Genomic DNA, 261,582 nt, shown 5'->3' on the forward strand with positions numbered 1-261,582 from the left:
ATTTATTCAAAGAAATTACTTCAATTAATGCATAGGAATGTGATGACTTTGTAATGGGGGTGCCTTTTATTCTTTGTAATCAATATGGCTCTGGCTCTGGAGCAACTATTAGAGGGCTAGAAAATGAATAGTACTCTACTCAATCTCTAATTTGCAGGAAAGCCAAAACAATGTGTGTTTCTGATCCCCTTGAAATAAAGAGAAAATAAAAGTAAAAGATGCTTCCGTAAAAGATGCTAAGTAAGGGGCCTCCCCGGTAACACAGGCAGTTGAGCACAGTGCTGTGAAGCTGTCTGCAGCCTCTGCAGTGCTGGTTCTATCCCCACCAGCCGCGGAGCAACTCACATGGCTCAGCAGACCTCTCCTGTCTCGCCCGCTGCTCCCCTCAGCAGTGTATTTCATCAGTCTGCCTGTTCTGTTCCCCGCTCTCTCTCTGGTGAGTCCTCTCACCCTCCCACGCATCTGGCCTGTACTCTGGCTCTTGTATAAATAAATCTTTTTTTAAAAAAAAAGATGCTAATTAAGGTTTAAAACTACTTATCAGGAGGAAATGTACCAGTGTCAGTCTATTGATATTTGTGAAGTTGAGTAGTTTTATTAATAGGCAGGGTTGTTTAATGACAGGGTGATATTTTCATGTAATCCTTTTATGGCCTCAATTTTAGAATGTCTTAATTCTAGTAAAAACCTGCTCATCAAATACTGATTCCAACGAGCACTTCCTCTCTGGCATAGCCTCCAAAACTAAACCTTCAGAATGAGCAATATGAGGATCAGTGAGCGGTATTTGTCCCAAATTAAATGTAGGCTTTCTAGTTTTCTTCAAAGCACATACAGCTTAAAAAAAAAAAATGAAACTATTAGCAGTTCTTTCACACTTAAAGGCTCAGTGGATAGTCACAAGCCTGTTGTGGTGCCAGAAATAAGACAGGTTTGTAATACGTTTTTAAGTTCATGCCTACTTTCAGGTTTAAATAAGGAGAGAAATGGTTTCATTCAAAGGGAAGAAAGATTTGCGGTTTGAGCTAAATGGGAGAAAAAAAGCCATTTTCATAAATACATGTGGAGATTGATTTGCCAGCAGTCACTGAGGAGTGTCATGCTCAGCACAGGCTGCCTCTTTAACAGCCATGCTGGTTTGGCACAAGCAGTGAATACAAAGAGAAAATTGCTGAACGTGGAGAATTTGGAAAAATGGCATTAAATGTAAATACATTAACTTAACATCTTAGAATTTTCTTGAAAACCTTGCCAAAACAATTTTCTTGAAAACCTTACCCCTCTGCTGAAAGAAGGGTAAGAAAGCCAATAGCTCTAGTTAGCACTGGCTAAATGGACCAGAGGAGAGATTGTCTCCAAAAAAAACAGGTTTATTATGGTCACTCCTGGAAGGAGCCCAGGCAGGTATCACCAGAAGACCCTGAAAAGCTAGGAGAAAATTGGGAACCCCTTTGGGCTTTAGACTTGGAGCACCTCACTTTTCAGGTAAGGCAAGGAGGATATCTCCCATATTACCCCTGTGCCAGGCTTCTTCCTCCTCTGTAAAAAAACTTAAACTGTCAGAGAAGCTGCAACAAACAAAGGCATTGGATTCTAGATTTACTAACTCCCAACTCGACCAATTTTGCCTTTGGCAAAGTCTGAAAACATTTTTGGTTGTCACAATTGAGGGATATTGTTGGCATTTAGTGGATCGAGGCCATAGATGCTGCTAAACATCCTCCTAGGCACAAAAGAGTCCCCACCACAAAGAAGGATCCAGCCCCAAATGGCAGCAGTGCCAACAGGGAAAAGCTCTGCCTAGTGGTAGACCAGTTGGATTGTGGAGCCTCAGCTTTACCACAGATACAGTATGGAGTTTAGTGGCTTTAAGATATAACTTCTTTAGAAAGTGTGTGTTAGTGGAGAAGGTTGAGTCTTTGTAGGCCAAAGTAAAATAATATATCTTTAGGATTTTTACTGCAAGCAACTTCTGAAATGTACAAATTCTATTCACTTTCATTTTTTTTAATTTCACACTACAAAAGCCAAGATCTAGAGCAAACCTGATCACAAATTTGTGACATAAAAAATGTTCACTATTTTAAGTTTTTACTACTGTATGTAAGTTAACTGTGCTAAAATGACAGAATGAGGGAGAACCTTAGGTATCAATCCCCTCATTTTATAAGGCAAAGGCAGCAATGCCCAGTGGCAGAGCTGGGGTATTTAAAAAAAAAAAAGTTCTCCTAATTCTTTTTTTTTTTTTAACCCAGTAAACCTTTTTTTAAAAATATTTTATATAATTCTTAACATCATTTTTCATTTTTGCACAATGTATGCATTTTCATTTTGGTTATATTCCCCATACAACGGCACCCCCTCCTTATTTTGACCCTAGTCCTTCCTCTCCCCGTCCTTACCCCCCCAGATAGTATGTCTCTGGTTTATAGTTGCTTGTTGATTTTGATTTTTACTTTGTATTAATTAGTCTTTTTCCTGGTCCCTTATTTAGGTTTTCTAAATTCCTGCTATGAGTGAGACCATCCGGTATTTTTCTTTTTCTTTCTGGCTTATTTCGCTGAGCATGATCCCTTCTAGCTCTATGCATGTTGCTGCAAACTGCATGTGTCTATCTTTTTTGATTGCTGAGTAATATTCCATGGTGTATATGTACCACATCTTCTTGATCCAGTCATCTATTTTTGGACATTTGGGTTGTTTCCATAGCTTAGCTATTGTAAATAGTGCTGCTATAAACATTGGGATGCAGGTGCCCTTTGGAATGAACGTTCCTAGGAGTGGAATTGCTGGATCATATGGAAGCTCTATCTGTAGTAAGTCAAGAAATCTCCATAGTGGTTGGACCAGTTTGCACTCCACCAGCAAGGCAGGAAAGTTCAAAAGGTCTCCTAATTCTAGTTCTATTTCCTAATTCCAGGTTCTTGGCTCCATGGAAAAGAGAAGGTGGTTCTTTATTACTAACTACACTGGATACAGGAGTCATTATAACACAGTGTTCAAAAAGATGAACACTAGCTTTGATCTGGGAGATTGAACTCGAAAAGTCATTTATTTCATTCTAACACCTTGACAAGGTACTAATCTGCAGGGGCCATGGTGTTTAGACTGGACAGTGGAAATTCAGGCAAAGCAGGATAAGAAAAAAAGGCCAGGGAATTAAGTGGCCCGTGAGGTTGCCTAATAGTTCAAAAGCAGGGACCCTCAGTCAACAAGTTAGGAGAGCTGAGGTTTGAGGACTGTTAAAGAGCGAAGACCCACTGAACTACAAATGACGATTCCCATGCCCACAGGAATTCCATATGATTTTGAACAGTCATTTGTGAGAGGGAAACGATCTGGCTGTTTATTTTTTGAGCCACCTACAGGGTGACATTGATGTGTATGGCAAAGAAAAGACAAGTGCCACCCCCTTATCTCCCTGCCTGGCCAACATTCTCTCTGTCCTGAGGTTTCCCATCCCTCTGACCCCTCCCTTGCCTTGCTACACCCTCAGCAGCAGTGGCAGGTCTCAACCCGGCCCCACCCAGTAGGTGACCTCAGCCTCCACAGGAGCCCTGTGGCTGGTGCTGCCACCCTTCCACTTGGTGATTTTTAAGGTTTCAACAAAAACAGGCATTTGGAAAGTTTTATTAATGCAACATCCAAAGACAATAGAAAGAGGAATGAAAGCCAGATCCTCCCAGGCTGGATGTGGAGAGAAGCAGAACCAAAACCTAACTGAGACCGTCACCTTGAGGGAGGTACATGCTGAACACATGAAAACAGCAGGATTTCCTGGCAGGGTTGTTAGTGACCTAAAACCCTATTGGAACCCGAATTCTATGAACATTTTGCTTCATCTCGACTTGGGTCACAAACCAGTTTGGATGCCCTAATACGGACGGAAATTGGGACAAGTCCAAGAATGACTTTATCCACAGAGAAACATGCTAAACCCAGAATGCGAGCAAGATCCCAGAGGGATCTAAACAAAGAGATGCCAGATGCAAAATGTTCTATCTACTCACAGAAGAATCTTCTAGTTGATATTTTGTTGGCTACATTATCTGTCCAAAAACAGGCTACTGCATTATCTTCAGTAAATGTAAGCTCTTCCTTTAAATCCTAAATCATGTTTGCTCTCAAATCACAGAATTTATAATTCTCCCCTCAAGAGTTTTTCATGGGAATATTATTGTGACTTTGATCAGGGTTTTCACATTGCCTCAAAATCCCTGAAAGGGAAGTCTGTCCGGGCTAAGCAGAACAAGACTTTTTTTCTTATCCACCAATGGGGGCTCTGTCCCCCACTCATGTTGATCTATACCCTTCCTGACTCAAGTGGGCAGCGCTGGAGGGTCCTCAGACAGAGGCAGCTCTAATATATTCACTGCTCAGAAAATGGGAGCTCAGGACCACTTACCGGGTGGTGGTCCAGAATCCAGATGGTTTCTTCATGCAAGGAAGATTTTTGCAATGGAGCCTAAAAAACTGCTTCTACACTACAAATAAATGTCCACCCTCAGAAGGCAACATATACCTTTTAGTGACTGTATTTGTATTCCTGGATTTCTGGTGTCGTGTGAAAACAAACCATAAAACAAAATAAAAAATTTAAAACAGACAAGACATTGCAAAGACCAATTATGTAAAGCAGGTATTTATAAAAACAGTCATATGCTGTCTGCCCCAGCACTTAGGGGCTAGAAAGTCCAGTGTTCAAGTATAACCTACCTTAAACAAATGCAAACTAACTACAGAGTAGGTAAATGGTCATTCATATTACAAAGTGGTTTTTAAAGTATTTCTGTACATACCATCCTCACTTGGCATTTACAACATAACTCATTTACAAATGTTTAATTGACCGACAACTTCAGGGAATAGGGACTAGGGTAAAACAAGGGAAGGTGAGGAGGTCAGGGGGAGGAAGAAAGTAACAGCCCCATCTGCTAAGGGTCTTTCTGGGGGTACAGTTTTTCCAAATGACAGATGCAAGGTGATGCTGAAGGAAGCAGTAGGGTGACAAAAATCACAGTGAATTTTTTTTTCAAACAAGAGAGCTTATTTTTTTTTTTTCAGTTTTGTAAAATTTTACTTTCACAATAATATATACCCTTGGAACAGGAAGGTCCTGTTAAAGAGTCATACATTGCTTAATAAGGTAAATTTCTAGGTTGATTTTATGAAACTTTCAGACATTAAGTGTCAAAGTTTATTTGTTATCAGAATTTGCATGCATGGTTATAATCAAAATGGGAAAATAAACCAAGGAACTAGATTCTTAACATTTCCCTAAACATAATTATATTGCAGTTTCTAGTTAAATATTTACTCCTATATTATATTCCTTTGACCTCTAATTTTCCATTTTATACTCTTACATTTACTTCTGAATATAGATCTAAAATATCCTTGTATTAGCTCCTCAGTCTTAATACCACAGTCACTGTTTTACCTTGCCTATATTTTCTATCATTTATACTAAGATATATACTTACTAAGCCAGTTATATCTGAGGAATTTTGCGAATGAGAAAACATTAACAGAATTAAGAACAGCTATCAGAGTCATTATTTCACTGATCCTCATTCAATTTCAGGAAAATGGCTTCTTGTGAGCAGCAATGCTGTCTGATAAATTCTTTCCATGTCTAAAGAGAAACTTAAATAAATGAAATTATGAGAAGCCTACGACAGTTTTCTGGATGTTGTGTGTTTTTCACAGTTAAACACTGGTAATACTTGATAAGCAAGAGTAAATTAATAGCCTAACAGCTTAAAATGTATACTTCAGTAAGATGTAGTATATGAACAATTAGGTAAGCCTGTGGAGAAGCTGACGAAGATACATAAATTGGGAGATATAAGTGTCCACTAAATTTTCTATATATTTTTTTACAGACTATTTATTAAAGTTGCTTAATGCACAACTTCTCGATTGTCATTTTGGGAGTCCTTTATTATAATGACTGTTCTTTTGTCTGATGACAAACAGCAGTCACATTGTGATTATTCTGGACCTCCATATTGGTTAAATTCAATTGCTTCCTGAGACACAAGTTTCCTTCTGTATTTCTAAGGGGATGTTTTTATTATTTAAAGTAGGTTAATTTCGTAACCTGCTCCCCCAAGATGGATTTTGTAAAGTTGTGGTTAAAACTTCTCAGGCACAGAGACTAGCATGAGCACAATGAAATCTTGGGCACATATAATGGTATCAATGGATAAAACATAAGGATGTGTCACCTTGGATCCAAAATGTGGATATGTTCTATCCATATGTCACTGGACCCAGAGGATATGTGGATCTGGTACATCCCTGGATATACATATGACACTTGCACACAAGAGTTCAATGGTTATGATATATCCATGGATAGTCCTTGGACACAAGGAAGCATTTGGAGGTAGGCTGGAGTTATAAAAGCAATGTCTCTGATCTTTATTGCAAGAGAAAATGAGCCAATTGACTTATCTGCCTGGGTCAAAATTAAACCAAAAAAAAAAAAAACAAAAAACACCAGGAAACAACTTGGCCTAAACAAGCCAGCCCACTTGGCTTAAGGCGCTAGGGCAGAGAGAGCCGTGCCATTCACTAAAGGCTGGCATGGGGGCATCACAGAAAGAGACTCTGGGGCTTGGCCATCCACCTGGCCTCCAGTGGGAGTGGACAGGCAATGCAGGCAGCTGCAGAGAGCAGCATTTTGTAAATGGTGGTGCAACAGAAGCAGGTAACATGTATGTTGAAACAGGAGACTAAGCAAAAACTTCTATAGTGAGGTTCAACTGGCTAAATTTCCTCTGTTTTCTACTAAAAAAAAGGACAAGGGGAGGGAGAGAAGACGGAACAAGAGGAGGAGATGGGAATAGGGAGGAGAAGAGGGCTGAAAGAACTTCAGACGGTGCTTATTCCCAGGGATTTATATTGTGGCAACTCAGAGGAACCTGTGCGTGGAGATAGGAATAATAACTCTGCTCACTGTGAGGGACGGCAAGAGAGATTTGGGGAACAATTTGGGGTCCAAAGTTTTGGAGCTGTTTTCCTGCTTGGCCTCGGTGAGAATGCGCTTTGGGGTATTCACAGGAGGTCTTGGCTCCCTGGCTTTGAACTTGGCCTTATAGTTTTGTACTCCATGTTTCTGCAAAAGCTGTAAGGTGGTGAGAAAGTGAAGGTTCTTGGGGTCGGGAGTGCACATGGCGTTTTTCTCAGGCAGGAGGGGCCAGGGCAGGCAGCAGGGCTGAGGCTCAGCCAGCAGGGATGTCCGGGGCTCTGGGGGAGGGAAAGGCAGCGTTTTGTTGACCTTCAGGTGCCTGGCCAGTTCAAATGGTCTCTTTTCACCTTTCCCATCAACTGTTTTCACTCCAAAAGCACAGGTCATACACTCATCCTTTTCCACACTCAGCACCTTCTCTTCTGACTGTAAGAAAAAATTTGTACTCTTCTTACCTGGAACATCCATGCTGTCTGCAGGTGCAGTCTTCAAGGGAGGCAGAACTAAAAGAGTTTTGGAGGTCAAGGAGTCAGAGAGGGAGGCCCCTCTGTAGAGCCCTCTGCTGGGATTTCTGAGGTCCTTTCCTTTAACAGTCTCAGGGGCAACCCAGTCTTCCATGCACCAAATAAACTCCTTTATTTGCAGACTCTTTTTCTCTGCCTGACTGTAGGTGGAAAAGCAGATCTTTCTAATCTCCTTGGAAGCAGTGGTGGGGCCTGGGGGATGCCCCTGTGTCTGGGAGAGAGCACCCCTATCCTTCTCGAGGCCCCCTTGAACCAGAGCCCCAGACTCCAGCTTCCCTGGCGTTGGAGGCCTGGCCTCGGAGCTCCCTTGGGAGAGGCTGACACAGAGTAAGCAGTTGTCCATGCCTTCTCCCACCCTGGCCTTTTTAAGCTTCTTTCTGGGCCAGATGCAGGCGGTTGGAGAAGTCCTTCCCCAGCCTCGGACCTGCAAACACAGCAGCGGGTTATTCTTTGGCCCAGCTGCCCCAACTTTGGCCACAGTCCTGTATTGGTTGTCTTATTTGAATCAAAATTTTTCTTAAAATTAGCCCACCTTTTTAGAGAAACAAACAACTTTTCATACCTACTTTAAATGTTATTAAGCAACAGTGTTTGTAATCGTATCCTGCTAGTCATAGCACTTAATATTAAAACACTAAACAAGAGTTTCTGTACATTAACATAAATTCAGACCTACTGAAATTACAGTCACAACTGTTCATTTCCTGCCCCCTGCCAGGCTTCCCTGTACTATCCCCTGGGAAGCTTGTTTCAGAGAGACTGAGGGAGAGCAACCTCAGGCTCCCCTCTATCTCTGTCCACCCCCGAGTCCCCTGGCTGACCTTACCATGGAGGTAGCCATTACATAGAGTTGCCAGATAAGAACACAGGACCATGTGTGGGATCTACTTATAACAAACAAGCAAGGTGCTGTTTAGAAATTCACGTTGACTGGTGTCCTGTGTTTTCATTTGCTAACTCTGGCAACCTTACGTGTGAGAAAAGCAAAAATAGCTCCTATTCTTTTACTATATTCCAGGCACTGAACTGAGCAGCTACTGGTAATTTGTTCATTTAATTTTCACTGCAATGCCACAATTAGGTCTTCTGATACCGAGATTACAGAGGAAGAAACTGAGGCTCAGAGGTTATTTCAACCAGTGGCAAGTCTGGCACTTTAGAAGGGCTGTGCATTACCAAAGAGAGATCAAGGAGAGGAGGCTTCTCCAGGGCCTCATTACAGGGTGACTCTGGCATCTTCCACAAAAGCTTCCCTTTACCGGGCCTCCCAGGTGGCGCAGAGGTTGAGTGCTGGGCTGTGAAGCTGCCCGCAGCCTCTGCAGTGCCAGTTTGATCCCTGGTCGCTGGCGAGGGTCCCACATGGCTCACAGACCTCTCCTGCCGCGCCCGCTGCGCCCTTCAGCAGTGTGTTTCATTGATCTGCCTGTTCTGCTCCCCGCTCTGGCTCTGGTGAGTTCTCTCACCCTCCCACGCTTCTGACTGTACCCAGTGCGTATATAAATAAATAAATCTTTAAAAAAACAAAAACAAAAACAAAAAAAACTGCCCATTACCATCGTTCCATCCTCACCCAACCCTTCTTCACATGCCCAGCTCCTCAAATTCTCTGTTAAAAACTTGTATTAAAAGGAATCACTGGGCCTCACTGGTGGCGCAAGAGGTTAAGACACAACCTATGAAGCTATCTGCAGCCACTGCAGCTCGAGTTCTATGCCTGGCCAGCCAGGGAGCAACCCACATGGCGCAGCACACCTCTCCTGACTTGCTGCTGCTCCCCTCAGCATTGTATTTCAGTCAATTTGCCTGTTCTGCTCCCCACTCTGTCTCTGGTGAATCTTCTCACCCCCCACAACTCTGGCCTGTACCCCAGTTCTTGTATGCATAAATAAAATCTTTAAAAAAAAAAAATCACTGGGGCCTCCCGGGTGGCGCAAGGGGTTAAGCACAGCACTGTGAAGCTATCCGCAGCCTCTGCAGCAGACCTCTTCTGTCTTGCCCGCTGCTCCCCTCAGCAGTGTATTTCAGTCAGTCTGCCTGTTCTTTCCCCACTCTGTCTCTGGTGGATCCTCTCACCTCTCGCATGTCTGCCTGTACCCCAGTTCTTGTATGCATAAATAAGTAAATCTTTAAAAAAAAAAAAAAAAGAGGAATCACTTATAAACAAAACAAAACTGGTTAAGCGTGTGGCAACAAATTAGGCATTCTAAGTTCTCTCCACATTCCTATGGCCTGCAGTTATAGATGAAAAATGCGAAGCTAAGAAAAGGAAACCTCCCCAAGGCTAGCTGCCATTTAAATAGCAGAGCTGGCTTTGAATTCAGTTCTTTCTTATTCCAAAACCCCCATTCTTCCCAAAATTGTGCTAATGCTGCAGATATAATCCAAACAAAAATTGGTCTCCACAGTCTCAGTTCCTGGAAGTCCATTACATTTGAGGGCTGCACAGTTTCTCCCTGCATACCAAGTCAGCCAAAGGACACCTTTCCCAGCCTCCTCGTCTCACTGCTTCCATTCTGGGAAATGCCAGGGCCATATCTTACTGGACAGTGTGAACAATAAACAAGATCTTAGGAGGGGGCACGGAGGAGATCTTTTCCAATGAAAAGGAAATTATTTTCCAACAGTCCTTTGAAATATGTATTTCAGAGGAGTTACCTTGAGAAGTAAACTTTCAACTTAGAAATTGTTAAATAGAATCCTCTACAACTCCGACTTATTGGTGGGGGTGTGTGAATGGAAAGGCAGAGGTGCTAGAGGTGGTTGTGGGGCAGTACAGGACAGAGAACTAGAGGAGGGTTCCAAAGACAGGATTCCTTCCACTGTCAAGTGGACTTGGTTGAGTCACTCTGCCTAGAATAGGCCTCAGTTTCTAAATTTACCAAAGAAACTACTGGATCAGAATTATTGGATCAGATCTCAATATCAGCATGACTGATATCTGGGGTTTGTTATGGGCCATATCTTTGTATCTTCCCTCAGCCCCCACATTCCTAAGTTGAAAACTGCCTCCTACCCTCACCAATGTGATTGTATATGGGGGTGGAGCCTGTAGAGGTAATTAGGGTTCGATGAGGTCATGAAGATGGTGCCTTCAGGGTAGGTTCAGGGCCCTTATAAAAACAGGAGCAGCTAAGGGGGCCTCTCTCTCTGCTTGCAGCACCAAGGAAGGTTATATGAGAACATAAGCACGAAGAGAGTTCTCATCATGCCATCATGCGTGACCTCAAATTTCTGCCCTCGAGAACTGTGAGATAAATGTTTGTAGATTAAGCCCCCAGTTCTGTGGTATTGTTATATCCACCCAACCTAAGGCAGAGCTGGATCATTTCTCATGGTGAGGCTGTCCAATGCTTTGTGGGATGTGAAGCAGCACACCACCAGATTCCAGTAGTAATCTCCCCTCACTCTTGTGATCCTGTCAAGTGCCATTTGAGAATCACTGCAGAAGACCAAATTTCCTTATACATAGCTCTAAATTGAGGATTCTACTGTTGACTCTAAGAGTACTTTAAGGATAAAGTAGAACCACTAAGACAGAATCTCAGGTCTCTTGGGGAATTTCACACCACAGTTAAGAAACAAAGGTTCTCGATTAAAAGACTCAAGATTCAAGCCCTGCTTTGGCCACTGGCTAGTAATCTCTGGCATGTTATTTCACCTTTCTGGGTGCCTCAGTGTCCTTGTCCAAAAAGGGGGACTGCTCATAAACCTGGCCCATAGAACAACTGAGAGGTTGAGTGAACTGATGTCCATCCAAGAAGCATTCAGCACTATGCTTGCTACACTAAAGTGGACATAAACACTCAATAAAAGGTACTGCTTTTAATCATTAATATTTTCCCTCTGATTCAAGGTTTCTATATGTCATTGTTTACCCATTTTTTTCGGGAAATAGAAGCTGTTTTTGGAGGAGGGGGAAAGCTGACATGCAATAAGTCAAACTCAAGATGAGATACTCACTGCTTCTTCCCATCCAGTCCCGATAATAAACTCATTGGCTTTTTCATCTTGTTCCAGTGTAATGTCACTGATACTAAGAAGACAACAAACATGATTCTTTTCTTCTCTTTCATCTGAACAAGTATGGCTTACTTCAGTTTCTTCTGTGCTTTGAATTTCATTATTTTCACTATTTTCTGACTTAGTGTCATTTTCCTGATAGACATCCATTACTGTGATGGGTGCTTAAAGTTTTTAACATCTTCCTCCAGTAGTTTGAATAGTGGATTGATGTAATTATTAATATTGATTCTTTTTTAAAGAAAAGCAATTCAGTAATTCAGGTGAAATATCTTCCAATTACATTCAGGAATAGACTGAAAAGAAATACAAAATTATCTGTTACTAACAATTGACATTACAAAAGATTAGGCTAAATTAATTAAAGACAAATAGATTTAATTCAAGACCAAAGGTGGGAGTGAAGAGGACAGGAGGATGCTGGTACAGGCTCTCTCCCCTGTGATGGGGTGTGGAGGGGGGTATGGAATGTAGGTTGAAGTATCCCAACCCTCCACTCCACAAGCATCCAAATGACACTGCTAGTATCAGGAGAACTACTGTGAGTATGTGTGCCTTACACACTCAGCCTGCTTGCTCTCCTCTTCATCCTCTCAACAACTCTTGATATATACATGGGCATCCGAAGGCTGCTGAGGAAGCTGGTGAGGTAGGTGGTCTAGGTTAAGTCAATCAGTCATTCCCCTTCCCATGCTTCTATCCTTATATCCCCCAACACAAAGACTAGTTTACACGCACACACACAAATGAAAGTAACAAGTGTTGGCAAGGATATGGGGAAATTAGAACCCTCACATATGGTATAGTCATACTGGAAATCAGTTTAGTGATTCCCCAAAGAGCAGAACATACAATTATCATATAAGCCAGTAATTTCACTCCAAGAGAACTGAAAACAGGTGTTCAAACAAAAACGGGAACATGAATGTTAATAGTATTATTTGTAATAAATATTATTTGTAATAAATATTAAGTAGAAACAACTCAAATGTCAATCAATGGTTAAACATATATCCACACAGTGGAATATCATTTGGCCATAAAAAGCAATGACATGCTGATACATGCTTCAACATGGATAGACCTTAAAAACATGGCAAGTGAAAGAAGTTAAGCACAAAGAGTCACATAAAGTGTGGAATAGCCAGAAAAGGTAAATCCATTAAAGGCAACAAAATTAAGCTTGCTAACAGGTAGGAGAGGGAGGGGAACTTTGGAGAGAGGGGTTTCTCTTTGGTGTGATGAAAATATTCTAGGATTAGTAGCGATGTTTGCACAACACTGTAAACATACTAAAACCTATTTAGTGTAGTTTTTAAAATGGTAACTACCATGTCTATCTTTTTTTTTTAAAAAAAAAGATTTATTTATGCATACAAAAGCTGGGGTACAGGGGGTGAGATGATTCAGCAGAGACAGAGTGGGGAATAGAACAGGCAGACTGACTGAAATATACTGCTGAGGGGAGCAGCGGGTGAGACAGGAGAGGTTTGTTGCACCATGTGGGTAGATCCCTGGCTGGCTGGGGATCGAACTCGTGTTGAGAGGCTGCGGATAGCTTCACAGTGCTGTGTGTAACCCCTTGCACCACCAGGGAGGCCCCTAGGCCATGAGGATTTTAAGAGCACCTAAGTGATTCAAAAATCCAGCAAAGTTAGAAAACTAATTCTTTTAAAAATTTATCTCATATATTGGAGTCCACACTGGTTTCCCTGCCCTATTAACATCTCTCCCTCCCCAACCTAGTTTTGCCTGCCAAAGAAAGGCTCTGTGATGGGAAGCCTTCCCATCCATGGAAGGCCTTTGAGAGGTCTATGACACCTCAAGAAGGGCTTGCACCAGAGTTACATAGTACTTTTGTGACCACAAAAGGTGGAAGAATAATTGACCCAGAAATTGCTCAGGGCCTCAGCCTCCCAGCAGCCCTATCTCTAAGTTCCATGTCCTCCTCTCTCATTCAGGTTAACCATCTCCAGTTCCTTCAACAGCTTCTTACATGGCATGAGAATATGTGAAACCTGAGAGGAATACTATATCTCTCTCTCTCCATCTCTCTATCTAGAAAGAAGGGCAGAGGCAACCTTGCAACTTTGGGTGAGTCACTATTCTGGAGTCAGGAGAAGCTGGAGAAGTGACTCCAGTCACATTATATTACCAAGTGACTGAAGAAATGCAGATAACTGTAACGATTGAATAATAGAGTTCACTGTTCAGTAGTTCTTTCAGTTTACCAGGTATTGTGATAAGCACTTTACTTATTTGTTATAAATACATTGTATCAGTACTTATTTAATGGGAGATCATGACTCCTTATCTTGACTCCTATCTTGACAGCTGATGACAGAAAACTAAGAATCACCTCTGAGTCAGTGAACACAGTATTATTAGTCAAGTGATCCGTTTACTGCATAGCAGATCACCTCTAGAACACTGGTGTTTTTCAGGGTAGATCAAGATCCACTACTAAAATAAAATATTGGAGGTCATTTCCTAATTAGCAGAGAGGGCCTCCCCGGTGGCGCAGCGGTTGAGCGCTGGGTTGCGAGGCTGCCCGCGGCCTCTGCGGCGCCGGTTCGATCCCCGGCTGCTCCCTGGCCACTGGAGGAGGGTCCCACATGGCGTGCAGACCTCTCCTGCCGCCCGCTGCTCCCCTCAGCAGTGTACTTCGGTCCTTCTGCCTGCTCTGCTTCCCGCTCTGGCTCTAGTGAATTCTCTCGCCCTCCTGCGCTTCTGACTGTACCCAGTGCATGTATAAACAAGCAAACAAACAAATAAATAAATAAAAACATGCCTCTATTTAAAAAAAAAAAAAGAAAGAAAGAAACCTAATTAGCAGAGGAAAAAATCAGTTCATGGAAAACAAGTCTTTGGAGTATTCCTCCTCTGAACATGCCCTGCAAGTGTTATTGCCATTCTTATCTTCCAACTCATGTAACAGATGGCAAATACAAATGCACACGTAATCAAAGATTACTAAGGGATGGACATATTATCTTTTACAAATCATCTGCAATTTCACTTTCATGTTGGAATGCAGAAGTTAGCATTATGAGAAAATTGATGTTTTCTGATGGCAAAATTATGCATTCTTTATACTGAGAAAGAATAAGTGCAGGGCCTCCCAGTGGCACAGCGGTTGAGCACTGGGCTGTGAAGCTTCCCGCTGCCTCTGCAGCACCAGTTTGATCCCTGGCTGCTGGGAGAGGGTCCCAAATGGCGCGCGGACCTCTTCTGCCGCCCGCTGCTCCCCTCAGCAGTGTACTTCGGTCCTTCTGCCTGTTCTGCTCCCTGCTCTGGCTCTGGTGAATTCTCTCACCCTCCCGTGCTTCTAACTGTACCCAGTGCTTGTATAAATAAATAAATAAATAAATCTTAAAAAAAAAAAAAAGAATAAGTGCAATTACAATTGTTTAAATAAAGATCCTTAACGTTTTGTTTAAAAAAAAGGACTCTCTCCAGTCAAAAAATGGGCAGAAGAGCTAAAAAGAAACTTCTCGGAAGAGGAAATGCAAATGGCCAACAGGCATATGAAAAAATGTTCAACATCACTTGTCATCAGGGAAATGCAAATCAAAACTACCATGAGATACCATCTTACACCAGTGAGAATGGCACATATTAAAAAAACTAGCAACAACAAATGTTGGCGAGGGTGTGGAGAAAAAGGAACTCTTCTGCACTGTTGGTGGGAGTGCAAACTGGTCCAACCACTATGGAAAGCTGTGTGGAGATTTCTGGACCTACTAAACATAGAACTTCCATATGATCCAGCAATTCCACTCCTAGGTATTTACCCAAAAGACACAGAAACATCAATTCCAAAGAACACCTGCACCCCTATGTTTACAGCAGCACTGTTTACAATAGCTAAGCTTTGGAAACAACCCAAATGCCCAAAAATAGATGACTGGATCAAGAAGATGTGGTACATATATATACCATGGAATATTACTCAGCAATCAAAAAAGATAAACACATGCAATTTGCAGCAACATGGATGGTGCTGGAAGGGATCATGCTCAGCGAAATAAGCCAAAAAGAAAAAGAAAAATACCGGATGGTCTCACTCATAACAGGAATCTAGAAAACTTAAATAAGGGACCAGGAAAATGAATAACTATAAGAAAGTGAAAATCAAAATCAACAAAAAACTATGAACCAGAGACACTTTTAGGGGGGCAGGGGCGGGAGGGGAGGGATTGGGGTCAGAATGGGGGGGCTGCAATTGTATGGGGAATATAACAATAAAATTTATTATTTAAAAAAAAATAAAAAAAATAAAAAAAGGACTCTCCATTCTTGAAGTAAGATAGGAAACAAACACTGATGTCTTGATTTTGAAAAAATATTACAACTTGTTTACAGAATTGAAGTAAATCCATACATCATGCGATTCTATTTCTTGACTTCCACAGAGCTTTAAAAGCTAATCCCATTTGAGAATCATTGATACAGAGTGTACATTAAAGTCTATACTAATGTTTTCTGAGGAAATCACATCAAGAGAACACAAAGACCACAGTGAAAATGCTAGCATAAGGAACTGCATTTGCAGATGTAACTAGAAAATTGGATTTGGAGGACAAACCAGGGAGACACACAGACATAAGCCAGAAAGTATTAAACTCTATTACATAAGCACTGAAGTGACTAGAACTGAAATGTACATAGAGTCTTCATTGATGTACGAGTCCCCAAAATACATGTTTGGAGAAACAAGAGTAAACCCAAATTGGAAAAACTGAGGAACTTAAAATATCTAAAAATGAAATAAGATGAAAGACAGTCTAAAAAACACAACCTATAAAAATTCACTATGCTACAGGAGCCTCCCCAGTGGTGCAGTTGTTGAGTGCTGGGCTGCAAAGCTACTTGCAGCCTCTGCAGCACCGGTTCACCAGTTCCATCACCGGCCTCTGGTGAGGGTCCCACATGGCACGCAGACCTCTCCTGCTGCGCCCACTGCTCCCCTCACAATCTGCCTGTTCAGTTCCCCGCTCTGACTCTGGCGAATTCTCTCACCCTCCCATGCTTCTGATTGTACCCAGTGCTTGTATAAATAAATAAAATCTTTAAAAAAAAATTCACTATGAGTCAGAAAATATGTTCTTAAATAGCTTTTAAAGACAGAAATGGAAATGGAACGACAAACCAAATAATTGTAAAATACCTTATTTTATTTTACCAATTAAACATAAGTCATTATAATTTATTTCAAAATAATCCTGGAAGGGGAGGTGGGTGGTTGTGGTTTAGAAAAAGGAGAATGAGACCAAACAGCCGCAAGTTCTATTTTTGGGGGACATGGAGTCTAATTGTACTGTTCTCTGTAATGTAAGTGTGAACTTTTCTCTAATAAAAAAATGTTAAGCCAATTTGTAAACACAGTGGTTCAAGAGACAGAATGGAGGATAATGGTGGAGAGGTAAGAGGACAGTAAATTCTGATCACATGCAAACTGAAACAAAGAACAGAAAACATGTTTTGTGTGATTTTAAGTTGAAGCAAAGACCTGCTGAAAGAGAAGAGATATCAACAAAGGTATAAAAAATTAGGTAACCATCCATGAAGGTGATTTAGAGAAACTCTGTAAATAATTGCCCAGTTACTTTTATGTCAAATTACTCAAGGCCTTCTCAATGAATTTGCTGAACTGCAAAAGAAAGGGTCAGAAATGCAGGGGGTGGGGTAAATCAGACATTACCCTTTGGATCGCTGACATAGCAGTGATCATGCAGTCTGTTAATGAGCTGAAAAGAACCAATTATGAAATGCCTCTTTGTTACATATCTGGCCAATTCATTATAGCGTGAACACCCTAACCAATCTTGAATTTAGACCAGCAAGTGTCTTGCTCCTGAAATGAGTGAAGATCTATCAAGCTACCAGGCGTCAACAGCAGAAGCACACCAATGTACAAGGGAGTCCAGCAAAAGGACAAGTCTTTTGTTGCTACCTTCCTGAAAGTGCTGTGTAAAAGTTAAAATGGGATGGGAGGTGACTGAAACCAAGATCAGTGAACATAAGTGATACTTTCAAATAAGCAATGCTTTCCAAAGAAATGTGAAAAAAGCAGAGCACCTGATCAAGAACAGACATCTCCAAAAGCTAGTGGCCAAAGAGGAACTAAGAAAAGAGAAAACAAAAGAAGCAGGAAAGGACCCACAAGAGTACATCACAAAATAAAAAAAAAAATAAGGGCCTCTGTATTTCTTTAATCAAGAAGGTGATACTGTGGTTATTCTATCATTTTAATGAAAGTAAAGCTAGATCTATAAAAAGATTCCCATAAAACTCTGATTTTTGTTTGCTTGTTTCATTTTTCATTTATTTGTGTGCCTCAGAATCTGAAGTCCTTCTACTTCTCCTTCTTTTTTTCTTTTTTTAAAGATTTATTTATTTTTATACAAGAGTTGGGGTACAGGCCAAAGGTGTGGGAGAGTGAGAGGATTTACCAGAGACAGAGTGGGGAGCAGAACAGGCAGAAGGACCGAAATACACTGCTGAGGGGAGCAGCGGGCATGACAGGAGAGGTCTACCATGCCATGTGGGAATCTTCCTGGCCAGCTGGGAATCGAACCGGCGACACAAAGGCTGTGCACAGCTTCACAGCGCTGCGCTCAACCCACTGCGCCACCGGGGATGCTCTCCTTCTTTTCTTTTCGAAATTTTAAAAGGACCAGTTTATTAGGAAAAGGAGAAAGGGAAAAGAGAGAGACACCTGCATGGGTACAGGCAGTCAGGGAGGAGAGCGGCTGAGCTGGGGCTCTTAGATATGGCACTGAAAGCATGATCCATTAAAGAAAGAAATGATAAATTTGACTTCATCAGAATTAAGAACGTTTGCTTTGCCACTCTATCAGAGAATGAAAAGATAGAAGCTACAGAACATATTTGCAAATCACTTATTTGGCAAAGGACTTCTGTCTAGAATATATAAAGAAACTTTAAACCCAGAAGTAAAAAACAGCAACAAATAAAAAATTAGAAAATAAATTTTGCCAAATAAAAAAATGGACAAAACATTTGAACAGACACTTTGCCAGAGAGGATATAATAAGTAAGGCAAACAAGTACATGAAAACACTTAACATCATTAGCCATTAGGGAAATGTAAATTAAAATCACTTAGTTAGAATAGGTTTAAAAAAATTGACAATACCAGCAACCAGAGGGAAATTGACAATACTCAGCAACCAGAGGGAAATAATTCTTCATATCTATAGCAACATGGGTGAATATCAAAGACATAAAGCTGAATGAAAAAAAAAAGCCAATCTCAAAGAGTTATTCTGCATGCTCTATAATAGACAGGAGAGTATGTGATCCTCCAGATATTCTCAAAAAGATTAAACCAGACTGGTGGTAGAAAGATGCACATATGTTAAAATTCATAAAACTTTATGCCAACCAAAAGTCAATTTTGTTGAGTGTCAATATTTAAGAAAGAAATGAAAAATTATGAGAATACAACATACCTAAATATATTAAAGGTTACAAAACCTGTTTACTACATATGTATTACACTACAAATGCTGTTGATAGGAGAACAACAAAGTAGTAAACTTTAGAAAAGAGTTTTGGAATTAAGGATTATTATTTACATTAAAAAATAACTAGTGAAAGTGTTTTATAAACTATAAAACACATACAACTATAAGACGCTCCTCTTATTTAACTGTAATGTTAATCCACTGGCTCTGAGGCTTCAAATGGGAAGAGTACACTTTTATTAGTTGCAATCAACAGAATGTTCATTATTCTTTAATAAGGAAGGAAAATTATCAGAAGTTATTAGGTAGCCTACAGTATCTTCAGAGGAGAGGTGGGTCAGCTCTGAAGCTGTAAAGCCAGCTCTGAAGCTGTAAAGCCAGCTCTGAAGCTGTAAAGTTGGTATCAATACCCAATCACACTACTTAGTAGGAAATTATAATTGACCCCGCTTTCAGAAATATGACACCTGGGACTGCCTATCACCCCAGACCTAAAGCATCAAATGCCTTTGCCATTATCATGACAGCTCATTGGTGGAAGGTGGGTCATATGCCAGAGTTCTTGCAACAGAGTATCACAGGAAGGGGAGGGGGCTTCTGTTCTACCATAAAGAGGGAAATCAAAATGCAGTGCAGAGTACCTAGTGTAGAAAGTGCATTCAGAGAAGCCACCACAAATGACCGATTTCTACCACAGCATCTCAGGAATTTCTCAAGAAACTGAAGTGTAAAAAAGAGAAGACTCAGGAAGGGAAAGGCAACCAACATTAACCAAGTGCCTGAAAATCATTATCATTTCTCTAGATAGTGTGATTCAAAGTTACAAATTAGGAAAACAAGGTTTACAAAGGTCATCCCAGGAGACACAGCTAATTTCCAATTATTTATTGCTATATAACAAATCACCCCAAAATTAAGTGGCTAGATGTGGTAGACTGAATGATAGCCCTCCCAAGATATTCATGCCCTAATCCCTCCAACCTGTTAATATTACTTTATATGGCAAAAAAAAGAACTTCAAAGAGATAATTAAGGTGAGGATGTGGAGAAAAAGGAACCCTCTCACACTGCTGGTGGGAATTTGACTACTATGGAAAACCATGTGGAGGGTCCTCAAATTATTAAGAATGGATCTACCATATGACCCAGTAATTCCACTCCTAGGAATCTACCCAAAGGACACAAAAACATTAAGTTGAAAGGAAACCTACACTCCTACAGCACTATTCACAATAGCTAAAATGTGGAAACAACCAAAGTGCCCCAAAACAGATGCATAGATCAAGAAGACATGGAATATATACAAAATGGAATACTATTCAGCAATCAAAAAAGATAAGCTCATGCCATTTGCAGCAACATGAATGGAACTAGAAGAGTTTATGCTTAATAAAATAAGTCAGAAGGAAAAAGAAAAATATTGGATGGTTTCACTCATAAGAATAATATATGGAGGGTCTTCCCGGTGGCGCAGCGGGTTGAGCGCCGCGCTGTGAGGCTGTCTGCAGCCTCTGCAGCTGTGGGTTCGATTCCTGGCCAGCTAGGGAGAAACCCACATGTCAGGGAAGACCTCTCCTGCCTTGCCCGCTGCTCCCCTCAGCAGTGTCTTCCATCTGTCTGACTGTTCTGCTCCCCGCTCTGTCTCTGGTGAATTCTCTCACACTCCTGCACCTCTGACTGTAACCCAGTACTTGTATAAATAAAAATAAATCTTTGAAAAAAAAAAAAGAATAATATAAGGAAACCAAACAAAGTGTTGAAAAAAAGAAAAAACTTTTCCTGGGTGGTGCACCCTCTGTGCAATGACATGTATACCAGAGAGTGAAAAGGATATTTGAAACAGAGAGAAGGCAGTATAAGGCCACAGAGGCAGATACTGGAGTGTTGCAGTCAGGGAATATATGTATGTCACTCACTTGCCTTTGCCTGACTATATAGTCAGATGACAAATGGCTGGCCCTAAATTCTTCCACCTGGCTGACACATTCTAATTATTTAAGGGGGGAGTTGAATGGGCCAGGAAAGGCAAAAAGTCCAGAGTGTTTAAGTCAAGAACAGGCTGTATTCTCTCCAAACTCCTTACCATGTCCTTGGCTCTGCAACACACCCCCCACAGCTAAACCTCTCCTTCCTAGAGATTCAGGTTTAAAGGAATCTGAAATCTATGTCAGAATTTCAGACAGGGAAAGATGGGCTTCCGGCAGCTTCATTTGGAATTCTCAGTGGACGTTCCTGTGGGTCCTTATAAACGTGTGCTGAATGAAGAAATCAATGATTATAAACACTGTTGCCCATGATGGAAATTAAGTTTCTTATACGGAGATATGCTTCAAGCATATGAACTAAGTAGGTCTTGAAGATGTTTTAAGATGGACTGGCTGATCGCTGAGCGTTACTTTACCTCCCCATGTCAATTATCAGTGACTTATGCTTATTACGTGACCACTGAGCACAACCACTTTATAAAATGATTCCTAGAAGTGCCGTCTCTACATGCAGCCCTGTTCTTCACACCATTTCTACTCCAATCCCAGTCTCCAACTCTTGCGCTTTTTCCACTCACACTCATGCACTCACTAAATTCCTATTAGCAGTCTAACACTGAGAATACAATGATAAAGCAATGCCCATCTTCCCAGCTCTCACAGCTCTCACAGGACAGGACAAGTCATCAAAACACTCCCCACCTGAGTGCAAACTGGTGAAACCACTATGGAAAGCTGTGTGGAGATTCCTCAACCTACTAAAGATAGAGCTTCCATATGATCCAGCAATTCCACTCCTAGGTATGTACTCATAGGACACAGAAACATTAATTCGAAAGAGCACCTGCACCCCTATCTTTATAGCAGCACTATTTACAATAGCTAAACTTTGGAAACAACCCAAATGCCCAAAAATAGATGACTGGATCAAGAAGATGTGGTACATATACACAATGGAGTATTACTCAGCAATCGAAAAAGATAAACTTGTGCAATTTGCAGCAACATGGATGTAGCTGGAAGGGATCATGCTCAGCGAAATAAGCCAAAAAGAAAAAGAAAAATACCAGATGGTCTCACTCATAGCAGGAATCTGGAAAAACTAAATAAGGGACCAGGAAAAAGAATAACTATAAGAAAGAAAAAAATCAAAATCAACAAACAACTATAAACCAGAGACACACTATGGGGGGGGCAGGGAAAGGAGGGATTGGGATCAAAATAAGGGGGGTGCAATTGTATGGGGAATACAAAAATAAAAACAATTAAAAAAAAAGCACACCCCACCTAAAGTCCAGACACCTCACACCTGGCCCCTCCCCTTCCTACACTAGCCCCACCCTTTTTCTACAGGCCCCGCCCCCTCCCAGAAGCTCCTCCCCTTACCCATGATCCTTTCTTCCACACTTAGCTCCTCCCCTTCTTCCAACAGGTCCTTGGGGCCTACAGACAAGGTCTCTTCCTTCACTAACACTGTCTACACCAAGCCCCTCCCCTGCCGTTGCCTGGCTCCTCCCACCTCCCCACCCATTTCGCGCCTCTCCTCCCCTAGGCCGGTCCACCTCCAGGTGGCGCATAGGCCCACAATACCTGTCCCGTTTGCTTCCCCGCCTCAGGGCAGCTTCCTTTCAAAGTGGGCAGGTTCTCGCGCTCTGCCGCCCGTGGAATGGTCTGGGGTCTTGCCCCGGAGGCGGGGAGGCGGCCGCAGCCGCTCACACCCTCCTGTGGGGCCAGCGGGGCGAAAGACCCCGGAGTACCCAAGTCCCGCCGGCGGGAGAGGGACACTGTTGCTCTGGGTAACGGACAGACGCGCTGGGGGCGGAGCGGTGGGCGGGTCTGCGAGGAATCTCGGCGGAAGTGACGTCAGCAAGCCGCGCGTAACAAAGCTGAGCGCGGGAGGCGTCGCTCGCGGGCGGTCAGCGCTGGGCACGTGCTACGCGCTTTCTCCTGCGACGACGGCGCCGCTTCCTCCTGAGTGAGGCGTTCCCTATGGGCTGCGGCCGCCTGAGGCGCGTCGTGAGGTAAGGCCATTCTTGAGTGTTCGCCAGGGCGTAGATGAAGGGGAACCTGGAACTTGCTTTCTGTCGAGCCCCACACTCCGTACCCTGTTGCTGGTCGGACAGGCCTTGCGCCGTGGACAGTATCGCCGCTGGGCTGGATGGCTCCGTGGTGGGACACCCTCCCCGGGGTAGGTCGGCTAGCAGCCACTCCGGCCTCCATTCTCCAGAAACCGGGCAGCTCCACTTAACCCCAGGCACTGCCACTGTCGCCAAGTCACCCTCCCCGCAAAGACGGCTACCTAGTGTCCTGCAGGCCCCAAATTTATTGGGAGGATCTGCTGGGCTTTACATTTAGGCACCCGCTTATGTGACTGGGCAGAACGGGTTTGGATCCTTTGGCATTACCAGAGAGCACTCTGTGCGTGGCAGTGCAGCCCTGTCAGGTGGGCATTGGCATCTCGTACACAAATGAAGAAAAGTAGCCTCAAGTCCTCAAATCAACTGGAGAGCTAGCTCAACACCTGAGAGGCCACCCTTCCCTGCCTCCCCGCCCACCCCCCCCCCCCCCGGTGCTGGTACTTTGAGCATCTTGGAGGTGCAACCTTGGGTTTTAAATATATCTGCTGTGGAAAAACAACACTGTGAAAAAGGGCAATTAGAAAGAAATCTGTTTTACATCATTTTTTACACCACATGCAGAACACAGAAAGCCTATGGACAGTGATTTAGATGTGTACATTACATTATTTTAAGATGTTAGAACAAAGTACTTTGCCAGACTGACTTTTTTAAAAGATTTTTTTTTATTTATGCATACAAGAACTGGGGTGTGGGGGGAGGGGTGAGAGGACTCACCAGAGACAGAGTGGGGAACAGAACAGGCAGACTGACTGAAACACACTGCTGAGGGGAGCAGCAGGCAAGACAGGAGAGGTCTGCGGTGCCATGTAGGTAGCTCCCTGGCTGGGATGGAACTCATGCTTCAGTGGCTGCTAATAGCTTGATAGCTCTGAGACTTTAAACCCTGCACCAACAGGGAGGCCCCCAGATTGACTGCTTTTTTTTTTTTTTAAATAGTGTTGTTTTTCTTTTTTTTTTTTTTAAAGATTTGTTTATTTATTTACATAAGCACTGGGTACAGTCAGAAGTGCGGGAGGGTGAGAGAATTCACCAGAGCCAGAGTGGAGAGCAGAACAGGCAGACTGACGAAGTACACTGCTGAGGGGTGCAGCGGGCGGCAGGAGAGGTCTGCACGCCATGTGGGACCCTCACCCTGTGGCCGGGGAGCAGCCGGGGATTGAACCGGCACTGCAGAGGCTGCGGACAGCTTCGCAACCCAGTGCTCAACTGCTGCGCCACCGGGGAGGCCCAGATTGACTGCTTTTTAAGGCATCACTTCTTTACCTAAAATACACATACTTGGGTCCTATTCCTCAACCTGGAAGTAATGGTACGCCTACATGCTTCTGAAAAGTATTGTACAAAAATGCATACCTTATCCCATTATTTTGTTAAAACAAAATTTTAATCATAAATAGTAGCAAAGGTTATAACATCCAAAGTATCATAAAAGTTGGCACTTCAAAATATTACTTTTAAAAATATTAAATGACAACCACTATTCATTTAAAAAATCCATGAGTTAAAAAAAATTTTTTCAAATTCTTAATTGTATTTTTATTCTACTTGCTCCACAGAATCTTGTTCTAACATTTATGGTCAAAAACTACCTAGGAATCAATCTGCAACAAAAAATTTAATTCAAAATGAAATTTTAAAATTGTCATAAGACAATAAGGCTAAACAGTTCATTATTGCTATTCATTTGGCAGACATTAAGTATATATTCCATGTGGATAAATGGTAAACCAATGAATGTTACTGAGGTGTATCAGAATGAAATGCATGGGGCTATTCTGCTCCTCTCCCCAATTCATGTACACAGATATTGTATGTTGCTAGAATGAGACGGTCAACCCCAGTTGAATTCGTTTTCATAGATGTAAACTGAGATTCCTTATTCACATGAATATGCACATGACAGTGTATCTTGACATTTTGACTTGCTTTTTTAACAGAAATCACATAGTGATCACCAAAAAAAAAAAAAAAGTTTTAATTATCAGCTGATAGTATGATTAGGTCCTCCTTTAGTTCTTTTGAAAACAGAAAATTTGAAACATTTTGACCAGCAGGTCTATTACCCAGTCATTAAAAGTTGCTCTGTTTCTGGTAAGTATGTCATAAGTCTTGTCTAAAATTTACTAAATGACAGTTAAACTTGACTAAAAGCACAAAAGTATACATGGAAGTTGGAAGACCTGGTAATGATTTCTTTCCCACTAACCTTGCCTAATACTAGTTATAATGGGCCAGTTACTACTGAACAAGTTTGACCGACTTATGTTTATAAAAAGCCAATGTAGAAATTAAGTCGGTATCAGAAGCACTCAATAAGATCTTAGAGTTGGCAAAGGGATTTAAACAGAAAGATGGACACAGGAAGTATCTGAAAACTTCTGTTCAGTTTTGCACCAAATCTCTTAAAAATACTCTATTTAAAAGGAGAAAGACTGATGGGGAGATATGGTCAGTGGAAAAGCCATGTTTTGTTTTTATTTTTTTAAGATTTATTTTTATACAAGAGCTGGGGTACAGGCCAGAGGCGTGGGAGGGTGAGAGGATTCACCAGAGACAGAGACAGACGGACTGAAAAGGTAGGGGATTGCTGAGGGGAGCAGCGGGCGCGACAGAAGAGGTTTGCCATGCCATGTGGGTCTCTCCCTGGCTGGCCGGGGATCAAATCGGCACTGCAGAGGCTGCGGACAGCCCTGTACTCAACCCACTGCACTACCGGGGTAGCCCTGAAAACCCATGTTTTAGAGAAGGAGAAATCTTGGTATAAAATGAGGGTTCTTGCTGAGGAAGGCAGATGCATGATGAGGTCTGAAAAAATACAGTGATTGTTGAACAGTAATGAGGGTAGTTATAGTTAGCAGCTTTTAAAACTGAAGGTAGGTGGTACTGACATTTTAACCCAAGAACTGGAAATTCAGAAATTCTGATTTGTTGATAATGGATATAAAATATCAACCTCATTTTTGTACTAGCATGCCAATGCAGAGCCTTCTAGAGGTTATTAAAACTTATTGCTGTCAACCTCTTTAAACTACCTTGGGAAGGCAATTTTAAAGGATTTTTTAATACTTCTTGTTAACCTATTCCGTATATTTGAGTTTCAATGATTAAAAAGTATAACTCAAACTCTTTATTAAGCTGCTGTTAAGATCTAAACCAAAGGGAATGAGGTCAGAAATTAAATTCTGTTCATTTTGTCTGTTTGGAGGGTATTCAATGCCTGTTAGTTTTGGCAGCACTATAATAGAAAAAAGGGTGGAATTGGCACTATATTCCCAATAGCGAAGGAAGCAAGTTCCCATAATGTTCTCTTTGGTACAGAGTAAGAGTGTGTGTCCTGTTTGTGAAAGGGGGGGGGGAGAATGAAAAGCTGCCCGTTAACACTACAGTAGTCATTCATGTACTTTCACTCTAGAATGAACTTTTGCTTCTCACCTTTAGAACATAAGCCTTCTATTTCCCCTCTCAGATTCCTATTTGTTTTCAGTAGTAACATTTGTGAAGGAACTGATTAAGAGTAGGCCAGGAAATATGAAAAGCCTAACATGACTAACTCCCTCTGTGACAATCCCTAATCCATTCCAGAACCTTATACTGTAAAATAGTTGTAGTTATGTTATGCCCGACCTAGCTCAGGCTAATTTTGACTGTTACCAAGATCAAAGAAGGTACTATATAAAAATAGCTTCAAAACAAAAAGGTACATGTATGAAATTACTACCTATCCCTTTCTATTTCCAAAGAAGATATATATCTTGATTACTTTCTTGATAAGGGTGCAAAGATAAGCTCAGCAGTGATGTGACTATTGGTATAATCTTAGAATGGTTTTTATCTGCTAAGGAAAGATTTGTATGTTATATTCCTCCTACCTACTTCATCTCGGTTCTCTTATTGCCTTTTATACATTATTAGCTGATAGTTCCTGAAAACTTCCCTTTTCCTATACTAAGTAGGAAAATAAGAGTTTGCTCTTGCTCTGTGTGTAAGTATGTATTTTTATGTGCATCTATGACATACATATATACATACACAGATTGTTCACAGATTTTCTTAGAACCTTTCATTATTATGGCTTAAATTTCCTTTAAATAACTTTCCATAAGTGAAAATTAACATTTTCAGATACTAGCAGAGTCACTAAATGAAATACTAACAGTGAAAAAAAATAATGAAATTGAGTATTTTATTATTAAACTGTTTCTGATTTTCCTTCAAGGCTGTCACTTTACTGTATAAAAATAGCACCAGCAAATGCAGTATATTGCAAAATTATGATAGTATTTTTTATCTGATGCTGTAAGACAGTGGAGGAAAAAAACCCTTTTCTCCACTGTCATTTATTCCAATGAACAGATCATTAAGTATTTTGACCCAAATCCAGTAATGGATGTAAGCAAGTTACATTATTATATAAGGCTTAACATAAAAATGCTGTCTTGAAATTACATAAATTTTATAACTAGTTTCAACCAGGTATTTTCAAGAATTTTGAATATAACTGGAGCCTATTCTAAAAATAATGTGTTGTGAAAAAGATGCATATTGTGTTCATCTGTATTCATTAGAAAGTTATATTCTTCCAGTATCATTGTTGCAAGTAGTTTATTTTTCCAGTGGTATTACTAAAAGTTGCTATTTTAAATCATCTATCCACTAATTTAAGACAACTATGCTAGATTAAGTTGGTTTATACTAGTTTATTTAGGGGGTTCCATTTTCACTCCTCAATAGATCTTACGTATTTCTCATATGCTTCTTCACTCATTAGTTCATCTAGTTCTGAAGGGTTACTTAGTGTCATCTTGATCAGCCAACCTGCAACCAAAAAAAAAAGTATTTTATATTACAAATTACCTTTTAAGAGAGTAAAAGTGAAATTCATTCAAAATTTAAATTCTGAGCGCCTCAAAAATAATCTACTCTTCTTTACATAAGTCATTTATTATTTGTTCCAGGAGCTTTACATTTTAGCCTTTATAATTAAAGCAATATCCTTGCATATCACAATGGAAAAGAATTACAAACAGAATAGATTCTACCATAATGAATTAAGAAATTTAAAACTACAACCTAATCCTAATTTTGCCTTTTGTTAGCTGTGTGACCTAACAGATAAATCTTTTGGGGCCTCAATCCATATACAAAATGGGGGAACTGCTGTATCCCACCTTACTTATTATGAAGATGAAAATAACGAGAAAACTAAAAATTAATGTACACATTATTCTATAACCACCTACTTACTCCACACAGTTGCTTTATTTCTGAAAAGGTACTTTGCAGGCATTTACAAAATTTACAACCATGATACTAATAACCCTGTAAAACAGGCAGTGCACTTACTGACAGAGATCTTAAACATCACCTTACAATAAGAGGTGTTCCCTGTTTTCCTTTTAAAAAGCAGGACATCTCTGCTTAGTACCAAAAAGTACAAAATGAGGAAGTCACAATCTGCTAAAGCTTGCTTTAAACTAACCCAGATTAAATGCTAACTGTAGCCCCTTGAAAATTTTCTAGCAACAACTCACCATCTTCATAACATGATTTATTCACAAGTCCTGGATTTTCTGCAAGAGCTTCATTAATTTCAGTTACTTCTCCGGACAGAGGAGAATAGAGTTCACTAGCAGCTTTCACACTTTCCAAAGCACCAAACTCCTCTAAATTGAGAAAATTAACTATTAAACATCAACAGTTAATGACCTGAAAACAAGCAATATGGAGATGTGGTGACCTCTTAATACAATCAGAAAAAATTCCAAATATCTTTAAAGAAATCCATAGATTTTGTCATGCTAATATCATCTATGAAAAAAGGGTAATCCTCATATAAATTGGATCTGTGTGTTCTAGACAGAGTGAACAAGTGGTGATGTATGTGAAGAGCAGATGTGCTTAAGTTCAATAAGTCATGGTGAAGTTTTGGGTTGTCAGAAAAGTCATGACATGTGTTTACTATGTTTTTCAAGCAAAAACAAGTCATGATTTTTCCAACAAGCTAATACCTCATCAGATCAACTTTCAGCAGATACCAGTAACAAACTCTGAACAAAACAAAACTTGCTCTGTAGAGCCCCTGAAAGATGGCACCCAAATTAGGTGAGATAGTGGTTTACAGACTGTGTACCCTGACAACATGCTTCATCTAAAGAGTACTGAATAGGGCCTCCCCGGTGGCGCAGCGGTTGAGCGCTGGGTTGCGAAGCTGCCCGCAGCCTCTGGGGCGCCGGTTCAATCCCCGGCTGCTCCCCGACCACCGGAGGAGGGTCCCACATGGCGCGCAGACCTCTCCTGCCGCCCGCTGCTCCCCTCAGCAGTGTACTTCGGTCCTTCTGCCTGCTCTGCTCCCCGCTCTGGCTCTGGTGAATTCTCTCACCCTCCCGCCTTCTGACTGTACCCAGTGCATGTATAAACAAACAAACAAAACAAATAAATAAATAAAAACATGCCTCTATAAAAAATAAATAAATAAAGTAGAAAAACATAGTATTACTGCTTGACAGGTTGGAGGATAAAGCATGGGACTGGAATTTAGGGATGTAATACTAGAAAGGAGCCAGTGAAGAGAAAAGGTGGTAAGCAGAAACAGATCCCAGATTGACCTACATGAGTTGTAATCAGCAGAGAATCCTAAAGTGGCTGTTAAAAACATGTTCAAAGACAAAAAAAAAAAAAAAAAAAAATCAACGCGTGAACATACTTGCAAAGTAGAAAATAAAAAGACACTGTAGAACTGGAAAGTATAAGATGTTAAGAGCAGAGTTAAGAGCGGACTGGGTACAGCAGAAGAGAGGGTCAGTGTATATAAATAAAGATCTGAAATTAATGGATCTAAGACTGAAAAATTAGAGCCTTAGTGATCTGTGGGATACAATCAAGAGATCTGAACTGAATAATGAGAATACAACATACCAAAGTTTGTTGTGTATAGCTAAAATAGTCCTTAGAAGGAAATTAGTATCTTTAAATTGTATTTTAGAAGTGAACATCTTCAATGATCTGGGTTTTAAGGACACGAGGATATAAACTAAAGAAATAAATTTATGGACATTTGAAAGAAGGAAAGACAGTGGTGAGTTTTAAAGGATTTTTTGCCTGAGCAGGGGCACCAGTCTGCAGTGTGGGGCTGGCAAAATCTGAAAGAAAATTCCAGTCTTTACTAACAAAAGACCACTTTGGGACCACTATAGCTACTAGAAAGTGAGGTGGAGGGTATTAAAAAGGAGCACCCCAAATTCTGTGTATAACTCTGCCCAGGTCTCTCAGTTATCCCTAAACCATGCTTGCACAGGGCAAACTCTGGCTAAGGCTAAAAGGATTAAACTAACTGCCACCCACAGGAGAGAGAACATTTCACAGTATGACTAAATATGTCCATTAAAAAAATAAATACCCAAGTTTCCACCTTAAGAAGCTAGAAAAAGAAAAGCAAATTAAATCTAAGTAAGTTGAAGATAGAAAACAAAGATACAAGTAAAACTTATATGGAAATAGAGCCAGTCAACAGAATAAAAAATTGCTTCCTTCAAAAGATTAGTACATCTCAGAACTAGCAAGACTGCTCAAAAAAAGGAAACAAATTACCAGAAATGTGAAGGAATGAAAAAGGGATCCTCACTACAGATCCCACTGATACAAAATAATAAATGAAAAATGAGCATCTTTATGCCCAATTTGACTAAATGAAATGGAAAAATTCCTGAAAAAAAAAAAAAAAAAAAAAAAAAAAACCAACAAAACATAAGATAACAAAGAATCCCTAACCAATGAAAGAGAATCTAAACAAGAAATTTGGTAAAAGACTTAACTAGTGACTTTAGAAAACAAAGATGTAAATGGCAAAAACATAAAAAGAGCTGCTTAATATTTTATCACTAAGAAAATACAAAATTAAAATAGTAAAATTTGTAGCACCACAAACTTTATACTGTTGGTGAGAACATGAGGTAGGTCAACCACTGTGGCAAACTTTCTTAAAAAGCTAACCACCAAGGGCCTCCCAGGTGGTGTAAGGGGTTAAGACGCAATCTCTGAAGCTATCCACAGCCATGGCAGCATGAGTTCGATCCCCAGCCAGGGAGACACCCACATGGCACAGCAGACCTCTCCTGACTTGCCCACAGCTCCCCTCAGCAGTGTACTTTGGTCAGTCTGCCTGTTCTGTTCCCCACTCTGTCTCTGGCGAATCCTCTCACCCGCCCCCCACACCTCTGGCCTGTACCCTAGTTCTTGTATACATAAATAAATAAATCTTTAAAAAAAAAGAATTAAACAAGATTATTTTTTATTTTTGATTTATTTATTTAAAGATTTATTTATACAAGAACTGGGGTACAGGCCAGATGTGCAGGAGGGTGTCACCATAGACAGAGCAGGGAACAGAATGGGCAGACTGAATGAAATACACTGCTGAGGGGAGCAGCGGGTGAGACAGGAGAGGTCTGCTGCGCCATTTGGGCATCTCCGCAGCCGGAGAACCGGCACTGCAGAAGCTGCGGACAGCTTCCCTACACTCAAATGCATGCGCCACCAGGGAGGCCCTAAACAAGATTAAAATAAAAAAGTAAACACCAACACCACAAACAAGAAATCCCACTCCTGCATGTACTTACCCAAGAAAAATGAACACATAGTCTCACAAAACAATGTATCCAAAAAATGTTATAGTAGCTTTAAGATTCATAATAGCCCAAAAGTAAAAACAATGCAAAAATCCATCAACAGGTGAAAGGGTATAATAATGGGACATTATTTAGCAATAAAAGAACAAACTACTGACCACTCAACAGTATAAATGAATCTCAAAACCATGATATTGGATAGAAGCTAGACACATTATTATATGTATTATATGAGTCCATTTACAGGAAATGAAAGAATGAACAAAATTTATGGTGATAGGTATCAGAGAAGGATTTTGACTAGCAAAGTTTACATAGTGTATTTACATTTGTCAAATCTCACTGAAATATACACTTAAATCCATAAATTTCACTGTATGTAAATTTCACATCAATTAAAACTTTAGCAAAATGTTTAAAGAGGGCATTCACTAGGAATGTCACCCAACACATATTAATAGAATTTCTTTCAGTATCAAAAGTAGGTTCAATCTGTTCACTTGTAAAGAGATGTCAAGAAATTTGAAATAGTCTCCTGTAGCAGAGTGAGAACACGAGGAAAGAAACCAACACCTATGCTCTATAGAAAGAAGAAAAATAGAGATTATTGATGATAAGGGTCTTTTTACAACCCCAGGAAAGGTATCTAGAAAGGTCTTTAAAAAAGCGGGCTAAGGGCCTCCCCTGGTGGCGCAGCAGTTGAGCGCTGGGTTGCGAGGCTGCCCGCAGCCTCCGCAGCGCCAGTTCAACCCCCGGCCACTGGCGAGGGTCCCACAAAAAAAAAATAAATAAATAAAAAAGCAGGCTATGACCTCTATTATACGATCAGGATATTGAAAGTCAGGAAGCAGAGAAAGTTCAAGTAGATAAATGTTGGTGTGGGGGATACTATCAAATGATATTTGATACTATCAAAGATATTTAAAAAACAGAAACTGAAATTGTGTAGCACTGTTTCATATATGTCAAGGAACTCATGCATATAACATACCTGGCACTACTGGCTAACTTTCATCAAGCACTAAATTTTTGCTCGACACTATGTTAATTTCATTTAATCTTCACAAGAACTTTGAGAGAGGTATCATAATTATCCTAACTTATTGATGAGTATAGGAAAAAGCTGGTTATTCTCCTCTCATCAATCCTTGCAGCTATGAGTGGCAATAAACCTAGACCTGGCTAACAAGTTATCAGACAAAGAAGAGAGCCTGCCTCAACAAAACTGTCCAGGCCAAAGGAATAAGGAATACTGAATCCATGTGCAGTTGTCTGGAAAATGTAATGAGGATGACAATTCACCAAATAAGCTCTATACATTGGTTATCTGTCACCACTTTCAAAAATACAGTTAATGTGAATGAGAACTAGCCACTGATGGTCAGTTATAAAGCTAGCTCCCAAAGAGAGAGCACACCTGTCTACTTTTGGATACTGTCACTTGAGAATGTGATGCTTGAAGATTTTGCTGCCATTTTGTGAACTCTGACATGAGGCAGAAAAAGTACCTAAAGAGGATGCCATGGTTGACCTTCACTGAGCCAGTCCTGGTAGGTCATGATCATGTCATGAGTCTTCTTTACCAACCCTCATATAATAGAGGTCATAGCCCTCTTTTTGAAGATCTTCATAAAAGCCTTTTCTGGGGTTGTAAAAAGATCCTGTTGTCATCAATAATCTTTATTTTTTCTATACATCACAGCATCCACCTATCTTCAGACTGTGTGAGACATGATAAACCCCTACTTAATCTACTTTTATTTCAACTTTCTGTTACATGAGTAAAAAGCATTCTCTCTCTGTAAATAAGTCATTATTCAAGGTACAGTGCAGATAAAGAAAAATCACGGCATAAATCATGACATACCAAGATGGGAAGAACACTCACCTTGTTTGTTCAATTTTGTCCCAACTTCAGGCAGACTACAGTAAACAACATCTCCCAAAGCTTCCTAAAGAAACAAACACAAAAAAACTCTAAAAGATCAAACCTCCTAGAAACAGGATCAAGCCAAACACTGAATCCCCTAAATTCAAACACTAAATGTTTTACACTTGAGAAGCCATGTTCTTGGGTTTTTCTTATAATATTTTAAAAAATGCAAAACTGTTCTTCATGCAGGAGCCAAAAACAGGCCACCCACTGAATTTAGCCCATGGGCAGTAGTGAGCCCTATCATGAATCATATGCCCTCCAAAGCCCCACAATATTACTAGCTTCACTAAGAACATACACACCTTTGCTTTCCCACCTGTTCAGTTTTATGTAAGCCATTTCTCCCCTACTGCATTTGCTGAAATCCCACCCACTGATTGTAAATTATAGTCCTCATGCCTGGTGCTCCTTCAAGACCTTGACTGCAATAAGAAGTGATCTCTACCATGTGAGTGAGTCACAACTCCTTGCACCACTCAGCTCATCCATCCCTCAAGTAACACTTTGTTTCTCACACTTTGGACAATATTTCACAAAGCATCCTCTACTGGGCCTCTGTTGAAGCACAAATATGCCAATGAAGATAAACTGTCAGTGATTCTCAATATCTGGGCTTCCAAGCACCCTCCTATCCCTCCTGCCCTACTTCACACACGGATCCAGTTCAAAATCACTGACCCATGCTGTTCTTTGGCTTCTCACATCTCAATATAGGATCAATAGGAATAGGAGAATAGAGAAAGAGAAAAGCTAAATAAAGGTTTTCCTCTGTGTAGCAACCTAGGGTCTCTCACTGGTAGTATGTGTGACACTGCACCCACAAAACACTTCACGCTATGCCATTTCCTTGCTCGTTCTTCCCTAATTGATCCCAGTCTGAAAAGACACATCTTTCTTAAGATGTGTTTACTGCTTTTGATTTTACGTGTTAACCTTTCGGTATTTGTTAAAACACTACACACTGCCCTAATTTTTTTTTTTAAATTCACCTATGACTGATATTTTTAAAAGGACCTCAAAGGCCTGAAATACCAAGAGGAAGAATAAACAATTTCTAAGAGGTAGAGACAATCCAATTTTGGTGAAAGACAAATATTTCAAGGCAATCCAATACCTGTGCAAAATTGCTGATTCCCACTGTTCCAATACCATTTTCTGTTGTTATCCATTCATGTTTGTCTGTGAATTTACGCACTAAAATAGAAGAGCAGTATTTCAGAAAAGCAGTGGTGTCACTTGTTTAACAGCACCTTTCAATCAACACTATCCAAGCAAAAGACTTTCCCAGTATTTGTGTTTGACTTATTGACATTGCCTTTCAATACTATGCGATCCAGTAGAGAACAGGTCGTGTCAAAGACAACATGACTTCTCAATAGTGGTATCATTTAGGCTTGATGTGAACACCTTGGGAGATACGATTATCTGATCTTATTTAGTCTGAGCCACAAAAAAATATTTTGGCCCACATTTCATATGTACATTTCTGTTTCTCAGAAAGATAGATGGAGCAATAAAGTTCTGGGAGGCAGCATAAAGACTGATTATAAATGATTTAACTAAAAAAAAAAAAAAAATGCCTCCTTAGGTAGAATTGACCTAGGAAGGCTTCAATGAAACTTGGAATGAAATTGACCTGGAAAATTACAACTAATTTCCCAAAATTCCACTTTACTGGACTTAAAGCCTGCCATTGAAGAAAATGTCTCTCATCATGCAAGGAGAAAACAGATGAGAACTCTAGTCTCCTTAGAAGTTGGCCATTTACTGATGGAAAGTCAAGCTCTGCGCACTCATTGGACAGTGGAGACTGAGGCTTTATGAGCTGTTTTTCATCAGAGGCATTGTTCAAACTATTCAAGATTCCTGGAAAAAGAATGACCAAAGTTGAAGAGCTGTTTTAAAAAAAAAGTATTTAGGATTTAATGTTAAATGTACTTGCTTTGAAGACTAAGTTTTTGTTTTTTTTTTAATCTGTGCCATCTCCTTAACTATATATCATATTCTTAAGTATTTTACCAAAAATGACACATCGGAAGTTAAGGAAAATGGCTCATTAATTCACATGCTGCTTTAGAGTAAGCCTTGCTGGTTCACTCATACCCAAAAGATAGCTGTACTTTAAACAGCTTACATTGATTAGATTATATCACTCTAATACACAGAATACAAGGAGTGTAATTTATTACATTTTTCTCCCCTAGTCTTTAAGGACCTTTCTTGATTTCATACTCTGCAGAAGTTGCAAAATCTGTCATAAAGGAACTTGCTTTGCTTCATTCCATTTCAATAAAGCAAGCCTCAGTGAACCTGACCTTTCTACAGGAAAAGTTAAGGTTTATATACTGTCCTGCCTTGAGGTATTCATGCCTCAGCTTAGAAGGTCTATCCTGCAGGAAGCCTTGCAATGCAAAGCCTCAGGCCTAGCTTCCTCAGGCTGTGCAGCTGCTCCCACAGCACTATGCCTCCACCCTGACTCAACACTCAAGGCACTTAACACATTACAGATATAGTCCGTTATATACACATGTGTACTGTTAAATATAAAGCAAGCGGCAGCAGGGTTCACTATCCTATTGTTAAAACTTCAGTCCAGTAAAAGGGGTTCTGAGCAAAAATCTAGTAGATAATAGTTATTTGGCTACAATACTCAGTTCTTTCTGTCTTTCATTCTATTACCGCTCTAGAATTGGGTATTACCAATTATGAGCAGTTTAAATCTAAAAACACCTTTTTAAAGTAAGGACTGGAAAATTAAATGACTTCTCTGAGACATTATTTTATCTTGATGTTGGCCTTGCCATCTTACCTAATTGTAAAGCTAATCTTAGGAGTAAGGTTGCTAATTTAGCAGCTGAGCAGCCCTGAGTTTAGAGGGAAAGGCAGCAACTTTAGCTAAATGTACCCAGGACAGCTTGACTTCAAAGTCCACAAGTTTTTTTTTTTTTTTACTAGGCCATGCTGTTGAGGCTAAAGACAGTGACCAGTAGAGTGCTCCTTTAACCCTTGGCCCAAAAGGAAAAATGTGAGACAGATTTGGTAAATCATTACTTTTTTACTGAGCCTCAAAAAATACAGGTTTTGGCCTCAAAAAATTAGGTGTTTCGATTTATGAAAAGCTTTGGGTTATATCATCCCAAAGTCACTAGTCAGAGAAAATATGAATTATATTAATATCGGTCATTTTTAACTCTATACACTAACAATAACAAAGTAGCATTTATCAAGTACTTACAATGTGTCAGGCTGTATGTACTCCAGTTATATTATTTCATTCCATGCAACAACTGTGAATTATAATTTTTCTGATGAGGGAAGCCGAGCTGGAGACTAAGTGACTACCCAAGGTCATAAGAGGTAGACCCACAATTGGAGCTGTTATTAAAAAGCTAGGTGCTTCAACCAGAGCGTGAGTATGACACCTTAAGCAATATTTAACTAGATAATTGAAAAATACAAAAATCAGCAATAGGATCATACTGAATAACCAAAAAACTGACTTGAAATTAAGTTCTTAGATCTGACAAAAGCTTTCCCCTGGTTCTCAAACTGGTAACAGATATGTGACCAGCAAGAGAGAATATTAGCAAGGGGGGAGAAGCATCTTTTTGTTCAGACGTTGGAATAAATTTATCAACTCTGCCAGCCCCAACAAGTGCCTGAAACAATGAACTTTAACAAGACCAGAGCCGTAACAGACCTAGAAGCCTGAGTTCTAGGGGGTGCGGTTAAATGTCACAAGCATTTGCGCATGAAGTTAGAAAACTTGTTTTCCGCTGCTATGACTGCAAGTAGCACCCATGGCTATAAGGCATTTAAGGGGCAGGTCTCAGGGTTATTTCAGGTCCATTTAAGTCAGGCCTCATTGCGGCCCCAAGACATCCACGACTCAGTGTAGACTTCAGAACGTCTTCTGTGGCAGAAGACTTTATTCTGTTTTTAGGAAACAGGCGCGTCTTTTAAGTTATGATCGCTTTAGCTAGTAAAAGAAGTCTGGGTCCGGTGCCTGAATTTCAGCAAGTGCTCTTGCTCTAAATTTGCTCTGGCGTTCTCAGCAATGGTCCATTCAGCAAACCCGAGCCCATTACTGGTCTCCACTTGCAGGGTGCACGCCACTCACACGTGCGAGAGGCTACGGTCCTGGGTGTTTCCAGCACGAGCGGCCCAGGCCTCCCCCCCGCCCCCCGGTCCCCGAGCGCCGGACAAAGGCTGCGGTGTGGTCCGCGCCGCCGACGCGGGGGCAGCGGCCGCCGAAGGGGGATCCCGCAGTAAAGAGAAGCGCGACAGGGACTCGCCCGCCGGGAACAGCAGCGAAGGTGAGCCGCGGGCGGAGAGGCGCCCCCGCCCAGACCCGGCGCGGCCCACGTGCCCGCCCGCGCTTACCCGAGAGCTGAGCGGCGCCGGTGCGCAGCGTCCGGACGGCGCCCGCGCGCAGCCCCCAGGGCCGCGGCCAGCACGGCGCGGCGGGCGTCCAGGAGGCGCGAAGGCTGCAGGCCGCGGCCCGCACGCTCAGCGCCGCTCGCAGCGCCATGTTCGCAGGTGGCGGGGTGGCGGCGCGACACCGCGGACACCCCGGGCGGCGGGAGCGGGGCGGGGCGGGGGCGGCCCCGGACCGGAGCGAGCCGGAGCGAGCCGGCCGGACCGGGGCGCGGGGCTACCCCAGGAGGGGCGGGGCCTGTTGGGTCTGCGAGCAGGGGGCGGGCATTCCGGGCCACACACGGCCTCGGATAGGGCGACGTGCGGGGGGGCGTGGACAAGCGAGGGGCGTGACACCCGGAAGGGGCTGTCCGGGAGGGGCGGGGCTAAGGTGGCGAGCGGGGCGGGCCGGGGCGGGGCCGCTGGTGGGGGCGGAGCCATGCCCCGGGCGTCGCTTCCAGGCGAATCAAAGATCAGGGTCAGTTACTGCGGGCTCCGCGGTCTGCGTGCTGAGAAGGGCTCCGGCCGGGGTGGCTCTTCTATGGGGTCAGTGCGTTCACCTGCTGTAGGGGGCTGAGGCCCCAGCAGAGGCACGGTGCCCCAGTCCTGTTAAAGGATGCTGTCCTACCCTCCACGAAGGAACAAGGTCGCTCAGAACAGGGTTCGTGGCCAGTGTCAGTCATTCCAGCTGAAACGCTGCTTGGATATTGACCAGAGGAGCACTGACACATAAGCAATTTCTCTTTGACTTTAAGATACTGAAAACAATCCAGAAACCAACCCACTTTACGGATGCCAAGAGGCACAGGAACCTCCACGGGGCAGACAGAATCATGAAACTCTTAGAAGGGCAAGGATTTATCAGATGGTGGGGGTGGCCAGAAGCCAGTCAGCTAAGGCTAGAGCAATCAAGTTAAGACACGGCATGTTCAGTTCTTTGCTTATGCAAGCATGGTGACCAAGGCCTTTGGAGAGTTGAGGAAGATACAGTTCTAGAATGACCTCACCTTCAACAGTGGGCATGAGTCAGTAAACTAGAGTGAAAAATTCCACAACCTTTAGTATTTCAGGACTGGCCCCTTGTGCCTGTGTGTGTGTGAGTGAGAGAGAGAGAGAGAGAAAAAGAGAGAGAGAGACCCATAGGTTGTTGCACCAAGCTTCTGCCCCACTCAGAAACTGGAATTGCCAGCACATCTCTAGTGACTTGCAAGGATTGTAATGCTAATTTGCAACGAGCAGATAATAACCATTTAGGAGCCCTTGTTACATGACTAGCCTGCACAAACATAATCTGTTCAGTCTTCTCCAGAACTCCTTTTGGGAGCTATTATTCTCCTCTCGTAGACAAGGGGCTGGAGGCTCAGGAAGGTTTGCTAGCTTGCCCAGGAGTGGGATGGCGCAGGCATTTTATAGCTTAAGCAAGTGTGAGCCGTGGCTGGACTTGACCTCTAGTTTGAGTGGCAACCAGCAGTCCTGAAGCTCTGTTCTACTTGCCTTTGTTTAGGGTGGTGATTGGCTCATAGTCGCCTACTCTAAGCTTCAGATCTTGGCTAACTTCTATGTCAAAATTCTGTTTTTATTGTTGTGGATTTTGTTTTTGTTTTTTACAAGCTGGTGCAGCATAATGCAAATCATGTCCTAAAATATCTATTCCTAGCTCCACTTGCTACTCATTTGGTAGTAAGAAAAAGATCAGTGTGTGGGCTGTATTGCAAACCTTTCTACTGTAAGGGAACAAACACCACTGCCCCAAAAATATGTCTCTTTGGCACAAGGATTATTGCAGGCTCTGAAAGCTGAGTGGAGGTTGCCCTTTTGTAAGAGACATTTACATGTATGAAAGAAATCCTCCCTCTGCAAGGGTGTCTCCCTCACTGTACCTGGAAGAGCAACAGTGGAGAAGGCAACGACTTAATCTGGCTGACGGTCTTCACCCTGTTTGCTTTGCCTTTTGGTAACTGACCTTCTCTCCCCAGCATCCTTTGTCTTTAGCTGAAGTTGTTTAAGGAGCTGACTTAAGCTGTGCTAGTGACTTTCTTACTTTTACTGGGTTTCTCCCATGTATGCAAGAGATTTATATGTTATTGTTAAACTTTTTGTTTTCTTTTGTCAATATGTCTCATTAATTTGAATATTTGCCACCCTAGAAGAAACTAGAGGGGAAGGGGAAATTGCCTGCTTTCCCCAATGCCACTGAAACAGTAAGAAGAATGTTACTTGTTTTTTTAGATAGCAACCATTGAGGATAATAAAAAATTATTGTTGTTTTTATAATCTTTGCACCATCCATTGCTGGGATTGAAAGGTCATCTCATTGCATATTTTGTACAGGAACCTGAAAACTGCATTTTTTTTCCTTTCAGGTATCTCAGAAGGGGCCCATTCATCTCTTTGAGCAGATATTTACAGTGTTAAAAAATAACTCATCCAAATAAATTTATAGATCTCATTTGCTTTATTAAACAATTCATGAATCCCATGAATCCAGCACCTCCCCATTCAGCAAGGAGAAAGGCTCTGCAAGGTTTTTATATGCAGAGAGAGAGGAAGGTGGGGGGGTCTTACGCAGATGACCTCACGGGTGCTGACCATGGTAACTCAGATAGATTGGTTTAGAATCCACCTTTGGGAGAGACTGAAACAGCAATTAGATTAGATACTAGGTCTGCATGCTCTTCCCTCCCACATGAATGACTCCATTTTGGAGTTGTTTGTTTTTTAACAACAGTTAATTCCATCTCTTGAACTGTGATCTCCTTATGCCTGTGACCTCTTCATGATGGAATCCATACCTGTAGCCTAGAGTGTAGTTAGCCTAAAGGGTTTTTTAGTGGTGAAAACTGTCTCATCTGAAGTATGTATTGGGAGATACATACTTCTCAGAGCTAGGAACAGTCAGTCACTATCAGTGTGGGTAGGTGACCCAGCCTTGCATCTATGAAGACCATCTCCACTGGTCACTTTGTAATGACTTGGTCAGTTTCAGCCTGACTTAATGTCCAGTATCATATGTTTCCTGAAACTTTCGAGACCGTATCTACTGCCTAACACAGTTCCAGGATTCTTTCTTGGGTCAGGCAATGTCCAGCAGCATAGAGTATACTCTTTGTTCTTTTATTAGCAAGGAGATCTTCCCAGGAAGTGTCCTAGAGATCTCATTTTTTATTTGCCAAAACTGGGTCACAGTGCCACCCTATGCTGCTCACTGTCAAGGAAAATGGATTACCATGACTAAGACAAAAAAGAATTACCTAGTGGCTGCAGGGTCACCTTCCCTTGAGTCATGTGGGAGAGGGCTACCTGAATAAAGTTGAGATGCTGACAGCAAAGAGGTAAACATGGGATAGACTTGAGAGGCAAACCAAAGTATCTGTTCCCAGAGGGCATGAGGAGGGATGCTTTGCATGCTGGAAGGGAAATGTATACTGGCCCGCCCAGATACCTAGAAGCTTTCTGTTATCTTTAGAGCATTGTTATCACAATCACAAGGGAATCACCTGCAGGGCTTAAAAAATATTGCCTCCTGGTTCCCAGCCCAGTATTTCTGATGTATTGGAAGGAAGTCTGCGGATTCCAACATGCAGCCAAGGTTGAGGGCCATGGGTGTAGATCTACAGTTCCCAAAGTGTCATCTAAGGAATACTAGTAAAACAGGGCTCACAGCGCAACAGGGCAACAAGGCAGGAGGCCAGATGGAAGGATGGAATGGCCACCCATCTGCCCAGGCTCTGAGACCACAGAGCCGCCAAAAAGCCAAAAACCAAAACCAAGGGCTGTAGTAATACAACACCCACGCAACAGGGGCCTATGGGCTACAGCCTAACAAAGGACAGTGCCCGATGAGAGGACAGGTCACTGTCTGTGGGTTCTCACCCGTGCACAGAATTGCAAGAAACCTCAGGTTCCAGGAACAACCACCATGGGGCTTATTTTACAAACAGGGTTATTTTACAAACAGGGTAAACAAAGAGCTCACTGTATCAACAAGTGGCAGCTATCTTACCCAGATAGCATCAGTGATGGTCACCGCTGGTCGCCAGGAGTGCTGGACAGCACTGGTCAGGAGTGGTGGTCACTACTGGTCCCTCAGAGTCAGTGTCAGAGACACCCAGTGTTCACAGCTCTTTGTGAGTTGTTGGGCTATACCAACAACAAATAGCTCTTTGAGACACCCGGCCCAGGGCCTTTGGTGCTCCTTTCAGATAATGTCAGAGATAGGACCAGAGGCCCAGCCCCTGCAGAAGTCTTTGACTTCTCTTCCCTCCTTGGCAGTTGGCTATTGGATTCTTCTTTTCCTCTTTCTTCAGAGGCCAGGAACAGAGACCTCCCCTTCTTTCTTCTTCCTTTGGAGGCTGGAACCATCTTCTTTTCTTCAGGGGCTAGTGTTGGTGGCTCTCTCCTTCAGGGGCTAGCATCCTCTTCTCTTCTTCAGTGGCTGATCCGGTCTCTTTCTTAGCTCCCTCCAACCCTAGCTTATATCCTTTTTTTAGGGTGCCCCACCCATAAGTCTGATTGGACCATTTTTCAATCCTGTGGCTGATTGGACCATTTAACAATCAGCTCATAGCACCTGATTGGTTCATTCCACAATGCAGGAAGTACACTGTTACATAAAAGGTCTCTAAGGAGCAGTTGCCACAACTGACTTATAGTGGAGCAGCAGGTTGAAAGAAGACCTCTGCTCTTGCCGGCTCCCACCACTGAGGCGGCTGGGTTCTAGTAACATGAGTACTGATGGAGCTGCAAGATCCTTGGTCATAGAAATTTGGGGGTTTGTACTTTGTCTCTCAAGCTCCTTCCGCCTTAGGAGACAGACACACATGCACATGTGGCATGTTAAAAGCTCTGCTAGTTCTCAATGCTAAGGAAGCCGAATAACCTTTTATAATTCAGTTTTTTTCCTGCATTTATTTAAACCAGAAATATTGGGGGGGGGAGGGTGATACTTGTTATAGGTTGAATCATGTCCCTAAAGAGATGCACTGAAAAATAATAAACCTCCCCAAAAGAGAGAAAGACAGACATTGTAATTCTAGCCCCCCACTGTGACCAAATTTGGAACTAGGGTTTTTGCATATGTAATTGTTGGAGGAAGAGTATGTCCTGAACAAACTCTACCTGCTGATGTTTTATGGACTCTACCACATCTCCACGCCAAAGAGATCCCTGGGGCCTTGGACTCCAACTCCCATCATGCCATAGACTCTTGACTTCCTAAAAGGGAGATTGCTGGGGACTAAGGGTGGTGTTAAGCAGCCATGCTCGGTGTATAACCAAAAACATGTGGACCTGCACTCTCTTGGTTTTTTTGCCTGCCTTCAGGGTGCTCTTGGGGGTCCCAGCTCAGACAGCATTACTGATAGGACACAGTCGCCAATTAATCTCTCTTTGGGGGTTCCCCTTCATTTCATTTCCCTTTGTAAATAAACCTTTTATTAACCTTTCTATGTGTGTCTTCAGTTGGGTCTCACACCCAGGCCATCCTATTTCCTTTTGGGCTTGCCCTGTAACATCATTAGCTAAGATGTGGTTATAATGGAGTAGGATGGGCCCTAATCCACTGTGACCAGTGTCCTTATAAGAAGACGAAAAGAGACACAGAAACAGACATACTGGGGAGAAGACCACGTGGTGACAGAAGCAGAAATTAGTGATGCATCTAAAACCCAAGGGACATTAAGGAGCGCTGGCAAACCCTAGAAGCTGAAAGAGTGGATTCCTGTCCAGAATCTAGAGAGGGGGCATGGCCCTGTTGATTTGGGTCTTCTGTCCTCCAGACTGTGAGACAACAAATTTCTGTTTCAAGCTCCTGGTGCTTTGTCCAGCAACCCTAGGAAACTAATACACCCACTAGCATCTCTCTGACACAGTTTGAGAAAACCTGAGCTAGAATCCTTCCAAGGGAACCTCTAACTGACCCTTGAAATGAAATGATTAGTTTGCAGAGGAGTTGGGTTTTTGTCATTGTTGTTCTGAACTCCAGACAATATTCATTTTATTTCTAGGAGGAAATACATTGGAACAAATAGTCTATCGCAATAGTAGCTGCTGTATGTATTTTTATTATTTTGCTTGCCAGACTTGGTAACTCTTCGACAGACACAGAAAAATATTGCCCTGGAGAGACTATGGAATAGCTAGTAAAGGTTGGCTTGAAGTGTTGATCTTCCCCAGTGCTATAGGTGATGAACCACTTAGACTCAGGAGCCTGCTGGTGCAGCTTCAGGGGGCCGAGCCTCTGACAGCAACCCCGAATGCTCACCACTGCTTCCAGGCTCCTGTCCTCTTTTACATTTCATGCCCAGAAAACTGAGTATTTTCATCAACAACAAATCAGCAATCTCTCCTTCCTCTGTCAGCTGCAAAGGGAGAAAAAACCCGTGATATACACAGAACCGTCCTCTTTGGTGGCTTTTCTAAGGGTTTTTTATTACCCAGTTTGCTCTCTTCCCTGAGTAGAGGTGCTTTTGCATTGGGATTCACCTGCTTTTGGAATTACAAGGGTGTGTGCTTCACCTTTATCCCCAGGGATTCTTTCTTCCCTTTCTCTGAGAATGTCCAAAAGCTCTTCATTGCTCCCCCCCATCCCACCCCCAGTAGAGCATGTTAGGAATTTATGCACAAAGACCATCATACATTGCTGCTGGGAATGCCAAATGGTGTAGCTGCTTTGGAAAGCAGTTTGGCAGTTCCTCCAAGTTTAAACCCAAGTTACCATATTACTCGTTGAAATAAATGTCTAGACCCAAAATGGAACCACTCCTGCTCAGGCAGCCATGCCTGCTGTCTGAGGCTTAGATAACTTTCAAGTCCCTGTAAAATGTTCCACGTGACCAGAAATGTAGATGGTTTTGTTTTAAGTGCCAACTCTGGGCGCTTATTTCTTTGTTCATTCTCACCCCAAACAAGATTGACTGTGTGGCCCCAGCCAATCAGATATTTTTATATTTTTCTTCTTCCTCCTTTATTCTTTATACTATAAAAAACCTCCTGCCTTTTGCCCCATTTTGCAATTCTTTAAATGGAGACTGTCATCCTCATGAAGTATTACATAAAGTTTGTTGATATCACTAAGTTATCTTCTTTAATAATTTTTTTTAGAGATTTATTTTTATTTATTTATACAAGCACTGGGTATAGTCAGAAGCATGGGATGGTGAGAGAATTCACCAGAGCCAGAGCGGGGAGCAGAGCAGGCAGAAGGACCGAAGTACACTGCTGAGGGGAGCAGCGGGCGGCAGGAGAGGTCTGCGCGCCATGTGGGACCCTCCCTCCGGTGGCCGGGGAGCAGCCTGGGATCGAACCGGCGCTGCAGAGGCTGTGGGCAGCTTTGAAACCCAGCGCTCAACCGCTGCGCCACCGGGGAGGCCCTTTAATAATTTCTTAAACAGGTTTCACCTTGGCTGTATATTAAAATCACAAGGGCAGAATTCAAAAATACTAATGCTTGGAGCATCCTCCCAGAAATTCTGTTCTTACTGGTCTCAGGTACAGCAGCAGTAGGTTCCAAAAGCCTGCAGGTAAATCTTAATGTAGAATCAGGGCTGGAAGTTAGTGGTGTAAATGAGTGGAATGCAGAACTGGGAATCAGGGGGCTCCGATTCTAGTCAGCCCTTCACTTGCTTGTGATGTTGGGGAAATGATTTCCTCCTCCTGTTTCCCCTCCCATGAAATGAGGCCTTTGAACTAAAGTCCCCTGATGTCTAATGCTGTTCAGCTAGTCTTGTCCTTGTTCAAGGTCAGTGACTCTTGCAGAATAGATCAAAGAGACTTACCAGATAGTATTTTTGTTCTTCATGGAAAGCTACCAGGATGACAGAGATAAACAGATTCAGCACCACAAACGTCATGAAAATGATGCAGGACCCAATGAGAAAGGAACCAAGCACTGGGCTGGAGTCCAGGACCTGTCAGGAAGAAAGCCAGTATCATCCCCCCGGCTCCTGTGTCCTAGCAGCCACCTCCCCACAGAGGCACCCTCAGAGGCAAACATGGTTCTCAGGGCTAGGGAGGCGCCTGGCCAGGTGCCAGGAGGGTCGCCCTCTGTTTGGGGGCTGAGAGTAGGGGCAGTGCACTCCAGCTACCAGAAGAGAGAAGGGCAGCACCCTTACGCCCCACTACCACCAATCCAAATAGGGGCCCCATTTCTGGCTAGGTGGGGAGCATTGCCTTCCAGAGACACCTCCCCCAGCCCAGTACAGCCCTCCCCTAAGTAACCACTGCCTAATGTTCATTTGTAAGTAGGGGTCCCCAAGGTGAGCTGTGAGCTTTGGAGAAATAAAATTTTAATTTGCTCTAAGTTGAACTGTGCTTGCCAGACCCTGGACCCAAGGGGTGGCATCCATTATGGAGCCTTTGAGGTGGTGCTTTCTCTAAATGTCACTAAGACTCAGTGCCAATGGCAGCATTCATGGCCCCCTCTCCCCATTACCTCCTCATAGTTGAAGATTCCTATCTGAAGACTGATCATTGTTTCTGCCGCATCAAAGAGGGTTTTGTAGGAACGGAGTTTCCAACCAAATATTAGGTTTGACTGTAATGGAAGGAGTCCTTGTCAGCATGGAAAGAAATCATTCACCCTCCAAAGCCTGTTGTTAGACAACAGTATCGGTGATCTAGGTGAGCCATATCCTTGGCCTGGCCTGGCCAAGCTGTTTGTATATACAGGGGTGTGCAAGTGGGTGTGTGTAAATACCCAGTTCTGTACCAGATGTGTGTATGTCTCTATGGGTGAGCACATGCAAGGCCATACGTGCAACCCTGTGTGAGAGTACCTGGGTTGTTTGCTGTGTGCTTTGGAAATGCCTGTCTGCCCAGCTTGTCCAGGCCTTTTGCTATTGTTCATTGTCTGTTGATGATATCCTTCTCTGTATCTCCCAGCATAGAGAGGGTGCTCAGTCCCCTTTGGGGGCTCAAGTGCCTCTGATTAGACCACTACCATGTTCACCTAAATGGCCACTCAGGGAGGAACTGGCCTCTCTGAGACCCTGCCTGTTGGCTTTGGGGAGTTGGGCTGGATGGATAACAGGTTTATGTGTGGGCAGGGTCTTCCCTCTATTGCACCCCACACCCACAAGGGCTGTTCTATCTGAATGTATCCCGTCTGGCCCCAGAGGAGGCTGACGTGTCCCTGCAGTTCAATGGGGGACTAAATGCATGCAGGCAAGTGAGGGTATCAGACAAAACTAGATTCCAGCTTTGCATCATCATCTCCCAGCCATCACATCATCACCGCTCCTCACTGTTGTTGAGAAAGAGAGAGGAAGATGGGTGGGGGAGACAGGGATAGACTCAAGGTGATAGTCAGGGACAAGGAAAGGCGAGGACTGGGGAGAGGGTGAGAGATGGAGTGAGGACTACAGTCAGATGGGCTAGTGAATGGCTTGGAGATTAGGGGAGTGGTGGGGGGTGAGAGACGGAATGGGGCCAGGGTGAGACTAGGGAAGAAGGTTCGTTGGGCAGTGGGTCTGGAATGCGCTGAAGGGTCACAGAGGACTGGGGCCAAGATTATTATGGGAATCATGGCGAGAATGTAGGCCTACCAAGTGGAGATTGGGAATGTGACAGATGGTTTTTGTTTTACATTGCTTGATAATAAAGGTTTCATAGTTCACATTTTCTTCAGTCACAAGAGAGATGTGATTATCAGAAAATTGTCAGTGTTAAGGGACTGAGTGGAATGATTTTGATCCTACTAAGTTCCACCCTCACATCCCCACTTCTGCCCTACTACCCAGGACCTCTCCACATCCCCCAACACTGTCTGTGCATTCTCAGCTATCGAGATGTCGGGCATGTCAAGGCAGGATGTCGATGCAGAAAAGGAATCATTTCTGGGGACAGTTTTGGCCCCAACTGAGTTCTCCAGCCTTTGCTATTTGTAGTGACTGGCTTGTGAGCATCCAGCTAAAAGACCCTGGTCTCAGAAAATCCACCATCTCCCTAAGTTCCCAGGGTCTTCCTAACCTTAACCCCAACTCCACACCACTGAAAACCCTTGGCTTCCAGGGATACCAGCCCTGAAGGTTTTCCCAAAGGAGCCACTCACCGTGATGGAGTAAGCCAGGAGCATGATAAGGATGACAGTGATAAAGCCCGAAATGTCCCCCCAGGCACGGTGCAGGGCTGACGTGATCATGTTCATTTTGGGGTTCAACCTGAGCAGATGCCAAAGCTTCACTGTGGACAGGAGTACCAGGAAGGCAATGATGTAACCAAGGGCAGCATCTGCTGCTGCTGTCTCACTGAAACTGATCACCCTGTGGGACCAAAGGCAGTTTGGATCTCAGAGACTGAGGAACTCAGCTAGTCTCATCTGGGATGCAGGATTAGACTTACTGTGATCAGTGGCCATCACTTCCCACAACAACAGGCCTGAGACACTGACCTGTCCCACTTCCCCCAGTGGGTGATAGTGATGATGTTATGGTGGGGATGATGTTAACTGTAAAATGGTGATGGAGATGATGGCAATAGAAATGGAGGTGACAGCGATGAGGGTGATGGTGAAAACCACAGCTATGATAGGGGTGATGGTGGTCAAGGGGCCTCAGCAGCTAGTTCATAGGGCTGTTACCTAGTGGTCTGGCTAATGGCTGTGGCGCTCTTGGAGAATGCAAAGGGTTTGGAATTCTCCCAGGATCAGGAGGATTGAGGTAAAGGCATTTAGTTAGCAACTCCTCCCTGTTTGGGGCCTTTATTTATTTTTTTTTTTAAAGATTTATTTATTTATGCATACAAGAACTGGGGTATGGGCCAGGGGTGTGGGGGGAGGGGTGAAGGACTCACCAGAGACAGTGTGGGGAACAGAATAGGCAGATTGACTGAAACACGCTGCTGAGGGGAGCAGCGGGAGAGCCAGGAGAGGTCTGCTGCACCATGTGGGGATTGAACTCGCGCTGCAGTGGCTGCAGATAGCTTCTTGGTTGTGTCCCAACGCCCTGAGCCACCAGGCCCTGTTTGGGGCCTTTAGATAGATGAAATGTCCCCATGCACACTCATCTGAATGTATGTGTCCATAATGCTCTTACATTTCAGAAGGATGGAAATTCAGCTAGTTGCACTAAGTGACAGACCAGTGAGCCCCCATTTGACCTTCAAGAGCATTTCTCAAGGCCATTGTGTGAGTAATTAATATTACCATCTCCATTTCATAGATAAGGACACATAGTTAACACAGGCATCATGGCTAGTGACACAGTGACATAAATAGTGGTGGGAGATAGAGTTGAAATCAGGTGAACCTGATTCCAGAGTCCAGGTTATTCCAGCCCTCCCACCATTCCCTGCATTCTCTTTTTGCACTTTTAATTCCATGTCAATGTTTGTGTGCCTTTGAAAATGACACAAACCTGTATCTACTTTCATGAAGGAGAACAGGTTATAGAATGAAATGATATAATCTGTTTTATAAAAGCACTTAATATACATATATAATTTATTATATCTAATATAGTAACTGTATTTCCTTAGATTTAGTAATACTGTTTTATCATGTAAAATCATATGTAATGATTCACATATAAAATGATTCATAATGAATCATATATAAAATGCTATATAATATAAATTTATTTATTTTATTTTTTTAAAGATTTATTTATTTATGCATACAAGAGCCGGGGTACAGGCCAGAGGTGCCGAGGGTGAGAGGATCCACCAGAGACAGAGTGGGGAACAGAACAGGCAGACTGACTGAAGTACACTGCTGAGGGGAGCAGCAGGCAAGTCAGGAGAGATCTGCTGCACCATGTGGGTTGCTCCCTGGCCGGCTGGGGATTGAACTCATGTTGCAAAGGCTATGGATTGCTTCATAATACAGTGCTTAACCCCTTGCGCCACCAGGGAGGCCCATATAATATAAATTTATATAAATAATATAAATATATTTATGTAATTATATATTTATATATTACAAGATACAGTGTAATGCATTATAACAATATATATTTACATGATAATTACACATATACACACATGTGTAATTATTTCTGTGTATAATTATATAATTAATTATTTAATGTGCATAAGTGTATGTGTGTGTATATATTCTTCTAAGAAAATTGACCACCTAAACAGGTGGTTTTCTCTGGGATGCTGGACTAGAATTATTTTTCTCTGGGATGCTAGATCTATATTTTCAAGTTTTATTCAGAGACGTTATCTTTCTCATTAACTGAAAAACTTGTGAGTTCTGCTTGAAAGTCCATTTGACAGCAGGGGCTTTCTGAACAGGCCCAGGGAGAGCCTGCCTTCACCAAGCGCCATCCCTCGGGGCCTTCCTTATACAGTCCCCAGGATCTTTAGAAGCCCACTGAGGCAGGTCTCTGCAGAGCTTCATAGACAGAGCAGGGGTTTGGACTGGATTTGGCACCTTAGGTCTTGGTCAGCCCTGACACAAAGCCTTCTTCTTGCCTAATCACCTGCCATCTAGAATCTTCCTGCTCTTGAGCCTACAGGGGCTGCTGGCATGGATGGCTGCTGCTTCTTTCAGCCTCTGCAGCACCTTTTTTTCTGCCTCTTTCAAAAGACCTAAACTCCCATGCCAGGTACAGTAATTGCTCATATATTTGGTATAGTAACTCAGCCCTCCTTTATAACGATCGTGACTTTTACTTCAAACACAATTCTCAGCCTTGACTACATTTTATTTTTTTTTAAAGATTTATTTATTTATTTAAACAAGCACTGGATATAGTCAGAAGCGCGGGAGGGTGAGAGAATTCACTAGAGTTAGAGTGGAGAACAGAACAGACAGACTAATGAAATACACTACTGAGGGGAGCAGCAGGCGTCTCCATACCATGTGGGACCCTCACCAGCGGCTGGGGATCTAAATGGGGATCGAACCGACACTACAGAGGCTGTGGGCAGCTTCGCAGCCCAGCACTCAACCGCTGCACCACCAGGGGAAGCCCCAGCCTTGACTACATTTTAAAATAACCAGGGAAACATTAAAAATACTGGTGCCAGGATCCCATCTGCAGACATCCTGATTCAGGGCGTCTGGGATGTGACCTGGGCACTGGTTTGATCATCTCCTCGATGATTGTGGTACAAACCCAGGCCTGAAACCACTGCATTAAAGGGAGACTGGAGAAAATCGTTTGATCATGAAAAGTATTCTTAAAATTCAGGCCCTGGTTGTTAAAATGACTTATCACCCCAAAAAGAAAAGAAAATATGCAAAATAAATACAAAACTTTGGTTCATTGATGAATCAAATTGAACTGAAGGTTTTAGGTAAGACCAGACTTCACTAGATTTGGGAGTCTATCCAAAGTCACAGATTTTTCTTATGTTTTCTGATGCTCCATGTAAAAAGAGAAGTCTCTTGCTGAAAAGTCGTTTTATTATCCCTCTAAGCAAGAGAGTTGTATGTGTGGATATCAGAAATGAAACCCATTTCAGATGACTGGCAAAAGCCATAATGCAAAGCGAGTATTGAACAATGAAGGTACAGGAAGGATCCCTCTTCTGTCATGACCTCAGTCCTGGATAACCTCCCCCTTCCTTGCTAGCACTCAGATTATTCCTCTAAGCGGGAGTCAACAAACTTTCTGTAAAGGGTCAGATGGCACACATTTAAGGCCTTGTGTAAAGGGATGAGTGAGGAAACATGCCAATAAAACTTTATTTATAAAAGCAGATGGCAGGTGGACTTGGTCACTAGATCATCTTTTGCATAGTCCTTTACAAGCTAAAACACCTTTACATTTTAAAGATAATTGTTCTACATAAGGTTTACAATGAGCCTAAATAAAAGTTATAGTGCATCTGATAATTTATGAAAAATTCAATTGATATGTGATATATCTCAATGGAAGGAAGCATGGAGGGTGGAATTTTTGTCCTATATTTAATGTGATAACATGGGTGTGGCATGAAGAACTTAATGCCCATTTGTTGAATGAATGAGACAGTCTAGAGCGAGGTTACCAATAGAGTTCAAATTCTGGGTCCTACATTTCCTTGCTTTGTGATCTTGCACAGACTATTTAATCTCTGAACCTTAATTTCTTCATTTTAAAAAAAGGGATGATGATAATATCTTTTTGAAGTCTTGAAAAGATCAAAGTAGATGATAAGCATTTGAAGTGGTATTTTGATGACTATAGGGCCCCCAACAAAAATAACTTGATAAATGTCAGCTGTATCTATATAATCAGTCACAAAAACACATGGTTCAGAGTAAGAGCTGGGATCCTGAGGATGCACAAGGGAGGTTTAAATTCCTCTCTTCCACTTTGACTTGGGAAAATCACACTACTTCTCTGAGCCTCAGTTTTGTTAGGGGGAAAGGATGTCCTTAGCTAATTCCATACAGGCTTTGTGGACTCCATCTCCACTCCAGACCAAAGCCATCAAGACACTGAAAATCACAAATCCCATCATCACCAAAGGGAGGGTTGCTCGGGACCTGAGAGTGGTGTTAAGCAGCCAGGGTTGGTATAAAACCAGACGTGGGCCTTGGGGTTCTCTCTTGGCCTCCCGGCTCTTGGCTCTTTGCCAGCTCTCAGTGCGCCATTGGGATTCCAGGTCGGCAGAACAGGTAGGACTCATTTAAGACTTTATTTCCCTCTTTTCTCACTGTGTTGTATTTTTCCTCATTCCCTTTCCCTTGTAAATAAGCCTTTTTATTTACCTTTTGTGTGCCTACAGTTGAGTATTAATAAGTCCTTTTTAAGTGCGTGGGTGAGGACCCACAGTCAGGCAACACGTTTTATATCGGGGTTGCCCTGTAACAGTTTCTTTATTTGTAAAATAGGGATCCAGAGAAGATTCCATCCATTAGTGTATCAGCCTAGCACAGAACAGACTCATGGTAAATGCAGCCAATTGGGGGGCTTACTCTGCTCAAAGGAACCTCAACAGGAAGTTACTTGGTCCTGTGTTTTGATAAGATTTGCAGAAGTAAGATAATGTTCTATTTTGTTTTAAATTTTATATGCTTAGGGCCCAACCCGAATTGAAATGATGGCTACAGTTTGTGGTTTGTTTTTTTTTTAAAGAGTGATCTTTGATCAGAGATATGAGGGTCAACAAGGCTTTAAAAGCCTCCACATGACCTCTGGGCCTCACAGAGCTGAAGAAGGAGGCTTAGTGATGGGAATTGGGGTCTGCTACAAAGTCACTCACTGCTCCCTGTGGTCCCGGTAGCGCTGGATGTCACGCTTCGCCAGTATGGCCCTCTTTACAAACACCACCAGGGCACTCCAGCTGGCCAGGATGATGGCCAGTTCCAGCAGATTCCACTTGTTGCAGAAATAACACCACTTCTGCTTCCTCATGAGCCTGCCCTGGGAAAGGAATCAGAGGTTCTACAAAGGCTGTGGCTAGACTGTGGTGCCCCCCAAATCCCTGCATCCCTGTGGGGTCTGAGGTTCCCCACACCATCCAGGATAGCCTTCTGGCTACATAGGGTTTTGGATCCTTGTAGGCTTCCCCAAGCCCTGTCCCACTTGCACAGAATGCCAGGGCCTCTTCCCATCTTGTACATCGACCTCATCAGCTCCCACCACCCAAACTGCGGCATTTGGAATTGTATAAGAATAACTGCACGTCTCTCAGGTGGCATAAGGGATTGAGTCTTAGCACTATGAAGCTATCCTTAGCCACTGCAGCACCAGTTCAATCCACAGCCAGGGAACTAACCCACATGGCACAGCAGACCTCTCTTGTCTCGCCCACTGCTCCCCTCAGCAGTGTATTTCAGTCAGTCTGACTGTTCTGCTCCCCGCTCTGTCTCTGATGAATCCTCTCACCTCCCCTCCCTGCATCTTTGGCCTCCACCCCAGTTCTTGTATGTATAAATAAATAAAATAAATCTTTTTTTTTTTAAGAATAACTGCAGTTTCTAATAGGAAAACTATGTAATCCTCTCTGATGCAAAGTGGGTGGGGGGAAAGAAGATGAGGGAAAAGATCTCCCCTCCGTGTCATGGAGCATTTACTTAGAAAAGTTGTAACTGTCTTCTTTCTCTGTACCTTTGAGTTATGTGTAAAACTTTTTAAAAACTAAACAAGTCTCTTGCAGGTTTTATAATTCAGAAATGTCTTTCTCAGGGATCTGGGAGCCATTGCTTTGAAATGTTATCTTCAAGGAAGACGTGCCCTTCTCTCTGGGTGTCCCAGGGAGGGTAGGGGCCTCACTTTGCACTGGCTCCAAATGCAAACCTATATCTTGTTGTAAACAAATGAGAAGTTTATTTTTCCTTTCAGCGATGGTGATAAGCAAACACAGGATGAACACAATGACTCTAACCCTGTGAATTTGGGGTGGACCAGTGGGTCAAAGGCATAGTAACTTTAAGGACTAGTTTGCCTTTCCCTTAAGACCTGTGTAACACTGACTTAAGACTGTGTAACACAGTCTGCATGCAGACTTCGTTTTATTGTGCATCACTGTATTGCACTCACAGATTGTGAGTTTTTCACAAAACCCTCCAGCAAAACAAGGAAGACTTGCCAAAGGCTCAGAGGATGGTTTGCATTTTTCAGCAATAAAGTATTGTTTGAGTTGAGTTATGCACATTGGTGTTTTTGTTCTGTTTGTTTGTTTGAAGATATAATGAAATGCTGTTACTGCACACTTAGATGACAGTTGGGTGTGAACATAGTTTTATATGCACTGGGAAGACAGACAACTCGTGTGGCTCTGGCTCACTTTACTGCCATGTTTGCTCAGTGCTGTGGCCTGGAGCCAAGCCCACATTTCCTCCCAGGGTGCCTGCATCTGCCTGGCCCTTTACCAGGGTGAGATTTCTTTCTGTTTTTGCAATCTTTTTCGCAGATTGCCTGGGGTGCACATCACATTCTGATTTCATGCTTTTTCAACAAATAATGAAAGTTGTTTTCTTAGGGGGCAGGAGGGATTTGTTGTTTAATGGGCACAGCTTCAGTTTTGCAAGAGGAGAAAAGCTCTGGAGCTGGGTGGTGGTGATGGTTGCACAACAATATAAATGAACTTATGGCCATTGAACTGTGCATTTTCAGTGGTTAAAGTGGTAACTTACGTGTACTGACCACAATTAAAAATTTTTTTTAATTATTTTTATTTATTTAAAAATTTTTAAAAGATTTATTTATTTATTTATACAAGAACCTGGGTACAGGCCAGATGCATGGGAGGGTGAGAGGATTCACCAGAGACAGAGTGGGGAACAGAACAGCAGACCGAAGAAATACACTGCTGAGGGGAGTAGCGGGTGAGACAGGAGAGGTCTGCCACGCCGTATGGGACCCTCGCCGGCCAGTTGGGATCGAACCGGCGCCTCAGAGGCTGCAGATAGCTTCACAGGGCTGCACTCAACCACCTGCGCCACCAAGGGAGGCCCTAAATTATTTTTAAAGTAGATTTCTTGTCTTTGTGGAGAGGTTTTCTGAACTGGTCAGAGACTTGGGTGTTTTTGTTTTTTTTTTTAATTCTGTGACCCCAAAGATGTCCCAGGCTATATAAAAAGATCCCCTGTGTGTTCTCTGCCTCCCTTTTCCTCTTCCTTCTCACCACTACTGGTGTTTGGCTGGTAAGAGGCTAAGGTCCCTTACATTAGAAAGGAGTGGAGAGAAGGGGAGGTTTTCTTTTAAGCTGCTCAAGCAGCATTTTGAGAAAGATTTGAGGGTTTTGGAGAGGCTTTCTGAAATAGCTGCAGGCAGAGAGCAATGGAAGAGGGGAAAGAAGAAGAAGCAGGGGTAAAATGTTCTTAGCAAGGTGCTAATCGATCACTGTTGACTGTTGGGTTTGAATTGGTGCTTTGGGATTCCAGTTTCTGAGGCTTCTGGTGTGCCATAGAGGTTGAGCATCAAGGTCATGGCTCAGACTTTCTGGACTCAAATTCTGACCTTGGGTAAACTACTTAACACCTCTGGACTTTAGCTTCCTACTCTGTGGATTGGAGCCAACAGACCCTTTCTCCTGGTGTTGTTAAGGGACAGATATCCTTGGACGGTTCTTAGCACAGTGCCTGCCATGTAATAGGCACTCTGAGTATCATCCTGACTTTATAAAGAGGTGGTTGGAGTAGATGATGAGGCTAACATGCCCCTTTAAGATCTCTGGTTTGCATTTTTAAAGTGGGGGGGAGGAAACAGTGGGGTATACGTCAGGTTTCAGATGAGTTTCCATCATCCTCAAGCCGTCATCATCTACATCTGTGTCCTCATGTTACTATGCTGCTAAAGGTGGCAAAGAGGATTTTATCTGATTCTTAGGGACCATAGGTATGAACAAAAGATGCTAGAAGTTCCCACAATTACATTTGGAGAATCCCCCAGCTGTGAGGACACCACCTCTTCTCTACCCCACCTGGGCTCAGCTGAACAGAAAAAAATGGGTCTTAGTTCAACAGAGACAGGAACCTTGCTCCTCTCGCCTTCCCACCCAGGAAGGACCACCCTCTGAGTCTCAGTTCCTGAGAGGTGTCCAAGTTGGGTGCCTGATCTGGGTGTGCCCTCGGGGCTAGCAGAAGGCCTGAAAGGTTGCCATGGCAAACAAGGGAGCAGGAGCTCCCACTCTTTCAGTCCCCTCCCCGAGGAAGAAGGATGGGGTCAGAAAGCAGACACCATCACCTGCATCCCCTCTGCAGGGAGCCACACTTCCCCTCTCACCTGCACGGTCATGTAGTAGAGGAGGAACAGGAAGTAGACCACCTCTGCAGCCACCAGGAAGGGATGCCAGCCGTTAGTGAAGGGGTACAGGCGCAGACTCTGCAGGTTTGCATGAGCAAAGAAGGTTCCTGGGAAGCAGAGAACATTCCACTTATCCCTAGCCACGCACCCACTTAGCGCTACCACTCTGTGGTCATTGGATGGCTCATACTCAAGTCCTTCCCATGACTGGTTGGTGGAGGGCAGATAAAGATCATTCAGACCCATAGCCCTGAGGAACTGAACGAGACTCATGGTGGACCCCAGAGATAATGAGACAGAAGGACAGGGAACTGCAGGGGCTGACCTGCCTCATACCCTCTGCTTTGGGGGATGATCATTTGTAGTCACCTCCAGCCGCAGCAACTCACTGCAAACTGTCTCATTTAAATCCATTTCATCTAAAGAGATTTTACTAAAGATCGCTTTCCCTATTGACCAATATGCCTAAAATTCAACCTTTTGAGTCATTCTTCATCTATGTGTGTGACTTTTCCCTTTTTTCAGGCCTTGTCATGATTTTTTAAAAACCAGGTAGACTGTTAGGGCTACTGTGAAGACAGAGCCAGCCACAAGGTTGGCAGTGGAGAGATGCAAGCAGCTGAGTTCTTGCTGACGTCAGTGGGCTGCTGAATCAACAAGGTCTGAAGCCTGCCCACAGTTCTCATTTCTAGAAATACAGACTTGAATCAGATGTGACTTTGGACAAATTGTTTGAGGTCTAAAAAAGCCAAAAAGATGACCCAAAAAAAGGGGGGGAACAGAACAGAAAAAGATACAACTAAACGCCCAAAAAGATTTGAAAGAGACTTTCAGCAGTGGAAAGTGGTGCTTTACACAGTTCTGAAATACAACAACAACAACATAAACCCCCAAAACGTCTACCTGCCTATTACTTTTATAACAAAATGTAATATTGAAAAAAATGTTTGATTTTTCAAAGAGAGGTGGTTGAGTTTTAGGCAAATTGCTTATTAGTTGAGGCCTTAGGTAAATATCTTGAAGAGATTGCGATGAGCGTTAAAAGCTGTGGAAGGGCAGGGAGTGGGGAGGAAGAAATGTAATCGAACACAAAACCAGCACATCACATGTAATTAAGGGAAATATTGTTTGGGGAGTTTTTGTCTCAGTTGTGCATATTTGTGCATGGATGTGTTAGACTGTGGTGTGAAATACACTTCTCACTGGAGCTTGAGGTACTAGTTGTAAAATACCATTTCAAGTGTAGGTATCTTCTAACAGGTCACCCCCTCTCCATTCCCTCGCTGCCAGCCTCTACCCCATTCCCCTGGAGAGTGGGAAACTCATGTGAGCTAACTTCAGACCCCAGCTGCTTCCTTCAGAATAATTTGGGAGAAAAGGCCAGGGAGAGTTATGGGGGAGGGGCAGCCCTGAAGTCTTGCCTTTGGGTGCCCAGGGATACAAAGCTGCATGGAAAACCAACACCCACTCCCACCCCCCAATTTCCCACACAGCCATTTGTCCCAGAACTCTGGCCCTAGGGTGTTTGGGCCCAGCTGGGTCAGGAGCTCTCGCCAGGAGAGAGAGGTCTCCATCTTCTGAAACACTGCTGGTGGGTTCACGGCAAGCCTGCCCACCCAGGGCACTGGTCTCCAGGGTCAGAGTGACGATGCAGAACAAGTTGACATTGGCATTGTAGACAGTGAATTCCACAAACACGGCTCTGGTCAGGCTGTCCAGCCAGGTGTTGTCAAAGAGATACTGGAGAATTCTGTGGGAAGAGGGGTGATGAGGGACATGTCATCCCAGTGGCTCCCTGCCTTGGCCCAGTGGAGAGGCCAGAGTTTCTTGTGGAAACTTATCCCTCTGCTCCTGTCTGCTCCCTGTAGCAGAGGGCCTTTGGGGCTGTTCCTGGAAGAGTGGGTTTCCCAACCCATGTTGCAAAGCCTTGTTCCCTGAGACTCTGCTTTCAGAGCAAAGGTTCTCAAAGTGTGGTCCCCAGACCAGCAGAGTCTGGAAACTTGTTAGAGATGCAGATTCTTAGGCCCCATCCCAGGTCTCCTGGATCAGAACCTTTGGGGGCAGGACCCAGGGCTCTGGGCTTTGAAGAGTCTCAAGGGATTAGGATGCTTTGCACATTTGAGGGCCTCAGGGTTAGAGAATGTCAGGGAGTAGGCAGTGGCAGCAGCTGTCCTCTTGGGCTGGCAGCTCACAAGAGACCTCTTCCTGAAGAGCTGGGTTTAAATCCCGAGTGCACTGTGGGCAAGTTAATAACTTCTCTGGGTTTCCCTTTCTCCATCTACAGTGATGTTAACACCAGCACCTGAGCATCATTGAGAAGAGAAAATGCGTATGTGTGTGTGTATGTTTGTAGTATTGATAGCTTTTATTACTTAGAGCAATAATAATGGGCCCATTTCCTTTGAGTCTGCATCCTGCTTGGTCCACAAAAGCAGAAAATGTCAGTTATTCCAACTGGCAGGAAAATACCTCTTCCTCTGAAATAGTCCATTCCCTGGCCTGGCCTGAATTCCTGTCCCTGGCTTTCAGTTGGGGATTATTGAAGACAGATGGGGATCCTGCCCACACAACAACCGGGGTGTTGTAGTAATACCGGAGGAGACTGAGGTTCACCATCAGCCTGAAGCTACACAGGTACAGAGGTCTGAGACCAGAGTATACTGGGAGGGGTAGGCTGTGTCCTTACATTTTGTTATGGGGTATTCCAGAAATGCATGGCCCTAACCAGCTCTACCCAGATCATTTCTCAGGAATGTATTTGCAGTGAGCACCCTGAGCAGTGAGGTGACACTTTCCTTTAGACAAAGAGCAGTCTTGCTTCTGTTGCTACCAAACCAGTGAATGCTGCAAGCTCAGGGCTTGTCTCTGGTTACACAACTCGCTGCCTAAGAGGCCATCTACCACGGCCCTATTTGGGGACCTGACTGAAACCACCATAAGCTCTGCCACTGCTTTTGCTGTGAACAAGAGGATCCTTTGTCTCTGACCCAGAACCTTGTATCTTCTGCAAACACCCATGACCAGGAGCAGGCTAGCTTGTGAGCAGACGAGTAGGGGAAAGCCTGGAGCCCACATGCTTCTTGGGAAGGTTCAGCCTGAACCCATCCTGCTGGCCAGGGTTTGGACAGCTTTGTGTGGTACTGAGTCTCCATTCTTGCACCAGCTCCAGCAGAGGCCACCAGCCCCAGACCACCATACTGAGAATGCCGGAAAGAAACTTCCCTTCCAACTCTGGGATTGCACAGTTCCCAGGGGAGTAGAAATAGGCCCTGAAGGCTTGTGAATCTCCCAGCCCCTCCCCTCAATGACCTGAACAAGCTTGGTTCAGGCCTCCTTTGAATGCTGTGCCCATCAGTCAGACCTGGGCTCTAACAGGTGGCTTTCCTCAACTGCACGTAAATCAAATGGGCCTTACCTTGAAGTGCTCTTGCGATCAGTCCCCAAGGGGACCACGTAACCCCCTCCCCGGTACACTGAGAGTTTGCCCCAGATGGGATAGCCTCGGCGCTGATGCTGGCTCTGGTACTGCCAAGCCTGGGAAAAGCCATTGCTGGCATTGAGGATGGAGGCATTCCAGCCTTCCCTGTAGTCTGACATATCTTCAACGTCCAGGGAATATGGCGCATGGCACCCATCAAGAGAATCCTGAAGCTGCCAAGCAAGAGAGCAGGAGTTTCCACGAACCCTCACTTGGCGAATCTGTGCACTGCCAACCAGCTTGGAGTTTCCATCAGTGATAAAGCCTAAAGGTAAAAACCAGGGCGGGTTATTCTAGCTACCCAAATCATCTTATATGCCAGACTCCTTGGCCTGGATGTTCATGGGACCTTCAGTGTCCCTGTCATAGAGACAGTCAAGTTTATGGCCAATCACAGGTTACGTTCCTCACCGCCTCCCCGTGCTGGGCCTGGTCTTCTTCTGCATAACTGCTTTTGGGGAAGGGTGTCCCAATCTCCTGTGACCACCTGGAGATTAGCAGTGCCCTTGCCCAGAGTGTCCACATGGTACAGTTACAAATGACTGGTCTCTCAGATAAGCATTAACAGGTTTGTCTTCCCCCTATATCTTGCAATTTTCCCCCTTGTTTAACAGGTTTGTCTTCTCGCATTCCAAGGAAAATGGAGTTAAACAGCAGCTGTTGAAAAAGCAAGCTGGTGCCCACCTGTCTCCATGCAGACCCCTTCCTCCCTCCCCTTTGCAGACCCTTGCCCATCTCCCCCTACCCCCTTTTTTCCCTTTGTATAAATAACCCTGCAGCCTGCCAAAGAGCGGGACTGTGGTCTTTCAGACTTGAGTGTGCTGCCCTCCTTGTTGTCAAATCAAACCACTTTCCTTTTTCTCAAACTCTCTTTCCTTTTATTGGCTGAGGGAAACTGAGGCCAGCGTTTGGTATCACACATCCTAATGGCTCATAGGCCCATCAATTTTTCCTCTTCACATTGTCTTCCCCCATCCTCTTCTCTCCCTCACCTCTGCCCCCCATTGAGGGTCAGCCCCATCATTTCTTTTTCTTTTTTTTAATTTATTTATGTGTAGAAGAACTGGAGTATAGGCCAAAGGTACAGGGGATGAAAGGATTCACCAGAGAGAGTGGGGAGCAGAACAGGCAGATTTACTGAAATACACTGCTGAGCAGCAGATGAGACAGGAGATCTGCTGTGTCATATGTGGGTTAGCTCCTTGGTTGGGCATTGAACTCAGACTGTAGCAGTTGGAGTACTTAGACTTAACCCCTCGGCCACCAGGGAGGCCTCTACCCCCATCATGTCTTTAGGTATCCCAACTCCCTACACTCCAACTTCTACATGCTTCCAGAATGGCCCATCTTGCACCCCAGGATTGCTGACATTTCTGCCTCATGGAGAAGCTCTCAATGGTTCCTCTTCATCCGAGACCCTTGACGATCTGGGCCCTGTCTCTGCTTTGTTTCTCACCTGCCCTCAGCTCCTACCCTCCACCAAGGCCTGGTGCATACTTTGTGGTGCCAGGAACATGCCATGGTATTTCAGGCTTGCTTTCCCTCAAGTGGTCCCTGCTGCCTGCTCAGTTAGCTCTCATGTAGTAAGTGCTCCACTCTGCATCCCAGGGTGAGGGGAGGCTCCCTTGTTCTTGCAAGGGGCTCGCCTTTAAAGCATGAGGCCCTGGGTGATCGGTTCTCTCTAAGGAGCATGTTAACAGTGACCCATACCTGTTCCTAGAAAGTAGTTTGCTCACAGGGCCTTGAGGCTCACGGACCTACCTGGGTGATGACTGTACAGGTTGTTCATGAGGGTGGTGTTGGCCCACGTGAAGAAGTCCCGGAAACCCAGCACGCCAGCAAAGCCCTGGGTGAAGCTGCGTTCCAGGTGTCTGTTGAAGTGGTAGGCACTGGGGTCCCGCTGCCCGTAGGCCACCAGCAGCAGCATCCACAGGCAGCCTAGGTACGCTGGGAAGGGAGGTCAGCCCCTGGTCTGGCACGGTCCCTGACCGCCAGCCAGCCCAGGGCAGGCGATGGAGTCATGTTCAGATTCAGGACGGTCAGGTCTTATAGACCAGCTGTTTACCCCTCCAGGGCCAGTGAAAAGGAGTAAAGTCCTCAGACCACAAGCCCCCTGAGTTCAAATCCTGGCTCTGCCATTTCCTGCCTGTGTGCCCTTCCAGACTGACTTAATCCCTCTGTACATCACCCTCCTCATCTGTGAAATGGAGATAATTCTATCACACAGCATTGTGATGACCGAGACAACAAATTAATGTTTATAAAATCCTTAAAATAGTACCTGCACTGAGTTCATGTTATATAGTGGTTCTTAATTAGAATATTTTTAAAGTGGGGCCTCTGCCATATTGCACTGCTGAGGAGAGAGCAATGAAATGACAGCTGTGTCCTCTGCCCTCATGGCACTCACCTGTCCTGTGGGAGACGGGTGAGGGTGATGCTGAGGTACTTTAGGTGCAGGGGTTTGGTGTAGGAGACTGGACATCAGAATCAGCTAGGGGATGCAAGTCTTACTGAACCAGATTCTCTGGTCACAGAGTCTGACTGACCCAGGACCAGCATCCCCTATAAGGTGTCTACCTGCCACCCTGGGCCATCTTTCTTCTCCACCTGCCGCTCCCCTAACCCCCAGCCCTCCTGCTTTGTGCTTTGGCCACAAGCTCAGCCAGTGGAGAGCAGGCAAGGAGTGCTGGGTCAGTGCCCTCCTTGAAAGCAGCCCTTGCCCGTGGCTGGAGGGTGATAACCCAGGGGTATGTATTACAAGCCCCCCTTGGGTCACGAGGACTGATCCCACGTGGCCACTGCAGACCACTCATCACCAAACCTTCCACTGGCTTCCTTCTCCGCTTCTCTCCCTTCCAATGCCTCTCATGGTACCTCCTAGCTCAACAACTTTACCCAAATCTACCTGTGGGGAAACCCCCCCCCACACACACACATACATATACACTGAGGTTTGAAAGGTGCTCGCCAGACCACCCAGAAAAAGCCTGTTTGCAAATGCAGGCTTTGGGCTGAGAATTCAAGAATTAGAGGACTTAGCCAGAAGCAGAAGTGGGAGGGGGTACAGGCTGACTGGTTGGCACAGCCTAGGCAAAGGCTTGGGGTCAGGGACATGGAGCTGTGCAACTCAAGGCACCGAGGAGGGGACCTGTGGTAGCTGGAACCACAGTCACGAGGTTGGACTTTATCCAAAGGGTCATGAGGAACCCCTGAAGGTGTTTAACTGCCGGGGAGAAGCTGGGGCTAGTCCCACACTATGAAAAGGGACCAGAGCCGTGTGGATTCATCAGAGGCTGCGCCTCGTCTGTTCAAGGCTGTGCTGAGAAGCAGCAAGAGGGAAGATGGCTTGTGGGTAAGCCTACTGCCTACCCAGTATTTCTCTGATAAGGGCAAATGCTTTCTGTTCCTTGCGGTGGGTGCTTTTCATCTTCTCAATGTCAGCGGCCAGAGGCGGCTGGTAGATGTCCCGTCTGCTGTTTCTTCGGGTTCGGAACAAGGCAGAGGGGTCTGTAGAAACAAGGACATAAGGTCAGTTCTCAAATGGACAGTGAAACCAGGCTCTGCATTTGTAACCAGAGGACTCCTGTTCATCAGGTACGAGTCCTTGGTGTCTCTGCCTCGGGAGCCATTTCCTGGCGTTACCCTGCGTGCCTCTGCCCAGGCCATCCGGTGCCTGGAATTCTGCCCTTTTTCCATCCAGAGAATTCTCCTTATGCTGAGGGCACAGACACCTTCCTCTCCCTGACATTCTCCTGATTCCTGAATGCATCTTTCTGTGCTCCTGGACAGAAAGAATATGTTGGAAACTAGTATTCCAAAGTCCTAATCATGTTTGATTCCAAATAACCACCTTTTCCAGAACACTTATTTGAGCAATAATTTTCATAAATGTCCCCATCAGAAGTCTATAATTCAGACATTTTAGTAAGTATATAGTTGTGCAAATATCACGACACAGTTTTAGGACCTTTTCATCACCCCCAAAGTTTCCCTCAAGACCCATTGAAGTCTGTCTGCAACATCATTCTTTTGTTTTCTGCCTCCCCAGGTTTTCCTTTTCTGTTCAATCCACGTAAATGAAGTCACACAGTATATAGTTTCTCATACCTGGGAAACATGTCTCACTGCCACGTTTTGGATCTCACCCACAATGGTGTGTTAGCGGGCAGTTCTCCTTGTTGTGTGGAGCAACACTGCATTGCGTGGCTGTACTGCATTTTGTTTGTCCACTCACCCATCTTGGACACCTGGGTTGTTTTTAGTGTCATGATGATGAATAATGTTGCTGTGGAGTGCCTGTGCTGGCGTTCCTGTGAACCTATGTTTTCATTTCTCTTGAGTGGATTCCTAGCTGTGGCAAATACCTTCTGACGATTGCAAAAGAGGCTGCTATGAACATTTGTGGACAAGTTCCTGCAGGAAAGTAGGTCTTCATTTCTCTGAGATAACTGCACAAGGGTTCACCTGCTGAGATGTGTGCTAAGTCCACTTTTAGTTTTGAAAGGAAGTGGCAAACTGTTTTCCACAGTGACATACCATTTCACCAGCTTTGTCTAAACACTCCAGTTTCTCCACATCCTGGTCAACATTTGGTGTTATCACCGGATTTCATTCTAGCTATTCTAATGGGAAGATACTGCCTCAGCTGTCTTTGGCTCCATGCCCTTCTGCTCACTGTCCTGTCTTCTCTGGCCTGTGGGAGCCATCTTCCTACTAGCCTCCTAATACCCCTGGTCTCCCAGAGCAGCCATAATATTCTTCCTAAAATCACAAAGCAGACCATGCTGCTCCTATTTAAAATACTCCAAAATCCTGCACTGACCCAGATCCAGCAGGGTCCTACCTGACCTGTTTCCCACTTGCCACTCACTCTGCCTTCATCTTGGACCATTAGGACCCTACCCCACCCCCAAACTCCCTACCTCAGCCAGACTCTCAGTCATTGCTACAAAATGACAAGCTCTGGCCTACCTCAAGGCTTTTGCACATGCCCAGCATACCACTCCTCCTTCCCCTCCTCTTCCAGGAGCCAGCTTAGGTGCCACCTCAGCTAGGAGGCTGCCCTCTCTCCTTCCCAGCCACTATTCTTGTTACAGTTCACACTTCCATGTCTACTTGTGCATTTACTTGTGTGATGTGTCTCCCCAAGGGCAGAAATCTATTCCTTCCAGTCAGTACTGTGCCTCCACCTCTGGATAGGGGGAGTGTAGGCTGACTTCAAATAGGCAAGAAAGAACCTTCTGGGACTGATGCAGCCACTGTGAATTTGCATTGTGGCACTGGTTGGACAGCTGTATAAATGCACTGAAGTCAACGGATTGTACATTTACAATGAGTAGATGTTATCGTGTTCCCAAGCCCTCACACTGCCTGGCGCATGGCAAGCACTCCATGGCCAAAGGAATGATTGAATGAATATTTAATTGACCTGGTGGCGTCTCTTTGGAGAAAAATTATGCATTTGTCTTGGGAAGAAGATTTTAATCGGCCTCTTGCATCTGCAAAGCCAAAACTCTGGCCCGGAGTGGAAGACCACAGTCCCATGAGAAGGGGCCTGAGCTGCCCAGTGGAGAAGGTGCTCAGACTTTGGTAGGTTGTTCCTGGTAGTTCTCTCTGGAAGTCAGGACCCCTGCATTCGCCATTAGGGTGTCTTTTCTGTTCTATTTGCATGTTTGTTTTTTGTAATTCGCTTACTGTCAGGACCCTCAAGAGTTTTGGTTGGAAAGTGAGAAGTGGGTGGGGTAAGGGGGCTGGCCACTGGCTCCTCCAACAGAGGTCAGTATGGCTGTGTCCAGTAAACATGCACAAAACCAGGTGGTGGGCTTCAGATCTCTGGCCATAGTTTGCAGACCCCTGTCCTGGAACTCTCATTTGCAGCAACTCTGCAGCCTACCTGAAAGCGGGTTCTTTTTTGGTTTTCATTCTAAAGACAGGGACCCAAAACTCAGAGAAGGCAGCTGCTTGCTGGGTGTTACATGGAGAACAACACCCCCAAGAGCCTCTTCTGGCCATGGGTCTTGCTTGGAAGGCCTTGAAGGAAGGAATAAGATTGCTCAAGAGACAACAAAGGTGTCATTTGTTTCTGCATGCTTTGGGGTGCTTCACCAATCAGGGACGTAAGGCAGATGAGGAGAGAGAGTCCCAGACCAGGGCCACACCTGAGGCTGGGCTCTGGAACTTTCTCAGCCTCATCAGGTTCCAGGCCCCTCCTCCACCGAAGCACCATTACCTGTGCTGGGCAGATGTCCCGGGAGGGGGCCCACAGGCTCCTCCTCATCCTCCACTTTCTTCAAGACCAGTGCGAAGAAGGCAGCAAACCCCAGCACCTGGGAAACATCCACCATGAGCTTGAATTGGACACTATCAATTACTGGCCTGAGTGGGGGCAGGATTGGGGCCACACTGTGTCCTGGGCATGAAGCCAGGCCCTGGGGAAGCCAGATGGAAAACCAACCCATGGCTTACAGAGAGGGCACGTGGTGGTGAAGGTTGAGGGTTAGGCATGCATGCACCTGGCCACCAACCAGACAGAGAACGCCATCCCCCCACCTGCTGCCCTCTGCCCACAGGCCATTCTCTCACCTCCCTTTCAACCTCCAGCAGCTGATGGTCCTCCCTCTCTTCCTGTACAGTCTTGCACCACATAATGATGTTTTAGGCAACTGAGGACCATGTATACAATGGTGGTCCCCATATATGGCCCAGGTATGTGTCGGCTGCACCATCAATGACATTCACACAGCAAGGAAATTTCTTACAGTGTGTTTCTCAGGACATATCCCCAGACATGACCACAGTGCACAAGCTTACTAGGGCTCTGTGGCTTGGCTGTTGAACAAAAAGGCTGAAGACACACCCTTTCTTCTTAATATACACAGACTAAGTTGGGGTGGTCTCAGGGGTTAATTCTGTTAAGGACTGTTCAGGGCAGAAGGGGGGACCAAAGGGTCAAATGGGGGTGGGGTTAGGTGCAGTCTCATAGGTGTAAGGATTCATTGTAAACGTCCCCTCTTGCCTGCAGCTGCCACATCCTCCTGGTCCCTTCCAAGGGGAGCTGGACCCCCAGCTCCAGGCTGGGACTCAGTATTTCTTTGACCCTGACTTGTTCTCCCATAATTTTATGCTTCAGTAATTGGAGCCTATCTCCCAATCGATGCACAGATTCAATGACTTGGGTTTTTATCTTTTTTTCCCCAGAGGATAAAGAGTCTGGATATTGCTGGTACAGCTCTCAAAGAAATGCATGTTAGAACTGAGGAAATACCATGCTTTCCTAGGGCTGCTGTTTGTGAGCTTAACCTCAGGCTTTCTCATCTATGAGAGGTGCCAAGGACTCTCCTGCTGGTCGTGTGGTGCTGAACCAGCCTTTGTGGGAGCCACTGGATCGGACCTAGTGTGCACATCCTAGAGCTGGGGCTACCCTGGCAACCCAGGGCCTGCCCAGAGGGTGTGGTCTGTGGAGGTTGGCTGAATGAAGGAAGAAACAGCTGAAACCCAAAGACAGGGCTGCTGGCAGGAGGGAAGGCACGGGTGGAGAAGAGGAGAGGCCTGACCTTCAGGGGCTGGGTGACAAACACGCTCTCCATGAAGGACACAGCCATGGAGATGAGCCACCGGAGGGAGCGGGCCCTCCCGTAGTGCAGGCCGTAGAGCATGGTGAAGAAGGCTGCCACACCGCTGGTGGCCGCCACCAAGAGCCAGCCCACCAGGACACACCACCAGGGCAGGCCTCGAGGGGGCCTGCTTGCCCAAGGGGAGCTGCAACAGAGGGTGAATATAGTCAGGTGGCACCTATGGGCTCAAATTCAAATCCCACTCTACCCCACTGGCTGTGTGAACTTGGCCTTGACCTCTCAGACCCTCAACTTCTTTCTGTATCTGTACCTACCTTGAAGGGCTGTCCTGTATTCTGCTTAGGATACATACATACTCTACTAAGGTCACATTCATTCAGTGCTTACTAGGAGCCAGTCCCACCTTGATTATACAGACTGGCTCTGTTACTCCTCACAACAAGCCTAGAAGATTGATACTACATAATTCTTAAAAAGCTATTATGAAAATTTCTCATCCTAAAAAAATCAGCAAGCACAACGAACCCTCATCAACTAGTTCCAACATCCACCCTCTCCTTCTCATATTTATCTATCCTCACCCTTTTGTTTTTTTCCTGGAATATGTAAAAATAATTTCCAGACTTAATATAGAAATCATCCCTAATGACTGCAGAGTAGATCTCAAAAATGGTTATTTTTCTTAATGAATTATAGTGCTGTGATCACACCTGAAACAATTATCAGTATTTCCTTAGAGTCCTTGAGTAACCTTTCTGTTCAAATTTCACTGCTTGTCTTACATGTGGTTTAAGCCTGAATCAGGAGGTAGGCATTAGTATCCCCATTTCACAGATCAGGAAGCTGCTCCTCAAAGAGGCTGAGGGATTTGTCCAAGGGCACAGGGACAGGAAAGAGCCCCTGTGAAAATGGCTATAAACTGTAAAGTAATGTACAAAGGGCCAAGCCTTCCTCCCTGATTTTGTACTGGAATCCTGAAGCCGCCCTGCTTGGGGAGAGCTGTGAACAATCTTTTAAGTGGCCCCAAATACCTTGTCCTCATGGCCCCCAGCTGTGGAGTCCAGTCAATACTCAGCAGAGTGGATTACCTGATGTGAACCAGGGGTGGAGTGTCCCCCTGTCCCCCCAGGCAGCCCTTCAGGGTCTGCAGCTGCCTGAGGGCCCGGATGTGGCTTTGGCTCTGGGAGAAGCCCTGATGGAGCCCCACCAGCCGCAGGAGCTGCTCCACATGCTCCAGCTGAAGGTAGAGACACCTCCTAAAGACACTGTCCTTCCAGGGGTCACTTAGGCCCTCCTCAGGGGTGACGAGTTGTCTTTTTTCTGGAGCATAAGAGAGAAAAAGAGCATCAGTTGATGAAGAGCGACAAAGCAGGCCACCTCAGTGCAATTGAGCAAAGGGGTCGCTCTCCCTCCTGCATAGATCACCCACGACGTTGATGTTGTTTTGGGAGTTGTTGGGTTCAGAGAGCGGGGTCCTTGGGTTCACTCCGGGAAAGGTTTCACCTTTCAGCAGCCTGCAGTGAGTTTCCCAGGGACAGGTTTGCTGAGAGAGAGGCCTGCATGGTCGTAGGCAGGCGTCCTTGAGGAGAGCTGCCTCTGCTGAGGGAGGTCAGTGACGCGAAACCTGCATGGTACAGGTCACAGGCAGGCAGGAAGGCTGCTGCCCTGCAGAGGGACAGAGTTGGCAAAGAGAAGCACCTGCATAGGCATAGATGGGCAGAAAGACTGCTGCCCCTGGTCAGTGCAGAGATTGTGCTGATACAGTCTTCCCTTAGGGAGGGGCTCACTGTGGTTTGTTTGTTGTTGACTTTGAATAAACTATGTAGAATTTGAAAGGGGACAGATTTTTACAATCACCCTCAATCTTCACATCTTTACCTCAGGTCTGTGCTCCTGACACCCCCTACAACAGTCTTATACCTGCTTGGGTCTTGTGCTTTGTGATCTAGGCATTGGGGCCTAAGGATCCTAGTTCCCATAGCTGGATTAATGGCTGTTAATTCCTTCTACCCCCCACATCCAGCTCTTGGCATTGTGTGAGCCAAGTTTCTGATCTTGTGGCGCCTCCTTTCCAGTTTTTCTATCCTTATCTTCCATCAATGTCAGGGCTTGAGGAGAGAAATCGGCTTTATTGCCAATCGGTTGGCAAAGAGGTAAATTCAAATCTACCTCTGCAATTAAGAAAGGAAATGAGGTAATGTAGGTTCTGGGAACTGGGGTTGAAAACAAAGAAGTAAAATTGTATGGGCTGAAAAGCAGGTTAGGGGTAAAGAAGTGTGGACTTGGCTGAAGTTCATTGGCTGGTCACAGGGAAGTTCATGCATGAAGAGAGATCAGAGGTATCTTTTCAGATAACTGGAGTTTTGCATTTCTGTTGGTGGGCCTTGTGCCTTGGGTCACCCTCCCTCTGCTTTCACAGATTCCTGCCGCCATTACTCAGTTCAGTGTTAGCTGTGTCTGTTTTGCTCAGGGGCGGGGTCATTTGCTGATACTGTCTGTAAAAGCAAATCTTGAAGAGAAGTTTAGTTATTTTTCTTCTCTCATACTTTAAGATCTGAAATCAATTGAACCACTTAGCCTTGGTTTTGTTGGGAACAGCTTGCTTGTGTCAGCACTTAGGACGTGCCAACCCATGAGAAACCTAAGGTTCAGAAAGATGGGGTACTAGGATAATGTAGCCAATTAGGACTTGAATGTTCCTCCTCTAGCCTTTTGTCAGGAACTTCTCAAAACTTCCTCACACAGAGGAGAAGAAAAAAAAAAATGTACCTTCCCCCTTGCTGCCACACTCACTAACCTTGTTTCAGCTCTAACCCCACCATCCATCACTTTCTGTCTGGTATACCTTAAAGCAAACCCTGTGCATAGTGTTATCAGCAGTTATCTTAATATGAATAATTCAGTTTGTTAAATTTGAACTCAAGTTTGTCTTGTGCCAAAGATGGTATGTCTTTTTGTGTGTTGTTTTTAACTTATTTTTTATTATGAAAAAGTGATCATTTATTAAAATAGAATGTTGAGCTAAGTTAGCATATGCCCATATTCAAATTACTAACTCATGGCCATGGGCCATGTTTCTCACCAGCTTTCTCCATGTGGGTTATTTTGAAGCAAATTCTAATCCCATGTCACTCACTGATTCTTTTAATCTGCTTCACAGAAGGTAAGGACTCTTTGAAAACAGAACCGTAATGGCATTATCAATTTTCAAATAAAAGTTAGCAATAATCCTTTTGTTGTAGAGCAACCCCAGCCACCCTCCCTTTGGTGGTGATGGGATTTGTCTTTCCCATTGTCTTGATGGCTTTAGTCTGGAGTGGGGGTGGGGTCCACAAAGCCTGTATGGGATTAGCTAAGGACATCATTTCCCCCTAACACTTTAATAGCATCCCGCAGGCAGTCACTGATCAGGTTTTCCCCCAATTAGCTCATAAATGTTTTCCTATGGTTGGCTTGTTCAAATTTCAACTTCCTGAAAAAAATTGTTTTTAAACAGGTAATTCTTCAGATTACACAGGTAATACTCATTACAGGGAAAAAACAAATGTGGACATTTCCCTTATTCCTCATCCTGCCTGTTCAGGGAAGCATGGCCTCTCCAGACAGAATGAGGCCTGAATCCCTGGGCCCTAGTGGTGGGACTGGTACCCACGGACACTTGCTCCTGGAGTACTAGGGACCTGGGTGTGGACCAGGGTTCACCTTTGCCAGGGGTGCATGAAAATGATTACAAAAGATGGCAAAGGGAGGGCCTCCAGTCCCTTGCTAGTCACCAGTGAGAAGTGAGTGAGAATGAGAAGATAGCACGAGAGGGTGGAGAATGGGTGGCCTCTCAGGCTTCCAGGCACGTTGGTAAAGGATCATGGCAAGGAAAACTCTGCCTCCCTCTGACTCAAGCCTCTTCCCTCTCCCTCTTGGACCACACTCACTGAAGCCTCAGCTGACAGTTCCAGCATCAACACCCTATGTTTTAAAGTGTCCTGGCAATGTTTCCAGCTATAATATCACTCACTGAATACCTGCTTTGTGTCAGGCTGGCATGTCTCATGATCTCATTCAATTGTTGGAACAAGTCAAGGAACTAGGTGGATCAGTATTTCCATGCTGTGGGGGTGGAACTCAAGGCTCAGAAAGGTTGTGCTGCTTGTCCAAAGTTACACAGATGCCATTGCAACTAGGAGAGTCCAGGGCCTAGCCAGCTCCATGTTTTCAAGGTCTAAAGTGTACACAATGAACGCCAAAGCCCCCTAGCTCAGGGCCAGTGTCCAGGAGAGGCATGAGCACAGCTCCTACAGGGTGACCATCGTGAGCACCCATGCCCAGCCCTTGGGGGGGGCAGTTCCTCCAGGGTGGCCAGAACACAGGGTCAGCACAGCCTGGCCAAGATGGCTTTGAGTGCTATAGTAAGGAGCTGAGACTGTCTTGAGACACTTACAACATTCAGTGTACATATATGTCACAAAAGTGACTGGTTAAAAATGCAGATTCCTGGTCTCATTCCAGAAAATTCAGAGGTGGGTCCAAGAGTTATGAGTTCACATTCCATCCTGTGCATCAGATGTGTGTTCTGAACAAGGTGTAGATAGTAACCAGCCTTGTATGTTAAATATGGCAGTATTCTTAACCCAGGATCCAATATGGCAGCCACAGCCACATGCAGCTATTTAAATTACATTGATGAAAACAATTTTTTTTTTCTGAACAAAGAAAGAAAAGAATCCTAAAACTTAAAAATCAGTTCCTCAGACACACTGGCCACCTTTCAAGTGCTTAGCAGCTCCATGTGGCCATTGGCTGCCATGTTGGGCAGTGCAGACAGGACATTCCCCTAGGGGAAGTTCTACTGGGCTGCCTGGTTCAGCCACTGGCAGCATTGATGTGGGTGGAAGATGGAAAGAAAAGGGGCAAGAGGGAGTCAGACTAATTCAAATGTTGCAAACAGAACTTAATAAACATGAAATAATGGCACTAAACTATCAGAATATTGTTTCAAAAGACTCTTGAGTTTAGATTTGCTACTCACTAAACAGGTTAGAGAGGTGATAAAGACACAGAAGTAACAAACTGAGACTCCTGGACTTACTTGAAAGAGAATGGAAGCAAATGCTCTTGAAAGAGTAACTTCTTCGCCCTGAGAATTCAATGTTATTTAATGTTTCTCTCTTGCCCATCCATCATCTGGTCTCCTGCCTTGCACATTTGGAAGAATATCTGATTCCACTTTGCACCCCCTAACACTTCACAGAAAAAGAAACAGAGACCTGGAGAACAGAAGTAACCTGTCCAAGCACACACAGCCTGTCAACAGCAGAGCCACTACCCAGAAAGGGCTGTACTGAGTGCTCCCAGTTATCGGTCTGGCCAATGCTCCTCTTGTTACATGTCGGAGAAGAAAATGACTCTTCGCTCTGTGCATTCCATAATAACCTCCTGTGCTGAGGTCATCCCAGGAATGTTTGTTGCTAGCAGATGAACTGTGTTCCCCAGCCAGGCACTAGGAGACAGCTGAGAAGAGGGCTGTCTCACAGAGTTCATGTCCCAGACTTTAAACAGCTCTTCACACAAGCTGTGTGAAAGTAAAGAAAGTTTAAGGGCTAAAGAGCACAAGACTGAAGACCCTGTGTGGGCTGCTCCCCGGAGGAAGGGGTGTTTCAGTCAAGACTGAAGGCTGAGTAGTCATTGGCCATGTGAGGAGCAGGGAAAGAACTTTCTAGCAAAAAGGACTGGGAGGTGTGAAAACCCTTTGTGGGAAGCTACTTGGGGTGGTGAGGAGAGTCGAGTGCCTGAAGTACAGAGGGAGAAGTGGCGAGTGTTGGCAGGAGGTGAGGGGGACCTTGGGAAGACTTCTTGACCCCTAAGTGTATAGACAAGGCCCTCAGTACTGTCTCTACCTGCCTTCTCCTTGCCTCTCTTGGCACAAATGTGTCAGAACTTACCTTTTTCTTGCACAGGCTTCACAGTGAGTGTTAAAGGGTCCTCCCTCAACTTGGCTTCCTCCAAGGACATCTGCTCTGCCATATTCTGCAGACAAACATCTTCCACCAAGGCCAGCAGTTGGTTGATGTCCATCATGTTTGTGGAGTCACTGTGCAGGGCAGGGGATGGCACCTTCAGGGCTTTGAACAGGGAACTGACGAGTCTCCACACATCCTGCAAGTCAGTCCAGGTGAGGTAAAGGAATGTGAGCCAGAAACACCCATCCTTGGGCCACTAAGGAGCAGAACACTGGGAAATTGGTCCAAGGGCCCAATTGGTGAAGGGACAGCAAAAGGGTCAGGAACATTCTCCCAGGGGCTGGACCATCATCTTGGCCCACTGATATGGGATGTTGCATCTCTCCAATCCTCTCTTTTGTCATCCATAAAATCCCTTTAGGATTTGAGCTGAGGCATTCCAGGCTGTTGGCCTCAAGGTGTGTCACAGTAGGTGCTCATATTTGCCTGTTGAGTGCTTCAGTTCCATAATGAAAGTGTATTATTTTCCACATAGTAGATGCCAAGGTAATGTGTGTGCTTGTGTGTTTCTGTATGTGTTGGGTGTGAATGTGCATGTATATATGCATGTGTGCATTATAGTTCATGAATCTTGGTGGCTGAGCTGTCAGTCAACATGGGGTTCCAGGCCCCAAATCCCTGCCTCCACTCCCATTCTGCTGGAGCACCCCCACACTGGCGAGGTTATCGACATACCTTGGTCACCGCTTCAGTTGTCAGAAGGTCATCTTCCACAGACTGCAGTGAGGGGACCAGGCTGTGGGGCCCTTGGACCAATTTCCCAGAGTTCTGCTCCTTAATGGCCCGAGGACGGGTGTTTCGAAAGATCTGAACTATCAGGAAGTTGATGGGGAACATGAGGAGAGAACTCTCCAGCCCAATCATCACTTCCTGCCAAGTGAATTCAATTTTACCTGAAGCAGAGGGAGGTGAAAATGTCAACAGGAGAGGCTGTCCCCAAGAGCCCAGTCCCCTCTACCCCTTCTAGAAGGTAGCTGTACAGTAAAGGGTTAACTGGCTTCCTTGGGGTGTCCTGCCTGGCGGGTGCACCTTGGGGTCTTAGGCCACACTCACCTTAGACAGTCTGTGCTAACCGTGTAATTTATGGCAGGGGCCCTGCCCAAATGGAATCTCTTTACCCTCTGGTGGGGCTGGAGGCCAAGGTCATCCATGCAGGGGGACAGCCATGAATATGACGAACTCCAGAAAAAACTCTGGACACCGAGCTCAGGGAAGTGTCTGTGGTTGGCAGCTCTCCATGCACGTTGTCACACACCATTGTCGGAAGTTGGCACTATCTGTCGCTCCCTTGGAGGGGACAACTGGAAAGGCCCTGGTCTCTCCTGGACCCTGTCCTTGCACCTCTTCCCTTTTCTGATTTTAATCTGCATTCTTTCTCTGCCGTTAAGTATGAGTATAATGGCGTTTCTGACTTCTGCATGACTGTCTAGTGAATGTTTGAGCCTAAAGGTGATCTTGGCACCTGTGAGTTGTGTGGCATTGTTGAGCCAGTGATGGTCATGTCTACCAGACACTGGCCCTGACTGCCATGGCAGAGGGAATTACCCAAGTCCATCTTTTGCTCAGCTGGGTCCTTGGGGACACCCCAGAACATGATGTTGGTCAGCATGGTGCAGAGCAGCAGGGAGAAGCAGCAGGACACCCTCTGGACGCGGGTGAAGTTGCTCCGAGCTGAGCAGCTGAAGATGGAGTACCAGATGTGTCCATCCTGGAAGCCCATGGAGGTCTTCATGAGAAACAGGTGGCTGTGGACAGGCAGGGAGAGAGGGACAGGTGTTTAGGGACACAGGCTCGAAGAGAGACTGGTCTCTTGGAACTGGTCCTGGGATGAGAGGGCGGGATTTAGTTCTATCATTCCTAACAGCAGTGTCACTTAGAGTGAATAATGGGGACTCTGGACAGAGCTGGGTTCAAATGCTGAGCTGCCCTTCTGACTGTGACCTGAGGCAACTTATTTTATTCTTTGCATCTCGGTTTACTCATATGTAAAAAGAGGTTAAGAACAAAACCTGCTTCACTGATTGCTAAAGGACTGAAGTGAGCATTTTCACAAAACATTTGGCAAAGAAACTGGCATACAGGTGAGTGTTCATTATCTGTGTCAGCAACGATTATTTTTTTTATAATTTCAATGCAGTAATGTAGCTAGAATTAGTTTTGCTATAATTTAACATAATTATAATTTGTTTTACCATAATTTTATTATAATTAGTTAGGCTATAATTTGTCATAATTAGAAGGAGAGTAGGTCTGTACCCGCATTTGTGTTTTAACCTCTCTTGGGGTCCAATCTTCCTGATTCTGACTTTACCCCCGCCCCCCGCCCCTTGAAGCCTGAGCTGCTCACACCTTGGAGCAGCTGGAAAGAAAAGTCACCTGAGTAAAGGCACCAGACTAAATGCCCACTGATTGGAGGAAGGTCCACAGCTGTGGGTCAGCCATTCTATGGAAACATGCAGCCAACAAGGAGAAGTTTGTCCCAAATATGCTCTTTTGGAAGGATATACCATGAAAGGCAAAAGGTGGGAATACATTTGGAGTCATGTGTCATTTTAAGATAGAAAATGAACACCAGTCTATAGTGATGTGTGTGTGCGCACATGTGTGTACATTTGTATCTGCTCCTATGTGTTTGGAGAGAGATGTAGAGGGATGCACCACAGGGAATGAGGTGGGAAGGCAAGTAAAGCAAAGGGAGCACATGCTGAGAGACCCATCTGGGGTGAAATGACAAGAAGACACCCCAGTGGCCAAACATTGAGTCGCCATTCAGATAAGCCTCTCATGTAAAATACATTATTTGGTGACGTTCATGAGAAAATACCTTATGAAGGTATTTCACCAGCTTGAAATAATTCTGTTTTGGAGGGTCCATGTCTGTCCAAGGACCATCATTCCCAGCAAGAAAAACTAGTCATTGAACATCGCACCCTCAAAGCTATGCCAGCCAGTAGCTAAAATGTGCTTTTACTGGGTCAAGATGCTACTTGCCTAGGGCCTCCCTGGTGGTGCAAAGGGTTAGGCACTGCACTATGAAGCAATCCGCAGCCTCTGCAGCACGAGTTCGATCCCCGGCCAGCCAGGGAGAAACCCACATGGTGCAGCAGACCTCTCCTCTCTCGCCTGCTGCTCCCCTCAGCAGTGTATTTCAGTCAATCTGCCTGTTCTGTTCCCCGCTGTCTGGTGAATCCTCTTACCACCACCACCACCACCACCCTGCATATCTGGCCTGTATCCCAGCTCTTGTATGCATAAATTAATAAATCTAACTGCCTATTTTAAAAAAGAAGATGCTACTTCCCTAGAAATAAAGTACAAAGTGAAAAACTATTTGCTTAAAAAGGAATAAAACAACCATACCGGAATTGTTTCCTGTCCTCCTCTGTGGCCACTGGAAACACTTTGTCAAGGACACATTCTCCGACATCAATGGACAGCCAGGAGTTGCAGAGGAAATACCACTTCCTGTCCCTCGCCAGGTCATGCACCAGCACCCGGCTCACGTACCTGGAGAAGGGACCACACTTTTGAGGACAAGATTGGGGGTGGGGAGGATGAGACTTCTTGAGACACCAGGAAGGAAACACCTTGCAAACCTGAGTGCCCTAAACAAGAGCCTCCAGAAAAAGAGATTTTTCTTCATTGCCCTTAAGTGCCTTAAGCAACACATCCCAGTCAGTGGATGAACATGGCCTGAATGTGTGGGGAGTTCAGCTAGTGTAGAGAGCCAGAGCTTGAAGGCTGCCATGGAAACCATGCTGAAGAGGGTGTAGTCTGAAACGGTTAGCTTTGGTGCAGAGCAGCCAACCCCAGGCCAGTGCCCAGATACAAGTGGGGAAAAAAGGCAAATTGTCTAAGTCAGGTGTTTCTGGAGAGGCACAGGAGGAAGTACATGCCTGATCCTTGTGGGCTTCCAGCCAGATGATAAGCCTGCCATCTCGGACTCAGCACTTTGTGGGTATCATCTAACCTGATTGGGTTTTGGACCCTGGGGAAAAAGTGAAATCATCTTGCCTCTGCCAGACCGTCAGATCCACTGGTTGGCGTTTTGCCCTGAAGAGAAATGATTCTGTCTTGGAGGGTCCATGAGCATTTACCACATGATGGAGATGATGCTGAGAAGCTCTCGCATTCAGGAAGGGCAGCCCCTTGGGCATGCAAGGCCTATATCTGCCACATGTCCTCCTGGGGTGGCTAAAATCCAGTGATTGATGGGTGTGGTGCCTAGGTATGATCAAAACCTGGGCCTCTCAACCCAACTGGAGACAACCCCAGAGCTCCCGGGGGTTCAGCCAAGAAGACACTGGGCTGCATCAAAACTCCTTTCCTCCTGCCATGCTGCCTCCTTCCCACCCTTCCCAGGGGCTGACCTCAGGCACTTGATAAACACCCTGCAGGCTCAGTCCCTCACAAAGTCAGTGTCCCAGCTTCCCCTAACCCTATAGGTTACTTAAGGTAGTAATCTTTAATTCCTTGGGTAAATCAAAGACAACAGTTTAATAGTTTTCTAAAGCTGTAGCCCCTGATTATGAGTGAGGAAACCACTCATCCAGGTCACTAGTTTTGGCCTCAGATTGGGGAGGAGCCTTGGATCTGAGCTTGCCCATTGTGTGACCTCGGGCATGTCGCTTATCTTCCCTGAGATTAGATCTTACCACCTGAAAAAAGAGGATCATAACAGGGCTTGTCCTCGAGGGACAAGCCAAGCACAGAAAGGCTTAGCTTGGCACACAGCAGCCTGCAACTGCTCTGAGCTCCTCTGCTGGGAAATCAGTTCAATGTCACATTTAGTCTCCTATTACTGAGTTTGTCTTCACTATAGACAGCCAGCCCTATTCTATAGATGGGAAAAGAGATGCTGCAAAAGTGGCACAGATGGGCTGGACCCTAGGGATGCAACTTGCATTCCTTCTTCTAGCTACTGCATTAGCTTATATGGCCCATGGGCTCATGGCCTCTCTGACCCTCAGTTTCCTCAACTATGAAATGGGGATCAATTCTATGTTTCTTGCAGAGGAATGGTTGGATCAGCAGAGAGCAAATGTACAGTGTCCAGCCCTGGGCCTGGAGCTTGGTAGGTCCTCATGGTTTGCCCTTCGCTGACTCACCAGGATGGCTGGTCCCCTGAGTTGTCATGCCACAGCCGCAGACTCCTCAGTTCTCCCAGGGGGAACAGGGTGGAGAGTAAGAAGACATCCACTCCTCCTCTCTCGAAAACTGGGGTGTTGGGATCTGACAGGTGGTGGGGCTCACTCTCTCCATCCTGCCCATAGAGGGTGACAGTCACCTAAAATGCAGAGACCAGGAGTGGCCATGTGGTAACTGATAAGCAGTGTTTCACTGAAAGTGTGTGAACACCAATGAAGACCAGTGATGTACATCCCTGTCACCTTCTTTTCCTATCTTGGGTTTGCCAGAGTTATTTTTCAGTTGTACAAAGATTTGGGGTGAATCTATCTGTGGTCACCCTGTTACATAAGCAGCCTGTTCGGCCACCATTTTGTTACCTACAGTTCTAAATCCTAAACAAGGTCAAAATGACCCATTCAGTTAGGTACAGAGCCCAACCCTGCAAGGTGGCTTTCAAATCAAACAAGATCACAAAGCTGGATCACGCTGGGAAGGCTATGCATCACAAGGTATGACTGGGAATGCCCGGGGTGGGGTGGGGGGCCTGATGACAGATGCATAACACGGACTCCAGACTTGTACATCAGGTGGTATGACTGGGAATGCTTGGGGGAGCCCAGGACCAATGTATAACAAAGGACCCCAGAAGCTGATCAGTGGAACATCTTGTTGATAAGATTAAAACCATGGCTGGGGAACTAGGGGGTAATCTCAATGACAATACCAAGTCGTCTTATCCAGCAGATAAGAAGTGCCTGGAGGGCAGACTCACAACCCCGATCTACATTCTTCCCCTTTCTTTAATCTCCTTCCCCTTTCCTTTTGCTCCTCCCCCTTACAACAGATATTGTGTATCAATAAAAAAAGCCAGGATCTTGCTCTTCAGCAGCATCCTGCATTATGCAGCCTGCCCCACAACTCCCATTTCTTTATCAGTGTGTATCTTTTTTTTTTAAGATTTATTTTATTTATGCATACAAGAGCTAAGGTGCAGGCCAGAGGTGCAGGGGGTGAGCGGATTCACCAGAGAGAGAGTGGGGAGCTGAACAGGCAGATCTACTGAAATACACTGCTGAGGGGAGCAGCGGGTGAGACAGGAGAGGGCTGCTGCGCCATGTGTGTCAGCAACCAGGCCAGGGATGGAACTCCTGTTGCAGTGGCTGCTGATGGCTTCATAGTGCTGACACTTAGCCCCTTGTGCCACCAGGGAGGCTGTCATTTAACTTTTTAAGTATTGGGGCTTAGGAGGTAATTTTATGACCAAAAGATTCCCTGCTCTAAAAAACAAAAGAGGGGCATCCCTGGTAGTGCAAGGGGTTAAGATACGACCTATGAAGCTGTCTGCAGCCACTGCAGCACGAGTTCAGTCCCTGGCTAGGAGCTACCACTTGGTGCAGCAGACCTCTCCTGACTCTCCAGCTGCTCCCCTCAGCAGTGTATTTCAGTCAGACTGACTGTTCTGTACCCCACTCTGGTGAATTCTCTCACCCCCTGCACCTCTAGCCTGTACCCCAGTTCTTGTATACATAAATAAATAAATCTTTATTTTAAAAAAGGAAAAAAAATAAATAAAAAGCAAAAGAGGGGGAAAAAACCTATAATACAAATCCTCTGGGTAAAGCAAGTCGACAGTATACTGGTTAGTGCTTTGCTGGGTGGGGCATATGGATTGAATGAGGGGTCCTGTGGGGCCAGATACCTTTGAGGAAGTGGCTGCCCCCCTCCGGTGTCCGGTGTAGACTGTCACCAGGTAGTGGTACTGAGCAAAGGGATCATTGTCCCCCAGCACTGTGACCTTCACCTGCACAGAAGGACGCTGTTAGGCCCACGAGGTGGATTCCTCTTTGCTACAGCAGCTAAGAGTAGACCAGGCATTCATGACAGTTCAAAGAGGAAGCAAAATTATGCATATTATGTATTCATTCTACCAGGTGAGAACAAGTAAGAACAAAACACTTTAAAGAAATACAACAGTCAGGAGCGGTTGAGCGCTGGGTTGCGAAGCTGCCCGCAGCCTCTGTATTCGATCCCCGGCTGCTCCCCGGCCACTGGAGGAGGGTCCCACATGGCGCGCAGACCTCTCCTGCAGCCCGCTGCTCCCCTCAGCAGTGTACTTCGAATTCTCTCACCCTCCCGCGCTTCTGACTGTACCCAGTGCATGTATAAACAAAACAAACATAAATAAATAAGTAAAACATGCGTCTATATAAAAAAAAAAAAATTAAGAAATACAACAGTCATTCATTATTAAGTATGACCAAAAGTAGTGAACTTGAAAATGAGCTTTGTTTTAAACTGAGAATGTTCAGTGTTTGATCTGGTAAATGCCACAAACTTTGTTCATTTATGATTTCTGATAACATTGGTAACCAGATTGTGCCTCTCTGGGACTTTAATTTAATGGAGGTAGTTTAGCAAAAAGAAAAAAAATAGCCACAGTTGGTCAGAGGCTCCTGTGTGTTCAGTGATGCCTGAACTCTCAATGTGGGGTTTGTCACCCTAGTTGCCAAGGTGTCATTGTCAGGGATGAAAAAGCCAAATTTCCCATGCACTCCTGGGGAGGCAATATCCAGTGACAGAGTGTAATCAAAGTCTGGGTGCCTCAACCTGTAACAGGGTGGTCCCCAGAAAAGGGGGAGTTTCCCTGCCCCACCCAAGGGAGGGTATGGCAGAACCCATTTAAAATAGACAGGTTTGCGGGGTTTGGGCTGCCCCTCTCTCTGTCCTATAACAAACCCACCTTGGGACAGTGCCAGAGCTCCCCAAGGGTCAACTGACCCTCAGGGGGCTGCATTCTAGCTGACTACTCCCTCTCCCTTCTGCCTCCTCCCCTCCCTTCTCAGGGGCTAATCTGAGGCAGTCCCTAGTAAACACCCTAAGACTCAATTCGTCTTAAAGTGACTTCCAGAGAACCAGATACAGCTGAGGCATTACTCTTTGGCTGAATCAAAGACAGTAGTATAAAAATGCTGAAACCGTTACTAAGTTTGGTACCATCTTAACTTTCTGAGTTATGTTGATGTGTGTGGAGAGGGTGGAAATTGCAGACTGTTCCAGAACTTTGTGACAGTGCATCTTTGGCTGTGTTTATATGCTTAGTTGGACATTCACCCGTATTTACTGGAGGCTCATTATGTATCAGACTTGGTGCATACTTAATAATTACAACTTGGTCGTTGCAATTTGTCATGCAAATTTGACCTAGGTCAGGGGCATGTCTTATATTCAGGCCCGTCTGGGTTTGACTTCTGACTCCTGGGGCTCCAGAAGCCTTGCTCTCTCTGAACCTCTGTGAGATGATAGAGGTACTAAGTAGTAAATGGTGAACTCAGCAGGCTAGGGTTGTCTAAAACCTGCATGCTCTGAAGACAGGATTGGGTGTTAAGCAACTCCTGGAAGACAACCTTTAAGTCCTTGGAATATCCTGCAGGATAAGAATGTCTGAACACCTGGGCCTCAGGTGGCTCCAGGTATTCTAGGCTAACAGTGTGATTTTTACTGAGGGCTTTGCACCACACGGTGTCAGTTTGACCTGGGTGGAAGTGGTAGGGGATGGTAGAGACTGAAGAACTAAAGTTAATCGGGTGGGTTATGTTAAAACTAAGTATGTTTATAATTATACCTGTGTCACTGACCCCAATTTAAACCCTTGGACACCAAGGCTCGGGTAGCGCCCCCGGTTGGCAGTCCTTTGCCTGTATTGTCACATGTCATTGCTAGGAGAACCAATCTGTCCATTGGGCTCCAGTGGGAGAGGATGCTGGAAACTCTCCCGGTCTCCTGGACCCTCCCCTTGGCTGATTTTAGCTGGTATCCTTTCACCATATTAAACCAGAATCATGAGTGTAACAGCTTTTCTGAGTTCTGTGTGCCCTTCTAGCAAATCTTTGAACTTGACGGTGGTCTTGAGGACCCTCAATATGATACCCTCCTTTTAGGGCTGCTGTGAGCATTAAATGGGTGACATCAGTAAGTGGTCAGTATCATAATCCTTCTGATAATTTGATAAAAAGGACATTTTACAGACAAAGAGGCATCAAGGGTCCAGCTAGCCTGAGATGACCCCAGGGGTCAAAGCCTGGATTAGCAGCTGGTCTCTAGGCTCCCTACCTGAATGCATTCCCTGGAGTCCTTCCATGGGGACAACCCTGTCCTCCCTTCTGTCCCCTGGGACTGAGCAGCCTCACCTTGGCCTGATCCTGAGTATCCTTTCTCCGTGCCCAGATTACCACCAGCACATAGACCACACAAAGGCAGCCCACAGTGGTCACCACCACGGGGTTCTCCTCGAAGGTGGTGAAGAGCTCGGCGGTCTTGCGGACGTCAACAGCATTGGGCATCACCAGGAATGTACTTCCAAAGAAGGTGAGGTGGTTGCATAGGCAGTGTGTCTGGGATGGAGTGGTCCGTGGCCCCACCTGCAAAACCAGAAAGGTCCTGGTGGAAATGCTGGGAACTTATCCCCAGCTTGCTCAGCCCATGTGAGGAAAATGAGGAGGAATAGACATTGTTCTGGGGAGAGACCGGGAGACTGCTAGGAGGCCAGTTTGGGGCTTTTTATTTAATTGAAAATAAATTTTAAAATACAGAGAATATTATCTATAACCTCTTTGCACCCACTGTATGTGACAACCATGCCCATCTTACCAGTCTGCTGTATTTTTTTAAGATGAGAAATATTCCAGGTAAAACTGAAGTTCTCTCTGTCCCCTGACTCCATAAACAGTCATTGTCTCAATTTGACATGCATCATTCTGGTATATTCTCCCACCTGATGCTCGTTCTCTGGACAGATATATCAATATATTGAGGGTTAACTCTAGTCTGGGCAGTGGACTAGGTGTTGTCAGGAACCCCCGGGTCACTGCCTCAATTTGCCAGGGACTTTCCCAGTTTTCAAGCTGAATGTCCAGAACCCTGGGGGTCTCTCAGGCCAGGATGAGCTGGGGCTGTTGGTCATCTTACACTGAAGAGGAAAAGAAGGCCAAGACCAGGGCACAATGCAAGAAAGGGGAACAATAGATGTTTAAATCCTAAGTTGGTGTCTCAGCACGGGGAAAGTGTTCTCTAAAATTTACCCTCTTAGAAGGAAGGGATAATACCAAACATGTTCTATGAAGCCAACATTACACTAATACCAAAACCGAACAAGAACAACACACAAAGAAAAATCTCTAATAAACACTGATGCAAAATCTTCGATAAAATTTAAGGTATCAGAATCCAACAATGTATCCATAAGATAATTCACCACGACCAAGTAGGATTTATTCCAGGGACACAAGGACGGTTCAATATCCAAAAATCAATCAATATAAAGATAAACTCATGCACTTTGCAGCAACATGGATGGAGCTGGAAGGGATCATGCTCAGCGAAATAAGCCAGAAAGAAAAAGAAGAACACCGGATGGTCTCACTCATAGCAGGAATCTAGAAAACCTAAATAAGGGACCAGGAAAAAGACTAGTTATAATAAAGTAAAAATCAAAATCAACAAGCAACTATAAACCAGAAACACACTATGGGGGGCGTGAATGGGAGGAGGGATTAGGGTCAAAACAAGGGGGGTGGAAATTGTATGGGGAATATAACCAAGATGAAAATGCATACATTGTGCAAAAAAGAAAAATGATGTAAAAAAATATAAAATTAAATAAAATTTAAAAAAAATTACCCTCTTAGATCTGGGCATCTGGCACCCCTGTCCTTGGCTCCTGTTTTGGAGGGCCCACTCTGGCCTTCTTCAGGTTGTGCCCCTCTGCACAAGGTCTGGAGTGAGGGGGCTAAGGAGATGTGCCCACCATGGCACCTACTACCAAGGCAAGACTATGCCAAGGCCCTGCGTGACCCTGAGAATGAGTCTCCTTGAATTTTGTGCTCTAGGTGCCTTACTTGCCTTATTAGACAAAGTCTCAGCCCTGGGATCCCCAATTCTGGACCTGTGATTTGGAGATCTGGGTCCAGAATTCTGTACTTGCAGGGCTTGCATAGCCTGATACCTCAGGATCCTGCTGCCATGGAGAACTGGCCCCTGGTATACCCCCACCACACCGGGCAAGAGAGTGGCAAGACATGGTTATTGGGGATGTGGGGGTGGCTGGAACTTGAACACTTGGGCAGTGAGGTTGGAGAAGGGAGGAGACAGGAAACTACCAGGATAGGGATCCCATAGGCGCTCTTCATTCATCCCCTGCATTAGGGGCAGGCCTTCGGGAAAGCTTTGGACCAGCTTCCAATCACCCCAGGGCCTTTGGGTGGAGAAAGATTTGATCCAACCCATTATCCACTCCACCTTTCCATTCCAGGGTCCAAGGGAGGTGAAGAAGTGGGAGGAGCAGTGCACGCTGGCCGGAGAGACTTTTCTAACCATTGCCTGCCTGGGAGGAAGAAGCCCTGCAGCCCCAACAGGTGACGCTTGTCTCCCTCTCTGCCTCCTTTAATGAGTCACCCAGTGAAAGGCTGACACACCTCCATCCCACCCCCAGGCATGGCGCCAGCTGTTTATCGACAGATTTCACATGGGGTTCAGTTCTGCATTTGCCCTGTTGCTCGTCTCACTGTTTCCCAGTCCTAGTCAACATCTGGCATGCAGCTGTGAGGCTTATGTGGACACCTGGCACCCCTAGAAGGGGTGAGGTTAGTTTCAGAGAAGAAACCCAAGCAGGTACCAGTTACAAGGTCACCTCAGTGCTGAGAACTCAGGGCCAGGTGAGGTACACCTAACACCCTCATCTTTTGGGGTCGTCACAAAGATCCAGAAGGCAGTGGCTTCCCCACCTTTCTAGCACCAGACCCCTTTGAGCATTGGAAATGGATCTGAGGAACCCCTCACAACAGTAGTTGCACCTTTAGTATCCTTCGAGAGAATACATAAGTTAGAGTACAGATTTTCAGACCACACCACACCCCATAACAATTTTGCCTTTACCCTGATAATGTCTGCAGTTCATGGATTTAGAGCTTTTGTTAGCCGTGTAGAGAATTCAGTGGTGAGATTCTGTCCAAACTTGATGGTCCCATTACTTAAGTTTCCTCAGTGACCTTGTGTATCTATGTCCAGTCAGGCATCTCTGGTTCACATTTCGGTCAATGTCAGACCACATGTACACAGCTGGTCCCCCCAGGCTGTCACATAAAGCCCAGGTGTGTGGTGGGCTGTACTACCTAGGTTTATGTGATTACACTCGATGAAGTCACATAGCAATGAAATCACCCCACGAAGCATCTTCAGAATATAACCCTGTGTATGGCTGTACCTACATCTTTAGCTTAGCCTTGCCTCTCTATCAATAATGAATGTCAATCACACAGTACTAGACTAATATTTGATCTATGACACACTTCTACACATGACCTCTGTACGTCCCACATTGGTGTATGTGTGTACTGGTGGTTTATCAATGAAAACCCATAACTCTACTCAGAAGCTCGGAAGAGCAAGGAACACAGCACCTGGTACAGAATAAAGGACTAGCTGTGAGTTCATTTCCTTGGAAATGACACCCTGGTGCCTCACCCGCCCAAAGTCACAGGGCTTCCGGTTACTCGTGCATTTGCTCAATGGTCATTTGTTCCATTGGTGAGCAGGGCACACTGCTCCTGTGTTGAGGGGCCCCCAGCTACATGCACTTAAGTAAATAGAAGCCCAGCCCTCTGCCTAGGGTCACAAGGAGTCAGGCCAGTGTGCTCTGAGAGCTTAGAGTAGGAGGTCTGGCTTCCCCCAGGTGTTGAGAAGATTTTTCTCGAGGAAGTGATGCTTGTGGTAGGATCTGAAGGAGTTAACTAGACTGGGCGGAAGGGCATTCAGGTGCAAGGATGTGCATGTGCAAAGGCCCATGGAGGACACCCCAGAGTCACTGAAAGGGGGCTCTAAGTGAGCTGGATACACAAAACCATGTTGTTCTTTCCTTCACTCTCCTCACCTGGCACCCAGAGTTGTTCCAAGTCCCCTGGATTTCATCCCAGAACACGCAATGGGACAGGAAGGTGGTGATGCCAACTGTGAGATCTCTGCTGCCGTTCAGCTCCAAATCAGACTCCGGGACCACAGTCAGATAGTAGACACCTTCTCCAAACTGCAGGTCCTCTAGGCTCAGGATCCATGTGGATGACCATTCTGCAGGAAGGGACCTGTGTTTGCCTGATGCTTCAGTGAGACTGGAGATAACATCATAGGACCCTGATGGCCTCCCCCATGTCTTACAAGTACTTTCTCCCCTGAGACCAGGAACCTAGAAGAGGAGACATCCCAGGTCCGTGTGCAGAGCATGCTGCCAGGTCAGACCCATGAGGACTCAAATTCTTACTTTCCCTTCTTGGCTGTGTGCTGTGTGACTTTGGACCAGTTGCTTAACCCCTCTGGTCTTGTCTGGAAAGTAGAAGTTTCAATACTTCCCAACCCCAGAGTTTTCATGGGGATTGCCATAAGGTCAGTTCTCCAAGCTTCTTCAGGGCATATAATAAATGCTCATCTAATGTTGCTAAGCAACAACAACAAAAATAAGCCCTAAAGCTTCTGATTCTGAAATTTTAAGCTCCCTTCCCCACCCCACCCTAAATCCACTCAAGAAACTGGCCTGGTGACAGAGCTACCTGGATCAGCTGTTGGTGGAAGGCGAACTTTGGCGTCAAAGCTGGACTCATTGGGGTGGTAGCCAAAGCCCAGGCTAAGCACGAGAGGGACATCTGGTCTCCAGTGCAGATGGATCCCCAAAGCTGCCCCTGTGGATGTCAGGTTCACCCACAAAGCTTCGGGTCGGGTCAGGTTCAACACAGCTGGTTCACTGTGCCCTTCTGAAAGCCGAGGCAGGAGGATCTGTCACCAGAGACAAACCACAGGTGTGCTCGGATGAGAATGCCGGTATCAGGGCTGCTGTGTGGAGCTGGGTAGCACCTGGAGCTGGCCCCAGAATGACGTGGGTATTCTCGGGCTGCTGTGACAAATGCTGGCAGTCCTGGCGGCTTACAACACATATCAGTTGTCTTACAGTCCTGGAGGTCAGAAGTACAAAATCAGCCCCAGAGAGCTAATGATGACAGGGCTGACTCTTTCTGGAGGTTCCAGGGAGAATCCACTTTCTTGCCTTTCCCAGGATGCTGCCTGCCTGGCTTAGTCATGGCCCCTTCCTCACATCACCCCTATTTCTTGCTTCTGTCATCATACTGCCTTCTCCCCTCTGTACTCAGTTCCCCCTCTGCCTGCTTGTTTGGGGACCTTGTGATGACAGGAGTCTGCCCAGATCATCCAGGATTTCTCCCCATCTCAAGAGCCTTAACTTAATCACACTGGCAAATCACATTTGCCCTGACAGGTGACCTGGATGAGTACATGGTCACTTTTGTGGACCATTAGTCAGCCTAACATGTTCATCAAGCAGTGCACCCTGGCTTAAGGGTGCATCTGCACAGACAGATATACCAAAGTGCTGTGTCATGCTACATGGCATTGATGGTAGTGGCGGTCAGTAAGTGTAAGTGAGGGCACAGGCCATAGAGGCAGAGAGATGTCAGTGTGGACCTTGATTCTGCCCCATATGAGCTCTGGGACTGTGTGACAATTAACAAACCACTCTGAGCCTCTGTTTCCTTGTCATCAATGGAATGCAGACCCATAGAGAGTAGGAAAGATGTTACCATGTACAAAAAGCTTGACCCAGGACTGGATACACAGCAGCACTCACAGATTAGCTGATGTCTCCTTCCCTTTTTAAAAACATCTTGATTGATGCCCATCATACACTGTTTACTTAATGCTCCTGACCTTCAAGAAAAGATGTCGGACTCTGTCACCCAACTCCCCCTCTAGGGACAACCTGCTGTCAGTCACAGGATGTGATGAGCTCTTAGATCTCAGCTCCTTCAGGGTCTTTCTTGCCTCCCTAGAGGGCACAGCCTTCCTGGGGCTCCTGCCTTCCTGAGCAAGCAGAGAGATGAAAGGCCCAGGCACATTGGCCTGCAGTGGGCCACTTGGTCTCATGTGTACTATGCAAGTTTAAGTTATAGAAGTGACTGAGTGATGGCACGAGGAGATCAGTACTGTGAAAGAGGTTGTGACTGACAGTTCCTGTGAGGAAGGGGCCACCCTCTATGCAGGGTGTCAGGAGAAGTACCTGGTCAGGAAGCAGAAGCAGGTACAGTAGAAAGCCAGGCCAGAACCTTTATATTGGGATTTCCAGAGGCAAGGCAAGGCAGGGCCAAGTAAACAGTTTAGGTTTGGTCAGTTTGAATAATTCCAGTGGGCTTCTGACTCTAGGGGTGGTCTCTAGTGGCCGGGAACCCTGGATGGTTTTAGGGCAGGGAAATAGAAGCATGGTGCATGAGAGTAAGATATAGGAGTGGGTTGGGGGGGCTGCACTGGGGGTTGGTTGGTCTGCACGTGAATCATGTGCCCTGTTTGAACTCTTTGCTATCTCTAAGAATTGGCCTACCCTGGAGCCACAACCTCTCCCCAGCCAGCAAGATTTTAAAAATATCAAAACGTCATAAATAACAGAAAATAAACACATGCAGTTACTAAAAACCTGATGGCTAAACTTTGCTGCAGATTGAGGCTCTGTGTGACTTCTCCTTCTGCCCGGCCCTGTCTTCACTCGACTCAGATATTGAACTCTAGTGTATACCTCACACTGAACCTTCTTTCTCTGCCTGCTTCCAGAAAACCCAACCCTTGCCATATTTCCCCTAGTAACCCTGGCAGCTCTTTCCTTTCCTCCAAGTTATAGGCTCACCAACAGGCAGCTGCATTTGACCCCAAACCTGCTTCTGTCCACTGTGATTCTGAAGGTCCACTTTAATACTATTTCAGAGTGATAGAAAGTGACAATGTGATAAGAATGATTTGCATAAAAACTTGAGTGCTTTGAGAAGCAGGTGAGTTTTTAAAAATTGTTATTGAATTAGTCATCGATGAGAATGGTAGAAAAAAGTCATTAAAATTTGAAAAGAATCTCACTTACATTGCACCATGGGAGTGCTTATGGTTTTGCTTAACTTTAAAGAAAAATCTAGCTGGACATTTTAGAGGCTGTACTTTGGTGAAAACTCATGTAGTGAAGATAATTAAGACTCCAGGCAACAGACACAAAGGAACTTTTAAGTTGTACACCCACAGATTAGCAATGATGTGCATTTAGAATCTTAAGTTAAAATATGATTTTCATTGCAGCACTATTTATAAAATAGCTTAAGTGCCCAAGGACAGATGAGTGGATAAAGAAAATGGAGTCTATATACTTAATGGAATACTGCTCATAAAAAGATGAAATCTGGCCATTTGCAAAAATATGGATGGAATGAGAGGGAATTATGCTAAGAGACATAGTCAGAAGAAGAAAGACAAATACTGGATCATTTCACTCATATGCAGAATATGAGTGAAAACAAAGCAAAGGAACATACAAAAACAAACCCTAGCAATCAGATTGCAGAACTGAGGCTACCAGAGGAGGGGACCCAAGGGACTGTGGTGGGGGATTATGGGAAAGAGGTATGTCTTTAATTTTTTTTTTTACTTTAATTTTTTTAAAGATTTATTTATGCATACAAGAGCTGGGATGTAGGCCAGAGGTGCCAGGGGTGAGAAGATTCACCAGAGACAGAGTGGGGAGCAAACAGGCAGATCTACTGAAATACACTGCTGAGGGGAGCAGCAGGCGAGACAGGAGAGGTCTGCTGCACCATGTGGGTTATCTCCCTGGCTGGGGATTGAACTCAGGCCAAATTGGCTGGTGATAACTTGATAGCGCTGAGACTTTAACACCAGTGCCACTAGGGAGGTCCAGTATGACTTTTAATTTAAAAGATGTTCTACTACACTGCTGGTGGGAATGCAAACTGGTCCAACCACTATGGTAAACTATATGGAGGTTCCTCAAACTACTAAAAAATGGAGCTTCCACACGATCCAGCAATTCCACCCCTAGATATCTACCCAAAGAACACAAACACATTAATTCAAAAGGATACCTGCACCCCTTGTTCATTGCAGCACTTTTTACAATAGCTAAGCTATGGAAACAACCCAAATGCCCAAAAATAGATGACTGGATCAAGAAGATATGGTACATATACACCATGGAATATTACTTAGCTATCAAAAAAGGTAAACTCATGCTTTTTGCAGCAACATGGATGGGACTGGAAGGGCTTATGCACAGTGAAATAAGTCAGAAGGAAAAAGAAAAATACCAGATGGTTTCACTTATAGGAGGGATGTAGAGGAAATAAACAAGATATCAGGGGAAAAAACTAATTATAATAAATTAAAAATGAAAATCAACAGGCAACTATAAATCAGAGATATTCTGTAGGGGAGGGGGAGGAAGAAGGATCAAAACAGGGGTGGGAAGAACACAGGGAACTACAGTGATGGGACATGGGTGAACTGGTGGTAGGAATTCCACAGGGACTACACCTGAGAGGAGAAAGCATACATTGTACAAAAATGAAAAATGATGTAAAATATATATATATACACATATATATATATGTTTCATCGAATATTCTTATGACGGGGGAAATAAAATACAATATTTAAGGTAGGGTGAGAATCATTTTTAATGATTCTCCTCTCTCATACATGTTTTCATAACTGATCAACTTCTGGAACCAACCAAGTTGAAGAAGAAATTCAGAAGCCATCTCGCCAGTGGCAGCTAGTAACACGTACCTCAACATTCTCCAACATGTTCTTCACAGGGACACGCTGTCCACTAGGGCTGGTCAGACAGAGGGCACCAATGGTTCCACTGACGTCAAAGTGATTTTGGGCTGGGAAAGGGCTCTTTGGGAAGCTCATCATCTGAAACCAAAAATAAGAAGTGCTGGCACAGCTTCTTGAGGGCTGTGAACCGGAGCACTTGCCCTGAAAGGTGAATGGGGCCCTCTTTGAACTATAGCTGCTGACTAGCATGTGTCTGCCCATTGGGGATGTGGCCTCAGAAAACTGGGTTTGTCACAGCTGAGCAGTTACTGGACTATCAGACACTCTGATCCATTCTTCCCACAAAACCAACAAGTCTTTAAGAGAAAAATGTTTATTTGTTTGTGTTGGGGCTCAAGGACCAGAGAGTCAGATGCGCCTAACTGGGAAACAGAAAAGATCCCCAAGTTGGCCTTTTCCTGGTGGTGCAGCAAAGGCTGAAGAGCTTTATTTTCAATGACTCACGCAACCAAGGCTGCAGGAGGAGTTCCACAGTATAGTGCAAAGAGGAGGGACTGGGGAGTCAGAGGCCTGGTGTGAATCCCAGCTCTGCCACCTTACTTGTGGCTTGGATAAGTCATCGACGCTCATCTGTCCATGGGCATAATGATGTCATGTCATTGACAAGACCTACTCAATGTGGCTGAGTCCCACATGTCAGCAAGCTCTGCAAACTTGAAGGGCTGGTCCTACAGCTTCATTACTACTATTACCCTTATGTCCACAGGATCCTGAGCATCCTCAAAGCCCAGGGAGGAGGCGGCAGGCAGGGTGAAGGTGGCAGAGTTGACAGCAGCAACGTGTATGGAGGAGCTCCACCAACTCCGGGGCTGGATTCTGGCCCCAGGTGAGAACCGCAGCGGTGGGAGACAGGAAAAAGTCAGTGTCAGAGGCAGACCTGCGTGCCTCTCAACCTGCAGGGAGCCCCCTGTTCCCGTCACTGTGGGTGGCTACCGGTGGCTCTGTGTGTTTGCCTCAGAGGAGGCTGGAAAGCAGCCACTGTGTCCTATACCAATGGCAGGCTCCCTGAGGACAGGGCTTTTGCCAGCTTGGCTTAGTGCCTGGCACACAATGGAAGGAGCAGTGAGCTTCAATGCGGGCATTTCCGCAGGCTCATCTCCCTTGCCTACTTAAATCTGAGGTCATGGGCTCCCAGCCCCATCTGCTTTGGCCTTTGGCCTTGTGATGTCTGTGTAGACAGGGGATGTGGTTTCAGATCCCAGCTCTGACTGAGGTGTTGCTTTGGGAAACTTCCCTTGGGACCCAAGAGGGCTTCCTCTGCACAAGGAGCCAAGGATGGGTTCTAGGTTCAGGGAGTCCTAGCAGTGCTGGCAGTGTCGTCCAGCCCTGGCTTGTGTGTTGGAGGAATGGAGATTGAAGGGCCCCTCTAGTACTGAGGGGGTCCATGGGACACAGGTGCTCATGAGGCACTGAGGAGCCCTGGCTTGGCCAGACACACCAGGTGAATTGAAAGTGTCCTGCGCTTCCTTCAGCCATCTCGGGGCCTGCACTGCACAGCCTGGACTTCTCAGGACTCCTGGTAGCTTTAACTCTGGGACTGGCACTCAGCGCTCCCCTGCCTCTGCTGTCCAACCCCACAATGGCTCTCTCCATGAGAAGCCCTTCCTTCTCTTGGTTGTGCCCCGATCACCCCTCCCAGGCTGGCCTCCTGCTCTCTGCTGTCACAGGTCTTGACATGTGGGTGCAGGAGGAGCCAGGTCAGGGGCTGAACTTTCTTGGGGAGCCACAGTGCCACTGGTTACCTGTTTGTGTACACCACGATGGAGGGGGCAGTCAACGTGACTGGAGGGCCCCCGGGTAGCCTCCCCAGCAGGAGGGCAGCCTGCAGCCGCTCAACAGCTCCGAGCAGCTGGGGCACAGGTGCCATCTGGAAAAGGAAGCAGGAGATACTGCTATGGACCTGTCTCCGTGGCCGCCTCTGGGTACTGTCATCAGGTTAGTCTGGGACATTCCGCAGGGACCCAACAGGAACCCAGAGAGGGCAGAGGAATAAGAAGGGATGGTGAAGGAACACTGTTTAGTTAGTGCCAGGTGCTGTAGGAAACAAAGAGTGAGCGCTTACAAAGATTCCAGCCCGAGGCCCATGCTAGCCCGTTTCCTCTTCAGGCAACTCTGAGGCCAGTGCCTTTACTGTCTTTCTTTGGCAGAAGGGGAAACAAAGGCACAGACAGAGTTGGTGACCTATGGAGGTCGTACACTGACAAGGGAAGAGCCAGGTGAGTCAGCAAGAAGCGATGAGGCAGCAAAGCATGTGGCTCCATGTGCTGGGCCATGACAGTGGGTCTCTCCTGCCACTGCATTTCTCCCCGACATCCACTCATGGCCCAGTCTTACCCATGGCAAAATGGAAAACCACAGGCCAAGTCATATCACGGGGTCACCTGGGCTCAAGCTACCCCCCACCTTACCCAACTCCTGGGTGAAAAGACAGCCTCACTGAAGTCAAGGCTGGCATGAGGCCCAGGAAGGGCTGGGTATTTGCACAGAGTTCCTATCAGGGCCCAGGGAGCGTGTGTGCATGTGAGACTATGTCTTTGAAGGTAACTGTGTGAGTGTGCTTGAGTGTGTAGGTGTCAGTGTGAGTATGTGTGTGAGTTGGTGAATATGTGTGTGGGTGTGAGTGTGGGTTTCAGGGTAAGTAGAAATGTTGGAACATGGATGTGTGAATGTCATTTCGCATGTGACTGCAACTATAGGTGACAGTCTGTGTGTTTGTAAGTGTATGTGTGGTTGAGTGTGATGACATGTATAAATGTGCATCTCTGTGAGTGTGGGAGGCTGTGCACTTAGGGTATGTGTGAGTGTCTCTAAGTGGGTGTGATTGAATGTGTGTTGATGGGTGTGTGTGAATTTGCAGATGTGTTTGAGTATCTGTAGGTAAGTGTGTGCGTCCCTGAACGTGTGTCTCAGTTCTTCCTGAATAGAGGTGATGGCCCCATGTGATAAAGACCATGAAGCAGCCAGAAATGGGCTTTGAGGCAACTTGTGATGCGGTCCTGGGAGGTCGGGCCCCTTAAGTACCAGATGTAGCTGGGCTGTATCTGTTCTTACTCTGGGGCTGCCTTTCTTCTAAGAATATTTCATGTTCTTGGCTAAGTAAATGAGGATTTCAATCCAAACTTGCAAGAAGGAAATGTGAGCTCTCCAACTGGTAGCTTATGCAGGATGAGGCAGAATCCCTCAATTTTTAGATGAAGTAAAGCTAAGGGAGTTTTGTCACTTGCCCAAGTCACAAGGCTTATAGCAATGGAGCAGGGTTTAGACTCAGCCTGCCCCATTCTGGAGCCTGCATTCAGTCCACTAACTAGTCCTGGAAGCTGTATTCTGCAACCTTTCTCCCAGCTCCCTTGAAAGGACTTTAACCTCTGTGCCTCAGTTTCTTCATCTGCAAGGGGGAGAGTCATGTAGAGATGCTGGTGGGAGCCGGGCACACCATGGGTGTAGAGGTCTGCGTCTGGTCTGGGACACCTACTTGGGTATCACTGGCCTCCTCAGTCTCTTCTGGTTTGTTCCTCAGGGAAGCTTCCAACACGCTGCCCACAGCCTGAAACAGGTCCCTCGTGGCCACCTTGCGCCTCTGGTCCTCAGGATGGGCCTTGGCACTCGCTGCCAACAGGGCCTCACTGGCATGCTGCAACACCCAGCTGGCCTCCCACTGGGTTCACCCAAAGGAGAAGAAAAGACAGCATGAATGCTCCCTGGGATAGGCCATCCCCTGTGCCACTCAAGGGCTGCAGTGGAGAGGAGTGAATTGTGGACACCGACAAGGAAGATCTGGGCCACGCCTATTACACGAGCTGCCTGTACTGCTGACTTGAAACTAGGTCCTCCAGCCCTACAATGTGGTAAGTTCCTTCAAAAGAGTAGCCTAATCCATCTCTGAATCCTTCCCAGAGTGCTTTGCACAACCAGCACATAGTAGGCATTTAGGAAACATTGACTGAACGGATGGATGGATGGATGGATGGTGGATGGGTGGATGGGCATAGCACTTTATATAGTCTTGTTATGTATGTATTTGTGAAATTATTTCTTTAATGTCTGGCTGTTGAAAGTGCTATGAGTACAGCTATGTCTGCACAGTTTGCTGCTGAATTCTCAAGTTGCTAGACGTTCAGGAGGTTTTTGTTGAATGAATGAGTATATTAATGCAGTCATAAATGAATGGAAGGGGGGAGGAATGGATGGAAATAGGTGCATGTATAGATGCCTGCACATAGAATGAATGGATGAGCAAATGGGTGTGTAAAAGGGAAGTGTGATGATCACAGTATTATGGCTCCAGAATTAAAGGTCACCTTTACTGGCTTCAGGCTGGGTAATTTGAGGGGCACAACTTCCTGACATAGTGGGAGGGCAGAGCCAGGGTAGATCCCTTTTTACTGTCTTAGGGATTCTTTTTCAAACCTTGGCTGCCTTGGAAATCTGGTATTTTGAGTTCTCGGAGAAGCATGCCCTGAGGCATCTGGAGGTGATCCCTGGAAACACATAGGACGTGAGACCAGGAAGAGCAGGAGGTGTGATACAGTAGGTGTGATCAGCCTATTACTAGGGCTTGGTCCTGCTTTGCAGTTATCCACAAAGTGGAGAGAGCCGGGGTATCTGCACCCTGGCTCCAATAGTCATTCAGTGCTGCATCAATCTCTTGATAAGTCCAGTCTTCAATGTGGGCAGGCAGAGTGGGCTCAGGGTGGGAGTGGAGGTCAGAGAAGGCTCCCAACAAAGAAAGGCAGGAGTTGGCAGCTGGATATCAGGCTGAAGTAGGGGAAATGGTCAGTGGGCCTCAGCATCTGGACATGCACATGAACCAGTGATTAGTTAGGCAGTTACTGACTCAAAGTGCTCACCAGTTGGGACTGTGGGGCTCCTTAGAGCCACCTTAGAGCCACCCAGGCAGAACCTTGGAAATAAGATGGCTGAAGACTTTGTGGCCCCAACATTTAGGGACCTTCTGCCTGACTGAGTAGGTGAACTACTCACCTGGGCCAAGGGCGAGAGTTCCTCACTGTGGTGGGTCACCTCTCTCAATACCTTGGCCAGCCCGTGCACCCTCTGCATGTCCCCCAGGGTGGCAGTGATTGAAGATAGTGATACCAGCATGCGTTCTCTGACCTTGACACAGAGGGAGGAAGAGGAGAGAGGGAATGTAATTCCAGTGACTTGATAAAGTGGTTTCAGAAAATCGTGGGGTCAGAGCAAGATTGGGTTCATCTGTGGCTTTCCAAAACCCATAGACCTCTGTTTTCCCCATAGGGTTCTTGGTAGGCATCTTGTGCCCAGGGTGTAACCTCCCAAAGATGTGCACATCCTAGACCCTGGAATCGGTGACTATGTCACCTCACATGCAAAATCACTTTGGAAATTGAGTTTAATGGCTCTGATTGCCTTGAATATACAGAATCATGAACCCCACTTCCAACCTGGTTGCATGCAGACCCCAGGGCACCCAGCAGAGGGATAAAAGAGCCCATCTGGAGTACCTTCTGTCTGGCGTCCATTCCTGGCGACTGCCCAGAGCCTTGCCCCTGGCGCTCCTGGTCCAGCATGGAGGACACGGACCTGACTAGCTGGAAGAGTCTCTCAGGACCCTGCTCATCTTGCAGAGCAACAGTGATTTTTTCAGACACTGCGGCCTGGAATGCCACATCCTCAACACGGGCGTCTCCAAGTCCCACCTGAGGGGAAGCATTCCTGGGGAGGCTGCAAGCCCTAGCACTTGTTCAAGTGCCTGGGGTGTGAAGCCAGGGATCTTCATGTGGAAAACCAGAGCAGACATGACGTGGGGGCTCTGGGTACTTTCTGGGGCTTTGAGGGCAGCTGGGACTCCCTTGTACCAGGCAAGGCCCAAGCAAGTCATTGTTTCACCCCTCACTTCCCTCCTGGTCAGTCTTTCCATCCCTCCCCACTCCACTTGGCTTCTGATCCTTACATTTACTAGGATTTTGTCCTGCCTCTGCCTGGAGCTCTGTTGGCTGATCTTGGTCCTTCTTTCTGTGGGCTCTGAAGGTGACTTGATGAAGTGGTCGTCTAGCACATTCCTGGGTCCTTCTGCTCCAACCCCACAAGCCTCCACCCCACACCCCACTACAACCCCACTACAACCCTACCCCCATTCTTACTACACATCATAAAATCTACAGAGGGGAAGACCACTGCTGCATCTCCAGGGCCTGGCACACAGGAGAAGCTCTGTAAATATTTGTTGATGAAACGAATGTATCAGCTCATGTGGTCATGCCCTCATCTCTCTGTTTACCAGCCACCCTCTCGGTGAGGTTCAGGTGGGTCAGGTTTTCTCAGTAAAGAAACAACAGTGGCCACCCCCTACCTTCACCGCTGCATGGATCTGCCGTGTGTCACCCACTCCATTGGAGACGAAAATGACCACTGTCAGCACAAAGTCATTGTTTTCTTTTCCCAGTGGCAGATAAACTGACAGGAGGTCAGGTTCAGGGCCACAGTGCAGACAGGAACCTAGAAGTAGAAATTGAACAATTCAGGGGGCAGCACCCCAACCAGGGAGAGATAAAGAGCCACATGTCATGAAGGCGTGTCAGACACTCAGGGACTCAATATTTTCAGCATGAAGACAGTCATATTTACCAATCTACTCTCCTCTCCAGATAATCTCAGGGTGCTGTGACTTTGGACTAATATTACTAAAATCTAAGAAAATGTCTCCAAAAATCTCTCATTTGTGGTTTTTTTCTTTTTTTTTTAAATCAAGATGGAAAACCTAACTACAAAAAGAAAGGAGGAGGAGCGAGAAGAGGAGATAGTCAAGATTAGCTCCAAGCCTATCCAAGCTCAAAGGTCACTGTCCATACGACGGCCTTGCCATCTCCACAGCAGCGCCTCCTGTTGTCTGTTGCCACCTCTAGCTGTGGAGTCAAGCATCACTTGTGATGATCGTGTGAACACGCACAGGTAATTATACCGGCTGTGCGGTGTGGCCTGTCCCAACCATGCTTTGTATACACAGCCCTTTGTTCACCATGGGGGCACAAAGGCAGCACCCCTATTTTGTTCACTGCTGCATATCTAGCACCTAGAACAGAATCTGACATTCACATACACATCTGTTATAAAAATGTATCCACGAGTGTCCTTTCTGTCCCTAAAGGGGACGCCCTTCATTGGAATCACTGGTCACCTTGTCATGTGCCAATAATCATGAAGCATGGGGTGACAGTTAATGGCTTATTTTCAGGTGATCACACTTCCCTGCCTCTTTACTCACCTGTGTGAGGTGGATGGACAGAGGAAGGACAGGGGCCTCACCAGTCGGGATTGGAGCACTAGCCTGGCCTTTGCATTTAGGGGGATGCAGGTTTGAAGTGAAATCTACTTCCATTCCTTGAGGTTTTTCCTCCAAGCTCAGGTCCAGTCAGATCCATGGATGAATCCACCCTCCCTGGGGTCTCAGGATAGCTTGCACCCACCTTTCCCTCATCGAGGCATTTCATTTATGTCATTGTGGTTTGGATAGTAGGGAGCCCTCCAGCCATTCTTCTGGTGACTGTGTTTGGAGGAAAGTTTCCATCTGACTTGAACATTCTCAGAGCTCTTGCGAGGGTTGTCAAATGCCAGAGTCCACTGGGAATAGCCCAGGAGTCAAATGAGTCCTCTAGAGGCCAGTCATTCCCAAACCGGGAGAGCACATGCTGTGTGGGCCATCACCCTGTGTCTCCTGCTGATGCCCTGTTGCCATCCTGGGGTGTGAGCTGTTGAGGTGATGCAGGCTGCAGAGTGTTGCACAGTGGGATTGGGGTCTGAAGCCCAGTCCCACCAGAAATGTTACCATTCAGCTCAGTGTGTTCTGTGACACCCCTATTCCCAGCTGCCTCCTGCTAAGTGGTCAGCAAGAGCATCGATAAGTCTGTGAATGAGACCCTTCTCTACTGGGTAGCTGCAGACTTCGAAGGGCTCATGGCTCCCCTGAGAGTGGGCTGGGGTGTGGGGTCCTGGCTGTGCCCACATGGCCATACCTGTGGGCTTTCTCAGCCATTCAGGCCTCTCATGTCCCTCATTTCAGAACAGAGATCATTTTGACCTCTGTAATAGTAGAAAAGATACGGAGGGAACCTGTTTCTCCTCCCTCTGAGGTGTGTGGCTAGGTCAGTGTACCTGGGGTGGTGGCTGAGGTTTGAAATGAGAGAGGGGTGTCTTCATCCTTCACACCTCTCACATGTGGAGTATACTCTCTGCAGCCCCCAGAGAGATAGGGCCCTATTCTTAGAGCAGAAGAGCCCTGGAGCTGAAGAGAGCACAGAGTCCTGGGTGGTACCTGATTCCAGACAGAAGCAGTGCTGCAGGGGGCCCAGGGAGGTGGAGCCATTGCAGAAGATGGCAAAGCTTGTCAGAATGGTGCCCACCTCTGGGACAATGGTGCAGGTGGGCACCTCGGGGGGAGGCAGAGAGCTGATGACATAGGTGTCCTCCCCATAGGCATGCCTGGTCACTGCTGGGGAGTGAAGACAGAGGATAGTTAGGGGACTGTATGGGTCACAGTAACTCCACCATGCCTTAGGATTACCCCAGCTTGTTAAACACTCAGCTCCCTGACCCCTGTCCCGATCCAGAGCCTCAGCCTCTGGAGATTCTGGGCAGCGCACAGAAATCTGCATATCCAACAGCGGCCTCTGATGCGGGCCTTCCCAAGGCCTCACTTAAAAATTGTACAGAGAGAGGAACAGAATCAGAGAGACCTGGACTTGAGTCCCAGTTCTGCCATTTACTAGCCATGTGACCTTGGATTTTGTGAGAGTCAGTTCCTCATCTGTAAAATGAGGCAAAGAAGACCACATTCCTCACTGAACTCAGGGAGGAGGGAGACAATGACTCGCTCAAGATGACCATGGAAATGTCCCAGCCAGATCTAGACAGATCCCACCGAAAGCCACATTCCTTCCTATACGTCACCTGGTATCATCATCTGGCTTTTCAAAAAAGAATGTGGAAGAGTGGGGTCTAAAGAGAATTTTCAGCAACTAAAACTAATGTCTGACTTAGACTTAATTCAGAAGGTTTGAGGTGGGCCCAGGGGTATGCATTTTACCCTGCTGGGTGGTCTATGGGCTGCTCTGAGAAACACTGAATCGAAGGTAACCATCTCAAAAGGATTAATCACCCCATTTTAGGGTCTCTTTTAGAATCTACATTTCTTGCCACATTGGGCTGTTTTTTCATGAGAAGGGCAGCTGGCACAACCTCAGGTTGATTTGCTTGTACCATGCTGTGATCTCATCCGTCTGCATGGTGTAATTCGGAGGTGGGAGTTTTGATATGTAATATGTTATACAGTTAATATGTCCGTACAGTTAATATGTACGGACACAGATCCAGAGAGGTTCGGTCCCTTGCCTCAAGCCACCCAGCTGGAAAATGGAGGGATGAATACCAGAGCCCAGTGTGGTCCCCACCCTACACCGATGGCCCATAATTCTGGCTTCTGGGTTCTAGTTGGTTCTCTTTCCAAGGCAGGCAGCATCCCTGATCAAAGGGAGACTTCATACCTGTGACTCGGATCCGGATGGCCTCGCCCCAAGTCTGCAGGAAGGAGCTGTTCAGCAGCAGCGTGGATGTGTCCCTCTGAAGGAGGGTTAAAGAATGGGGCCAGAGTCCTGGAAGTCTGCAGATCGCCGGCAGGCTTTCAGCCTGAAAGAGAACAGGCCCAGATTCCCTGAGTCTGTAGCTGGCCTGGACCTCAACAACACGATGGCTTCTAACCCCAAGGAGGCCTTTCTGCTCTGTGTCCAATGGATGGATGGCAGGTACCACTTGCTTCCCCAGCTCAGCCCAAATAACCGCTCCCAGCCTTGTTAAGGACATTTGTCCTGTGCTGTTCCCTGTAAGTAGACTCTGAGCCAGGGGTTCCTGTGCAAGCCTGGTATTGAGGGAGATTCTCTGGGAGTACAGGTGGTGGGGGTGGCATGGGTGTGTGGAGTAGAGTGGAGGATAGAACTATGCAAAGCAGTAGTTCCTGAATGCCTCCAGCCTCAGCCTGATCCCCTATCAGGTACTAGCCCATGGCCACTCTACTCCAAAGCAACTGGGGATGAGTACAGGGGCCTGGCAAGAGGGACTCAGCTAGGGCACCAACAGCATCTGCTGCATTCCATCTCTGTCCTGACTGGCTCCCTGGATTTCCTTGGGGAGACCACACACACACACACACACACTCTCTCTCTCTCTCTCTCTCTCTCTTTCTCTCTCTCCCCCTGGCCCAGTACTGGAATTTGGCATGATTCTGGTCAATCAAGGGGTGTGGTGGGGGGACAATTCCATTTTGAATGGTTGCCAGTGTCCTCACCTTCTCCGATGGGGTGACATCTAAGTACCAGGTGAACATGGCTCCTGGGAAATCATCCGCCATGGTGACCCTGAGCATGACATTGCCACTAGCATTCACTGGCCTGCAGTTCTTCTCACAGCTGCAAAGGAGACAGTCGAATGTCACTAGGCATGGTGGCCACCTGCCTGGTTGTTTGCCCTGTTCTTCTCAAGTCCTTTGAGAAGGTGGGAAATAAAAGATGGAATAAAAGCAAGCCCTTTCCCTCCTACCCCCTACCCCCATAACCATCCCAGGTGATGAAGATGGGGTGATTTGTAATGGGCTGGATTCCCACTTCATTCACTGCATAGGATCATAATATGCAAAGCACAGGAGGCCCCAGGTACTAGAATCCTGTCCCTGCCACTTCAAAATGGTCACCTTGATCTCAGAGCCTCAGTTTCCTCACCTGCAAAGTGAGGGGGTAAGAGCAGAGTGACTCCCTTCCCCCAACCCCGCCTCCGCAGAATGTCTCTGGTTTACAGTTGCCTGTTGATTTTGATTTTTACTTTATTATAATTACATTTTTTCCCTGATCTCTTATTTGGCTTTTCTACATTCTTCCTATAAGTGAAACCATCTGGTATTTTTCTTTTTCTTTCTAACTTTTTTCACTAAGCATGATCCCTTTCAGCTCCATCCATGTGCTGAGAATAGCATGAATTTATCTTTCTTGATTGCTGAGTAATATTCCATTGTGTGTATGTACCACATCTTCTTGATCCAGTCATCTATTTTTGGGCATTTGGGTTGTTTCCATAGCTTACCTATTGTAAATAGTGCTGCAATAAACATAGGGGTGCGGGTGTCCTTTTAAATTAATGTTTTTGTGTCCTTTGGGTAGATACCTAGGAGTGGAATTGCTGGATCATATGGAAGCTCCATTTTTACCTGTCCACATTTTAAATAGACCCTTTACCCAACCCTCATGTATTCCTACTTTGAGTGAACCATCTGCTTCCTGCAGGCACCTGGCTCGTAGAGCAAGACCTTGAGCTCCTGCCTTGATTCCTGGAAAAGCCTAAATAATCTCTTTGGGCTTCTCATGCCCCCTCCAGTCTGCTCTCCACCTGCTATCAGAGCATCTTGAAGCAAGATGTGCTCATGCCCCAGGCCTGTTTCATGCTGAGATGGCTTTCCAGAACTCTTAGGATGAAATCCAAAGTCATATTTTAAACCTGATGTGCAAAACCATGCTGAGCCAGCCCTTGCCTACTCTTTCAGCTTCTTCCTGCCCCTCTCTTCCTCCATGCTCTAGCCATGCCAGCCTCTTTCACATCCAGAGTATTCTATGTTTCCTCCTTTGGCCGTTTTGTTCCTTCTCCAATCCCCATTTTCCTGGCCAAGTCAATTCCTCTTCCTTTTCTATCTCTCTCCTGAGAGAAGCCTTCCCTGACCTTGAACTGGGAAAGCAGTCACAGAATCACACCCTCTATGTCTGTGCAAATCACTTCTGACCCAGGCAGTAACTATAGGGAACCGAGTCTGGATCTGGCTTTTCCCACCACTAAGTCAGCGCCAGCTCAAGCTGGCTGTCAGTAAATGTTGACTGAAAGACAAACGAATGACAACCTCAGAGAAATTTGCTCTCATGCCCCCACCTGACTTGAGGCTTGAGTTCCAGAGGTGCAGACACATAGAGGCACTGCTCCTTCTGCTTATCCGGCTCCTGGCCTCTCCCGATGGCCAGGCGCAGGGTCACGGCGGAGCCAGGTGGGGGCAGGCAGGATGGCGGAACCACCAGCTCCCTCTGGTCTGTGTGGATCAGCTTCCTCTCAACACAGTTACCCCACTGAACCCAGCAGCGTCCTGGGAGAAATGGGCAAACATGGGTGTCTATTTACAAACCCATGGGGCTATCTTCAGGTTCAGGGTGTTTCAAAGAAAAGGTGATGGACAAGAAAATCAACTCCAAATATAATTTCTCTTGCCGATGTGCAGGAATGGTGCCTCAGGTGAATGCTTCTGGAAAATGACCTGTTTCATCCAGTCTCTGAATATACCTGCAGGACATGTCGCTGCTTTGTACTCATTGCTAGCACAGGTGAGCAGGCAGGCCTATGGCAAGAGAGGGGCCAGGAGAACATGTAGCCCCACCCTGGAGAAAGTCTATAGCAACTCTGGTCCTTGGTGTCATTCTCACTCCATGTGGAAGCAATCATCCACAGCTATGTGTTCCTATGGGGAGCCCTGGGGAACCTGGGGTTATCTCCAGCTTTATGGTTCCAACTCATTTAAGTCTCCATATTCTGAACCTTTGACTGATTGTTTACCTGTCAATCTCCTTGCTCCCCCACAACACCCAACATGATAGCTGTTCATGGGACATGTCAAGAGTGAGGTCATCAACTTACTCTCCTAAACTCTGTATTTGTATACCCTATTAATCTAGGTAATGAGAACTAATATTCCGAAGGGTAACCTGAACATTTACCAATTAAACTCAAAAGTCTTCCAATTTTGTATGATCTTTGACTCTCTTATTCTATTATATAGGAATGTTCAAAAAAATCCCCATATAAATGAGTGGAAATACAATCCATAGACCCCCCAAAACCTATCAATTTATACAAAATAGGAGCATTCTACTTTCAGATGATAAGGAATACTTGTATTATGAAAATCAAAATGGAGAAGATACTGTGACATTCAAATATGTGGAATATCTTGTGCATTTAAAGAAAAGCAATGAGATACAGTATGAAAGACATGCATTTTATTTTGACAAGAATACCCATGTGGCTAAGCTCTATCCCTGGACTAAGGAGGACAACCATTTCTAAAATAGAAACAACTGAGCACTCACTAGTGCTGCCATCTTGGTCTGTTACAATAAAATGCCTCATCACTTCACCCTTCAAGACTCCTCCCAGGGGCTTACCCAGGGCTTGGAGGTGAAAGGAGGGACCCACTGAAGACAGGAGAACTGACTGTCTTTTAGAGTTTCATTACTGTTCTTAAACTCTCTATAGATTACGTATCTCCTCTCTTCGTGGCCACCTCACCTTAGTTTGCAAATACCCACCATTTCTCCCCATGTTATGCAGCTAATATCAGGCATAAGTAATGCCCATGTGAAGATTTAAAAAGAACAGCAAAGTTGGCCACTGTCATCCGTCACTTCCTGGTGAGATAGAAGAGATGCAGAGCTCTGAGGCCACCTACCACACGACCACTGGAAACGCAGGTCCTCGTCACTGTCCGGCCAGCCCAAAGTCACTGTTGTGAAAGGATCCACGTACGGACCAGGTTCCATGTACAGCTCCACATGCCCTTTATCTTTCTGTAGAAAAAACAGCTGGCTGGTGAGACTCCCCTCCATGGCTTGTATACATTCCTCTACTCCAGAGCTTTCTGTGCCAAGGTGTAGGTTATAGAATAGAAGCAAACTGTTCGATCTACCTGGCTCCCCTAGTTTGGGCTCCATGCTAGGGTCTACCATGTGTTCAGCATCTCTGGACGCCCCCCTGGAATTGATGCTGGAGATACAACAATGGAGACCCAGCCCTTGCTGTTACGTTTAACAGGGAATGCAGGCAAGGGCATTAGTGATTAAAACAGAGTTAACTGCTACAGTAGAGAGGCTTCAGGGAACTGTGAGAACATGGAGGAGGGAGGTAGTAAGTTAGGAACATAGGCTTTGGGTCCAGCCAGATCTCAGACTGGGTCATTGGCACTCAGACCACTGAGAGGTGTCTAAGCCTCCCTGAACTTCGAGGTTTAATAGCAACTGACTTCTGGAGTTGCTGTGGATTTGAAGAGAGAAACAAATGACATTCTCCCTCTCATATCTGCAGCAGAGGAGGGTGCTAAACTGTTACCTCTACGAAGCAAGGTTTCAGGGCAAGCTTTAAGAAGACAGGACCCTAGAACTGTCATGAAGGAGGAGTGAGGGTTAGCTGGGCAAAAATGGCGAGAGCATGTGGATTCTAGGAAGGGGAATGGGCAGGCATACCATAGGTTCTTGGAGTTGATTTTGGTAGGACCTGCTAAACAGATCAGACCCAGAGGAGTGGCCTGGAATAACAGGAGGCTACTACGATAGAGTTCAACCCTCACCCCTATCTCCATCTACTTTCACGCCAATGGCCTGCCATGGCCTAAGAATAAAATCCAACCCTCCTTGCCTTGGCACCTAAGGCCTTACGTGATCTAGCCTCTATTAATCTCTGTAATTTCCTACATCCTCCTCCTCCCACACCAGGCTCTCGCCACACAGATCTTAGGCCACTTTTAGCCTCAGGCCTTCTCATCTGAGCAGTCCCAAAGTTCTTGTTCTGCTTTCCAGCCTAGCTGACCATCTTATCTTTATTTCCTCATTTAAATGTCACCTCTTAAGAAGCCTTGTCTGATCACATTTGCTAGACCACCGGTCAGTTGCTATCACTGAACCCTATTGTTAGACTTTTATCACAATTGCTAATTTTATACTAATTTGTTTGTTAGTCTCACTGACTAAGCATCATAAAGAAAGGACCACATCTCTTATAGTCCCAAGACTTGAATATTGTACATCCACAATTAGTCTGTTGCTAAATAAATGCATACATGAGCAATGTCAACAGCCAGGAGTCAAGAACCTGGGCCTGTTTTCTGATATAACAACTATAATTTTCCCTCAAAGTATTGCTTTAGCTACATCCCCAACATACATGTGGATAGGTTGTAGTGTCATTATCCTTAAAAATATTTTAAAATTTGCCTTGTGAATTTTTCTTTGCTCATTTACTTTTTCAGAAGTGTGCTATTTAATTTTCATGATGTCTAAAAGATATCTACATATCCTAGATGCCCTGTTACTGACTTTTAATATAATTCTGTTGTGGTTAGAAAATGTATTTTGTTTGACATCAACCTTCTGCATATTTTTTCAAATGGAAGAAACCTTGGTGATTCCTAATGTTCTAGTTATTAACACCACAAACTAAATGTCTAAACTAAAACAGAGTACTTAGATATCATTTTCTTGTGAGGTTAAGTTTTTAAAAAAATACTCACATTTTTTCCCTCAGCATTTATTCCATATGGTCCTTGGAGATCAGAAGGAGCTGTGAACACAGTGGGGATGGGTATTAAACTTTGACTGTTGCTTATGAGATTGCCAAAGGGCAGAGTCAGATGGGGTATCCTCCAGTGGAAGTGGGTTAGGGGAACATAGCAGACACTCAGGGAAATAAGGAAGTGGGTCAAAAGCAAAACCATGTTCACTACTAGGCCAACTCCCACGCCGACCTCCTTGAATGCAGCAGAAAAAAAGCCAGATATGATCAGCTCTAACTGTAGGAGCTGGTCCGAACTCATCATGGTGTGTGTGACCAGTGCCTTTTATTGGCCTCTTACTGGCTGTGTGAGCCTGCACAAGTTAGCTATTCTTTCTGAGTCTTAGGTTTCCCATTTATGAAAAAGCTGAAGGCAGCCCCCATTTTTAAGGAACCAGAAGACTGCATACTGTTTTGAATATACTACTGCTTTGTCATCTGTGTGTCTGTAAAGAAGATCAATGTGTCATGTTAAAAAAAGAAGGTTCTCTCAACTGGCATGTGCTGAAGATACTGAAATATGAATATGATTAATGTCGAATCTATGCATAGTGATTAAAATACATGTAATTCACTAGACCTCAGTGGCTTGGATATTTTAAGATCTGGCTAGTACTGATCTTGAAAAACTTCTCTCCCAGTAAATTCTCATTCTCACAACTATAACTTCAAAGCTGTATTAAATTATATAAAACACAACTAAGATGTCAGATATAGAGCTTGACCTTAACAAGGAAGATAGTCTAATAACCCCAAATGAAGAAATCAACAGGAGTAGTTGCTACCATCAATTCTGCCACGAGTTAGCTGAGTGACATTTGCAAAGTGAATTAACCTCTCTGGACTTCAAATTCTTTACGTGGAAAAGCAGGGCTATGCACAATAGAGTGAACATCTGACTTTTCCCCCTGTCTAAGCATCTAGGCCCCCCTTCTTTTGGAAGTTATAGGTGATGTTTTCCCTGAGGAACCATCCTGCCCCACACTCAGTCCTTGGCTTGGGTGAAGCTGACCCCACATCCTGTTCCAAGGTGAATGTATAGACATGGTCCATCCAGACTAAGTGCAGGTTCCCTTGGGTCTCATTAGCCAGAACAAGAAGAAATATGAACTGAACTTGGAACAGTGAGAGGGAGGTATTTGCTATAAATACCAAAAAAGGTGTGGTGCTCCTCTGAGGTTAAGGATCAAAAACTGGTGCCATCTTAGGCTCCCTGGGAAGCAGGAGTCAGAATGAAGCCAACATAGAACAAAGCCATGGAGAAAGATTTCTGAAGACGGCATGGCTGGATCCAGATGTGCCTAAGCCTTAGACTTTTCCTTTTCTGTGTTGATAACATTTCCTCTCAACTTGAGCTGCTTTTCTATCCCTTGCTACTCAAAGAGTCCTGGCCAAAATCTACCATCTCCCACAGAACTGAAAATGCCAGATACCTACTTTCCTGGCATCTACTACTACTACTAGTCCCAAGAACCTACCCTGGCCAAATGATATTGGAGGGGAAGATAGCCAGGGACTCGAGGGAAATATTTTTCATTAAAAAAAAAAAAAGGTGCATGGGAGACTTTTTCTGCCACTGGATCATGCTGTGATCCTGCATGTGATATCTGGAACTGTGGCAGCCAACTTGATGTGATATCTGGAACTGCAGCAGCCAATTTGATAGAATGAGATGCAAGAGTATGACATAGCAAAAGCTCTGAGGCTGGCAGAGCAGAATGACAGAATGTGCTTGGGTCCATAATGGCAACACTAAGCCAGACCTGAAACTTCTTAACCTCCTAACTTCTGCATATATGAGATAGTAAAGGCTTGAATTTAAAGTTACTTAGGTTGCAGCATAAAGCACCCTAAACCAATACAAACTTGGATGTTTTGGGGTTCTGTATCCATGGTTGAATGTCTGACTACAGACATTATTTGGTTCTTCACAGTACCCAGAGAATTCTTAACATCTATAGAACAATATGCATTTTCAGAGCTCTGTTTTAGGGTCCTCACTAGATTACAAGTAGTTGTCACACCCTATATACCTGGTCATAAATTATATACCCTCTTACCTGTGACAGTGATGCTTCCAATTTCCAAACTCAAGTTGGAGAAGGCATTCCTCACCACCACAGTGACCAGAAAGGAGCCTGCAATGCAGAGGGTGGAGATTTGTGGCCACTGTCATCCCTGATTCAACCAGCACAGAGATAAGGCTCCTAGCTCATGCTTCTCCAGTCCCCTGCTGGCAGTGCCAGGATCTTCAACCTCAGAGCATTTAATGCATAATGTCATTATGTCAGGCATCAGGCAGTGATCTAGGAACGTAGAAATCATGCTCATGTCCTCAGAGTGTCTAGGAGACATGCAGGACCAAGTGTCAAACTGTGGAGGAATCGGCAGGGGGAGTGTGTGTGTGTGGTGGGAGGGTGCTGGGGTCACACCAAACTCAGAGTGGGGAGGAGTGGCCTATAGGGTAAGGCAGGACTAGACTAGAGCCAAAGTTCCAAGGATAATCAGAAATCTGGATATCCTGCTGCCTGCCAGTGGTCTCAGTGTGTGTGTGGTGGAGGGCAGGGGGGCGGGGATTTTGGCAGTGTTTGGAGACATTTTTGGTTGTCATGACTTGGGGGGTCAAGTTGAAGCCAGGGAGGCTGCTAAAAATCCCACGGGGTAAAGTACAACCCTCACCACAAAGAATAATCTGGTCCCCAAAGTTGAAACCCCTGTAAACTCTAAGAGGGCAGATCTTATTTCTCTCTTATTCTGTGACCCAGGCTGGATGCTATGAACCATATTTGTGTCCAGAAACACTGAAATACTGGCTGGCAGGACCCTGGATGCCAAGTCCAGAAAAGAAGAGGAGGGAGGTTTGGAAGGGGAGCCACTGACTTCGAGTTACCTTCAAAAGGAACTGCCAGGTGGTAAATGCCAAATGATCCCCCAAGACTATCTTCCTCATAAGAGAAAGTTACATTGAGTCCCACCATCTCAAAGGTCAGCCTCTCTGGGATGCCTTGAGCCACTGAGACGTTAACCAGTAAGTCCTGCCCCAGCTGTAGCTGGTCAGAGGCCCAGGAGGCTTGCAGCCCCGACAGAGGCTCCACAAGGCAGACGGTGATGTTTCTGGATAGGGCAGCGATGCTGGTGTTGCTGGAGGCTCGGATCTCCAGGTGATGCATCCCTGGGCCCATTTGTTCCTGGGCTGCACTGTCCAAGGTAAGGTTGTAGGGGAGTGGGCCCCTCTGCGTGGCAGACTCAGCCAGGATTGTGTTTCTCAACAACACAGTGTAAGTCACGACCCCTTTTCCTAGATAGAGAAAGACACATTTAGGAATGTCAGTAACAACCACTGTTGATGATACCGATATTGTTCAGACTCAAGCTCTGAGGTGTGAATCCTGATACAGACATGGATATGCATGCAGATATGAAGACATATGCCAAAGTATACCCCACCCCCCAGATATTAGTAGTAAAAGGTTCATGAATGTTCTTGGAAGGGGGTGTCCTCTCTGCTTACCTGCATACAGCATATTCCAGTTTATTTGTATGATGCATGTCCTAACCATAAACTTAAAAGTTTATATTATAAATGTTAAAACATTTTGTTGATAGAAATATCCTTGGGGGGAAGAAGACTGAAATGGGTGCATCTCTCTCTCTTTTTTTTTATAGATTTATTATTTATTTATTTATTTAGGCATACAAGAGCTGGGGTGTAAGCCAGAGGTGCAGGTGTATGTGTGTCTGTGTGTGAGAGAGGATTCACCAGAGACTGAATGGGGAGCAGAACAGGCTGATTGACTGAAATACACTGCTGAGGGGAGCAGCAGGTGAGACAGGAGAGGTCTGCTGCGCCATGTGGGTCAGCTCCCTGGCTGCGGATCGAACTCCTGCTGCAATGGCTGTTGATAGCTTCATAGTGCTGAGACTTAACCCCTTGTGCCACCAAGGAGGCCCCAAGAAATGGGTGCATCTCTTAAGGGCATCTGATTACTATAGATGAGAATTAGCCTCCCTCTTGTTTTAAGTAGCTGCTTTCTTCCCCCTGCTGAAACTCAATCTGCTCACAATAAGATGGGCTGCGCTCCCTTACATTTGGGGATGGCTGTCCAAAGTGGATGCTGAGTATTTCGGTTGACTCAAAAATATGATTTAAACTACCAAATTGATTCTTTCCAATGGAAGTCAGGCTGGTATATTTCTTGTTTGATGATGATGATGATGATGATGATGATGATGATGATGATAATGATGATGCTATATCTCCTTTGAGAGCAACAACCCTGACTTTCACATTTACTGCTGCTCCCCTTACTTGGCAAAGCATAGGTACCCAATTATATTTGTAGAAGGAATAAATAAATGAAGGATTATTTTAAGTTTCCTCAGATGCACACTGCAGCTGCCATCTTCAGCCAACAAGCATGCAAGAGCAGAAAAGAGCCCAAGCCTGGTGTTTAAAGCCTGTTCTAACTCCCTTAAGTCACTGCTATGAGTCAGACTCCAGGTGGTGTGAAGTTGGCCTGAATCAGCCCTCACCTCTGGAGTGCTGTACTCCACAGGTTACATCAACAGGCCTCTGCCCAGATCTCAAACTGAACCTGTGCTGTAAGGGAAGATACTGCCTTAAGTGAGGATGTGTGTCATCTCTCTATGGAGAGAATGGGTGAGATATGTAACAACTGAAACACTGAGGGCACTCATCAAGTAGAGCAGATGTTCTGATAGATCAGAATGGACATTGTGACCAGTCAGAATGGATGTAGTGACCATCAGAATGCACAATGTGACCAGTGAGAGCAGACATTATGACTAATGAGAAATGTTGTTGTGATCAGTCAGAATAGATATCTTGACAAATCAGAATGGACATGATGACCAATCAAAACAGTTTCTGTGGCCAATCAGAGTGAACACCAGCCACAGCAGCTGTAATGACTATAGCATTGTGTACAGCTGAATACCACCCCTCACTGGGGCAACAGAATTGTGCCAAATTGATCAATGCTGGCTATGCTGATGAGCACTCTGAGCCCTATTCAAACTCCACCAACAGGGAATAGCTTGGAAATTCAGTTATTGTAGTGGGAGTATTGGCATGCAACAAAGGGTCTGTAGGTCTGGATGTTCTCACTAGCTTACTAGCCTGTGACTTTGGGCAAGTTTCTGAACATTTCTTCATTTGTAAAATGGAGATAATAGTACATATTGGGTGAACTAGTATACCTAAAGCATTTACACTGGTTTCTGGCATACCCTAGGTGCTAAATAAATGGATAGGTATAAAGCTAACTCCATAAGTGATCACTGTTATTATTTAATTAAAATCTGGATAAATAGATTTCAGGGAAATCAAGGTTCCCTTGACTTTGACCATGTCTGCAGACTTACCTCCATCAAGCTCCACCTGAATCCACAGAGGGTCCCTGAAGACAGACTGGCAGAGAGGAGTGGCTCCTGATGCAGCTAGGCCAGAGCACCCAGTTACACTGAGCCTCTCCATCTTGTCTCGAATTGTCACTTGCTTCTGAGCCATCACATGCCACTCACTGGTTGTGCACTCGGCAAACACAGTGAATTCTCCAGGAGCTGTGAACTGGTGAATCACGTTGCTGGACAAACTGAGGCAACAATCAGAAATGGTACCAGCTCTGGGGACACTCAAGCAACACACATTCATACATATATACTCACCCTCCTTATACCTCCCCCTGCCCTTCAAAGATGAAAAGATGAAGAAAAAGACAACAGAACCAAACCAGGCTCTCAGTGAGACATCCCGGAGCAGGGGAGAAGTGCAAGACAGAGCACTGACCAACCAGGGAGTTGGATATTTAGCAACAAGTCCTTTTTGTGCTGTGTACTCCCTCTGTGGCTTACATAAACCCCTTCTCTGGACCTTCTCATTTCATTTGTAAAAACCATGCCACCAGCTACTTTCTGAGCTTTAGTTTCCTGAGCTATAAGATGATATCCAATTCCAGTCATATCAAAAGTATGGGTATGTTTTGCTTCTCAGTAACCCAGCGGGACTAGTTAAAAATCTCTAACATGATCTGAAAGATCCCCATGACCTCCCCTTCTGACCTCCCTTTATACCTGCCACTGCCTGGATACTCCCACAGTGATTCTCATCCCGTGTGCTTGTTTATTCATTGTCATTCTTCCCTGCTAGGTTGTCAGTACAGATGGTCTGTCTAGTAATCTGTTATATACCTGAGACCTGGGACAGAACTGAGCATATAGTGAGGGCTTGAGAAATCACTGACAAATGAACATCTTTGTGGAAAAAAACTGAGAAAATAGTAAACCTCGTTCCTCTTGTTGGCCAAAACAGAGTCAGCCCACCACAGCCTATTTCTTCATTATTTACAATTGAAAACCTGAACAAAATACAAAAAGAAACTACCTGAAGACTCTGAAAAGTAGACAGCAGCAGACAAGTTAGAGAAGAAAGTCACAACTTTAAGAATCACCCACAAAGATGGAGTTTTTTTGGTTCTTTTTTGTTTTTGTTGTCCATCTCTTGGCTCTGCCCTGAGGGCAGCTTGAGTCTCAGAATTTCACAGCCGTGTAAAGACAACAAAAATCCCAAGAGCAAGCTCTGTTTAACCAGAGAACCAGGAAAAGGAACCCAGTGAGCCAGAGAGCACAAAAGAAACACCCACTTTTGTTTTTATTTCCCCCCCACCCCCACCTTGCCTGGGCTGCCCTCTCTCTTAGAACTGCACTGACTGCGTGGGGTAAGGCAGACACTTACGTCATCAAGATAAAATCCATCTTTCTGTACAAAGGAAACATGATATTGGACTTATGGGGGCTAGAGATTATGGAAGAAATCCTGGAAAGGAGAGGTCTAGAAAACTATTACCTAATTTTGTGTGTTATCCAGTATAAATCATGTTTACCCACAAACTACACATATGCAGGACAGAGCCAAAGATACACAGCAAAGTCTTTTGCTTGAGTGGGACAGACCCAAAAGAGCTTTGCAAATTGAACTGACTTTGGAATCAAAGCTCACAGAAGACAAATCAGAATGTCTGGTCTCAACCTGGTTGGGTTGGTTTCCTGCAAAAACAAATCAAACAAAAGAAATCAGTATTTTCCAGAGAAGTTTAATGGGAGCATTCTCAGAACCTGCTGTTCAGAATATCTAGTATGTAATCCAGAGTTATTCAATATACACAGTACTAGGAAAAGCTAACCAAATTTCAAGGGAAAACCCAATAATAGACGTCAGACTGAAGATGACTCAGATGTTGGAATGACCTAAGGCCTTGTACCAGCTATTATATACCATGCTCTTGAGTAAAAATAAAACCAAACCTCTTGAAATGAATGGAAAGATGGACATTCTCAGCCGAGAAACAGAAACTATTAAAAAGAATCAACTGGAAAATGTAGCAATGAAGACCCAAATGTCTGAAATAAAATAGTCACTGAATGAGTGCAATAGCAGAATAGGAGTAACCAAAGAAAAAGTCAATAAACTTACAGATAGAGTAAGAGAAATTACCCAATCAGAAAAACAGAAAACATACTTCTTTTTTTTTTTCTTTTTTTTTTTTTAATGAGCAGAGCACCAGCAATCTGTGTAGCAAAAATCAAAGGGAAAATAGTTGTGTCATTGTATCTCCAGAGAGGAGAAAGAGATTGGGGTAGAAAGATATTTAAAGAAATAATGGCTGAACCCCTCCCCAAATCTGGCAAAACATATTTGAAGATTTGAGAAGCTCAGTGAAACCCTCCACAGGAAAAAATTGAAAGAAACCCACACACAAATGTATAATTAAACTTCTGAAGACCAAAACTAAAGATACAATCTTGAAATTAGCCTGAAAGAAATAATACATGTAGATAAGACAGTGATTTGAATGACTATAGATTTATCCTCAGTAATCACGGAGGTGAGAAGGAAGTGGATGACATATTAAAAGTGTCAAGGGAAAACAAGTAACACATAATTCTCTTTCAGCAAAAATATCTTCCAGGAATTAAAGCAAATAAAAATTCTCAGGATTAGAGAAATTCTCTCAGAATTGGTTGCCAGAAAATCTACAAGAAATGCCAAAGGAAGTCTTTTTAACAAAAATGATGCCAGAGGGAAACCTGGAAATTCAGGAATGGTGGGAGTGCTCAAGAAATGGTAACTAGTTTGGCCAATGTATAGACTATTTTTCCTCTAAGTGCTTTTAAATATGTATGATTATTTAAGGTGGTTTCAGATGTATGACAGATAACATCAAATACAGAAAAATTAACTTGGAGCCATCCCAAGCCTAGGTTTCAGTCAAATAGAGCAGGGAGGCTATTGAGGGGCAGGTCCCAGGGACATTCAGGTGCCTGGGCATGTTGGGGTCCAGACAAGTCCGCAATATAGAATTGAAACACATCAACAAGGCTTGCCCAGGATTGAAATTCAACCAATCACCATTTAACAAACTTTACCAATCAGAACTGTACTGAGTGAAAACCTCATTTGCATGAAGCATACCTTGTCCAGTCTATTTTGCTTATGTAAGCACTGTTCCTGCAAAGCTAAGAGCTCTGCATTTAGTTCAGGTGCTGCTTGAGTCTGTATCCCCCGGACCAGTCTTAAGTCTAGAATAAACATTTGCAGTAACATGCCAGCTTTACCACTTCTGCTGTGACATACTAGCTGTGACCAGGTTGCTGTGATTCGACCAGAATTCTGTATCTTGGTCAACAAGTGTAATGTCTTACATATAACAATTGTAATTTAAAGGTGGGTAGGCAAGGTCACAATATGCTAGTAAGACTTCAACATTTTACCTGAAGTAGTAAATATTAACTCAGAGTGGGTTGTGGAAAGTTAGATACGTATAACTCTTGTAACTCTTGAAGCAACTGGGTAAAAGTAATGCAAAGAAGGCCTCCCTGGTGGTGCAGCAGGTTGAGCACAGCACTGTGAAGCTGTCCGCAGCCTCTGCAGCACGGGTTCAATTCCTGGCTGGCCAGAAAGATACCCACATGGCGAGGCAGACCTCTCCTGTCTTGCCCACTGCTCTCCTCAGCAGTGTTTTCAGTCGTCTGCCTGTTCTGCTCCCCGTTCTATCTCTGGTGAATTCTCTCACCCTCCTGCACCTCTGGCCTGTACCCCCATTCTTGTATAAATAAATAAATCTTTTTTTTTAAAAAAAGTAATGCAGGGCCTCCCTCGTGGCTCAAGGGGTTAAGGTCCTCACTATGAAGCAATCCGCAGCACAGAGCACAAATTCGATCCCCAGCTGGTCAGGGAGCAACCCACATGGCGCAGCAGACCTCTCCTGTCTCGCCCACTGTTCCCCTCAGCATTGTGCTTCGGTCAACCTGCCTGTTCTGTTCCCCACTGTCTCTGATGAATCCTCTCACCCCCCACATCTCTGGCTTGTGCCCTAGCTCTTGTATGCATAAATAAAGATATCTTTTAAAAAAAAAAAAACACAAAACCTTATGGGTTTTTTTTTTTTTTTAAAAAAAAGGTAATGCAAAGCGACATAACCAAAAAGATAGATAACCAAAAGATAAGTTTAAACAGAATACTAAAAAGATTCAAATTATTGAAAAAAAGGAGAGGATGGGCAGGAGATAAAGGGGTAAAACAAAATAGTAGACTTAAGTCTGTGTTGATAATTACTTCAGTTAAGGATGATCTTAACATGCCAATTATTGGGCCAGATGGGATTTTAAAAAACCAAGGCTCAACCTATACTGTCTAAAAGAAACCCACTTTGGAATAATCATATACGTAGACTAAAAGAAGGAGACACCAGCAAACACTAGTGAAAAGTAGGCTGGAATGTCCTGCTAACATCAGTTAAAGTAGATTTCAGAAGAAGAAAACACTAGCTCTTGACTGATAGGTGAAGGATGGTTTTAAAGAGCAAATCCCATCTGTTTTTCAGTGATCTGTTTGGAAGAAGAAATTGATCCCATTCTTTGAATTCTGGTGCCAGCTGAAATTGCCCAGGACTAAAAAGCAGAGAAATGGATTTTTCCTGATTTCCCTCCCAGTGAGCTCACCCAAGGGAGAAGACTGCAAAGTGCTTTTGGAAATTGCTGCTAGCAAAGAGAAAATGTGTTCAGAGCACAAGGAGATGAACAGCTTAAAAATTCTTGTTATCATCCTCTGACTTAGCAATTCCTGGGTATAAGCCCAATAGCACTCTATACATAGGAAACCAAAGGACATGTACTAGAATGTTCACAGATTACTATTTATAATAACTCAGTGGGAAGCCACCCAAAATGCCTATCAGTGGTAGAATGAGTAAAGTGAGATATATTCACACAAGAAATACATACACAGCAATGAAAGAAAAAAAAGGAATCACAATTACAGCAATGAGGCTGAATCTCAAAAAGTACTGAGCAGAAGTCAGACACAAACAAATATATACTTTATGATTCCATTTGTATAAATTTCAAACACAGGTCACTTGTGTTGATGATGGAAGAAGTTAGTAGCTTTGAGGGGCCCAAGCGGGGACAAGTCATGTTTTGTTTCTTGATCTGGGTGCTGGTTACATGGGTGTAATTATTGTGGAAAAATCAGTTGAGTTGTGTCTTTTTGGAGCACTTTTGTGTGTGTGTGTGTGTGTGTGTGTGTGTGTGTGTGTATAAAATGCTTCAAAAATGCCTTCAAAGTTGTATACATTGCTTGGATAGTTGACATCAATGAGATATAACTGTTCTTTAAGAAGAAAGGGGGATAGAAAGCTCACTGTTTTGGTCTTAGCTCATACTGTCCAATTGTTAAGAATACCGTGTCTGTGTCATGTTGTTGAAGTTGCTGGCCAGCTTGGTGGATGAAGCCAACTGACCCAGTTGGACCATGTGGTGAAATGGAAAGGCAGGACACTGGACAGGAGCTGCCCCCACGCTCCATCAGTTCACGGCATAGCCCAGTCACTAAGTCTCAATTCCCATGTCTGCGAAATGAGGTAAGAACCATTTTTGGCTGGGTGGTTGTAAGGTTTAAATAAGACCATGATTGAGTGAGTATCTGGCATGTAATAGACTTAATTATTGTAACTTTTTGTATAATAGGATGACATTTATGCCACTTTGCCTATTAAAAATAATTATATATTTTATATAATTTTAATATAGTAGAAACAGTGTCCTTTTTTTTAAAGAACCTACTCTGCACCAGTTACTATAGTCTCATTTACTCCTTAAAATTACCCAACAGTCTCAGTAATACTGGCAGAGCATGTAACTTCAATGGCTAAAGACTCTCATCTATCCTCTGTAGCAGATGCAGTGATCTGTTGCCCAGATCCCACCTTCAAGATTAAGGTAAGCATTCCCCCAGCACCAATGAAAACTGTAGATCAGAATGACTCTAGAGCTAAAGTTCCAACTCCCTTCAGGTAAGAAATAACCTAGAGGTGGGTTCAGCTCTGCGTCCTAGGCTGTTAACACCGGGCTCTCTTTAAACTATCTGGCACCACAGGCTTTTCATCTCCAGACCCCTGATGAGTTTCCCAGCAGCATCTTTCCTTTTTTTCCTCACACCCCTAAACTCCAGGTATAGTGAGGTGCTTGCAGGTACCTGAGGTGGCCTCCAACTTTCACATCCATATGCTTCCTCTTTTAAATAGATCCACTTCTGAAATACACTCTGTCTCTGGTGAATCCTCTTACCCCCCATATCTCTGGCCTGTACCCCAGCTCTTGTATGAATAAATAAATAAATCTTTAAATAGATCCACCACTGCTGCGGAGGACTCAACTTTAGGGTCATTCAGACCATCACTCTCCACAGAGTTCTTCCCTCTGCATCACCCAACAATTTAGTGCATCTAGATCACTCTCTGGCTTGCACTGTCTTATGAATTACGGGTTTTAGGGAAGTCTCCACTCCAGACCAAGTAGTGTGCAGAAACTGAAGGGGAGACAGAAAAATGTCTTCCTTCCCGGGACGTGTCAGTAGGTGGCGCTGAGTCACCCACTGCAGAACTTGGACAAATCACATCTGCCAGTTGTTCCAGGAGGAAAATCCTACAATGTCAGATATGTAGAAAGTTGTCCACCCCCAACAGAGAAACGAAACATCCTTCTATACAAATGAACATGAGGCTCAGGGAGAGCAAGGTGAGAAGGAGATTCTAAAGGAGAAATCCTTTGCCTGTTATTCCCACTGTTTCTATTTGAGGTTGGATTCTCTGTGTTTTATCTACAATGGGGATGGTACATCCAGTTTTAAAATGCGCACCTCTTAGCCTAACAAGACCATAATCAAAAGCAGGAATCTGGGCCTCCCCGGTGGCACAGTAGGTTGAGCACAGCGCTGTGAAGTTGTCCGCAGCCTCTGCAGCGCAGGTTCGATTCCTGGCCAGCCAGAGACATACCCACATGGCTCAGCAGACCTCTCCTGTTGGCACCCACCTGCTGCTCCCCTCAGCAGTGCTTTCGTTCTCTCTGCCTGTTCTGCTCCCCTGTTCTGCTCCTGTTCGGTCTGTCTGCCTGCCTGTCTCTGGTGAATCCTCTCACCCTCCTGCACCTCTGGCCTGTTCCCCAGCTATTGTATAAATACAAAATTAATCTTTTTTTAAAAAAAAGTAGGAATCTGCACAGACACATAAAAGTGACATGCCAAATATATGTGCACACGCATTTTTTATATTGTAAATAAGAGTGCTGAGGTGGCTGGTGCTGAAAAGACAACCCCAGAAATATATCTCCCAGCATTAATAAAAACCATAGAAGGCACTGGGTAGCTTCAAGGTCCAATAAGTCTTTAAAGCAGATGAAATTGCATTATTTGGTTTCAGTGATGGGGAAAAGTATCAGCCTATTTCCTTTGAAAGGAGAAAAAAAGGAATGCTTTTTTCACTAGAACTAATACCCAGGGGTGTTGCAGTGTAAAGTGTGGCTCATTGTTCCTTCTCTTAGATTATGAAAAAATTGAATCACACAGAGAACTCCAAAGGGTAATGTCACCACCCCCTCGGGCTCACTGTACAGAGTTAACAAATATTAGCAGTTGGTGCCATTTATTGTGGTTTTTAGACGCTGTTTGCTTATCACTGGGAAAGTTCCTGGTGTCTAAAGGTCTTAGCCAGGGGTCCATACGGTCAATTTTTTGCTGATATCAAATTCACATTGCATAAGATTTGAGGGCTGAAAGATTATGTAATTTAGCACTTGTTTGCCTGATGAAGCAGTAGTGAATGGGAAGAAACCCACAAAACAGTGCCATAGGGATTGGTAGCACTTCGCCATTCCCCCCCCACCATGTAATTTCTTTTACTCCTTGACACAACCAAGGCAGCCATCGGTGTAAATGTGACAAAGAAGGAAATGAACACCCCAGAGCAGGGATTGTCTGTCTCATGTTGTATTGGTGGTGGCTGCGATTAGAACTCCAGCTCCTGGGCACCATTTTCTTTGACAGCTTCAGAGGATGCTGAGTGTGAGACCTGCCCCTCTGTACTGTGACTGTGCCCCATTCTCCATCCACTGGGGAGTCTACTTCTCCACCTGCTAAATCTGGGCTTGGCCATAGAACTTGCTTTGGCCAATGGGACATTAGAAAATGGGACACATGTAGAAATTTGAAAATGCTCACACCGTGGGCTTTGTTCCCACTTGCTCCCAGAGACCCTTCACACTCTAGAATGAGCCTTGGCTAGCCTGTTGGGTAATGAGCAGCACATGCCCATGGCTGAGATCTAGCTGACCACAGACACTCAAGGGAGACTTCTCTAGGCCATCCAGTCCCAACCACATCAACCCGGACAAGAAAGGCCACCTAGGGCCTCCCCAGTGGCACAGCGGTTGAGCGCTGGGTTGCGAAGCTGCCCGCAGCCTCTGCAGCGCCGGTTCAATCCCCGGCCACCAGAGGAGGGTCCCACATGGCACGCAGACCTCTCCTGCCACCCGCTGCTCCCCTCAGCAGTGTACTTCGGACCTTCTGCCTGCTTTGCTCCCCGCTCTGGCTCTGGTGAATTCTCTCACCCTCCCGCGCTTCTGACTGTACCCAGAGCTTGAATGAATGAATAAATAAATAAATAAATCTTAAAAAAAAAAAAAAAGAAAGAAAAGAAAGGCCACCTAGCTGATAAGGAAGAACCATAAGAAATTCCACCATTGTTTTAAGCCTCTAGATTTTGTTAAGCAGTGAAAACTGCTATGTCTTGACTCAAGGCACAAAGATTCCTCTCACCTGGGTGGGTAGTAGGGATCAAAAGTGTGACCATCTCCGGTGCTGATTATACAGGACAGGTTTCCATTGTAGGGAGAGAGGAGCCACGTCAGGCAGATGGTGACATTGTCAAAGACGACCCCGTCCCGGGACACCATCAGCTGTAGGCCTGCGGGCGAAGATGCAGAATGTACGGTGCCATTGTCACAAAACACAAGTGCATGTTTCTGTTTAAAACCTGCTCTCTCCTATTCACCTGTGCTTTATTATTTTTAGCTGGGGCTTTTGATATTTTGTTTTTACTTTTAAAAGTTCTTTTAAATTTCTTCTTTTTTTTTTTTTGTTGTTGTTGTTCAAAGGTAATGCATGCCCAAGGTATAGAATTTGAAATGTAGAAAGGGGGTATGCAAGGAATACTCCCCAATTCTGCTGCCCTGAGGCAACTGCAGTTACCGTGTCCTGGGTCACTTTCCAGAAACATCTTCACATTCACTAGCACATACATGCTCTTGCAGCCAATGGCTCACACTCCACTCACTTCTTGCCACCTTCCATTTTTCTCACTCAGCGTGTCTGGGAGCTTGTTCTGTGTGAATTCAGTTAGAGCTGCCTCATTCTTTTCAAGAGCTGCATGGTGGACTGTGATGTAACCAGGATTCTATTGATTGCCCTAATGTTATCTTGTAATGTTTAAAAAGACAAAAGGTGAAACACCTTTAAGAAAATCTACATGCTGAGGTGGCCGATGACTCACTGCATGACATCTGATGCACATTACATGCACAAAACAGAGTTGGCACGGAGGGCAGGGTACATGACCGATGGCCGGGGGCCTTCCCCAGCGCTGGGCTCATCTGTGGCGCCGCATCTTACTACTTCAGAGCACAGATGAGAAGGGAAAAGATGTAAGGTGCTGAATGTGACTGAAAGGGGCTTTCTTGAGCTGCTGAGAAAACCCTGGTGGTCTGATTCCTAACTACCTCAGGAGACTCAGGGAGCAGCCAGACCCTACTGGGCACAGGCATGGAGGGTGGGAGGAGGTGAAGGGGCTTCTAGATAAATCACAGATTTGTTCTTTTCCATTGACTCGCAGAACACACTAACTCACAAGGGAGAGGAGATCTGAAATTAAGGTTGGGGCAGAAAATCTGATCCACATGGTGGTCACTCCACACACACTCCCTGCCTTAAGCTACCTGTGTGTCCAATGACGCCATCTCAGCCACGCTGCGACTGGCAGATCTCCAAAGGCACATCCTTTCCAGTTAGCAAAACCACCAAATAGAAATCGCTGCTGAAGCACATGGCCACCTCTTCCCAGAAAAAAGAGTGGAGACCTCTCCCCAAGCTCATTCCACCCCAGTGTATCTAGAAGGCTAAAGCCCCTGCCAAAACTTCTCTTTCATGCCCTCTCTCCTTCCTTCATCCTCACCTTTGGTGGGCCTCCCTCTTCTTCCCTCAGACCCTGCTCCCCTGGATAGCCCCAGGGGACCCCAGCATTCCCTGACTTCTTGTTTTCCTTCAGAAACCCCTGCACCATTGCTCACTACCTAGGTAGAAGTTGGATGCTGGCAGGATGTGATTTTACAGCCTTTAGGGACGATCACTGTCTCATATCCTATAAGTATGTAAATCCATAAAACATCTGGGAGGGTGATTTGGCAATATCTATTAATATTTAATATGTACATGCCCTATTTCCCAGCATTTCCACCACTGGGGATCTCACCCCTGGACATAATCCCAGGCACATGTTAATGTATTTGAAGAATAATCACTGCAGAGTCACATATATCAAAGAGGAATCAGCGGCAACCTAAACTTACAGTTGTCTGTTGTGTCTATTGTGTCTATTTCACCCATGAAATTTAATTTTCAGCATCTTGGGACTAAATATATATATATTTATAAATATATATGTATATATGTATATGTATATATTTACATACACGTATATTATAATATATGCATAATACATGTATAATACACATATGCATTAGCATGTATAATACATATATGTATTGATATGTATATATGTATACAATGTGTGTATAATGTATGTGTATAATACATATATATGTATTATATGTATATATATATTTATAAATATATGTATACATATACACACATATATACATACATCCATACATACACACAAGCATATACATATATATATTCACTTCTGGTTTGATGGTTTGCTTCTACAACAGGACCCTCCAACTTCCCAGAGCAGAGGCTAAGCAAGTGAGGAGGGCTAGTTCAGGGCAGCTGTTTAGGGTGAGGTCTGCTCCTGAGGGAGGCCAACCTGGTGTTGAAAGAAGGTGTTTCTCACACCCTAGGAGGCTCGGAACTTACCTTCTCGGCACTGGTACTGCACCCACAAGTAGCTGCCCCAGGAGGGGCACAGGTCTCCATAGTAGTTTCTGTCAGCTGCCACCTGGCATGCCTGCAGCCCCTGACACTGACCTGGGCAGCACCGGATCCCAGCAGAAGCCGAAGGTGTGAGAGAGAGAAAGGGACAGGTGCAGACAGAGATGAATCAGCTTTATTCCATTCATTCACCTGCCATCCTCCCAACACCTGTTGCTATTTACCAAACACCAGGCACTGTGCCAGGGACTCGGGGGAACTAACAGGAGAATTTCTTCCCTCAAGTAGCTCAGGGTGCATCAGAGGAGCTCTCAAATTTTGCCATGTACCAGAATCCCCAGGAGCTCTGAGAAGATAGATTTCATGAGCCCACCCCCAGCAATTCTAATTCAATAGATGTGAGGGCAATGTGAGAATCTGATGTTGATGCTGCTGACCCAGGCACCCCACTTTGAGAACCACTGGCCTAAAGTAGAAACAGCCAGTCCAGCCCAGCTCCTCCTCCTTGGAGGGACCACAGCCTCAGGGGTGCTGCAGCCAGAAGGAGAGAACCAAGTAGCTGATTTCAGCATTTCCTTCCCCCACATCTGCGCTCAGCGTAGCAAGGACGGTGTGGGTGCCATGTGGATGGTATGGGTGCCTTCCAAGGGAGGGGAGGCAGGTTCTGGGCATTGTAGGCATCCCCTCTGAATCTTTGCAGGGCCTTTGGGTTTAGGCAGGTCTCCATGGGTGATTGCTGAGCAGCATCTGTTGGGGGTGTGGGGTCTGGCCCCAAAGCCCTAGAACTTCCTGCACAGGATTACTGTGTCCTCACTTGGCTGAGAAGTAGCAGAGCACCTGCCTTCAAGGGACCCTGCAGGAGAAGGCCCCCCTGTGTGCTGGCAATAGAAGTTTCTGAGGTCTCTGGACCCCCCAGGAGAGTACCGGGAGCCCCTGTCAACGCTGAAATGGAATCCTCGTCATGGGACAAATGCAGCTCTGATTTAGGGAAACAAGGCCCTAGAGAATCTCTTCCTCTAGAGCCCAGAGATTCCCCCCAGGACAGCTTAGCTGGGCATTATTCACAACAGCAAGGATTTAAACGCAACCTGTGCACACCTCCACTGAGGAAGAGACAAGTGATATAGTAATACAACAGACCAAATTAATAAACGGGGATGGCATGTATCAGGATAGATAATAGGCTGAGAAAACCCAGTGTTGAACAAAAAAAAAGAAACAAATCCCCCAGACCCCCCCCCAAAAAAAAAGAAAAAAGAAAAAAAAGTTTTTGCAAAATGACTATATAATAGGATACTATTCACAGAAACATTAAAAAAAAACCTGCCAGGGTATACCATGCAATGCTCAGGGATGCATAGAGAGAAAGTAGCAGGAACAGACCAGGCACATGATCACTAAATACTGAATTGGTGATGGGACAGACCCAGGAGGGCCTCACAAGAGTGCAGCTGTGTATCTAGTGAGGTTTTTGTCTCTTTTGAGGGAATCTGAAGCAACTAGTGCCAAATGTCCAGATTTGGCCAAGTTGGGCAGTGGATCTATGAGAATTCACTGAAATTTTTTTCTACCATGGTCTGTATGTCTGAAATCTTTCAAAATTTAATAAATTAAGAAAGTAAAGTTCTTGAACCCAAGTGGGTTGAGAGTAAATGCGCTCCTGGCCCATAGGGGTGGGTTTGATGACAGGTGAGGGGTAAAGCACGGCCCCTTGGCTTTCCTGCTCAGGGCCTTGAGCAGAGACTGGCTACTTTCTCCCACATGTTGGAAGCCCAAGTTCAGATATACAGATAGTCTGAGCCTTCCAGAGCCCTCTGCTGGGCACACAACACCAGGAAGTGCCCTACCTGCCACTTCGTCCTTGACGCTGACCCAACTGCATTCCTCCTCCCGGTCAAAGGGGTGCCCAGGCTCTTGGGTGCAATAATGGGGAGTCTGGCGCCCGTAGAAGGCATCTTGGATCTGGATGACCTCCCCCGAGCCACAGTGCATGGTGGCATTGAAGCCCTCGCAGGCCAGGCTCTGGCCCACACCTGCGATAAAGGGAAGGTGACAACTTAGGAGGGGTCACGGTCATGGGCAGCATCTCAGGACTGTGAGATTCCAGACACCCAGGTGCAGAGCATTGTGAGAAATGTAATGTGGTGGTCATAAGAAGGTCTGGATCCAGGCTGTCCAGGGTCAGAGCCAACCCAGTCATCCGCTAGATGTGTGATGTTCTGCAAAGTCATTAGTTTCTCTGCGCCTCCTCTGTAGAAGATTATGTGGATGCCACACCCCAGAGGGTTATTAGGAGGATGACATGTAGAGCAAGGGCTGTACAGGTGGTAGCCATTATTGCTTCTATTACAAATACCTCCCAAGCCTTAGCTGAAGTCAATGCCTCATAAATGATAGGTACTAAATGCAGCAGATCTTCATATAGTCACATTTCTTTAATTTTTTTTTTTAATTTTATTTATATTTGCATAGATGAACTGGGGTCTAGGCCAGAGGTTCGGGGCATAAGAGGACACCAGAGACATATAGTCTTATGTCATTCAACATCATGTTGCTACAATGTTGAGGATCAAAAAAATCATTTCCCAGCCAGGATCACTGGGTGGAGCTGGCACATTCTCCCCATGACTATGTAGAGTCTCCTCTGGGGACTCTGGTTTCCTCCCTCACCACAGTGATATGTATGTGAGATTCATGGGCAGGTCTCAATATTCCGGCCAGTGTGTGTGTGAGTGTGTGCGCGCACGCGCGCTCTGCTAGAAGAGCATCCTGTCCATGATTGGGTCCCTCCGCCTTTATCCTGAGTTGCTGAGAAAGGCTATGGCCCTCCATGACCCTGAACTGGAATAAGCAGGTTGGACACTGAGTGGGTAGATGAACACAAAGGACTATTTCATATTGGGATTGTTTTGGGCCATTATCTACAAGTTTGGTGATGTTTTGTGACCAGAAATATACTGTAGGAATTTAACACTTGTGCCAAGGGCTCCAAAACCCCGGGGTTGGCAGAGTCAGAGACAGGCTTAAGTTGGAGCGGAGGAGGTGGGAATTTGGGGACCTGTGGTAAAAAGAGGGAAGTTGCATCATATACAGGTCCCCAAAGCTTGCAGACTTTCAGAATGACAGCAGAAGTCAGTAAGCCTGTGGTGGGGCATGTAGGACAGGGATCCCTGTAAGTGTCCAAACCTACACTGGGGCCTGTGAGTTGAGAATCTTTGGTGAAGGGCTTATAGCCAGGAAAGGGGGTAGGCCCAGAAACCCCAAAAGCTTCTATATAGCCTGACTTGAGTGTCAAGGAATTGTGGGGCAGGTCAGCATCAAGATCAGGCCCCATGTAGCAGGGACCCAAAGGGGTCAATCATAGGCAGTGGCTGGGAAGACACACGAATAGAAGATAGGAATTCAGGAGCCAGGGGCTGAGGGCTTAGACCCAGGCTGGCCCCTGCAGCCAGTGTCCAGGGTGAGTGAGAACAGCCTCCTGGGGCTGCATTTTTGAAGACTCAGAGCATCACACAGAGACAGGTGGGTATTTAGAGACAGAGAGGCAGACAGGGACATGGAGAGAAACAAAGAGAGATGGAGAGACAGGTAGAGGGACACAGAGGGGGATAGAGACAGAAAGAGACACGGAAATATATAGACAGTGGGACAGAAAGGAAGATAGAGACACAGAGACAGAGACAGAGAAAAAAGAGACAGACACAAAGAGACCTAGAGAGATAGAGACACAAAGAGAGACAAAGAGAGGGAGGGAGACCCCACACCAGAGCCAGCTCACCAAACTCGCAGATGAAGGCGAAGGGCTGGGTGCAGTTGTCTGTGGCTGCCCACCTGGAGGAGGCATCTCTCCCGATATAGCCACAGGTGTTGGGGGCAGGAGCAGCTTGCCCGGCTTGCCAGTGGCTGTAGCTCACATTTGAGGTGTCCAGCCAGATCCCGGACCCTGGGATAAAAGGTGAGCTCAGGACTTGGAAGCATTTCTGATCCTCTTTTATGGCCAGGGTTCGCCCTAGCTCAGTCCTCGTGTGCCTCAAAGGCTCCAGCAGTGCGGACGGATGGCAGCACTGAGTAACAGTGGAAGCAGTTTCCAGGACTCTGCAGAGTCTTGCTTGCCTGGATATGGCCCTTGCAGAAATGTGTGTGTGTGTGTGTGTGTGTGTGTGTGTGTGTACACGTGACACAAAGGCATTTCTAGGACACTAGAGATCAAGAAAGCCCTAGCTAGAACATATTTACCACCAAGGCTGATGCCCATGGTGGTTACATTTCTTGCTAGTTGTTCCATGTTGAATCTTACCCACCAAGCAACACTTTTGAGGACCAGAAATCTATTTACACAAACGCCAGCATCTTGCACACAGCACTCTGTCCCTCACATCTTAAATAACCTTTGATATTGGAGACTGTTACAGATCAGCCTACTTGGGTGGACTCTGTTTTTTTTTTTCAGCCAAGCAGTATCCCTTGGAGATTTTAAATAGACAGAGCTCCTTTCATTGCATTTGAATGGATGCTCAGTAAACCGAGTAACTGCTGCATCTAAAATCAAGAAAACATTCAGCAGATATTGCCTGAAGGTGCCTTTTAGAACTCAAACCTCTTGTCTTGAGGATTTCCAAAAATGCATCTTCCCACTGATCTTTCAGCAAAGCATTTTCCATCTCTGCTGGTGTGTTTCTGTGGGTGCTTCGCTCAGCCCAAGTTACTCATTCCTAAAACCCAGTAGCATGTACAGGGCAAGCATCTGGGTACCAGTGTGACTCCAGCACTGATCTGAGTCCTCACTGCCATTCCCTAGCTGCAGCGAGTCTATTCCTCTCGGTGGATTTCATCTTCCTCAATTGTTAAGTAAGAGGCACATTGTATTACTAACCCTTGTTGGGGAGGTATCAGAAATAAATGGAATTAATTATCTGTCCATTCTGTGTTATGTCTAGCCACTGAGAAAACTAAAATTCCAGAATGTGGTTCCTTCCTTTGAAGGATTCCTGGTGTAGGGGGAAAGATACCTAAAAGCTAAATCACACCAAAAATGCTAACATAGCACAAGGTCACTCAGGTACACAGGTGAGAAGGACCCACCTGGTTGTGTTGGGGATAGGACCCCTCACCAAGAAAAATAAGAGTTCCCAGAAGGAACTTGGAACAAGACAAGCTAACTCGAATTGAGCTTTGCTGAACTCAACCTACTTTAGTCTCAGAACGAGTAGGGAAAGACATGTGGACCGTTTTGAACATATTAATAACTTAGCAGTTCTTTTCTGAGACTTCTTTTCTGTAAAATAGGGACAGCAATAAGAATAATCTCAGCAGTTACCATAAGAATTCATGATAATGGATAGGAAGCAGTCAGGACTGTGCCCAGCATTATTCTAGCAAGAACTGAAGAAGTCATAGCTGCTGCCATTATCCTCAGCATGCCAGATTCTGTGCTCAGCACTGTCAGGGGTTTTTTGATTCGATTCCTGAAACAACCAAAGGGGGACGTATCTTTACCATGAGAATTGAGACAGGTGAATTTGTTCCAGGGAGCTCTGGGTAAGAATCACAGCAAGGGCCTCCCCGGAGGCACAGTGGGTTGAGCGCTGCGCTGTGAAGCTGTCTTCAGCCTCTTCAGTGTGGGTTCGATTCCTGGCTGGCCAGGGAGCAACCCACATGGCATGGCAGACATCTCCTGTCTCCCCCATTGCTCCCCTCAGCAGTGTATTTTGGTCATCTGCCTGTTCTGCTCCCCGCTCTGTCTCTGGTGAATTCTGTCACACTCCCATGCCTCTGACCTGTACCCCAGTTCTTGTATAAATAAAAATAAATATTAATAAAAAAAATAAATCTTTAAAAAAAAAGAGTCACAGCAATATGTTTCCTGTAAAACACGACAACCCTCACAGCACCTACCTTCCATGGTTCCATTCTGACTTGAGCTTCCTGTGAGTCCAATCCACCATTCTCTGTCCTGGGAGATGTGCTTTTGCAGAAACTTCTGAGTGCTTTCATCCTGAATAAAGACCAGATGGCCCCCCTGAACCTCACACCAGCTCTGGGCACCATAGAAGGTACGCTCGAGAGGCACAAATTCATAGCAAGCATCTCTGAAAGTCACTTGGTTCTTAGAGCAAAAGCTGCCCTCTTCTGCCTTAGCTGTGGTGACCTTGAACCACAGAGCCAACCCCAAGAGTACCAAGCCTACCACACTCATCCTTAACCACCCGCAGAATATCTGGATGGTTCGAACACGTTCTTCGGTCCTTCATATGCTGGTGCCTTTGCAACCACCTGCCATCCATCTTCCCTTCTCTCTTTGCATCAAACAATAGCACCTGTTTGTTCTTGAAACAAAAGACTCAGGGTGAATGTATTTGCCCTTTTGTTTTCCCCAGCTCTTTGTTTAATTAAATTGCACAGTGGTCTTGCAGAGAAAGATAAAGCTGTTCTATCACCGGTCTGCTTGTCACTTGGTCAATGCTTGGCTTCAGATAATAACTCCTTGCCATTGGTTTTATGTATTTACCCTTGAGGGCCAAATGTTTCATGAGACACCATCAGCATGTGGGAAGTATGTGATAAAAGAAAAATGTCAGGAAAGTGAGAGTTATGGGTAAAAAACCCCGGGGTGTGCTCATCTCCAAGCCCATTGTCTAGAGTGATGACTGTACCCAAAAGATAATCACTGTCTCCCCAGCATGGCTTCAATCCTGATGGAGGGGTTTTCCCCTGTGTGACTCATCACATCACCATTTCATGTCTGTAAAGAGAATGTATTTATGTCCTCATGAAAATTATCTTCAAAACTTCAGACTTGCCTATTCTCACCCACAGCCAAAAGCCTTCAGCAGATGCCTATGTTCTTGAGATCAAGTCCAAAATTCCTAGCTTTGTAGACAATGCTATGTATGAGCTGGGCCCTGACAATATTTCCAAAAACACCCCCAAAATGTGGGGAAAGTAGACTCTCTGACCCATGACCATTGTGGGCAGCTTGATAATATCAATCAGCATTAAAAAGCACAAACTCTGCCTTGGAGTTATTCCACTTACAGGAAACTTGGTGCCAATGAAGTTGTACCTATGTGAAGTATCCTATGTATAAAAGATTATTCACTACAGAACTTTGCAAGAAGAAACAATTGAAGCAAACTAAATGCCCATTGCTAGAAAACTGGTTAACAAAATGTGGTACATCCTACAAGCCCACAAGAAGTGGGCGAATTCTTTACATACAAATTGGGAAGTTTCTCTAAAATGTTTGCTAATATTAAAAGCAAAGTAGAAGACATGTCAGTGGTCCATGTACATATACACATGTATGTAGAGTTATTTGTACACGTATGACATGTAACAACATGTAAGAGCCTGGTAATAGTGATTTCCTAAGGAAGGGATCGCTGGTGAGTGGGAGTCAGAGGTGGAAGGGACTTTTATTTCGTTTGCCACATTTTTGGAGCTTTTCTTTTTTATGCCATGAAAATATTTCACCTGTTCGAAAAATAATGGTTTCTTTTTTTCTCCCCAAATCTCAAGGACTCATCTCCTCACAAGGTCAAAATCACAGTCTGCTAAGTATCCTAACTCATTGCTTGTGCTGTTCCTTCCCTTCCATCATTCCTTGATCCCTTTTAAATCTCACCTCCAACATCACTTTCTTTGGTAACTTTGTATAATATGCTTCTCCCCTGTGGGTTTCTTTAATGTTGTTTTTGATAAAAAGTTTTATGAAGCTGCAAGTCATATACCATACAATCCACCCATTTAAAATAAGAGACAATAACAAAAACAAAGAGAAACCCCACCAACTGGGAGAACATTTTTGCACACAACACTAATGATAAAGGACTGATCACAAAAATCCGCAAAGAGCTGATGAGACTCAACAACAACAAAGAAAATAATCCAGTCAAAAAATGGGCAGAAGAGCTAAAAAGAAACTTCTCTGAAGAGGAAATGCAAATGGCCCACAAGCATATGAAAAAATGTTCAACATCACTTGTAATCAGGGAAATGCAAATCAAAACTACCATGAGATATCATCTTACACCAGTGAGAATGGCACATATTAAAAAAACTAGCAACAACAAATGTTGGCGAGGTTGTGGAGAAAAAGGAACTCTCCTGCACTGCTGGTGGGAGTGCAAACTGGTCCAACCACTATGGAGAGCTGTGAGATTTCTTGACCTACTAAACATAGAGCTTCCATGTGATCCAGCAATTCCACTCCTAGGTATTTACCCAAAGGACACAGAAACATCAATTCCAAAGAGCACCTGCACCCCTATGTTTATAGCAGCACTGTTTACAATAGCTAAGCTTTGCAAACAACCCAAATGCCCAAAAATAGATGAATGATCAAGAAGATATGGTACATATACACCATGGAATATTACTCAGCATTCAAAAAAGATAAACACATGCAATTTGCAGCAACATGGATGGCGCTGGAAGGGATCATGCTCAGCGAAATAAACCAGAAAGAAAAAGAAAAATACCGGATGGTCTCACTCATAGCAGGAATCTAGAAAACTTAAATAAGGGACCAGGAAAATGAATAACTATAAGAAAGTAAAAATCAAAATCAACAAAAAACTATGAACCAGAGACACTCTATGGGGGTAGGGGGCAGGAGGGGAGGGATTGGGGTCAAAATAAGGGGGTTGCAATTGAATGGGGAATATAAAAATAAAATTTATTATTAAAAAATAAAATATAAAGTTAAAAATAAGGAGAAAAGACCCCCAAATTAAGACTTAATACTTAATTTCATTGCAGTATCTAAGTGAATGCTGCCTGACTCATGAATCATTCTATAAAGCCATTTTGTTCTCTAATTTTGTTTTTTAACACAAGCAATAGTTTTTTTTTTTTATTAAATATTCCACAAGATTGTACATCCCTCACCACAACCAATTTTAGAACATTTTCATCTCCCCCCAAAGAAACCCCAGATGCATTAGCAGCCCCACCCTGCCTGCTACCTCATAACCCCTGACAACCACAAGTGTCCTTTTTGTGTGTCTGCACATTTGCCTATTCTGGGAATTTTATATAAACTGCCTTTTGTGACTGGCCCCTTTAGCATCATTGTCTTCAAGTTTCATCGATAGTGTCACAAGAATCCATGTTTCACTCCTTTTTCATTTTTGTGGTTCTCAATATGTTTATAGGATAAATGTTGAATGAAGGTCTTCCCAGAACAAATAGATCCCCCACCTTAGCTCTTGGTTTCCCTTCTAGAATCATGTTGTTTGTTCATGATAACTTTCAAAATTAAGTTAGCAGTTAGAGGTTGGAGAAGGGAGCCAGGCCACGTGGTGGGGCTCTGGAACCTTCAAAAATGGTGTCAGGTAAACAGCCAAAGACTCTAGAGAACACAGTTGTCTAATACCTGGTCTTAAGCTGTTAACTTGCTTCCACCCCTCTCTCCTCGTAGGCCCTGGGGCCCACATGCTCTGGACATTCCGTGTAAACTGAATGCTACAATATGTGACCCTTCTTATCTGGCTTCTTTCACTCAGCATGACGTTGTCAAGGTTCATCAGTGCTGTACCAGGTGCCAGTATTTCATTCCTTTTTATAGCTGAATGACATCCGGTTGTAGAGCTTTACCAGGTTTTGTTATCCCATCACCCAGCAGTGGTCACTTGGGTCAGTTTATTCTGCGAATTTCTCAAGGGGAAGGAGTATTATCACTCAGCCTCTGTGCCATGCATCCAGTACCTCTCCAGGAGAATTTATCAGCCTGGCCCATCTTCCAGGGCCTTGGGACTGACCCTGGGACTGCCCTGTATTTCCCAGATTCCTTTCCAAGCCCTCTGGGGTGGCTCTAACATCTGGACCCCACCCGGGGCAGGATTCCATGTCCTCGCTGACTCACAGGCTACAGCTCGGACTGAGCAGAACTGGTCTCTTATCACTAGGGCCAAGCTTCTAATGACTCCCATTGGAAGACTACGTGGAGCGCTGCGGGCAGAGATAATGTATCTGTGGGGATAAAGGCGCAATTTATGTCCCTCATGGAACGTGCTTGAAGACATTTGATAACAAGTGCAAATATGCAGGCTAAATTCCATTTTCCCTTTCTTTAAATTGCAGACTCCTAGCCATGAAATCCATCTGGATGATGTCAGCTCCCAGCATGAGTTGACCTCTGTGTGGATGAAGAAAAGGAGCAAGACATGGCTGGGTCCATGTGAGTGCATTTCCAGTCATCTCATTTAGCAGTTTGAGCCTCCATATCCTGATTCTGGGGCTCAGCAAATGAAAATAGAGAATGAGTTAGGTTTAAATCAGGCATGGAATCCATAAAAAGAGCCACAAATATGTTCATGCCTGTGGTCCACATATTCTCAGTCCTAGGAATAGACCCACTTAGGTTGGGTTTCGCAACCTATTCTTGCTAACTGAAGCAAGAATTTAAGGGCAAGCTGTCTGTTCAGGAGAGGATCCAGAGAACAATGGCAGAGACCAGAGTACAGTATCGCATATGGACTGGAGTTTTCATGGCTCATAATGAATCTCTGCATTCCATTCCATCTAAATGGCACTAGCAAAAGAATCCTCATGGCTGCATCACTCTAATATATTTTCATTTTTGTGTGCTTTCTTTGTATACTTCTTCCCAGAAAATAGATGTTTAGAATCATTCTTAGAGTGTTCGTGTTGAGCCTGCATTCCCAGATAGAAGGCCAACCTTTTCCAGGTAGCTAAGGGCTTTGACATTGGGATGGTGGTGACTGAGTCTCCTTTTACTGAATGGATATTTACTAAATACCATTCCCTTATTGCTAGTTTGTGTGGTTTCCAGTTATCTGTTGTGTTCAGCGTGGCTCTTCTAGTCAACACCGCGGTGAATATCTTCTCGCACTAACCCCTTTAGCTAGGCTGCATTATCTCCTAAGAATTGTAACTGAACATATTGTCAAATTTTCTGAGAACCTGCTGTCTAGCAGGCATGCAAAACCATTTTCATAGATTTATTTTGTGTGAACGGGATCCATCAAGTCACTTATGCAGGAATTTTGCTGCTTGAAGAAAAAGTCAGTCTCCACACCGACCAAAGACCAAGGAGCCAGGTAAAGAACATTTAACAATGGGTATCCAGGCTTTGCATCCCTGCAGTGCATTCTTTAGCAAGGGATTAAACCCTGCAGGTTTTGCCTGCTTTCACTGATAAACAAAACAAAGGGTAAAACAAACCCAGTCCATTGTCAGTCACTGGAAATCTCTAGAATGAAGGGGGCACAATTAAGTTCTGCAGGCATTACTTAGTTTCATTGATAAAGAAATAAAACAAAGAGTAAACCAAACCCAGTCCAATATCAGTCACTAGAAATCTGCAGAATGAAGGGGGCACAATTGTCTAGGGTAAAGGACTATGGTGTGGTGGTGGTGGGTGTGCTGTGGTGACATGCATCTGAAGATATATGATCCTGTGCCTCTGGATCACATACAGTGTTGTTAACCAATGTTACCTCACTAAAATAATCAGTCAGTCCCCCATGGCCTTCCTCTAGCACCAGCGTATCTTTCGATTGGAACAATTTAGAACTAGAAGCCCCTCCTGTTAATAATTGCATTCTTAATGTCTGTGACTCACTGCTCCTACCTATGTAAACTAAATTCAAACTTGTGTTTATTAGAACAGCTCTCCCAGAGTGATATCTATATACAGGACTGCTTCCCAGGTTCGAATCCTTGCTTTATTTAATGAGTACTTTAGTTTCAGTTAATATAACAAACACCATGACCCACCTTGACCCTTATGCTCACCCTGTAAGCCTTCTAAAGTGCAAACACCTGCAAAGTCTCCCTCTGCACGAGGAGCAGATGGAAGTACCAGGAAGTTATTGTCTCTTGGGAAAAAGTCTCATCCTTGTTTGACAAGAGTTGATGGATCAATCCCCCAGTTCCCTCTAGATAATGCCAAGGTATGTTCACACCATCTCCAGCGTTCTTCAGCCAGAAGGAGCTTCAGTTGCCTATCTTGGCAACAGCCTTACAAATGCACCATCTCCTGGATTTACCTCCCAAGTAAACCTCCTCGTCTTGGGGTTTGCCTACAAAGGTCAATGCCCAGGACTGGGATGTCTGGCATGAACATCTTCATAATTCGTACTGTGGACTCCACACCCTATTTAACTAAGTTATCTTTCTGGTGTTCATGTTGCTGATTCCACTTCACGTCACAGATTGTCAGATCAAATCCTGAGAAACACACTCACACAGCTCAGCTGAGCTGTGTCCTGCTACTTTCCATGCTTGAGGTTTCAATTCCATACTTGAGAACCATCTCTGAGTGAAAAATGACCTTGGTCACTAAAGAGTAGGCAGTGTTCTCTTGATTTTTCAGACATGTGTATAGGTGAGGCCTGCAGGTTCACTCACATGTGCTTAGTTGTTTGCTTCTAGAGATTGTCTGGTAATCTGAATCTTGAAAAAAAAACAGGAAAAATGGGTATGGGGTGGGGGTTGAAATGGGGGGAGAGCTGGTAGGGACAAGAGTGTCTCCAACTCCATTCCCCTGCCTCTTTAGTAGCCTCTATTTCGTTGTCAGATTCTGAGTTATTTTGCTAATTCACTTGCTTTGCTTCTTTATTTTCCACTTAAGAGAGAAACCATCTGGTAATTGTCTTCTACTTTCTGAGTTATTTCACTTACCATAATCACCTGAAACTCTATCCTTCCATGTGGTCAAAAAGGGCAAGATTTCATCAAGATTTAACAGCCGAGTAGTATTCCACTGAGTATATAAACTGCATCTTCTTTGTCCAGTCATCTGTTGATGGGCATTTAACTTGTTTCTATGTCTGGGCTCTGAAACTAGGAGTGTATCTATCTCTTCAAATTACTGTTTTCATATTCTTCAGATAAATACCAGAAGGGGAATTGCTAGATCATATGGTGTTTCTGTTGGGGGGAAAGGATGTCCTGAGCTAATTTCATACAGGCTTTGTGGACCCCACCCCCACTCCAGACCAGAGCCATCAAGACATTAGGAAAGACAAATCCCGTCACCACCAAAGGGAAGGTGGCTGGGACCTGAGGGTGGAGTTAAGCAGCCAGGTTTGGTATAAAAACCAGACACATGGGCCTTGGGGGCTCTCGCACGCCTCCTGGCTTCACGGCTTGTGGCTCACGGCCAGCTCTCAGAGTGCCATTGGGTTTCCAGGTCGGCGGATCGGGTAGGACGCATTTAAGACTTTATCTCCCACTTTTCTCCCTGAGCTGTACATTTCCTCATTTCCCCTTCCCTTGTGAATAAACCTTTTATTAACCTTTTGTGTATGCCTGCAGTAGAGTATTAATAAGTCCTTTTAAGCACGCGGGTGAGGACCCACAGTCAGGCAACTCGTTTTGTATTGGGACTGCCTTGTAACATTTCTAGTCTTACTCTTTAGAGGCATCTCCATACTGTTCTCCATAAAAGGGTCACCAACTTACATTTCCACCAACCATGCACATGGGTTCCTTTTTCTCTACACCCTTGCCAATGCTTGTGATCCCTAGTCTTTATCATTTAGGCCATTCTGAAGTTTTGCTAAGCCTCACTGATTGGGCCCTGAAGTACATGGTGGGAAGTTGAAGCCTTCTAGCTCTAGATTTAAAAGGCATTTCTTTTCTACCAGTAAAGCCCTTGTGTCTCAGGTTAGTTCAGTCTCTCTCCATGTGTGACCTGATATTACTGGGATTGCCATCTGTATTCCTTTCCCCCTTGTTGGGCTCTCAGGTCATTGGCATCAGGGGCTATGATTTCCCATTGTTCTATCTCTAATACCCAACCTGACACCAGACTCTATTGTGCCAGAATACTTTGTGGAATTAATGAATCCTCATTATTGTTAATGGTGCAATTTGTGGTCCTTTGTTTGGTGATGAAGTGTTTGCTTTGGGAGTCCTAGGGCAGTTCCCTCCACGTTCCCAACACCCCATTTCCTGAACAGGCCTGTGGAGAGCTGAGTTTTCTGAACTTGCCACCCATGCTTCTCTCTCAGGGAGGGGACTGACACTTCCCCTGGGCCTTTGCCTGTTACCTTGAACCTTGCTATCTGAGACTACTGGGTTAACTATTGTATCACCCTGGCTAATTAGAGGCACCGTTTATAAGCTAGCTTAATTGGAAAATTGCAAAGCAATTTAGATATGATACCATTATCTGCAAAAGGGAAATATTAACTCCTTTTAAGCAATAACTTTATAACAGGAGATACAGAACTGCAAAATAAGCCTGTTGTTTTATGGCACAAAAGCTCTCCTTATAAAATCCAGCTTTTCTTCTTCCCGTGATGACTTGTTCTATGGATGTGATACACTCTCTGGGAAATCTGGCCTCCTTTTCCCACATCCTTCCCCAAATTATGGAGGTTAAATGTTCAAAACTCCTACCTCTCAAAACGCTCCATGACATACACCTCAGAAATATCTTTGAAGACTCATCCCTGGAAGCAAAGAAAATGAAGAAAAAGATAAATAGCTGGGGCTACATCAAACTAAAAAGCTGCTGCAGGACAAGAGAGACAGTAACCAAAATGAGGAGACACCCTACAGATTGGGAGAAAATATTTGCACACCATACAACTGATAAGGGACTAATAGCAAAGATCTTCAAAGTCTTGCACAACTCAACAAAAACAAAGCAAACAACCCAATTGAAAAAATAGGCAGAATAGTTTAAAAGACACTTTTCAAAAGAAGAAATGCAAATGGCCAATGGGTGTATGAAAAAATGCTCAACATCACTTATAATCAGGTAAATCCAAATCAAAACCACAATGAGATACCACCTCACACTGGTGAGAATGATCCATATTAAAAAAAAAAACAACAACAACTGGCAACAACAAATGCTGGCAAAGATGTGGAGAAAAAGGAATTCTCCTACACTGCTGGTTGGAATGCATATTGGTTCAGCCACTACGGAAAGCTGTGTGGAGTTCCTTAAAACACTAAAAAATGTATCTACCATATGATCTAGTGATTCCATTCCTGAGAATATACCCAAAGGGCAAAGAAATGCTAATTTGAAGTGAAACCTGTCCTCCTATGTTTATTCTAGCACTATTTACAATAGCTAAGATATGGAAACAATCTGAATGCTCCAAAACAGATAAATGCACCAAGAAGATGTAGTATATGTATATATATGTGTGTATGTGTACACACACACACACACACACACACATTGGAATACTACTCAGCAATCAAAAAAGTTAAACACATGCAATCTGTGGCAACACGGATGGAATTGGAAAGGATTATGCTAAGCAAAATAAGTCAGAAGGAAAAAGGTAAATATTGGACGATTTCACCTATCGGGGGAATATAGGGAAACTGAACAAAAGAATCAGGAAAATGACAAAACTTGCAGGCAAATCATAGATCCGAGCCATATAGCAAGAGAAGAGGAGGGAGAAGGGTAAAAGCAGGGGAGGGAAGAGCACAAGGGACTATGGTCATAGTCACAGGTTCTGTAGTAATGGGAGAATTATGGGGACTCCACATGAGGGGAGAAATCAAATATTGTACAAATGAACAATTAAAAAAAAATTTTTTTTAGGGCCTCCCCGGTGGCGTAGCAGTTGAGCGCTGGGTTGTGAGGCTGCCTGCGGCCTCTGCGGCGCCGGTTCGATCCCCGGCTGCTCCCCGGCCACCAGAGGAGGGTCCCACATGGCACGCAGACCTCTCCTGCCGCCCGCTGCTTCCCTCAGCAGTGTACTTCGGTCCTTCTACCTGCTCTGCTCCCCGCTCTGGCTCTGGTGAATTCTCTCACCCTCCCGTGCTTCTGACTGTACCCAGTGCATGTATAAACAAAACACACAAATAAATAAATAAAACATGCCTCTATTAAAAAAAAAGAAATTAAAAAAAAAAATTTAAATCTTCCTCCCTGCCACTTGTCATGTGATCTCTGGCCCAGGGGCACTACCTCCCGGAGCTTTAGTTGTGGGTAACACTAGTGACTGCCAGGTCTGTTGTGGGATTAGAGGACACGGTGTGTGCAAGATCCAGAGGGGAGCACACCCAGTGGGAGGAGATGAAGCCTCCTGCTCAGCTCATGAGTATCTTGGGGCCTTCCAAAGGCAGACTGTGTACCATGCCTTGCCCCCTGTGGAAGCAATCCTCTTGCACTGTGGATTGGTGCTGGAGGCAGCTTTCCAATGGATGCAAACTTAGGTGAACTGGGAGGAATCCCTAGGAGACACCCAGCTGAACTCTGAGAAGGGAACTGCTGATCAGCAGGGAAACCCAACCCTCCTCTCTCTCTCTGCCCTCTCAGGAACTCCAGCCTCCAGTCTGCAGTCTGTACAATTTGCCTCTTCCCTCACTCCCTCCCTCTTCTGGCTTTCACTTTTTCTTCTGGCTCCCACTCCCTCTCCTGCATGCACACTTTTCCCTTAATCCATGTGGTATGATGTCTCCAAGTCTTTGTAGAAGCTGTTTCGTTTCGAAGGGCTCCTCCTGGCTTCTGTATGTAGGCACTGCCTTCAGGTAGCTCAGCATTGCTCCTTTCAGGAAGCCTGTGGACCTCCTACCTCTTCACCATGCCTCCCTGCCCTGGAGGATTTCCCTCCTTCCTCTGTCCCCAGACTGTGTTACCTCAGAGGCAGAACTGCTCCAGCTGGTTGTGTGGGACTCTGTATTTGTGGAACTAAGAATGACTGAATGAATGAATGCATGATGGATTAATTCACAATTATACCATCGCCCATCAGGGACTGCTGTGACACTTATAACCCCTTAACCAGCTTGTCATGTGGTCATACCAGCCTCTGTCCATCTTAATCACATAGAAATGCCATCTCAGCTCCCCTGCTAGCTGAGCACTATCAATAGAACTTTCCTTAAGAATGGAAGTATTTGGTGTCTGCACTGAGCAAAAGAGGAGCTACTGACCACAGGTGTCTCTGGAACCCTGAAATATGGCTAGTGTAAAGGAGGAATTTAATGTCATTGTAATTTGTTTATGTTTATATTTAAATTTAAATAACCATGTCTGATTAGTGGCTACTGTGAGGGACAGCATAGATAAATGGCCACATTAATGACCTCTTTGGATGTGGTCTCTTGCTTGGAACACCTTTGCTTTCAGCATAAAGCCCAGTGCTGGGTGCTCTTCTCTGCCTCACTTTCCTAATCTGTCAAATGGGGCTAACCATCTATACTCAGGCTGATGGTGAAGAGAATGTGAATTCAACCAGCCCCCTGGGGATGGCTGTGAGGTTGGGACACTCTGGCCTAGATGGGCTTTCAAGCCCCCAGGACACCCAGAATATTCAATAGCCGAGGTGCATGTACATCCTTGGAGTTTCAGTGGATATTCCATTACTTTCAGCCTAAGCTTCTTCCATAAACTCATTGTGCCATTGTGATATTGTCATGGACTGAATTGTGTCCCATCCATCATGTGGGTGGGCCTCTCTCAATCAATTGAAGACCTTAATAGAACAAAGACTGACGTCCCTTGAACAAGAGGGTGTCGTTGGACTAAAGGCTGGATATCCAGCCTGCCACACTACCCTGTAGATTCTAGATCTACCAGCCCTCCACAACAGTGTGTGAGCCAGCTCAATATGGTAAACATATTTTTAAGATACTAAAGATTCTTTCAAATTTATGTATGTGGAACGGGACCTACCCTGGCACTTTTTTAAAGCTGTCAACCAGAATGTGTGGTCAGGGGTAGAAGCCATAAATGCCAAGGAGGCTGGAACAGTCTCCACCCAAACCTCACGACCATGCTCAACTGCTGCATCAGGGAGCCTCTTCTTACTCTACCCAGAGAGGGAATGGCTGCTGCTTTCCTTAAGCAACATGAGTTCAGATGAATTCACTAACTCATCCCGTGTTCCTTATTCCATGTTCCTCGCTACTTGAATAGGATTTTAGGCCATGGCATCAAATGGAGTCAAATTTAGGCATCATTGCTCCCTCTTGATAGACCAGGAAATAGAGCTGAATTTTAATGTTTCACTTTTTTCTCATAGCTTCTCAATAGAGCATTTTGTTCCCTGGATTTATTGTTTAAATGGGTTACACAAAGCATTTTGTCTTCTCAAAAAATATATATATAATAAATTTTGTCATTCTTTATGTATGATTTTTCAAGGAGAAGGAACCTCAGGGACTTTTATGCAAAACAAAGCAACAAGCCATAACCACTTGTGCAGAGGAATCCCAGTTCATGTGCAGCAGCAGTTCTGCTGATGGACGTGCTTTGGGCACCCCCGATGCCAGATGTCGGGCCTTACAGCCTCATTTCTTATCCTGATCCTAAACCTTCCACCTCCTGGCTTAGATCATTTCAGAAAACATATCTAAGTTGATAGCACCACTAAATCATCTGGCCAATTTAAGCCCAGAAACCTGCTTTTTTTTTGGAGGAGGGGGCAAGAGGAGGGTAAAGTCAAAAGTGAAACAAGCGTGGCAGAATTGGGAGTACAATAGGAGGATTGAAGATTAACTAGGACTCACGCCTAGGGAAAGTGGCCTTTGACCAAGCACAGCTTTCCCCACATATGCCAAGATATACCAGGCCCTCAGAGAGAAATTCAGAGCCAACCAAGTGGGGGAAGCAACTAGAGAAACAGGATCCCAAGGGAAGGTGATATCAAAGAAAGAAGCTGCAGCAGAAGAGGAAGCGAAGAAGAACAGGACAGAGGAGCATAGAGGAGGACCAGTCACTGTCAATATCACGTTCACTCATTGCCTTTTAGGATGGATATGCTATTTGGCAAAAATATGAAAGAATACAAGGAAGCCGTGACTGCCAAAGTGAGAGGTGAGTGTGTTTAAATCACTGGCTCTTCCCAGCAGTGTTCTTTTTTCTGTTTATGAAAGTAATAGTGTAATTTATTTTTGGGAAATCTGGAAAGCTGTGTGTGTGTGTGTGTGTGTGTGTGTGTGTGTGTGTGTGGGGGGAGCAGGGGGATGACTCAATCCAGACACATTCTCTGAAAACCTCGCTATGCTTTTTGTGCACAAAAACTCCATTTCCAAAGAATTCTTCTCACAGTTTCCAAGAGAAACATCTCAGAAATGCTGCAGTTGGCTTGTGCACTCAGATGATTCCACCAAAGAGTGCCCTTTCCATATCCGTGGTCTATGTGTACAAATGTGTGCATCCTAAATTAACTTCAAAATGGTTCGAGACGTGTGTGAGCTCCTACTCCTGCATGGGTGCACATGCAGAAGCCAGTGTGATCTCTCGGGTGCTCACAGGGGTGGTTTCAGCATCACGTGGACCTGCAGATCTCACCCAATGAGATGCCTCACAGGGCTGTGGGTCTCATTTTCTTCATCCGTTATTTCTCCAGTTCTCACCTCCTCTTCCATGTGTCCACTTTCCTGGACCATCTTATTTAGATTGTAAAGGACAGTGGCTATTTCTGAACTCTTGGACCCCAGGGTGACTATGGGGTGTTCTGAGCAGGTCAGCTTGGGCACACAGGTGTTCTCATCTTCAGGTAGATGGATGGAATGATATTCACTAGCAGAAGACAACAGTGGGAGCCCCCTAAGAGGAAAGGCATACTGGAGCTTTTATTTACTTATTATTTTTTAATTAATTTTTTTTTTTTGCATAGAACTGGGGTATAAGCCAGAGGTGTGGGAGGTAAGAGGATTCACTAGAGACAAATTGGGGAGCAGAACAGATGGATTTACTGAAACACACTGCCAAGGGGAGCAGCAGGCGAGACAGGAGAGGTCTGCTGCAGCATGTGGGTCAGTTCCTTGGCCAGTCATTGAACCTAGGCTGCAGCAGTGATAGCACTGAGACTTTACCCCTAGGCCACCAAGGAGGTCCCCCATACTGGAGCTTTTTGACTGAGGAATTGCCTTGCAAGGCTTTGAAAGAAAAGTAGCTTTTATGTATATTTTTTCTGATTAGGGAGGTAATGCACAGTTGTGTGTGTGCATGCATGTGCGTGTAACTTGAAAGAACAATGAGAACAGAGAAATTAAAATCAATGTATTCCATTTCTTAAACTTTATTAATATTTTATGAGTATATTCTTTAGGGATTTATTATTTTTAAAGATTTTATGTATTTATGCTTAACAAGAGCTGGGGTACAGGCCAGAGGTATGAAGGGTGAGAAGATTCACCAGACAGAATAGGGAGCAGAACAGGCAGACTGACTGAAATATACTGCTGAGGGGAGCAGCGGGTGAGTCAGGAGAGGTCTGCTGCACCATGTGGGTTGCTCCCTGGCAAGCCAGGGTATCGAACTTGTGCTGCAGAGGCTGCGGACAGCTTCATAGGTTGCATCTTAACCCCTTGTGCCACCAGGGAGGCCCCTGTTCTTTAAGTTTTTAAAAGGTAGATATAGATAGTACTAATACATACGATATTTATAATTATTTGTTTCCAAAAAACCAAAGGTGTATTTTTTTTAATTTTATAAAAGAGGTCACACTATATCCAGCATTCTTTTTATGCCCTCAGCATTTTGCCATTATCCCTCCCTTTACACCTCACACTTAATGACTGCCTGGAAATGCTTGGAAAGTCAATAAAACAAGAATCCCAGAACTTAGGAAACTGAGTCAACCTCAAAGATCCTCTAACTCTGCTATTCTTAAAGAATAGCCCCCAGCCCTGCCTGGCACCTGCTAGCATCACAGGTTCCTGGGCCCACTCACACCACTGAATCAAGCACTTGGTGGGGGGCAGTTGGAGCCCAGAAATCTGTTTTCACCAGCCCTTTAGCTGATTCCACTCACTTCTGTAAAGCATGTCTCCATACTGGATGGATGTGACACTGATGGTCAGACAGGGGCAGTGATGTGCCCAAAGCCAGGTGGCCAGGATAAGACAGCCTCTGATCTCAATCTCATCCTCCAACCCTGGGTCAAGTCCACTGAACTGGCCAGGGGCCACTGGCTAACAGCTAAACTAAAGGTGGTGTCTACGTGAAATTGTTTGTCCAGGCCTCTGGCTTTGTGCCCGGCTCTGCATGCTTGGCTCTGGGCCTTCCTTGGTCAGTTTCTTAGGTATTTCTTGCCTCAGTTTTCTCTTTTGTCAACTGTGCACCTGCCACATAGAATTATGCTATGACTCAGTGATTTAATCCACCTGCAACAGCTGCTGCATATACACAATATACATGATTCTATCTAGCACGTTCTCCACCTTCTCAGATTCCTTGCCCTACTCTGCTTCAGCCTGCTCTTTCTGTTGCGTCTGGGGGCTCTGAGTAGTCCCACCACCCACTTAGTTGCTCCAGGCGAGACACACTGGCATTGAGTGCTTCTTGTCCTTTACCCATATTTAGTCAAACTCCCAAATTCTATCCATGTCTTTGGCCTCCATCATTTTCCTCTTTCTCCACTGCTGCTACCCTGGGTCTCTGGTCTACCTGCCTCCCCTTGGCTCCTTTCCGGTCCACACTGCATACTACCTGCCATCAGAGACAAATGCTAGAAACCAATCCGAGCACATTCCACCGAGAAGAGTAAATCTTTAGAGACAGAAAAGTAGATTTGTGGTTACTAGGGGCTGGAGTGGGGAATGTGGAGTGACTGCCAATGGGTACTTCTTTTGGGGGTGATGGAAATATTCTATAATTATTTAGAGGTAGCGGCCACTCAATATTCTGAACTGCGTACTTCTAAATGGTAGATTTTCTGTTATATGAATTTTATTGCAATAAAAATATTGCAAGGGACAAACTTGATGCTGTCATTCCCTGTTCTGTCAATAGGGCCCCCTTCTGAGCAGCAAATCAAAACCCTTAGGGTGGTGTCATTGACCTCTGTGTCACTTGGTGCCTAGTAACTTGCTTAGGACTTGCTTAGATGACAATTACCGTCTAGTCTTTACTAAGCAGCTTGTAACATTTCCTGGTCTTTGATCCCTTGGATCACCTTCCTCCAGTGATACCCATTCAGGTATAAGTAGTTTTATTTGTTATCCCAACAAGCCTATCTCTAGAGCAGTGCTGTTCAACAGAAATATAACACATGCCATGGTGTCATGCTTAATTTTCTAACAGCCACATTCAAAAAGTTAAAAGAAGCCAGTGAAATTAAAAGTAACAGTATATTTAACCTGACATATCCAAAGTAGTATGAGTTCAACGTGTAATCAATATTGTAAAATTGCTCATGAGCTCTTTTACCCTTTTTCCCATGTTAAATCTTTGAAATCTGGGCTGTATTTCACACTTAGTGTCCTCTCAGGGCTGATGGCGCCATATTGCCTAGCAGAGCTTTAGAATGTTCTTTCCTCATGTCTTTGTGAAGCAAATACTCAACCCCCTCAGACCCCAGCACCTTGTCTCCTGCCCGCACCGCAGGAAGGAATCCTCACCCTCCTGTCTTCACCCCATTCCAGAGGGAGGCTTTGTTCCTGAGGCTTCAAGTTGTCTTTCTCACAGTGTCTTAGTATCTTTTGTTTAATTTTTCTTTCTTTCCATCCCTCTTTCTCCCACTACCTTCTTTAACCTCAGAAACCTCACTTCATTTTTTTTAAAGATTTATTTATTTATGCATACAAGAACTGGGTATAGGCCAGAGATGTGGAGGGTGAGAGGATTCACCAGAGACAGAGTAGGGAACAGAACAGGTAGGTGTACTGAAATACACTGCTAAGGGGAGCAGCGGGCGAGACAGGAGAGGTCTGCTGCGCCATGTGTGTCACCTCCCTGGCTGCCGATAGCTTCACAGTGCTGTGTCTTAACCCCTGCACTACCAGGGAGGCCCCCCTCGCTTCATTTTTTAGCATCTACTAATTATATTTATGTTGCTTCATCAGTTCATCTGCTATGACTCCTCGTTTTTGTCATATAGATGAAAATACCCAATATTTATCTTTGTCCTTCTGATGTGCTTTACTCCACATCATTTCCTGGAACTCCTTCCCTGTGGCCGTAAGTGGCAACATTTCATCTTCCTTTATGGCCAAATATCAACAGTATTCCATTGTGTGGATAGACCATGTCTTCTTGATCCAGTCCTCTATCAGGGGGGCACATAGGTTGTTTCCATGTCTTTGCCATTTTGAACAATGCCACAGTGAACACTGTGGAGCATAGAATTTTTTTGACTTCATGGTTTAATGTTCTTTGGGAAGATCCCCAAGAGGGGAATTGCTGGGCCACACAGGATTTCAATTTTTAGTTTTTGTTGTTGTTTTTTTTTTTAAGGTTTATTTATTTTTATACAAGAGCTAGAGTACAGGCCAGAGGTGCGGAAGGGTAAGAGGATTCACCAGAGACAGAGTGGGGAGCGAAACAGGCAGACTGACTGAAATACACTGCTGAGGGGAGCAATGGGCGAGACAAGAGAGGTCTGCCACGCCATGTGGGAATCTCTCTGGCTGGCTGGGAATCAACCACGCGCTGCAGAGGCTGTGGACAGTTTCATAGCACTGCGCTCAACCTGCTACGCCACCAGGGAGGCCCTCAATTTTTAGTTTTTTAAGGAAAATCCAGGTCACTTTCCAAAATGGCTGCACCAGTTTACATTCTCCCCAGCCGTGTCATAGGGCTCCTCTTTCTCCGCATCTTCTCCAATGCTCACCCTGTATTTTGAGTGTCTGTTGGTTCCTCTGTTTTTGCCTCTCAATGGACAGTGAGTATACTTGAGGGCAGGGGTGATGTCTATTCATCTTGGTGTCCTCAGTGTGAGCAAATGTCAGGTGCATTATATACTTCCCAGAAGTGACAGCTGAGTAAATGGATGGATGCCCTGAGCAGTACTGAGCTATACAACCTCATTCCTTCCTTAACAGGCAACATTCCATTGTGGCTACAAGGAAGGCTGTTGCGCAATGGGCCTGGGATGCATACAGTGGGTGAGACCAGATACAGCCACTGGTTTGATGGCCTGGCCCTGCTCCACTGCTTTTCAGTCAAATCCGGTAAGAACCCTCGAGTACTTTGCTATTGCTGCTGTGACAAATGACACAAACTTGGTGCCTTAAAACCACACAAATTTATTCTCTTACAGTTCTGAAAGTTGGTAGTCTGAAATGAGTCTGGTAGGACAACACCAAGGCATGGACAAGGCTATGTTCCTTCTGGAGTCTCCAGGAGAAAATCCATTTCCTTGCCCTTTCTCACTTCTAGAGGTCACCTGCATTCCTTGACCTGTGGTGCCCACTCTCCTCTCACCCTCTCTCCCTGCCCCCCCTCTTTTCCATCATCAGTTCTTCAATGACTCTGACCTCCTGCCTCCCTCTTACAAGGACCTTTGTGATGCCAGGGGGCCCATCCAGAGAACCCAGGATCATACACCTTCTCAAAACCCTTCATTTAATCACACCTCTTTTGCCCCATAAAGAACCATATTCACAGGTTCCAGGAATTGGGACATGGACATTTGAGGAGGCCATTATTTATCACAAACACAAAACTCTCTGGAAAGGTAGCCAAGGATCTTTTTCAGAGTTTAACTTGCAAAATATTACTCATTCTCAATAAGATGAGCAAGAGCTTGTGGAATGTCACAGGCTTCAGAGTCAGACGCACGTCAAACCAAACGAGGAAGAGTAGAATGCTGGAAGACCAATGCTTGCTGCCAGCCCACGGGTGCCACAAAGCTCAAGCAAAAGTTCAGCATCTCTCCTTTCCCCAGGTAGGGTTGTAAGGGGCATCATCAGGTTTAGGGTCACATCGTGGGCAAATTCATGTCTGAAAGCTTTAGCTTGATGACATTTTTCTCTACCCCCCATATATTCCAGTATGACTAAACTGTGGTGACTTCACCTCCCTCAGCCTCTGTCTCCTCATCAGTAAAAAGAGCTTGATAGTCCCCTGGAGAGCTGTTGGGATGATTCCAAGTACTATTTGTCTAGCAAGGCTCAGACAAAGGCTAAAACTACCACTGCTATGGCCAAGTTGGAAGTCCTGCTCCACCATCCTAGCTAACATGCACCTCAGCTGTGTGACCTTCACCGAGTTACTGGTAACTTCACTCAGTTACCTTTACTGTTCCTCTCTGGGCTGCTGTAAAATGGAGATTCTCATAGTGTAGCTCATAGAGTTGCTGTGGAATTGAGAGGGATTAATGTGTACAGAGCTTTGTATAATGTATGGCACATGAAAAGTGCTCAGTAAGCACTAGCTATTATTTTCACGGGATTTATTTCTTTCAAGCCAGACAGCAGTTATTTTCCGCTCACAGACTCCCTGGTAGCAACGTGCTCTAACATCTCCTGAGCAGAGACTCAGCCACTGAGTGGGTGTCTCTAAACAGAAGTTACCAGCGATTCCTGGGGAAATAACACTATTCCGGATGAGGTAGAAGGACCAGAGGCCTCCTTTCTGGGAGGACCAGCTTCATCAGCTGCCAGGTCCTTCATGCTCCATTTCTGTTCTCACATTAAGGGGAGTGGGAGGAGCTGCCTTGTCTTTGCAGAGGCAGAACTTGAGGAAGGGTGAGCAACTTTTGAGGGAGGGCACTGAGGTGGGCTAGGATCTGAGCCCCCTGGTTATCTGGGGCAAAGTCTGCACCTGTCTCCCCTCTCCTCACCTCAGCTCACACATACACACACAGACCAACTGGCAGGTTGCTGAGCTAACCTCTCGTAGCTTATGGGGTGGGGATTCCTATATTCGTCCATGGATGCTCAAGGGACACTGGAACCAGCAAGGCATGACCGACTGAGTGCCCTCCGCCAAAATTCTTGATGAGCCAAACAGGCAAGTACTATGTGTCTAACTTTCATCAGAAAGTTATCCCACATGCTTTAGACTTTCTAAATAATTCTAGTAGATTTTCGTACTAAAAAAGCATAATTACAGGTAAGTAGCTGCTTGTGTTCTTTCATGAATTGGTGTGAACACAAGCAGAAAGGCTCAGGAAGACAACAGTGGCTGTGCCAACAGATGCTGAAACAGGAGAGCACCCTGGGCTGTGTGGGTGACAGCAGAGGTCAAGAGGTGGAAGGCAGCAGCAGGGTAGATTCCTTGGCCACAGCCTTTTTTGGGGTTTCCAAGGGCAAGGCAGGGTGACCAACTTAGGACTAGCTGGTTGAAATGATTCTGGTGGGCATGCCTTGGGCTGAAGGGTGGTCTAAGTTCTTGCACCAGGCCCTGGGATAATGAAGGCCTCCTGGGATGTACAGCCCAGATGCAGGAAGTTGGCTCTGGATTGGTTAATTTGTATATCAAAGACAGACTTGGCCTTCTCAGCCTCTAACTGGCTGGTTCAGGGAAGGACAGTCTCTCCCCAGGCAAAATGGCTTTCTAAGATGTTATAGCATCATAATAAACAGGAAATTAAAAATAAATATAGTGCAGTAGCATGAAAGAAGTAGTTCTATTTGCAACCTGGAACTGGTGGAAAGTGGGCAGTGAGAATACACCCAATTTTTGCCCTTCACCCATCTTGCCCTTGAACCGGCACAAGTCCAGGTACAGCCTGCTTTGTGCTCTGCTCTCCAGCATAGACAGGAACCTCCAGAAGAGCGCCTGTCCAAAGCATTGCATCTTCATCACCTGGTGTGAGGGCTGGCCCAGACGGACACTTAGAAACTCTTTATGGAGCCCAAATGGCACAAACAAGGTCAAGTGTTGGTAGAAGTTCTTGGTAGAAGGACTCAGTCCTTTCCCAGGCCATCTCTAATCCTCACTGCAGGGGGTACTGGCTGATCACCAACCTGTGTGCTTCATGCTCTCAGCCCCAAACAGCTCCTGAGAAGGATACTATATTATGTCATTTTTTACAGATGATTGTCTAAAGCCCAGAGAAACCAAGTCACTTGTCCAAATGTACCCAGCCAAGAAGTTGCAGCAGTCAGATATAAATCCAAAGCTCTCTGAATCCTGAACCTCAAGTCCTAAACCTTATGTAATTTTGTCTCTGATCTCCTCTGCTGCAAGCTACACCTCTCCCATACAGTCCACTGGAGGCTGCCACATTACCTCTGTTGGTGTGGCACAGCCTGTCCTTTCTCTCCTCTCCTCCAGAACTCTCAATGGCTCCCATTGTCTAACAATGGAACTATAAGCCAAACATGCTAATACTACAGTACATGAGTCAAGGGCATGCAGGGGGCAAGCAGAGTTCTCTGGCTTGCAGAGAAAATCAATATTTATTTTTTTTATTTATTTTTGTATATATTTTTTACATCATTGTTCATTTTTAAATAATGTTTGCTTCCCCCACCCCCCTTAGGTGTAGTCCCCAAAGAATTTCCTTCACCAATGCACCTGTGCACCATCACCATAGTCCCCTGTGCTCCTCCCTCCCTCTCTCTAATCACCCTCCCTTTTCCTCCCCTGCAGGATGTCTCTGAAAAAATGAATATTTCTTAAAAGAGGTTTGTGAATCGCCTGTTTCAGTAGCCACCCACCACCACCTTCCATACTCCTTAAAGCTGAGAACCCCAAGACCAGCCCTTCTACCCTGGGGCTTGAGTGACTGATAGTCCTGAAGGGTAGGAACAGAATTTCCGTGTTTCTAATACCTTTCCCCATCGACTTTGAGCACACAGAGGTTTCAGCAAACCTGCACAGTGGTCCTCCGACCTGCTTACCATACCCACCCAAGACCAAGTTTATTAGAGGGCCATGGGGTTCAGGCTTCTGCCTTTTATTAAAATACCCAGGTGGTTCTAGTTTATAGGCTGCATGAGACATCTAAAGTGTGTCAAATAATGAGAAAAGACCTTGGAGAAGAAAGCATAAAGAAAAAGAGGGTGTGTGACCTTCAACATAGGCCAGTGGATGTTGATGCTTCAAAAGAACAAAGATTTTAACAAAGAGCAGAGCTGAGAGGAGGAAGCTGGTGAAGGGCATATAGGAAGTGCTCGTTTATATGAGTCAAAAATTACTTCAAAATAAAAATTTTGTATAAAGTAGGCATAGAGGTGAGCTAAGCCAAATCACCCAGCCGTATGATTTGAGGCAAAATTGTCCCACAAACCTTTTAATACATGAATGCTAAGAGCCAGAGTCAACGAGATTTAGAGGTACAAAGAGCTCTTGAGAATTGAAACTTATCAAAATCTGACTTTTTTTTTCCAATTGTTACTCCAAGGTAGCCTTTTGGAAAGTATACTTTAAAAAGAAAAGAAAGAGAGCCTCCTTGGTGGTGCAAGGGGTTAAGTCGCAACGCTATGAAGCTATTCTCAGCCACTGCAGAAGGAGTTCGATCCCCAGCCAGGGAGGTGACCCACATGGTGCAGCAGACCTCTCCTGTCTCGCCCACTGCTCTCCTCAGCAATGTGTTTCAGTCAATCCACCTGTTCTGCTCCCCACACCAGTGATACACACACCGCCCCCCCCCCGCACCTCTGGCCCACACCCCAGTTTTTGCATGCATAAATAAATATATATATTTTTAAAAAAGAAAGAAAAAAAATCTCTGTATAGCTATAGAAAATATAGGTGTTTATATACACATATACACATTAAGTCCTCACATACAGCAAGCAAAATGAACTTTAACGCCAAATTCAGCGTGGTTGGGAATTTTTTTCTTCTCAATGTCATAACAAAATGACATTGAACAGAACAACATTATTTGAAGACCTGCTATATATCTAAAATATATATCAATGTTGATATACTGATTTATGTAAATTTTCAACAGCTCTTTACGTATATGTAAATTCCCTATATTTTACATAATAGGGAATTCCCTCTATATTACATAATAGTTAATGTTTGCTAGTTTGGTAGGGAAGGATATATAATTATATAATATTTGGATTATACATATATATGTATATTCCTCCCTGTCCAAACTAACAAATACAATTCTAGAAGATTCCAGCAAGCGCACAGCTATTCACTTGTGTCCTTTCAGAAGGACTGTGGCTAATTGGGATCCCCTGCCAGCAGGGTGGTGTGGACTGTCCATGGCTCCTTCTTTAATCTCAACCTTGATGTTGAGTGTCAGCCTTGAGCAATTCCAGAGACACATTGTCCTGTGACTTCTGAGCACTTGGCACTGTGGGCTGGTTGTTTATAGGAAATAGGGAGCCTGTCGACAGGCAGCCTAGGCTGGATGTTTACATTTCAAGCGAACAGAATTCAGCATTTTAGGCAGCCATTGCCTGTGGATGGCAACCCCCAGAGAGTGACCAGCAAGGGGCAGCCTGACTCGTGGGGAGACCAGGGTGGCCCCAGAGTGGGTTTTATGCAGCACGTGGCTGGAGACCAGTGCGTGTGGTGTCACCGGTCCACACTAGTGTGTATCCGTGTCCAGGATATTGTTGGAGAATCCAGAATTTCAGCAGCCAGCACTTTCCAAGTGCAAGCTGAGTGCCAACAGTCTGAACTCCTTCTATCCTCCCCTCTCACTTAAAACTGCAACCTGAGTTGGGGAGGATGGTGTGATCCCCAACTTCCAGTTGAGGAAACAGATTCAATGGGACTCGCACCAGAGCCAGAGCCTTGCCCACTCTACCAACTGCCTCTCAATAGCCTATGGAGCACCTACTATGTGCTGTGTTTACTGGCCTCAGAAGTCACAGCAACTTTAAGGACAGTAGACAGTAGAGGAGACTGTGACAGTAGAGGAGACTGAGACTGGCATCTGGCAGGGTCAAGTGCATCACTGGTAGGTGTTGGAGCCAAACATTCATATCTAAGTAAAGATTTGAATCTTTGCAGGGTTCAGCATTCTTGCCAGTTAGTCTCAACATTCTATCCCCTCTTCCTGACCTATCGAGATGCCAAACAAATGCTGGTTAAACCCTTGAGCCTTGGTTAACCCCGAACCCCAGCTCCTCTCCCGCTGCCCTAGCAACAAAGCTCCCTCACCTGAAGCATCTTAGGGACACTTATTCATAGCAGCCACCTTTGAGAAGGGGCTAGATGATCTCATGCCCTTGGGGACACATAATTTACCTGCTGAAAACTGGAAAAAACACTGGCAGGTATTTCGTAGTCTCTTGCAATTTTATTATTATTAGTGTTACTTAATGGTAACAATATTTTGTTCTGATTTTCCTGTAAGTGCAGCATGGGAGACAGCACCACTACAATGGACCCTCACATCCTTCAGGGACAGACATGAGGACACAATCCTTGGGGCAAGCAAATCAAGGCTGTTAAAAGTCAATATCCACTAGACTGGGGGAGAGGCTAGTGACTAGGTTGGATGGGAGGGAGGCTTCCCCGGGGGCTGCTCAGATTCTGTTTCTTGACCAAGATATAGTTTATATGGGTATGTTCAGTCTGGGAACATATTGTTAAGAGTGCATGTTTCTATAGGTGTATTTTGTTTTGTTTTTAAAGATTTATTTATGCATACAGGAACTGGGATACAGGCCAGAGGTATGGGGGTGAGAGGATTCACCAGAGACAGAGTGGGGAGCAGAATAGGCAGATGTACTGAAATACACTGCTGAGGGGAGCAGGTGAGACAGGAGAGGTCTGCTGCACCATGTGGGTTGCTCCTTGGCGAGAGATTGAACTCGTGCTGCACAGGCTCTGTGGATAGCTTCATAGGTTGAATCTTAACCCCCTGTGCCATCAGGGAGGCCCTAAGGTATCTTTTGAATAACAGGGAGCAGAAAGAATGGTCATACTGATTGTAGTTGCTGTGTTAGGGTCTTCCAACTGCTGACCTTTGTATCCAACTTACCACTCGTTAACTGTGTGGCTTAAGGCAAGGTACTTAACCTCTCTGTGCCTCAATTTTATAAGCTGGGAAATGTATCTGCAGGGCTGTGAGTGCCCTAGCCCTTTGTGCTTCGTGTAGTAAGAAATTTGAAACTGGGCCTCCCCAGTGGTGCAGCGGTTGAGCGCTGGATTGAGAAGCTGCCCGCAGCCTCTGCAGCGCCGGTTCAATCCCTGACTGCTCCCGGCCACTGGAGGAGGGTCCCACATGGCGTGCAGACCTCTCCTGCCGCCCGCTGCTCCCCTCAGCAGTGTACTTCGGTCCTTCTGCCTGCTCTACTCCCTGCTCTGGCTCTGGTGAATTCTCTCACCCTCCCACGCTTCTGACTGTACCCAGTGCTTGTATAAATAAATAAATAAATCTTTAAAAAGAAAAAGAAAAAGAAAAAAAGAAATTTGAAACCATCAGATGATATTTTATCTTGCTGTTAATTAGAAAATGGCATCACATTACAGTTTTTGCCCCTAAGAACATACTTCTAGTTGTAGTACTCAATATACTTTCATTGTTTGGAGGATTAAACCAGATAAATCACATAAAGTGCCTACACAGTGCTTAATACCCACAAGCTCAATAGGTGTTAGCTCTTAGTTCTGTTTTTCTTTTCTTAAAATATAAAAGGGCACTTGTCAAGAATTTCTCAGAAATGCATTCTCTCTTTTTTAGAAGCTAGTGGTCATGATAGCAAGTATGTAATGGGCATTTTTCTGAGAGATTCTTTTTTATGGAAATGAAATGTTTATATGACAGCACTTTAGCTTAATATTTAGGGACAGTATATATCAATAGAATATTATATAGTCATGCTGAACCTAAAGCCCAACCCCCAGTATAAAGACCCCACCCCCTAGTTCCTAAAGTGCCATTTGACCATAAAAATGCACCACAGTAGTACCAAGCATACATGATCATATTGGAAGCATTCATTACACTCAACAAGGAAAGTGTCCTCTAGGGAGAGAAATCAACATAATGCCATTTTCTAATTAACAACAAAACAATAAATTCCCCAAGGTTTCAAATTATCTACCAAATGAAGCTCAAAAGCCTTGGTCTTCACAGCCCTGCAGACCTCACCTCTTTCCTGCTGCTCTCAAGTCCCTACCTGGTGCTCCTGCCCAAAATTACTCAGCTCTAACAGGAAGCATCCTGGATGTCCCTCCTCCAAGCCTTTGCTAACAGACTCTCTGGAAAGAATTAATGGGAGCATCCTACTGTCTCTCCTACCTCCAACCCCCAAGTCCATTGCAGTTCAAGTCTACTAATCCTTCAAGAGTGATTTTAAGTGAAACCTCCTCCATGCAGCCTCTCCTGATACATCTGGACCTCACCCAGATGATAGTTTGATTTTAGCCTTGTAAGACTCCTTTCCAACTTTCTTTTCTAAAATAGTAAGAACACATTTGTGTTGTTTCAAGCTCTACTAAGTTTGTGGTAATTTGTTACGGCAGCAGCAGGAAGCAGAAATGAGTCTAGAACCATCTGGTATATTTTCATGTTGATCTTTATGGATCTAGGCCAGGTTTAGATGAATTAGACATCAGCACACATACTGACCTTCTCTCTATACAGAATTGGGCATCAGTCACTGTTGGTTGTAATCACTATCAGTTGTTACTTGAGGGGTTAAAATGGTCAGTGTGGGCTCCCTGGATTAAATGGGGCCCGTGGGAAACCCAGCCAGGTTGGGAGCCTTTTAGCCCCAGCCTTCATATCTGAACCTAACACTGCACAGATATCAACATGGTGGAAGGGATGGTCAATGGACCGGTCAGCATCACTTGGCGGGGTGATGGTGGGCCAGGAGACTGAATGTGTCTGAGCCTGAGTTCCCTCATAATGACATGAAGTAATAGCCCTGCCCTATTGTTTGAGGTCTAAGTGAGAAAATGTATGAAAGCACATTCGAGATGCTCCTTACATCTGGCACAAATGTTAATAGAGACTGTCCCCATGAGCTCACCTTGCCTCCCCAGCAAAATCCCTGGGACCACTGACTTTGATTTAAAACTGTAAAGATGTCATCCTGGGATTTTTCTGTTTCTTCTCTTTCAGGTAATGTCTACTACTTCAACAGGTACCTGGAGAGCAATACCTACAAGGCCAACATCAAGGCAAACAGGATCGTGGTGTCAGAGTTTGGAACAATGGCCTATCCAGATCCTAGCACAAGTGTATTTTCCAAGTAACTGTTCATTTTTAATTTGGCCATGCTTTTTTATATCCCTGGTGGTCCAAACCACCAGCATGTGCTCCTTTGACAAATCTCTCTACAGTGCATGAAGAAGTTTATGAGTAGCCTTTGAACCATGTAAGGTGGGCAATTCTGGTCACTGAAGGCAAGACAGGCAGATAGCATCTAATGAAGTGTTAACTACTTTCCCATGTCTGGAGGGGGAGCAGTTTGGAATTATTTATCACAATTACAAATGCACCTTCCCTCCCGTCTATAGATAGACTTGCTTGCATCTAATATGACAAACATGCAAGGTTATTTGTGACTGCGTCATTTGTTCTAATGAGGAGCTGAAAATAACCAAAATGTTTTATCAACAGAGAAGAGGTTGAATAAATAACAGTAAAATTATGCAAGAAAATACCAAGCAGACGTGAAGGGGAATGAGAATGCCCTTTATGTACTGAATGGAAAGATTTCCAAGATAGACTGTTAAGTGAAAAAACAAGCAAGAAAGCAAGGTATACAAAAAGCTTATCATAGATTATATTTTGTGCAGAAAAGCAGGAGAAATTTAGATTTATTTTCACTTGTACTTGCAAGAAGAAACTGTAAGAATACTGAAGAGAAGTGGGAAAACGACAAATGGAAAAGGAGAGGGAAAGACTTTTATTTGTAGACATTTGAAATCTACCGGGTTTTGATACCTATGAATATATTTTGTATTTGATCATTAAAAAATGTTGGTAGGGACTCAGTCTTGCCATCAGAATCTCTTTCTTGGTGCTCTCGCTAATGGAGGAGCTATGGAAGGTGTTAAAGGTAGCCAGAGATGGAAGACTGCTTCTGTTTTTCCAGAACTGACATCATCTGACAAGTTCCAGGAGCCAGCTAGGGCTGGCACACCAGCAGACACTGCATTCACATTTGCTGAGCCAGTGAGGGAGGGGGTTGGGGATGAATCCAAAACCACAAGCTGTGGAGCATCCTTGCTGTTAGACTACTTAACAGTAGGGGGAGCGCTAACATGGAGACTGTCGTGAGCTCACCTTCCTTTTCTCCTGCTTTGTTTGCCTTCTAATCAAATTAATTATTAGTTCTTAACTCACAATTTGCTTGCTTTCCTTTAAAAAAAAAAACTAATTTCCTGAACAAATTTGAGATACACAATGTATACTCACATTTCTGCCCAGAGTGTGGTGTTTTGCCAGTCTCTGGGCGCCATTGTGAATATATGTATGTTCTTTGTAGAGCTTCTTAAAATACTTGGGAATAATCCGCAAGGCCTTACTGGCTCTAATGTGGGAGATCTTTGGATTTGGGGGAGCCCAGGAGGACTGGGTTGGCAGCCATGTTTCCTAGCTGACTCACTTCTTAGTTAATTCAACATATTACTATCTTTGGGTAACTTCATATCTGTGTCATAGGAGTCCTCCAGTGACCCATTGAGATATAGAACTTTTTTGCCCTTGGTTGGAGGAAAGCATTTTAAGTGGTAGGAAAACAAGTCATCTAGAGTAGAATTTTCCAGCTGGGTGACCGCTGACTCCTGTTGGTTTGCTTTCCTCCTCAGAGCTTTCTCCTACCTGTCCCACACTATCCCTGATTTCACAGATAACTGCCTGATTAACATCATGAAGTGTGGAAAATACTGCTATGCGCTCACGGAGACCAATTACATCTGGAAAATTGATCTACTGAATCTGCAGGTCTGCGAGAAGGTATCACAAGTCTACAACCAGCACCTGTTACTGACTCAAGAAGGGGGACCCCTGGGTGAGCCCAAGTAGCCTGAAGGAACTCAAGGGGCAAGCCCCCTCCTCTAATGCCTTTGACCTTGAACTTCCTCAATATAGCACTTGGCACTAGATTCTAAGTTCCCTTAGGGCAGAGGCTGTCTCTTTCATTTCTGTGTATTTGTTCCTTGGGCAACCGTAACAAAATAAGAAATTTATGCTCTCACAATTATGGAGACTAGAAATCTGAAGTCAGGTTTTTGGTAGGCTATGTTCTTTCTGACAGCTCTAGGAGAGGATCAGACCTTGCCTCTTCCAGCTTTGGTGGTTGCCAGACATTCTTGGTTTTCCTTGACTTGTAAATGCATCGTTTCAGTTTCTTCTACAGATACAAATTACTAGATTAAGGCCCACCATAATCCTACCATAGTCCAGTGTGACCTCATTTTAACTTGTATGGATCTACAGATACCTACAAATATCAGCATACAGGTACCAGGAGTTAGGACTTCAACTCTCCCCTTTTGGAAGGAATAGTTCACCCCATAAAAGTGCCCATTGAGTGGACACTCAATGGAAATTTGAATGAATGACTTTGCTGGAATGATCAGGATTCCCAGAAGTCCTACCTCATATTAACCTGAAGAGGGTAGCATTAGGCAGAGAGCAAGGATACAAAAATGTGTGCCCAAGCAGATACCTTTCCTGTGTAGAATCAAGTCAACATTTTTGTGAAAATCAATAGACCCACTTACAGTCTCCAGCTGGGTGTTCAAGCCTCAGTGTCTTCACAGTACATTATAATGATCCATTAAAAGGAGTGCTTTTCTTAGCTGTGAAATTATGCCCAGCTTTTCTTAAGCTAGGCGGCACAGATCCTACTGATGTATGCTTTTACAAAACTACAGCAAGGGAGCACTAGGACAGCAGAGAGCATTGCCCGATTTTCAGCTGGAGGTTGTACTGTTTAGGGAGGAAGGACAGATGGTTGTGCCCCATTGTTCTATAATGTAGGCCTGTTGGGAGCTGGGTCATTATGGAGCTTGTTAGTCAAGTTTGCTTTAACCGAAAGTTCTGGTTACTTCTCCATTCCCAGAGTAACTGTCAGAGAGGTCTGGAGATTTATGCCTCTGTCAAATGCAAAGGAGGAGAATTTAAGTGACTTAAACAGAAAGACACAGAACAGTGGGCAAGATTCGCTCTAAGGTTGCTTCTGCCCAGGTCATTGCTCAGATCTCCATGTGGTGCCATGTACTGTCTCCATGGGAGCAGACACCTGGCAGGGCCAGGCAGCAGGGTGGGAGCACCTGTCACAGAAAGCACATGCAGGCCACTCACCCCCTGCCCCCCACTCCCACCAACTGCTTACATATTGAAGGTCTCTGTGAGGGAATAATCAGGTTACAAGAGTAAACATCCTCGTTCAAGGTGAAGTCTGCCTTATTTTCAGATCAGGAGCTATGCAAAAATATATATCATCTCGCTGAACCTAAAATCAATCTTTTCACAGTATTTCACCTTCTCCCTTTTTTAAAGTCAAGCGGTTGTCGTATTTTGCAGATTGATTATCGTAAATACGTGGGTGTGAACGTGGCCACAGCGCATCCTCATTATGATGAGGCTGGAAATGTTATCAACATAGGCACATCCATCATGAACAAGGGGAAGACAAAATATGTGATATTTAAGGTCCCTGCCACAGTGCCAGGTAGGTCATTTGGGAGCGATAACAAAGCGCTGAGACCACCTTCGGAGGAGCTCTGATTTTTGTTGACGACATAAGACTCTGACAACTTCCCTCATAGGTGGGTCAGGTGACCATGACCTCACTTTTCCCCTTTGAAAAGACACGTTACTGGAAGAAATGAATCCTGTTACTATTCTAGCCTTTTCTTTAAGTTCCAGTTCATCAGTGCATTAATTTATCCATCCATCCATTCATCATCCATCCACCATTTATCTTACTTCAGTCTTTTCTTAGGCTCCAGTTCATTAATTTATCCATCCATCCATCCATCCATCCATCCATCCACCCACCCACCCATCCACCCCCCATTTACCCATCCACTTATCCATCCAATTGCCCACTCATCCTTCCCTCTCTTGTTCCCTTTCTCCCTCCCTCCCTCCATTCATCCATCCATCCTTCCCTCCATCCATTATTGTAGTCATGTAACAAATCTTCATATGTTAGGGTTGTTTCCTCCACTTTCATCCCAGCCCCTTAAGCCAGGTTGCTGGGATCCACTCCAGATCCGCACCCTGTTCTCTGGGCTTTCTGGACCTTCTCCATGTAGGGCTGGGATCCAGGCCGATTGTGATTGCATGTTCCTGAGGGGGAGGAGGGTGGAGCTCCTAGCCCTTATTTTCCAGGACCCTTCTGGGAACCACACCCCAGAGACCAGGCCTCCAAGGCCTGGAGATCATGCACAAGTACAAGGGTGCTCGGCCTGACCTTCTAGTTTTGGAAAACTGGTTTCTATCTTGTGATCCTGCTGATTCCCCCTTCCCCCCAGACCTGTAGAACCTCCTGAGCAAATTACCAGGCTCTGTCAGCAGATGTGAGTCCCCAAGGTCAGAAGGTCCAACAAGTATTATAGTTAAATGGACTTCCATTAACTAAGCCAATAAAGGGGTACAGGGTCCAGCTGAGACTGCCAGCACAGCAGACCTGGGGTGGTCTAAGCACTTGAGTTCTAGGCATCTATTGCAGAGCTGAACTGTGAGGCCCAGGGGAATGAGGTCACCTTTCCATCGTCCTGCAGCTCACAGGAGCCACCAGCACCTCCTCTGAGCTCCTGCTCCATGCTGGGGGCCTCCCTGGGATTCATGGAGGTGTCCTGCCGCCTAGTCAGGCTGCTTTCATTTCTTTTTGCTTTGTGCTCTACTTGTTTTGTGAAGAAAAGAACTTCCCCACAGCTCCACAGCATCCCACCCACCACTGCTGTTTACGGTGTGCCCAGGTGGCCACAAGAAAGGCGGGGACGCTCCACCGATAACTCATTACCAACCTGCCCCAGGTCTGGGCGGGGAGGCCTTCTGGCCGGCGGTGACTCACCCAGCAGAGGCTTAAGAAAACCCAATGTGTGCTGAGTTCCTTGGGTGTTTGGGCCCAAACACACAGGGTGAGGTGCTGACAATGCTCCACTCTTTCTCCCTGTTCTCTGTATGATAATCCCAAGTAACAGAGGAGGTAGTCAAGCTAAGGGGCTCTGTCTCCTGGCCTGAACTCTGCAAATTTGGCCATAACAAGAGGGATCGTTCTACCAAACATGTTTCCCATATTTTAAATGGGATTCACACAACCTCCCTCAACTGTGACAACATATTAAAAGTACCCCCCCAACCATCCACCCCCATGGCAGGTCCTCAGTTTCATTCCCAATGCTCTCAATGGCAGTGCCAGGAGAACCTCATGGACACGCCAGAAATGGCATGCCAAACTCTGGGGTGCGTTAAAACAGAAACCCACATGCCTAGAGCTGGATGGGAATGCAGCATGTAGCCCCAGCCCTGCATACAGAGTCAAACATCTCATTTTACCAGGACCCCCAGGGCCCTTATGCACATTAAAGTTTGAGAAGCATTGTTTCAGAGCAGGGCTGACCCCTCCTTAAGGGACGTGAGAATAAATATCTGAGGCTTTGCAGACATGTAGCCTCTGGGGCAAATATACCTCAGCGCTGTTGTGGCTGGAAAACAAACTGCTCTGGCTGGTGTGCAGAGGCTGAAGCAGTGCACAAAAGGGAGTGGAGGCTGGAGTCGACCCCCAAGCTGCCCTGAAGACCCCTGGCCCAGACACTGGACTCTGGTTCAGAATCTTCTGATTATAGGACCAGGGGGAGTGGGGCCCGAGTGGGAAGGGCCCCAGGCCTCTGTAGCCAGGCAGCACCCCCTCACCCACTCACTTGTCACCCTTACTCCAAGGGGGTTCTTGGCTACTGGGTGGGCTTGAGAGGCCTGGGGGCAGGAGGGGGTGTGAAGTCTGGGCAGCCTGACCAGGCCCTCCTCCTTACTTTTCTCTAGAAGGCAAAAAGAAGAACTGCTGGAAGCACGCAGAGGTGCTCTGCTCCATCAACTCTCGCTCCCTCCTCTCCCCGAGCTATTACCACAGCTTTGGAATGACGGAAAACTACATCATTTTTCTTGAGCAGCCTTTCAAAATGGATATTCTCAAGATGGCGACGGCATATGTCCGGGGAGTGAGCTGGGCATCCTGCCTGAACTTCCACAAGGATGACAAGGTAAGGCCTTCCTGGGCACACACAAGGCACGCCCCTAGAGCAAGGTGTCCCCAAAGGCAGACTCTGAGGTGGAAGTCAGCACGCAGGAGCAAGGGAGGGAGCTACCATGCAGTCTCTCCAGAGACTTCACCTGGCTTTTCCAGAGAGTTCTGAAGCTGGGATGAACCTTCCCAGTAGTCCCAAATCAGGGCAAGTGTGATAAGAATTTATACTCTCAATTCAGTGACAGTAAAGAGGATTGTCTCCAGAAGGGAGTATGACTTTAGGCCAGGCCACTCTCAGGAGCCAAGGGAGTCCCGAAGGGCCCGCTCCTCAGGGCTGACCAATATCTGGGCTCCTGGCAGGCTCCACCAGCCACTGACAAGACCCTTTCCACATCCCTGAAGCCAGTGTGTAATGTCAGGGGTCAGAGAGCAGGGACCATGGATGATTTAGACATCACAGTGACAGAAAGTTCTGTTCAATGGTACAACAGAAGCATCATCAATTCAGATACACCAAGTGTCTAAGTATCTGTCTGAGCATGCGTGTGTGTGTGTGTGTGTGTATACATAGGCCTGAGTCATTGTATGTCTATGTGCATATATGCATATATGCACAGGTGTCTGTAGATGTATGTGGATATATGTAAATGTGTGCTTTTTTCCTGTTGTTGCTTGTGAAAAGTATCAAGGGATTTCTCAGTGGATTAAATGCTTAAGTATATAAATAATACCCAAGCACAGAGAGCAGTGTATCACACCCTCTTCTGCCCCCCACCCACTCCCCTCTTCAGAGGAAAACATCCATTCATTGCCTTCCTCCTCTTTCTTTTTTTTTTTTTAAACACTTTTTTTTTTTTATTTATAGAGGCATGTTTTTATTTATTTATTTATTTATTTATTTGTTTGTTTGTTTGTTTTGTTTATACAAGCACTGGGTACAGTCAGAAGCGCGGGAGGGCAAGAGAATTCACCAGAGCCAGAGTGGGGAGCAGAGCAGGCAGAAGGACCGAAGTACACTGCTGAGGGGAGCAGCGGGCGGCAGGAGAGGTCTGCGCGCCATGTGGGACCCTCCTCCGGTGGCCGGGGAGCAGCCGGGGATCGAACCGCTGCGCCGCAGAGGTCGCCGGCAGCTTCGCAACCCAGCGCTCAACCGCTGCGCCACCGGGGAGGCCCACCTTCCTCCTCTTTCTATGCCTCACTCATATCTTTATGTGTCCGTCTCAGCTACTCACTCTAAGACCTATCCCCTCTCCTCAAGGAGGAGAGTGAGGTGTTTGAAGAAACAAAGACCTATACGAGGTCCCTCCTCTCCTCAAAATCTTCTAATTGCTTCCATCTTCCTCCGAATATAATCCGAAGGCTTCACTCACCAGCCTGTGTATCCCTACACGCCCTTGTCCCCAGCACTGGCCACCCGCCCTCTCACCCTCCTGCATCTCCTGTATCTCAAACCAGCCAAACACGTTCCTGTCCCGGGACCCTTGCATTTTCTGTCACTCCATCAGGACTGTTTCTCCCCAGGTGGCTTCTTCCCCCAGTATGTCCAGGTCTCCAGGTACCTGATGCCTGAGGCCTTCCTTGACTGAGATGCTTATAAGAGCACCATCTGCTCCATTTCCTCAGTGTACTCATGTCCCTGGCAGGGTTTATGCTGGATTATTGGTATTGGCTTCCCCCCGCCACTGGGATAGAAACTCCATGATAGCAGGGGATTGTTTTTATTTTGTCTCCCCAGATCCTGAGAAAGGAAGGGGGGCCCTCTCTGTATGTGTGCAGGTGGGTGAGTGGTGCAGGGGGCTAGCAGGGCAGCCAGCTGAAGTTGGACTTGCTCCACAGTCATTTTCCCAAGTGGCTGAGCGCCCCCGAGGGCAGGGCAGATGGCCCTGGGGATAGCTTTGGAGGGGAACTTTCAGAGAAGTCCTTGCGGCTGATCTGGGCATTGGGAAACGGGAAAGAAAAGGCACAAAATAATGACCCTGTATTCACCTCTCCATGCCTGACCCCCTCACTCCCATGATTCTATCAAAGCCTTCCTCTTGCTTCTGGGGCTGGAGAGGTAGAGCCAAGTATGCCAGTAGGAGACAGCAAAAGAACAGCCTGGAATGTCTAACAGACATTCTTACAAAATGAGGATGGTTGAGCCAGAGTTGCCCAAAGAAAGAAACACACACACATATATACTCACACATGTACTCACATCTGCATCCATGCATATACACACAGACACAATCACACACACACATGCATGCATACATACTCACACAAAGACACACACATACTCACACATGTACTCATTTCTGCATGCATACTTATACAAAGACACAATTACACACACATACATATATACTCACACTTAGACACACACACATACACATGCACTCACACCTGCATGCATACACATACACATAGACACAATTACACACACATGCATACATATATACTGACACACAGGCACACTCACACACAGACACATAGACACAAATACACACATACATGCATATATATACTCTCACACATGTATACACATACATGCATACTCAGACTCATTGACAGGCAAATACACACATGCCTACTCTAACACACATGCACAGATACATGCACAGAAACACAGGTATACACACAAATACAAGGCTCTCATACGTACATACACAGAGACACACACATACATGTGCACATGCATACACACACTCACATATATACTCTCTTTTGGATTTGGCAACTGCAATTGCAGGCAGGGCTAGTCACTACCCAGAGCAATATCCCCTGAGACACCCAGGGTGTGTATGGAGCCCCGAGCCCCATGTGGGCTCCTTCACTAGAACCCGTCATGCACACAGCAGTCCTCCAGGGCAGGTGGTTGCTGTGGCAGCCAATCAGGATGAACCAGTAAAGGCATTACAATATAAGGCGGAGTTTGGGAGAGGGGATTCAGAAGGACAGGGGGGCCTTCAGGGTTCTAGGGAACCTGGCTATGGATGAAGCCCGGCAAGACCTAGAGCTCTGGCACCTGCAAGGTTCTCCTCCACTTGGCCATTGCTAGGGAGTTGCCATGTCGCTACATCACAGTCAAGTGAAGGAGAAGGGACAGTGCACCCTCAGGGGCCTCCCCCAAATACTGTCCTCCTGGTAATACAGAGGCCCCACGGTGACGCTTCCCTCCTCTCTCTCAGAAAGAGCTGATCACAATACAATCACCAGTTTCCATTTCTGAATGCTTCTGCCAGGCTGGCCCTCTGGGCAGCTCCAGGGTCACCAGCTAGGTGGTGTGTGGCCCTGTTGGGTCTCACCCTATGCCCCATGCCACCGTGCCGGGTCATCAGAGGGACAGCTGACTGCTGGGTGTTTATCTTCTTTCAGACTTACATTCACATCATTGACCAGAGGACCAGGAAGCCTGTTGTGACCCAGTTTTACACGGGCCCCATGGTAGTCTTCCATCATGTGAATGCCTACGAAGAGGACGGCTGCGTTGTGTTTGACGTCGTGGCCTATGAGGACAGCAGCCTTTACGATTTCTTCTACTTAGACAACCTGACCCAGAACTTCAAGGACAACACCAAGCCCACCTCCATCCCTATTCTCAAGAGGTTCGCTGTGCCCCTGCATGTGGACAAGGTAACACACTATTTGGTGTTTTTTCATCTATTTGTATATCTCAACAGCTTTCCCTGACATTAAATCTTCCTTTTAAACATGTATCTGACATGGCAGGGGTGCGTCACCATTTGCTTACCCAGTGCCTTACTGTTGAGTAGCCCCATTCTTGCATTAAAAACGACCACTAGGGCCTCCCCTGGTGGCGCAGCGGTTGACTGCTGTGCTGCGAAGCTGCCTGCAGCCTCTGCAGCGCAAGTTTGATCTCCGGCCACCGGCGAGGGTCCCACATGGCATGGCTCCTGCCGCGCCCGCTGCTCCCCTCAGCAGTGTATTTCATCAGTCTGCCTGTTCTGCTCCCCACTCTGGCTCTGGTGAATTCTCTCACCCTCTGGCGCTTTTGACTGCACCCAGTGCTTGGATAAATAAATAAATAAATAAATAAATAAATAAATAAATCTTAAAAACAAAAAAACAACCACTAGGCCAGATGTTATCCTCAATTAAGGAGATGCTGCCCAGGTTCTGGGCTTGGTTTCAGAGGCTACAGAAGCTTCTGGCTCCAGGACTCACTGACTTCATGCCTTAATTAATTTAAATGAAACTGAATTCAGTGCAATTACATTTTGATGGCTCATATTTGCTAAAGGCCCTGTATCTTCCAGGCACTTTGCTAAGCATTTTATTTTCCTTACCTCACTTAATGACCAAAACAACCTATGGGAAAGGTCCTCATATTAGCGTCATTTCACAGATGAAGAAACTTGCTAGGCTCACAGAGGTTAAGGACAGTGCCCAAGGTCACACTGCCCAGTGTAGCAGAGGTAGCACTGGCACCTGCACCAGCCTTTCTCTTGATCCATACCTGTAGCTGGTAAGATGTGTAACTCTGTTGTTCTCCCAGGCAGGCTGACTCCTAAAAAGAGCCCCAGACAAGACCCACTGACCGTCTTCAGGCTCCATAGGCTAGAGGAAGCTCCTATAGGAGCCTGGGGGGTGGGGGGCTTAGGGGACTTCTTCCACCATCCCTGCTGGGCTACTTCATGCAAGGATTCAGCCCAGCTCCAGCCAGAGAGCAGGGCACTGTTTAAACCCAGGTTTGTCTGACTCCAGACTTGGGGAGGGCTCCCCCTCTTCCAGCATTTCCCCATCTGCAGGCATTGTGTACCTCTGTCCTGATTTTTACCATATTTCCTGCTCTCCTCTCTATAACACTTACAAGGTCATCATTTTGCTTAAATCAACTGGCTCTTTACATAACTGCTTTGAAAGGATACATATTACTACCCGATAGAAAGCCAGCAGTGTCAGCTGCAGACAAGCATGGGCATAAAACAGTGGAAATAAAGCAGAGGTCTTACGCCCTAGCAGACACTGTTGCTTGCCAAGACCTGAGCTCTGTCAAAAAGAAACTTGTAAAGTGTTGGGTGTCAAAGGCATGGTAGAACCTACAGAGATGCTCTTCTTGACCCCAGCCAGAAAGATTGGAAGAAAGGGCTTAACTTTCTACCTGTGTGATTCAGGGCTTTTAAATGAATGGCTGTGTCCCCCAACAATCATCACTTGGGTCCCTGACCCCTACACCCTCACACTGGGAAGTACCACAGAGTGGTGACTTGGATGGCAGCTCCAGATTCCAGGGAGCTGGGGAGGTGTCTCAAAGCAAACAGGTGGAAATCATGAGGCCGCACCCCACCTCACGCCAACCTCAGCTGGGGATGATGCACCGAGAAGAAACACTCCCTCCCACTACCCACACACCAGGGGATTTTATAACCTTTTATCAGGCTCGAGAAGTGATTTCCTTCCTAGGAACCAAGCTAAGAAGTTGAGCGCATACATTTTAAAAATGAGCCATCTGCTGCTTTGAAACAGTAAAGAGCCAGCCCTGGGAAAGGTAGCTCTGGCCACGCTTTTTAATTGCATTTTATTGTCCCTTAAAAATGTCTTCTCGCTTCACTTTCAAGTCACGCCACCTGCATATTGAAATTGGAAGGTTGAGCAGGTGGACGTGGCCTCTATGGCCAGATGCAGAGGCTCCCATTTCAGCCTCTGCAAAAAGGCAGGAATCTCCTGGGATCTCCAAGAACACGCCTGTGCTCAGCCCAGGCCAAAGGAGGCAGAACCTCCAGGAATGGGGGCCTGAGAAGGGTGTGGTCTCAGAGCCCCCAGGGGATTCCTAGGCCAGCCAGGGAGGAGCCTCAGAGTCTGGCAAACTGCTTAAGTTTCAGGCCCCAGACCCTCTACTGCCCTTTGTAGAGCCTCGTGGCACCCACAGCTCATGGCTCAACATTAACTCAAGTATAAGGACCCCATTCATTGCCCTCTTCCTGTTGAAGCTCAGGGAGGCCAGGACTCTGCCTTGTAGGCAGTTTGTCCCCAGCACCTATGCCAGGCTTTGGTTTTCACTTTAAATGAATGAAAGAAAACCATGAAACAGGGCCTCTAATAGGACACGAAGTGTTCCTGTAGCGTTTGGAAAGTTTCCCAAGTGGAAAGTCCTTTCCACACAGAGTGGGCCAGAGTAGAGTAAATTTAAAGTCTGAATCCTCCCAACTGCCCTAGATTCTCTTGCGTTTGGGCCAATTGGGGTCAAAGGAAGGGAGGGCCTGTTGGCAGCCTGTACCTGTTTATGGAAGGTATGTGGGGACTGTCTAAGGCAGGCCCCCCCACAGGGGTGTGGGTGCGTATAGCAGTCCCAGGGCTGTCCTGCCGGGCCCTGCCTCTAGGGGGGGCCCTCGAGCACCTGACTTCCATGGCAGCCATCACCCGGGCCCCAGAGGGGTGCTTTCAACTCCTCACTCAGTAAGTAAGTTTGCTGCGTGTCTCTAGATGCAAAACTGAAGAGCCAGTAATTGGAGAAGCTGCCGTTTGCTGAGTGCACACTCTGTGCTAGGCGCCATGTAACAGGCCTTTTCTGCTCTTAGTCCCCAACCAGAGTGCCCTGAGCTCTGGGTCTTGGCACTTTGAAGAGCCCCGATCTGGCCTTTCCCCAGCAATATCCCTTATACATGGGCGGGGGAGGAGGGCTAGAGGAGGGAATCACAGGGTCAAGGGGTCATGCCCATTTAGAAGGAGTCCTCCCCCTCAGTCATGAGCTAGACACTTGCGGGCCTTAAATCCCCAGCCCAAAAAGCTGCTTCCAGGGCCTGCCTCTGCCCTCCTAAAGACAGGTGGTGCCACTGGTGTGTCCACCTCAGCCCACGAGGGGACCAGGGCTAGAGGGCTAGCCGTTGATTTGGTGATGTTGGCCGGGCATCCATGCTGTGGGAGAAGGGACAGGGACAGGGAATAGGAGCCCAGGTCTGGAGACTGTCTCTCTTCCGCCATCTTCTTCCAACTCAGAATGCCAGGAACCCCCCCACCAATTCTAAGCAAACACTAGTCCTTCCAGACCAGCACTGTGGATAGAATTTGCCAAAATGAAACATTCTCTCTCGGTGCCATACAGTTGCCACCAGCCGCGTGTGCTGTTGAACTGTGGTCTATGTAGAGGGGGAATTGAGTTTGATTTTACTTCAATTTAACATTAAATAACTAGCGGTTGACCACGTTGGCCACTGCAGTTCCTCAGCATTCTGAAGCATTACGTTTCAAGGTAGGGAGAGCAAACAGTTTGCTTGAAATATTTGGATATAGGGTTAGTAGACATCCTGTCCTGGGTCCTGTGAATTTCAGGGACTGTTGAATGCTTTGCACATTTCTCACCTAATTGGTAGGACACCCCTCTGAATTATTTATCATCCCCATGGAGGAGGGAGAAAGGCCTTTGCTGACATTGCAGAATTATCCATGGGATTTGAGTTGGGTCTGGAAGGAATGTCTGTCCTGCTCCAAGCTAACGACAACGTGCCTGGCCCTGGACCCGGTGTTTTCATAACCAAGATTTAATTTAATCCTCACTATAATCCTCAGACACAGGTCAAAGTAACCTCGCCTATCCTCACCTTGTACTCACCACCCATCCCAAAACTATAAATCATCCCTTTATTTAATAAACAATGAAGCAGCCTCCATGAGGCCCAGGGGTCTGATCAGGTTCATAGAGAAAAGCCAGGAGTCAGATCTCACACCCAAAGCCAGTGTTTGGGGGCTTTACTGAAATGCTGCTGCTGCTTATGGGAGTCCCTCGGGTTTAGGGATTTCAAGCAAGCTGCAGGATTTGTAAAATTCTGGCTGGAATGCAGTTTCTTCCTGAAACCAAGCATGTTGGCTGCCGCAAGCAACCGAGTCATGTTGGTTACTGCTGTGTGTGGAAAAATTCACAGTTTATCCCTCGACCAGTCTGACCAGTTTCAGGCTAGAGTTACAGGCCTGCTCTGCAGATCGGCTCCCTGAGAATCAAGCCCGGGACATGTACAAGAGGCTGGTTGCTGTCACGTGCCTAGCCAGGTACTAGGCAGGGCCTCCCACCGAGGTGGTGTCTGGGGAAGGAAGGTGGAGGCGTTCAGACTTGTGTTTATCAACGTCGACGATGTGCAGGGCACTGGGCAACTGCTTCTTGCACTTCATCTCGGTGAATGCTTAATCACCACCCTGCAAAGCACGTGTTTTGCCCCTTGGCAGTTGAAGGAAGAACTTATTGAGTCACGCATTCAACCCGAGGACTGACTATGTGCCATGCACTGAACAAAATCTGGTCTTGGCATTCAGAGGGGAGACAAGCATAAAAGAAGGAAGCAGCACCCTGAAGGAGATATGACAGCATGGGACAAGTGCCTTGGAGACACTGCAGATTGAGTTATTAGAGGATGTTTGCTTAGGGACTGGCAAGATGGGACCGACCAGCATCAAGGCCTTTGCACCTGCTTTTCCCTCTGCCCGCAGTGCACCTGTTTCTGAGCAGAAACATGGCATTGTGAAGGTCTGGGCCCATGCTCTGCTTCTCCCAGAATCACCTTGGAAAAGCCACTTTCCTTCTCTGGTCCTGTTTTCTCTTCTGTAATTTGAGGGTTTGAACTTAACACATGGCAAAGTATTCCTGCAGTAAATTTGCACCCCCCTCACCACGTTCCCAACAAAAACCTGTTTCTTAATAGGTTTTGTTTCATTGAATAGGTTCATTATAAAAACCCAGCAGCAGCAAACATCATCTGGCACCAACTGTTAACCCCATCCTCTTGTGAGCCTCTCGTCAGATGATTTTATTTAATCTGTGCAGTTACTCAGCGATGCATATACTGTACCTCCCTCCACAGAGGCAGAAACAAGATGCTAAGTAACTTGTCCAAGGTCCCAGAGCTGGAATGTGGGGAAACAAGGAATAGCAGATGCTCATTAAATATTTAATCGGTTGTGCTCAAGCCCCATCCTGGGTCACGGATGCTGGTAATGGTGAAGGCACCGAAAGAGTGAGGTCTGCTTGTAACTTGGCACCAAGGACTGCCCATGAAAGATAGTCTTCTCCCAAGTAATTGTGATGGCATGTGGGCTTTTTTTTAACAGTGATTCCTTTTCAGAAAATACTGAAAATATGTAAATAAGCATAGAAAAAGAAATGAAAATCCCCAGAATCTGCTCCCCGTGTTACTATTAATATCTGGTCTATTCCTCCCGGACTCTCTTTAGTATATACATTTTTTTGAATGTGGTTGAGCTCAGATGGCATATGCAATTTGCTCTGCTGTTTTTTCCACTCAGGATGCTCACATGAGCACTCCCCGTGTCATTATGAACTATTTCTAAATAGCGTTTTCTACATGAATCATCCGGTATTTAAAAAGTGAGGACTTCTTACTACATTACTTTCACCTGTGAGGGATGAGGCAGCTCCAACAAGGAGTCAGCGTTTTGGGGCTCCTGTCTGACCACCTCCCAGCTTTGCTACCTTGGGGAGCCAGTTCAAATAGCTGATCCTCACTTTGAACTGAGAATAAAAACACCAAAAATAGAGTAGCTGCTTCCTGTGGTTAACGTGAGGCCAGAACAAGCTAAAGCATTTTCCCAGCATGAACAGCATAGCAAAGATGGGGGCTGGATAACACATTTTCATGTTTTGGGGAACTAATTCTTCCAGGATGCAGAAAAGGGCTCCAATTTAATAAAACTGGCTTCTACAACAGCGAAAGCCCTGAAGGAAGAAGGTGACCAGGTCTACTGCCAGCCGGAGGTGCTCCGTGAAGGTAAAATGAAGGTGTCCTCTCTCTGTGCTTTTAGGGATGGGCAGAATTTCAGAATGACCCCTGCTCTTTACATGATTCCTCCTCCCACGCGGAGAACCTGCAGGGGGATGAAGGATGAGAGATGGAGTAGGCTCTTGGGATGCCCCCCGTGGAAAGCATTCAGGGACAGTTGTCTTCTGTCTCTTGAGACACCCTCACAGGAAGACTCTGGGGTGGACTTTCATGGAGAGCCCTCTTTTGAAAGCTGCGGTGTATGGAACAGGCACAGCCCCTTTGGTTTCTTGCCCTAGTTCCTTCACAACACCCTGCAGTGTAGGTGTTACTGGATCCTACTATGGCCTGGAACAGAGGCCATAGCAACTTGCGCTTCTGAACCTGGGGCCACAAGACATGGAGCCTGGTCATTTTTGGAGTCAGGAGCTAGGCATGATGGGGTGTTGAACATTTCCTTGGCCTTGACCCCACTAGGTGCCAGAAGCACCTCCACCCTGAATTGGAACCACCCAAAATGTACCCAGAGCCCCATGAGGGGCTCTCAGTTCAAAGTGAGGAGGGGGGTTACCACTGCCCTAATTGAAAACAACAGGCCCCCTGAGGCAGGGGCCTTGTTTCTGTGTTCTGCCTGTCACCAGCATAGGACAAAAGTCTAGCTGAGAGAGGTGTATGCTCAACATTTACGTGGGGAGCAAAAGATTGGTCCAGGGGCACTCAGCTAGAGAGCAGCAGGATGTGGTCCAAACTGAGACCCTTCTCCCGCGTCGGCTGCCCCACGCCTGCCAGGTGCCAGCGTCTGCAAGGGCATGGTCTTGGGACATCTCCTAGGACCAATGGGTATTTGCCCACCAAACACCACTTCTGTCAACCACACCCCATGCGAACCTGGAACGGGTTCTGGGTGGCACCCGGGCCTCTCAGCATATCTGAAACAACAAGACCAGTCCTCATCCCTGGTCTGAAGGCATCAGCTTCCCTTCCATCTCCACGCACCTGCCACATGGAGTGGGCAGATGCAGGCTTCCAACATTATGGTCTTTTTGTTTCTGGGAAGAGAATTCTTGCTTCTTGTTGCCACCTTAGGCAATACTGAAAAAGATGACAGTAGACAAAATCCTCATAAGCCATCCACCCGTGACCACCCTTTTGAACCTACCTCCCAGTCTCCTGTCCTGCAGTGCACTTTGGGCATCTGTCAAGCCCTCTCCTGGGGGCTTCACACATCCTCTCCTTTCATTTCATCCTGACGGTCTCATCCTATTTTGTTAACATTCTGTGAGTTCACCCACATACAGGGAATGACTTGGGGCCTGACCCATTGTCAGGGCCTGGCAAGAGGTAGCCATTATTAGAACCTCTCAAAGAGACACATGTTCTTGTTTCAGAGCAGAGAATAATCCTTTAACTTGCCCACTGGCAGGCAGCAAAGCCAGGATCTGACTTGAAAGCCCTTAACCTCTGCATTTATGCTTTCAAATGTGTACCAGACCATCTAGAATGTTCTGGGATGGCTTCTTCCACTTCATGAATGTAGGCTGAGTATTTTCCCACATCCTAGAGATCCTTCAAGAGCGTGGATCTTAATAAACATGCAGAATTTGCAGGGGTGAATCATCTTTTACATAACCAAGTGCCTCTGGCTGGCCATTGACTGGGTGGGGGGAGGGGGCCCTACAGTTGGGTGGAAGACTCAGTTCTACTCTGGGGCCAATGGCGGCATCTTTTTCTGATTTAAGTAGATGGTTGGTCACTCCTCCTGGTGATCAGGTTCATCTGTCTCTTGGAAGTTTCAGGATTACTGGTCAGGGGGAGCACACATTTTCCCAACTTCATGGTCCATTCTCAGCCCCCCAGGACCTAATAAACATTCCTGTTCTGAAGGCCTTTTCAAGAGGCCTACATTTGACTCCATCCTAGCTTACTCTTTCCTTGAATATTCCGTTTTCACTGACCATTGGCTCCAATTACCTGGGTTATTTCATAAGAGGGAGCTTTTACTTCTTATTTAGACTTAGAAATTTAATTTGACACGACAAGCATTTATAGATATATAAGTGTTTATATGGGCAAAATTTTAACACTTTGCAGATAGCAAAAAAAAAATAGATATAATGAGAATTTTACAGAATGAAAAACATAGCCAACGAAATATAAATTGTGAGGAGGTGATAATCTCAGTCTAAACTTTGTCTCTTCGTTTGTTACATAGTAGAGATGATTCTATAACCACCCCTTTTATACATAATCTTATGTTATGAACACTTTCCCATGTTACTAAAATTTTTTTGAAACATTATTGTTAAATAATGTCATTATATGAACTCACCAGGAATATTTAATTAAATTATTCCCCATTGACACTCCTTTCCATGCATTCAGAAATTTCTTTTACACCCACACACAATACCTGCCCATGAGGCCTTTTTTTTTTTTTTTTAGAGCTTTAAGAAATTGCAGTGGACTCTGATTTTAATCATGCAGTTCTCTTTGATTTCTATCTTGGTTAATTAAAGATGTTTATACACTTAACTCAAGTCTATCTAACTTTGCTCCTGAACCTTCTAATAGAGTGGGGGTAATTATTCGAGTTTACCCCCTTCTCTGCTAGGACCACGTTTGACCCAGTACAGGGTCTGGATCAAATTCAGGGATTCTAGCCTGGGAGCTATTTTAGAAAAGGGGTACCCTACCTGGCCCAGAAGGCAGATGTCCCCACCTCTTGCTAATGGGGTCTTTATCAGCTTTGTCTTTCACCCTAGGCTTAGAGATGCCTCAGATCAATTATGCTTACAACGGGAAGCCATACAGATATGTCTTTGCTACTGAAGTTCAGTGGAATCCCATCCCAACCAAGGTACGACCCCTGTGTGATCTTGGGCTGGCTTTCCCTACAGCCATCGTGTCTGTCTGCAAAGCTGAATTTTCAGTTTTGCAGACTGTGTGCCCTGGATCAGAATAGAGAGGTCTGAGGGAAGCCCTTTGGGGACAGAATATGTCAAAATACATTTGCAGCAATAATGAACCATCCAAGAGAAAAGGGGGTGAAGCTCAGGATGGAGGTCGTGGCTGGAGTTTATCCATTGATTTCTTTATTCACTAGATGTTTCTTAAGCACCGATTATGTGCTCCACTGTGAGGATCAGGAATTGGATAGGAGGATCCCAACCCCTGCCCCAAGGAACTCATCCTCTCAAGCAGACAGGTCATAGCAGAAACTTGGAGGATTAATTTTGCTTTTTAAATTACTATTTTTTTGAACACTTAATGTAACCCAGAGACTGCTAAGTGCTGTATAGACATTACTTTACCTTAATGTCTTCACTTCTTAATAATAAAATGGAAAATTTTTTTTAATGCAAACAGTGCAGAAATGTAGAAGACAATAAAATGCAGGTTCCCACACAACCAGGTACACACCCCAAGTCACTCCCCACTAATCCTGTACCCTACAGGGAAGCCAGCCTGCCAGAGAGAGAGAGAGAGAGAGAGAGAGAGAGAGAGAGAGAGAGAAAGAAAGGAAGAAAGAGAGAGAGACGCACTTTTAAAACAACGAAGAAACTGTGTTTATTCTTTAAATGTTTGCTTTGAACACATGCATTTAATTGACATATAGAAATACTGCAATGTAATACCCAATACCAGATAGATTCAGGAATTTTATTTTAAAGGAATTCAGTGTGTATGTCAGCTTAGTGGTAGCAGGAGGACCTCTGCTTAAAGTTGGGGAGGAAGAGAGATGCTTTTGTTTCTCTTATTACACTGTCTAGCACAATCGACACCTGGAGCCCACATTTGAGGAACTGGAGCCCCCCACCCACCCCAACCTCCCAGCCCTCGGTGGTTTCCTCTCCACAGGGAAGAAGCCCACTCTCCGGGTGACTCATTCCTGTGTCTCTGCTCTTTGAATGTACAGATACTCAAATATGACCTTCTTACAAAGTCGTACGTGGAATGGGGAGAGGAACACTGCTGGCCAGGGGAACCTGTATTCGTAGCCAAGCCAGACGCGGAGGCTGAGGACGATGGTAAGACTCTGCAAAGAAGAGCCCACCCACTGTACTCTGCTTGTGACCAACCCTCAAATGGAGACAGAGTTTGAGGTTACCTGACCCCCCTCCCAACCCTGACTACATAGCTGCTGGAGTCATGCTTTGGAGCCCAGGTGTGTCTAAGCCCAAAGCTGTGGGGTTAGGGAGTCCCCAAGACCAGCCTCGGATTGGACTGAAGGATGTGCAGTTGGCACACCAAGAGCTGCTGTACTCTGGCTCACGGCTTATCACAGCCTAAGGAGGCAGGTTAAAAGAGAAGAGGCACAGGGGGTGGCACCCAGGAGAGTCCCAGGCCTGGACTTCCAGGTGTCCCCAGGGAGTTATGGACACCCCTGACTTCTCCCAGCAGTATCCATGGAGTATCACCAACCAGGCCAGCTCCCCCAAGCCTTGGTGTCAGAGGCTTTTCAGTGTCTGGTCATGTAGACATGGTTGGCTGTCTATGGGGTTGACCTTTAGTCTTCAGCCCCTCTGAAGGTCAAGCTGATACCTTGTGGCCCAAAGTCCCCACCTAAATCACTTTCTGGGGAAATATGATGTGACCCAGGGGAAATAGACACCTGTCAGGCAGATCATTCCATGGGCTCAGAGGTTACCTCCAGGGCAAAGGTTGGGCCTCCCTTTGGGCAAGATGATACACTTTTTACTATACAATAGCCTACTTCCTTCCCACTGAACAGCCCCATACCCTCCCAGAGCATAGAATCTTGGTTCTAAAATCCATTGCAATGACTGAGTCAGAACCCTTCATGCACCCTAATGTGAACCATTTTTGTGGAGCACCTGAAATCTGTGGACCAAATGGTCCTTTCCCTTCTTCATTCTGCCTTTGCCCCAGAAATGCCCTACCTACACCCCTGGGGATGCCAAGGAGCATAACTAGAAACAGGGGTGGGGCTACCCACACCTGCAGGGAAGGGCGGGCTACCCCAGGAGCCTGCCAGCTGCTTGCCTCAGGTGAGACGGGAGTGGTTTTCTACCTGGGCCACAACTTCCTATTGATTCTGCACAGCATGGCTCACCAGGCAGGGGACCAGTCACTGTCATGTGTCACTGTGGGTATCACCTCCCACTGAGCTCAGCCTCCCGCCGGGCTGGGCCATAGCTTCCCTTGTGGACAGGAAGCCCACATTCTTTTGTGAGCAGGAAGCAGCACTGTGTCCACGTCACCAAAGGAGAGGCCCAGAGATGGAAGGAGCTTGTTCAAGTTCACATGCCCAGAGCCTCCAGAGGTGGGATTTGAATCCCAACTGATCTAACTCAGTTGTGTGCAACCACTCAGACCGGGGAGGTTTGGGGGAGGAATCATGAATGTTTGCTGGAAGTTCGCATTCATGAATGTGCTTCTGTCCCCTGAGAGTCAGTGCTTAGGAGGCTTCTGTTTTACAGAGGAAAGCTGAGGGTGTCAGTATTATGTGGCTTGTGCCAGACTATTATTCGACTATTACTGATGCAAGCTTAGCTGAGGGTCAATGATGAGGTTCAGTGCAGACTGGAAGCTGATTCTCTTGAACTGGAGTTTCTAAATGGTAGAAAAATAGCCATTCCTCAATGCATGAATAATTTACAAAGTTCTTTCATAATTCGCCATGCAAGAGAATCTCTCTGCTATCCTGTGAGGGTTGGGGGGTTATCTCCATGCTCCTGATGAAGAGGCTGAGGTTCAGAGAGACTCCGCCTGGGCTGGAACTGGGTCAGCTCTCTGGCCTTTCTGTTCTGCTCACACAGAGTGTCCAATTCACTGCCCTTCTGTTTTGATGAACTACTTTAGTTCAAATAGGACAGGGAGAAGACTGAGAAATGTATCCCTCCACTTTTACTAAGTGTCTTTTCTTATTTCTCCAAAGGAATTATCTTATCAGTGGTTCTCTCTACCACTCCCCAAAAGCATCCTTTTCTGCTTATTCTGGATGCCAAAAGTTTTACAGAATTGGCTCGCGCATCCTTTGATGTAGAAATGTACATGGACCTCCATGGGTTATTCATCCCGGCCCCAGATTGGGAAGCAGAGTTGGAGTGTCCTCCCATGGAAGCTTCACTTGACTATGCGGCCTCAATGTCCTGACAAGGTAGAGGCTGGGTCTGGAAGAACAGCACTACTAGCAGGCCCCCACCAGCCCAAGGCCTTGGAACAAGAGCTTCCGTTTCACTTTGCACTTACTCTGTCCATGGTGGCTTTGAGAAAAAACTGTGGAGATTGAACTTCTACGGAGAAGTTATACTGATCATCTTCTTGTACTGATCATCAAAACCTTCTTTGAAAGTTCATCGGTTGTTTATTCATCAGCTCTAGCACTCTAGGAAAGCTTGCTTTATCAGAAAGACTGTAACCATGATTCAAAAAACTGCACTGTATCACGTAAACTCTTCTTAGAACAAAAATCATGGACTTATTAGAGAAATAGCTGAGTATTTCTCATCGCTTTTTCTCCCTGCCCTTCTCTTCCTGGCCTCACTCTCTTTTTTCCAGTCACCTAACTTGTGTGTCCAGCAGTTCTGGCTTTCTCAACCATGCCGTTTTGGTAAATCGTGTGGCCAGGGAGGCATGTTGCTTTGTGGTCAATCTGTGAAAGGTATGGCATAATATAAAATAATAAAAACTTGAAAGTCTATTCAGACCTTATTCTGTTTTACATGGCTTCTTTCCTCTGAAGTTCTTCTAAGGCAATAAAATCAAGTGGTGGAGCTAGGTGTCTCATTGGACAGCCAAGGGAGGACAGATCTTATGGGGCATCCCCTTATAGGAGGGGCAGAGAGGCTGGACACTGACCTGGCTGGCCACGGTCCAGGGCTAGGATTCAGGATTGTATACCAGGGCCAGGGCTGGCCTGAGGAGTTTTTGCCTGATGCTGAGAACCTGGGCTATGAGCCACACCAGAGCACATGGAGGCTCTCCAAACCGTGGGTGTCTTGGCCAGACCAGGCATTTGGGGCAGAGATGCAAGCATCTTGGTGGTGGGGAAGCAGGAAGCTGGGAGTAAGCCAAACAGAGCCCCAATGGACATCTGTGTCTCAGCCGTATGCTCCAGGGTGTGCCTGGGGCAGGTCGATAACTTCCAGTACTTGTATGATGGGATCAGGGGTGCTGGGATAATTCTGTATCTGCCTCCTCCCTGAGTCTGGATTTCCTTCAGTCCGCAATGGAAACTCAGTGACATGTCTTGAGGACAGAATGGAATCTTTGGTGACCGTGCATGGGCTACTCCAGAGGTGGGGACCTTTGTTGGAAGAGTTTGATTTTGCCCTCTTAGCCCAGTCTTAGCTTCTACTAAAATGTGAGCCTCTCAGATCAGGGAATTGGTTGGCTTTTTTTTCCAATTGAAGTTTTTAATAGACTAATTGTAGAGTCTCATGCAGTTCTAAGAAATGATACAGAGAGATGCCATGTAGACATTATCCATTTTTCCCCAATGGTACATTTTACAAAATGATGGTGCATCATCACAAACAGAATATTAACATGGATTCGGTCCACAGATCTTTTCCAGAATTCTCCAGTTTTATGCGTGTGTACAATCACACATGTAAGTTGATCACACATGTAAGTTCCCATAACCACCACAGCCAAGACAATAAATAGTCCCTTGGTGGAAGGAACCCTGCTGGAACTTTTATTATCACCACCCCTTTTTTCTTCCCTTCCACATCCCCAAGTCCCAGCAACCACCAGTTCTAAAATTTTGTCATTTCAAAGATTTAACATAAATGAAATCACATGGTATTAACCTTTTGGGATTTTTTTTTTTCCACACAGCAAAAATTCCTTAGAGATTCAGCCAGGGCATCCTATGTAGGATATGTTTTATTCACCACTTTATCCTCAGCACCTAGAATACGATCTGGCACAAGGCAGGCTCCCACTAAATATTTGTTGGATGAATGAACAAACAATGAAGATTGAACTCCATCATGGGCCAACAAGAAATGGATATTTTACTGAACATCTCCTGGGAAGACTGAGGAAAAACGTTTACACAGTATCTGATGACAGCACATAAAATTTCCCACTGAGGTTGCCCTACCCTGCCACCCTCAAAACCTGAATTTCCATTTTACCCTCAGCTGATACATTCCATTAAACAAACCCCAAGCCCTGGAGTTGGCAGGATGAAGACCATCTGCTCCTCCTCGGTCTCTCTTTCCTCTGGTCTTGATAAGGTGGATGGGGAGGAAATGTCAGCTGTTGTGGCCTAAGAAAAACGTGATTGAGGTCACATTGATTCGGGCAGTCAGAATGGAAAAGAGTTGACAAACATGACCGTCACTCACCTACTCGTTATTATACTTTAAATATTTGAGAAGAGGGTGGAATGAAACGTTTCCCCACCTCCATTCTACTCAATTCCAATTGCCAAATAGTACCCAGACCTAATCATGAAAGAGGGTGCAGTCTTGCAGGGAAGAAAAATATGTCGCTGGTTTGTTTACCTTGTTTAAGATGACAGGTGAAATACCAGGCTGATGAGGAAGTCTGGCACACCAAACCTTTTCCCCCTCAGTTTTAAAAACATCAAATGCCAATGCCAGGATATCCAATTTATCTTCATCCTTCATTCCATTGTATTTCAAACACAGGCCGGAGTAACTGAGTCAAAAAGCTTCCCTGGCTAAGAGGCATGTGGCTTTCTGCAAGGAATGTCCATCCATCTTGTCCTCTGAGCCTTCACATGGGTGTGGTATGAGACCATGGGTCCCTGAAGGAAAAATACCCCAGATCTATTTATTCCCAGGGTGCTCTGAGAAGTCTCAGCCCTCAAAAGTTTGCCGACCACCAACTCCTTCTTTCCACAGTTTCTCTAATTTTCTACCATTTCAAAAATAAGCTGGATGTATAATTGGACAATTCAACTTATGAAAACCTAAGTGGGTTAAGCTGCATCCCAAATATGGGTTCATACTCGTTTCCTTCTAGCCAGAGTGACCAAGCGTCAGGCTGACTCCATTAAGAAGGCTGCTGGCCCAGGTTAATACAAAGACCTTTGATCACTTACTTCTTATGTTGTTTAAAGACTGTTTGGGTGGTTTTTAAATGGCCAAGAGAAGTTTTCCCATGGCAAATCAGGACATGCTGGCAGAAGTCACCTCCTTCCTCTCTATCCAACACTCCGGAGTTCAGACTCGCCACCAGGTGCAGATGCACACAGGCTGCCCCAGCTGCTGGGCTGCATCAGGAAGTAGTCTCTTGAGGTCAGGCACCAGGAAAGAAGCCAAAGATTTTCTTGGACCAGGCGAGCAAACAGACGTGGGAGCATTGTGTTTGGGCTGGGTGGAGACAAACTAGCCCTCTTTCCTCCAGGTGATCAGGAAGGGCTTCCCCAAAGCTTGAATGAACCTTTAGGAAACCCTCATGTGGCCAGAGGTGCTCGCAGGCTGGGGTTTGCAGCTGGGGATGAGGATTTGGAGGCAGATGTGGGTATAGTAGGAATTCCCCAAGAAAGTACAGCAGAAAGACTGAGCAAATTTGGGCATTTTTTTTTCTTTGTCTGACTATGAAAGTCATATGTGTTTACTATAGAACACCTGGACACATTAAAAAAAGAAATGAGCATACCCGCAGGCACGCCGCCCAAAGAAACCCCTGAAGTCATTCTGGTGTGTCTCTTTCTAGTTGAAAGTTTGGTTTTTTTCTGTGTATAGTTTACAGGTTTTTCTGTGTACAGTTTATAGGTCTGTGTACGGTATGGTGGTCAGTTTGTAACCTTCCCACCTATTTAAAACCTGCTTTTTCTCACTTAACGTGATACAAGACACTGCCCCGATCATTAAAATCTAAGCGGGGGGGTACAGAGTATTTCCTCTTTAGGAAATGGAATGGTGTATACACAGCCCTGCACTTGGAAATTTACATTATTTACAGTTTTTAGTTATTGTCAGTAATGCCAGATCAGCAACTTTATGCCTCCATTTCTAGAACTCACATCTTCCCCCTCATTCTGCTCTCTATTCAGGTGGTTGTTATTGTTATTTTCTTTGGCTAGATTCCCAAAGATTTCTGGGCCAAAGAGTAGGAAGTGTGTTCTTTGAAAGGCCGGTGGTTTTGGTTTGACTCAGAGGAAAGTGAGAAAGCATTCCAGAATCTGAGACCCTTGCATTGTCAAAGTGACTACAGATGTGAGAAATCCATATTTCTAGGAAACAGAAAAAGATGGTTAAGTGATGATGTAACTTTCGTCCAAGCCCTCTCTCCTTCTTTTTCCCCTATTCCTCCTCATCTTCCATATCCTTTCACCCCAGAGAAATACTAGTTCTACTAGACATAAGACCTGAAACCATAAAATACATAGAAGAAAATATAGGCGAAACACTACATGACATGCACCTCAAAGACATCTTTATAGACACATCACCCAAAGCAGTGATAGTGAAGGCAAAGATAAACAGCTGGGACTACATCAAATTAAAGAGCTTCTGTACAGCAAAAGAGACAGTAACCAAAACAAAGAGAAACCCCACCGACTGGGAGAAAATTTTTGCACACAACACTAACGATAAAGGACTGATCACAAAAATCTACAAAGAGCTGATGAGACTCAACAACAACAAAGAAAATAATCCAGTCAAAAAATGGGCAGAAGAGCTCAAAAGAAACTTCTCTGAAGAAGAAATGCAAATGGCCAACAGGCATATGAAAAAATGTTCAACATCACTTGTAATCAGGGAAATGCAAATCAAAACTACAATGAGATACCATCTCACACCAGTGAGAATGGCACATATTTAAAAAACTAGCAACAACAAATGTTGGCGAGGGTGTGGAGAAAAAGGAACTCTCCTGCACTGCTGGTGGGAGTGCAAACTGGTCCAACCACTATGGAGAGCTGTGTGGAGATTTCTTGACCTACCAAACATAGAGCTTCCATATCATCCAGCAATTCCACTCCTAGGTATTTGCTAAAATGACACAGAAACAGTAATCCCAAAGGGCACTTGAACCCCTATGTTTATAGCAGCACTATTTACAATAGCTAAGCTATGGAAACAGCCCAAATGCCCAAAAATAGATGACTGGATCAAGAAGATGTGGTACATATACACAATGGAATATTACTCAGCAATCAAAAAAGAGAAACTCATGCAGTTTGCAGCAACATGGATGGAACTAGAAGGGATCATGCTCAGCAAAATAAGTCAGAAAGAAAAAGAAAAAAACTGGATGGTCTCACTCATAGCAGGAATTTAGAAAACCTAAATAAGAGACCAGGAAAAAGACTAATCAATACAAAGTAAAATTCAAAATCAACAAGCAACTATAAACCAGAGACACACTTTGCGGGGGGGTGGGGAGTGAAGGAGGGGCAGGGAAAGGAAGGACTAGAGTCAAAATAAGGGGGGGGTGCAATTGTATGGGGAATATAACCAAAATGAAAATGCATAGATTGTGCAAAGATGAAAAAAGATGTAAGAATTATATAAAATAAAATACTTAAATTAAAAAAAAGAAAGAAATACTAGTTCTAGGGGAGGGAAGAGCACAAGGAACTATGGTGATGGTACATGGGTGAATTGGTGGTAGGAATTCCATAGGGATTATACCTGAGAGGAGACAGCATACATCGTACAAAAAGGAAGAATAATATAAAATATATATAAAATTTAAAAAAATATTTGGTCTTTTCAGGCATGTATTCATTCATTTCCCTCACTCAATCATTCATTCAGCAATAACATATAAGATTACGTTTGCGTATAATGGTGAGTAAAACTAATATATCAACCGCCCTCAGGGACTGGACAGCATAGTGAGGGACAGAGCACAAGGGATACAAACTAATACAATTTAATGGAATGGCGCTAAGAAAAGGAAACACCCCAAGGGGCTGGGAGCTGGCATGGCTGGTATGTAAAAGATAGAGCAGATAACTGGGTAACAGATAAAGTGGCATTTTCCAAGGCCTGAAATCAGGAGAGAACTTGGTAAACGTGGAAAACTCTGTTGAGTGGGACATAAACCAGACAGATAATATTTCAGCCATACTCTCAATTTATCTGTACACACGGAAGAAATGAAATTGGCATTCACTGAAGAGAAATCTAAGATGACTTCTTCAATGACAACACAGACTGATAGTCTTTTTCAAAAATGTATCTTTTTTTTGGAGATCTAATTCACATACCATAAAATTCACTCCTTTAGAGTATACAATTCAGTGTTTTTTGTATATTCAGAATTGCATAGCTTTCACGATTGTCTTATTTTAGAATATTTTAATCCCCCCAAAAGAAAGATCATACCCATTAACACTCATCTCTCATTTTGTACAACCACTAATCTACTTACTGCCTCTAAGGGCTTGCCTTATTCTGGACATTCACAGAGGATAAACTGTACAGTGTGTGTGGTTTTTGTTTTTGTAACTGACTTCTTTCACTAAGCATGTTTTTAAGATTCATCTTCGTCGTTGCACGAATCAGTACTTCATTCCTTTTTGTGGCTAAATAATATTCCATTGTATGGATAGACCACATTTTGCTTATCTACTCACTGTTGATAGACAACTGGGTTGTTCACTCTTTTTGGTTGTCATGAATAATGCTCAGTGAACATTCATCTACAAGATTTTATGTGAACCTGTGTTTTCATTTTTCTTGAGTACATTACTAGGATATCATAACTCTATGTTCAATATTTTGAGGTACTGCCAACTGCCTTTCAAAGTGCCTGTAGTGTTTCACAATTCTACCAGCGATGTATGAGTTTCAATATGTCCACATCCTCCCTAACTTGTTATTGTCTTTTGTTTTTATTTTAGCCATCCTAGATATAATGATGTGGTATCTCATTGTGACTTTGATTTGCATTTTCCTAATAAGTAATGATGAACATCTTTCCAAATTCTACTTGGCCATTTCTCTATCTTCTTTGGGAAAATAGCCACTCAAATCCTTTACCATTTTTATTGTTGTTTTTTGTTGTTCAGTTAGAAGAGTTCTTATTATATTTTGGATGTAAGTCCCTTTTCAAGTGTGTGATTTATAATATTTTCAGCCATTTCTTGATGGTGCCCTTTGAGATACATACATTTTAAAATTTTAATGAAGTACAATTTATCCAATTTTTCTTTCAATCCTTCTGCTTTTGGTATCCTAGCTAAGGAACCATTTTTGTAATTGGTGGTCCCAAAGATATACTCCTATGTTTTCTTCTAAGAATTTTATAACTTAGCACTTACATTTAGGTCTGTCATCTATTTTGAGTTCATTTTTGTATTCAGTGTGAGGCAGGAGGTCCTACTGCCTTATTCTTCATCTAGATATTCAGTTGCTCCAGTAGAAAAGTCATCTTTTAGGGTTGACCACATCTTCCAGGCAGGAAAAAAAATGCAGTTCCTTTTCCTCCACTGTGCCCTAGAATATGTTTCCTTCGACCAGCAAGAAGCAGCTATATGGCAGCTCTCTGCCAGCCCAGCCTGGCCTCAGTTGAGACCAGACAACCATGATGGCAGCTCTTTCTAGTTCCCACGGCTCTTTCTGCAATGGAGAGTTAGTTATCTCCCTCCACCTTCATCACTGGGTCCTGGCAAAGTTCCAGGCCAGCCCAGGCTATGCATGCTCCAGTCAGAGTCCTACGCCCTGGGATTTTCCAGTATTTTCTTTAAGTACATCCCCTGTATTCCCGAAAGGCTGGGAGGGTGTGTGTGTGTGTGTGTGTGTGTGTGTGTGTGTGTGTGTGTGTGTGTGTGTGTGTGTGTGTGTGTGTGACTGATGTTCCTGAGACCCTACCCTTCCCCATAGGCAGGGAGCTGGTGTGTGGCTTTGGGACAGGTGCAAGGCATGGATGGGTTCCCTAATTTCCCCTCCAGTCTGACTTTTGGGTTGGGCAAGCACCAAGTATCAATCAAGTTCAGGGTTCTTTAACTTACCATAGGAATTAGTGTGGGAGGGACAGTGATGTCTACATCCTTTGGACATCTTCTCGGGTCAAGGGCAGAACTGAGCTTTCTTATAATAGAATGACAGCTAACACGTATTGGCAGCTCTCACTGTGCTCAGTGCCCCAGTGCCACTTCCCCTGGGATCTTCAAAACAACCCTGAGGTGGGCCCAGGTATCTTTCCTTCTTGATGGATGAGAAAATTGCATCTCAGAAGAGTTCTGTAACTTGCCCAAGATCACACCGGTGGTTCCTGAGACTCCAAAGATCCCACCTCCAACCTGCCCAACTACCATTTTTATTTAATTTTATTCATGTCTTCATCCTTAGGGCCTGGATCAAAATGGGACTAAGTGTCCTTAGTAAGAGGTTAGAATAGGTAGAACAGGGCCTTGGGGCAAGTTCCTGAATATTTCTGTGTCTCAGTTTCCTCACCTGTGACCTTGGGATAATAACAGAACCCACTTCCTGGGGCTGTGTGAGAAGGAAGACATTAATGTCCGTCAAGCCTTAGAACAGTGCCTGCTACTTGATCTCCACCCTCAGAGATAGTAAGACTAGTGGACAGTCCACACAGGGGATGCTACTCATAGACCTTCAAAGGTTGATCTTTAGCTAACTGGGGTCTCCAGTTATGTCCAATTCCACTGGGCTTGTGTGATCTGCTCATGACACCCCTGATGCCATTGATCACCTGTGTGGATTGGACTCCTCTGGGGGCCTGGCAAGCTGACCCCTTCCTTGGGAGAAGGAAAACAAATTGACTTTTGTTTACTTCTTGGAAGTAGGGGTCAGCTTGCCAGGTCCCCAGAGGAGTCCAATCCATGCAGGTGATCAGTGGCATCAGGGGTGTCATGAGCAGATTGCTGGCTCAAGCCAAGGAAGAGTCACACAAGCCCAGTTGAACTGGGCACAACTGGAGACACTCGGTTAGCTGTGTCCCACAGCCTCGGTTCATAGAGGAGCCATCTCTTAGGCTCAACATGACAATGGAAAGGCAGCCATGCATCATGGCGCCAGCATAGTATGGGTGCTCAGGAGTGTGAGTCCATGTGACAGGGTCTTCCTTAGCTTTGTCCCTCACTACATCTCTGCTGAAATAGTGCCATATGCGTTTCCTCAGGCTGTGGAATCAAAAACTACCACAAACTTAGTGAAGCACAGACTTAATTCTCTGCTACTTCCAGAGGTCAGAAGTCCAAAATGGGTTTCATGGGCTTGAAATCCAGATGAGGGCAGATGGCTTCTTTCTGGAAACTCCAGGGGAGTGGCTGTTTCCTTGACTTTTTCAGCTTCTTCATCTCTTGACTCATGGCCCCACAACATATCAGTTTTTCTCCCCTCACTTTCTTCCCATCTATTGTCAAATCTCCCCATGTCTCCTTGTGAGTATATTTAAGGTCTCAGATAATCCAGGACAAGCTCACCATCTTAACCTCCTTATCTTTATTCCATCTACCAAGTCCCATATAGATGACATTCGCAGGGCCCAGGGATTAAGACTTGGTTATCTTTGGAGCTGTTACCCATCCCACCTAGCTCTTAAGACACTCAGTAAAGATTTGTAGAGTGAGCAAGTGAATATTATAAATGTTAGGTATTTCGTATTGTTAGCAGCATCATCTTGGCTCAAGCTGTTTGGGGAATTACCGCAGTCATGTATGTGGCCTCCTCCAGTCCTACTCAAACCACTGCTGATCCCCTGGACCCTAATTCAACATTGCACTTGCCTCCTCCGTTGCACCCAATCCTTTTCCCTTCATCATAAATGCTTCTTTCCCTCCGTAGCATTTTTTGCCTTCTCAGAGACTGTAAAATTTGCTACTTTATTATGGTCATTTGTTTTGTTTTGTTTTTTGCTATTTGTCCATTTTTATCACTGGAAGGTAAGCTCAAAAACTGCATTCGGGATGAGAATTTTTCTGGTTTAGTCCCAGATGCAACCTAGGAATCTGAAACAGTGCCTGGCACATGGGAGGGTCTCGATACGCTAGTGTTGAATGAATGTATGAACTGAATGGCCTCATCAGGTTTCTCTGAGTTGAGTGTCTGGTTCTTTATCTTCTGCAGCTGATCTTGGTTTTCATGACAGTGAAGGCTTCTCCTGTTGTGAAGCCAATCGAGTCTAAGTGACCTATGGGTTTTCCTGTTTATTGATCTCCACCCTGTTCCATGAATAAACTAGCAATTTTGATATCGGAAACACAGATAACCTCAATTCTCATCTCCACCAAGACTTGCAAAAGTCTGGGAGGGAAGTAGATGGTTGGTTTTAAATATTTATTGAAGGGTGAACTTTTTAGAATTCAGATGATTGCAGATTTGGGAGGGTAAGTTGTCCCTGGCTGACATTGCTGGGATTTGTTAAGCTAGGTTATACTGTTTCTACTAGTTTGCCTATGGGTAAGGAGTCATGGTTTCTGCAGTTGGCCAGACATAGCATGTTTACTGTAGATGTTCACTGAACCCCTCAGGGGACAGGATAGAGGTACTTCAGGGTGCCTAAGGGCTTCCTGAAACTACTTGTGAGTGGTGTGTGTTCTTAAGGAGAGTTGCATCCATAGCCTGTATCAGATTCTCAACAAAGTGAAGAGCTTCTACACTGCCCTAGCTGTGTGGATTGTGATTTTGTGACATACAGCTCAGATGAACAGGCTCTACACAGCTCAGAATGAAAAGGCAGTTTTTTTAAAGGTGTGTCCCCCCGCCCTTTTTCCTCATCACTATCTCTCCCCCACCAGCAAGCCCCCAACACCATTGTGTTAAAGATACTGAATCAAGTGCTGGCTCAAATGCCAAGTTAAACAGTCTCCTTTTTTGCTAGATTCTGGGGATTTCTGGAGTGCTCCGTGTTTCTCATAGGTAAAATTGCAATGGCTCGAGTTTCCTTAATTTTTGTGTTACAAGTGCTTCAAGGATTTATTTATTTATTTATTTATTTACTGTTGAGATTAACTTTTATTTTATTTTATTTTTTAAAAATAAATTTTATTTTTATATTCCCCATATAATTGCAACCCCTTATTTTGACCCTAATCCCTCCCCTCCCTGCCCCCCACCCTCCATAGAGTGTCTCTGGTTCAGTTTTTTGTTGATTTTGATTTTTACTTTCTTATAGTTATTCATTTTCCTGGTCCCTTATTTAAGTTTTCTAGATTCCTGCTATGAGTGAGACCATCCGGTATTTTTCTTTTTCTTTCTGGCTTATTTTGCTGAGCATGATCCCTTCCAGCGCCATCCATGTTGCTGCAAATTGCATGTGTTTATCTTTTTTGAATGCTGAGTAATATTCCATGGTGTATATGTACCACATCTTCTTGATCCAGTCATCTATTTTTGGGCGTTTGGGTTGTTTCCAAAGCTTAGCTATTGTAAACAATGCTGTTATAAACATAGGGGTGCAGGTGCTCTTTGGAATTGATGTTTCTGTGTCCTTTGGGTAAATACCTAGGAGTGGAATTGCTGGATCATATGGAAGTGCTTCAAGGATTTAAATGCTATAGAATAACAAAGTATTGATGACAAAAGGAATATGTGTGCTTTTTTTTTTTTTTTTGCTATGTGGCCATAGATTGACTTGTTCCCTACTCCATCCATCTATCCATCCACCCACCCATCCATCCACCTACTTATCCATCACCCACCCATCCATCCACTTATGTCTCCCCCTCCCTTCCATCCATCATCCCTTCATCATCCACCCATATATCCATCCACTTATCCAGCCACACATCCAACTATCCATTCAGTCATCCATCCCCAAAATATTAATTTCCCCACAACATAAAAGCCACTGTGATATATGCTACGTGACAAAAGCTTTATATAAAACACACATCCTCATAAAAATTATGAATAAACAGGTTCAGATGATCAGGCAACTCTCTCAAAATCACAAGCTAGAAAGTGATGGAGCACAGCCTGTCAAAATCTGTCTGATGTCAATAGCAGTGTTCATCATGATCATCATTGCCCACAGTCCTAAAGGCGGGGTGGGGGGGGCACCTAGCCTAGGAGGAAGACAGGGAAAGGACCTATTAAATATAGCACCCTAAAATCTGTGTTTACCTTAAAATGCATGCACACATTTTGTGTCCTCCATTTTATACCAAGGCTTATTTTAATATCAAAGAATGCCCCACCAGTCTTTAGGTACAAGTGATGATTTAAGAAGGGGCTGTACCCCAGTGCCACTCTCTGTTACAAATCCTACTATCAATGCCATATCAGATGTTTGCTTTTTAAGTTTGAGTCTTATTTCCTGGACTAGAAGCTACTGGATGGCAAATCTGAATCAGAGACCTCCTCTCTCCCTCCCAAAGCCTCACCCAGCACCAGCTTGAAATGAGAGCACAGCTAATTTGGCAAAACACATATTGCACTCTGCCTAACCAAGTCAGGGAGATGCAAGTGGATATGATCTCAAGATATTTACAGTTGAACTAGAGTGGCCAGTTTCCAAAATCTGCATGGGAAGGATCCTTCCTAAGACTCTTGGCACCATTCTACAAGCTTGGGAGTTCATGTTAGCAATAGAAGAAATGGTAGGTAATTAGACACCCAACAAAAACTTTCATTAAATAGGACAAATTTTGTGAAAAGTGACAACCTGTTTCTCTGGAAAGGCAGCATTGTGTCAATTAAAGAGCACACCTTGAAGTCACAAAGTACAAATTATAGATGTTGAAACCACCATTTCCCAAGAGGGGAAAATTGAGAGCACAGACACCTGCTCTAGATGCTATCTGTTTTGCCAGAAGGGTCTCAGTCTCTGTTTGCTTGCACTTTGAGGGTCACCTTCAGCACTTTAGCAGCCCACACAAACCCATGTCCGTTTCTGGTGAACTTGGTTAGGTCCTGGGTTTTTCTTTTTTTAAAGATTTATTTATTTATACAAGAACAGGGGTACAGGTCAGAGGCACAGGAGGGTGAGAAATGCACCAGAGACAGAGCAGGGAGCAGAACAGGCAGATGGACCAAAGACACTGCTGAGGGGAGCAGTGGGCGAGGCAGGAGAGGTCTGCCACGCCATGTGGGTTTCTCCCTGGCCGGCCGTGGTTTGAACCTGTGCTGCAGAGGCTGCAGACAGCTTCACAGCGTGGTGCTCAATCTGTTGTGCCACCAGGGAGGCCCGGTCCTGGGTTTTTTAGATTCAGTTCCATTCATCAGGTATTTACTAAGCATCCTGTGCCAGTGTAAGGGATGCCCTGAGAGGTGGATATGTGATGAAGGACTCACAGGCTTTTCCATGAATCAAACTAGCAGCTCCTTCATGAATGAGCTGAGGGTTGTGGACAGGGTTCCACCTCACTGAGCTTTGTTTCTTTTTAAACCAGAGTAGAGATCCTGATAGTTCTCTTGTAGGTTGAAAGACTTGTCTGGGTCATGGACATAAAACTCATGGCACAGAACTCCACAAATAGTACTGGTAGAAGTGGCAATGGTAGAAAGTTAAGGAAATGATCTCTGATTTCAACAAGCTCCTGCTTTAGTGAAAAGATGATGTTGACAGATGATGTCATTAGTGTGATGGGTATGATTTTTCTTCTCTCTCTTTTTATTGGTCATCAAATGATCCTTTATTGAAACATATTCCTCTGTGGTTCTTAACTAGCTGGGCATTCTATCGCACCACAGTTGATGTCATTAAGGCTGTCACTGACAACATTGCAGCCCACAGCTGAGCAGTCCCTAGGACCTCTTTCATGGTTCCAGAGAGTTCTCTAGCTAAAGATTAGTGCCACGTCTGTAGGGCAGTTTTGGCCATCTCATCAGAAGTACTATTTCCACCATGATTTATGTTTTTCTGTTCCTTTCTGGTGGTTCCATGAGGAGTAGATGATGAGGGCAGAGGCAGAAGTACAACCTCATTCTGAGCCGTCTGTTTTGAATGGTGAATTTCTTCCTTCCTTCTAATTTTTTATTGCCCTGGCAACGTCATTACCAACCATTTTTGGAGACTGATCCAAGGGGCCAATCCTAGGTGTTGGGTGGACATGGCACCAATTCCCCCATGGGTGCCTCTCAGGGATCTGACTTTGGTCTGGTTGGAGCGGAACTTAGGTGGCCTGGTGGAAGCAGCTGGTGTGGCTCAACCTGATTCTGGACAACCAAAGAAAGTTGCACCTTGGCCTTCTATGAGGTGAGATTTTACTCATCATTTTTTTTTAAGTGACTATTACTGAGCACTTACTGTGTCAACCATTGCGCTAAATAAATGTACCTGGATGATCTCATTCTGGAATAACGTAGGAATCACAGTTATCCCCCATGAGGACCCTGAAGTTTAGGCACCTTGATTCAAACACACGAAGCAGGAATGCTACAGACACAGAGTTTGAACCCAGAAATCTGTCTCCCAAGGTGAATTTCAAGGCAGAATCCATGAAGCAGGAAGAAGTCAAGAGGGGTTTCACAGAGGTGGTCCTGGGGAGAACAGTTTTTCAGGCACCAAAGTGTTGGGGGAGGGGGAAGGAATCCAGGTCAGAGGAAAAAGCAAGTACAAAGAACTATCAGAATGAAACAGCTTGTTCTGTTAGTAAGTCAAATGGTTGGTGTGGAGGGTTTGGTATGATGAGGGACAGATCACGAGACCCCTCAAATGCCAGGCACAGTAACCTGGACCTTTACCTGGAGAAAATGAGGGGCTAGGGAAGTGTGACAAAGACACCATCACATGCAGGGAATGTAATCTGACTGCCTGTGTTCAAAGAGGAAATGACCCTGGGTGGTATATTTCAATTACGAAGCCATGTTATGTTTTTCAACTGAATTACTTTCTAGATATTGTTTATATGCCAGTCTCACCCTTCACCCAGCTAGCCTACAACTTCCTTAAATATCAATTCTAATTGCTTTTTCTTCTTCCACAAGTGTTTGGCATATGGTAGGCGCCTTAAAATTCTGTTAAATGAATGAGTGATTAAAAGTATGAATAAGAAAGGGGGCTGAGCGGGTATGGGCACTGGTGGTCTGGTGGAGGGTGAGTAGAACACCTACACATATGGAAAAGCAAAAATGCAACCCTAAAGTTAAAATAAAAATTAAAAAATTAAATCAAGAATGAGTGAATTTCTGAATTTAATTTTGAACTGAATTTAAGAAAAATGCATGTACTTTTGGTGGCTCTTAGACCTCAGTGTGAAAGAGTAACAAAAAAGCTTCTAGAAGAAAGCATCATGATGGTAAAAGTGCTTGAACAGAACATGAAAAACACTTGCCAATGAAGAAATTTTGTAAACTGAACATCCTGAAAATGAATAATATCTGTTCAGCTAAGACCACTTAGAAAGTGAAAAGGCAAGCCACAGATTGGGAGAAATTTGTGTTTCCGGAGATAGGTAATAAGGAGCTCTTATCAATCAATTTGAAAATCTAATTTTTAAAAGGGAGGCAGAATTTGAATCAGCACTTAAAATAAATATATCCAGGTGATCAAAAAGCATATAGGAAGAAGCTTGACACCCTTGTTTACTAGCGAAATACAAATTTAAAAAGTGAGATCCCACTACACATTCCTCCCCACCATGAGTATTGTTAAGATTAACCACCCATTATTGGAGGCCACGAAGCAACTGGCACCCTCAGACAAGACTGTAAGGATATAATTTGGAACAACCATTTTGGTACAGTTTGGCAGTGTCTGCTAAAGCTGAAGATCGGCCCACCCCATGATCCAGGAATTGAACTCTTGGGCACATAGACAAGACAGTAAGTGCATAGATCCACCCCAAAATTTGTTCAAAATGTTCTTAAGAGCTTTATTGTAATAGTCCAAAAATGAAAAAATCCAAGTGTCCATCAAAAAGAAAATGGATAAATGGTGGTGTACACACAGAATGGTACTGTCACAGTGATAAAGAACTATTGCTACCAGCAACACAACAGAAGAATTTCAAAGACCTTGTATTGAGTGAAGGCAGCCAAATGTGAATGTTTGAGAACAAGGGGAAAAAATTAAAACAAACAATCAATAAAGAGAGAAGTCAGAACAGTGGTTTCCTCTGGGAGATACTGACTGGAAAGGGGCCTGAGGGAGCATTTTGGTAACTAGAAATGTTCTTTATCTTGACCTAGCTGTGGATTTCACAGGTATATCCATAGGGAAAGATCAGTGTACTTTACTCTTTGTAATATCTCAATAAAGATGTTTTTAAAAGGTAACAATATTAAAGTATTAGTTTCAAAATTTGCTGGTGAAAGAAGAGCTATGACATAGTCCAGAAAAACGTAAGAATGAATTTAAATATTAAAATAATAAAGGCATGGGAACGTGAAGTAAAAGGAGCATGGGATATTTAAAGAGCTGGAGTAAGAAATGAAAATGTCAAATGGAGTTAGAACATATGTTATGCTCACGTAAAGCCCAGCATGAATGTCAGAGAGAAATGAGAAGTGAGGAGAGGTTGTATCTGGTGTGGTCCTCACAACAGAAGGAAAAAGGCTACATTTTGACCTGAAAGTCGACTAGCAGCTAATAACTCCTGTGCTGGGCAAGGATGCCATTAAAATCCAGGATAATGGCTATGTGACTAATGATAATAAACATCTGGCCTTTATTGAGCACCTACTATGTGCCAGAACCTGTTGTTAGCACTTCACTAGTATCACCCCATTTAATCCTCACAACTGCTCTGTGAAGTTACTATGAGTGTCCCAATTTTACAGAGGAAAAACTAAAGTGGTGGAGTAACCCAATGATAGAATAAAGATACTCAGTGGAAGGCAGTAAGGAAATCCAATGAATTAAAGGACTTCAGACATTCACATATACTTAAACAGATCTAAGGTGCAGGCAAATACTTACAAGATATAAATTCTATATAATAAACCAGGTCATTGTATGTCCAGGACCATATTTGCTAGAATTTAGTGAAGGACAAAAATTGTTTATCTTTTATATGCCTTTGGGCATATAAATGGCATACAACACCCAAACTAAATTTAAAGGGTTCAAGTGAAAACTACTGTACCTTGAAGTTTCATGTTCTGGCTTTGGTTTGAAAGAAGTTATTGGGGCAACCTATACCCAGAGCTGTTACCTCCTGAGGTGTGAAAGTTTCATTTCACATTTTTTAAATCATTCTTGATAATCCACCTTCATTCTAATTTGTAGTGTCAGATTAGGCAGCAAGGAGTGAAAAGGCCCAGGAAGATTGTTTTCTTTCTTTCTTTCCTTTGTCTCTAAACACATATTGACTGAGCACATATTACATTCCATGCATTATTGTAGAGGCTGGGGATACAGTGATAAATAAAATAGGAAGTCCTGCCAGATCTCATGAAACTTATATAATAATCAGAGCAGACATATAACATGCAAATAAACATGTAATTTTTGATAGTGATTAACCCAGTGAAGAAAAATGAAGCAGGCTAAAAGGAGGCATTATAAAGGAAGGTGAGTAAAGGCCTTCCTCAGCAGCTGACATTTGAGCTCTTATCTCAGCATAAGGAAAGAGCAAGATACAAGAATGTGAGGAAAGAGACTTCTCGCCTGAGAACTCAGCTAGTACAAGACTCTGAAGTGGGCATATAGGCGAGACCTGTTCCAGGAAGAGCAGTTTGGAGACTATTGTGGAAGTTTGGGGTAGTGAACTGTGCTGGACTAGAGTGGTTTTGGTGGAGGGTGTGAGATGAAGCTGGAGTTAGAAGCCAGTTAAAAGCAGGAAGAGCTGCAGGATGTGCAGGGAAACTGGATGAAGGGCACGAGAAATAGAGGTGAAGAATAACCCCAAGTTTCTATCCTGGGGTAAATGAACAATGCTACCACTTATTTGGGGTAAGTAATTCTTTATGGAGAGAAAAATCTCAGTTCTCCCTACTTCCCAATGTTTATTCAGTTAGCAGATATTTATTGAGCACCTACTGTGTCGGGGGCTGTGCTAGGTGCTAGGGAGCACAGCATGGATTTGAACAGGAACAGTCATTATCTTTGTTTCAACTTAATTTGCTTAAGAGTTTCCAAGACACTTCTCTGAATATTGTATAAATACACAAAATCAACTCTCAAGAGTTGATTCTCTGACTTACTGAATACTGAAATGTTCTCTGACTTAGCAGTTTGGAAGAGCTTAAATTTTCGGAAAGGAGTTATATATAGATTTGGACAAATGACAGATTTACCCAATAAAGTATTTGAAGACTGCCTTCAGATATATCAGATGAGACTGTCTCAACCAAATTAATGTGTATGAAGAGGCAATTTGGTGTAATGGAAAAGCTTACAAGACTAGAAAGCAGAAGCTCTGCGCCTGTCAATTCTGCCGAGTAGGTCACATGTATGACCTTGGCGTAGTCACTCATCTTTTTTTGTTCTTCAATAAAATGAATCTGTTGGATCTGATGTCTTCTAAAGAGCCTCTAAACATTATTTTTTTCCTTTGTGTTATTTCTTTTACTGGATTTTCATTCCTCTTTCTAACATGTAGTAAAAAATAAAACTCCAAAGTGATTCTTCTCTTTTTCAGAGGACCCATTTCTTTTTTTTTTTTTTTAAAGATTTATTTATTTATACAAGCACTGGGTACAGTCAGAAATGCGGGAGGGTGAGAGACTTCACCTGAGCCACAGCGGGGAGCAGAACAGGCAGAGTGACAAAGTACACTGCTGAGGGGAGCAGCAGGTGGCAGGAGAGGTCTGCGCGCCACGTGGGACCCTCGCCGGGGTCCGGGGATCGAACGGGCGCAGCAGAGGCTGCGGGCAGCTTCGCAGCCCAGTGCTCAACCGCTGAGCCACCGGGGAGGCCTGGACCCATTTCTTAAGGCAAAAAAAAAACTGGGCTTTTTTTTTTTTTGTAAATGGAAATTGCCATCTTGGATTTTTTTTTTTCTGCTTTAAAAAAAAAAGTGATCAGAAAAAGCAGTGTTCACCGTGAGTGTATCAGCAACATGCGTTGTATCCCAAGGGCTTAACAAATATTTGTTGAGTGAATGACTACTGTTACTATCTTATGAACATCTTACTCCCTTCTCCCTGCAATTCCTTTCCCTGGGGGTTGTGTAGCCTCTAAACCCAAAGAGGTTAGTTGTGGTCACCAGACAGAAACTACCAAGAGAACGTGGGCTCTCTTTGATGACATGTTTCACAACAGCTGATGTTTGCTAGCTATGGAATGTGGGGAAACAATAGCATCAAATATATCATTCTGATGGCCACAAATAATAGCAAGGGTGGCTTAGTTTGAGCAATATCAAGAAAGGCCACAAAACAGTCTATGGCTCAGCCAGGAGTGGTTCCTGCAAAGGAAGGGAAGGTAGGTTGTTTCTATGCTCCCATGCACACACCTTCCCCCCCACACTGGGGTATCATCCTTTTCACAGCTCCATAATGAGTTTTCCTAGGTACCTGAGTTCAACTTAGCATTTTTTCTTAAGAACCTAGTATCCTTTTGATTGGTAAGTCCCTTCTCAGTAAATTAAGGTGGTTTTCTGATCACCTCTAGAAATGAATGAATGTCAAATCTGGTCTGCAGACACATGCTGCATTTTTTTTTTCCCCAAATGGAATGAGTTGCTCAAATCTCATTGTGCTGAGATCGCTTACAATGTCTCCTCCAAGAACCACAAAGCCCTTGTGGGAAGAGGAACACAACTGGACATCTGAGTCACCAGCCCCATCGCCAGGCTGTAGAGCGAAGAGAACAAATAGCCAGCTTGTATGCATGTGTCAATAAAACCATGAAACTGCCTTCTGGCATTTCCACCATTTAAAAAAAAAAAAAATGGAATGAGCTGCTAATATTTGAAAAATTGGGATATTTGATTTAACACTGAACCTGAATTTTCAGATTGTTGAAAATCATTAGGTTTGGTACCACTGGGCCCTTATTCTATGGAGGTCAGCAGGGCAGCCTTCGGCTCCTTTTAATCAGCTCTTTTAATCCTACCCACCCCTGTTGTGACACCCTGTCTACTTTGCTCATTTACCCAAGTTGCTACCTTTGACCTAACTCATTCTGTAAAATCATTCAGGGGGCATCCAGTGAGCACCAAGTACTGTGTGAACCCCTGGGAATTCAAGTGCACACAAATACAGCACAATTCCTACCCTGCAGGAACTTGCAAACCTACAGGGAACAGGCTTACAAACCAGCTAATTATAAAGCAGAGAGCTAAGTGCACGACAGAACACATGCAACATGGCCTAGCGTCTGGCTACTACTGGGAGAAGCCAGTTGTAGGTTCCCTGAAGGTCATGACTGAACTGGGTTTTGAAGGATGAATAAGAGTCGGTGGGCATTATCACAAACATAAGGGTGGTATGGGAAGTATATATAAATTTAAGGGCTCCATTGTTAGCTGACCACTACACAGGTGACCCTCTCTCAACCAGCAGCTCCCTTTCCCTTGACTGACGTTGGTCTGTATACAACTCTCTGCCCAGGTCCTCCTAATCCTTCCTTCTGTCAAAACACGAGAGAAGATTCAACTCTACCAGGAAGAACCTGCCTGACTAATCCCTACTCACCTCCAGTTACTTCAGTGACGGCAACACTCCCATTCTGGGATAACTGGTTACTTGAGGGTGATTCTGTTATTTGAGCTCTTTGTTTTGTTTTAGAACCTCTGAACACATCAGCATTCCAAGCAATTATCAAACATCAATACTATATAGTGAATGCTTGCTGTCTTATATGTCAGTTTAGACCCCAACAATAACCCAGTTGAGAGAGAAAACAAGTACAAGTGAATTAAAAACAAAGAATATTATTCAGAAGTATTTATTAAGTGCCTGGTCGTTACAATGTTTTTAATCTCTCCATCCATCCAACATTCATTAAGCACTAGAAGGGCCAAGCATGGTGCTTAGCACCTGGAAATTAAGACATACTAAAATAAACAAGTCAGCAGGTGACATGGATAAGTAAATCTTTTACAGTATGTTTACTCTAGAGCAATGTTCAAAGAATAGTGACAATTTGGAGAAGAGAGTACTGAATGCTCCCAGGGACACTGGGCAGGCATCATGGAGAAGATAAGCTCAAACTGGTTATCTTGTTTGTTCATTTTTAAGATATTTTACAACACATATTAGCACAAATCTCCATTGACCTATATAATCCAGTTTCAACCATTAGTAACATATAGCCATTCTTGATTCTTCAGTGCCACACACACATCCCCCCATCCCTTCATTTTGTTTTGAAGTTCATCCTACACATTTTTATCATCTCATCCATAAATACTGTGTTTCAAGAAGGAAATGGAAAGATCAGGACCTTCCACCAGTAACACTCTTTTCCCCACCTATTCTTCTGCCAGTGAGTCTGCCAGCATTATATATTCTGATTCCTGCTAGTGACTTCAAAGCCTTCGCTGGTTCGGGGTAAAGACCCAAGACTTTATTGGAGCCTTTGAGTTGACTGAAGATTGAAATGATTCAGAGAAAACCCCAACCTGCCTTATGTACAACGCTGACCACATTCTTTTGGCCCTTGTTTCTCATAAAATTGCTAGTCCTTTAGAACATCTGTGCAAAATGCAGCGATATCCCACATTAGCATGTGCCCTTGCAACCTGCAGGAAAACCTCAAGATAGCATGGGGCCAAGCTGAGCCACCTTGCTTCCTGTTACAGGTTGATCTTCACTAGGTTGGAAGCCTAGCTGCATCTGAGCTATACCTTCCACCCCTGTTTCTTACCTCTTTGTGAAAGTTGCCAAAATCCAAGCATTAACTGAACCTGGAACATTATCCTGGATTTCCTCTCCCCCACAATTCTGTCTCTTCTTTTAAGCTATCCGCTACTGCTCACCTCCCTCATCACCCTTCCACCCAGGCCACCATTACCTTCCCTGCATTACTGTAATATCCAAGAATCTTTCTGTCTTTAATATCGTCCCTCCCATCCACCCTACTACGCCCCTCCACGCACTCCACGCCGCAGCTGAGTGAGCTTTATAGCCCCCTTGCTTGAAACCCTTTTAAGGTTCCTAACACCAGCAGATCAACACCAATTTCTTTGTCACAGCCAAGGAGGCCCTGCAAAATTTAAGGCTTTCCACTTCCTCTTTCAGCTTCATCTGCTACCTCTTCTCTCCAGCCCTCAACCAAAACGCTCTATTCAGAGCCTGCTTTCTCGGGTTTCTGTGCCCTTACCTGGTAAACCCCTTCTCCCTCGTAAATAACGCAAGGTACAACCACCACTGCGCCCTTGCAGATGCGCGCTACCTTACACACGTCCCCAACCATGCCAACAAGTCATCATCTACATTTTGCAGATGGAAACACTGAAGATGGGCACCTTACCCACCGCCACAGGGCTAACCAGTGGAAAAGCCGAGGCTCGGGGCTCCAGAGTCCCAGCCATCCTGCCTGCAGACCCCTCGGTTGCAGCAGCGATCACGCCCCACGGCGACAGAGCCGGGTTGAGCCAAGGCGAAGCGCCGGGAGCGGAAGAGCGCGGGCGGCGCGGAGAAATGACGCAACGCCGCGACTCCTTAAAGGCGCCGGCCACTCGCGCCGCGTTGGCGCAGGCGCGTGACGGGCCAACCCCTCGCCTCACAGCGCCGAGAGCTTGGCCCGGCGGGCGCGCACGCGGGCAGTGCAGACGGGGCGCGCGCCGGACGCAGGCTGTCCCCCGGGTCTGTCAGAGCCGCGTCGGGCGTGGGAGGGTCCTCCGACCAGCGGGCGCCGCGATGGCTGAGGGCAGCGCGGTCTCCGACCCTCAGCACGCCGCGCGCCTCCTGCGAGCGCTCAGCTCTTTCCGCGAGGAGTCCCGCTTCTGCGACGCGCACCTGGTGCTCGACGGTGAGGAGATCCCGGTGCAGAAGAACATCCTGGCCGCCGCCAGCCCGTACATCAGGTGAGCAGGGGGCCGCGGCGGGCCGCGCCGGGCCGGGTCGCGCTGCTGGGAGCCCGGGGGCGGGGCCGGCGGGGTGTGTCCCCGGAGCCCCTGGGTCTCTCCACTCCCCAGGCCCGGGGGCACCTCAGGCGCTACGGCTCGGCGCTCTCCACTCCCCGCCCTGGCGGATACCCGGGTCGGGCCCCGGCTGCCGGCGCCTCCGGGACAGCCTCTGTGGCTTCGGCCACCCCCCCCCAGGCCGCGCCCCTACCCCCACCAGCCCCTCTTCCTGAGTTGACCTCAGACCCGGGCCGCAGGTCCCCGGCGCTGTCTACCCTGGTTCCCCCCCGCCCGGCGCCCGCCTGGGCCTTAGAGTCCCGCAGGCCGCCCGACGCCTGCCTGGGGCAGCCCGGGATCCACACCCGGGAAGAGCCGCCCCGTCGCCAGGGCCCAGCCCGCGGGTCAGGGTTGAAGTTTGCCGGAGGTTCGCTTCCAAATCAAGGCGCCGTGGGCCGGGCCTGGCCCTTGAGCGCGCCCAGGAAGCGCCGCTCCCGCGGAGAACCCAAACAAACACTGCTTTCGGCGGGTGTGGGCACAGGTAAAACCTTACTGGAGCCTCCCCTGAGGACGGGCGAGCCGAAATTATTCTTAGCAGACGTGACTTTTCGACTTCTTTGGGGAACTTCGTTGAAAGGAAGGACTGTGCATTGCATACACGTTATGAATTTTTCAAAAGCTTGCTGTAGTTCTTGGGATGTGGTTACATCTCGAGAATCATGAGGTTTTAGCGCTTTAGAAAGCGTTTCAGAATTTGAGTTAAAGCAACGCTTAACCTGATTTGCCAGCTCAACTAACCAGGTTAATTGAAGGTTGGTAAGATTGCTTATACAAGTGTATCAGATCTGGCAGGGGGTTCTTACTTTTTCTAATAGCAGCAGTTTTCTCGCAAACTGGGTTACTATTTTAATAATAGAAAACAGTGCTAAAAGCTATGGAAACTGCCCAGTAAGCTGCTTATATATAGACTGATAGTAGGGAACATCACGAAAATTGACATATCAGAAAAAGCAAAATAATGTGTATTGTATTCTTAGTGCTTTGTCCTAGCAGAACTCTGCACACAAACTACCTTTTAACCTTTGTGTTAGGTGACATTGAGCTAACTCAGAAGCTGTTCAAGTGCTTATAACTTCTGGCCTTTTTTTTTTTTTTTTTTTTTTTTTTTTTTTGCCCATTTGACCTCTTTGTGAATTTAAAGGGACCCAGGTTGAGTGTGAGGGGAGGGGGGATGTCTGTGGAATTTAGATTGACAGTATGACAGCTTAAGACTGGCAGTTCAGAGGTATGAGCCATCAATACCAATTTGGAATCTATAGGCCAGCATCTTCCCTGTATCCAAAGTATCCCCTGTTTGGGGAAATCGCTTAGGAAAACTACTTTAGTTGCATTGTTAATAGTTTTTCAAGCTGCATCGGTTTGCTTAGAAGAAGATTACAAATCACCAACTGCATAGCACTTGCCACTATAATATGCTCTGTGTTTTACTTATTTACTTAGTCCAACTTCCCCAATCACAGTGTAAGCTCAGTGAGGCCAGGGATTTTTCTTTTGATCATACCTGTGACTCTAGCACCCAGAATAATGCCTAGTGGTTTAGGGAAGGTGTTGACTGAGTGACCCCTTCCTTTCAACTACAGCCAACTGGATATGAGAGAACTGGCGGTGCTGCTTTTCCATTTCACTCACTTACCCCTAATTGAGAAGGGCATTGAACCTGCGTTCTACTTCCACCTTTTACTCTTCTTAGCCCTTAGTTGTTGGTAGATGACTGAATCTGGAGTTCAGCTCATTAATCTGATAAATGAGGGATAAAAATGTGTCTTCATCTGATTTCATCTTTCACCCACCCTGTAAAGAGATATGTAATAGTACTTTGAACATCTCACTGGTCTGCATGTAGGTCTGCACACAGGTCTGCAAAGGTAGCTATATTCCCTGCTCCATCTACTGAATTAGAAAAAGGTGAGGTGTCCATTTCTGACAGTATATTCATATTCTGATGAGGATAAGTACTATTAAACATTATTAACTTGTTAACAGCAGAATTTTAGGTGTGAAATATTACTAATCATAGTAGTAGAGTTGAAAGGGACATCAGATTTCTGTTTCAATCCTGTTACTTTCCAAAGAAGAAAATGGGGCTCATGGGATGCTAGTGACTTGTTTTATGAAGTAGGGATTATGGGTTCTTAGTGGTAGAACTAGAACTAAGTTAATGATGCCTAATCTACTGTTTCACCATGCCAACTTAATGCATTACTTCTTTTACCATGCCAACTTAACAGCATTCTTTATGTAAACTCTACCACTCACAAAATATTATAATTTAAGTGTTTAGCATTTTCACATACAGTTCTTTCTCTACTTCTGATAGGCTGCCATCCCAATAAACCCATCAGAACTTGAAAGTGCATCTCATACACCTGAGATCATCACTTAGCCTAGCCTACCTTAAAGGTTCTTAAATACTTATATTAGCTAATAGTTGAGCAAAATCCTCTAACACGAAGTCTATTTTATAATATGCTGATTAGCTCATGTAGCTTCTTGGCTGTTTCCCCTTGGCTGACGCTGTGCTGTGGGCTCGCTCCCATTGCTTACATCACAAGAGAACATCATAGTGTGTATGTTAGCCCAGGAAAAGATCAAAATTCAAAGGATGGTTTCTACTGAATGGGTATTGCTTTTGCACCATCCTGAAGTCAAAAACCAAGTGGAACCCATCTGTGCTGTCCCCTTCAGATTTTCATTTTCAACCAGAAGGTAGGGCAGATATTTTTAACATGTTGCTGATAAATGTGAATCAGTTCATCTGTGTTTTCAGTGATTAATTAAGTTTATGTGACTGTCCTGGCTGTAGAATGTTCTTGGGTACTTTTAAAATTACCAATCTCAGAACTACTTAAAAGTAAATTGGGCTGTCTTACTACTCAAACTGCTCAGTAATTTTTGATACTATTGATATTTTATAATGTATCTGTTTTGCTTTAAAGGATTATATTGAACCAAAATGAATTTGTCTATCTAATTTATATTTGTATATAAGTTAATGTTTCTTTCCTTCCTTATACATTTAGGTCTACGATGTCTTTAATATATGGATTTGGTGTACGAAAATTTGGTAGTCTTTGAAGTTTTATAAAAGTCTGAGTCTTGTTTACTATCTTTAGTTAACCTTATTTTAGTAACTGTTGTAAGCCATCTAAAGTTGTTTGGCTTAGCAGCATGTTATATATTGCTTCTATGTGCTCCACAAAGGAGACCAGTCCAGCTGTGTCACACCAGGAATTAAAGCCACTCATTTGACGTACTTTCTATTTAATAGGGATGTCTTTTAACCCAGTTTTTTTAGTTTAATCTTTTCCTCTGTTTTACCTTTGGTTCATAGTGGTTTTCTCTCCATATCGTCTTAGCGATACCACCTTAGAAAGATTTACAGTATGAAAAGAAAAAGCCAGCAAACTCAACTTCAGCAGCAAAACCGTAGTGATAATCTGAAACCTGAAATAAAAGGTGCACTGCATGTGTCTTTGCAGCCTTAGGAGCCAGTTGCAACAGGAATGCAGGTGGTACCTTCCCTTGTCCATCCTGCAGCTCAGTAAGAAGACGGCTGCTTAACCAACATGCCCTCTTCCCAGTGTTCCTGAATTCTGACCCTTGAATAACATTTCTTTCTTTGGTTTGTTGGGAATATTAAATGTAGACATAGCTGACTACCATTAAGAATGCTGAAATTGAATTCATAGATAGAACAACCCATCAAATCTTCTCTTTCTCAGCAACCCTGAGACCTTCTGGGAAGATTTTCCTGGGACTTACAGGAAATTTCCCTTGCCAGATTTGCTTAGTTTCATATTCAAGACTCAATTGTCACACAGTCCTCTTAATCTGATAGAGCTCAGACCCCATTCTCTCAAGAGCTTGGTTCTTGGGGAGTAAATGTATGTGAAAAGGATTTGAAAATGAATTGCTGTGTGATTCTGCAGTGATATTTTAGTGGCTCTGTACAAACTAGTACTGTATTCACTTTTGAGAATTTTGGTTATTCTGGGGAAGTCCTGGAGAGAAAAGCAAATAAAAATACCCAAGATTTTTGGGTTCTTTAATGAGTCAGCCAACAAGAAAGATGGTAATTTTTCTCCTTGTCTTTTTAAGAGAAGCCTCGTCTTCTGATGGAGTGGACACACTGTGCCCCGAATCCATACAGGTCATCTTAGACAAGTGTTCTGGGTCTTAGTTTCCTCTTCTGTGAAGTAAGGTTAGTTGGGGACTGTTTCTGCTCTCAAAGCTTTATGGTGTCCTTTAAGTTTTGTTTTACATTGACATTAAAACATTTCCTTTGCCCTGCCATACAGGACTTTTTGGGTCTTCTGCTATATAAATCCAGCTTCTTGGAGATGTTTTGTAACAAGCATTTATTTTATGCTGTTGATCTGGCTGTGTTCCAAGGTCTAATTATTGATGAACCTGTTGTGCTATTTAAATCAAAATTTGACTCATAGATGATGCTGATGAAACTACTTAAGGAGACTAATACAGTCTCTGTAGGAGGTCCAAGTTTCATAGTCACATAGAAATGGTCATCATTCTTTCTTTGGATACCTGAAACTTGCCCTGTAGTTTTCCATCACATGGGCTCTAAGAGTTCGTTAGTGTTGTCTGCCATGCACAAAGCATGCACTCTGTCTTTAGCTCTCACTTGGACCAGGGAGGGGTTCATGGCCCTCTATGTATACAACAGTTTTTTTTTAGTTTGGCCGTAAGGATATTGGATGGCAGTTATGATCTGTTAAATTTCTTAGTGCTCAGGATTCCCCTCAAAGCTCCAGAGTCTGAGACTTAGTGAATCCTGAGCTTTCTTAAAAGTCAGATTGACTACACCAGCCTCTTGCTGCACTCTAATGGTGATGGGAAATAAGTCAAACTTGCATATCTCTTCATGAATCTAGGCCTTGTTTGTTTTTATCACTTACTGTGAGGCAGCCTTATTGACTGCTTAAAAGAGGAACTCTGTCTTGAAGGGCTTATAGTTCATGAGTCTTTCAAAAATGATATTAAGGTTTGTTCAATTTCAGAAGATCAGAGAAGTGTTTTGTCTTGACTTCTAAGGAAGATAAGCCCATATAAATTGGAGTTCGGCTGAGGTTTAGCATAGACTATTCATTTCAGCCTGATAATATCTATTTATTTGTACAAGACAGTGATTGCCACTCTAAGTAGCAGTGTGTACTCTGATTCTGCAGAGGTTTTGGATGATGAAATGATGAAACAAATCAATAAAATTCCTGTTAACCTAGTGAATCTAAGATGAAATGAAGTGTTGAATGTTTAAATTTATTCTAGAACTTCCCTAAGCAAAGTTTGAGTAATGAGTAACGTGTTAGAAGTAAGTCTTGGCACCAGTGAATGTTTTTAATTGCCAACTCTCGTTCTCTGACCTATGCCTTTTGACTTCTACCTCTTTTTATAGTGTTTTCTTTCTCCTATAAGTAGTCTTTAGTATTCTAAGAGTAACTTTTATTCTGTAATTTAGAGAGTCAAATGACATGCTTTTCCAAGTAGAAACCTTGGTTCCTTAGGATATAGATTTGAATAAGATAGACAAAATATCCAGATTACAGAACCACCTTATCCATTGCTTGAAGTGTTATTCAGATCATCTCATGATGTCAAAGTGATACTTAAAATTATTTATAATCCATAAAGAAAACATAACTAGGACAAATAAGGAGTCATTTGGCTTATGGGTATCATGTGGTAAGTCCTTTGGGGTGCTTCATCACCCTTCAGAAGGCTATGGATCTGCTTATCATGTACCTAACTTCAATTCCAAGTTAAGGGTGCAGATGCAGTGGTGTGAGTGTGGGAAGTGGCAGGCGGTGGTTGCAACCTTGAATTTGAGCGTTTCCCGTGGTAGGAAATCGAAGGCTTTGATAAAGGTGGCAGCTGCAGCTCTAAGAATGGTAAAGGTCGAGTTTCCCTCTTGACCCCTGTGCTTGAAGAGCAGAGTCAAGTCTTCCTGAGTACTTAATCCCAAAGAGTGACTTCACCATAGAATGATAGTCTAATGTTTATAACTTCTATTTTCTGTGGAAGTAAATTATAGTATTTTTCCTCTGTTCAGAGATGTTAGATAATAGGATACTTGGGGGAAATAAGGTCTTGGTGAAATATTTTGTTAGATAAAACAGAATTAGCCTTCAAGCAATGAAACTCTCAGAGGGAACATATATCATAAATGGAAGATGGGAGGACTGGTTATAAAAAACAGAATGTTGAATAATGGAATGTAGATCAATAAAATAGCCTTTATTTTCCTTTTTTGGAGTTAATGTTCTAATGGATGCAGAAATGTATATTTTTACTTATAGGTATTTCAGATTTGCTTAATTATTGAATATTTCTGTATCATTTTAGAAATAATTTAAAGGCCATTTGAGTCATAGGATTTTTATATCAATATGGTAAGATGAATAGAAATACTGTGAAACAGTTTTACAGTCATATTGGCATTCATCAGTCACCAATTTCTCATGCCTCTGAATAATTGTAAATTGTTGAATATTACTGAGCTTAAAGTATTTCCAGATTTTTCTCACTTAAATTGTATCAGTTGTCACTGAAATGGAGAAACCTCACATTTAGGTTGTGAGTTTGGTGTGGGTCTTTTCAAATCTATAAAGCACATTCTTAAGGTGCAGCCTGAAAGAGTGGGATTGTGAGGAGCAGAGAATCCTTAGAAAGAAAAGCCTTTGATAATCGTTTTCCTCCTCCCTTTCTGGCCACCACCCACCTGCCTTCTGCTTCAGAGAGGGAACTGAAGGCCGCAGAACCCATCCTGTCTTACATCATCTTCTTTGGGTCAGTAAAAGGTTAGTGTCCCACAATTTCCAGCCTTTCTTCCTATATAAAGCTAGTGTGGGAATATTTAGGGACTTCACTTTGAATATGGTTTGGTGGATTGCTTGCTTGTTTTCCTGCCTGCCTCCTTAAAACTTACCTGCCTCTTGTGAGCAAAGCTCCTAACTTTGTGCCTGGCCTGAAAAGGACAATAATCCCCATTGTTGACTGGGAAGGAATAAAATTCTCATTTTTGTCACCTCCCACAGTGAGGCAGGAATAGAGTAATTGGCTCTGCTTACTCTATTTACAGTCTTTTTTTCCCTCCTTCCCAATAAAGGGGAATATGAAAAAATCTATCCACCACTTGCACAGCCATCTGTGCATTCCTCAGGATTGTCATAACTGCCGTGACCTGTTTGCTGGTGGGATTATGTTAACCAATAATAAATAACAGTGCAAGAATCAGCATTATTGAAAAATACGTTTCAGTACCTTCAATACTGTGTATTAATTCATAACAGACACATCCACAGTAAAGGAATCTTACGTAATTAGGGTTGACTGTTCTGGGGCTTGAGTATGGGTTTAGTCATTTGTTCAGCAAGTACGCAGGAGCTAGTATGTATCAGTGACAGGTGCTGGAGAGACTGTGGCAGTGAAGAGACAAACCTTCTGAGGCTCAATTCTTTTTTCTTGTGTGCTGCTGCTGTTTGAGTGGGTGTTGAGTGATCTCCTATAAACAGTGCCCAAACTGAGACTGAGTAATGTGGAGTCGCTATTTTTTCTACCTCTTTGGGGCTAGCAAAAGCAATAAACATAAAACTAATGGTTTCACCTTTATTTTTGATGTTCACTTAATTTTTCATTACTGCATATCTTACAACTGTGTGGTGGGGTAAGAACTTCAAGAATGAGAACAGAATAGGTATACTTTATTTTTGGAGGAGACACTTTTGAAAGTCTGCTCCAAAAGTGTATTTAATTGACTCATCTGATCAGTCACTATGTTCGTAACCCCAGTTAATCACTTTTACAGAAACAGCGTTAAGTAGAAAACACAGATTTATGGTCGAGTTTCTCCAGTATGCTTGTTCACTCACTAAAGTTTTCTTGAGTGTTTATGTGAGGCCCTGCCATGAACTTGGCAGACAGCGTCTCGGCATCCATGGAGTCCAGCTGGGGAGCTAACACAGAAACGTCTGATCGCTGTGAGATATAAGCACCGGGAAGGAAATCAGCAGAGGATGGGCACTGTTCTAGCCTGGGCGATGGGAACACCTATCTGAGAACATATTTAAGCTCAGGTCTGAAGGAGGAAGGTGAATGGACATGAGCAGAGCTGAGGAGAGGGAACAGAGATGTTCCAGGTCCATTCGGCCTTCAGGGAGCAGAAGAACATCAGTGTGAGGGTGACCGTGAGCAGTGGGTGCAGTAGCCGGTGATCCAATGCTCAGGGACGACAGAGCCTGTTGTCCTGAGTTCAGGTTGATAATTACACTGCACCTCATAGATGACACTGGTGGTAACATTTCCCTGAGTAGCTAAGGAGCTGGCTGGGGAGGTAGTGGGTATGGGATAAGAACCTCGAAAATGTGGTCAATCTATAAGAGAGAAATTAGGTTTTATTTTTAAGGCTTAGAGTAGGCATTCACAGGCTTTAAGCAGCAGAAGAAAAAGTCTTGTGTATATTTAAAGGTGTTTTTTAATGCTGACTGCAATATTTAAAATGGATTGTTAAAGTTAAGAGTGGAAGCAGATGTCATGCAGGAAGGCACTGCCTTGTTGGGACAGGAATCAGGATGGCTGGAGTGCCTAGATTAGAGGTACTGGCATAAGGACTTTCGGTGAGGAGCGCCAAGGAGACGCTGTGCTCCCCCTCACCAGGAAACCATGGGTGTCAGTGCGGCTGGGAGTGCTGATTTAGGGATGGCTAGAATAATTCTATAAAGTGCAGACTTTGCTCTCAAGGATTTCTATTGTGAAAAAAAAAAAAAAAATAAGAAGATAGACCAAAAGTCATTTTAATTGTATAGGTACTTCTAGGTGTTCTGAGGAGAAAGAAGTACAGGCACACCTTATTTTATTGTGTTTTTACTTTATTGAGCTTCACAGACACTGCATTATTTTTTTTATTTTTTGCAGGTAAAAGGTGTGTTGGCACCATTTTTCCAACAGCAGTAACTCACTTTATGTCTCTGTGACACATTAATTTAAGACCTATACATTGTGTTTTTAGACATAATGCTATTGCACACTTAATGACTATAGTAGAGTGTATATAAAGTTTTGCTAACTTGTATATACACTGAAAAATCATGGAACCCACCTTAGTGTGAGACTTGCTTTTGTGCGGTGGTTGATCTGCCACTGAACCCACAGCATCTCGGAGTCTGCCTGTAGTTCGGTGATCACCTAAGGCTCTATGGAGGAAGCAGTCTTCGAGCAAAGTCTTGGAAAGAACGAATAGTAGGGCAGATTGGTGAGGTGCAGAAAGGGGTGAAAGGAAAATCATTCAGGCAAGAGAGGTGAGTGCAGGCAAATGATTGGACTGGACTTAAGCTGGGATAGGAGTGGTTTGGAGCATGGATAACAGGCAGAGCAGATAAGTGTACTCTAGAGTACTGCGTTAATTGCTTTAGATTTTTATTCAAGGTTACTTGGTAACCATTAATAGTATTAGTAATATGAATGGACTCCACTTTAAGAAGGTGACTTAATGGTTGCATGTTCCGAGGACTGGCATTGCTGAACAGTGCTGTGGCCCAGCACAGCATCAGGGACTGGGGAGGAAGGCAGCTGGCTGCTGAGGAAGGAGGAGATTAGCAGGGGTTGAACCTGGCTGCTTAGGGAAAGTGGGGAAGAGACTTTGTCTCTTTGAATTTGGAATAACATTGCTCTGCAAACACTTTAACTATATTCTTGTAGTTCTTGAAAATTCTATGTAGTGCTTCACATACTTAGAAATGCACGTGGTTATTTTTGCACATGTTGCCTGTCACTGCTTTTGTTGACCTCCTACTCTTTTCTGGCAGATGAATTTGTATTCATCCTTAGAGACTTGGTTTCAACATCCCTTCCTTTGTTACATATCCCCAATTCCCAATAGCCACTCCCTCTTACAGGCTTCTGGAGTGAGGGTGTGTCTCCCCAGTGTGGCCTGTATCTGTCTCTTACTCAGTTGATGGACTGGGTGCTTTTAAAGCTCTCATCTTTTATCGCTGAGGCCAAAGACACCAAACCCATTAGTGGAAATTCCATGCAGGCTGTAAGTACTGATGAAGAAGATGAGCATTCGGGCTGTTATCTACACTGGCTTCCAAGAGATGAAACATTCTGCCTTAACTTTTTAAGGTGTAGCTGAATATGTATTGGAGACAAAACAAAGCATCGTGCAACAGAGTTAGTTTACTCTGTCAGAGTCTTTCATTTTGTGCTGTTAGATGGCACCAGTAACTCAGTAGAGTCCATTTCTGCTGCCAAGAAACCTGGGAGAAGAAGGGACCAAATTCTGTATTCAGAAAGAGTGGCTCTAGAGAGTGAGCTTCTGTTAAGACATGACTAAAGGATTAATAGAAAAGCATTCATTCCCCTGACAATATTCTGGAAGGCATTTTCTGCTTCAAGTTGTTGGGAGACATTTATCACAATAGATTATAAATTAAGGGCGGTACCAGAAGGAAAGGGTAGTTTTAAAATGTAAGTGAAGCTCATTTCAGAGGGAGCTGACTCTTATTTATTAAGAGAAACTGGAAGGGGGTGTGTTTGAGGCTGTAGTTGTTTCGGCTTAGGGTTTGTTCCTGCTATCTCTTTAAAAAAAAAAAAAAAACAGCTTCTCAGCCTTCACTTAATGTTTTGGTTTTGGTTGGAATTGCTTTGAAAGGAGAGCTACCAAAATGATCTTAAATTCACATTTATTTATTTTCCTTTAGATGTATTCAGGAGTTCTACTTTCTCTACCTACCTTCTGACTCTTTACATTGGGAAGAAAAAGTGGAAAGTGAGTAGGAATATGTATCTTCTGAAATAGGGAGCTTTTGTGGTACTTAGTTCCATTTGTATGCCATAGAAAAAAGAACCAGATCCGCCAGTTTTTAATTAGAGAGGGAAAACTTGAAGCAAGCCCCCCAATCAAAGGGGCTTACTCTTGACATGATCATTTGCATGGGGTCTTAGGGTTATAAGAGGAGCCTGTTTTAAATAGCATCTGGAAAAATAATGCCTAAGTAGAAAATCTGGAACTGTCTGACACGTTGTGGCATGAATGTCTCTCTTTTATGTGTATTTCCAAAAGGTCAGGGTGTGACCAGAACAAGGCAGCAGGCTTGTTTCATTCTAGAAGAATGTTTTGCTTCACAAGTCGCTGCATCATGCTTCTGTCTTTGAACTCATCTTAAAATCTTAACTTGCATTTTCAGACTTTGTCTTTTTAAAATTACAAGAACTAAATTTAAATTTTCAGAATTTCCCCCCCCCACAAATAATTGTGGAAAATCACATGATAGTTCAATTATTTATGTCACTCCACATTAATTTCTGGCTCTGAACAGTGTACTTAATATATTTTTATAGCTCTAATCTGCCTGTGCATATTACTTATGGTTCATCTTTTCACTTAAAGTCAGTTCATGTCCCTCTTTTCTTATTTCTTAATATAATGCCAATAATCACTTTTATTAGCTGTTATTACATCATATTGTTGTTACATATAATTTGCTTAATCATTTCTCTTTTTGACATTTTAATTTCCAGTTCCTTTTCCTTCTGAGTAGTGATACTATAAACCAATTAGAAAAAAACTGGGTGTTTTTTTTTCCCCCATGGATATAAGTAAACCTACTTTGGGGCTATGTCCCCAGTATATCTATTTCTGGAAATAGAAGCAGAAACCAGACTATTACCTGGGAAGTCTGGATAATCATATAAAGAGCCTTGCAGTTTATTTTTTTTTCCTCATATCTATCACCATTGCCCCATCACTTTTACAAGTTGCTTCTCAAAGTTATTATTTTGCATATCAGTGAACTGGATTTTTTTTAATTTTCTTTTATTGAGGTAATGTTGGTTTACAACACTGTCTGTAATTTAGGGATATAGATTCACCCCTCTTAAATGTATGACATACCCAACCAACCAAGTACATATAATCCTCCACCAAAGTCCAATGAGCCCATCTCCCTTTGCTTCTTGTCTCCTCTCCCTCACCACCTTCTGGTAGCCTTGGTTCAACAGTCAGAGTTCTAGGATTTCTTTTGTTTTCATTTTGTCTGTTCCTTTGTTTTGTTTCTTTATATTCCACATGAGTGAAATCATCTGATAATTTTTGTCCTTCTGATTTTTTTGGCCATGCTCCATCCATATTGTTGTAGATGGCAAGTACTAAACACACTTAAAACAGGTTTAAAGAACAATGAGCAAGGTGCAGGACAGATCACGGTCAGTGGGTTCTCACCTATGCTTATAATTATAAGTAAGACCACTCAGGCTCAGAGTCCAACAACAGCAGGATTTATTGAACAAACAGGAGATTGGGGAAAGAAAAGAGTTTTTGAGGCCACAGTGGCTGACTGTCTCACCCCAGATAGTGTCCACATGTCCAGAATTCCTAAACAAAGGCCACTTGTGGCAGCAGCACCCCACAGCAACAGTCTGAAGGCTGCGGGGACCAGACAGCTACAAACTCAACAGCACCTGGAAGTGGTGCCAGAGAACCAGAGGCTGTGGTCAACTCTTTGAAGACTCTGGGCCAAGCCCAACAGTGCTTCTTGCAGACGATGTCAGAGGCAGGGCCAGAGGCAAGTGCAGTGACTTAGCCTCTCCAGAGACCTTTGGAGGTGCTCGAAACTTCTCTCTTTAGAAGCCATCTGCCAAATCCTTCTTTGAAGGTGAATGCTACCTCTTGGAAGGCCAGGAACAGAATGCTGCTTCTTTCTTTGGAGGCTAGCTGCAGACTCCTCCTTTCTTCAGAGGTCAGGAGCAGAATGAGTCTTGTTCGAAGGCTGGCTGTTGACTGCTTCTTTCTTCAATGTTGATCCAACGGATCATTCTCTCTTTGGAGGCTGGGAGCAGGATCCTCCTTTCTTTGGATATCAGAAGCAGGATCCTTCTTCAGTCTGCCAGCTGCGGACTCCTTCTTTTTTCTGAGGCTGGGAATAGGAGCCCTCTTTTTTCTTCAGAGATTGGGAACACAATGCTTCTTCTTTGAGGGCCAGGAACAGGATTCTTCTTTCTTCAGAGGCCAGGAGCAGAATCCAGCTGGCTTGTTCTGCCTTATATCCCCTTCAGGGTACCCTACCCTGCAAGCCGAATTAGACTGTTTTCCATCTTAAGTGTCTGGACTGTTTAGCACCAATCAGCTCTTTTTCCATTTTCAATCCAAATTTTAACTAATGAAGTAATCTTGAACCTGATTGGTTCAATTAGCTTGCACCTGGTTCGTCCATTTAGAACCCTGGTGCCAGATATAAAAGGTAAAATAACCCAGCTCAGCTTCCACTTAGGTCAGGGCAGGTTTGTGGGTCTGTTGGCTCCAGCAATCTATGGTCAGAGCTGGTCTCACTGGGGCTGGGGGAGGGGGAACATGAACATCAACAAGTTGTGGGGTGAGGCTGGTACACCTCAGTCCCAACAAAGCCGTTTTGCCCCCCTGGCCTCTGGGAACCATGGGGATCCGTTACAATAGAAGTGCATATATTCCTTTGAATTAGTGTTTTATATTCTTCAGGTAGATATTTAAGAATGTAATTACTGGATCATATGGCAGATTTATTTTTAATATTTTGAGAAATCACCGCATTGTTTTCCATAGGGGCTGGACCAGTCCACATTCCCACCAAGGCACAATGATCCTTTTTCACACCCTCACCAACATTATTGTTTCTGTCTTTTTGACATGGGCTATTCTCACAGGTGTAAGTTGGTATCCCATTGCGTACCAACTAGATTTTAAAATGTTGTGTGTTTGCTATTGTAAAATTATTTGGAGTGGGGTTTGTAAAGTTTTTCTATAAAGGGTCAGAAATATTTTTGGTCATGTGCTCTTTGTCCCATCTTTTTCTTTGTGTTTAACAATGCCGTGCAAATATACGAGCCATTTTTAGCTAAAAAGACCCTATAAAAACAGACTGTGTGTTGGAGTTTATAGACTGTTGATCCTAGAATATTAGATTTTTTGAAATTTGAACTAACATGTTACTTCTGAAGGTCATTTTTAATTCTGCTTAGATGGGCTGCCATGGCTTTGTGCTGCCTTTTCTGAGATCAGAGGCTTACTCAGGCCTCTCCTTACTCAGCCTCTCCCTATCCTCCTGTTACAGGGCAGGGAGAGGTGCACCCCAGACCCCCCCAAAACCTGCCTGCTCTAAATGGGTTCTGCCATCCGCTGCATCAACACAAAACATATAAGACTTTAATGGGAAGGAACTTTAATACAATTAGGAAACAATACAGAAAAGGCAAAGAATATAGTTTCTAAATCAAGCACCCAATGTGACTCATCTCCTCGTGGGTAAAACTCCATCCAAATGGGATTGGCCCAGAACAAGGCCCCAAAGCCTGCCGCAAGTCCGAAGCATCTTCCAGTGGGGACCCACAGAAAAGGGTCAGAAACAACCAGACAAGCCCAGAAGGAAAAGAGCAAAATCAAAATCAAGATAAAAGCTGCCATTGTCACCTCCCCACGGGTCTCACCCACATCTGTGTCACCCAGTCCACAACCAAAAGGCAAACACAGTTTCTTCACGTGTCTCTAGGCTCCATGTGCCTCCTCCAGGTCTCCTTCTGGCTCCATCCTGCTTCCCTCCTTCTCAGTCTCCTCTGCAGCTTCTTCTCTCCCTGCTCAGCTCCACCCTCCATTTGGGTGGGGCAAGGAACCTGGAACCTCCCCCTTTCTTGGGGACCACCCTGTTACACTCCCACCCCTGCTGTCCCACTCACACTCTCCCCTTTCTTCTGGTATGTTGCTCTGTTCTACATTCTCTTCCTTCTCCTGTGTTTTTTTGTCCTTTGTCCTTTACCTTCTCTTCTAACTCCTTTCACCACCATAGACATGTGCTGAAGTCCTTTCCAGTGCCTGGCATATAGGAATTGTGCAGATGTTAATGAAGCTGTCTGTTAAAAACAAACAACTCTGCATCCTCTTCTGACAGTGTGCAGTTTCCTTTATTTTTCAACAGAGATTCTTGAAAGAAGAACCTTTCTATTCTCCAGAGTCTGTCTTCCTGTTATTTCTTCACTCTGCATTTGGGCTCTTATCTTATCACATCATTAAAATTGTTCTTTAAAAAAAAATTGCTAAATGTAATGACCAAATCAAGTGAAAACTTTCAAGTGTTTATCTTACTCTGTCTGCTGGTTTATCACTCTCAATCATTTTCTTGACATTGAGTCGCTCTGTTTCTGAGGTACCTTTGCCCCACATTTCCCATGGAATCTACTTTGCTCGTCCTCCTCCCTGCCTCTCCCCTACATATGTGTGACACAACATGGCCCAAGATTCTTCATCCCCTCCACTCTGCCCACCACAGCCTCATCAGCTCCACAGATGCCAGTGCCTTGCCCTCTCTCCGGAGACCCCAGCCTGTACGTCCATAACAGTACAATTTGGAACTCTCTCCCAGAGCAGAGAAAGGACCTGATGGGAAAACAGGTGAAATTGGAATAAATCCCTCGTGTATGTAATAATAGTGCAGCAGTCTTTATATGCTAGTTTTGATAATTGTACTAAGATTATGTAAGCTAGTAACATTAATAGATACTGGAGAAAGGGTATACAGAAACTCTGGGCTTCCTAAACTTTTTTTGTGAGTCTGAAATTATTTCAGGATAAAAAGATTAAAATTTAAAAACACGGGCCTCCCCGGTGGCGCAGCGGTTGAGCGCTGGGCTGCAAAGCTGCCTGCAGCCTCTGCAGCGCTGGTTTGATCCTCAGCCAGCCGGCGAGGGTCCCACGTGGCGTGCAGACCTCTCTTGCCACCCCACTGCTCCCCTCAGCAGTGTATTTCGTCAGTCTGCCTGTTCTGCTCCCCGCTCTGGCTCTGGTGAATTCTCTTACCGTCCTGTGCTTCTGACTGTACCCAGTGCTTGTATAAATAAAATAAATAAATCTTTTTAAAAATTAATATTAAATTAAAAAACACTCTCACGAATGGCTCCATTTCCCTCAAGGTGACGTGCATGTTTCTCCTATGGTATAAGGTCATCCAGGAGCTGAGCCTTCCACCTACCCTCTGCCCTCTGGCTGCTAACTCCCTTGTGTTCTGGCACTCCTTGAAAGTACAGGACTTTACACCAGTCTTTTGCTGTCCCCCCTTCATGGTATACTGCCTTCTCCCTCCTAAAATTCCATAAATATCAGCTAAGACCCACTTCAGGTGGTGCCTATGTGAAGCCTGCTCCCAGGAAAGCTGATTTACCCCCACTCGTGCTTGCACAACACCTGTGCCCTGTACTTACATGATAAACTAGTCATGTCTTTTGGTCTCCCCAGTCTTTCCTTGCCTTTCTTGGCTTGGAACTTGGGTGAGTTGTATTCACTATTTTGTAGAATGTCCCTGTGCTTGGGTTTGGTTTCTTATAATTAGAATGAGGTTAGGTGTTTGTGGCAAGAACACCACCAGAGGAGTGTTGCGTCTTCCTCATTGCATCATGGCAGGTGTAGGGTAAGGAAAAATGTCAGGCTTTTTGCCCTCACGCCATCAGAATAGATGATGGATCCTTGTGGTACTGAATGCATGCCTGATGGCGGACACCTGAAATAGGGTGTGGGCATAGGTAGATGAGACTGGGCTTTTAAGGGCGGCGTCACGGGGACGCCAGCAGAAGCCGAAGAGAAGCCAAGAGAGAAGCAAGAGAAGCCGAAGCCAAGAGAAGGCCGGAGAGCCCAGAGTGAAGACCTGCTCCCAGCCCCCCAGCGCCCCTGCCTGCTGTGTACCTGGTAATCCCAATAAAAACCTGCAAAACCACTGAGGACTCTGATTCCTCATTTACCCGGTCTGCATGGGATCAGAAAACCCGCACAGTGGCCTGTCCTGCCCCTACACAGGGCTCCTGGAGGCTGTCCCAGCATTGGTCATGTGGTTACAGACAGTGTCCACCAGCTTAGCCCAGTCTTTTTATTTTTGTAATTAATAAGTTTATGGGATGATACTCTAAGATTATGTAAATATTCCATTCCCCATCAGGTTTCACTTACTAGTTTTAATATCCATTTAGACTTTACAACTCAATAGTTTCTTCCATATTAAAAAAATTCCTTCCATATTTACTTAGTGGAATTTCTAATTTTGGGTTTAAGTAACTGAGTACAAAACAGTACCATTTTCTAAGATGGGAACAACCAGAGGAGGAAGAGGCTTTCAGCAGCTTGGGGGCAGGGGGTGCTCATTAACTGTGGACACAGTAGATACACTATATACAGGAACATGGTGCTAAAGGTTTCAAATGAATAGTTAAAATCCCTGAACTAGAAATGACTTACAACTTTTTATCTTACTGACAAATGATAATTTCATTCTACAAGGGTGGGGCCTGCCAACCAGCTGAGATCTAATTTCTGAAGCCATACCTAGTACTTAATACTGGCCTGCAACAGTGAAGGGATTACCTAGAAACCATTCCTTTGTCTCACATTACGGCTCTTATATCTTTTCCCTCCAGGGTTGCTGTGTTTCTGCCAGGTACCGTGATGTCACTTGTAGCTGTGAGCATGTGCAGCCTTCGCACCTTCCCTGTCCCCGCAAAGTGTACACAGGGGGTTTCCTTGCTCTGCCCCTCTGTTGAAGGTATAACTTACACTCTCCATGTTCTCTTTTCCAAAAGTAGTATCTCCTGAGATGAATTTCTCCTTTGCTCAGGACTGTTTTCTAAATACGAAGCACTGTGTTCACCCTCCAAGTGGCTGATGTGGATGTGATAGCAGAAGGGAAACAGAACACATTTCTGGGGGATGCTCATGCGCAGCGTAGTCGAGGAAGGGAGGTTGTCAGGGATGGATAAGACCATGGCTCTGGCCTCCTTGTGGTGTTTGTACATCCTGCACCTTAATCTATGATGAAGTGACTCTGCTGCAGCTTCATTACCATGGAATTGATTGGTGGCAGGACAGATATCTGGACAATAAACCCTGGACTTTGCAGAAACTTTTCCTGTTCTTATGTTTTCCCATCGCTTCTTAACTCCTGATCTTCCTGTGCTGTACACCAGTGATTGTGATGATGGGCAGAGGGCAGGGAAGCACTGTAGTTCGGAACTCTAAGGCCTTAGGGTGCAGTTTACCTTTGGCCTCAGTATTCTGAGGGGTGAATGTGTCAGGGCCGTTAGGGTGACTGCAGGGGTGGAACATTTGGACATTCACTTTCAGAATAGCCAACTAACTGTACAGCACACCTTGGGTTGAAAGCCACCAGAAGCACCACTTCCCCTCAGTGTGCACATACTGTAATAGTGCTGAAGAGCTCCCGGCTGCTCTGCTGGTTGGTAGTGCCATTACAAACAGTTGTGCTCAATTTGCAGCAGTAGTTGACTCTGCAGCATTAAAATCCATGCCTTTTCCAGCCCATAATACTTAATCAGGTACCTGCCCGTTCAATAGCAGGCACTTGATTAGGTATGAGAATGGAGCTTAAACAAGACAAAGCCCTCTTTTCCTTGATGGGGATATTAAACAGTGCCTTTTATTTGATGGTGATAAATTTTGTGAAGACAAATAATGCAGGGAAGAGAGTGGGGGTGTTAGTTTAGATAGTGTGGTCACCTGGGCTGCTCTATGGGGGTGGTACTGGAGCAGAGACCTTGAGTCAGTGAAGGATAAAACCATGTGACTAGGGGAGTGGGTGGGGGAGAGAACATTCCTGGCAGGAGGGAATGTGTCCGAATCAGCTGGGGAACTTTTTAAACACACACACTGTTTACCTGCAGTGACTTCATTGATCTGGGATGGGGCCCGGGGATCTGCTTTTCTGTGAAAGTTCTCCAGAAGATTCTAGGAAGCTGGGTTGGGGAACTACTCTTAAAATCCATTCAAATCCAAAGTCATTCCAGGATCTATGTGAAGAAAAAAGTATAAATGGTAAGTAAGTAAAACCCATAATCTTTCTAGGTAAGATTTGGAGGCAGGGAGAAAGGAGAAAATGAAGCATGGAGATGAGGCTTCCTCGCTGCTCCCCTGGCTTTGCCTAGTCCACTAGCAGGAGGGCCCTGTGGTAATTGGTCCATGTAGGTGGTGTTTCCTTGGACCTCTTGATACCTCTGGTCATGCCTCACACAGATCTGAGTAAATGCTTTTCTCCCTGCTGATGGACTTCTTGGGTGGCAAGAACCATGAGCTAGACAGGTCTTGTTTTCCCCACCCACAGAAGGCAGGCCATAAAAGGACTTGTCATGAAAGAAATCTTTGGAATATGACTGCAAAACTGGGGCTGACAGAGAGGAAGCAGGGATGGGAGCAAAGGGTCAGCGGAGGGGTGCATGAACTCTGACAGAGGGTTATTGGTGCTTTGGTGGTGGGTCTGTTACCAAACAGGGAGAGGGGCACAGCACTGGGAATGGGGCCTTGACTCCCATGACAGCTCTAAGAAATGTTCATTATTCGAGCGTGCCATGAAAGTGGAGCTCCAATATTGTTTTGTTTCTTTGCTTTCATTATCTCCTTAATTTCCTCCTATTCATTTTTCTCTGCCTCCAAATCTTTTTCCTAAAAGTATTATGGGTTTTACTTATTTACCATTAACATTTTTTTCCTCACATAGATTCTGGAATGACTTTGGGCTTGAATGGATTTTAAGAGTAGTTCTCAACCTAGCTTCCCAGCACCCTCATACCTCCCTGCTCTAAGCAGGTTCTGCCATCCTCTGTATCAAGCCAAAACATACTCGAGCGCATAAGATCTTTAATGGAAATGAACTTTAATATAATTAGTTCAATAAAGACAAGAGAAGGGAAAAAATAGGTAAAATAGTTTCCAAATCAAGCACCCAAAGTTACCCATTCCCTTGTAGGTAAATGTCCAGCCAAACCATTCGCCCAAAGCAGGATTGCTGAGTCCCGAAAGCCTGCCTCAAGTCTAAGGCACCTTCTGGTGGTGACCCATAGGAATGGCACAGAAGGGATCAGACAAGTCTGGAAGGAAAAGAGCAAAATCAAAACCAAGATAAAGGCTGCCATGTAACCTCCTCATGGGTCTCTCACCCACACTGTTTCAAGTGCCTTCTTCTATGTCCCCCAAGTCCCTGGTATAAGCCCAAGGCCAAGAAGCAAGTGTAGCTTTTTCACATGTCTCTCTGCTCTACGTGCCTCCTCCAGGTGGTCTTCTTGCTCTCCAGCCTTCACCCTTCTCCCAGTCTCTTCTCTTGCTTCTCCTCCTTGCTCAATCCCACCCTTCCTTGGGTGGGCCAGGAAACCTGGAACCTCTCCTTTCCCTAGGGTCCACCCTGTTACAGGTGTCACGGTGTGTTGGCCCACATGTGTAGAGGTGTGAACTTACACCCCTAAAACATAGACAGTGTCATAGACCAATATTACCTCATTAAACTTAAACATAGTTTTAAATATTGAATATGTTAAAAACAAAAGGCCTTGTGAAAGGATGCCAAGTACTACCTGCAAGTTTGTATTTCATTAAGCTGAATGGGAACTAAACAGTACACTTTTTTAAGTAGACTATATTTTTTAAAGCAATTTAAGGTTCTCAGCAAAACTGAGAAGAGTATAGAGATTTCCCATCTAGCCTGTGTCCCACTCCCATCATACATAAGCTCCACCTTTATAGACCTCCTCCGCCAAAATGGTATCTTTGTTCCAAATGATAAGCCTAACTTGATGTGGCTTTATAGTCCAAAGTCCATAGTTTACTTTAGGGTTCCTCTTGGTGTGGTGCGTTTTGTGGGTTTGTACAATTGTATAATGTATATTGTATAAATGAATGATGGCAAGTTTCTACCATTACGACTTCATGTAGAGCAGTTTCACTGTCCTCACGATCCACTTTTGACGTGGTTTTGAAGACAAAAATGAAGCTCATGAAGACAAAAATGGAAAGGTGGGGGCACATCTGTAAAATAAACTCCCCATAGAACCTAAGTTTTTTTTTGGCATAATTGGGCAAACGAAGTGATGGACCCAGGCTCCTCCTCTCATATTTCAGGGAGCCTACTCTTGGTAGCTGCACAATTTGAGGGGACATGAATCATTTGAAACCATATGAGTCAGGCCCATGAATCAACCCAGAAATTCTATAGTTGACCCCTTGAACATTACATTCTCTTATTTTCTTGTAGAGTGTTTCCATGCTTTTATTGGACACAAGCTTTTGCATCAGAGGGGATGAAAAATCTCTTCAGCTTATTCTCTGTCACAGTTACATCAGATCCCATTCAGCACTTCTAAGATGATTCTTGGAAGAGGATGACCAGGCCTGATGATCTGGGTTTTTTGTCTGGGCGTTTAGTCACACTGAACATGTGGGTACTATTTTTTCCACACTGAACATTTATCACAGTGAGAAGCCATTAAGAAGACTGCATACAACCAACAGGTTTCTTTGGCTCTATTAATTCTGACTAAAAGCTGCAATCCTCTTTTATTGATAAAAAGCTTTGAATACCATCTTCATTACCTAGTAGCCACTAACTTTTCTTAGAAGACCTTTTTTTTTTTTAGTATTGTTAAGAAAAACAAAAATTGATTTTGTTTTCACTTCTGTTCAGCTGTATTAGGACAGGAAATGAATGCTTGGCCAGAGGACCAGTGGCTAGAGGAAAATGCACTTACACTGTGTAATGTACAGAAGGCAGGTTAGAAATACTAGATAAGTGTTTGGGTTGCTGGACATCACTCTCCCATCAGAGTAGGCTGTGGGGCAGAGCTTAGCAGTTTAGCCCAGAAAAGTCCAGGGACGGGAGACTTTCTTGAACCTCTTCTATTTACAACAAAGAAAACAGGGTTACTGAGGAACCATTTTGCCCTAGAAACAGAAAACAGGCAAGCATGGAGAGTTGTATCCGAACACCTGCTGCCCATTTTTATAGTACTCCCAATTATTTCTAGTTTTTTCAAAGAGTGTTTTGATATTTTAAGACTACTGCATCTTGGGCCTCCCCGGTGGCGCAGTGGTTGAGCGCTGGGTTGTGAAGCTGCCGGCGACCTCTGCGGCGCCGGTTCGATCCCCGGCTGCTCCCCGGCCACCGGAGGAGGGTCCCACATGGCGCGCAGACCTCTCCTGCCGCCCGCTGCTCCCCTCAGCAGTGTGCTTCGGTCCTTCTGCCTGCTCTGCTCCCCGCTCTGGCTCTGGTGAATTCTCTCACCCTCCCGCGCTTCTGACTGTACCCAGTGCATGTATAAACAAACAAACAAACAAATAAATAAATAAAACATGCTTCTATTAAAAAAAAAAAAAAGACTACTGCATCTTCTAGGAGAGAGTTTATAAATTGACATCATATACTAATAAAAGCTAGAAAAAGGGGAAAATCTGGGGGTAAGCATAAGGATCTGAATGTCAACCATAATTAAAACAAGGCTTTGTTTTTTAATCTTCAGATGTTTAGAGACTTTGAGCAATTGTTCATTTGCATGGACTTTGAAAGAAATAAGATTTCCTGGAAATCTGAAATGGTTGGTGATTATATTTAAAGTGGTCCTTTTGCTGACCTCTTAGCCATCATCTATATGCTGCCACCTGCTCAGAAAAAACCATGCACTTTCAGCATATGACAGTATACTCACCTTTAAACACAAAAACCAATCTAGCCACCTGTATCAAAACAAAAAAGGGGCAACAATGGATAATCTTCTTGTAACCCTTCTCCCTATTAGCCCAGTTCTCCTCCTCCCACTGTCCACAGCCCACGTGCAGGTATGCTTGTGTGTTTGCACATAGATTATTTTAAAATAAAAACAACTCTAATTGAAGGTTGAGGCTTCTCCATGTGAACACATTTTGGAGCTACTGTCTTTATAGGTTAGGAAACTCTGTCTGGATCTCATCAGGAGAAAGAAACCACACAGTGCTTTAAACAAGAAAAGTTTAAAGAATTATTAATTTCAACAGGATTGGAGTAAGGAGAGATTGGCTGGTGAGAAGTGAACTAAAATAATCCAGGACTAGCCAGTATAAATAGCAGTCATTGACCATGCCCGGAGTGGAGATCCACACTTTATTGGGCAAGGCATATTGGGCAAGGCATAACCGTGGCTCACTGTATGGCTCAGAAACCACACTGGTGAAACTTGGCAGAATTCCATGCAGAGGTACCTGGGAAAGCATTCACACTGAGGTGTCTCACCAGGAACAGGATGGCAGTCGTTTTCTTCAGGAGACTGCTGCCTAAAAGGCAGGCTCTGAAACAGTGCTATCGCAGTGTCATAGTGGATCAAAGTACAGTACCCAAGTAGAGGACATTGCCAGGTCACTGTCTATGGTTCTCAACCACACACATACTCAAGCTCAGGGAACAACACAGGGATATATTTAATAAATGGAAAACAGAAGAGTTTCTAAGGACACAAGTGGCCAGCTATTTCACCCCAAATAGTGTCCACAGTGTCCAGAAGTCCCAAACCAAAGGCTGCTTATTCAATATGGCACTGTCCCATCATCACGGGCTTGGAGATGGTGGCACGCCAGCAAGCAGTGGGCCAGGATCCAACTCATGATGGCAGCTGGAGGTGCTCACACATGGGGCCACTGAGATGACACCACAGCAGTCCACAACAACAATTTAAAGGCCAGGCTGCACAACTCCAGATGTTGGACTGGATAGCAACAGAGGCAACAGCATCAGGACGTATTGCTAGATGATCAGAAGTGACCTAGACAGAGTGCCAATCACCTGTCAACAGTGCTGGACAACACTGGCCAGTAGTGCCAGTCACCACCCAGGAGGCAGTGCCAGAGACACCAATGTTAACAGCTCTTTTTGAGTTTTTGCCCGCACCAACAACAAACAGCTCTTTGAGACACCAGGCTGAGGCCTATGGTGCTCCTTTCAGAGGCAGGGCCAGAGACAGGTACAGCAACCAAGTCTCTGTGACAGTCTTTGGCTTCTCTTTTTTCCTCAGAGGTTGGCTGCTGAATGCTGCTGCTTTCTTCAGAGGTCAGCTGCCAATCCTTCTTTCTTCTTTGTAGGCCAGGAAGAGAATACTACTTCTTTCTTTAGAGGCCAGGAACAGCATTTCTGGCTGACTCCTGCCTTGTCTTATATCCTCTTTCAAGGTCCCCCATCCTACAAACCTGATTGGACCATTTTCAATCTGACCATTTAATACCAATCAGCTCATTCTTGATTTTCGATCTGAATAATTAACTAATGAGTTGATTTAACCTTATCAGTTCATTCTGCTCACACCTGATTGTTCCACTTTATAATCCAGGTGCCAAATATAAAAGGGAAAATTTGGTGCCTGTACAGCTCGTTGATGGGGTGTAGGCTCAGAGGAGCTACAGCCAGAACTGGCCTCAGGCTGGAGACGCTGAACCTGCGACCCCTTCAGTGGGAATGGGTGTAAGAACCTAAAGCTGGGGGAGGCACCTGCAGCAGCACTGGAACATGGGTCCCAGCTCTATTGGGAGTCACCACGTTGACCCAGGAGTCTACAGGCCTCTCTTCTGTCTGTGGCTCCAGGGAGTGGCAGTGCTGGAGCTGGCCCAGTGGGGCCCATGTTTCTCCTTGCAACACTGAAGCAAGGGCTGTGGGACTAGCTGTTGCCTCCTGTGCCAGAGCTTACCAGAGGGATGCTGCATGCCCTAGGGTAGCATGGCAGGAAGGCCACTGCTGCCTGCTATCACTACTGCCCTTTGCTAGCAGCCTGAGCCCTAGTGGGGCTGCTGGGAGCAGATGGTAAAAGGCCTATCACATGCTGCCACTTGCACTGGCATTCAAATCTGGCTAGTACTGGGGCAACCATCAAGTCTGGCCCACTGAGCTAGGTCTGTAGCTGTCCTGCAGCCTCCTGTTACAGGGCAGTCTGGGTGCTGCCCAGAGGCAGTGCTCTAGGTGACCAATGGGAAGCCCCTGCTCTGCCTCAGGAGTCAGAGGGGCTCTGAGCTCAAACCTGGCTGGCTACAGGGGAGGTGCAGCCCTCAGGCAGCAACTCCCACTGCCACTGCTGCTATCTACTGCCTTCAGCTCTGGGTGTCGCTACCCAGGCAGCAGGCCTTGGCAAAGCCAGGTCATGTCCCACAGCTTGTGTCATGGGGCTCCAGTTTCAGATCCATCATGGTGCTTTCCAGGTTAGTAGGCCAAAAACAGGGAGAAAACTCTTTCTTCAGTGCTGTCCTGGAATGCTTAACATCATCCCTGTTGACAGAAAATAAAAGGCTCACATCCATTTCACAGAACACACACATAAAGGATAAATTTGGAACTATGAGACAATACACTGATCACCAGGACAGTGACTAAGAACTTCAAATAGTCATGACATCATGAGTGAAACATGACTGGGAGATGTGTCTGCTGCCCAAAAATGTATATGATGCATTTCACAGGTATCATATACCTATATTGATGACATAGATAATGTTTTTACCATTTATACTATTTTCTCTCTTGATTGAGAATTCACTGAAATCTTTTTCTGCACTTTTTTTTTTTTTTTTTTTTTTTTTTTTTGGTGGGACCCTTGCCAGCGGTCGGGGAACGAACCGGCTCTGAAGAGGCTGGCAGCCCAGTGCTCAACCGCTGCGCCACCAGGGGAGGCCCTTTTTCTGCACTTTTAATAAAAGTGCCAAGCATATAGATAAACCCAGGATGCAGCAAGCATAAACAAAATGTCTTTTGAGTAAAACCATTAACTCAAGCCATATAGGCAGGACTAGCAGATATGAAATACAGAGAGGAAACAAAGCTAAGAATCCTCTTTGTACCTTCCAATACATTTTACATTCTATCAATTTCATCCTCTTAAAGGTCATCCAGACCTCCTCCTGGCACCCCAGTGAACTGATTTCCTTCTACTTGTGCATAGGTGTTATCCTGGACCACCATTCCCTTCACGGAATTCCTGTGTTGGAGCATGTCTTTTTAGTCTCCTCCTCCTCTTTCTTGATCTACTCCTTTGTTTGTTGAGGGCACATTTTCCAGCAGCATACTGGGAAAGGATTGCATGGGAAATAAATTGTGTCGAGACCTCATATCCCTGATAATATTTATTCTTTCCTGACATATAATTGGTAGTTTGGCTGGCTATAAAAATCTATGTTGGGCCTCCCTGGTGGCTCAAGGGGTCAAGCACAGTACTGTGAAACTATCTGCAGCCTCTGCAGCATGACTTCAATCCCAGACAGCCAGGGAGCTACCCACATGGTGCAGCAGACCTCTCCTGTCTTGCCCACTGCTCCCCTCAGCAGTGTATTTCAGTCAGTCTTCCTGTTCTGCTCTCCACTGTCTCTGGTGAATCCTCTCACCCCCCACACCTCTGGCCCATACCCCAGTTCTTGTATGCATAAGTAAATAAATCTTTAAAAAATAATAAAAATAAATATCTGTGTTGGATATAATTTTCCTTCAGGGTTTTAAGCCATTTCTCCATTACTATTTGAATTCCATTTAGAAGTATTCTGATTCTTATTTCTTTACTTTGATACCTTTTTCTAGATTCCAGTGTTTTGTAGTATTATGCCTTAGAAAGGGACTATTTTCTTCCATCATTAAAAGTGCTTGTTGGTAGTATTCTTTTTGGCAGAGTGGAGGTTTAATTTGTCTCTCCTATTTTCTACCTTTGTCTTTCTACCCTCTTTCCTGGGAGATTTCTTCAACTTTTTATTTTGACTTGACATAAGAAATCTTTTCCAGTCATGAAAATTTTTACTGATCCCTGGGCATTCCTGCTTATGGCATCCTGTTCTTGTTTCATTAGTATAGTATTCACTCTTTTCTCTCTGGGAATGTTAATGAGAGATTTTCTTTTTTTCCTTAAGCCTTTCATCTTTTTTTTTTTTTTTTAAACGATTTATTTATTTATTTATACAAGCACTGGTACAGTCAGAAGCGGGGGAGGGTGAGAGGATTCACCAGAGCCAGAGCAGGGAACAGAATGGGCAGACTGATGAAATACACTGCTGAGGGGAGCAGCGGGCTCGGCAGGAGAGGTCTGCGCACCATGTGGGACCCTTGCCAGCACCCAGGGATCAAACCAGCACTGCAGAGGCTGCGGGCAGCTTTGCAGCCCAGCGCTCAACCGCTGCGCCACCAGGGGAGGCCCTAGCTTATTCTTTATTTCCTCCAAATTGCCTTTTTTCTGTTAATTTTGTTTCGGTGGTTCTTTCTCAGATATCTTTTGAATCCTCTCTGCTCAAGTTAAAGAGCAGGGCACTAAAGCAGAATTTCTTTTTTTTTTTAATTTAATTTTATTTTTATATTCCCCATACAATTGCAACTCCCTTATTTTAATTCCAATCTCTCCCCGTGCCCCCCCCCCCAGTATTGTGTCTCTGGTTCATAGTTATTTGTTGATTTTTTCTTTCTTATAGTTATTCTTTTTCCTGGTCCCTTATTTAGGTTTTCTACATTCCTGTAAAGAAGAATTTCTTAACCAATGAGCCAAAAATATTTTGTTACAGGTGTGTGACAGTAACAGTGGTGGGGCCTGTTATCCACCCCTGACCCACTCAAGGCCTCATCTGTTTACCCCAGAATAACAATGTGTTTTCTGCCGTGTGGTGGGACTTGAAGTTTCAGAAATATTGCTCCAAAATACACTGGAAGCTCAGAACCTGTAGGTTAGGCTTATTGCCTGTGGTTTCATTGTTGCATGACCAAGTTGGGTTGTTTTCTTAGTGAGATCTATGTCTGCATCTTTAGGTCTTTCCTTTTAGGCTGGAGGACATAGGTCTCGTTTTCAGCATTTTAGAACTAGTATTGAGAAAAAAGACATCTGGCCTCAGCATTCACCAAATACTCTCTTAACTTTTAAGTTTTTGGTACAGGCCACCTACCCTCAACCATATCTCCCTGTCCAGAGGACCCACCCTCAGCTTCAGAGTATACTTCCACATCTTCCACAGGCTGGAGGAAGGATCTGGCATTTTATTTTTTTTTTTTTTAAGACTTTGTCAATCTGTTCTTCTCTTTTAACTCGTCGCTCACCTGTCCTTCCACAGCTTTCTTGACTAGCAGTTCCAAGCATTTGGTGATCTTAAGTGCAATTGAGGTTCTGTCATGGCTTTCCTCACTGCTGCATCAGGAATATCATTTTGACCTTGGGAAAGATAACAGTTCTTAAATAAGAGACAGAAAGTGACTGTGAAAAGCTATTCTTCAACTTGTTCATTGTCTTGAAAAAAGGACCAAGTCCACTGAAGATTAATATCAAGAATATAATAAAGAATTCCTTTACCTTGTATGAGGAGTATAATTAAATCAGTTGAAAAATGAACGTGTGTTTTATGGAAGAGGAAACACATGTGACCACAAATACATGAAGAGATGCTCAGCACTAGGGCAGCAAGGGCAGTGCAGATTACAACCACAGAGACCACATCTCACTCACTCCATCGGCAGAATTTAGGAAGTGTGACATATCTAAATGTGGTAGAGTTTGGGGTGCCACAAGTTCCCTTAGACAAAACAAGTGAAGCTATAAACCTCTCTAGCTACTTTGAAGAATAATTTAGCATAATTCTATTCCCAAGGGTATACCCAAGAGAAAATCTTTTACATAAGTTTTTACATAGTACAAAAGGAGATGTATGTAGGAGTATTCACAGCAGTCCTGTTCACAATATCAAAACCTGGAAATTGGCCAGTGCCCATCAGCAGGAAAGTGGAATTTCATACAGCAGAAGAAACCTCTGACATGCAGCAATAGGAATGACTCTTAGCAATTGAATATTAAATTAAAAAGGCTTGAGAAGATTACAGATAGTATGAAACATGTTAATAGTTATGTACAGCTTAATATGCATACATTTATAATAAATGAATAACTTTGTATCTTACATATCTATTTCATGGATGCAATAATAAAGGAAAATGTGAATACAGAATTTAGGATAATAGTTGCTTCAGGTGGAGGAAGCACAGGAATGAATTGGTGGGGAGGACCATTTAGTTAGAAGTGAGTTATTGTCAAGGTCCTAGCTTTTATTTTGGGTGATAGGTTTTTAGGGACCTTGTTACATTACTGAAAATAACAGGATCATTAAGTACATGGAAAACAAAAATGACCCTAAAGGGACTGGGGTTCCCAGGGTGAAGTAGAGATTCTTGCTCACATACATTAGCTCTTTGGTTTTCTGTTTTGTTTTTTAAGTAGTAGCATTGTGGATCCTGTAACAAATGTTTTGTTGCTGAAAGTTATTTTAAAAATACATTGACCTAAAGTTAACAAATTAAGCTTTCCAGATGGGGTTCATATATTGATAAGTATCATATACTTTATATTTAGTGCATTAATATTTATAGCTATTTCTGTTCTTTCATAGAAATTTTACATTTTTTTCCCTTTCTTAGGACAAAGTTAAACTATAACCCTCCAAAAGATGATGGATCAACCTATAAGATTGAACTTGAAGGGATATCGGTAATGGTTATGAGAGAGATCCTGGATTACATCTTCAGTGGGCAGGTATGATGAGAAACAAAGGAAGGAAGACTAAGTTGAGTCCCCTCGAGCTCAGGGTGAGGGTCCCCTTTCATCCATTCTGTGATGAAGTAGTGCTGTCATCTTCATCTTCTGTCATTGTGCCCTTGACCCAAGACTCCTGCTGTTGATGGCACCCACATGTGTTCTTCAGGGCTCTGCTCTTAAAGGAAAGGCAACTAAATGAGACCTTACCCAGATGCCAGGGTTTGTGTTTACTGTTCTGACTCCACCTCCTGCTGGGGAATAGCAGCTCCACATGTGCTCCCTGCGCTGCTGTCTTTCTGTGTTTTGTCTTCAAGCATGATTCCAGTCTTGCTCTGTACCACACTGCTGGGAATACCCTCTGCCTCTGTAGCATCTAAAGGGGAGTGTGCTGGGGCAACGGAGGATTTTGGAGAAATAAAGAGGTCCAGATTCACACAAACAACACCTACCTGCATTGTATTCCAGATGTCTTGATCCTGCTGCCTCTGTCCTACCTCCATTCTTTCTTCCATATTTCCTTATGTACTCTGTTCCCACTTGTTTTCCAGGATTTGAAACACAGAGAAGAAAGCCATTTGTGATTAGACTTCTGTTTCTTTGCCTTCTTCCAGCCTCTATCCCCATTATGTCATCTAAAGTGTCTCCAAAGGACTCTGAAGAAAAACCTTAGGTGTGACCTTAGGTTGTAACTAGTTGTTACAACAAAAAAGGGTGTGTTGTCTCTTACATGGTTTCATGAGAGTGCTTTTATCTGTCCTCGGAGGTCTTGTTGCCTGCTGCTCTCTCCTGTCACTTCTTCATCGTTCTTGTTTCACTTGTCCTTTTTGTGAGGGCTGTGTCGCCCACATATTTTCCTAGTATATACTGAGAATGCTGCTTACCTCCTCTGAATATATTCATTCTGTCCAGAAACAAACTTGGTGACCGTCATCTTTTTTGACATTTTTGGCTTGATTTCATGATGTTAACCCTTTCCATTTTCTCTGAACACTGAGTGGTGGTATGATACAAGGTTACGTATATGTGTGTATGATTGTTAAAAATAAATACAATGAGAATTCGTTTTGGGGAAACCCTTAAAATACTGAAGATAACCTATAACATCACAAAACAGGGTTTAGGAACCGTTTCCTGTCTAACCTAAAAGTTGATTCAGCAGCAGTCACAAGTTATAAGCCGAGAGGAACATATTAATGTTGTCTTGAAACGCTCTTTACATATTGATTTCTGTGTTTTGTTCCCAACTTAAATTAATTATGATTTAAAAACCATAGTCGCAATATAAGTTACAACAGACTCCTAATTTGGTAGTTTAGTTTTACCAACTTGAAATGTGGCATTTTTTATATGCTCATGTTTGAATAGTCCACAGCTATCCCCAGTACCTCATGGCTACTTTTAGTACCTCGTAGTACTTGTGAATGGGAAATTTATTCTTACTGTGGCTTACTGCACATATTTCTTTCCACAGTTTTGTTGCCCAGTTTCTCAAACGATTTATGCATTTTTCTTTTTGGTATCTCTGGTATAAAATGTAGAAATTGTTTCTTGCTGTATTCTGCTTTGAAATCTCTCCTTCACATATTCATATGTAGAATAAGTTCCTAGTCTTTGAGAGTACTGCATCCCTTGGTTTGTGGCAGTATATGAAAGGCCCATTTCTTTTTTTTTTTTTTTTTTAAATAATACATTTTATTTTTATATTCCCCCATACAGTTGCAAACCCCCCATTCTGACCCCAATCCCTCCCCTCCCGCCCCCCACCCCCCCAAAAAGTCTCTGGTTCATAGTTTTTTGTTGATTTTGATTTTCACTTTCTTATAGTTATTCATTTTCCTGGTCCCTTATTTAAGTTTTCTAGATTCCTGCTATGAGTGAGACCATTCGGTATTTTTCTTTTTCTTTCTGGCTTATTTCGCTGAGCATGATCCCTTCCAGCGCCATCCATGTTGCTGCAAATTGCTTGTGTTTATCTTTTTTGAATGCTGAGTAATATTCCATGGTATATATGTACCACATCTTCTTGATCCAGTCATCTATTTTTGGGCATTTGGGCTGTTTCCAAAGCTTAGCTATTGTAAATAGTGCTGCTATAAACATAGGGGTGCAGGTGTTCTTTGGAATTGATGTTTCTGTGTCCTTGGGGTAAATACCTAGGAGTGGAATTGCTGGATCATATGGAAGCTCTATGTTTAGTAGGTCCAGAAATCTCCACACAGCTCTCCATAGTGGTTGGACCAGTTTGCACTCCCACCAACAGTGTAGAAGAGTTCCTTTTTCTCCACAACCTCGCCAGCATTTGCTGTTGCTAGTTTTTTTAATATGTGCCATTCTCACTGGTGTAAGATGGTATCTCATGGTAGTTTTGATTTGCATTTCCCTGATTACAAGTGATGTTGAACATTTTTTCATATGTCTGTTGGCCATTTGCATTTCCTCTTCAGAGAAGTTTCTTTTTAGCTCTTCTGCCCATTTTTTGACTGGATTATTTTCTTTGTTGTTGTTGAGTCTCATCAGCTCTTTGCAGATTTTTGTGATCAGTCCTTTATCATTAGTGTTGTGTGCAAAAATGTTCTCCCAGTTGGTGGGGTTTCTCTTTGTTTTTGTTATTGTCTCTTTTGCTGTGCAGAAGCTCTTTAATTTGATGTAGTCCCAGCTGTTTATCTTTGCCTTCACTATCACTGCTTTGGGTGATGTGTCTGTAAAGATGTCTTTGATGTGCAAATCACGTAGTGTTTCGCCTATATTTCCTTCTATGTATTTTATGGTTTCAGGTCTTATGTCTAGTTCTTTAATCCATTTTGAGTTGATTTTTGTGTATGGTGTGAGGTAGTGGTCAAGCTTCATTCTTTTGCATCTAGCAACCCAGTTTTCCCAGCACCATTTATTGAACAAACTTTCTTTGCTCCATTGCATAGTCTTTGCTCCTTTGTCAAAGATTAGTTGACCATAAATCTGTGGGTTTATTTCTGGATTTTCTATTCGATTCCATTGGTCTGTGTGTCTGTTCTTGTTCCAATACCATGCAGTTTTGATGATTATGGCTTTGTAGTATAGTTTGAAGTCTGGGAGTGTGATACCTCCATTTCCTTCTTTTTTTTTCAGGAGAGCTTTGGCTATTCGGGGTTTTTTGTGATTCCATATGAATTTCATCAATAATTGTTCTATTTCTTTGAAGAATGCCATTGAGATTTTGATTGGAATAGCATTGAATCTGTATATTGCTTTTGGTAGGATGGCCATTTTAATAAAGTTTATTCTTCCATTCCATGAACAGGGGATGTCTTTCCATTTCTTTGTGTCTTCTTCTATTTCTTTTAACAGTGTTTTATAGTTTTCTTTGTATAGGTCCTTTACCTCTTTTGTTAGATTTATTCCCAAATATTTGATTTTTTTTTGTTTCGATACTAAAAGGGATTTTTTTTTGATTTCTTCTTCTTCAGATTTATTGTTTGTGTATAGGAAGGCTACTGACTTTTGCGTGTTGATTTTGTATCCTGCCACTTTACTGAATTGATTGATGAGTTGAATTAGTTTTTCTGTGGAGTTTTTAGGGTTCTCTATGTATATGATCATATCATCTGCAAATAGTGATAGTTTGACTTCTTCTTTTCCTATTTGGATTCCTTGTATGTCTTTCTCTTGTCTTATTGCTCTGGCTAGGACTTCCAGTATTATATTGAAAAGCAGTGGTGAGAGTGGACATCCTTGTCTTGTTCCAGATCTTAATGGAATTGCTTTCAGCTTTTCACCATTGAGAATGATACTGGCTGTTGGCTTGTCATAGATGGCCTTTATGATGTTGAGGTATGTTCCTTGTATCCCAAGAATTTCAAGGGCTTTTATCATGAATGGGTGCTGCACTTTGTCGAAAGCTTTCTCAGCATCTATTGATATTATCATATGGTTTTTATATTTCTTTTTGTTGATGTGTTGGATAACGTTGATTGATTTTCGGATGTTTATCTTTGCCTTCACTATCACTGCTTTGGGTGATGTGTCTGTAAAGATGTCTTTGATATGCAAATCACGTAGTGTTTCGCCTATATTTCCTTCTATGTATTTTATGGTTTCAGGTCTTATATCTAGTTCTTTAATCCATTTGTTTCCTTGTGTCCCTGGAATGAATCCTACTTGGTCGTGGTGAATTATCTTATGGATACATTGTTGGATTCTGATAGCTAAAATTTTGTTGAGGATTTTTGCATCAGTGTTCATTAGGGAGATTGGCCTGTAGTTTTCCTTTTTTGTGTTGTCCTTATTCGGTTTTGGTATTAGTGTAATGTTGGCTTCATAGAACGTGTTTGGTATTGTCCCTTCCTTCTCAATTTTTTGGAAGAGTTTGTGAAGGATAGGCACTAGTTCGTCTCTGAATGTTTGGTAGAATTCATTTGTAAATCCATCAGGTCCTGGGCTTTTGTTTTTGGGGAGGTTTTTGATTACCATTTCAATTTCGCTAATTGTAATTGGTCTGTTTAGGTGTTCTATTTCTTCTTTATCTAGCTTTGGGTGATTGTAGAGTTGTAGGAATTTGTCCATCTCCTCTAGATTGTTGAACTTGTTTCCATATAACTGTTCCTAGTAGTTACTGATTATTCTTTTGATTTCTGCTGTGTCCGTTGTGATTTCTCCTCTTTCATTTATTATCCTGTTTATTAGTGCTTTCTCCCTTTTTTCCTTTGTGAGCCTGGCTAGGGGTTTGTCTATTTTATTGATTTTTTTCAAAGAACCAGCTCTTGGTTTCATTGATCTTTTGGATTGTTTTTTTAGTTTCAATTTCATTTATTTCTGCTTTAGTTTTTATTATTTCTTTTCTTCTATTGGTTTTGGGGTTTTTTTGTTGTTCTTTTTCTAGATCTCTGAGCTTCGAGATTAGGTTGTTTCTTTGAGTTCTTTCTTGTTTTTTTGATGTGAGCTTCTATTGCTATATATTTTCCTCTTATTACTGCTTTTGCTGCATCCCATACATTTAGGATATTGGTGTCCTCCTTGTCATTCAATTCAAAGAATTTTTTAATTTCTTCTTTGATCTCCTCGTTAGTCCAGTGGTCTTCCAGTAGTGTGGTTTTTAATCTCCATGAGGTAGGATAGTTCCTTGCCTTCTTTTTATGGTTTAAGAAAGGCCCATTTCTTACCTTGACTTACTGCCGTGTGGAAAAACTATAAGGGGGTGGGGGAGGAAGCAGTAATCATAAAAGTGAAGACAATTAAGGAAAAGTAAATGTTAATAGTTATTTTTAAAAATCGTGCACTAGGGATTTATCCCAGAAAGTTGTTTGGAGGCCCCGATGTATTCATTGTGCTGAATACAGTGTTTTGGTAGGTATTGAGGACAAGGCTCTGAGGCATTATAGCCCTCTCTCTCCTCAAGGGACTTATAGTCAGTTTGAGATACCTTTTAGAAAAAGAGTAAACACTGTATATTTGGAGGCAAGATTTTTAGCAGTTCTGGTGCTATTATTTAAAGAAGCCACCTTCTTCACGTTCCCATAGAATGCAGAATTTTCCATTTCCTAAGCATTTCTGTCATTTAAAGCATTTCTCTCAATTAAGCTGACATGAGCACCTAGGTCAGTCTACCAAGAAGGGTGATGGAGAGTCAGTGTGGTAAAGCAGAGGAGTGCTGGGAATGTGAAGCAGCCACACACTGCTTATGTTGTTTGAAGGTTCCTTGGTATCCCCCGAACATTTCTTGAAAAGAAACTAGGTTGAATTATACAGAATTGCCAATATTTGACCACCTTCACAGACAAAAATGAAAATTTCATGTGGTTCAACCTAATCAATTAGTGTGGATGGGTCTAAAGTACAAACATTAAGATATGGGTGATATTTTTACAGATCCGGCTGAATGAAGATACAATCCAAGATGTCGTACAAGCAGCGGACCTTCTCCTGCTGACAGATCTTAAAACACTGTGCTGTGAGTTTCTAGAAGGCTGTATTGCTGCTGAGAACTGCATTGGAATCCGAGACTTTGCACTTCATTACTGCCTGCACCACGTCCATTACCTTGCCACAGAATATCTGGAGACACACTTCCGAGATGTTAGCAACACAGAAGAATTCCTAGAACTGAATCCTCAAAAACTTAAAGAAGTGATCTCTCTTGAGAAGTTAAACGTTGGCAATGAAAGATATGTATTTGAAGCAGTAATCCGATGGATTGCACATGATACAGAAATAAGAAAGGTACCTGTAGATTATAATGTGACCGAACTTTGCCTGTTTACTTACTCATTTCATTTTGTGTGTGTTTACATCTAGTTCAAATTTAGATTTTTTTTCCCTTCAATTAAAAAGATTTACAAAGTTGTGATCTAATAGACAGTTGCAGAGCATCTTCCCACAAGATCGTTAGTGATTTGTTCTTTAGGCCAGTCTACAAAAGTTGGTATAATTCATCAGGTATCAATGAACATATTAATACTTGCAAGGAACATAACATTCTTCATAGGTTATCTTTAATGAATAAATGCGTTTCTTTCCTAGATTATAGCTAGATTAAATGCGTTTCCCTCCCTAGATTATAGCTACACCATGACTGGCTGAGCCCTGCAGAGACGTTGATGTAAATGCAGGCTCTTCCTGGAGTGACTGATAACACTCTCAGGGAAAGCAGGAGAGCACTGCTCTGCGCTGGCGTTTTTGTGTCTGTGTGCTTCCAGTTAGAAGGTACTGGGAATGCATCCTGGGAAGGAAGGAGGGTCTTAGAGAATATCAGGCTTTAGATCCAATCTGTTACTACATTGGGGAAGAAAGCAAAATCACAGAACTTTAAGTCCAGAATTTATAAAGGGATTACCAAATTACTGTATTCAAAAAAAAGAAATATATTTGACTTTAGGTAGGTTTTTCAACATGTACAGTGTGCTGTACATTGTTCCTGTAGTGACTGTTGCCTTGTTTTAATGATTATTTTGTCATTTTTTAAATGCTGGATGCCTAGGCATAGGTCCTTATAGACACCATGGCTATGGTCTCTGCATAGGTAGCACTGTTCTGTTCTATTTCCCCCTTAGCTGAAAGGACACAGAAGAGTTTCTGGTGTGCCACTGCTCACGAAGCCCCTTATAGGAGACGCTACTGCCAGCAGCCTCTTCCTCACCCCTTCAAGCCTTAAGGTGATAGGGATGCTCAAGTCAGTTATGTTTTGGGGACACAAGAGGCAGTTCTTCATCCTCTGGTTAATCTGAACTTGATGCCTTAAAGACTGATGGCTTTTGCTTAGGCCATAGAAGAGTGTACCTTAAACTATTCAGAACCAAGAGAAACTGGTCATTAAAGTTTTGCCTTGCATATATAGAATGTATAGTTTGTTCCAATTAGTAAAAAGTTATATAATACTTGTTAAGCATATTACATATGTGATATATATTTTTAACAGTAATTACTAAGGAAATGATTCTATTCAGATTTTTTGAACTTTGATTTTTTTTCATTATATTAATGTTGATATATTTTCATTCTCTAGGTTACCATATTGTATGAGGCTATTACTGTATGTACTACCTCTATAAATGTGATTTAATTCACAGCACATCCAAGTTATAGCAGAGGTCTTCTGAATTTTCCTATTGTTATGGGAACTCTATAAGGTGTAAAGAAAGCTGCTTGAAACTTTGCATTGATACATCAAGTATAAATCTGAACTGTTGATTTTTTTAATTAAATCTTCATATGTGAAGGCTCTATGGAAATAGGAAAAAAGCCAGTAAAACACGTATAAACACTACCAGCACTTATAACATGACTGTTGATAATCAACAATTTTAGTTTTCCATGAGCTGGAAAATGTATATTTCAGAAACTCTATGTAGCATTCTCTCTTCTCTCTCTCCATCCTTGCTGGTCTCTTCCGCAGGTCCATATGAAGGATGTTATGTCAGCACTGTGGGTTTCAGGGTTAGACTCCAGTTACTTACGGGAACAGATGTTGAATGAACCTTTGGTACGAGAAATTGTCAAAGAGTGCAGCAACATCCCACTTAGCCAGCCACAGCAAGGAGAGGCCATGCTAGCCAACTTCAAGCCCCGGGGCTACTCTGAATGCATTGTGACTGTTGGTGGAGAGGAACGGGTGTAAGTATACGTGTGAGTTATATGCAAAGTGGTGTAAGAAAAAAGAGATGTCCTTTTTATTTATTTTTAAATTCATTTTTACATCACTGTTCATTTATGTATAATGTTTGATTTCTCTCCTCATGTGTAATCCCCATAAAATCCCCACCACCAAATCACCCGTAATCTGTCACCAGTCTCTTGTGCCCTTCCCTCCCCTGTTGTGACCCATTCTCTCTCCCCTTCCCCTGCTGTGTCTCTCAAATTTATTGTTTGCCTGCAAATTTTTTCTTTTTTTTTTCCCTGACACCTTGTTCAGTTTCCCTGTATTCCTCCTGTAAGTGAAACCATTCATTAGTTTTCTTTAGAAAAGAGAGATTTCTATGTAAATAAGAATTTATAATATTTCTCATCAGTAGATATTTTTTAAGTGCTCTAAACTTGCAATAGTTGTTTTAAGCAGAGCTATATAAAACCTATTGACTACAAAACAATTATTTATTTCCTTAGTTCTCGGAAACCAACAGCAGCAATGCGATGTATGTGCCCTCTCTATGACCCTAATAGACAACTTTGGATTGAACTGGCCCCGTTAAGCATGCCAAGAATTAACCATGGAGTTCTCTCAGCAGGTACTGTTCTGTGGTAAATTTTACTTAAGCACAAGATCAAATGATGTATAATTTCAGGGTTGTGTACAATAACTCAAACCTCTTAAAGATAGAATTTGATTATCCTCCCTAAGATGCCATTTTCAGTGTAGCTCTGGCTTTCAAGATTGTGGTAAGGAGAAGTGTCTTCTGTCAGTCTTACTGTTGCCAAATCTTTCATATATATAGCTATTTTAAAGGCTTTAGTAAAGGAGCATTTATTTGATGGTTAACAAATTTCAGACTTTCCTTGAACTGAGACATTCCTGTCTTTGAGACTTAGTTCACTATAGATTTATATGGCTATGTAAAAAATGAAAATGCTAAATAAAAGCAGGCATTTCATATGAGACTTCAGAAAATATTATTTAAATTAGTTACGGCCTAAAGTTATTTTAATACTGAAGAAATGTTTTACTTGACCTTTAAATGTTTGAAAATAGCTTTAATGAAATCTCTCCCTTCAGAAGCTGATAGAGACATGTTGTTGCCTCACCACCCTTTGCTGTCTCTCCCTTTCATCTTAAATCTGCCCTTTTGCTTTCACCCCACAAATACCATTCCCCCAGTTCTTAATCATTGTCAGCAATCCTCCTGGAATTCATACTTAATAGTCTCTGTCTGTTTATATTATCTTTAATATTTTTGAAGCTATTCCATAGCATACCTTCTTATAGAAATGGCTAATACTGTACAATAGTGTAGCAGTGAATCATTTTCTGCGTTCCAAAATTATGGAAGTTATTGTCAACAAAAACAACTGGAGTGATACAGGTTTGACAGGATGTAGGTCTGATTTCCCTGTCCTGTCTTCTCCGCATTAACTCTCTTAATGCATTCCTCCCATAACACATACACATAATCATAATGTTCACATCTGCAAAACTGTCACAGAGATTCCTATCACTAATTTTTGAGCATATCCCTAGAGGGATTTGTATCTCAGAAACTTTAGACAATGAAGCGAGCAATTGTGTGCAGTTGTATTGACTGAGATTGGCTAGACAAACAAGATTTCAGTTCAGGTACAAGTTCTGGTTGGGCTTTTATCTCAAGGGTATAGAACATGGGAGATAATCTGCCAGAAGCGACACTCTCTATGGGCCTGGAGTTTAGATTTCTTTTTCATCCCTCAAGGCCATTAAAGGAAAGGTTAGAAATTTTCTGGATCGTCACTGCCCTCAGAACAAAATGATTTCCATGTGTGATAATCTCTCTTGGTCCCTCTTCCCTTCAGTTATGCCATATAGTCTTGTTGTCTTCTTCTCTTCTAAGAAGATGGTGTTTTTTTTTTTTTTAATGTTTTATCCAGTCATTTAGCTGTGTTTGCACAAGTACAAATAACCTAATCCACTATTAGCCAAAATAGGGAGTTCAGCAAGTACTCTTGGACTCTGTTTTAAGTGCACATAGGGCCCAGGTCTGCATGTTCTGGGGTCTTGAACAACCTGGTTTGGATTGTGGTTCGGAAGTTGTACGGTAGTGTCCGGGGCTGACAAATAGAACAGAACTGAGCTCTCACAGAGCTTCATGGCAACAGAGCAAGAACTGTCAGTCTACCTTTTGTGCTGACAGGTGGCAGGAATCCAAAGGTACCAATGGATGGAGTAAAATGACTCATAAAGGTGGGTCTGTCACCAAAGAGTGAAGGAAATCTGATCATCTCAAATCCCATGTTATTAGAGAAGCTTTCTCCACACACTGTCTCTCTAGCCATGGTGTTTATATTGGACAAAAGATAGGTGTTGAAGACTTAAGTTTCAACTCTTTTGAATGTCTCTTTTGTTATTTGCAGAAGGATTTTTGTTTGTATTTGGGGGCCAAGATGAAAATAAACAAACCCTGAGCTCAGGAGAAAAATATGACCCAGATGCAAACACGTGGACAGCGTTGCCGCCAATGAATGAGGTAAAACATTGCTTTCATTAATTTGCTGGATAGGCTCCTCTTTTCCCTGTAGCACCTCTGTTTGTTTTGCATTTGAGTATAAGAAAAGAAGGCACCTCTGCCTCTCCTTCTGGCCTCTCCTTTTGGCCACTGACCTTACAGTTTTCCAAACCTTCTAGAATGCTCTTAGGGTGCTCCTGCATCAGGACCATTGCCATTTACCTATGTGGCCTGCTCCCTGGCTTTCTGCTCTGTGTGTCTACATAGGAAGGCCTTCTGTCCAGCCCTGTCTCCTCCCCTGCTTGCTTTCTCTTCATATCAGGTAGCACCTTCTCACATACTAGGTATTTTTAAACCACTCACACAAACACTTTAATGGAGGAAATTTGTCTTTTTTGTTCAGTTCTCTATCTTGGGTGCTGGGCACATAGGAAACACTAAGTAAATAACAGTTGACGAATGAATGTAAAATCCCTCAAACATCTGTTGTTCCAAATAACCTTAGCATGAACCTGTCCTCCCCGCCTCTCCCAGCCACAGCAGACCTTGTTGCTGCTTCTTCCTTATCTGTCACACATGGGCTTGGTACACTTACTGCTCACTGCTCCACACAGATCATTTTATTGACCCAGGAGGTAATAGTTCCCTTTCTTGCTGTATACTGTTGTGAGTAAAAAGTAGCCATTCTGCCAGCAAATGCATCCTGAATATAATTCCCTTGTTCTGAGGAGCTGGGGGGCATGGGTGCTTCTTTCTGTTGTAGTAGAAGAATGAGCCACTGGGTAAATCAGAACTTGTTGAGCATGGTGCTTTTGGACTGAAACTCTGCAATATAATTAGACCTGTAATTTTAATTAAATATGACCTTTTGGATAAAAAGATCTTTGATGTCTTTTCAGGCAAGACATAACTTTGGAATTGTGGAGATAGATGGAATGCTGTATATTTTAGGAGGAGAGGATGGTGAGAAAGAGCTGATTTCCATGGAATGTTATGATATTTATTCTAAAACCTGGACAAAGCAACCTGATTTGACCATGGTTAGAAAGGTGAGAACTAAATATTGTGATAAGTAGCTTACTTAAATTGGATTTCAAAATTAATATTTCTTCATTTCCAGGCCTCCCGGGTGGCACAGTGGGTTGAGCACAGTGCTGTGAAGCTGTCCGCAGCCTCTGCAGCGTGGGTTTGATTCCCGGCCAGCCAGGGAGATTCCCACATGGCGTGGCATACCTCTCCTGTCACGCCCACTGCTCCCCTCAGCAGTGCTTTCAGTCCATCTGCCTGTTCTCCCCACTCTGTCTCTGGTGAATCCTCTCACCCTCCCACGCCTCTGGCCTATACCCCAGCTCATGTGTAAATAAAAAAATAAATCTTTAAAAATATATATATTTCTTCATTTCCTACACGTCTTTTATTACAATTAATAATGTTAAAGACATTCATGTTACAGAATTCTGTCTCTATTGGTAGCTTGTCTTCACTCTCTTTAGCCCTACCCCAAGGAAACGCAGTGCTTTTAGCCTGGTGGCGGGCTCTGTGCTGCCCTGCTGTGTCCAGGGCTGACCCTGAATGCATGCTTTGTGAGTGCACTACCCTAGGGAGCAAGCAGATCTTCTATGCGTATTTCGTAATCATCATGCAGGGTGAGGGGCAAACATAAACCTCTAGGTAAAGAATTTGCTGAGTAGAGTGAAAACAAATGGCTCACGTGAGCTGTTTAAAGATAGTCTGCTGTATTTTATCCCCTGACCTAGGCAGGGAGACTGTCATCAAGGCAGAGCTTTGTCCAGTGCTGTAGGTATCTAACACCTTCAGTACTGGGATGCCCTCAAACGATGTTCTCTCATTGTTGGTGTCCTCTCAGCTAAATTCCAACTAACTCATTTTGAGCAGGGACAGAGGAGCATCTTACTCCATGGAATATAAATCTTGAAGTCTTTAAATAATGTTGAAAGAGTAGAGAGCTTTCCAGCCCCTAAAAGTGCTCTCTAGATATGTTATTATTCATCTGATTTTAATAATAAATGTCTCCTACCTGTTGTTCCCTCCTTCCAGATTGGCTGCTATGCAGCTATGAAAAAGAAAATTTATGCAATGGGTGGAGGATCATATGGAAAGCTTTTTGAGTCTGTGGAATGTTATGACCCAAGGACCCAGCAGTGGACTGCTATATGTCCACTGAAAGAGAGAAGGTGAGACATCATGGACATGGACTTGCAGGCTCCCCGTGGGTGGTTGCATCCGAAGTCCCTTCACCTGACTTTGCTCCTCTTTTCTTCCAAACTAACCTTTATTTGGTTTTGCATTTGTGTGTATTAAATTAAGTGAATAATCCATTTCCTGAGAAGGGAAGGTGACCCACATATGAAACCCTGAATGTTACAGTTAAAACAAGCATAAGAGGAATGAGGGAATCAGGGAATCAGACTGTGACTTATAAATGCAACACTTAATATGCTCTCTGTGCCTTTCAGGTTTGGAGCAGTAGCATGTGGTGTTGCCATGGAGCTGTACGTCTTTGGGGGAGTCAGAAGTCGAGAAGACATCCAGGGGAGTGAGATGGTAACTTGCAAATCTGAATTCTACCACGACGAGTTTAAAAGGTAATTTAAGAATGGGTTCATGTCCATTCTGCAGTTTTTTCTTTGTTTTCAGAGTCATGTTTTTCTTTTGTTTTCAAATTACTGAGTTTTCTTGTCTGTTTAGGGGATGTGTCTGATGCATACTAGATACTTGCTCAGTGATTTCACAAGTATTGGTAACTTGAAAGAAAGTCATAGAAAAGTCATGCATTCTAAAATGTGTATCAGACCTTGGCACTTACTTAAAAATCTCTCATTGTCCATCTACAACTTTTAGAAGAAAGTTTAAACTCCTTATTTAGTATATCTAGCCAGCCTCTTGTGATATGGCCTTTTGTCTACGCTTTCTGTACTGTTCAAACAAGATGCTTCACTGGAGTCATACTAAGCTATATTTCCCCCTGTACACACCAAAATGTGTTATTATTATCTTGACTTTGGGCTTTTGTATGCTTCCTTTTGCCTAAACTTGCCCTTCCCACATTTGTTCAGTTATTTGGCCTCTTTTCAAACTCTGCTTAACCATCACTCTTTAGAGAAAGCCTTCTTCTCTCTTGCTGCCTGATTTAGATTCCTCAGTCTGTGATCCTTTAACAGATTGTGGTTTCTCTCTGGGACTGTATTCGTTAACTGTAAGCTCCTTAAGGATAACATCCAGTGTGGTCAACTTTGGATTCTGACTTTTCGAATCAATTTGGCTTGTGTTAGACACGCAATAATGTTGATTAATTGGATGAAGCATGGTGTTGGAGATTCTTAATTCATCTGACAGATTTGCATATCTGTCTTGTAGAATAGGTAACATCCTTCCCAGCCATTTCCCCCTCTTTCCTCCTCTCATATGTTTCGGTGTTGTAACCACTCGCGAGTATTTTTATTGCACTATTATGTTCAGACCTTAATATAGCAGGGAAACTGCCACACTAAAATTATCTGGTTAAAGTATTACAATCATATTACCAGGAGGGGGTGCCATAATATAACGTTTAATTTCATAGTATTTTAGATTAAGGCAAACAGTGAGCAGTTGCCAATATTTTAGAAATACAAATAACTGTTACCTAACTTTTAATGTATTTTAACGTTTAGGGTATTTGCATAGCTTTTTTTTTTTTTTTCTCTTTCAATTACAGGGTTAAACTACCTTTGGAAAATTTATTAGACAAAGTGTGAAGGCATTCCAGAGGATGTTTGTTCTGGTGGGAGTAAGGAGCAGAATTTCAAAGATTTTTCTACATTTCTCTTCCTTAATAGATTACTGTGAGGGCTGATTGTCCAAGGTCTGAAGTGGCCTGTTAATTTCCTGCCCAAGTGAATTTTGAGACAGTCTGCCCAACTTCACAATAATCATTGTGTTTTCGGTAGAATATTGATAAAAGCCTTTTTTGTAATGTTTTAATTTCTCTTTCCACTATCTGAGATAGAGTACTATAACCAACCCGATGGGGTAATCAAGACTGCTTGTGGTTTTGATCACATAGGACTTAAACCTGGCTGTAAGGTTTTTTTCTATCTGCCCTTGACTTGCTATAGCTTGTTGGAAGGTTCTTTATTGTCAGGTTCTTTCATGTTCATAGTCGATAAACCTCAAATATAAGTGTATTACTTGGTTTCAGTTCATAATTGTCAAATTTAGAGGTTTTGTTCCTTCCTTGCTGTTTAAAAGCACTTTCAAATAAAATTCCTGTACCTTCAGTTTCCTTTTTTCCACCCTCTCCAGTGTCAATTTGTAAACAGAATGAAGAGAGCAGTATATTTTCTCTTGTCAGTCTTATGATGCATAAGATTCTTGTCTAGAACACAAATAACACTTCACTGCCATGTATTAACTTACTTAACTCAAAACAGACCTCTCAGACAGATCCTCTTTTTCTTATTTTTTACGTAAGAGGAAACCAAATCGAGAGGTTAAGCAACGTGCCCAAAAGACACACAAGGTAGCAAGCAACAGCTTAGAACCTGAACTTTGGCATCCTGACCAAAAGTCTGTCTGATCAACCACCATACTATATTACCTTAAGATTACAGGCTTTCCCATAAATACATAAAGGAGCAGTTTTAATTGTTAAAAGATAAATGTTTCACGGGTGTTATATTTGCATACTGTGGAAACTGTTGCCAGAGGAGCGATCTGTATAAGATCGGAGGCCATTATTGTTTTTAAGTAATCTCTTGCCTTTCCTGTCGTTGTTCCCTATTTTTAGGTTAAACTTTCCTGGAAAAATGCCATATCATATTTTCTGTGTTTCTGACTAAAAACAAGTGTTTGAAGGAGAGCAGAGAAAGTGCCATAAGTTATACTAAGTTGTAGTAACGTCTTAATATAGCCAGAAAGACAGTCTCTCTATTTCCATGTGTCTCTGTTCTACCTGTCTCTGTTCTTTTATTAATAAAACCACTCTCCCAGATATATATATACTCATCTTTGATTTATTCTTTGTTGTCCATGTCACTATTTGCTGCTCCTCCTTTTTGTAACCAATAATGTCACAATCACCTTCATTTCTCAGCCACTCCCCAGTGTAATCAGCCTCATAGCAAGTGTGTACATGCAGTGTCATTAGCCTCATAGCAAGTCTTGTATAATATATTTTACCTGCTTGTGCTATTGAAAAATTAATATGATTTGGTCATTTCATTCTCCTGTTGAACTTTTTTCATATTGTTCCATTGCTCACCAAATAAAGATAATACTACTTAGCCTCCTACTCAGAGACCTCCACAGTCTTTTTTTTCAATTTCATCCTTTCACATGTCCTTTACTCCCACTCACTTATAACCATCCAGTGCTTTGCTATTGCTGTGCGTTTGTTCAACCTAAACATCTTCCCCCTTTCAGTTTTATAGATAAATCATATTAGTTGCTCTTTGAAGCCTAGAGCTGTTTATTTCACCTTTTGATGCCTGAATGTGCAACTGAACAGAGCGACTTTGCAGCTGGTGCTCTGACCTATGGATTGGGCAGTCCTGGTAGGAATGGCTAAGCTGGAAGTCCCTGGAACTTTCCTTCCAAGTTAGGAAAAAAGAAGAGTACTACATCCTTAAGACATTTGCAGAAATTAATGTCACCATCACAGACATGAAAATGCAAGAGTGGTGATACCTATCCTAACGCCACTATGTTCACTTAGAAAAAGTAGAAAAGTCTCATGAATTTCAGAATATTGCAGTGTGCTTTCACAAACATAGTGAGTAGATTACACTAATTGTAGACTACTCAGTGTTGTGTTTTTAGGCAGCACAACCCCTGGCCTTGGTATGCAGCTGTTGACCTAACACTTTTTCCTCATACCAGCTGGTGAGGCCCCCCCCAACAAGAGTCATTTGTTTTTACCTGGCAAGACTAACAGTACCCCTGCACATCCTGCTATCTGCCATGTTAGTCCACAGAGATGTCAGGTCACAAAACATCACAATGTTCTACTCTATGGACCATGTTATGCTCTTTGGATCTGCTGATTAGGCAGTAGCAAGTAGTACAGATGTCTTTGTGAAACATGAACAAGAGCATTGGAGACGAACCTCACTCTGGGCCAAACTTGTTTCACTAGTGACATAGTCAGGAGGCAGAAATATGAACAAGGGAAATTTAATATCTGTAATTACTAACTAGTAAGAGGTGGTTACCTGCTAACGGATGGAAAAGGACTTGAATGAATACAGAAATAGCTAATGTAGGAAGCATAACTACTTTCTTTAGGACTGAGGGAAAATGCCCCAAGAAGGAGCAAATTGGAGTTCTCCCACCCCAAAAGGCTAGAACTCACCTCACCTGAAGAGGGTGGGTACCTGTGGGCTTTCTACTTGCCCTTCCAGCAAGTAGTGGTGAAGGAGGAGGAAAACAAGGCACCCTGATCCCAGGAAAGCAGGCTCTCCTTTCTCCTGCCTTGTGGGCCCTTAAGTGCCCTCTGTTGACAAAGACGGACACTGCATTTATTTTTCAAATAAACACTGCTCATTTTCTCAATTGTGTATTTTTCTGTTCCATTGGTTTCTGTTCTTATGTATATTATTCCCTTCCTTGTACTTTCTTTGGGTTTATTTTGCTCTTCAGGTAGAATTTTATTTTTTTTTTAAAGATTTATTTATTTATTTATACAAGCACTGGGTACAGTCAGAAGCGCGGGAGGGTGAGAGAATTCACTAGAGCCAGAGCGGGGAGCAGAGCCGGCAGAGGGACCGAGGTACACTGCTGAGGGGAGCAGAGGGTGGCAGGAGAGGTCTGTGCGCCATGTGGGACCCTCCTCTGGTGGCCAGGGAGCAGCCGGGGATCGAACCGGTGCTGCAGAGGCTGCGGGCAGCTTCGCAACCCAGCGCTCAACCGCTGCGCCACCGGGGAGGCCCCAGGTAGAATTTTAGATCTTTTTTATTTCTGTGCTGAAATCTCCAATATTTTCATCATAAGCATATTTTCCTTTCCCTTACTGAGCATGGTTAGGTGGCTGCATTCAAGTCCCTGCCTGATAGATAATCCCAGCATCTGAGTCATCTCTAAGTTGGCATCGTTGGTTGTTTACTCCCTTGAGGATGACTTCTCATTTTCTGGCTCTTCTTTTGTTGAGTAATCTGGATCACATCCTGGATGTTGTGACTGGCCTTTTGTGGAGGGCCATGTGTCAACTGCTTAGTGGTGTTGCTCTGGGAGTTTGAGCAGCAGTGGACTTGGGAAGATAGGCTCAGGGTATCCCCCTTGGGCTCTTGCCTCGTACTGTACACAAAAATTAACTCAAAATATAAGACCTAAATATAAATTACCAAAAAGCAATATAGGGGAAAAGCTTTTGCAGCCTTAGAGTAGGTAAAGATTTCCTAGAAGGAAACAAAGCATGAAGGGAAAAAAGAATAAATTGTAGTGAATTGAAATTTAAAACTTCTGTTAAGTTTCCATTTAGAAAATAAAAGACAGTCCATGGCTGCTGTGGGAAATTCTCGTAATATATGTATCTTATTAAGGAGATGTAACCACAAAACATCAAGAGTCTTATATAATTCAGTAAGAAGACAGAAAACCCATTTTAAAAACCAGCACATATTTGAGCAGACATTTCACAGGCTTGACCCATTATTATGAAATGGCCAATGAGCACCTACACCTCTTCCACATTAGTCTCCAGGGAAGTACACACCACTCAAGTGACTAAAATGAAGACAACTGACAGTACCAAGATTTAGCCATAATGCTGAGCGTTGGAATTCTCAGATATTGTTAATTGAGATGTGTGATGGCAGAACCTTTGGGTAAATAATGCAGTATAAATAACAATATAACAATAAAGTATACTTTATTAAGGTATAATAAATATACCTTTAACGATATAACCTGGCAATTTCATTACTTAAGCATCCAAGAAAAGATTTGAACTCTGATATTCAAAACGGCATTGTTGGGAGGTGCCCAAGTGAACATGAGCAGGTGAATGGATTAACAAATTCATTAACAAATTAGAAATCAAAAGAATTGAATTCTTGATGCAAGCAACACTTGATTGACTCTTGGAGACACAGTGCTTTGCAAAAGAAGTAAATTGAAAGGCACATGCTCCTTAAAGCAGTACTTAGAGGAATTCCTATAAAGAACTAGATGTCTAAACAGTACCCCTCCCTTATGTGAGTGGGGGGATACCTGAAACCACAGACAATATCAAACCCATACACACTACATGTGTTCACATACATGCATGCTCATGCTAAGTTTTAATTTATGAATTAGACACTGTAAGATTAACAATAATAACAAGATATAACACATAACGAGAATGTGGTCTCTCAAAGTATCTTACTGTACAAAATTATCTGGACCATAGCTGACCATGAATAACTGAAAACATGGAAAGCAAAACTGTGGATGAAGGCATTGCTGTATTAGAAAAGGAAAAAAAGCTCTCAAACCAAAGACCTCACTTCTTCCATAAGAAATGGGAAAAACAGGGCCTGCCCTGGTGGTGCAGTGGTTGAGCACTGGGCTGCAAAGGTGCCTGCAGCCTCTGTAGCACTGGTTCGATCCCCGGCCTCCGGCGAGGGTCCCACATGGCACACAGGCCTCTCCTGACGAGCCTGCTGCTCCCCTCAGCAGTGTATTTCATCAGTCCATCTGTTCTGTTCCCTGCTCTGGCTCTGGTGAATTCTCTCACCCTCCTGTGCTTCTGACTGTACCCAGTGCTTGTATAAATAAATAAATAAATAAATCTTAAAGAAAAAAAAAAAAGAAATGGGAAAAACAGGAACAAATAAACCCAAAGGAGGCAGAATAAAGGAAATAATAATAAATATTTATGTGGAAACCAGTGAGATACAAAATAGATTTTAAAAACTAAAATCCAAGAGCTAGAAGCTGAAGCTTTGAAAATATTAATAATACAGATACACCCCTACCCAGATTGATCAGGAAAAATAGAAGATACACATTAGCAATATTAGGAATGACAAGAGTGCCATAACTCAGATAGTACATAATTTTTACAAGATAGTAAGACTTATATGGACATTATAAAATATATATTAAGGCATTATGAATAAACATTCAGATCCAGCCAAGAAAGAGAACCTCTGGTAAATGCTGTCAGTATTCAGAAACAACATAATAAGGTTATGTGCTCAAAGAAGTGTTCAATGGGCCTCCCTGGTGGCACAGTGGTTGAGCACTGGGCTGCAAAGCTGCCTGCAGCCTCTGCAGCGCCGGTCCAATCCCCGGCCACTGGCGAGGGTCCCACATGGTGCACAGACCTCTCCTGCCGTGCCCGCTGCTCCTCTCAGCAGTGTACATCATCAGTCTGTCTGTTCTGCTCCCCACTCTGGCTCTGGTGAATTCTCTCACCCTCCTGTGCTTCTGACTGTACCCAGTGCTTGTATAAATAAATAAATAAATCTTAAAAAAAAAAAAAGTGTTCAAGGTTCAGATGAATTTAAGGACTGAGATAGGTGAGTGGTATATTTTAAACTATATATATAACAATTCATATTATCTCTGTGGTATGGTGAGAAGATAATGCTTCTTGATTCCTTAATTTGGTGCTAGAGAATCTCTGGATGGTGAGGATAATGAAGGCTTTGAAGGCCTATGGATATGTGTTTAAGTATTGAGTCTATTTGTGTCTGACTGTATGATCCAGAACTCATCTCATTTATGGGGGAGTCTGTCATAAAAGTGTTTTTGTAAAGATAAAATGGAATATGATATGTAATGGTAAATAGCATTCTTCAAATAAGTTATGTCTTTAAATAAGTTATATTATAAAAAATGAATACTCTTTAGGGCCTCCCCTGGTAGCGCAGCAGTTGAGCGCTGGGCTGCGAAGCTGCCTGCAGCCTCTGCAGCACTGGTTTGATCCCCAGCCACCGGCGAGAGTCCCACATGGCACATAAATAAATAAATAAATCTTTAATAAATAAATCTTTAAAAAAATAAAGAATACTCTTTATAATTTAATGTATATGACATTCTAGAATAGGCAAAACTAGTATCTGTAGTGACAGGAAGCAGATCAGTGGAACGGGGCAGGGAGGCGGGTGTTGAGACTAACTAGTACTATTGATGTCCCACCTGGTCTTGTCTCATTTCCTGGATTTTATGGTCATCCTTTGAATTTCCTTTATTTTGTCTATTTGCAGGTGGATCTACCTTAATGACCAGAATTTATGCATCCCAGCCAGTTCCTCTTTTGTTTATGGAGCTGTACCCATAGGAGCAAGTATTTATGTTATCGGAGACCTTGATACAGGTAAGAATGTGGCATTGATTTTGTTGGAGCTGGTTCCCAGGGGTTCAGAGGCTGTTGTCTCACCTTTGCTCATTCTCGTGCTTTAGGTACCAATTACGACTATGTGCGTGAGTTTAAAAGGAGCACAGGAACCTGGCACCACACTAAACCACTGCTTCCATCCGACCTGCGCCGCACTGGGTGTGCAGCCTTACGCATTGCGAATTGCAAGCTTTTCCGCCTGCAGCTTCAGCAAGGCTTATTCCGCATCCGAGTGCATTCCCCGTGAGAGGGAGCAGAGCAGAAGCAGAGCCCCGACCAAGTGCATACACAACGGCTCTCTGAGGGGACAGGCAGCAGCGAAGCCTGCTCTATGCGCCTGCCTTTGTCTGGTACCTCTCGTGGTTTTATAGTGCTTAAAAGCTTGAGCTTCAGCTCTGGTTTGGGAGAACACATAACTTTTAAAAAACCACCTGGGAGGAATCAGTTCCTCCAGTTTGATGTGTCTGTAAACGAGTGGAGGCTAGTAAGTGTCAAAAGGAAAAGGGAAGTGGGAACTGGTACAATGTAAAATATTGAAGTTAAAAATTAAGGTGCATTTTCCCTGAAGGGAACTCCTATCAGACAGACTGCTTTGTTCCAGTACCTGGCTTTGGTAAACAAACAAAACCCCATATATGCAAATCAACATATCCAAACATACCAAGATTGCTTTTATACTGCATTTGGAAGGAAATATTATGCCTAACCCTGCCCAAAAACTTAAGGTTTGTGCCTAAATATTAGATTGGGCTATAAGCCAGTTAGTCTCCATTTACTAGTACTCTGTTCTAAGAATCGTTTGAAAACTAGATTATGATGAATAGAAACTAAGATAAAATTTCTCTTTTATGACATTCTATCTTAGTAATCTGAAGATTCAATAATTTAACGAGTCAGGTTGCAGCCCTCACATGAATTTACAGGAAGTTGCTGACATCTCTGTTAATGTAGGGTCAGGTGCATCATGCTGTCACCTCTGGGGCAAAGCTCTTGGAATTGTAAAGGATCTCATGCCACACTGTTCTTCCTTTTCAATTCACCAGAACCATTTGATAAATAGGACACTAGTAAGTAGGAGATTTTATAAAAGAAAGGCCCAAGTCAGACAAATAATTAAGGTCTGCTGATGACTTAAAAAAGAAAAAAAAGAAAAAAAGAACCCTATCCAGATAAAACATATAGCGATCAAAAACTTTTAAAAATACAGTCTCCGACTTACGATGGCTCATTGTAGGGTTTTTTGACTTGACATTGATGTGAAAACAATACCTGTTCTGTAGCAACCACTGCACTCCTGTGATGCAGGGCCATGCAGGCCACCACATCTCCCAGTGCGCGTGGTCACTGACGATATTTCCCACATAGGACAGGTCTGTGGGTATATGACCCCATCGTAAGTCGAGGAAGATCTGTACTCTGAAAGCACACAGTCTTGTTTACTACTGCACAGAATTTGAAAACTTGTCCTAGGATGCGAACCTCTGTTAAGAGTCTAGTCCTTGTAGTGGAATTTTCTTGATGCCGTTCACTAGTAAGAGTTTTAGACAAATTATGTTATGAGTAAAGTTTGGCTGGTAGAATAAACTACCTCAACTTAATTTCATTCTGTTCATAGTCGAGCATATTCATCTTTTCCTCCTTTCTCTCTCATTCCCAAGTCAGCCCACTCCACCCCACTACCCACCGGGGGAGAAGAGACCATCATTGGTGGCACTTATCTTGTAAGATATTTTGTTTTCCATTCAAATTATACCACCTCCATGTGACATCAAGAACTTCGGAGTACTTGATTACATCATAATTTGAATTTTATGCAATATCAGATTTCTAATCAATTTAATATAGTTCACTTTGAATTGTTTTCTACCAGTTTTTTTCCTCTTAGAATAGGACTATAAAGGCAGAATTTTTGTCTTAACGATTAATAAATGTACACATGTATCCTTTGGTTGTAAATCTGAGAACAGGAATTGCTTCTAGAAACTTTCTATAAGGAATGTTTGTATGCTGTTACCATGCATATGAAACATCACTTATATTTTCCCACCCACAAACAGAAAAAAAGGTGACCTGGCTGCACTTTCTTCTTACACCTGTTAGGAGTCAGGCCTTTTAAAAGCTGCTGAAAGGAGCCCTGCCCGTGGGCTGCTGAAGAATGTCCTGTGTGACACAGGCCCTCTCTGTTCTGGCAGAAGATGTTGGTACAAGCAGGTATGAGGTTTTTATCTTCTCATCAGAGGCATTACGCCAGATTGCCACACATTCACATAACATGATCAATTCAAAATAGAAAGCAAAGCCAGCTTTTCCCTTTGTGTTTACTGTCGGCTGTGGTCTTGTACTCTCCCGCACTCTGGATACCTTTTCATCATAAGGCCAGTGGCCAGTGCAAAGAAAGAAAACTTTCTTCTTGTAATTAAATAGGAGTTTTAGGGCATCTGCTGAAAAAGTAAGTTTTCTTTGGTAAGATATCTTATACGGTATAGAACATTCAGAAGCTGCAGCTGAGAGTACATTGAAGTAGTAACCGAGAGTCTAAGAAAGCTGTGGTAAGCAGTCATTTTTTCTTCATTTCTGAAGTTTATATCACCAAGGAGACAATTCATTGTTTAGGAGTGATGAATGGGTCCCTATTGCAATATTCTCAGTGCCTGTGTGACTTGGTCAATTCCTTTTATAAAAGTAGTTCTTTTAAAATTTAGTTCATTGACACTGTAGCTGCAGAAATTAGGTATTGTTTTTTAAAATAAATTTGCCACATAATATGGGATGCAATAACCAACAAAAGCTGCTAAGTGCTAAACCCTTGTTTTACTTATATAAATATAAAAATATTATGTTGAAGTGTAGGGAGGTATTTAATTTTATTATGTTCCAAAATTAATGATGACTTTTGGTAACTTACAGTTATTTAAGTATTGTGAAATAAATTTTAACTCATTTCATGCAGGTTTGTGTTTTAACATTCCACTTATGCCTTGACACATCTTTTCTTGTTGAATTTTTGGTACTTCTTTCTTTTATAAGGCACTTTTACCAGTTATATGTGGGGATTGGTGGCTGAGGCTAGATTTTAAAATGTTTAATATAAAAATCTTTGGGAGAAGTGCAATTTATTTTCATTGCCCTACCCGTAGAAGGAAAGTTGTCTCAGGTTAGAATAAGTGCATATTTAAAAGATCTTTCCTAGGCTATAGTCTAAACTAGGTTTGTTTGTTTCCTTGTTTAACACATCCAAATATAGATCTTTCAAAGAATTGCATGTTTAGTTTAAAATGAAGATTTAATTTGCGTGTTTCTATCTTGCAAGAAGAAAAGGTGTGTGAGAGATTGAGTGTGTGTGTGAGAGAGAGTGAGAGAGACTTGGTAAGTCTGTTTGTAGATGTTTACTTTTTGAATTGTAGTTCCATACTACATAAATTACTGTCTCCTGGTGCTTCAGATAAATTCTTGAGCCTGTGGCCCTTTGGTTTATACTACTGTGTTAAACTCACGTTGAGTGTAAATATTGAAATATTTGTAGTTTGTAGTAAGTTTTACTTGATGTTTGCATTTCTCCTCTTCAGTGAGATTAAAAAGTGTCTACCAATAATAGTTGGTAGCTATTAAGATTCGGCCTAAGGAGATCTCTAAATTCTTTATTTCCTTAGTTTATTATTTTGTTTCTGTGAGTAGCTAATAGGCTATTTTCAAACTGCAACAACCAGAAAAAGAATATTAGGGACCCGCAGGACGGTGTGTCTTGATATTGATGGATTGTATTATGTTGCACTAGCACCTTCATGCCGGCACTTTGGAAGTGCCTTTTTATCCTTTGTATGTGGGGGAGTTCCCTTGGCAATGTACAGGAACTGCATTCTCTGTCCTGACCCTGTAAAGGTGGGGCTAACTTTGCTGTGACCTACATTACCATGGGCAATAAGTTGGGTATTTAGAGATGTTAAGTTAGCTGCTTTGGACCATTGGCCTTCCATGTGGCCCATATCTGCTTGCATGTACCAATCCAGGATCCCAGAAGTTTTCCAGGGTTTGCTATAAACTAAACATTACAGTATTACCTCCAAGAATGTTGCCTTTCCTAATTAAGGAGAGGCCTCCTATGGTCCTAGGTTAGTCAGCAAAACCTTTTGAGCCCCTACTAAGAATTCTGCTTGGATTTCTGGGGAACTCAACAGTGGGGCAGATGTAACACTGTCCTCTCTGTAGATGGTAAGCCTCTTGTGGGCATCCATCCTCTTAGTCATCTGCTAAATCCCATACCTGCCACACAGTAGGTTGTCAGTATCTGACCAATGGCTACCTTCCACTCATGATCTGTGTGCTGGTCTTCCCAGGATTGAAAAGTCTCCCACAGTGACTTATTTTGCTGGATTTTACATGAGCAACTTGGCACACATGGGGCTGGTTAATATAGAGTGGAGACTCATACAGACTAGACTGTGCAGAGCCTGGCACCTGACACACCACGCTGGTCTCCATACGTCCTGCAGGGTCTCTGAGACCTGACACACTGCACATTACCAACATTTATTACCTTTAATCTTGGATTTTGTTTACTATATTTTATATGGGGCTGAAATCTTTCCCAGAACCCACTGCATTGATCCTCACATCTCTGTGATGGGTACTGCGTCCCCCCCACCCCCCCACCCATTGGATGGAGCTCTGTCTTGGCTGTCATCTCAGGTTTGGATGTGAATAGAAACCACAAGCAGAAGCTGGGGCTTCAGATTTTCATTTTACCTGTTATTACCCTGCTAGATTTTCATCTAATCTTTTGGCACACAAGCATTTTTAATAAAATAATCATTTTCAGTATAACTTAAACCCCTAAACATGTCCTTTGCAAGTTGCACTGATCCAAGCTGAAAGAAGAGAAACAGTGTATTTGAAAGAGAAACTTTTTACTTTCAAAGAGCTGATACTTCATTTATACCTGCTTTACCACATATAATCAGTAAGGGGAAAGAAATTGTATCTTAGAATGTAGAGGAAAATATTTTGCCAGCTTTCTAAGAATCACTGCAATATTTTGTACAGTGGCTTCAGAAATCATAGCAATTTATGGCATAAGGGTAACTGACCTTCTTGTCCATATCTTAGACGAGTAGGAGCTTCTGCCAGCTGGCAGTGAGGTTTCCATAGGATTAAACTATTTTCTGTCTCTTTGGCAAGCCAGCTGGTAAAACTGTAAACATTTTTGTATTTTCAGAAGTAATTCTGTTATTACTTTGACTTTTAACGTGTCTCACCTTTGCCTCATTGCAGTAGTTCCACTTACATGACCTATAAGGAACTCAGTTATGCTTGGCTGTGTCTGTATTCTTTGGTCCGATGCAAACAGTTTAGGAAAGTTTGTTCTTTTTCAATCCTGTCATTGAAGCTCTCTAAGTGATTGGAGTTTTTGACTTTCTCCCTTTCTCGTGAAATCAAATATCTAATATATAAAAACAATGTAAATTAAGTCGTTAAGAAATGTCTGTTGTCTTCTCTATTTTGAGATTAAAAACTAGCCTTTTAAGATTACTAAACTGAAATTTAGTCTAATTATAATTTCTTATTTTGATGCCCTCATGGCCAAACACAGTTGTTGTAAATTCTTAAGTCACTGTGATTTGAATTCAAGAAGTCATGGGAAGGTGGGGGAGGAGAACAGCACCCAGATGCCAGACACATTGCATCTGTTGGAATGAGAATGATTAGCCAGCTACTATGGTTCACTGTAAAAAATGGCCATTTCACTAATTCAGATCTCAAGTGGAGGTAGGTAGGGTCATTCTTCTCTCTGGTTGGTCAATTATTTGTATTAGAACTTTGTTTTTAAGGACTTCAGTATGAATGGTAGGTTCTACAGTATCTTATTTTTATTGTTCTTACTTGGCAATTACAAATAAGGTGTTTTGGGGGGGTAATTTTTTTCAAGTTAAATCAGTGAACTTGCTTTAAATATGACTCTCTCTAGTTTACTTTATTGTGCTTCCTGTTTAATTGGATGAGAAATGTATGCATTTATTCCCTTGTTCTTTGTGTTGATTGGAAAACTCTGCTCTTGGCTACCTCATTATGTCGTGTGCTTGATCCCCTGCCAGTTTAGAAGAATTCAACACATTCTGTCCTTTAACAAAAGCCTGGAAGCAAGCGGTAAGCGGCCTTGAGGAATACAATTCTCTAAGGCGGATTTTTCCATTTTACTACTTTTTTTTTTTAATAGGCACTTTTAATCAGGAGGAACAATAATTCTCCTAGAGCTGCTGCAAAGTGATTACTTGAAACCCAACTTGAACTTTAAAGAGTCTTTAAAAGGCTATGTTTTCATAACGTAGAAAAGTAGTGTATTTAAACACCACTGCTGTGTAAAATAGAGGGCTTAATTTCTATCCTTGTGAAGATCAGACGGGAATATTTGTCTATCTGTAAATTGACCCTGGAATTTAGTTTGAGGCGACTATTTTCATTTTCTATAAGGTGCTATTACAAACAGTTTAAGGATGTTTAAGTGTATTTTCATGAATTCGTTTGCCATTAATTTTTGATTTTGATGAAAATAGAGGCTCATTACTAAGTTCCTCTTGTCTTTTAGATCTGAGGGTTTAAGAGGAAACTCTGAGAGGGTTTCCTCAGTGCAGGGGTGAGGTTGGCCAGACGATATAGAATTGCATCATATTTGTTCGATGTGTCCTCAGACTGTGCCTTCCCTCAGGGCACATGTGGGGCTCTGTCCTCCCTGGCATCTGGCAGCGGACCTGCTCACCAAGATAGGGGAGCCGAGACACCCATCAATTCCGATGGTAAACCTTCCCCTCCAGGAGGGATTTCCTGTTGGAGTTACCCAGTATCCCTCATGGCCAAAAGAGTTATTGTGTCTGTTCTGAAACACCCAGGAGAAACACTTGTACCAGGAAGAATCTAAAAGCTTAGCTCCCATTAGTAAGACTCCATGTTCACCCTTGTGTGATTTCAAGTCAGATTTGTTAGATGACAGTTGCTTAGCACACGGGGCTCTGGTAACAAGCCATTTCCTTCCGTGGGCTTCAGGGGGACCAAGACTGGCCCTTTAAAGCTTTCTTAATTCAGTTATTTTGAGGAAAACATTCTGTGTACTTCGCTGAGCAAACCTAGAGCCTACCAGCATGGGTCAGCTTTGGCATCGTTTACCTGTGGGTTTGAAGACTCGACCACTAACTGCTCTGTGATCTTCAGAAATTTTTTAACCCCACAGTTTCTCAGCTGTGGGATAACAACTCTGGGGGTGGTGTGGGGGCTCAGTGAAGTCATGAAGGTGAGCATTGGCATCACACGTGCCTTTGCGCATACACCGCTGTGGTTATGACTGAGGCTGCTGTCTCCCCTCGCTGTGAGCCTCTGGTCGCTGACATGTCAGCAGCTGTGGGGTAGGGGCTGCCCCTCACTGGGCTTCAGGTGTCTTCGTTCTGTGTCCGTGACATACATTCTAGCCCCTGCCACGACTCCCATCCACATCTCTGATATTTACATTCAAAGTAATCCTAGGTAGCTGAAACATCTGAAAATATGTTTAGAATATTTAGATCTGTTATAAATAACCCTGAATTCAGGATATGCCTAATGTAGTCCTCTAGTGATACTTAGAAGTCTATCAGAATGAAATTGTCCCTTTTTCCCTAAAAAATCTGAAGTGTTAGTCTATATTGATCAATAACCTGGATATTTTCTAGGTCTCTATTTGAGGTCAGTAGACCTATGCCTTCTTTCTTAACTTGAATATTACGTGAAACTTAAAAAGAGAGCAAACATAATTTGTGTTGTGTGTGTGTGTGTGTGTGTGTAGAACTTTTGTACCGTCAATTATAGAAGGGTTATATATAACAAAGTAATATAGAAAGTGAACTATTTAATACTTTTATAATATCACTTCCTTTCTAGTTCAGCTGATGGGACTAGAGGTTTAGCTGTATGAAACAAGCCCAGCTTGTCTTGATTTTAATAGGAGATTTGATGAAGTCACTCTTGATATCTTTGTGAATGAGAGAAAGAAATAGAAATAGGAGTGAAAGTGCTAAAAAAACGGCCTGAACAGCCACACCCAGACAGTGTAGGTAAGGATGATCCTCGTCAACTTGGACCAGTGACTCAAACTATCCTTTGTAACATTTGTATTAGTAACTTGTCTAAATATATAGAAGGCTGAGAACAGTGCTGGGAGGGATTAAGTGTTGGGTATTAGAGTCTACAGCCTAATAATGTCTTATGTTTAGTTTAAAAAAGATAGTTCCTAATTAAAAGAGAAAGGAAAAGTATGGCATAGGAGTTTTCATTATTAGAACCTAAGCAAACTGTGATTGGAAAAAAAGCACATATCTTTATAGGGCTGGTAGCTAGAAAAATAAGTCAGTTCTGCTGCTTTGGGGTACTGCATGGGGTGGGCCCCTGAACCACCTACTGCAGTAAGCTGTCAGTACCAGGCAGCCCCCTGTGAGAGCCCAGAGCATACCTGGAGGCCATCTGGAGGATCCCAGCTTGGGGAGGGGATGTTTCTAGGAGCTATCCAACACCTGCCCCACCCCCTCAAAGACCGCAGGTTCTGACCCTAAAGAAGTCTTAGGAGGAAGCCCTAAGTTGGCATGTGTGCTTATGCCAACAGGCAGAAGCTACAAAGATAGAGTCTCTGAAAATCACAGGGATGAGTCCTGCAGCTCTGACTTGCAAACTGTTCTGTAAACAGTTCATTGAAAAGGAAGAAAATAACGCTTATACTTCAACTTTTTCGTTGTGAGAAGAGCCCTCCATTTTCTCCACTGAGCTCTCCCTGTTCTTTCCTGCCCTCCATTCCTCCATGCCCACCACCAGGTCTCCCACTGAGGCCATTTTAACCCTTCGCACATAAGAATTTTAATTCTAGCAGAACTTTGAGAAATATGCATTCATCTAGAGATTCCCACAAGACTGTTATCAACTTGAACAGTGATTCTTGCTTTGTATAATTTCTAAGTCTCTCAGTACCTCTGCAGTCAAGATAGCTGAAATTATATTCTTTTAAGCAGAACCCATGGGTGATCCACAGCCCAGGGTGCAGTAGAGGGGAGGGGGTCATAGCACTAAGGAATGGAGTTGGCTGAGCTTCCAGGCCCCTTCCCACTCTGGGAATCAGCAGCCTTGCTGAGGACTACCTTTTTGTTCTTGAAGAAGAATTTCCAAAGGACACAATTCCTCTTCTGTTTTGTCTCTCCTCTGAAAGCACATGCCATCTTAGTTCCAGGGGAGAGAGGAGGCACCACACTAGGTGTGTATCTGCCCAACAACACCTCCCCCGCACCCCCCCACCCCCCCACCCCCCACTCCACCCCCCCACGCTTGGTGAAAGGATCAAGCATAATTGGAGATGCAGACCCAGGTCCATGAGGGTGGGGGTTGGGTGGGTCTGTTTTTGTGTGTGTGCGCGCGCGCGTGCGCACGCGCTCGTGCTCTTTCCCGAATCATCTTCACTTAGTAATAACCTTTTGTTTGATTGAACTAGTGTGGCTACCCAAAGATCCTGCTTAGTGGAAGCCCCCTGAAAAAATAGGTCCTTCCCACAGTTGGTACTTCTTTATGTATTAGTTGAAGGACATCAGTCAGTGTGGACAAAAAGGGAGTCGATGTTACGTTTTCTAGAGTCCTTCCACTCGCACTTGCCAGTTGCATGCCTGCCCTGCCCTCGGTTCCTTATCCCACCTCTCCCAGCCTGGATTTTTAACTGCTTGGATTAGGTATCCAAAAAAGGGTGGGAGGGACCTCATCTTGTATTTGAGACCATGAACCTAAAAATATTTATTGGAAAGGCTTTCTGATGGGAACCCCCCCGCCCCCCAAGCTGGCCCTCGTGGCCCACTGGCCCCACTTCAAGAAAGCTGGATGTGCCCCCAAGCTAGGCAACCTCCCAGAGTCTGCACTGTTCTGTTCCTCCCATGTAGAACTTGTGGGGTGCCACCCAGAGCCTCTCCCCACCTGAGGCAAGGTCAACTGTACATCTGACTCCTTGAGCAGCAGAGACTTGCTCTTGGGGCGCCTCTAAGCCTGGAGAAGGGGCTCCAAATGCCCCACATTCTTTCTACCTCAGCCCCCAGCCCTGAGGCTGTGCTGCCCCAGATTTCCTGCGACATGTTCAGAACCTGGGTAGCTCTTAGGAGCACCACCCAGATGGCTGCCATCAGACATCTCTTCCTACAGAGGCCGTTCTAGCCTGTCTAGCCAGGATTTGTTAGAGCAGAGTGAGGCTTTGTTTCCCTTCCTCCAATGTAGCTCTGACTTAAAAACACACTGTTCTCCAAGTTGTAAGTAGCATCTGAAGCTAGAATTGCTTGTTTACAATAGGAGATACCTTTTTCATATTCTTCCCAAGGAGTTTTTGCTTCAGAAAATATTGCAGAAAATAAATCTGCCATATATATTCATTAAATTTAACTCTTGTGCTTTGTTAAAAAAAAGAAAAACATAGAATGTGGTACATGGGGCAAAGGCAGCATCATCAACTTCAAAACAAACCCTCAATTTATTTGCATTTATG

The 261,582-nt window shown here is 44.2% G+C and overlaps 5 protein-coding genes across 10 annotated transcripts; 2 read left to right on the forward strand and 3 right to left on the reverse strand.

Annotated features, from left to right (window-relative positions):
• Positions 1–5,652: 5,652 nt before the first annotated feature.
• CUNH16orf46 (chromosome unknown C16orf46 homolog) lies at positions 5,653–22,824 on the reverse strand. 2 transcript variants are annotated; one of them, XM_037516211.2, is made up of 3 exons: positions 22,589–22,824; positions 11,461–11,816; positions 5,653–7,924 (listed from the first exon to the last, which is right to left on the reverse strand). In XM_037516211.2, the coding sequence occupies exons 2-3, from the start codon at positions 11,668–11,670 to the stop codon at positions 6,920–6,922; spliced, it is 1,215 nt and encodes a 404-aa protein (XP_037372108.1). In that variant the 5' UTR covers positions 11,671–11,816; positions 22,589–22,824; the 3' UTR covers positions 5,653–6,919. The 2 variants fall into 2 exon arrangements, with proteins under 2 accessions (XP_037372108.1, XP_037372109.1); XM_037516212.2 differs by lacking the exon at positions 22,589–22,824 and adding an exon at positions 22,385–22,471.
• A 1,525-nt stretch (positions 22,825–24,349) lies between these two features.
• Positions 24,350–38,230, reverse strand: GCSH (glycine cleavage system protein H). Of its 2 annotated transcripts, XM_037516215.2 has the most exons (5): positions 38,083–38,230; positions 34,814–34,893; positions 33,652–33,715; positions 28,671–28,802; positions 24,350–27,954 (listed from the first exon to the last, which is right to left on the reverse strand). In XM_037516215.2, the coding sequence occupies exons 1-5, from the start codon at positions 38,228–38,230 to the stop codon at positions 27,857–27,859; spliced, it is 522 nt and encodes a 173-aa protein (XP_037372112.1). In that variant the 3' UTR covers positions 24,350–27,856. The 2 variants fall into 2 exon arrangements, with proteins under 2 accessions (XP_037372112.1, XP_054552993.1); XM_054697018.1 differs by lacking the exon at positions 24,350–27,954 and having other exon boundaries at positions 27,973–28,820.
• Positions 38,231–44,304: 6,074 nt separating this feature from the next.
• LOC119249116 (polycystic kidney disease protein 1-like 2) lies at positions 44,305–129,750 on the reverse strand. The gene is made up of 43 exons (XM_037516217.1): positions 129,450–129,750; positions 127,333–127,497; positions 125,402–125,587; positions 123,540–123,650; positions 121,206–121,353; positions 112,421–112,650; positions 109,926–110,333; positions 109,096–109,173; positions 106,995–107,044; positions 105,162–105,279; positions 103,598–103,805; positions 101,976–102,096; positions 101,179–101,320; positions 99,951–100,127; positions 97,992–98,137; positions 97,144–97,338; positions 96,644–96,775; positions 95,136–95,318; positions 93,406–93,530; positions 92,356–92,479; positions 91,610–91,741; positions 87,535–87,757; positions 86,865–87,058; positions 83,128–83,358; positions 80,640–80,741; positions 78,919–79,097; positions 77,171–77,317; positions 75,356–75,555; positions 74,486–74,703; positions 73,733–73,946; positions 68,885–69,116; positions 67,776–67,980; positions 66,452–66,548; positions 63,592–63,729; positions 61,981–62,166; positions 60,157–60,484; positions 58,358–58,491; positions 56,721–56,848; positions 53,254–53,414; positions 48,164–48,374; positions 46,547–46,648; positions 45,891–46,022; positions 44,305–44,474 (listed from the first exon to the last, which is right to left on the reverse strand). The coding sequence occupies exons 1-43, from the start codon at positions 129,748–129,750 to the stop codon at positions 44,316–44,318; spliced, it is 7,401 nt and encodes a 2,466-aa protein (XP_037372114.1). The 3' UTR covers positions 44,305–44,315.
• BCO1 (beta-carotene oxygenase 1) lies at positions 109,934–178,642 on the forward strand. The gene is made up of 16 exons (XM_037516214.2): positions 109,934–109,947; positions 116,938–117,975; positions 118,290–118,333; positions 132,976–133,095; positions 133,638–133,734; positions 142,256–142,320; positions 147,276–147,404; positions 156,176–156,305; positions 157,870–158,017; positions 159,593–159,740; positions 162,059–162,276; positions 165,618–165,875; positions 171,871–171,976; positions 174,730–174,824; positions 175,884–175,995; positions 177,867–178,642. The coding sequence occupies exons 5-16, from the start codon at positions 133,721–133,723 to the stop codon at positions 178,082–178,084; spliced, it is 1,641 nt and encodes a 546-aa protein (XP_037372111.1). The 5' UTR covers positions 109,934–109,947; positions 116,938–117,975; positions 118,290–118,333; positions 132,976–133,095; positions 133,638–133,720; the 3' UTR covers positions 178,085–178,642.
• A 21,868-nt stretch (positions 178,643–200,510) lies between these two features.
• GAN (gigaxonin) lies at positions 200,511–260,342 on the forward strand. 4 transcript variants are annotated; one of them, XM_037516218.2, is made up of 13 exons: positions 200,511–200,693; positions 207,542–207,604; positions 230,021–230,135; positions 235,980–236,330; positions 237,161–237,262; positions 238,003–238,220; positions 238,710–238,831; positions 240,645–240,757; positions 241,636–241,785; positions 242,795–242,931; positions 243,214–243,342; positions 250,930–251,039; positions 251,126–260,342. In XM_037516218.2, exons 1-13 carry the CDS (start codon positions 200,527–200,529, stop codon positions 251,305–251,307), a joined length of 1,959 nt encoding a protein of 652 aa, XP_037372115.1. In that variant the 5' UTR covers positions 200,511–200,526; the 3' UTR covers positions 251,308–260,342. The 4 variants fall into 4 exon arrangements, with proteins under 4 accessions (XP_037372115.1, XP_037372117.1, XP_037372116.1 ...); XM_037516220.2 differs by lacking the exon at positions 237,161–237,262; XM_037516219.2 differs by lacking the exon at positions 207,542–207,604.
• Positions 260,343–261,582: the final 1,240 nt, after the last annotated feature.

Source organism: Talpa occidentalis, unplaced genomic scaffold (assembly GCF_014898055.3).
Source record: "Talpa occidentalis isolate TD23 unplaced genomic scaffold, MPIMG_talOcc4v2.1 talOcc4.17, whole genome shotgun sequence".
NCBI classification, from domain to species: Eukaryota; Metazoa; Chordata; class Mammalia; order Eulipotyphla; family Talpidae; genus Talpa; species Talpa occidentalis.

Coding starts and splice junctions, on each gene's coding strand:
- GAN (XM_037516218.2), top strand. CDS start 200,527: ATGGCTGAGGGCAGCGCGGTCTCCGACCCTCAGCACGCCGCGCGCCTC. Junction 230,136..235,979: donor ATTACATCTTCAGTGGGCAG/GTATGATGAGAA, acceptor ATATTTTTACAG/ATCCGGCTGAATGAAGATAC. Junction 237,263..238,002: donor TCACCCCTTCAAGCCTTAAG/GTGATAGGGATG, acceptor TCTCTTCCGCAG/GTCCATATGAAGGATGTTAT.
- CUNH16orf46 (XM_037516211.2), bottom strand. CDS start 11,670: ATGGATGTCTATCAGGAAAATGACACTAAGTCAGAAAATAGTGAAAAT. Junction 7,925..11,460: donor GGACTGGATGGGAAGAAGCA/GTGAGTATCTCA, acceptor CTGTGTTTGCAG/GTCCGAGGCTGGGGAAGGAC.
- BCO1 (XM_037516214.2), top strand. Junction 156,306..157,869: donor AGCACAAGTGTATTTTCCAA/GTAACTGTTCAT, acceptor TTTCCTCCTCAG/AGCTTTCTCCTACCTGTCCC. Junction 162,277..165,617: donor ACTTCCACAAGGATGACAAG/GTAAGGCCTTCC, acceptor ATCTTCTTTCAG/ACTTACATTCACATCATTGA.
- LOC119249116 (XM_037516217.1), bottom strand. CDS start 129,750: ATGAGTGTGGTAGGCTTGGTACTCTTGGGGTTGGCTCTGTGGTTCAAG. Junction 103,806..105,161: donor GCGTTTCCAGTGGTCGTGTG/GTAGGTGGCCTC, acceptor CATTTCTCCCAG/GACGCTGCTGGGTTCAGTGG. Junction 60,485..61,980: donor CCTGTACAGTCATCACCCAG/GTAGGTCCGTGA, acceptor TTTTACCTTTAG/GCTTTATCACTGATGGAAAC.
- GCSH (XM_037516215.2), bottom strand. CDS start 38,230: ATGGCGCTGCGAGCGGCGCTGAGCGTGCGGGCCGCGGCCTGCAGCCTT. Junction 33,716..34,813: donor GAATCAGCAATTTTGCACAG/GTATTGGATTGC, acceptor TTGTTTCTTTAG/GAAGCTTTGGGAGATGTTGT. Junction 28,803..33,651: donor GACAAAATTGAACAAACAAG/GTGAGTGTTCTT, acceptor TTCTCAATTTAG/AGGAGTTTGGTGCTTTGGAA.